The sequence below is a fragment of the Hyla sarda genome, chromosome 2 (assembly GCF_029499605.1).
Source record: "Hyla sarda isolate aHylSar1 chromosome 2, aHylSar1.hap1, whole genome shotgun sequence".
In the NCBI taxonomy this organism is placed as follows: Eukaryota; Metazoa; Chordata; class Amphibia; order Anura; family Hylidae; genus Hyla; species Hyla sarda.
The window spans coordinates 194,563,886-194,841,115 of record NC_079190.1 but is presented as its reverse complement, the minus strand read 5'-3'; the positions used below and the strand labels follow the sequence as shown (position 1 = coordinate 194,841,115).

The window sequence follows — 277,230 nt, the reverse complement described above, 5'->3', positions numbered from 1 at the left end:
TGATAGAACTCTGAACAAGAGGGTTCTGATTTAAGTATAGCTACATGCATTTGTTAACCATAGATTGCCAATTTTCCCATACCATGGGGAAAATGCCTTTCTGACTCCAATATGGCATTAGAATAAATCCCTTGATCAATGGGATCAAGAGTTTACCATGACCACTTCCTCTGGCAGAGAGTCCCATAGTCTCAATGCTCTTACAGTCTGTGCTTGTGCAGAAACCTTCTTTTCTCTAGACATAGAGGGTGATCCGTTGTAAAAGATAGTCCTGGGAATTAATAGATCATGGGAGAGATCTCTGTACTATCCCCTAATATACTTATGCATATATTATTAGGTCACCCCTAAGCCTTCTTTTTTCCAAACTAAATAACCCTAATTCTGATCATCTTTCTGGGTACTGCAGTCCTCCAATTCTCCTTATTACGCTGGTTGCCCGTCTTTGACCCCTCTCCAGCTCCACTATATCTTTCTTGTACACTGGTGCCCAGTACTGTACACAGTATTGCATGTGTGGTCTGACTAGTGATTTATACAGTGGTAGAATTATTTCCTTATTGTGAGCATATATGCCCATTTTGATGCACCCCATGATTTTATTTGCCTTGGCAGTGACTACCTGACACCGGTCGCTACAGTTAAAGGGGTACTACCGTGCTGACAACTTATCCCCTATCTAAAGTATAGGGCTAAGTTGCCTAATCGCACGGGGTCCCGCCGCTGGGGAGCCCTGCGATCTTGCCCCGCACCCTGCTCTCATCAGGCCCCGGAGCGGCAACAGTTGATTAGAAAAAATGTGTTACTCCACCGGAGTACCTCTTTAAAGCAGTGTTAAAGTCACTCCCTGTGTGGACGGAGCTTCTAAGCGCATCAGACAGACCATAGTGATTATTGACATGGGACTTTTGTAATTGAGTTCAAATAGGAGGTCAACATTCGTTCCATAATATAAGTCATATTGAACCACATGAATACGTTCTGAGAGGAGCAGTCAACTTACAGGATTGGACCGTCACCAATCCGGGTGATTGTATGATCCACAACACAATGAGCTAGAATGTCTGAGAGTCCTATAAAGCACATGGCCAAAGAAGTGGAGGGAGCAACTTTGTGTTCATTTGTATTAGAAAATAAAATAGAAGTGGCTTTCCAAAAAGACATAAAAGTACACTCCTTTTGAAAAATGCACTCACTCAGATAGGAATGTCGTATTGCTGCAAAACTCTGCACACATTTGTGCCACACATATGTGTGGTCTGATTAGACCAGTGTTTCCCAACCTTTTTCAGCTCGGGCAACCCTTCGGGGGAAAAAAAAAAAAAACCTATTAGGCTCTACACTTTACCTACATCAGTCTCCAGATTCCCCTTTTAGAAGGGAGGACGAATACAGGGTCGTATAGGTGTAAAGGGGTGCAGAGAGGTGTACATGGGTAACAGGTGTGTAGAGGAGTGCACATGGGTGACAGAGGGGTGTTGGAGATGTAGAGGAGTGTACATGGGTGACAGAGGGGTGTTGTGGATGTAGAGGAGTGGACAGGGGTGACAGATGGTTATAGAAGAGTGTATGGGTGATGGGAACATAGGGGGTGACAGAGGGGTGTACATGGGTGACAGAGGGGTTTTGGGGGTGTAGAGGAGTGTACATGGGTGACAGTGGTGAAGGGGTTAAAGAGGGGTGGACAGGGCTGACAAGGTGGTAACAGGGGTGACAGAGGGGTGAATAGTGGGGGTTGGACATTGGTGATAGGGAGATAGATTGGGAGGGTGGTCAGAGGGGTGGTGAACATGGGTGACAGGAAAGTGGACAAGGGTGAAAGGGGGTAACAGAGGAGTGACAAAGGGGGGTGGACAGGGGTGACAGAAGGGAGAGGGTGCACTACCTAAATTAAGCAGAGCAGTCCTTCTGCGGTACATCAGGCGGGCTGGGTAACATCAGGCCGGCCGGGAAGAATACGGGGGGGGGCTGGAACAATCTGGTGCACTATCCCCATTGCATTCAATCCCTCCCAGCCTGCATGCCTGTGACTCACTCACGGCACAGCAGGGGAGAGTGGGACGCTGTGTGCGCAGGGTTCCCTCCCGCATCGCCGTGACGCGCAGGCCGGGGCGGGACGTTTAAAAAAAATTTGCCTGCTGGAGCCCGCGGAACCCCGGCAGTTCTTGAAGGAACCCCCGGTTGGGAATCACTGGATTAGACACTGGGTGTTGCCACAATAGGTAGCTGGGTGCCACTGCTCCCCAGCTACCCTTTAACAGTCTCTGAGTCTACTTTCAGATAGTGTACCTCTTGGTGGCAGTTTAGTGACAGCTAAACATGCTTACATACTCAGACATTTTGCCCATTAGATTCAGAGAAGTAACATTGTTGTTTCGATGAATTGCCCACCATCTAAGCCGGAAGTAATTGCACACATGGCAAAGAGGCACTGGACAGCACTGACAGACCACCAGGACAGAGGATCCTCTGACAAGCACAAGCAGCTCAAACATTTTCCTTGTCCACCAGGCACATTACTTATCTGCTGTGTGCTCCAGGGGAAGTTGTGTAGCTCTGACCACAGTGCACTCTGCTGACACCTCTGTCCATGTCAGGAACTGTCCGGAGCATGAGAAAATCCCCATAGCAAACCTCTCCTGCTCTGGACAGTTCCTGACATAGACAGAGGTTGTAGCAGTAGGAAGCACCGTAGTCAAACTGGAAAGAACTACTCAGCTTTCTCTGGAGCATACAGCAGATAATACAGTCATGGCCATATGTGTCGGTACCCCTGAAAAATGGTCTGGACAAAATTATTGGCACCCTTTCAAAATTGTGGATAAATAAGATTGTTTCAAGCATGTGATGCTCCTTTAAACTCACCTGGGACAAGTAACAGGTGTGGGCAATATAAAAATCACCTGAAAGTAGATAAAAAGTAGAGAGGTTCACTTAGTCTTTGCATTGTGTGTTTGTGTGTGCCACACTAAGCATGGACAACAGAAATAAGCGAATAAAACGGTCTGTGGACTTAACCTCTTAAGGACGCAGGGCGTATGGATACGCCCTGCATTCCGAGTCCTTAAGGACGCAGGGCGTATCCATACGCCCGTGGGAATTCCGGTCCCCACCGCTAGCTGGTTGGGGACGGAGCCGGATGCCTGCTGAAATCGTTCAGCAGGCATCCCGGCATATCGCCCAGGGGGATCATTATGTCCCCCCATGTCGGCGATCGCCGCAGATCGCTGGACAATTCAGTCCAGCGATCTGCGGCGATTCCGGGTCAATCGGGTCTCCGGTGACCCGGAATTACTGGCTGTTCGGGGCCGTCTCTGACGGCCCCGAACAGCCAGAGCCTGCAGGGGTGAGGTGGCACTGGTGCCACCTCACGATCGCCCTGATTCGTCGGCCGGATTACCGGCCGACCAATCAGGGCGCCTGCTGCGGGTGTCACTCCCGCACCCGCTCCGCCCCTCTTCCGGAGGGCGGGTGCGGGAAGAAGACCCCGGGTGCTGGGGACCCCGATCCCCGGCGTCCATGTTGGGATCGGGGCCCCAGGAGCGGCGGCGAGGGACAGTCCAGCGATGAAGCAGCAGCAGGAGGTGAGTTACAGCCTCCTGCTGTTGCTAAGCAACAGCTCCCAGCATGCAAAAAGGGCATGCTGGGAGCTGTAGTCATGCAACAGCAGGAGGCAGACCACCACAACTCCCAGCATTCCCTTATGGGCATGCTGGGACTTATGGTTTTGCAACAGCTGGAGGCACATTTTTTCTATGGAAAAGTGTACCTTCAGCTGTTGTATAACTACAACTCCCAGCTTGCACAAACAGCTAAAGTGCATGCTGGGAGTTGTAGTGGTGCATCTGCTGGTTGCATAACTACAACTCCCAGCATGCCCGTTGGCTGTCGGTGACTGCTGAGAGTTGTAGTTTTGCAACAGCTGAAGGCACACTGGGTTGTGAAACTTAGAGTTTTTTTTTTTTACCTGACTCAGTGTTTCAAGACCGGTGTGCCTCCAGCTGTTGCAAACTACAACTCCCAGCAGTCACCTTACACCATGCACCGTACATGCTGGGAGTTGTAGTTTTGCAACAGCTGGAGGCACACTGGTTTTGAAACACTGAGTAAGGTCACAAACTCCGTGATACATAACCAGTGTGCCTACAGCTGTTGCAAAACTAAAACTCTCAGCATGTACAGTCTGTCAGCGCATGCTGGGAGTTGTAGTTATGCAACAGCTGGATGTCCCCCCCAATGTGAACGTACAGGGTACACTCACATGGGCGGAGGCTTACAGTAAGTGTCGGGCTGCAAGTTTGAGCTGCAGCAAATTTTCTGCAACAGCTCAAACTTCCAGCGAGAAACTACTGTGAACCCCCGCCCGTGCGACTGTACCCTAAAAATACTACACTACACTACCACAAAAAAATTAAAAGTAAAAAACACTACATATACACATACCCCTACACAGCCCTGCTCCCCTCCCCAATAAAAATGAAAAACGTCTGGTACGCCACGGTTTCCAAAACGGAGCCTCCAGCTGTTGCAAAACAACAACTCCCAGTATTGTCGGACAGCCGTTGACTTTCCAGGCATGCTGGGAGTTTTACAACAGCTGGAGGCACCCTGTTTGGGAATCACTGGCGTAGAATACCCCTATGTCCACCCCTATGCAATCCCTAATTTAGGCCTCAAATGCGCATGGCGCTCTCACTTTGGAGCCCTGTCGTATTTCAAGGCAACAGTTAAGGATCACATATGGGGTATCGCCGTACTCGGGAGATATTGGGCTTCAAATTTTGGGGGGTATTTTCTGCTTTTATCCTTTTTAAAAATGTAAAGTTTTTGGGAAAAGAAGCATTTTAGGTAAAAAAAAATTTTTTTTACATATGCAATAGTCGTGAAGCGCCTGTGGGGTATTAAGGTTCACTTAACCCCTTGTTACATTCCCCGAGGGCTCTAGTTTCCAAAATGGTATGCCATGTGGTTTTTTTTTTGCGGTCCTGGCACCATAGGGGCTTCCTAAATGCGGCATGCCCCCAGAGCAAAATTTGCTTTCAAAAAGCCAAATGTGACTCCTTCTCTTCTGAGACCTGTAGTGCGCCAACAGAGCACTTTTCACCCCCATATGGGGTGTTTTCTGAATCGGGAGAAATTGGGCTTCAAATTTTGGGGGATATTTTCTGCTTTAACCCTTTGTATAAATGTAAATTTTTTGGGAAACCAAGCATTTTAGGTAAATTTTTTTATTTTTTTTTACATATGCAAAAGTCGTGAAACACCTGTAGGGTATTAAGGTTCACTTTACCCCTTGTTACGTTCCCCGAGGGGTCTAGTTTCCAAAATGGTATGCCATGTGTTTTTTTTTTTGCGGTCCTGGCACCATAGAGGCTTCCTAAATGCGGCATGCCCCCAGAGCAAAATTTCCTTCAAAAAAGCCAAATGTGACTCCTTCTCTTCTGAGACCTGTAGTGCGCCAGCAGAGCACTTTTCACCCCCATATGGGGTGTTTTCTGAATCGGGAGAAATTAGGCTTCAAATTTTGGGGGGTATTTTCTGCTATTACCCTTTTTAAAAATGTAAAACTTTAGGGAAACCAAGCATTTTAGGTAAAAATTTTTTTATTTTTTTTACATATGCAAAAGTCGTGAATCACCTGTGGGGTATTAAGGTTCACATTACCCCTTGTTACGTTCCCTGAGGGGTCTAGTTTCCAAAATGGTATGCCATGTGGGTTTTTTTGCTGTTCTGGCACCATAGGGGCTTCCTAAAGGTGACATGCCCCCCAAAAACCATTTGACGCTCCTTCCCTTCTGAGCCCTCTACTGCGCCCGCCGAACATTTTACATAGACATATGAGGTATGTGCTTACTCGAGAGAAATTGGGTTTCAAATACAAGTAAAAATGTTCTCCTTTTTACCCCTTGCAAAAATTCAAAAATTGGGTCTACAAGGACATGCGAGTGTAAAAAATGAAGATTGTGAATTTTCTCCTTCACTTTGCTGCTATTCCTGTGAAACCCGTAAAGGGTTAAAACACTTACTGAATGTCATTTTGAATACTTTCGGGGGTGCAGTTTTTATAATGGGGTCATTTATGGGGTATTTCTAATATGAAGACCCTTCAAATCCACTTCAAACCTGAACTGGTTCCTGAAAAAAAGAGAGTTTCAAAATTTTGTGAAAAATTGGAAAATTGCTGCGAAACTTTGAAGCCCTCTGGTGTCTTCCAAAAGTAAAAACTCATCAATTTTATGATGCAAATATAAAGTAGACATATTGTATATGTGAATAAAAAAAAAATATTATTTTGAATATCCATGTTCCTTACAAGCAGAGAGCTTCAAAGTTAGAAAATGCTAAATTTTCAAATTTTTCATCATATTTTGGGATTTTTCACCAAGAAAGGATGCAAGTTACCAAAAAATTTTACCACTAAGTTAAAGTAGAATATGTCACGAAAAAACAGGCTCGGAATCAGAATGATAACTAAAAGCATTCCAGAGTTATTAATGTTTAAAGTGACAGTGGTCAGATTTGCAAAAAATGGCCGAGTCCTTAAGGTGAAAAAGGGCTCAGTCCTTAAGGGGTTAAGAACCAAAATTGTGGAAAAATATCAATAATCTCAAGGTTACAAGTCCATCTCCAGAGATCTAGATTTGCCTTTGTCCACAGTGCACAACATTATCAAGAAGTTTGCAACCCATGGCACTGTAGCTAATCTCCCTGGGCATGGACGGAAGAGAAAAATTGATGTGTCAAATGCAGGATAGTCAGAGAAAAATTGATGTGTCAAATGCAGATAGGATTTGAGGTGTCAAATGCAGGATAGTGCGGATGGTGGATAAGCAGCCCCAAACAAGTTCCAAAGATATTCACACTGTCCTGCAGGCTCAGGGAGCATCAGTGTCAGCGCGAACTATCCGTCTACATTGAAATTAAATGAAATGCTATGGCAAGAGACCCAGGAGGACCCCACTGCTAACACAGAGACCTAAAAAAGCAAGACTACATTTTGCCAAAATGAACTTGAGTAAGCCAAAATCCTTCTGGGAAAACATCTTATGGACAGATGAGACCAAGATAGAGCTTTTTGGTAAAGCACATCATTCTACTGTTTACCGAAAATGGAATGAGGCCTACTAAGAAAAGAACACAGTGCCTACAGTAAAATACAATGGAGGTTTAATAATGTTTTGGGGTTGTTCTGCTGCCTCTGGCACTGGGTGCCTTGAATGTGTGCAAGGCATCATGAAATCTGAGGATTACCAACAGATTTTGGGTCGCACTGTACAGCCCTGTGTCAGAAAGCTGGGTTTGTGTCAGCAGGACAATGCCCCAAACATACGTCAAAAAGCACCCATAAATGGATGGCAACAAAGCGCTGGAGAGTTCTGAAGTGGCCAGCAATGAGTCCAGATCTAAATCCCATTGAACACCTGTGGAGAGATCTTAAAATTGCTGTTGGGAAAAGGCGCCCTTCCAATAAGAGAGACCTGGAGCAGTTTGCAAAGGAAGAGTGGTCCAACATTCCGGCTGAGAGGTGTAAGAAGCTTATTGATGGTTATAGGAAGCGACGGATTTCAGTTATTTTTTCCAAAGGGTGTGCAACCAAATATTAACCCCTCAAGGACGCAGCCCTTTTTCACCTTAAAGGGGTTATCCAGGGAAATACGCGCTCTGATGACACGTCTCGGGAACCACCCAGTTTAGAAGAGGTTTGCTATGGGGATTTGCTTCAAAACTGGGCGGTTCCCGAGACACGTGTCATCAGAGAGCACTTAGACAGAAAATAACAACCTTAACTTCAGAAGCTCATAAGTACTGAAAGGATTAAGATTTTTTTAATAGAAGTAATTTACAAATCTGTTTAACTTTCTGGAGCCAGTTGATATATAAAAAAAAGTTTTTTCCTGGATAACCCCTTTAAGAACTGAGCCCTTTTGCGCAATTCTGACCACCGTCAATTTGCGCATTAATAACTTTAAAACGCTTTTACCGAATATTTGATTCTGAGAGTTTTTTCGTGACATATTCTACTTTATTTTGGTGGAAATTTTTCGGCGTTACTTGCATCCTTTTTTGGTGAAAAATCCAAAAATTTCATGAAAATTTAGCATTTTTCCAGCTTTGAAACTCTCTGCTTGTAAGGAAAATGAATATTCCAAATACATTTTATATTGATTCACAAATACAATATGTCTACTTTATGTTGGCATCATAACATGGACATATTTTTACTTTTTTTTTTTTTTTTTAATTAGAGGGCTTCAAAATAGAGCAGCAATTTTCAAAAATGTCATGAAAATTGCAAAATCTGAAGGGGCAGATGTTACAGAACTACCAGTCCCAGCATGCCTGAGCAGTCTAGGCATGCTGAGAGTTGTAGTTTGGCAACATCTGGAGGGCTACCGTTTGGGCACCACTGTAACAGTGGTCTCCAAACTGTGACCTTCCAGATGTTGCAAACTCCGCTGTCTGGGCATTCTAGGAGTTGCAGTTCGGCCTTCCTAGTGGTTGCCACAGTAAGGATCGCTTTACTTTCACTTTCATTTACCCCCCCCACCGTCGTTTCCCTACCTGAGCCGGGATCTCTGCAGTCTCCACAATGATCTTCAGTCCCCACGCCATCTTCAGGTAAGTTACCGGTCTCCATCTTCTCCCCCCCCCCCCCCCCATTCTGCCCGACATCCAGGGGTGGGCAGAACGGGGGGGGGGGGGGGGGGGGGTTTCCCTGTCCTGCACTGCCATTGGTCAGAACTCAGTTTTGACTAATGGCAGGGGATAGGAGGAGATCACAGCACTGCGACCTCGCTCCTATCCTGCAGGATGATCGGGGGTGTCACTGACAACTCTGATCATCCCTATTTTCCGGGTGATCGGGTCACCAGAGACCCCATCATCCAGGAATAGCAGAAAATCACATGTCTGAATTGACATTTTCTGCGATCGCCAAAATGGGGGGGGGGGGGGGTCTCTGGCCATCTCCCGGGGTCTTCTGCTCTGGTCTGAGATCGAGCAGACCAGAGCAGAAGATCACCAATAATACTGAACGGTGCTATGTCCTATACATAGCACTGATCTGTATTAGCGATCTGTATTAGCAATCAAATTGTTGCTATAGATAGTCCCCTATGGGGAAATAATAAGTGTTAAAAAAAAAAAAAAAAAAGTGAAAAATCCCCTCCCACAATGAAAAATTTAAATTGTCCGTTTTAACCCTCTTACACTCAAAAGGCGTAATTTTTTTTAAATAAACATATTTGGTATTGTCCGAACTATCAAAATATAATGTTAATGATCCCGTACGGTGAATGGCGTAAATGTAAAAAATAAAAAAAAAGTCCAAAAATGCTGCTTTATTGTCACATTTTGTTCAAATGTGTGCAAATGTGGTATCGATAAAAAGTACAGATAACGGCGCAAAAAATGAGCCCTCATACCGCCCTATATATAGAAAAATGAAAAAGTTATAGGTGGTCAGAATAGGGCGCTTTTAGATTACTGATTTTGTACAAAAAGTTTTCGATTTTTTTACAAAAATATAAAAGTATCTAGCCATGGGTATAATTTTAATCGTATTGACCCACAGAATAAGTGGAGGTTAGCTGAAACAGTTAACCTAATTTGTGGGAGGAGTCTGGTCTTTATATACCCACCTGATCCACACAGGTGCTGTCGCCAGCATGCAAGATGTCTTTGCACTGGATGCTGTGGCGGGAGGTTTGATTGCATATGTTGCAGAGAGGCACTGTTTGCTAGCCTAATTATGATGCAAGGAATACGGTAATGTGTTAAGGTACCTTTCATGCTGCAGGCTGTGAAGTAGCTACATCTCGCTCCTACAATATGCAGTAAACATGCAGTAAGCACATGTAGCTGTGCAGGCTCCAGCCCTGGCCTGCTGGCCGTGAGGTAATTTGCATATTTCAGCTTGAGGTTAACTCTTTCCTGCCTCAGTCTCTTAGTCTGCAAAGATCACTCATAGGAGGTCACAGCTGTGGCTTATACATAATTGACTGCAGCAGGAGGATGTTTGGCCAACAGAGCAGTACAGGCTGCTGAATCTTCAGGTGTTGGGGGGCCTCCATATTTTGGTGTTGTTTTGACTGTTCTTACATTTACGAGATTATTTTTCCTTATGTGACCTGGTGTAAACCAGTTTCATGCTCACAACCGCTCTCCATTCTGTCCCCTCACTGGAGTCTCTCCTGCTGCGTCTCCCCATCTGTACGCTCTTTTATGCTGCAGCCCACGACCAATCTCTATCTCAGACATGTCATCGATTATAGGCCATGTATAAATTGTCATTATACATTGTACTGTTATACATCACCAGTGCATTTATTTACTGTGTTTGTCAGTTACATGTACACCACGTATACATCCCTTAGTATATACCATGTAAGTTGCCATCAGTATACCGTTATATATCACCGTGGTTATGTCACTTATCGTAGATACATCATGTCTCTATTATACTGTTTTATGTTACCATTCTTATAACTTCTATAGTTATAATTACACACACGTAATCATGTATGGGTTATGTCACCATAGAATATACTGTGCGCCCACCTGCTACGTCAGCGGATGTTTCATAGCTTTTTTTCTCACATTTGTCTTGGTTTTTAGTTATTTCACATTAGGCTTTCACTAATGTATGCAGGTCAGGTTTTTCAAGCTGCCACAGCATGACTCTCATGGTTCTCAGGTGTAGTATATTAGGCTGTTATCATGGCATTGCTTTTATATTTATTCATGTGGGAGGTCAGGTGTGATAGGATGTCCTTGCTGACATTACCACATGGTTCTCCACACTTTCCTTACAGCGTTCTGTGTTTCGTTACCATACACGCCATATTTTCCTGCATTTATCACGCATACGGTTCACACAAGATAACACTTATTCATTTCAACCAGGTACTGACATCACTTGGCTTCCTGTGTCACGGCTACATTCTACACAACTACACAATGATTGTGTTTCCACTCGGTTGCAACAGCAGGTAACAAGCAAAACCGCGTACTGCCATACGTTCCCACACAGTATACCACGCCTACCTTCCACATAGTGTTTCTTGCTGATATCCCACAAAGTATACCACGCCTGCGTTCAACAGTGTATTACTCCGGTTCCTACTCGGTGTACGTGCTTATGTTTCCCTAGCGGTGTAACATGTACATCTTCCTTCAATGTGACCTGCATATGTTTCTTACAGTATTTTTTTCATGGCTTGTGGTTACGTTTTTCATGTTCAGCGCTGTCATGCTACTCTTATGTTTCTCATTGAACATGATTCATTCTACCCCATAACGTTCACACAACGCAAATATTCCTATAGCAGGCACATTACGCATAAAATTATGTATACCTTTCTGGAGCGGTCACATTGTACATACATGACTGTGACATTTATGCTACAATACTTCCGGTGGCATGTGTTACCTGAGCTGATACCATGCTTCACGTTATATTGGTTTGCAGTACCAGACGTTGATACCATAGCGTATGTACTGTGCTCGTTTGGTATAGTTGATTTACTGGGCTTTGTGTTAATATAGCCGATGCTGTGTTACGTTTCCATAGCTGTCATGTGGTGCAGTAATGTCCCTATTGTGGTCATACGGTGCTTATATTACTATAGCTGATAATTTGCATTACATATCAAGTGTCTATATGCTTTGCGTTAGTGTTAATTAACTTATATACGGTACATTAATGTTACTTGGGGCTTATGTTACTGTAGCAGATATACTGGGCATTTTACATTATTTTAGCTGACATATGGGCCTATGTTCTATTGCTGGTAATTGCGTTTTACTGTGGCTTATATATACTGTGTATTAGTGGTTAATTTAGCTGTTCTGTTGAACATTAATGTTGTTCAGGGTTTACACTACTGTAAGCTTATATACAGGGCTTTTTTGTTTTCAGAGATGTTATACGGTGCTTACATTACTACAAGTGATATACCATGCTTCAACGTTAACGGTTCTCTTCAGTGTCACATACATACGGTTCTCTTCAGTGTCACATACATACGGTTACCTGCAGTGTGACATGCATACATTTCCCTACAGGGTTATATGCATACAGTTCCTTACAGTATACGTTTCATAGTTATTCTCGCATTCTTTTGTTTCAGCTGTCACGTTATGTACGCTTGGTTGTTTTACCTCTTAGTGCCATACGTTCAGTGTGGTTGAAGGCTGATTGCTATCGTCAATCCGTAAAGCATCATCTTTATAGTTTAGTTTCTGGTCATTATACACGCCTTGTTATCGCCAGGTTGACCTCACCGTTCCAGGTAAGCTTTAAGTCGTCACTTTACATGCCTTTTGTACGTCACACGCTCCCGTGAGAGAGAAGCCTCATATCGTTGTCATTCCTTTGTATATTATAAATGTTCTCATTTGGGGCAGATTGTATCGTCAATCCACGAGCCTCTTGTTGTCCTTTGTCCGTATGTTACACACGCCCCTGTTAGAGGCAGATAGCTCATGTTATACGGTGCTCACGTTACTTCAAGGGATATACCATGCGTCAACGTTAACGGTTCCCTATAGTGGTACATATATATGGTTCCCTACAGGGTAATACATACATACATACAGTTCCTTACAGTGTACGACTCCTAGTTTATTGTCCCCTTCTGTTGTTTCAGCTCTTTTATTTCATCTTACTTTATGTACGCTAGGTTGCTTTAAGTCTTAGCGCTATGTGTTCGATGTGGTTGGAGGCTAAATGCTGTTGTGAATCCGTAAAGCTTCATCTTTATAGTTTCCTTTTGGTCATTACATACACCTTGTTACAGCCAGTTTGACCTCGCCATTCCAGGTAAGCTTTAAGTCGTCACTTTACATGCCTTTCGTACATCACACGCTCCCGTGAGAGAGAGAGGCTGCCCGACAATCCTCGAGCCTCATATCGTTGTCATTCCTTTGTACATTAGAAATGTTCTCATTGGGGGCAGATTGTATCATCAATCCACTAGCCTCTTGTCGTCTTTTGTTTTGTACGTTACATATGCCCTGTTAGAGGCAGATGGCTTATGTTATACAGTGCTTATGTTACTTCAAGTGATATACCATGTTTCAACGTTAACTGTTCCCTACAGTGTCATATACATATGGTTCCCTACAGGGTAATTAATACGCATACAGTTCCTTACAGTGGAAGTTTCATAGTTTGTTGTCCCCTTCTGTTTCAGCTCTTTTGTTTCAGCTTACGTTATGTACTCTAGGTTGTTTTACCGCTTAGCGCTATGCATTTGGTGTGGTTGGAGGCTGATTGCTGTAGTCAATCCGTAAATCTTCATCTTTATAGTTTCCTTTTTGGTCATTACATATGCCTTGTTACAGTCAGTTCGACCTTGCCATTCCAGGTAAGTGTTTAAGCTGTCTCTTTGCATGCCTTTCGTACGTCACATGTCCCTGGGAGAGAGAGACTGCCCCACAATCCTCGAGCCTTCGTATTGTTGTCATTCCTTTGTACATTACAAACGTTCTTGTTTGGGGCAGATTGTATCATCAATCCACGAGCCTCTTGTCATTTGTTTTTGTACGTGACTTACGCCCCTGTTAGAGGCAGATTGCTTGACAATCAACGAGCCTCATGTTGTTTCCGTTTTTATGTTTCATGCGATTTTGTCCGAGGCAGATTGCACTGTCAGTCCACGAGCCTCATGTTGTTTCCGTATCTGAGTTTCATACGATTCTGTCTGAGGCAGTTTCAGTCCACGAGCCTCATGTTGTTGCCATCTCTAGCTTGCTCTTATGTTTGTTACTATGTGTTTGATTGTGGTCTTAGTTGTACACGTCTTAGTGTTAAGTTCTTTGATGTGGGTTCAGCTTGTTCATGTCTTGTGTACCTGTTGGGAAATTTGCCCTTATCGGTCTTTGTAACCTGCTGGTCATGTATATTTTCTTTTGCAACAAGCCTCAGGGCGTAGCAGTAACAATCTTCTTTACACCTGCAAGTACCTGCAAGAAACCTCAGGTTAAAGGAGTAGTCCAGTGGTGATTCAGTGGTGAGCAACTTATCCCCTATCCTAAGGATAGGGGATAAGTTGCAGATCGCGGGGGGTCCGACCCCTGGGGCCCCCCGCGATCTCCTGTACGGAGCCCCGACAGCCCGCTGGAAGGGGGCGTGTCGACCTCCGCACGAGGCGGCGGCCGACACGCCCCCTCAATACAACTCTATGGCAGAGCCGAAGCGCTGCCTTCGGCAATCTCCGGCTCTGCCATAGAGATGTATTGAGGGGGCGTGTCGGCCGCCGCCTCGTGCGGGGGTCGACACCCGCTATCTCAGGGGAGAGCCGGGGCCCCGTACAGAGAGATCGCAGGGGGCCCCAGCGGTCGGACCCTCCGCGATCTCAAACTTATCCCCTATCCTTAGGATAGGGGATAAGTTTTTCACCACTGGACTACCCCTTTAAGTATGTTATATACTTTTATGTTTTTTCTATGTGGGTCTGTTGTTGTCACTTTATGTATGGCATGGTTCAATAGGATTACTTATATGTGTAGCTCGGGACACTTTTCAAATCTTCCTCTTCTGGCACTACCTATCTAAATACCTACTGACGTTTGTGTTTTGGCCACTTTTCTAACTGACTCATTGTACCTTCTGTCTATCTAGCACTTTGACATTTTCTATATTTGACCCTTGGGTTACCTCTATCCATGCGCACCCTGGTAGTACCATCCTAGTAGGTGCTATGGGTCTAGTAGTGCCAAGTGGCATATCTAGAAATTTATCTCGGCTTCGGCTTCATAACAGCTGCACCAGCTTCTGGGTAGGGGCTTCTTTGTCAGTTATCACTTAGATGTTAAGTTAAGGGCACTGTTATCGCTCTGTTCCATTGACACGTTCCAACCTCTGGCTGTTAACTGGAGTATTTTGTCTGTTATCTTGGGTTCATATGACGTAGGTTATGCTTAACCATTAATTCATGAATTACCTAACTGAGGTATTTTTGCCCCCTTCTCTAGGATACCCTTCACGGCCACCCAGGCACACCCCAGGCCTAATTATTCATGCAAGCGGTGTCCCCTACTTACGGTACATATAAGAATCCGACCACAAGTGGAGGTTAGCTGAAACAGTTAACCTAATTTGTGGGAGGAGTCTGGTCTTTATATACCCACCTGATCCACACAGGTGCTGTCGCCAGCATGCAAGATGTCCCCACCCTCCCTTCCCCTTTTTTTCTACAGTCACTCTCAGGGTATCCCCCTTCTCTAGGATATCCTTCACGGCCACCCAGGCACACCCCAGGCCTAATTATTCATGCAAGTGGTACCCTACTTACGGTACATATAAGAATTCGACCACAAAGAACACATGTAATGTTTACCGTAAAGTGTACAGTGTGAAAATAAAAGCATCCAAAATGTGCAAAATTTCCTCCCTAAAAATTTTTTTGGGGGGGCTTTGCCGTACATTTTATGGTAAAATGAGAGATTTCATTACAAAGTACAATTGGTCACGCAAAAAACAAGCCCTTATATGGATCTGTAGATGGAAATATTAGAGTTATGGATTTTAGAAGGCGAGGAGGAAAAACCAAAATGCAAAAATAAAATTGGCCTGGTCCTGGTGAGCTGGTACTTAACGTACCAGGACGTACATTTACATCCTAAGCATAACCACGAGCATAGGAGCGATTCCCGGATCATGCGCGGACATACTCAATCCCGCGGATGTCCGCCATTAACTCCTTAACGATGAAGGACGTATATTTACGTCCTCTGCCGGCTCCCACGATATGTTGCGGGGTCACGCGGTGACCCCGCGTCATATCGGGTCGGTCCTGGCGGCCATCAATGGCCAGGACCCGCGCCTAATACAGGACATCACCGACCGCGGTGATGCCCTGTATTAACCCTTTAGACGCGGCGATCAAAGCTGACCGCCGCGTCTGAAGCGAAAGTGAAAGTATCCTGGCTGCTCAGTTGGGCTGTTCGGGACCGCTGTGTGAAATTGCGGCATCCAGAACAGCTTACATGACACCGGGAGGGACCTTACCTGCCTCCTTGGTGTCTGATCGGCGAATGACTGCTCTGTGCCTGAGATCCAGGCAGGAGCAGTCAAGCGCCGATAACACTGATCGCAGGCATGTTAATACACGCCAGTGATCAGTGTAAAAGATCAGTGTGTGCAGTGTTATAGGTCCCAATGGGAGCTATAACTAGTGTTGCTCGCGAATATTCGCAATTCGAATTTTATTCGCGAATATCGCATATTCGCGAATTCGCGAATATTCGCGAATATAGCGCTATATATTCGTAATTACGAATATTCGTTTTTTTTTTTTTTTTTCACAGTACACATCAGTGATCATCCCTCTCTGCTTCCAGCTTATGTGGTGTAAGAAGGCTCTAATACTACTGTGTGAGACTGGTGTGCGAATTTTCGCATATGCGAAAAGTAGCATATGCTAATTTTCACATATGCGAATATTCTCCTATGTTAATTTTGTATTAGCAAATTTTCGCATATGCGAATCTTCGAATATGCGAAAATAAATTGAGGATATTATGAATATGCGAATATTCGCGAATATGGCGAATATTCGTCCATATATTCGCGAATTCGAATATGGCCTATGCCGCTCAACACTAGCTATAACATTGCAAAAACAAAGTGAAAAAAAAAGTGTTAATAAAGATCATTTAACCCCTTCCCTAACAAAAGTTTGAATCACCCCCCTTTTCCCATTAAAAAAATAAAACAGTGTAAATAAAAATAAACATATGTGGCATCGCCGCGTGCATAAATGTCCGAACTATAAAAATATATTGTTAATTAAACCGCACGGTCAATGGCGTACACATAAAAAAAATTCCAAAGTTCAAAAAAGCGTATTTTTGGTCATAAATGGTACCGATAAAAACTTCAGATCACGGCGCAAAAAATTAGTCCTCATACATCCCCATACGCAGAAAAATAAAGTTACAGGGGTCAGAAGGACATTTTTAAATGTATAAATTTTCCTGCATGTAGCTATGATTTTTTCCAGAAGTACGACAAAATTAAACCTGTATAAGTAGGGTATCATTTTAACCATATTGACCTACAGAATAATGATAAGGTGTCATTTTTACCAAAATATGCACTGCGTAGAAACGGAAGCCCCCAAAATTTACAAAATGGCATTTTTTCTTTGATTTTGTCGCACAATGTTTTTTCCATTTGTATTTTTGGGTAAAATGACTGTCACTGCAAAGTAGAATTGGTGCCTCAAAAAATACGCCATAATATAGATTTTTAGGAGGAAAATTGAAAGGGTTATGATTTTTAAAAAGTAAGGAGGAAAAAACAAAAATGCAAAAACTGAAAAACCCTGCGTCCTTAAAGGAGTACTCTAGTGCAGAGTATTCCTGCTCCGTCCTGCCCGGGTTGCAAAATAAATGAAAATGAACCATCTCTCACCTTCCTGGGTTCCCGCGGAGCGTCACTACAGCTGATCGGTCCTCCGGTCCATCTCCTTCATACTTCCGGGTGTAACGAAGCGTCACATAGCGCTCAGCCTATCGCTGGCCGCCGCGATCTTCTGTCTCAGCCGGCGATAGGCTGAGCACCATGTGACGCTTCGTTACACCCGGAAGTATGAAGGAGATGGACCGGAGAACCGATCAGCTGTAGTGACACTCCGCGGGAACCTAGGAAGGTGAGAGATGTTAAATTCATTTATTTTGCAGCCCGGGCAGGACGGAGCAGGAATACTCTGCACTAGAGAACTCCTTTAAGGGGTTAACCCCTCAGATGCCGTGATCAATACAGATCACGGCATCTGCAGCATCGTGGTCATTAAAATGGATGATTGGATCAGCCACAGCCCTGCCGCGGCGATCCGATCATCAGGCACGGCAGACGGAGGTCCCATCACCTGGCTCCGCCGCCTTCCCGCATCTGCCTTCCAGCAGACCAGAGCAGAAGATGACTAGTGTTGCTCGCGAATATTCGCAATTCGAATTTTATTCGCGAATATCGCATATTCGCGAATATGGCGCTATATATTCGTAATGACGAATATTCGTTTTTTTTTATTTTATTTATTTATATTTTTTTTTTTTCAGTACACATCACAGTGATCATCCCTCTCTGCTTCCAGCTTATGTGGTGTAAGAAGGCTCTAATACTACTGTGTGAGACTGGTGTGCGAATTTTCGCTTATGCTAATTTTTGTATATGCAAATTTTCGCATATGTTAATTTTCGCACTCGCGAATATTCGCATATGCGAAAATAAAACGAGAATATTACGACTATGCGAATATGACGAATATTCGTCCATATATTCGCGAATATTCGCGAATTCGAATATGGCCTATGCCGCTCAACACTAAAGATGACCAATAACACTGAGTTTTAGCAATTGAATGACTGCTATAAATAGTCCCCTATGGGGACTATTAATGTGTAAAAATAAAAGTAAAAATTGTAAAAATAAAAAAAGTTAAAAAAAAATTGAAAAACCCCCTCCCCAATAAAAACGTAAATTGTCCCATTTTCCCTATTTCACCCCCAAAAAGTGTTAAAAAATATTTTATATACATATTTGGTATCGCCGCGTGTGTAAATATCTGAACTATTAAGATAAAATGTTAATGATACCGTACGGTGAACGGCTTGAACATAAAAAGTCCAAAATAGCTGCTTTTTTTTTTTTCTATAACATTTTATTCCAAATTTTTTTTATAAAAAATGGATTAAAAGTTTTATAGAAACAAATATGGTATCAATAAAAAGTACAAAAAATGAGCCCTCATACCACCGCTTATACGGAAAAATGAAATAGTTATAGGCCTTCAAAATAGGGGTATTTTAAACGTACTAATTTGGTTTAAAAGTTTTTTTTTTTTAAGAGCAACAGTAATAGAAAAGTGTGTTATCATGGGTATCATTTTAATCGTATTGACCCAAAGAATAAAGAACACATGTCACTTTTACCGTAAATTGTACGGCGTGAAAACAAAACCTTCCAAAATTAGCAAAATTGCGGTTTTCTTTTTAATTTTACCACACAAATAGTATTTTTTGGGTTGTGCCATACATTTTATGATATAATGAGTTATGTCATTACAAAGGACAACTGGTCGCGCAAAAAACAAGCCCTCAGACTAGTCTGTGGATGAAAATATAAAAGAGTTTAGATTTTTTGAAGGCGAGGAGGGAAAAATGAAAACGTAAAAATAAAATTGTCTGTGTCCTTAAGGCCCAAATGGGCTGAGTCCTTAAAGGGGTAAGCCGCCCCTAGACATCTTATACCCTATCCAAAGGATAGGGGAGGGATGAGATGTCAGATCGCAGCGGTACCGCTGCTGGGGAGCCCCGGGTCCCCGCTGCGGCACTGCGCTATCATTACAGCACAGAGCGAGATCGCTCTGCACGTAATGACGCGCATTACAGGGGCCGGAGCATCGTTACGTCACGGCTCCGCCCCTCATGACGTCACGGCCTGCCCCTTTCAATACAAGTCTATGGGAGGGGGCGCGGCGGTCGTCACGCCCCCTGCCATAGACTTGCATTAAGGGGACGGGCCGTGATGCCATGAGGGGCGGAGCCATGACGTCACACGGCTCCGTCCCCTGTATCGCCCGTCATTACGCACAGAGCGAACTCGCTCTGTGCAGTAATGATAGCGGGGTGCCGCAGCGGGGATCCCGGGGCTCCCCAGCAGCGGGACCGCGGCGATCTGACATCTTATCCCCTATCCATTGGATAGGAGATTAGATGTCTAGGGGCGGAGTACCCCTTTAAGGGGTTAAGGTTAAAATGGGCTTAGATGTCTAGGGGCGGAGTACCCCTTTAAGGGGTTAAGGTTAAAATGGGCTTGGTCCTTAAGGGGATAAAAAATCTTATACTTTTTTTTTTTTTTTTACTAAATCAGTATGTTTAAAATTGCCATATTTTGACCACCTCTAACTTTCTTATTTTTCCGAATTCAGGGATGTGTGAGGGATAATTTTTTGCACCATGATCTGTAGTTTGTTTTTGTACGAGATATGCGTATATGTGACTTTTTGATTGCTTTTTATAAAAAAAAATTGCAGTTTGATGTGACAAAAAAGCAAACATTTCAGATTTTTTTCTTTTTTACGTTTACGTAGGGGGATCATTAACATTATATTTTTATAGTTTGGACATTTATGCATGCAAAAATACCAAATATGTTCATTATTTATGTTTTTTTTACGCTTTTATGTATAAATATGGGGAAAAAGGGTAATTTAAAACTTTATTGGGGGAGGGGATTTTTCACATTTTTAAAACTTTTTTTTTTTTACATTTATTTTACACTTTTCTAGTCCCCATAGGAGACTATTTGTAGCCATCATTAGATTGCTAATACTGTTCAGTGCTATGCATAGGGCATAGCACTGATCAGTATTATCGGTGATCTTCTGCTATGGTCTGCTGGAAGGCAGATCAGAGCAGAAGACCCCGGGAGACGGACGGAGTCAGGTGAGGGGACTTCCGTCCACCATCTTGGCTGATCTGATCCCCGCGGCAGTGCCGTGGGCGATCAGATCAGCCATTATAAGTGCCGCACTGCCGCAGATGCCGTGATCTGTATTGATCACGGCACCTGAGGGGTTAATGGCAGACATCAGCGCGATCGCTGATGTCCGCCATTACTCGTGGGTCTGCGGCTGCTGACAGTCGCCGAGACCCATTGGGAATGAAGCAAACGCATCTCCTGCGCTCATATCACAGCCGCGCCGTAAATGTACGGTGCTGTGTACTAAGAGGTGCCTTATATTTACGGCGCATGTCCTTAAGGGGTTAATGCCGAGCAATACAGAACTGCATTAAATATTTTTATACAGCACCCTATTAATCAACACTTTAAGTCATCACAGGTCACACCTCTATATAGACTGTACACTGTGTCTGTGTTGTGCGCAGCACTTGTATAATAGGTATATTAGGGAGAAAGCATCACATTATAGGGTATCATATAGGGTATATCGGCCTTTGCAGTAAATCTACTATAAGATGGAGTGGCAGTGGATTAGTGGGACAAAGTAGTGGACGTGAAAGGCATGAAAGATGCTAATGTTAGTTTTAACACCCCCGAGTTTATCAGCTTGCTTTATTTTTTCTAACTGGTTACACTCTACAGCAGTTGGCTGAAGTATTTCTAAAGTATGAGAATTTAGTGGAATTGTCTGGATGTCTTATCCTATTTGGTCCACCAGATGGCAATATTACAGCACATTTAAAATACAGTATAACTATCCTATTCAGCCTTTATTCTGCTTTACTGCAGGAAATCAATATTGAACATTTAATTAATTATTCTCTATGCACATCATGTAAAATATGTACCCTGCTTTTTGATAATTAATAGTTACTTCATTTTTTTTAAATTTCTTTTACCTAGTAGCTATGGCAAATACCTTGAAGGGCTGACACATCTTACCCCAAACATGTTACATTCTTCTCGTTGAAACCATTTACATATTCTTTATCGTTTGGAAGCTATTACATTTCTAAACAACAATTTGGAGTGTGCTGGAATTTTATCTTTGTCTATGGATGAATGGGAGCGCTTAACCCTTAGCTTCTCCACTTAAATAAATGCAACCCATAACGCTTACTGTCTGGTCATCTGTGGCAGTGAAAGTGTTCCTGGTAGAGCATCCCTGGTGATCTAGGGCAGAGAAAGAATGATTGTAATTGATGATCCATGATAACGAAGGGGTTAATATCAGTATTTCTTATGGTTTATGACAGAGAGGATGTTAATATCATGATTCTTGGTTTAGAGCAGTGTAGGGATTTAAGGGGTGTTCGCCATCTCATAAAGTGATAGCATACGAATAGAATACCCCCATCTATTCTTTGTATCAACCATTTTAGAAATTATTTTCAAGAAGCAATGTAAACAGAAATCTTATATTATACAGTACAATTAGTACAATACAACATGTACTGCCGCAGGTGAAAGGCATAAGCAGAATAAACAAGCGTAAAGCATCATTTAGGCACTTAACCAATGATATTCAGATAGGTACAGAGAGGCAGCTGCCAATACACCAATTGAGTATTCCAGTGATGCTATTTATTTCACAATTACTTGTGGGCTAGGCCTAAGAAGAGGCTATTGTGAGTATACCTGGTGGTCTGGGGCTGTGAGGGGTCGATTCCGATATTCCTGGTGGTTTATAACAATCAAATAGCTACTTTAAGATTCCTCAAGGGATTTTTGGCCCGAAGCCCTGGATCTCCAGGGGACAACCACCTTAAACTGCATCTGTATCCTATGTAGTTGGAAGCAATTGAAGTGAAATTATTCCTTTGGGGGACACTAATTAGCAAGTAGAGGCACTAAGGATCCTTCATACTAAGTGAGGGGCACTAAGGGGCATCAATACTATATGGCAGGCATTAAGAGGTCCTAATTAGTACGTGGAGGCAATAAGAAAGCACATCACTGAGTGGAGGACACTAGAGGGACAATATTAATTAGTAGTGGGCACTAATAGCGCACTAAGGAACATTATTACTGAGTGGGGGCACAAGAGGGACATATTAGGGAATATGGGCACTAATGGGCACCATTGCTGAAAAGGGTCACCAAAAGGTAGTATTAGTAAGAGGGGGCATTGATGGGCATTGTTAGTGAGTAAATACACTATTGGGCATTGTTGCTTGCATTAGCCCCCAGGAGTGAGAAAGAGTGCAAAAGGAGAAAGATGAGTATAATTGAAAAAAACAGCCCTTCAGGAGATCTACGAGATCTACCCTTTTTCCAGTAGATCTCCCCTTTCTCCTGGACCAGTTTGTCTTCTATGTGTTTTATACAGTGTATTAAATCCTATGAATAGAGAAAGCGTTCAAAGGTAAAAGTCTGCCTGCACCCACCTCTATGGCAATCTCACTGCATACTGTGTGTTCATTGTACTTCCATTCAGTGTAATTCAATTTTGGACACAGGTTGTCACTTAAACATGAATCAAAAGTAGTGTTTAAGTGACAACCTGTCACATTGAAAATGCAGTCCATTCTGCAGGCATGTTATAGAGCAGGAGGAGCCAAGCAGACTGATATATAGTTCCAGGATAACTTGTCAGTTAGTCATTTAAATCTCTGTTCATTCTGGGTTAAGTAGTCAAGTGGGTGGTCCTAATCAGTGAATAGCAGCTATCTGTGTATAACTGAGTATATAGAATGCTGTCCATTACTGGGTAGACCTGCCCAACTGACTACTTAGCCCAGAATAAGCAGAGATGTAGATGAATAAATGCTACAAAGTAAAATAGGGAGTATAAAGCCTGTATAACAGTAGATGTCTCCTCAAAATAACTTAACTCAAAGCTTATAATGTCTTTGGGCCCAAAATGTCAATGTTTTGTGTGGCCACCATTATTTCCAGCACTGCCTTAAGCCTCTTGGTATGGCGTTCACCAGAGCTTCACAGGTTGTCACTGGAGTCCTCTTCCACTTCTCCATGAGGATATCACAGAGCTGGTGGATGGTAGAGATCTTGCGCTCTCCAACCTTCAATTTGAGGATGCCCCACAGATGTTCAATAGGGTTTAGGTCTGGAGACATGCTTTTGACTGGTCCACCACTTTTACCCTCAGCTTCTTTAGCAAGGCAGTGGTCGTCTTGGAGATGTGTTTGGGGTCTTTATCATGTTGGAATATTGCCCTGCCGTGCAGTCTCAGAGCGGAGGAGTTCATGCTCTGCCTTAGTATGTGACAGTAAATGTTGGCATTGATGGTTCCCTCAATGAACTGTAGCTCCCCAGTGCCAGCAGAAATCATGCAGCCCCAAACCATAACACTCCCACCACTATGCTTGACCGTAGTCAAGACACATTTGTCTTTGTACTCCTCACCTTGTTGCCACCACACAGGCTTTACACCATCTGAAACAAATAACTTTATCACAGGACATAGTTCCAGTTACCCATTTCCTTAGTCTGTTTGTCTTGAGCAAGTTGGCAAGTTGTTTTTAGGCTTTCTTGTGCTTCATCTTTAGAGGCTTCCTTCTGGGATGATAGCCATGCAGGCCAATTTGATGCAGTGTGTGGCGTATGGTCTGAGCACTGACAGATTGTCTCCCCACCCCTTCAGCTTTTTGCAGAAATGCTGGCAGCATTCATACGTCTATTTCCCAAAGACAAGCTCTAGATGTAATGTTGAGCCTGTGCACTCAACTTCTTTGGTAAAATAAGGGTGCATGTGTGTGCATGTGTATACCCTGATAGACTGTTTCTGACCCCGCAGAAGCACGGCTTTTGCAGGGTCAGAGACCGCCGTCGCTGCCCGCTTCTCTCCTCCTGCCTCTCCTGGGGTCTAGAGTGCTGCTGCTGCAGCTTCTCTCCCCCTGGCTATCCAGAGACTGCCACCGCAGCTACCCCATTACCTCCCCCATCCACGGTTTTATAATTACCTGTTCCCGGGGTCCACGCTGCTTCTGGCTCCGGAGGCGTCCTTAGCTGTCACTGTGTGCCAGGCCGCTGACGGTGACGTCGCGTTGAAGACGTCACTCGTCATTGCGCAGCACAGCACATAGCAACAACGCAGGAGACCGCCGGAGCCAGAAGCAGCACGGACCCCGGGAACAAGTAATTATAAAACCGGGGATGGGGGAGGCAATGGGGCAGTGGCGGTGGCAGTCTCTGGACCCCAGGATAGGCAGGGGCAGAGAAGCGGGCAACGATGGCAGGTCTCTGGACCTGCAAAAGCCGCTGCAGTTCATTGATTATACGCCGATAAATAAGGTACCTAAGTTGTATACAACCTAAATAAAGTTGTGCCACTTTACTACTTTCTATCAGTCAGTCACCTTTAAATGGGCCCTGCCAGATACAAAAACATTTGATATATTGTAAAGCATGTCTAACCAATAGGTTTTGCAATTGCTTTCATTAGAAAATTTTCAGTGTTTCATACCAGTGTTCAACCAGTCAAACAACTGCCTAACCCCCTCCCCCCCCCCCCTGCCTACTTGGACACATACTAGTCCTGCTGTGTCCATGCATCATCATCTATGTCATGGACACATGCGCAGGGCTCACGGCTGGAGGAAAAATCCTCCCACTGTCAGCTTGTGTCCGGCTACTGTCAGTGAAGACAAGCTGGGAGTTGTAGTTTTGCTAATGCTAGGGAGATGTGAGCAGACAGCATACTGAGGGAGGGGGCGGAGACCTGCACAGTGAGGCCACACCCCCTCCCTTTGAGAGGAATTCAGACTAGCGAGCTAAATTAAAAGTGTAATAAAATAAATAAAGGTGCTAGACACAAAAATTATATGAACATGGTCAGGATTAGGTACTGAGTGATATATTTAAAAAATGTTTTTTTGTTGGATCTGACAGGTACACTTAAACTTTAGCTGCATTTCACATGCACACATGAGGGATTGAACAATTTAGATAAAGTCTGGCATTGACATTTAAAAGGGTACTGTGACTGGCACTTATGGGGATTGGGGCATTGTTACTTGCTTTCTCGCTCTATAGGAAAAAACCAGCACAGTGTCGATGTAGGTATATTGTGAAGAATGAAGGTTGATTTTTTGCACCTATTTTCAGTTGTAGACTGTACATAAGCATCCACATCTTAAAGATTAATTTGTAATGATAATAGCCACATGTAAATGAGCACAACGCCAATAATGAATAATTCAGATATTACTCCTATTAGACAGAAGTCTTAGCAATTGTATATGAAAGCCTAAAGGCACATCGGGACTCTCATCAGAGGCTGCTCCTTCACTCCCATGTATCATATTGCAGCTCTGCTTTAAATTAAAGGGACTATGAGGGGAATTCATCAAGATTTTTAAACCAGTTTTTTCTATCTAAAAAAGTCGCATCAAAAGTCTCATTCACTTTTCCTGAGACTTTTGTGCGACTTTTGCTATAGATAATATCTGAAAGTGAACTATCATCTGTAGGCTATAGGCGAATTTTATGCAGTGGTGATCGATTCATGATGTGAGACTTTTATCTGAAAGTTGCTCAAAAGTCGCAGCTACCGTCATTTACACACTAACCCACACTAATTTACTTCAGCCCTGAAAAGTACTCTAAGTGCTACACAACAACCCCCCCAACCCCCCCCCCCCTGCTTGTGCGTGCCACCCCATATATATTTATGTATATATTTATGCCCCCCACAGCCGGCACCATTGTGTTGGAGTGCCCGGCCGGCCTAATACAATACTTTTCACACATAGCGCAGTGGCGGCGATATATATACGGCCGCCGCTGCGCTATGTGTGAAGAGTATTGTATTAGCGCATCAGGCCGGCTGGGGACCCTAGCGCAATGCCGCCGGCCACCTCCCTCATGTTGCCCAAGCCCTAATATATTTAATTCTATAATAATCTGGAGATTGAACCCAGAACCTTGTGGGATCAGCTTATGAATTCCTCTATATATACATATACAGTGGGGATCAAAAGTTTGGGCACCACAGGTAAAAATGTGTATTAATGTGCATAAAGAAGCCAAGGAAAGAGGGAAAAATCTCCAAAAGGCATCAAATTACAGATTAGATATTCTTATAATATGTCAACAAAAGTTAGATTTTATTTCCATCATTTACACTTTCAAAATAACAGAAAACAAAAAAATGGCGTTTGCAAAAGTTTGGGCACCCTGCAGAATTTATAGCATGCACTACCCCCTTTGCAGAGCTGAGACCTGCCAGTGTCATGGATTGTTCTCAATCATCATCTGGGAAGACCAGGTGATGTCAATATCAAAGGTTTTAAATGCCCAGACTCATCTGACCTTGCCCCAACAATCAACACCATGGGTTCTTCTAAGCAGTTGTCTAGAAATCTGAAACTGAAAATAGTTGACGCTCACAAAGCTGGAGAAGGCTATAAGAAGAAAGCAAAACGTTTTCAGATGTCAATATCCTCTGTTCGGAATGTAATTAAGAAATCAGGAACAGTGGAAGTTAAAGCAAGATCCGGAAGACCAAGAAAAATATCAGACAGAACAGCTCGCAGGATTGTGAGAAAAACAATTCAAAACCCATGTTTGACTGCACAATCCCTCCAGAAAGATCTGGCAGACACTGGAGTTGTGGTACACTATTCCACTATAAAGAGATACAAATATGGTCTTCATGGAAGAGTCATCAGAAGAAAACCTCTTCTACATCCTCACCACAAAAATCAGCGTTTGAACTTTGCAAATGAACATATAGACAAGCCTGATGCATTTTGGAAACAAGTTCTGTGGACCGATGAGGTTAAAATTGAACTTTTTGGCCGGAATGAGCAAAGGTACGTTTGGAGAAGAAGGGGAACAGAATTTAATGAAAAGAACCTCTGTCCAACTGTTAAGCATGGGGGGGGGGGGGATCAATCATGCTTTGGGGTTGTATTGCAGCCAGTGGCACAGGGAACATCTCACGAGTAGAAGGAAAAATGGATTCAATAAAATTTCAGCTAACTTGATGCCATCTGTGAAAAAGCTGAAGTTAAAGAGAAGATGGCTTCTACAAATGGATAATGATCCTAAACACACCTCGAAATCCACAGGGATTACATCAAGAGGCGTAAACTGAAGGTTTTGCCATGGCCTTCACAATCTCCTGACCTCAACATAATTGAAAATCAATGGATAGACCTTAAAAGAGCAGTGCGTGACAGACAGACAAGAAATCTCAAAGAACTGGAAGACTTTTGTAAGGAAGAATGGGCAAAGATACCTCAAATAAGAATTGAAAGACTCTACAAAAGAATTGAAAGAGGCTACAAAAAGCGTTTACAAGCTGTGATACTTGCCAAAGGGGGCAGTACAAGATATTCATTCTGCAGGGTGCCCAAACTTTTGCAAACACCATTTTTTTGTTTTCTGTTATTTTGAAAGTGTAAATGATGGAAATAAAATCTAACTTTTGTTGACATAATATAAGAATGTCTAATCTGTAATTTGATGCCTTTTGGAGATTTTTCCATCTTTCCTTGTCTTCTTTATGCACATTAATACAAATTTTTACCTGGGGTGCCCAAACTTTTTATCCCCATTGTATATGTCTGGGGATCCATAACACAGTTACAAGTGCTGAGGATTGGAATCCCTTCCCACTGCTATCCTTGCACTTCCTTGATTTACAGTCAATGCTCTGCTTCTTGCATGGTTCATACAAATTGTGAACAGGTACAAAATTTAGAAACAGGGCAAGGCTTCCAGCTGACTGTCCATCAAGCAGTGACAGGCATGGGAGGCGGAACAAGGAAGCATACCAGCCCTCAGTAATCAGAGGCTAAGGAATTCCTTTTTGACATCAGAGAATAAAGCATTTTTCTGTTATTGAGGCCCCGACCAATATATGAAAGGTACCTTGTGTCTCCTTGTCCTAACAGCTATCTAACAGTGCCAGCAGTTTGGAACATGAATTCCAAAAAGCCTGCCAAGATGTCAATAGAATCGCTCTATCTTAGTTTAGAGATTTTACCAGAATTCAGATAAACATATGGGGGATATTTATCAAAACCTGTGCAAAGGAAAAGTTGCCCATACCAACCAATCAGATAACTTCTTTCATTTTGCAGAGGCCTTGTTAACAATGAAAGAAGCGATCTGATTGGTTGCTATGGGCAACTGGGCAACTTGTCCTCTGGACAGGTTTTGATAAATCTCCCCCATAGGGATTGTTGATAGCAAATAGAACTAGTTGAAATAGACCATAACTACTTTTACTAGAACTGCAATTAAGATCAGATAATAGTTCTGTATAGTAGATACCATCTTCTCTAGCATATGGTAAACATTAGTAAAAGGGAACAGTAGAATGACATGAAATGTGATCATTGATGCCGGAGACTAGATTGCAGGAGACGTGGTTCCACACTGAATTGACTTTAAAGATAAATAGTTACTGTACATCTGTACCATAAAATCCTGTTCCATAATCGGTTTATATGATATTGTTGACAGACTGGCAGCACACTATGGTCAATTTAAACAACAGCTTTTACTACCTTGATGGCTCCCCCATTGGTTTGTGCATAGATTTCCAATCTGACTGTAATCTAAAACTGGCAACAGCCTTATATAAACATCCCACAAATACAGTGGTCCCCCAAGTTACAATATTAATTGGTTCCAGGACGACCACTGTATGTTGAAACCATTGTATGTTGAGACCAGAACTCTATGGAAACCTCGTAATTGGTTCTGAAGCCACCAAAATGTCATCCAAAAATAGGAAAAGATGAGGACTAAAGAAAAATAAGTAGATAACTAATACAGATAAAGCAAATCCTTACATATAAAAGTAAGAAAGATCTGCTGGGAGCTGTAAATTACTGTCTATGTCAGTGTTTCCCAACCAGGGTGCCTCCAGCTGTTGCAAAACTACAACTCCCAGCATGCACGGACAGCCGTTGGCTGTCCGGGCATGCTGGGAGTTGTAGTTTTGCAACAGCTGGAGGCACCCTGGTTGGGAAACAATGGTTTATGTAGAGGACAGAAGCTTCTTCAGGGTCCTATACGGTACACACAGTGTCCCAAATGGAGCCACTCTTATTTGGTGTCCAAAGGAGCAGCTAACCCTGGCACAAGTAAGGAGTAGTACAGAACTTGTAGTTCCTCCCTGTACTGTAGGGGGCACTACCAGACAGAAATTCAGTGCATGTACTTCAGTAATACAGGTGATTTACCAGTAAAATACCCATTCTGATTGGTCAGTTCCTCCAGTTGTGACACATTTCCCAGATCTGGACTGTCTGTAGCATTGTATGTTGAGTCTGGTTTGAAATCAAAAGGGGGGGGGGGGGGAGAGGAGTGACTAAGACTTAACTTTTAATCAAGTAATCTTAAAATTATATATAAATTATATGTGAATGTACAGTGTGGGGTAGATCTGATGTTGTCTCCCCACCATAAAGACGCAATAATTACACACTGTTAAATGATTACGAGTGTTTAGTATTATAACTTTTAGCATCATAAATTATTTCCCTTAATGCCCGACGCGTTTCGGTCACCATCCATGACCTCCTCAGGGACAGGTAGGGTGTTTATTTCATATACCAAATGAGCCCTGCTTATAAGTGGTACAATCCTAAGCCACGTATAAATATAGCAGGGAACAAGACACTCATCACAAGCAGGCAGTGATACAGTACCGCCTCTTGATAATATTTAAAATCCAGAGTCTTGAATAGACCAATAGCGGACCCTGGAGCGCCTAGGATATGGTCAATCCAGTTAGGCGTCTAGCGATAATCTCCATGTGCATACCCGCTGGTTGCGGGGAGCCGTACAGTCCTGTCGGCTTCTATGGTTGTCCGGGCATGCTGGGAGTTGTAGTTTTGCAACAGCTGGAGGCACCCTGGTTGGGAAACAATGGTTTATGTAGAGGACAGAAGCTTCTTCAGGGTCCTATACGGTACACACAGTGTCCCAAATGGAGCCACTCTTATTTGGTGTCCAAAGGAGCAGCTAACCCTGGCACAAGTAAGGAGTAGTACAGAACTTGTAGTTCCTCCCTGTACTGTAGGGGGCACTACCAGACAGAAATTCAGTGCATGTACTTCAGTAATACAGGTGATTTACCAGTAAAATACCCATTCTGATTGGTCAGTTCCTCCAGTTGTGACACATTTCCCAGATCTGGACTGTCTGTAGCATTGTATGTTGAGTCTGGTTTGAAGTTACAATGGTCCAGAAAAAAACATTGTATGTTGAAACTATTGTATGTTGAGGCCATTGTAAGTTGAGGGATCACTATACATGAAAATCCTGAAATCCTCTTCCACCTTAAGAAGTCTGCAGCAGGGCAATATTCCCATATCTAGCTAAGGCAAAGTTCAGGAGAAAACAGGTTAATGCAGCTATTTTCTTCTTAAGATCATCATTTAACTGCTTAGAATTCATGAGCAGACACTTACTCCCACACACGGCATGTAGGGAATAACGTAATAATTATTGCAGGCAGCACATATAGTAGGGAAATACAAGCAGCAGCGTGCACCAACACTTTCACAGGCTTAATCCTATTGATTTCTGTCTCCAGCCAAGCCAAGTAATATGTTTTTCCAGCAGATGACCTCCTTTGGAGTAATCCATGTTGCCTTCAGCTGAGCAGTCACTGAGGATTGTTTGGTAACAGATTCCGGCTATTTTGAAGGCTGACAGTAATGCTTTAATGGGATGCCAGTCTGTTTTCACAGCTTTGCCCACACTGTCTCTGTCCATGTGGGGAAGACTATAACATGGCTAATTAAAGATTCATATATTTCTGCCAGTGAAAGCATGCACAGAGAAAGATGATCTGATCTGATATTAAACCTAATTTATTCCTCCTTAGAGTCTTAGAGAAATGGGGTTTGTCAGGTGATACGGTGACAGCAGAAAATTAATCATCTGGATACGACTGTCCTCGAGCATTCATTCTTCCTTTTCTAAAGATTTTATTTTCAACAAAATGAAATAATGCTGATAATAATGCAATTATGTTACCAGGAAAGTGTATTCAAAACCTAATGACTGATTCACAAACAATAAAATAGGTTATCATGGGTCCTATGCACAGTGTCTTGAGTAAGTATTCACACCGTTGGATTTTTTTGCCCATTTTGCTACTGTTACAAACTAGAATTCAAATAGACTTAAAGGGGTATTCTGCTCCTAGACATCTTATCTCCTATATAAAGGGATAGGGGATAATTGTAGGGAGTCTGGCTGCTGGGACCCCTCACGATCTCCGGCCAGGGAAACCCGGGCAATCTGAACATTTATGTTCAGAACGCCAGGTTCAGGCAGCCATGGTCGTAACATCATGCCCCATCCCCTATAGGAGGAGGCCTGACTGCTGTGGTCACATGATCACAGATGTAATGCCCTTTCCCATAGACATGCATGGAGGGGGCGTGACATCACGACCACAGCTGCCCAAAAATATGCCGGGCCGGAGATCAACAGCTGGAGGCACATGTTTGCTAAAACTTGGTGTTACAGTAGTGTTGCTGTTCCTCTTGCAGCCTTGTCAATCAGCCATCTCATGTCCATGACCCTTGGACACGCTCATGCTGCTGTGGGACTCATCAGTGTCCCAGGATGTATTGGGACCTCTAGTGGTGGGATTTTTAGAGGCAGTTTTCTTTAATTAAATGTGAAAAAAAAAAAAGTATATTAGAAAAATTTATTGTTTTGACAAGATGTACAACATATGAAAAGTTTTTATATCTGACAGCGCCAATTTAAAGGAGTACTGTAGTGAAATATAACTTATCCTTCGGATAGGCGATAAGTCATAGATTGCAGGGGGTCCGACTGCTGGGACTCCCTGCGATCTCCTGTACGTGGCCGCTGTAGTCCTCAGAAAGCGCAGTGCCGTCCCCAGCAGGAAGCCGCGGCAGGCACACACCCTCCATATATCTCTATGGGATACATGGAGGGGGCAAGTCGGCTGCCACGTCAGGCGGGGACACAACGCCCCCTCCCTGCAGACTGCCGCAGCCCCGTACAGGAGATCGCGGGATAGGGGATATGTTATATTCCACTACAGTATTCCTTTAATATGTATTCAAAATATTTGATCTAACATTAGTAAATTTTGACATGCGACAACAAATTGAGTAAATTTCTGAAACTTACTTTTTTTCAGATTTTATCGACACAAATTAACACCTATTAATGTGCAAGGAAATGTTAATGTCTGCAAATTGTAGTTTTCCACCAAATACATCATCACCTATCTGCTGGTTAGATCATAAATGTTTGTCCACTGGGGTCCCACTGCTGGAACCTTCACCCAACATAAGAATTGGGAACTGGAATTACAGTGGTCCCTCAACATACGATGGTAATCTGTTCCAAACGGACCATCGTTTTGTTGAAACCATCACATGTTGAGGGATTCGTGCAATGTAAAGTATAGGACAGTGGTCTACAACCTGCGGACCTCCAGATGTTGCAAAATTACAACACCCAGGATGCCAACGGCTGTCCGGGCATACTGGGTGTTGTAGTTTTGCAACATCTGGAGGTCCGCAGGTTGTAGACCACTGTTAGAGGAAGTTGTACTCACCTGTCCCCACTGCAACGGACCATCACCGCTCGTCACCACTGCCCTGGATGTCACCGTCCATCGCTGTTGCCGCGTCCCCGAGGTGTCCCCGACGCTCCGGCAAGGCCTCTGCTTCCCTGGCATCCTCGCTCTCCGCCGCCGCCATCACGTCGCTACGCACGCCGCTCCTATTGGATGACAGGACGGCGTGCGCAGCGACGTGATGATGTCGATGGAGAGTGCCGACGATGCAGGGGATCGCGAAGAGGACGCGCCGGAGCCCCGAGGACACGCAAGTGATCGTCAGCGGACCACACGGGGCACCGTAAACGGCTATCCGGTGGCAGCTGAAGCAGTCAGCGCTGCCGGATAGCCGTTTATGCGATGGCCCCGACATACAAAAGCATCGTATGTTGATGCTGCCTTCAACATGCGATGGCCTCTGAGAGGCCATCGTATGTTGAAATGATCGTATGTCGGGGCCATCGTAGGTCGAGGGATCACTGTATACAGTTCTCTCCCTTATTGAGGGTTGAGAAGGCATTTGAAAGGAGCGACAGTTTAGAAAGTTTTTAGATGTTCGATTTAGACACTGTAGGAGTTACTGAAACAGTCAAATGCAAAACAGGGAACCACTGTCCCCATATACATGGGTTTTAGAGGTAAAGCCACCTCCTACCAAGCATTTTGTCATAATATTCTGAATGTGCAAAGCCTCTTTGACACAATGGGGGAGATTTTTCAAAACCTGTGCAAAGGAAAAGTTGCCTATTTGCCCATAGCAACCAATCAGATCACTTCTTTTATTTTATTTTTTAAAAGGGCTTCTAAAAATAAAAGAAACAGTCTGATTGGTTGCTATGCCAACTGGTCAACTTTTACTCTACACGGGCGTTGATAAATTTCCCCCTATAAGTCTGATCTATATTCTCTATGTAGATTTCAGTCATTCTATAAATTTAGCAGCAGTATGGATATCCTGTAAAACTGGCAAAATAATGAGGAAAAAGAATAGTGGAGCAGTTACCCATAGCAACAAATCAGGTTAATGTGATTATTATCAACACCTACACATTTACCTGGCAGTAGTTTTGATAATATCTCCCATTTATTAAAATCACATCAGATACATGAAGATGTAAGTAACTGTACTGGAAAATGTTGTCAATGATGCGACACATACGGTTATTAAAATATAGAGATGAAAAGAAAACTCTGTTTTAGTCAAGCACTATGCAACATCAAAGATAAGTCAATATTTCCCCTGCAGATATTTTGTGCAAATGATTTTTATCTTATGTACTTTCCATGCGGCTCCTTATTCTGGGTCTTCTCACATGACAGTTTAGAATATAATTGTCTTGGCTGTTAATTTCTTACTTTCATCTGAGCCCCGTTCAATTATTTACTGTGCACTAGAGAATTCTCAAGATGAATTTTAGGTAAAACCGTCACATCTATTGTTCAGGGACTGTAAAACATCTACTCTTACTAATAAAAAGATGTTCACAGTGTTTGTCTATGGCTGCATCATTCATCTTTACACCTTTCTGCTGCCCCCCCATATATCTCTCTATTCCATTCTGCCCTAACAATCAGATGGCTGGCCCCGCAGATAGCCCAGCCCTGCACACTTTCCTGTGTCCGAGGTCTCGGCGATGCTCCACTGCTCTGGCCTCTTCTAGTCAGGCCTGGCCAGAGCAGATGATGCCAGGACAGCGGATGCCTCCTCTGGGCGGTTTCCTGAACAGGCCGGAGGTCCGAATGACTGGCAGCTGCGGTCCGGATCTGGACTGCAGTCCGCCAGTTGAGTACCGCTGGTCTATGGAAATACTGCAGAGCAAAATGCTCAGTTTAAATCTCTGCTTTTGGAGACATACATTACTAGCTGTAAATGGGAATTATACATCTGTGTAAGTCTGTATTTTGGGAATAGCCTGGTCTGTAGTCTGTGTTTTGGGATAGTTTTACAAAGGCGAAGGCTGGTAACAGGGTTTTCTAGGAGTTTAATATTGATGGCCTATTCTTAGTGTGGTGACCCAGTACAGAATATGATTTGTTGGATCTGACGAAGAGGGGGTCCCACCCCTCAAAACGCGTTAACCTTGATTTCCCCTAATAAAATCCACAGTTATCAACTAACTCTATCAAGCCTGGCTATTTCTTCATATGACCACGATCGGAACCTCCAACTAATGAGCGGACCCAGAGGAGAGAGCGCTTCGCTACACCGAAGCTTTTCCTGAGAACTAGTGTCTCAGAGACCTTTACAAATCGCATCTACCAGACGTCCAGGATCCACAGGACACCACGGTGTAAGCCGCACCTCCTCAATCCAGCGATTCCCGATTCACCGGGATACAAGCGCTATATGGTGTTAGGCCCAGTGCATAACACCTCAAGTTGAGCACGTTTTTTTTACATTACACTCATTCTATCTACAAACCACATTTACGGCACACTGTTGCGCTATTTTTTGTGTTTCTATTTTTTCATATATCGAGTACCAGTACAGAATATAGCATACTGCCCATCCTGTGTGGCAGATGTGGCCTTCAGTGTCCGTCTTGGGCCTACACTACTCAGGACTCTATATCTACTACAGTTATGCTATGGTTAATGTATTGTCATTTATTGTGTACCTGTTGCTTTAATCCCTGTTCTTAGAAACCTTGTTGTTAGGGGAGTGTGCAAGAGGTTAATCATTTGAACAACAACGTTAGGGAAAGCCCCCAAAGGGGTACCCTTAACTAGAAACCCCCCAAAACGAAAAAATAAAATATAACTTTTAATTTCACTACTAAAACAGATTACACATATGGTGATTGTACTAGAACACAATGGCCCTGATTTACTAAGAGTGGAGTGTTTATTCTGGAGTGGTTTCAATATCAAGAAAATAAGTGTGCAGCTCACAACCTAGAATACGAGGTGTAAGTGGTTAAAAGATTGATCCCCACCGACCCAAAATGAAGAGAGACTATAAAAATATATTAACCACACCTCAAGGATCTCACCATACTCGATGGTACACAACAATAATTGGAAACTATATGTTTGAAAAAAAGTTAACATTTATTGTACATTTTAGACCATAAAGTTAAACAAAACATAAAATAGCAACTGTGTTAAAAGAATTTTGCACTGATTTTATAGACATTTAACCATTGGGCCCTAATGGTAAATGAATTACTGCCTGCTATTATGAATGCTCCTGCATTGGTGATAATGTCTGTTGGTTCAGAATTCCGATAGTTTGGCAATTAACATGCATATACTGCACAATGAATCTAAACAGTCTCTGCAATAGTGTTTAATACAGTCCTCTAGAATGGTTATATCTAGCCGCCTTAAGTGTAATCTTATATCTCTCACCGGTCTCCGGCCGCTGGTCTTGTGCAGCGACGGACCGTGAATGAAGTCCTGCGGCTGTTCGTACGAGCGCTGCGATCCTGTGGATGACGGTGATTGCAGACTCTGCGTGTGCTGCACGGGGTCAAACTGCGGAAGGAGTCCCCGAATGGATGAAGCCCGCAAATTAGCGAGTTGAATACTTGCAGTTCTATATTCTTAGAACACAAACAGAGGATTCCTCCTGGATCAGGTGATGTGATGGAGAGTCAGGTGAGGTAGGCGGATCTGTTTAGTAAAAGCCGGCTTAGGGTGGTTTCACACCACGTTTTGTACTTACGGTTCCCGTATACGGCTGGGAGGAGGGGGGCGGGGCTTAATCACCGGGCCAACACTCAGCCGTATAGGGGAACCGTATTTAATGCATGTCTATGAGCTGACCGGATTGAACCACAACCTCCGGTCGGCTGCGTTTTCGGTCGTATGCGGTTTCCCGACCGTAGGCAAAAACGCGGTCAACCACATTTTTGCCTGCGGTCGGGAAACCGCATACGGCCGAAAACACAGCCGACCGGAGTCTGCGGTTCACTCCGGTCGGCTCATAGACATGCATTAAATACGGTTCCCCTATGCGGCTGAGTGCGGGCACCGCGATTAAGCCCCACCCCCCCTCCTCCCAGCCGTATACGGGAACCGTAAGTACAAAACGTGGTGTGAAACCACCCTTACATGTAGATTGTCAGCAATTGGCAGTGCGTTTTCTTTAGTGCTGGATTCATTCATTTTTATTTATATTTATTTTTATTTCCAACAACATACTTAATTATTTATGTTTTTTTATTTAATTTGACTATATATTTTATCTCCTACACTTCACATTCTGTTTGAATTTATGTGCCCTACTAGGTCACATTATGAACCATATACATAGATGTCTATAAGAGAGCCTCTCATCACATTGAAAGTGAAAGGAACTCATTACACTGGTGTGAATAAGGTCAGATTTTTTGACCTATCTGTGACATATATGTGCCAATAGTAACACGATTTTTAACAATTGATCTTTTTGTTAATTAATGTACATTGGTATTTATGAAATTAATTCAGATCCATCTCAACTGTATATGCTATTTTTATATCATCTTGAAAATCCTGGTTTTACTTTACACTTCACATATCAGAAAATCCATTGTTTCCATTCCACAGGTTGTTATCAGTCTATCCTAATAAGAAACAAATGTGAGCCGACTATATAAACAGGATGTACTCACTGTATTCCATATAAATTATTTACTGAAGAAGGGGGTCAGAGTAAGTACCCTGAAACGCGTTTAGAGTTTTTTTATAATCTGAATCCAGCACTAAAGAAAACGCACTGCCAATTGCTGACAATCTACATGTAACCTGGCTTTTACTAAACAGATCCACCTACCTCACCTGACTCTCCATCACATCACTGGGCATGCAGCTTGTCTGATCCAGGAGGAATCCTCTGTTTGTGTTCTAAGAATATAGAACTGCAAGTATTCAACTCGCTAATTTGCGGGCTTCATCCATTCGGGGACTCCTGCCTGAGTTTGACCCCGTGCGGCACACGCAGAGTCTGCAATCACCATCATCCACAGGATCGCAGCGCTCGTACGAACAGCCGCAGGACTTACTACCCAGTCCGTCGCAGCACGAGGCCAGCGGCTGGAGACCTAACCATTCTAGAGGACTGTATTAAACACTATTGCAGAGAGTGTTTAGATTCATTGTGCAGTATATGCATTACTTGCTGGACTATCGGAATTCTAAACCAACAGACATTATCACCAATACAGGAGCATTCATAATAGCAGGCAGTAATTCATTTACCATTAGGGCCCAATGGTTAAATGTCTATAAAATCAGTGCAACATTCTTTTAACACAGTTGCTAAGTTATGTTTTGTTTAAATTTATGGTCTATAATGTACAATAAATGTTATAACTTTTTTTCAAACATATAGTTTCCAATTATTGTTGTATACCATCGAGTATGGTGAGATCCTTGAGGTGTGGTTAATATATTTTTATGATTTCACTCGTCTTTTTTTTCAGGCTTATTTACTATTCTGTCGCACATGTCGGTTATTTTTCTGTCGCACGTTTTTTGTGTCGCACTAGTCAATTGTGTCGCACAAACTCCGAGCTAAGGAAATTAGTTGTGCGAGTCAAAATGGTTTAGACTTGTTCGTTTAAAAATGTTTCCATGAATCAAAAGTATTCATGTGTTATAATGTTTCAAACATTACAACAATTATCCGTTTATCAGCTCGGGTGTAAAATTGATTTAAACCTAATATTGCAAATGTGTTAAAAAGAAAAAATTATATATAAACATTAACTATCACAAAATAATTCAATATTTTATTCTTAAAAGTGTTTAACTGTACAAAGTGTTTTCAGGTTATAAACCAAGTTACTTTCACACAAAACACAATGGTAAACAGTCCCTTGTTAGAAATCACTCCATTTTTGGAATTTCACTCGGTCTCTTGGCTGTCTGTTATTGTGTGAGGCAAACTCACACTTTTTCTCGAGTGATTTTGACAATTTTTGCATAAAACACGCCCATTTCTGAGTGTTTTCTAAAGTGTTGGTTGTGCCGCGTAAAATTTGGTTGTATTAATAGTCGCACAGACGTTGCGATTAAAATTTAGGCGCTAGAACCGAGAAAAAGAGTCGGTTGGACTTTAGTTAATGAGGGCCAATGTGTGTGGGTACCACACTAATTAAAAATACAGGGTCTGTCTAGCACATCTGTATTCACTGTAAGAGAAAAACATCTCAATGTGTGTACCACTTATCAGTGTATGACCACTACTGAGGCATTAGATATGTAGAAATCATAGTGCTGACAAAGACCACTGCTATTTAAAATCAGACACAAGCCAGAGTTCTGACGGCTTTTGCTGGTAATCCAGCATCATCAGAGGACTGGCGTCAAGTGGAGCCCGGAAGTACAGCCTCCCTTTATATAAACTCCCCCGATGTCATCAACAAGAGCCCTTTCCCTCGGCTCTATACTAAGCCATTCATCGCATTAGAATAACATCACATGTACTACAGATGCACACCATGTATACAGCTAATAGTAGGCAGAGTTGCACATCATTTGATGTCATCAGGATGCGACGCGCATGATCTATGGGCTGCCGAATGAATATGGGTACTGCACATGTCGTGCATGTGTGAAAAAGGTGCGCCTGACAGTGATGTGGCTTATCAGTGCGCTATTTTTCCTCCTTCCTCCGTCTGGGGTCTGCTTTCCAGTTATTGCACTTCATTTTTTGGATGGTTTGATTTTGTGTTTATTTTTCCCTCTATGCCTGCTCTTTACATTTGCATTATTCATATTTGGCTTTAGGGGTTATTATGCACACTGGATGTGTTCACTCCTCAACTGTCATTTATCTTGTTATCATTTTGTTGTAAGTGTAAGGAGGAACTTATATTTATACCCATGTCCTGGGGTGGCCACTATTGGCCCCACTGTTGTAGTGTGGCTCTTTGGAGCTTTTTTAAGTGTTTTTAACATTGCATTGTCCCACATCATTTATTTTGATTGTTGTTATAATAAAGCTATTTAATTTTTCAATAATTGTCTTTAAGCATTAATAACTCTGGGATGCTTTTACTTATGAATTTGATTCCGAGATAGTTTTTTCATGACATATTCTACTTTTATTCAAATTTTCGTTGATACTTACATCATCTCTTGGTGAAAAATTCCAAAATTCCATGAAAATGTAGCATTTTTTTTAAAACTCTCTGCTTGTAAGGAAAATAGACATGCCAAATAAATGTATATTGATTCACATATGCAATATGTCTACTTTATGTTGGTCACATACAGTAAAAAAAAAATGAATGTCGGCACTCACCATATCTTCTGTTCTTAACTTCTTTATTTGCAATACTCACATATTACATAGACCAGGACGACAGACTTGAGGGGGATGGACCACAAGCTGACAGCACTGTTTCGCTCCCTGAAGAGCTTCAACGGGCCTCTGGTTAATTGTGGAACATAGATACATTTATACAGGTGCTCATTAGTATTCCACCTAACACCATACTTCACACCTCACGTGACTACATGACGTAACAGATCTAGTTTCCATGTCAGGTAAAGCAGTTCATGTTCCCTCAATCATTTAACCCTAGGGGGCCCGCTGCCTCAATTCTAATTATCCAGCATGCTTCTCTTTGCAAAAACCTCTTAACCCGCTGCTCACCTGATCTCACATGCACCTGTTCGATACCAGCAAACCTGAGGACTTCGGGATCCCCCATCATTTACATGGGACAAGAGATGAGGTGCTCCTTTTCCTGAAACCGGCTAGGTGATCTTTTTGGAGTTTGTGCGCTGTCGACGTAGTTAGCCTGTACATGATGCGGGTACCATGATGCGGGTGTGCAGGCTATCCAGGAGTTTTTGCAATATTCAGATGAATCCTTGGATTTTATTTCCTTTGTCTGTGAAGCACTGCGGTTCATTCTTTCTAATAGCATATTTAAATATGCAGAACAATGGTATCGGCACTGGCACCCCGATGGGGATGCCAGTGTCCTGCACGTATGCCAATCTATTTTTGGATATTTTTGAGTCCAATTATGTATACGTAATCCATATACCCAAATAATTTTATGCAAGATTCGTGGACGACATACTGATCCATTTGGTCAGGAAACAAGTCTGTTTCTCAAGTTTGTGAGCTACCTGAATGCCAGCAATAACGTTAATATGAATTTCACCAGTCAATAAGGAGGAAATTCAATAGAATTCCTAGACGTACGACTGTATATTGAAGCAGGCAAAATCATAAGTGAAGGCTACCATAATGCTGTAGCTAAAAACACACTGCTACATTTCGATAGCTCACACCCATATGCAGTGAAGAAAGGGATCCCCTACGGACAGTTTACCAGACTGAAAAGGATTAACCAGAAAGAGAATACATCCAAAGAACAAGCAGATCAGTTAGAGAATAGGTGAAGAGAGAGACATTACCCAGAGAAATTGATTCAAGCAGGATGGAAAAGAGTAGACGAGAAGGATAAGAAAAAACATAAAAATACAAAAAAGGGCATTAATAAAAAGAAGACAGAGAGACGTTTTACTTTTACTTTCAATAATTCACCTATGAATAAAATCATTGAGCAGGCAGTCAGGAGAAATTGGTATATACTGGAGGGCGATGAGGAATTAAGTTCAGTAGTAAGAAATAAACCACTAATATCATACCGTAAAAAGAGAACTATAGGAGATGGAAGCCGGGGGCCATGTGCGGTTACAAAGTGCCAGAACAGTAGGCTCCCCCAAATGTGACCCAATTTCAGAGCCTACACTCCTGACGGAATGTAACAAGGGGTACCATGAGCATCTACACCCACTGGCATTTGACCGATCTAATTTTTCATTTTCACGTCCGACTTTTACTAAAATTCGTCAAACATCAGTGAGGTGTTAAGGCTCACTGCACCCATTTTTATGTTCCTTGAGGGGTGTGGTTTCCAAAATGGGGTCAGATAAATATTAATTTATGTTACAAGATGACCCAGAAATAGGACCCTCAGCCACACAGAAACCCATCATTACATTCCGAAAAAATAAAACTATTTCAGACTTTTTGAAAAGATGCACTGGTTAAAAACTTAAAAAACAAGACCAAAAAGACCACTGGCTCAACAGAACTTTACCTACAGGTAATTATCGTTGTGGTCAGTGCTCTTTATGCCATCTTAATATGTACACTATCAGCATACAGTTAGGTGGAGTAACCATAACAATTTGAGACATAATTACATGTAAAAGTGATCATATGGTATATTGCATAACATGCCCATGTGGACAGTTTTATACTGTAAAAACTATCCGTAAACTACATATACGTATACGTGAACACATTTATTCCATAAAAACCGGTAAGGAAGTTCCGCGGCTAATGGATCATATGCGAAAATATCACAATAATGATACATCTGTACTGAAATTTACAGGACTGGAATGCATAAGACCATTAAAAGATGGTGGAGACAGAGGAAAACAGCTTTTGCAAAGAGAAACCAGGTGGATCCTGAGGCTAAACGCCCTCAGACCTGGGTTTAAATGATAGAATAGACTATAGCACTTTTTTGTAGCAGTATATGTTCCTTATTCGTTTTTATTTATTATACGTTTTTTAACAGTAGATTGTTTATCAGGTGTTTTTCGATATTCGAGATACATGTTTTTTAAGATACTCATGTCATCCCTTGAGCACCTCCCTCATGTTTCTCCTCCTCTTTCAATCCTTTAAAAATGCATCTGTGAGTAATTGCATACGAGGTGGTCCGAAGAAGTGTTATGGCCACGAAATGGCTGTTTGCATCGACAGCTCCATAGCCCTCTGTTTGTCTATCCCCATATTATCTTTTGAAATAAAGAAGACTATTTTTGGATACCCCACATCTAATTGGCCGCTTCTGTCCCTACTGTACCAAGAATCCTATGTGAACTATTACTTACCTGAGCAGAGCACTGGGGAAGGATCCATATAGAACTGTGTTCACCAGGAGTCCCGGCAAAGAAACCGCAGCACACATCCGTGAGTAAGGGCAGTGCTCAGCATTTTCTTTTCTATGAATATTTCCTCATATGTGGATGTAAAGTGCTCTGCGAGTGCACTAGAAGGCTCAGAAGGGAAGGAGCGACAATGGGCTTTTCGAGAGCAGATTTTGCTGAAATGGTTTTGAGGGGCATCTCTCATTTAGAAAGCCCCCATGATGCCAGAACAGCAAAAAAAAAAAACACACATGGCACTCTATTTGGGAAACTACACCCCTCTAGGAACCTAACAAGGGGTACAGTGAGCCTTTACACCCTACAGGTGATTGACACACTTTTGTTAAAATGGCTAAAAAGGGCTAAGAAAATGAAAAAATAAATTTTTCATTTTCAAAATCTAATTTTTCATTTTCACATCCAACTTTAACCAAATTTCGTCAAACATCAGTGGGGTATTAAGGCTCACTGCACCCATTTATGTGTTCCTTGAGGGGTGCAGTTTCCAATATGGGGTCACATGAAAAGTATGGGGCAACTCGTGCATGTTAGTGTAAAAAATAAAATAAAAATTACACTAACATGCTGGTATAGACCCAAACTTTTCCTTTTCATAAGGGGTAAAAGGAGGAAAAGACCACCAAAATTTGTAACGCTATTTTTCCCAAGTACGAAAATACCCCATATGTGGCACCAAACCGTTGCCTTAAAATACAACAGGGCTCCGGATGTAACAGAGCACCATGCGCATTTGAGTCCGAAATTAGGGATTTGCATGGGGGCATGCAAGTGTTACACTAGCCTCCGCCACCAAAAATACCCTACGGCAGTGTTTCCAAAACAGGGTGCCTCCAGCTGTTGCAAAACTCTGAGAATGCCTGAACAGTCAATGCTGGGAGTTGTAGTTTTGCAACAGCTGGAGGCTCAGTTTTGGAAATGTTGCCATACGATCCGTTTAAAAAAAATTTTTTTTTTGGGGGGGGTGTAATGGTGTGTATATGTAGTGTTTTATCCTTTATTTTGTGTAGGTGTAGTGTGGTATTTTTAGGGTACATTCACACAGGCCGGGGTTCACAGCTAGTTTCCCGCTGGGAGTTTGAGCTGCGGCGGAAAATTTGCCGCAGCTCAAACTTGCATTGGGAAACTCACTGTAAACCCCCTCCCGTGTGAATGTACCCTGTACATTCACATGGGTCCCCCCCCCCCATGTGAATGTACAGGATACATTCCCACGGGCAGGGGGAGGGTGCACATGCCTCCAGCTGTTGCAAAACTACAACTCTCAGCATGCACTGACAGACTATTCATGCTGGGAGTTGCAATTTTGCCACAGCTGGAGGCACACTGGTGGGGAGACACCGAGTTAGGTAACAGACTAACTCAGTGTTTCCCCACAGGTGTATCTCCAGCTGTTGCAAAACTACAACTCTGGTTGGAAAACACTGATTTTGGTTCTGTTACCTAACTTAGTGTTTTCCAACCAGTGTGTCTCCAGCTGTTGCAAACTACAACTCCCAGCATGTACTGATAGCCAAAGGCCATGTTGTGAGTTATAGTTATGCAACAGCTGGAGGCATGCAACTACTACTCCCAGCATGCAGAGAGAGACATTTGCTGTTCATGCATGCTGGGAGTTGCAGTTATGCAAGATCTGGAGGGCCACAGTTTAGAAACCACCGCACAGTGATCTCCAAACTGTGGCCCTCCAGATGTCGCAAAACTACAAATCCCAGCATATCCAGACAGCAAACAGCAGGGGATAGGATGACAGCTATGATCACCCTTATTTTCCGGGCGATTAGGTCACCAAACAACCGGAAAAAACGTGATTCGCTAATCAGAATTGACAGGCGAATCACGGCGATCGCCGACCAGGGGGGATCACAGGACCCCCCTGGGCGATGTTACGGGATGCCAGCGGAATGATTTCAGCAGGCATCCCGTTCCGATCACCGCCCGGCGGGCGGTGGTGATCGGAAATACGGAGGGTGTACAGGTACGCCCTCTGTCCTTAAAAGGTCCTCAACAGGTCCCCAACAGGTTAAAAACACCACCAGTAGCCCTGAATGGCCACTCAGTCCCCAACAGGTTAAAAACACCACCAGTAGCCCTGAATGGCCACTCGGTACCGGCCATTCAGGGCTCCTGGCGGGGTATTTGAAAATGAAAGTACGGACAATATATACATGGCAGGGAAGCTGAGCATGCTGCCCGCTCCCCTGGTTAATAGCTTATGATAGCAGAGGTGAGATCCAGTGCGATCAATCCCTCAGCCCCAGTACTACTACCCCCAACATGGAACAGACTCTGTTCCATCATGGGGGTAGAAGTACAAGTACTAATGTAGTATCCCCAGCTGCCCTGTCATCCTTATTGTATGCCCCATAAAGGAATCACTATGTTTGATAGCATAATAGCATGATCTCGACCATGTTGTGTATATTTTGTGTAAGTCACAGTTTATACCGAGTTTCTTCTCTACAAGTGTCAGTCTGGGAGAACAATACTTCTTGTCTCCTTAGATATTTATGGCTGTTTAGATAAGGCAGACGAGGGGGCTAGTAACATTCCCTAGACAGTACTAGTACATTTCACCCAAGGGAAGGAGGGTTGAGATAAGAAACTGTGAAACCTATAAGTATGTCTTATCCAAATGAACCTTAGTTCCCGATATATAAGGTAATCAGTAGGACATATGATATTGTCATATACTGTTAAGTATTGTAAAGGATATCAGTATATCTATATTATCTTATGGGAAGGCAAACAAGGTGAAAGCCAGCTCACCCCGCCCCAGACAGTAGAGCGCGGATCCAGGTGCTGGACGGCACCAGCCAATAGCAGGAAAATGAAGGAGATCGGATCCAGCTCGATGCAGGTAAAATCAGATTTAATCCATAGGACAAGGAAGGAACAAGTAACGCGTTTCAAGCACTATAGGCGCTCTTAGTCATACCATTGTATGACCATATATTATCTTATATATTATTCTCATTAGGAGTATTGCTCAGTGCTTGCATTCCTAAGACATGTAGGGAAGGTGATAAAGTCTCAAGTGTGGACTTTAATAATGAGTATCTGTCCTAAGCTGTGTTAGGGTTTGTACAATGTTATTCTAACTAACAATTATTACCCATTTAACTGGACAGAGACATTCACACATCTGAGTGTGGCAGTCTAGATTCTTATCTTCTCTATAAATGTGATAGTTTGGAGCTAAGTCTTATAAGTAAATTCCCACACAGGAAACTTGCTTCAAGTTTGTCCTTCTAAAATATAAAGCAAGATCATATATCTTTGGTTACCAAAAAACAGTAAGCTACGAGTATGATGATACCCTGGTCACTTACGCAACTAAACTCCAAAAGGGAGACCAAAGTATAATTTTAGAATAAAGACATGTACAGCTTTATTGAAAATTTAGAGAAGTAAAAACACATAAAAAACATAATACGGCAAGATGGTGGCACAGGAAAAAATGGGAGGCTGAGAGGGCAAGGCATCCTCAAATTGCACAGATATTGTCAAATAGCCAGGTGAAAAAATGTAGTTCGCCACGTAGGGCATAACAAATATACATAACAGGCATAAAAAGACATACACAGATACAATGAGCAGATTACAGCATAAAAGGGCAAAGCATAATAGCAATGAACATGCACCTAATCAGGATACCTCTCACCTCCACCCCGAACGCACTTTTTCGCACACTGCTTAGTCAGGGGGCGTGACGAAGCAGTGTGCGAAAACGTGCGTTCGGGGTGGAGGTGAGAGGTATCATGATTAGGTGCATGTTTATTGCTATTATGCTTTGCCCTTTTATGCTGTAATCTGCTCATTGTATCTGTGTATGTCTTTTTATGCCTGTTATGTATATTTGTTATGCCCTACGTGGCGAACTACATTTTTACACCTGGCTATTTGACAATATCTGTGCAATTTGAGGATGCCTTGCACATAGGATATACAGTTCCTCTCAGCCTCCCATTTTTTCCTGTGCCACCATCTTGCCATATTAGTTGTTTTTTATGTGTTTTTACTTGTCTAAATTTTCAATAAAGCTGTAGATGTCTTCATCATAAATCTTTGCGATTTAATTGTCTTAATAGTCTTCTCAAATTCATGTATAGAAAATAGTCCAAAATTGGGAGGAAGTATATCAAAGTTCTTCCATGTTTATATCCTTAAATGGATTTGCCCATTCATGGAGTCATGTGATATGTAGTTGGTTAGAAGGGGGCGGAGTGTATGTAGCATTCCATATTGATATGTCTATGATCAGATATTGCCCATCTTGATATCATGAGGTTTCCTCTGGACAGAGTGATGTATAACCTTTATCTGCGTATGATATCCTAACCTAGTAGCTCATGTTGTATTGTAACATAGTTGCTCATTACTCACATGTATTGTTCTACTTTTATGTAGTCAATTAACAAGCTGATGTTTACTAACATCTAATTGATATTCATTTGCATATATCATTGTGTTTGTTACTCATTTATGTTTATAACCTTGTATCTAATAAATCTGCATACTTTTATAATACCTGTGTATTATTGTATTTTGCAAAACTAAAACCTTAGTGTTAATGTCATCCTGTCATATCTGAGGAAATAGTCTGATGTGAATTGTATTGATTGGCTTTGTCTACAATTCACCAGGTCACAATTTTGATGTTTTTGATAATTTTTAAAATTTTAAATTTTTCATAATAAATATTCTCCATAATTCATCATTCATAATTGAGTTATTATCGCACGACAGTCCGCAGCTGGGGAAACTACTACTCCCATGGAAATGAGTCTGTTCCATAATGGGAGTAGTAGTAGTAGTAGTCTTGCAGCACTGCAGGAGTCTGCTACTTTCACCAGGAGTCTGCTCAGAAGTAATAACGGTTCAAAAAAGGATAATAAAAACCGGGTGCAAACAGATGAGATTAAAGGCTCATTCGTCTGCCATAGACTTCAATGTTAAAAGGGTACTCCGGTGGAAAACTTTTTTTTTAAATGAACTGGTGCCAGAAAGTTAAACAGATTTGAAAATTACTTTTATTAACAATCTTAATCCTTCCAGTACTTTTTAGCAGCTGTGTGCTACAGAGGAAAATCTTAATTTTTTTAATTTCTTTTTTTGTGTTGTCCACAGTGCTCTCTGCTGACACCTGATGCCGTATCAGGAACTGTCCAGAGCTGGAGAAAATCCCCATAACAAACCTATGTGCTCTGGACAGTTCCTGACACGGACAGAGGTGTCAGCAGAGAGCACTGTGGACAAGACAAAAAAGAAATTAAAAAAGAAAAGAATTTCCTCTGTAGCATACAGCTGCTAAAAATTAGTAAAAGAATTAAGATTTTTTAATAGAAGTAATTTACAAATCTATTTAACTTTCTGGCACCAGTTCATTAAAAAAAAAAAAACGTTTTCCAACGGAGTACCCCTTTAAATTTATTGAATCCGTTTTTTTTTTTTTTTTTTTGGACAGGAGAAAGAAAAAATACTGCATGTACTGTCTTTTCTCCTGCAAAAACAAAAAACAAAAATGGAAATGAAACCAAACGGCTGACAAAGGATTGTAAAAAAAAAAATCTTATTGACGTCAATGGGATCCATTCACATCTGTTTGAAAGCCGTTTGAAGGGAAGGAAATTGTGTGAACGAGTTCTAAGCAAGTTAATCTTGAGTAGTGACTTTCCCAGGGTGAGAAATGCCCAAATATATGGTAACTGTTCTGTAAGGCAGTTCCAAGAGAGCTGTTATAGATATTATGAATTCACATAAATATATTCTTAGAGTTTGCAATTAGTTTGTAGCTTCCAGGCATGCTCAGCAGACACAAAGAAAAACATTTGCATTACATTCTCTGAACCACTGAGCAGGTACATTACAATTATGCAACCAGTATTTATTTTACATGAAGTGCATACAGTATGGCTTGTTATAGTTCTATTACAGACTGCATTAAGGCTCTCTCATATGACTCTCATTAGACTGCATTACATTTTATAGTACCGATTTTTCACAATAACCATAAATCATTTAATTCAGGTGTATTTGCTTGACTGTTTTTATTGGCCCAATAGACATTAAATGTAGCAGCAGGGCACATGCTCGACTGCTGAGCCATTCGAACTCCTCAATGTCAAATCAATGGGTGGAAAACAAATGCACAAAATTAGAAAAGTTTGCATAACCCCTTTAAAGCCAACATTTTACATACTAATGCTAATGGGTACAGTCAGAATCAAAAACGTATGTTGTACATCTTGGTAAAACATTAAAAGTCCAGGAATCATTATCCAGGAATCTAAAAACAGGCCTTTTTTATTTCAAAGACAGCACCCTCCTTGTCTCCAGTTTGGGTGTGGTCCTGCAGCTCAGTTCCATTGAAGTGAATGGAGCCAATTTGTAATACCACACCCAAAGTGGAGACAAGGAGGGCGCTGTCTTTGAAAGAAAAAAGGCCTGTTTTTAGATTCCTGGATAACCCCTTTAAAGGGAACCAATCATCAGATTTTACACTATGTAACGCTTGGCAAAGCATTATATAGGGTAAAATCTTTATCCTCACCATGCCTGGGGGACGTTCCTGCCTGCGAGGATGGTAAGGATATGAACTTATAAATTGCTCCCCACTGCACCCGTAAGTAGTGCCCTGGGCAGGGAGCTCCTGCCACCTAGCCCCGTGTCTTCGGCTGGCATCTTTGCCCCCTCGGCTTGATTGGTTGGACGCATCATCGCTCTGCTACGTCTGTTCAGTGAGCAGAGCAATGATGCGGCCCATCAATCAAGCCGAGGGGGCAACGATGCGAGCCAAAGACACAGGGCTAGGTGACAGGAGCTCCCTACCCAGGGCACTACTTACGGGGGAAGTGGGGAGCAGTTTATAAGTTCATATCCTTACCATCCTCGCAGGCAGGAACGTCCCCCGGGGATGGTGAGGATAAAGATTTTACCCTATATAATGCTTTGCCAAGCTTTATATTGGGAAAAATCTAATGATTGGTTCCCTTTAACCTTTCTAATATACTTCATAAATAAGTATCTCCTTTTTATAGAAATCATGGCTTATAAAAAAGACCACTAGGGGTCTCCATACCAGCAGGAACATAATCCTGTCCAGCTGCAGCATCATCTTTGTCACCGCTTAAAGGGGTATTCCAGAGAAGTAAAAAAAAAAAAAAAAATGTCCCAAAGGTACCACAATACCTGTTCTGTAGCCCCTGTAGTTATTCATGTAGTTTGGCAGCTCTTTTGGTCCCTGATGTCTCCTTAATACTTTTTCCTTGTTTGCAGCACAGACTAAAACTCCCATAGGTCAGTGCAGCTCTGTGTAATGGCTGCCAGACAACTGCTTTCACTATCTGTGTGCAGGCTTACACTGCAGCTCACACACACTGTATTTGTCTTTTCTTTCAGACTCTCCTTCCTCCAGCAATAAATCAAGTCAGTGATTAGATTTTCAGCAGAAAAATAGCAGCTATGTGCTCAGTTTTGACTATGAATCTTCACTGCTTCTCTCTCACAGCTCACAAGCTCTCACACAGGGAGGAGGAGGGGAGGTGTTTCTGCACAGCCAGGGCTCTAGACCAAACAGAAATCAGACAGAAATCAGGTGGTGTTGTCCTGAAGGGTGTGGGCTAGTCTCAGTGAGGGGTTTACATCAAGAAAAGGTGGATTTGAGAATTACATTTTTCTCTAATTTCCTGCCTGTAAGTGACAGCTGAAAGAGGGAAACTGCTGCATATAGCTAAGGAATGATGTTTAGACAAATACATAGGTTGGTGAGAGGGAAAGGATGGGCTATGGGTTTAGTTCTCCAGAGTACTCCTCTAAGCATAGGCTGGGACGAAGTCCAGTATGTGAGAACTGGCACCTCTCTATGCTCACTCCTGTCCTGTCTACCACACTCCAATCTGACATCAGAGAGGAGGGGGCACAGAGCAGTCTGCAGTGATTGGATGAAAAGACCCAGCATATAAGACTCAGCACAGAAGTGGATGCATGGTAAGTGAGGGCAGGCTTAGTGCTTGCCTCAGAAAGCCCCTTCCTGAGCTATACGCATTAAAAGACATACAAACGCATTGATGTAACAATACTATAATTTGAACACAAATGAAATTTGACTCATACTCATCTAAAAATGAAGGGTGCCAATGTTCTGTGACCCTTACACATACGTACCTATCCGGTGGCCCAGTACGGGAGATGTTGCCCTGTACCCTTGCTGCCCTGTCAGGCAGCCTCCTTCAGTGTTCCCAGGGCCCCTTGCACCTGTCCCCCCCCCCCCCCTGTACATATGTTCTGCAGTGTATTGTATTATAAAATGTGTTGTATGTTTAAGAGTTATGTCATGTGATTGTTACCCAGGAGGTACCAGTGACCAGGTGATCCCAAGAGTGACCTATGTGCTCCCTGCTAGTCTCCCCCATATAAGCCCTGGGTGGAGCTAGCTTCCTGGGTGGAGCTCTTGCTTCCTCCTAAGGTCCAGTGCAGTCGTGCCTAGTGTGTGTGTCCAGAGTGTTGGAGGCCTCAAAGTCAAGTCCTGCAGCCATCAATTCAAGTAAGTTAAAGTCATAGCTTTATGAGTCAAGTCAGTCCCTGTCATCTGTCAAGTCAGCATGGTCTGCATTTAATTGTCCAGTCCTACTATAAGTCCTAGCAAGACCTTAAGCTCTTTGCGTCACTGGTCACCTCCTTGGGCCCTTGCTGAACTGTATAGACTTTACCAACTGTCTACCCTCAGTAAAGCTACCACTGTCTGTACCTTGGCGTCAGAGTCTTTATTGCCCCCCGTGCCTAGCCCTGGATCCAGCGTTATACCTTCGGGTGGTTTTAGGCTAAACCACGCCCTGGCGTCATGAATACAAGGGGTAAATGACATCTGCCCAGAGGGTAACAACATCTGCCCTCATCACACCATGCTACCACAACTTTTGGTGTCAAAAACAGAATACGACGCAATTTACCATGCCGATGCGATCTAAGTCTGAAAGTGTATGAAACTTTGCAAACAGTGGTGTAGGGACCGGGGTGCAGGGGGTGCGCCCCGCACCGGGTGACACCAGCCTCATGGGGTGACACCATGTCCCTAGCTCACCACCCCTTCCTTATATGTCCAGCGCTTCTCACTCACTAACACCCTAGTCCAGTTCACTAGCACCCCCCCACCCCCGTTCCTCACCTGTCCGGTTCACTAGCCCCCCCCCGTTCCTCACCTGTCCGGTTCACTAGCAAAAATTAGAAAAAGTCCAGAATTAGTAAAACATGATGTAAACAATACAAATCTGGTATTGCTGTAATCAGGCAGCCTAAAGTATAAAACTAACATGTTACCTCAACTACAAGGTAAATGGCGTAGAAAAGAAAACCACCAAATCTGCAAAATTATCTTTTACTATTTCAATATCACTTCCCTAAATATATATATATATATATATATATATATATATATATATATATATTTTTTTTTTTTTTTTTTTTTTTTGTTCAGAGAATATGTTATTGAAAAATTAAAAGGTATCCTTATAGTAGGTAGTTATGGCTATTATAGGGCGAGGAGGAAAAAATCAGAGCGTAAAAGCGAAAATTGGCCCGGACAAGTGGATCGTCAGGAGGGACAAGTAGATTTTTCTCCATTTTAGTCCCATGGGCAAGTAGTTTTTTATAAAATTTCCACACCCCTGAAAGGGTATAATGTGTGGCAGTGTTATATTCAGAGAGCGCAGCGTGTGGTAGTATTATATTCAGAGAGCGCAGTGTGTGGTAGTATTATATTCAGAGAGTGCAGTGTGTGGTAGTGTTATATTCAGAGTGTACAGTGTGTGGCAGTATTATATTCAGAGAGTGAAGTGTGTGGCAGTATTATATTCAGAGTGTACAGTGTGTGGTAGTATTATATTCAGAGAGTGAAGTGTGTGGCAGTATTATATTCAGAGTGTACAGTGTGCGGTAGTATTATATTCAGAGAGTGCAGTGTGTGGCAGTATTATATTCAGAGTGTACAGTGTGTGGTAGTATTATATTCAAAGTGTGCAGTGTGTGGCAGTATTATATTCAGAGTGTACAGTGTGTGGTAGTATTATATTCAGAGAGTGAAGTGTGTGGCAGTATTATATTCAGAGTGTACAGTGTGTGGTAGTATTATATTTAGAGAGTGCAGTGTGTGGCAGTATTATATTCAGAGTGAACAGTGTGTGGTAGTATTATATTCAAAGTGTGCAGTGTGTGGCAGTATTATATTCAGAGTGTACAGTGTGTGGTAGTATTATATTTAGAGAGAAGTGTGTGGCAGTATTATATTCAGAGAGTGCAGTGTGTGGCAGTATTATATTCAGAGTGTACAGTGTGTGGTAGTATTATATTCAGAGAGTGAAGTGTGTGGCAGTATTATATTCAGAGAGCGCAGTGTGTGGTAGTATTATATTCAAAGTGTGCAGTGTGTGGCAGTATTATATTCAGAGTGTACAGTGTGTGGTAGTATTATATTCAGAGAGTGAAGTGTGTGGTAGTATTATATTCACAGTGTACAGTGTGTGGTAGTATTATATTCAGAGAGTGAATGTGTGGCAGTATTATATTCAGAGGGTACAGTGTGTCATAGTATTATATTTAGAGGATGCACTGCGTGTTAGTATTATATTCATGGGCCTACTGTCTGGCATGGTTATAATAATTATTGTTTTCATATAGAGGATCAGAATTGACATAGTGAGGAGACGTCTGGGCATCAACTTCTGCAGAGAGAAGATTTAGCTGGACCTGGTGGTATGTACCAGCTGAATTATATAAAGAAAGACTATAGAGAAGACGTCACCTGTATTCACAGCTATGCAGTTATGATGTGTGAAACTACAACTCCCAGCAGAACCTTATTACTGCTTAGGTCATACTGGGAGCTTTAGTTTTAAATGGTAAAAACTTCTCTAGCATTTCACCATTCTTGGCAATTGGTATATTTAATTATTATACTGAAAATAAGTTTCTGAAATGTGCTACTCCACTGACGTCCATCACAAGAGGCTAAAAAAATTACTAATGCGGAGGTGGGGGTCATCTGGGGGTGACACCATTTTCTACCGCACCGGGTGACACCAACCCTAGCAACGCCACTGTTTGCAAATGAAAAGTGGTTTACTCGTGGCGCTTGATATGTGCTATCACTGTTATCTGCTACTGTGAACTGTACAGAGGAAGTACCTGAAAGGGTTAAGTTGGTCCACTGTCTCCCGCACGCAGCTCTGTCCCGTCAGCCCCCAGCGGTGACGCCTTTTTATTCAAGCGAGGAGGAACCAAAGAGCCGCCCTGTGTTGCACAGGGGAAGATTTTGCCCACACCATTGCTAGCATTAACCCATTAGTACCTGCAAGTCTGGTTGCAAGACAGATTACAACCGGGTGCCTGCAAAATAGAGGGGGAGCATCCATTACAGTACCCCCATCAGTCAAGGCCAAGCCGCTGCAGCACTTCAGCAATCATCTTAAAGGGCAAAGCACCTTATTCTTCTTAAAATGACAGCGCACTCAAAACTCAACAAGATGTCGAAACCCGATAAATATTAGATAACAGTAGTGCTAAAATACAGATATGGTAGTGTGCCCAATTATGCTGCTTGTCTAAAGGTATGTTTTCCCATTTACCATACACAAATATGCTAGTCACTAAAAAAGTAGATGTTAGAAAGTGCTGTATGGGACTTGTTGTTCACACAGTATGTATCAAAACAGAGTGTATATATGCGTACCTGTAATAAATGATGGATGAATTGTCACTTGTAAAAGATGAGGGTGGTATACCCGATGTGAGGGCTGAAAAGTGCAAACACAAGAGGGGTGAGAACAAGCACAATCTTGATACCTATAATAATGTATGTCAGTATACATTAAAACTTATTTAGATGCATATATATCCATACCTCTATTTGACTGATGGTTGTATGAATAATAATGCTTAAATGTAGATAGGATGTTGAATGATGCTAACAGTTCATATATACACGGCCTAGGCTGAAAAGGAAAAATAAGGCAAAATCCTATAAGTGTAAGTAACCTATTTGTGGTCCGCTATGTTTGTTAAATTTGTTTGAAATTATTTACGGTTTTCGTAGATGGTCAAAAACAGCTCTCCAGATCAACCAGGTGACAGCACCCCTTCATCTCCAGCAGCGAGGTCATGACGTGCCCCAGAAGCCAGGATCTTGCCAGCTCTACCTGCAGTCAGCATCAACAGTCCTGGTGTTCCAGCGTCTTCATTGGTATTCATGGGGAAACCTGTCCACCCTATCTACAATGTAGACCCCTTCACCCTGAGGGATTTCAAAGAGAGAATCCAGAGTTTGTTTGTCTTTTACTCTTTCCCTCCTAATCAACAGGTGCTTAATGGACAGATTTATTGATGGGGGTCATAATAAGTGGGACAAAGCCCAGCTGAGAATGTTAGCGGTCCAAAACCCCGACTCATCCTTCCCCGCTTTCAAAAGACTGGATATCCAAGTGATTGAGTCTGGGACTGAGTTAGAGGAAGCTTGTGCACCCCTTACACCTGTTCCAGAGCCACTAGGGGCGGTAGCCAGATCTATACCACTTCCGTCACCAGCCCCCGCCCCAGTGTCCTCTACTTTGCCAGTCACTGCAGCCTCAGATTTACAGAGTGTTAGGCAGGACATTGAACCACTGACTAAGGCTGTGAAGGAGCTTGCCACCCGGGCCGCTCCACTTGACAGTGAACCGCCCCTGCCTAGAAAACCAGCCCCTGCTCCCCGCAATTTCAATTACCGAAATCCTCCGTCCAATAGACCCTCTGGGACTTAAAGACCCTTTTGCACTTACTGTAAAAAATCAGGAAATTGGAAAATGCAGTCCTGGGATTTAAACAGATTTCCCCTGAGGTCGCCGACCGGCCCTCAGGAAAACAGTATTCAGGTCCCATCTGTGAACGATCTAAGTCAGGACTCTTACTTTATGTCGCCTCCTGCCCCTATGTAAAAATTGTTGTAGAAGGATGGAGGCATTGATAGATACAGGGTCTCAAGAATCTACTATACCTAAAAGTGTTTTTTATCAGCATTGGGATGCTAGTTTATTGTGTGAGCCTGATAATGTTAACTTCAGAGTAGTTGCGAGTAATGGGCAACCATTCCCCAGACATGGATACTGGGAGCCAACCATTGAGTTGGGAAAGCATGTACTTACCGGGAAGGGAGTGATTGCAACTAATGTGACAGATAAGGGATCTGCTGAGTTTATCTTAGGGATGAACATTATGAAGAATTGTTTTGCTGAAATATTAGATGCCATGCATGCCTCTCTTCCCCATCTGTCCCCTTCAGGCCAGTGGCCTGCGCAGCACCACTTGAAAGTCCTACAGGCCTGAATACACTCCTGTAGCACAGCTGTACCTCCTAGAGTCAAAAGACATTGTGACAGAACGTCTGGTGGCCCGACAGCGTGCAACACAAGTGGCTGAAGGATCCAGTACAAGTCCTCCCAAGTCCTGGTGGGCGCAACTCCAAGTTGGAGATGACACTACCCCAAGGGACCAAGTCAGCAGAATCATTAATGTTGCCAAGAGGTACCATGAGGCTTTCAGCAAGCACCCCACAGACTTCGGGCAGACTTCCATGATCCAGCACCGTATTCTCACAGGTGACAGCCCACCTATCAAGGGAAGACACCGCCCAGTCGCGCCAGGCATGTATCAGACTGTCAAGAAGATGCTGGCCGACATGAGAGGCAGACATGATCCAGGAGAGTCAGAGCCCCTGGGCGGCGCCACTTGTCCTAGTCAAGAAAAAGGACGGAACCATCCGCTTCTGTGTCGAGTACAGGAAATTGAACAATGTCACACACAAGGACGCTTATCCATTGCCAAGGATCGAGGAGTCACTCACCGCCCTCAAGTCAGCTGCTTACTTCTCCACCCTAGACTTAACCAGTGGATATTGGCAAGTGCCCAAGGCCATGAAGGATCAGGAGAAAACCACCTTTGTGACGCCTATGGGACTGTTCAAGTTTAAAATTATACCATATGGGCTGTGCAACACCCCTGCTACGTTCCAGGGTTTGATGGAAAGGTGCATGGGCCATCTGAATTTTCAAAGTGTCCTATTGTACCTGGACAATGTCAGTGTGTATTCCAAGTCCTACATGGAACACCTCAGTCATCTGTCAGACGTCTTCCAAGTCCTGATCAAGCATGGGCTGAAGCCGTCAGTGTCATCTGCTTAAACCTCAGGTTCACTACTTGGGTCATGTTGTCAGAGCCGAGGGAGTCAAGCCCAATCCTGAAAAGGTGAAAGTTGTCAAAAACTGGACTACCCTGTGCACGGTGAAAGATGTCAGGAACTTCATTCCCCACTTCGCCCAGATTGCAGAATCCCTCACAGCACTCTTACGGCGAAGGAGTACTACCATTGAAGATTACCTATTGAATGGGCCGAAGAGCAAGAGACAGCATTACGAGTTCTTAAACGTCTGCTGACAGAATCCCCCATCTTGGCTTATCTAGATTACAGTCAGCCGTTCCGGCTATAAACTGATGCCAGTTTTGAGGGTCTGGGAGCTGTCCTGTCCCAAGTCCAAGAGGGGCAAGAGAGAGTGATTGCTTATGCCAGTCGTAACCTGCGAGGGGAGGAGAAGAAAGATGCAAATTATAGCTCATGTAAGTTGGAAATTCTCACCCTGGTGTGGGCCGTGACCAAAAAGTTCCAGGACTATTTTCCTGCAATGCCCTTTACTGTCTACACGGATAATAACCCGTTGGCCCACCTAAACACTGCCAAGTTGGGTGCCATCGAACAGAGTTGGGCTTCAAGATTAGCCAATTACAGTTTCACCACCAAGTACAAAAGTGGCACGCCGAATGTCAATGCCGACGTACTGTCTAGGATGACCCCCAGCGAAGAACCCCCTGTCGAAGACGTGTGGGAAGATGTGGAGATGCCCCCATTTTACCAACGGTTCGTGAACCAGAATGTTGTGACCGCCCTTATGGATGGTGAACCCAGGTCCGAAAAGGTTAAAGAAGACCTACACACCTGGAAGACTCTTCAAGACTCTTCAAAGTCATGGGAAATATGTTGGACTACCTTCTGACGACAGAGGACATGACTGTTTGTGCATAAAGGACTGTTGTACTGAAATTCTTTGGACCCAGTCTCTGGTGATCGACTTCATCAGATTCTGGTACCCCGAAGAGAGGTGGCGATGGTCCTCAACGCATACCATGATCAATTGGGACACTTTGGCGTCCACAAGACCGAAGCTACTGTCAGGTGAAGATTCTATGGAATCGGAATGTGGAGCGACGTTGAGAAATGGTGCAGTGAATGTGCAGTCTTTATCGTAACTAAGAATGTGCGCAAGGACACAAGCACCCCTCCATTCCATCCAGAGTGAAAGGCCTAACCAGTTGGTCGCGCTAGACCATGTCAAGTTGTCTGCTACCCGGTCCGGGTACACTTATGCTCTCACCATGGTGGATCACTACTCTAAGTGGGTTATCGTTATACCCGTTAAGGACCTCCCAGCCAAGACAGTGGCCCAGATGTTCTATTCCAATTGGGTGCAAACTCTTGGGTGTCCGAAGTCTGTCCTTATGGACTGTGGAACGGCCTTTGAGGCCCAACTCTTCCAAGAGCTGTGTCAATTTCATGCCTGTGAGAAGCTCCGGACTACTGCTTACCACCTCCAGGGGGACGGGCTGTGATATCGCATCAGTCAAATCTTTGTCCACATGTTGCGAGCAGCCTCTGTCTCCAGACATGAAGAGTGGCCCCTGTTGCTTCCTGAACTATTTGAGATCTATAATAACACAGTCCATTGTTCTAAGGGGGAACAATCCATTCTGCTTGATGATGGGGCGACATGGGCAGCTGCCTAAGGACCGAGCATTTGGGCTCCAAGCCCCGTTCAACAACTTTTCGCAAGCCTCCCTGGAGTGGGTATCTGACACCAGAGAAGAATCCAAGAAGTCAAAGAAATTGTCAGCAAGAAGATGGGTGACAAAAGACAACAACCGGACTATAATCGTCATGCCTCTGCCAAAGCACTTGAATTGGGCGGCAAAGTGTGGCTGCGGAAGTTTAAAAGAACAGAACCGTACATGGTGACGGCCATACCCTATCCAGATTCTGATGTGTACGAAGTACAAAAGCATGGGTATAAGCCACAAGTTGTTTACCAAAACCGGATAAAATTGTGTCTAAAAGAAGATCTGCCAGTGCTCCCAGCACCATCTCCTCCAGCCATCAGACCTGCTAGAGAGTACGCCCTAGGCAAAGGGATCCATCTATGGATTTCCCCATTTTTCTCCAAGTCAGCCTGCAATCTTCTATGTCTTGCCAACCCTGGGGCCAGTCCAACCGACACTAATCTCCACACCAGTCCCAGTCTTGTAACCGTTGGCTCCAGATTATACCCCCGTCTCTAGAGTGCTGACCCTGTCACCAGTCTCTCCACCACTGCTTCTAGCTACTCAAAATCCAACTAGTCCTGGACTAATACCAGCTCCCGAGTTTGCTGAGGAAGAGCCAGCTGCCGTTCCAGAAGTTCCAAGAGCTCCCGAAGATGAAAACATTCAAGACTCTCCAGAAGTGGTGTTGCACAGGTCCCAAAGGTCAACACAGGGACAAATCCCGGCAAGGTACAAAGATTAGCTCACAATATAGTGTATAAGGTTATGTACCACACATAGTTAGTTCATATGTAAACACTTAAGTTAGGACTGTAACATTCCATAACACTTGTAGTCCCAGTCCACAAATGTCCAATGTGTATATATAAATCTGTCTAACATTTTTCTGTCCTCGTGTACAGGGTACTCTACTAGCCAGAGGGTTCCCCTGGAACTAAAAGTAAGACATGTGTAGAGGCAGAGTACATTATGCTGAGGTAAAATGGTAATATACAGTCATGGCCGTAAATGTTGGAACCCCTGAAAGTTTTTCAAGAAAATGAAGTATTTTTCACAGAAAAGGATTGCAGTAACACAGGTTTTGCTATACACATGTTTATTCCCTTTGTGTGTATTGGAACTAAACCAAAAAAGGGAGGAAAAAAAGCTAATTGGACATAATATCACACCAAACTCCAAAAATGGGTTGGACAAAATTACTGGCACCCTTAACTTACTATTTGATTGCACACCCTTTGGAAAAAATTACTGAAATCAGTCGCTTCCGATAACCATCAAAAACCTTCTTACACCTCTCAGCCGGAATGTTGGACCACTCTTCCTTTGCAAACTACTACAGGTCTCTCTTATTGGAAGGGCACCTTTTCCCAACAGCAATTTTAAGATCTCTCCACAGGTGTTCAATGGGATTTAGATCTGGACTCATTGCTGGCCACTTCAGAACTCTCCAGTGCTTTGTTGCCATCCATTACTGGGTGCTTTTTGACGTATGTTTGGGGTCATTGTTCTGCTAGGAGACCCAAGATCTCGGACGCAAACGCAGCTTTCTGACACTGGGCTGTACAGTGCGCCCAAAATCTGTTGTTAATCCTCAGATTTCATGATGCCTTTCACACATTCAAGGCAACCAGTGCCAGAGGCAGCAAAACAAGCCCAAAACATCGTTGAACCTCCACCATATTTCACTGTAGGTACTGTGTTATTTTCTTTGTAGGCCTCATTCCATTTTCGGTAAACAGTAGAATGATGTGCTTTATCAAAAAGCTCTATCTTGGTCTCATCTGTCCACAAGACTTTTTCCCAGAAGGATTTTGGCTTACTCAAGTTCATTTTGGCAAAATGTAGTCTTGCTTTTTATGTCTCTGTGTCAGCAGTGGAGTCCTCCTGGGTCTCCTGCCATAGCGTTTCATTTCATTTAAATGTTGATGGATAGTTCATGCTGACACTGATGCTCCCTGAGCCTGCAGGACAGCTTGAATATCTTTGGAACTTGTTTGGGGCTGCTTATCCACCATCCAGACTATCTTGCGTCGACACCTTTCATCAATTTTTCTCTTCCGTCCATGCCCGGGAGATTAGCTACAGTGCGATGGGTTACAAACTTCTTGATAATGTTGCGCACTGTGGACAAAGTCAAATCTAGATCTCTGGAGATGGACTTGTAACCTAAAGAGTGTTGATATTTTCCCACAATTTTTGTTCTCAAGTCCTAGGACAGTTCTCTTCTCTTTCTGTTGTCCATGCTTAGTGTGGCACACACAGACACACAATGCAAAGACTAAGTGAACTCCTCTCCTTTTTATCTGCTTTCAGGTATGATTTTCATATTGCCCACACCTGTTACTTGCCCCAGATGAGTTTAAAGGAGCATCACATGCTTGAAACAATCTTATTGTTCCACAATTTTGAAAGGGTGCCAATAATTTTGTCCAGCCCATTTTTGGAGTTTGGTGTGACATTATGTCCAATTTGCTTTTTTTCCCTAATTTTTTTGGTTTAGTTTCAATACACACAAAGGGAATAAACATGTGTATAGCAAAACATGTGTTACTGCAATCCTTTTCTGTCAGAAATACTTCATTTTTTTTTTTAAACATTTCAGGGGTGCTAACTTTTACAGCCATGACTGTAGTATCACAGTACTTTTTGAGTTCTGGGGAGAAGTGTTAAGAACTGAAGGGGCCCCAGCAGCCAAAGCATTGGGTAGATAGCCTTTGACAGCCCAATCTGCAAACTTGTGTGTATTATGGTCTAAAATGTGTTCCTAGAGCAGTTACAAAGCTCGTTAATCCCACATGTTTACCAAACCAAAGAGCATGTATGGACATCTACAGTGCTACATGGACTTGTTTCTACTTTGTTCTATAACAAAACCTGTGAAGGACATTTTGCATAATGCTTCAGGAACTGTCACTAGGCCCCAGTGGCCACTTCAGTCCTCGGCCCTCCAGGACTGGGCGTCGAGGATGACTGTATTTAAGAGGGGAAGTTTGTGGTAGCCCAGTATGGGAGATGTTGCCCCGTACCCTTGCTGCCCTGCCAGGCAGCAGCCTTCTGTATCCCCAGGGCCCCTTGCACCTGTTTCCCCCTGTACATATGTTCTTCAGTGTATTTCATATGTTCTTCAGAGTTATGTCATGTGATTGTTACCCAGGAGGTACCAGTGACCAGGTGATCCCAAGAGTGACCTATGGGCTCCCTGCTAGTCTCCCCCATATAAGCCCTAGGTGGAGCTAGCTTCTCTCTCTTGGCTCTTAGCACTTGCTTCCTGTTGAGGTTCAGTGCAGTTGTGCCTAGTGTGTGTGTCCAGAGTGTTGGAGGCCTCAAAGTCAAGTCCTGCAGCCACCATCAATTCAAGTAAGCTAAACTCACAGTTTTATGAGTCAAGTCAAGTCAGCGTGGTCTGCATTCAATTGTCCAGTCCTACTACAAGTCCCAGCAAGCCCTTAAGGTCTCCGCATCACTGGTCACCTTCTTGGCCCCTGGCTAGACTGTATAGATTTTACCAACTGTCTACCCTCAGCAAAGCTACCGTTTTCCGTAACTTGGCATCAGAGTCTTTATTGCCCCCCGTGCCTAGCCCAGGATCCAGCGGTATACTTTTGGGTGGTTTTTGGCTAAACCATGCCCTTGCATGATGAATACAAGGGGTGAATGACATTTTCCCCAGGGTAACAACATCTGCCCTCATCACACCCCACTACCACACCTACATATATAGTATTAGGGCAGCCTCTTTTAAAGTTATCAAGACCTCTTTAACAGTTGTGAGGACAATATCCAGCTTCTTCGGATTGCTCATAGGCCAATTGAATCTAGTCTGATATCACCTACTGTAGCACAAATTGCTGAGAAAGTTAATAGTGGCTATGACAAAAAGGCATCAGAACTAGTACATTTCTGTTTGCTGTGTATTGTTTGCATAGACGCCAACAAAAAAACCTGTCTACAATGGACCATAGAGCAATAGAAAAATGTGGCCTAATCTGAGAAATTGTTTTCTTTTGGATGGGCCAGATACTGTACATGTGGATTGCTTACCTAGGGAAGGCATGGCATCAGAATATACTAGGAGAGGAAGGCAAGCCAGCAAAGTTTGTGCCCTGAACAATGTTCTGCTGGGAAACCTTGAGTTCTGGCCTTTATAGGAATGTTACTTTGACCCATATAATCTACCTAGACATTGATATAGACCAAGTATATTCGTTTATGAAAATGGTATTCCCTATTGGCATGGGTTTCTTCTAGCAGAATGTTTCCTGGCAATCAAAAATGGTTTGAAAAACTTGACAAAGAGTTTAAGCTGTTATTTTGACCTCCAAATTGCCAAGGTCTCAATCTGATTGAGAATCTGAAGGAGGTATTTGGAAAGCAAGTCCAATGCATGTAAGCTCATGCAACTTACAAGACTGAAAAGCTTTGGCCCACTAAAAGTACTGAATGGGGAGAGAAGCAGCTTTGTGCGGCACTGCTATAAATCTCACAGGTGCAAACGGGTCAGAGATGCTGCTGGGGTAACGATTTCCAGGTAGAGGTGCTCACTCCAATAAAGCACTTAACCCTTTATCCAAAATATCACAACATGAGAACAAGGATAGCACTCACCACCGTACTTGTAAGCAGATCGACTTTATTGCTTGCAGTTCATGGGGAACACATAATGTTAATAGCGGCTTCCTAGACGCGGCAGGTGCAGGCGCCAGAGCTCCAGTGTCTGCACCTGCCGTGTCTAGGAAGCCGCTATTAACATTATGTGTTCCCTATGAACTGCAAGCAATAAAGTCGATCTGCTTACAAGTACGGTGGTGAATGCTATCCCTGTTCTCATTTTGTGCCACTAAAAGTACTTATCAACTATCCATAGGAAACAGTATATCTTATCACTGCTGGCCCAACTGCTAGGACTCTCTCTCCATGATCAAAAGAACAATGGTCTCCGAGTGTCCCTGGTGAATAAAGCAGTAGCATGTTTGCATAACTGCCCGTCCCTTCACTGTCTACTAGTCTGACAGCAATAGCCAAGCGCTACCATGTGTATTGTTTTTACAATGGGAAGCTTATAGTGACATATCTCAGCGGGATACATAACATTAAAGGTGAATGTCAGAAGTTCCTCCCAAGGTATAACTGAGGCATAGGCTCTTAATGTGTTGTGAACAGAACCCTACTGTAACAAATATACACATTTCTGAATGCTTTAATTTTTGAATATCACAGCATGTGATTTTAATCTAAGCTACAGATTGCAGGATGCACATGCTTTACTTTATCTGCTTAGTTTAATAGCCTGGAAAAGCCCATTTAGTTAAAGGGGTTATCCAGGGAAAAACTTTTTTTTTATATATCAACTGGCTCCAGAAAGTTAAAGAGATTTGTAAATTACTTCTATAAAAAAATCTTAATCCTTTCAGTACTTATGAGCTTCTGAAGTTAAGGTTGTTCTTTTCTGTCTAAGTTCTCTCTGATGACACGTGTCTCGGGAAACGCCCAGTTTAGAAGCAAATCCCCATAGCAAACCTCTTCCAAACTGGGCGTTTCCCGAGACACGTGTCGTCAGAGAGCACTTAGACAGAAAAGAACAACCTTAACTTCAGAAGCTCATAAGTACTGAAAGGATTAAGATTTTTTAATAGAAGTAATTTACAAATCTGTTTAACTTTCTGGAGCCAGTTGATATATAAAAAAATTTTTTCCTGGATAACCCCTTTAATATTAGTTACAAACAGAAAAGTGGTAGTTTAGCTTTCTGAATGCTACTGCAGGATTAAAACAGCTTTAAATATTAATCATTGTCCTTGTGAAAGGTTGTTTTGCTTGCTCCAGTTCCTTGAGAAATGTGACAACGATTTCAGCAGCTAAAAATACAGCTTGTGTCCTTAAGTGTCTGCTACACTTGTTTCCCTTTTTCCTTGAAGATGAACAGGTCATCCTATTTTATATAGAAATAGTGAGATGTCCATTGTCAGTTTTGATTGCAATAGTTTGTATTTGGCTTCTCCCAAAAGAACAGAAAAAGTTACAGAAATACATCTATTACCCTATCAATAACCTAATTAGTTAACAATTTCCAGTGTCATTATTATGTAGCACCATGATCCTCTTTTGCCCTGTACAATATTAAACAGTTCAAAACAATAAAAGAAAAAAAAAGTAAAAATAAAATAATCAACAATAAAATGAGCGCCCAAGCACATATTACAGCCAACTACAAAATATTATTTTCAAAATTTATCATAATGAAAAAAAAAAAAATTTTTTTTTAAGGACAAATGTTTGGACTGTTTTTTTTTTTTTTTAGATAATTCAGTAATGTTATCAAGTAGCCTTAAAGGGGTACTCTACCCCCTAGACATGTTATCCCCTGGCCAAAGGATAGGGGATAACATGTCTGATCTAGTACACGGCGGTCACACCCCCTCCCATACAGGGTGCCATGCCGAAGATCACGGGGGGTCCGGCCACTGTGACCCCATGCGATCTCCGGCGCGGCACCACATGATCCGATGCATGGATCAAACTCTGCTCCACCACCATCGTGCCCCCTCCATTCATGTCTATGGAAGGGGGTGTGACCGCTGTGTACAAGATTAGGCATGTTATCCCCTTTCCTTTGGATAGGGGATAACATGTATTGGGGTGGAGTACCCCTTTAAAAGGGGTTGTCTAGGAAAAACTAAAATTTTCTCCATGTCTGGGGGTGGTTCAAAAATAATAAACATGCTATACTCACCTACTCCAGTTCCCTGCAGCTGCCATGTCAAAGCCCATGGAGAAAATGTATTTTTCCCTCTACAACGTCTTCATACTAAATTCCAAATGTATTCTATGACCCTTTAAGACTCCTAAAGTAAGTTATTTGAGTTTTCAGAAATTTCTGCAACAAACCTGCAATTACATACATGAATTATGCACATGAATTAGAATTTTGCTGTATATTTGACACATTTTGATCTAATGCATGCATTATAGATTGACTGGGTATAAGCATGCAGCAAAACAATGTTTGACGTTTGGGATGTATGGATACGCCTTCACATTTGGGTATTTCCAGATGCATGGCTAACCATGACTTATTTCATAGAGCTGTACTCTCTGCTAATCTTATTGGGACAATTGTATTTGACTCATACCACTTGTGTATCCAATATACACTTCAAAAATAAAGCATCAAGAATTTGTTGTTAGAATTAAATGAATAATATGTGTAAATGTAATGATCATATGTGTAAGTGAGTTTAATAATTAGTATAAAAGTTTATTGGGGAAAATTGTACAAGTAGGAAAGTAAGTTCTAGTATTCTGTTGCATTGCCTCTAGCCTACATGTAAGATGAGATACGGATGGACATGGATGCATGAAGTTCCATATGACATCCTGTGGCACATTTGCCCACAAACTTTGCAGCTAGGCCTGTAGATCCTACACAGTGATGAGCTGCTGAATCTGGCACTATAAATGCCCAATTAGTGATAAATCTGGTGACTGGGAAGGCCCAGGAAATGTTGCAATCTGGCACATTCCTGGGAAACTCATGCTGTGTGTGTGAGCATTATCCTGCTGAAAAATGCCAGTTGGAGGTCCTGCCATGAAAGGCAACACTTGTGTCCGCAGTATGTCCTGCACATATTGCTGAGCTGTTAGTATTCCTCATTTAACTACTAGGAGTGGCAGACTATTGTATGTGATGGCTCCCCAGATCATCACAACAGCAACTGGCGTAGCCTGTCATTCCAGAGTAAAGACGGGAGTGAAGTACTCACCATGAAGCTACCAGACTAGAACCTGACCAACTATCTCTTAAAGGGGTTATCCACCATAAGATGATTTTCTGCAAGTACTGGGTATTTCCTGTTGGATTTTGTTCTCTAAACTACACATCTCATAGTTCCATGCTTGAAAGTTTGAGATCACTTTCCTTCCTCCCACACATCAGCCACCCCACCCATTGAAATACAGTGTTTTCTAAACAGGGGCACTATAGCTGTTGCTAAATTGAAGCAGGATAGGCTCCCTCTGATCACCTGACTAGTGATGTCAGGTCTCTACGCACTGCAACCTGGGAAATCCCGAGACATGAGTAATTTTGTATGCTGTTAAAAATAAATATTGGGGCAATAATCACAGAAGAATTGTGAGAAAACCATCACACACAGGTACAGACACTATATTATGAACTACACTAACTTTACAGCCCCTGTAGCATAGTCAAATAAAAAAAGATCTTGGAATACCCCTTTAAGACAATACAGTTCCAGTCTGTAGCATTCCAGGTTTTTCCTTCACAACACCACTGCAAACAGTGGCTGGCTGTCAATGGCAGGCCATGTACACAGTAATCACACCTGTAATCATTTACATAACTACATGCCGACTTACAGCATTAAGTGTATATGCCACTGATCAGCCATCACATTAAAACCACTGGCAGGTAAAGTGAATGAATAACATTGATTATATAATGACAATGGCAGCTGTTGTGTTGGCAGCAAGCGAACAGTCAATTCTTGAAGTTGATGTGTTGGGAGGCAGAAAAATGGGTAAGCGCCAAGGATCTGAATGACTTTGACAAGATCCATATTGTGGAGGCCTTTTTTTGGATAATACTCCTACTTGGAATAATAACATCTCCCTTCTTAAGTGGCATATCTTCATAGTTTTCCATTTTGGATATCAAAGAGAATCCAACTGCTTAACTTGTTGTTTCAGAATGTCTTCATTAAACTATTTGATGTTTTCTGTTATGAAGTCATCATAGTTTTTTAATATCACCAGATGAAAGGAATATATTTGTTTGGTGCTCTACTATTCTACTACACACTCTTCAGAATGTTGCAACTTCTTCAAAAGGAGATTTAGAGCATTTCTGAGCCTATGATTTTCTATGCTTATTTTAGATATAATTTAATTGTAATTTAATTCCATAGCTGAAAAAAATCTCTGTACATTATTAAATAATGAATTACATTTTCAGTTTTTTTCTGGTTTTAGTGCAAGAAAAGCAGAAAGTAGTCATGTCCTCATGAATACTACAACATTAAACAAGGTTTGCAGTCTTCTAGATAATGCTGTCAGCTAAATTTATTCATGCCTTATACAGCCCAGCTTTTCCAGGCACCATGCATATGTTAAAGATATTCATATACATATACAGCTATATGTATAATTCAGTTATAGAGTCTGATCAGAAACTTAACCTGTCTCCATCCAGTTTTTCAGCGTAATCACTAAGATTGCGGAAATAGGATAAACATTCTTTTCCTTTGATTTACATCCACAGGGTGCTGTCATTTTGAATTCATTAAATGGTCTCTGTCATCAGTATCGCCCGCATTAACCTTTTGGTACAGGCTTGTAGTGCTGGTGACACTGATGAAAATTATACTATTCTTTGCTCCGTGCCTCCATTTTTCGGTAATGCCTATTCTTCTGTGTATGCTAAGAAGATGGTTGATGCATAAGGGGCGTTCCCATGCCCTGGGTGCACAGTAACATCTGGCTGGCATCTCCATAGTATGCCTCCTCCCCAGTCCTGAGCCTCCTCCGCTGCAGTATAGAGCTTCAGTCTGCATTTAGTCCCCTCTCCTCTGCATGCACAATAGCTGTGACCACTGGTGTTATGATGCAGAGTGGAGCTCCATTCTACAGCAGAGGAGGCTCAGCACAGGGGAGAAGTTATTACTATGAAGATCCCAGCCAGAAGCCATTGTGCACCTGGGGTTCGTATTGCCCTATATAACATCTATTAACATATATAGTAGAGTGGAGATTATCAAAGAACTGAAGCACGGAGAGCAGAACGGTAAGTATTATTTGTCACTACAGTGTCACTCGCACTACAAGTCTGTACCAACAGGTTAGTGCATGTGATACTGAGAATGGATTGCCAGAAAAAACACATTTGGTCTACTTAGCAAAACCTTGGAACCAAATGGAACAATTCAACCCCTGGTGCCTAATCTCAGATTCTTACAACAAAGAACCCCAGGGGTCCACAATATCCTTCTAACATGTGTCTATGTTAAAAGTTAAACTTTATTTAACTTACTTGAGTGAGTTACTCATCTCAGATTCTGCTCTGTCTTTTAAACCGCACATCCAAACGCTTACCACCTTTTGCCACCTCCACCAGGCAGCTTGAATCAGCTTTTTCTCTCCGCTTTGACTTGACAAAAATGTGCCAGTACATGCACCCACATCTCCTGCTTGGAATACTGCAACATCCTTCTCTGTGGCCTTCCATCTATCACTCTTGTTCCCCTACAATCCATCCTGAATGTCACTGTGTGGTTAATCCACCTCTCCTCTCTGCCAATCCATTCATTGGCTACAGGTTTCATTCATTAGCAATAACATACAGGGCCATTAACAATCTGCCCCCTCCATAAATCTCTAAGCTAATCTTTCAATACCTCTACCTTTTTGTGTTCTCTTCCTAACAAAGACATTTCAGAGATTTCTCCTGTGTATCCAATAATGCTATGGAACTCACTGCCCCAACATATTTTAAGAAAAATCATGCTACCACTGCCACGCTCTATGAACAGCTTCCTCACACACAGAGTCCTCTCTTCCTTTCTACATTATACGCATGACATGTGAACAGTTAATGTGCTTTAAAATAAATAATAGTAATGCAAATATATGCCTATGGGGCAATAAAAGGCAAGTCTCACTACTTGGATACAGTAACATTACAGTTTCTATGATATTTACACTTCCCAAAGGCTTCATATTCCTCTATATTTCTTTTTCAAGACCAAAAGTTATGTATTGAAGACAGTCAACTGTCCTGGATCTTCCCCACCTCATATTCCTCTTTATTATACACTAGAACAGTTTTGAGGTCAGAAGACTCGCTAATACCAAATAACAAGAGACTGGCTTTACCTACATCTACTTACATATAAAACAACCAATGATTTGGCATGACTATGTTTCTATTAGAATCTCTAGTTATCAGTCCTTGCCTGCATTAATAAGTAGATATGAAATGTAGATTTTAAATGGTCCCTGCAGATGAGGGCCTTAGGTCAAGGACAGTATATGGTCCCTATGCTCTCCAATTATAGACCATCCTTTCTATTATAGAGAAGGCTCTTATTTCTTTCCAATCAGTCATTCAAAGCTGTGAAATTAATATAAGGATATAAAGAAAACATAGCTTGCACTCACCGCACATTTCGGGTCTCTCGGCCTCGGATGCCGGACCTCCTCGGTAGCCAGGGACTTGCAGCAACTGCTGGTAGCGCTCAGAAAACAGGCAACTGCCGGCGGTTTCGCGTTACAATCAACGCTTCTTCCGGCTTCTTCAGGCCAGAAGAAGCGTTGATTGTAACGCGAAAATGCCGGCAGTTGCCTGTTTTCTGAGCGCTACCAGCAGTTGCTGCAAGTCCCACGCTACCGAAGAGGTCTGGTATCCGAGGCCGAGAGACCCGAACTGTGCGGTGAGTGCAGGCTATGTTTTCTTTATATCCTTACATTGTATTCATACCTAACTCTCTGTCCTAGCACCACCGCGGGTCAGAACAGAGACTCTCCAGCTGTTCCTAGAGTCCTGAGAAGTGTGAGAAGATTTATTGTGCTAGTGCCGCTATCTATCTATCTATGTCTCTAAGAAGTTGTGCTGTGAAATTAATTCCCACACATCGAATCTAATAGAGGTGTAGTCAGAAGAAAGCTAGTGCCAGGTAATGGGTAGGCTTTGGACATGGAATATCCCACATCAAGCAAGCCAGAAAATCCACAAAATACAGAAAACATCAGAAAATTCACTTGACTGATATCCATGCCCTGAAATACTGGAGAAGTTCTCCTTTAAAGTCCAGGAAGAGTGATGTCATAATACTGCTGCTGGATCTTGAGCTTACCGCTGGAGCCACGTACCACACAAAGCAGCCCCGTTGTCAGTGATTCCTCAGCTCCAAATGGGCTGACACACCACCCGCCGGGCAGATGAGGTGCTGCAGGAGTTCATGTCAGCCAGTGGCAGACATAAAATGCTAAACTTCAAACACATAGCTAGAAGGAATCCACTCTCTAGAATTCAAAAGGTTGTTTATAGGCAGCAGAGTGTCGCCACTGGGTTTTTCTCTAAAATATTGTTTCCAAAATATAGTCTGTTGTTTTACTTATTTCCAGCCAATAATGTGTCTAATAGTACATGAGCATCACTGAGAGGATGGAAATTACACTCACAGAGCCAAGACATGAAAAATAATCCCAGCACTTTTTCCCAGTACTAATTTAAAATTTATGTTCTACAAACCTCAGTTCACAGGCATTATTTGGTAGTAGCTGCACTGCAAGATTTCAACATCACAGATCAATGAAAAGTAGTTCTGAACACGGTATTATGGGAGTGTAACAGTGCATTACAAATATTTAGAACTGATTTCATACTTTAGTAAGCAAAAATATTAAAATACCAGCTAGACTAACTTAGATGAAACCATTATACAAGATCATAAACTTAGAAAATATGTTAAAAAAACAACTATTTATTGGATTCTATATGGACCCATACATATAATAGGGGTAGTTAAAAAAAAAAAAAACAGACAGTACTCCCCTTCCATTATCTCCCTCCACTGCTTTTCTGACAATGCCCAGTCCCTACTGCTTAACACTTCCTAGAGTAGTCTCAATCAAAGGTAGTATCCACTTACTGGCTGCAGCACTGACTTACATGACTTCTGTAGATGAGTGGGCACTTCCTTGTTAAGAGGAGACCAGGAAATTACAACAAACAGGATACGGGCACCATCAGAACTGCACTGGCTGGGGATTGCATCACGTGAATACTCTTTTACTTGATCACTTCTATAATGCTTGGATATACTCAGAATACACATTTATTATTGCATGATATTAGTAATCTCCATTTTGCCATGCCTTTGGCACAACCTTATGCATTTTCGCATACAAGTCCTGGCATAACCACAGGTCTGATGAAAGCGGATTTAGGGGTAACTATATTTTTCAAATTTTTACACTATTTTCTAAATATCCCAGAAAACCCTTTACAGTTTTATATAACGATAAATAGACTTGACAAAGATTTTTTTTTTATGTTGCTAGTTTTAAATAAATGTGAATAAAAGGTTTTCATTTTATTTGGATGAATGATTAATTATTAGTGCAACAATAATAATAATGTTATTATTTAAGTTTAAAACTTTTTTTAAAATGTATAAATGGCATACTTTAAATTATATAAAAATGTAAACTCACTGAGAAGTTTTGTGACCATATTTTGTATAAAACAAACCTGTTGCAGAACCTCTTTATTAAAATCATTGGGACTGTTAGCATGTGCATTACATTTTAGTAGAATAATATAGCATGTAAAAATGGTCTGTAACTACTAGACTTCTGGGTTCCATAGCTGGGTTCTGGTACCCTAACAACTAAAGGGGTCCTATATTCATGGGCAGGAAAATAGTATTTAGTAATATTTTGGTTCTTCATAGACATGAGGCAGTCCATTGGTTGTGAGTAGCCTAAAGCCATGTAGTACACTTTCTAAAGGGGGAGGTGGATCAAAACCTGTCCAGAGGAAAAGTTGCTGAGTTGCCCATAGCAACCAATTAGGTTGTTTCATTCATTTTTCAGAATGAAAGAAGCATTCCGATTGGTTGCTATGGGCAACTCAGCAACTTTTCCTCTTGACAGGTTTTGATATATCTCCCCCTGCTCAGAGTTAATGGGGGAGACAAAGGACCATATACAGTATAATACAGACAGTTTTTCCTAGTAGAGTATTCATCTTTATGTACAATAAGACTTTGATCTTGCCATCAGCTGTGTTCAGACAAAATAGATCATTTACACATTGCCGGATAAACACAGATGCTCCTCTGTAGAAGCCATGCATATGTACATCTTTGGTGTAAATATTTACTTCTATCTTTCCATGTGACAACACTGAAGAAATGACACTCTGCTACAATGTAAAGTAGTGAGAGCACAGCTTGTATAACAGTGTTTAATGTTGTGTCCCCTCAAAATAACTCAACACAGCCATTAAAAAGGCACTGTCATTTAAAAAAAAACTTTTGACATGTTATAGAGACATCAGTCCAGCTCTGAATGTTCAGACTGCAACCAATAGCTGGGAGAAGAGCATGCTAAGCAAGACACACTTAAAATGTAAGTCTACGGGAATGCGCCGGTCAGCTGCACGTGATCGAACAATTGGTCAGGATTTCAACGCTCAGACCATGGCTGATCAGAATTTTTGACATCTCTAGTGCATGTCAAAAGTTTTTTTTTAAAGCAACAGGTACACAAAAGTAAGTACACCCCTAAGTGGAAAAGGCCAAATTGGGCCAAAAGTGTCAATATTTTGTGTGGCCACCATTATTTTCCAGCACTGCCTTAAAGGGGTATTCTAGGATTATTTTTTATTTGACTATGCTACAGGGGCTGTAAAGTTAGTGTAGTTCATAATATAGTGTTTGTACCTGTATGTCATGGTTTTCTCACAATTCTTCTGTGATTTTAACAACAATATTTATTTATAACAGCATATAAAATGACTGTTGTCTCAGATTTTTCCCAGGTTGCAATGCGGCCAAGACCTGACTCACTAGTCAGCTGATGACAGGGAGCCTGTCTGCTTCAATGGGTGGAGGGATTGCTTGGTGGGAGAGAGATTAATCTACAACTAATGCAACAGCTGTAGGCACCCTGATTGAAAACCACAGGTCTTTTGAATGGATGCAGCCCATTTATGTTTCAATGGGTGGGGTGGCTGATGTGTGGGAGGGAGGAAAAGGAATTATGGGATTTGTAGGCAAAAGAAGAAAACTCAAACAGGAAATACTAGTTCACAAAAAGCTAGCCACAGTATTATGGTAATCTCACAACATAGCCATTTAGCCCCAAGACAAGCGCAGATCCTTCATAAGCATGTCCATTACTGTCTGGCAGGTACATACTAAAATTACCTTATGGTGGATAACCCCTTTAAGCCTTTTGGGTATGGAGTTCAACAGAGCTTCTCAGGTTTTCACTGGTGTCCTCTTCAACTCCTTCATGACGACATCACGAAGCTGGTAAATGTTAGAGATTCTGCACTCCAATACCTTCCATTTGAGGATGCCCCACAGATGCTCAATAGGGTTTAGGTCTGGGGACATGCTTGACCAGTCCATCACTTCTACCCTCAGCTTTTTTAGCAAGGCAGTGGTCGTCTTAGAGGGGTCTTTATCATGTTGGAATATTGCCCTGCGGCGCAGTCTCAGAAGGGAGATCATGCTCTGCTTCAGTATGTCATAGTATGTTGGCATTCATGGTTAACTCAATGAACTGTAGCTCCCAGTGGCAGCAGGCACGGCCATGACATTCCCACCGCCATGCTTGACTGTAAGCAAGACACTTGTGTTATTACTCCTTACCTGGTTGCCACCCCACATGCTTGCCAAGAAGGGAGATAAACCTATAAATCTTAGTGTTCACTTTTTCTCCCTCTATAATATGCTGTTCTCAGGGTAGCGATAATTACATGACAGGTTGGCTTGTAAATAGTTCCACTATGAAATGTTCAAATTACTATTAAAATAACGGTTAAATAACATCTCTACCCTGTGTCTAGAAATATTGCCATATAGTATTTTTTAAGCCATGGAGTTCAAATATAGTCCCAATAGATGATATGATCAAATGGGCACTGTCCAGACTGCATTCTGTCTGCTCGAAAGCACAGATTTTGCTGGACTGGCAGGAGACCAAACTCCGGAAACTCTGCCTGTGTATGAAACAGGGAGAGCGAGTGCTATTCACTACCTATTGCCAGACAACACTTCCTGAGTTTTGTCTCCTGCCAGTCCAGCAGGAGTCTAAAGTCTATGCTTTTGAGCAGACAGAATGCAGTCTGGACCAGAAGGGAGACCCCCTAGTAAATTACAAATCATATTTATTTTAACTTCTGTATAATAATGAAGAACTGCATTTCCACATGTTAAAATGTTAAAGGTTAAAACATGTACAGTAAATAATGAAGGATAAAACATGTATCTGCTTGGATATATCCATATTTTTTGAGGGGTGATATGGGTTAGTTACAAAAATGCTAAGGAATTATCTGGTCAGAGGACACTTTCGCCATACACCTACATTACACAACAGAAAGCAACAGCGCCAGTCCCCACTCACACATGTATAGCTGCATAAATGTACACACTCTCTCATATCTAGATAATACACACTTATGCACAGACATATATATCCTGCTTACCTGTGACTCATTTATCAACTGGTTGCAGCTTGTTGATAAATATGTTACACGTAAGCAATTATTATTATTATTTTTTTTTTTGCTATGATAGTGGCTTTTTCTGCTCCATGTTTGAGCTGGATTAAATTTGGTAGGTTTTTGCATGTGATGCGACTTTTTTGTGACTTTCGCACTTGATAAATCTCTGACCACTGCAATTCAAAAATCCCTTTTTGCTTTGGTAAGCAAGTTTCTTTTTTTTTTTTTTTTTACTCAGGGCACTGCACAATCAAAATGTCACACAAAAAAAGAGTTGTCGCACATGCGACTTTTTTTGCGACAATTTTAAGCAAGAAAAAACTACTAAATGCTTTCATAAATGTCCCCCAATGTGCCCTCATTAATGAATCACAATAGTGTAACCTTAAAAGTGCGTAATGTGCATAATGTGCCGCATATGTATAGAATCATATTCATATTCAAGCAGAGTATGTAGTGGGCGGACACTCACCACAAAGAACTGCGGCCATAAACAAACAAGCGTGGATGAAAAATCAATACACAGGTGCAGGAATAGAGCCCGCGACTGCATCAGGAAAAGGCCGGAACTATGCAAGACTCGTCACAGCCAATGAGAGAAAGATGGTCTGGCGGCCAACCTCGGTCACTCTGCACAGGCGCAGTGCAGCATTCTGAAGCAAATTGTAAATATGTCCAGAAGGGCTGTTTATTTATCCATCCTGTCACAAAGAAGCAGGACACAATTAACCATGATTTAACTTGCAACTCTATTTTCATCATTTATGTTTTGTGGTGCACATGTAATTTGGTTTATGTGGGAGAAACAACTAATGATTTTAAAACTAGACTCTGTCAACACAGGTGCAGCATACGGAAAGGAAGGTTAGACTTTTTATTTGAAGTTGGGAGCCCCTAACCAAGGCCCCTATGACTGCGGGCACCTACTACAATTTTTCTTTATCGGTTTGGATGTGCTGCTTTTTGGACTTCTATTCAGTCTCCAAAGTAGCTACACAACTAGTGTTTTGTTAAAGGAGTATTCTGAATAGATGTAAGGTCCCTGTGAGGCACTGCTGGTAGCAGCCTGGCGCAGAGATGCTTGTCACAATAAAAGCGGAGCAGTGAGCTGATCACGAGACTGGAGTGCTGGGCTAATCAGCCACTGTATCGGCATTCCATGCTTCCAAATCGGTGGGACATTAAACCAGGCATCTGCTGGTCACAGATGCCTGTGATTGTGGTTTCCATTCCTCACATGCTTTTCCCCTGTTTATTGTACCATTGCCTGGACCTGACCTTTTGCTAGTGACCTCATTCTGTCTTCTGCCTTTTGATATGGACCAGACCGTGTCTTTTTTGGTTTGACCCCTGCTAGTTTCTATTTTTGTCCTTGGTTCTGAATTTGTACTGCATAGCCCTTCTGGTTCTGACCCTCTGGCCCATTTTCTGGTTATCCCTTTTTATGTTCTGACTCTGTTTGCAACCTAGCCTATTTGCCTCTACTGTTAGCACCCCATGCACTTATTGAGTGTAGGGACCGTCACCCAGTTGGGGTCTGCTGTTTAGGGCAGATCATCTAAGTGGGTATGGACAGTGGGGGGAATTCAGGGCTGCACTATTCCCTATCTACCATCACAGATACCTTTTTTGATATGTTGCTTTGCCCGCTGTTAAAAGAAATGCATACTTACCTATCTCGCTCCCTCTATGACATCTGGGGAGAGATTCATCAAAACCCGTGCTGAGGAAAAGTTGACCCATTGCCCATAGCAACCAAACAGATTGTTTCTTTTATTTTTTTTTTAGAGGCCTTTTCTAAAACGAAAGAAGTGATCTGATTGGTTGCTATGGGCAACTGGTCGAATTTTCCTCCACACAAATTTTGATGAATCTGTCCACTGGTTCCCCATACATCAATCTTCTTACTACTTCATACTCATCAGCCAATCACTGACTGAGGTGGGACACCACTGCACTCAAGTCTGTCTATGAAGTAGAAAGAAGAGAGACAAGTGGGGACCATAAGACATTGCGGGGGAACCTCAAGGGCGCAAGGTAGGTGAGTATGCATTGTTATTTTTATAGTGGACCCAGCAACATATCAAAAATGTTTCTATCAATAAGACCCCTTTAACATTCATCCTCTGTTCTACTGTCACAGGATCCCTGAACCAGGAGAAAGGGAGAGTTGTGCAGAGTAGTGGGCAGAGAAGTAAAAAATGCAAAAATGGTAATTGTAAAGAGCTCTAGTATTTTTATGCAAGTAGGAGTATGCAAGCAAAATGCAACCTGCGCAACTGTACCGGTACTATACTAAGCTGTAGTCACAGGTATGGCCACAACTGTGAGTATAGTGCAGTGTCACTCACTTCCATTGCTCATCTGAACAGCAGAGCCATATAGATATTTGAACCATTGATGATGAAAACGCCCACAATAATTTTATAGAGGTTTTGCTCACATGACAGATTTGACGGAGTTCATATTGCTTGCTTGTATGGGTTACCCTAAACTTCATACAATGTATTTATGTAGTGTTACTGTTTTAATAGGAATGTTACATGTTTGCTTGTTATTGAGTTATTGTGATATTATGGCATGCATCTCAGAAAAACATAGTACTAAGAAAGTAGTAATGTAAACAATTGAATTTTTTAACAAACTTTTCTATTATATTTACAATACTAAACAGCAGCACGTCAGAGGCCTTATATATTAAGCTGCACGCATTTGCTGGCTGTTTGATTTGCAACACATGTTCACTTACTGCTACCTGTGATAACCAAAGCTAACAATGCAATGTGAGTAATGAAGGTGTCATTGTAGAACCTTTGGAATCAAGATTGTCACCTTGGCTACTTGTAAATAAGGCCTCTCTGCCAACTTTTACTATGGGAAATGCTTGTATACAAAACCTGACAATCTATTTATGGTGCAAAACCAAAAGAGCCTCTGAATGGAGAAATCAAGATTGATAAGACAGGCCAACAAAAGATTTTTTTAAGCTGCCAATGTTGTTTGACTGAATGTAGAGTACTTTTGGGATGCTATATGAAAAAAAATGACAAGGTTATTACTGAGTATGAACAACTAGAAATAGGGGATCTTTGATATTTCTCAAATTCATAAATTTATCAACAGTTTTTACAATTTTACAAAAGTTCTAAATGAAGTTGAAGCTTCTGCCTGGTGCAGTTATGTCTCTTTGGTACCTAAAGAGCAGGCAATTATGCCGAAATGGTGCAAAGCATTCTTATAAATAAAAAAAGTGGTTACTGTGAGCATAAAGGTACACTTTCTCCATGTCCATACAAATATCCAGATGATATTGGTGAGAACAAGACGTTCATCACAATATCAAGATGATAAAGGAAGGGTATCAAGACAGATGGAACATAGATGCAATTGCAGACTACTGCCACCAACATGATTGTCTTAAAGGGGTACTCCGCCCCTAGACATCTTATCCCCTATCCAAGGGATAGGGGATAAGATGTCAGATCACCGGGTTCCCGCCGTTGGGGACCCCCACAATATAGCATGCAGCACCCACCTGTAACTGCTTCCGGAAGCACTGGAGGATCTCAGGCTAATTCCTCCTGACCACGGGGACGGAAGATCGTGACGTCACGGCTCCGCCCCCATGTGACATCACACCCCGCCCCCTCAATGCAAGTCTAGCCACAATAGCCCTTTATATTAATTTGGTATATTTGCCTGTCTGAGCACAGTAATCATTGGTCTAAATAAACAAATTATGTATGTATTTTACCTGCTGGTTTTATGTTTTACATGAATCTTGAACTTTTCTTAGGCTGGAGTCCGGCTCAGGTGAAACTGGGCGAAAATTGCCAAAACTGATGCCACAACTGATTCCAGAAGTGCATCAGTTGGCATCATCCGGCATCCATTGTTTGTGATCGCCGGATGGGGGAACGCAGCAAGATGCGTTCCCCTGTCTGTGCCTGTCCAGAGAGTCTAATCATCCGGCATCCAAACTGAGACACCAGATGATTGTGAACTGTCCCATTCAAATAAATGGGATCAGTTCCTGCTTCATTTTTCCTCTGACACATATATGTAAAGGAAGCCTTATCTTTCATCAGATTTTTCTGCATAATTAAATATTCACATGTAATTCTTTTACCCGCTGTGTCATTTAGTTGTCTCCTCTTCCCTATTTCTTTTTACTCTTTTATTCCCTGTAATAAATTTTTGTGGCACAATAAAGATTATATATTTTTTATGAATTTATTGTTGTGTACATTGTTTGGGGTAACTGTTTATATGTAGGTAAAAAAAACAAAAACTGCACATGGTTTACTTAATAGCTATAACTGACCGTGTGGTTTTTGGGTGCTCTTACACACTGCATTATTGGCCAAAGTTAGCACTTGCAATTTACTGATAATTGCAGACTCAACCTGAACTTGTCATTGCTTTGACGATTAACACCTAGAGGATGGGTGTACCTGTACACTCTGGCTGCCTAGTACGGCCCTGGACTATGAAGCTAGCACAGAAGCTTTTCTTGCTTCATAGACTGCAGGTCCCAGCTGCTATCAGCAATTGCTGTGGTCCGATGAGTCAAGTTGTTAACTGGAGCTCCACTTACCAGCAGGGCTGCCATCAGAAATTTTGGGGCCCCTTACACAGCTTGTAGTCTGGGCCCCCCGCCTCCTCCTCCTCACTGTGGCACACACTGGATTTTAATCTTAGTATCCGGCTTAGAAACATAAAATAATAATCGCCACTCCATATTAGTTCTAGAGTGACTAAATAATACCACCGTACTGTAAGGAAATAAAAGCCACTACACGCACACAGACCAGAATCACTAACAACACCACAATACAAGGGACATATAATTCCGCCACATCAAGACCACTACCATGACCACTGCCATTACCACTGACTAATACCGCTATATTGTTATTGAATAAAAACCACTATGCAAAAGATCAATAACCCCTATATCGGAGTAGATTTGAGCTGTACGCAGGGGCTGCAGACCATATAAGTGACTACAGTTACATACTCACAGGGGCATCTTCTCTGATCAGAGTAGTTCACTTTTCTCTTTCTTCTCCATCTGTCCTGGGTCATCATGAAGACGTCTCCCGATCACCGAATCTGCCAGACAAACATTTTAGGCTTCTCGCTACAGCAAAAGCCTCAACTCTATACAAATCCCCTGTATGTATCACACTGCCCCAGATAGTATTAGATATCTCTGTGCAGCTGTATAGTATTAGGCCCCAACATTGTCCCTATAGATTATCAGGCTCAAACATTGCCCCCATAGGTTATTATGCCAGAAACATTACCCAATAGTATATTATGCCCATCACATTGCCCCATATTACATTATGCCCCTCACATTGCCCCATAGTATATAGAGGGATGAAGCCTATACCTGGCACCAGGGGCAGACACAGACAGCAGAGGGCCCCTGTGCGAAGAATGTGCCTGGGCTGGCCGCCGCCAAAAAAAAAAAAAAAAAAAAAAAAGTACTATGCCATAACATTGCAATGCAACTCACATTAATCTGCATTAGGTAGGAAGCAGTTCCTTCACATTAGGCAGCATATCATAGTTTTCCCACATTAGGTAGCATAGTTTCCCCACATTAGGTAGACAGCACAGTTTCCCCACATTAGGTAGACAGCACAGTTTCCCCACATTAGGTAGTGCAGCACAGTTTCCCCACATTAGGTAGCGCAGCACAGTTTCCCCACATTAGGTAGCGCAGCACAGTTTCCCCACATTAGGTAGCGCAGCACAGTTTCCCCACATTAGGTAGCGCAGCACAGTTATCCCACATTAGGTAGACAGCACAGTTTCTCCACATTAGGAAGTGTAGCATAGTTTCCCCACATTAGGTAGCGTAGCATAGTTTACCCACATTAGGCAGCATGGCATAGCTTCCCCACATTAGGTAGCGTCGCCACATTGGTTAGCCTCCCCACATCAGGTAGCACCCCCATATCAGGTAGCTTGCCCACATCAGATAACACCCCACATCAGGTAGCCTCCCCACATTAAGTAGCACCACCATATTAGGTAGCCTCCCCACATCAGCCCTCCCCCCCCAACATACACACTCACTCTCACACTCACAGCCTGCGCTACTTACATCTGCCTGACAGGACTTCCTGGCGGAGGTGCGTGCTGTAAGTGACCTCATCGCACATGCTGCTAAGGATGTCAGCGTCCTGGCGCGGTGCTTGCGATGATGTCACTCACCGCATGCACCTCCGCCAGCAAGTACCCAAAGGCAGGTGTAAGTAGCAGTGCCCCATCATATGTGCACCGGGTTCCCTGGTAGCGCTGACCCAGCGTGTGAGGGGGCCTGCCGCATTTTCGAATGATTCTGACTGATTGACTGATTGTATGTAGTCAGTCAATCAGTCAGCGAGCAGCATACAGTGGCGGGCCCCCAGCGGTCAGTGAGTGACAGAAACAGTCACTCACTGACAAGCAAAAAAAAAAACACAGGGCCGGCGCGCCCCCATGAAGCTCCTGGCCCCTTACTAGTGTATGGGTTGTACCCCCCTGATGGCAGCCCTGCTTACCAGCTCCACGCCAACTCTGATGATTCTCTTCTATGGACCATAGATCGCTTATCAGTGTTAAGCCTATGCATAGCACTAAACAGTGCAAGCAATCAAAAGATTGCTATAAATTAGAGCATTGCACAGGACTGTTTTTATAATTCTGCTCTCGCCTGCTCCCGGTGAATTTCTGTCCGTTCCCGCCCGCCCCCGCAGGGGGTTTTCTCCACTCCCGCCTGCTCCCGCTAATATCTGTGCCTAATCCCGCCCGCTCCTGCTAACATTGCTATACAAATGGGATATGTGCAGAGCATTGCACCCTAGTGTCTGTAGTACAGAAACTAGGGTGCAATGCTCTGCACATACACCTATGTGTATAGCAGGGGTGTAGGAGGGCTGGATGGGCGGGAACAGGGATGAAAACAGGAGTGACAGAGGGCTGAGTAGGGGGGGGGGACAGGGGTAATGACAGGAATGACAAAGGGGAGGTCAAGTGACAGGGGGGACTGGGGTACCTGAAGCTGAGCTGTGGCTCCGGAGAAGTATCCCCTTCCCGGCATGTGTGAGCGTGGATCCCTTTCTCGGCCTGTACCTCACTCATGGCACCGCAAGGGAAGAGGGAGGCTGTGTGCGCATGCATACTCAATATGTACACAGACTTCCTTTCCCCCTTGCAGCGCCGTGAGTTACAGGCGTGCGGGCCGGGGTGGGAAATTAAAATATATATATATTCTTTTGTCGGCGCCAGGCATCTTTCCCTTTTTTGCCGGCACCTCGGCTGCAGCAGTGCGGGATCCCAATCCCAATGCAAGGCTCTACTATAAATAACCCTCTGTGAAAACTTAAATGTGAATAAGCCTCTCCCCAATAGAGATTAAAAAACCCTTTTTCACATTTTACAAACAAAATTTTTTTAAATAAAATACACATTTGTTATTGCCACATGCAGAAATTCTAACTATTAAAATATAATGTTAAAGGGGTACTCCAGTTTAGTAAAATTTAAAGTGTCTGCCCGGCACCTGGGTTCTCCCTATAAAAGGATCTGTGGTGACCCCAGCATGAAACGGTGGCTGACATGCCCCCCTGCATACATCTCTATGGGAGAGCCAGAGATCCACGAATGCTCTCTGGCTCTCCCATACAGATGCATGGCATGTCAGCCACTGCTTCGTGCTCTGCTTAACACCTCTCCTACGGGTGCTGGGAAGGAAATCATGGGGGTCCCAGCAGTCGGACCCCTACGATTATACACTTATCCCCTATCTTTTGGATAAGGGACTAATTTTACTAAGCTGGAGTACTCCTTTAATTATCCCAAACCGTAGATTGAGAAGGGGTTAGTGATGCCCTGAGTTTGCAAGGTGCTGTGTGAGCAAAATGCAAGAATCAAGAGTAGCAATGAAGAGGTTACACTAACCAGTAAGTTGAGCTGAGCTGAGGTGCTTCCAAGAAGCTAAAGGGAGAACAGGGGTTCAAACTATAACACTGTGGACATAGAGCAGTAGATACACAGGTTTGTAAACAAAAGGAACAGCTTCATTTATATGTATCACAAAAACTGGTCTCAGTCTCTGGTGGAGCATTTATAAGCACTCTACAGCTATGTTTAAACATTCAACCAAACACATCTAATATCAGAGTGGTCAATTGGGTTCCACTGAATATCTTCTATATGAATGTGACAATTTTAGAGCAGAGCTAATCGGTGCTTAAAGGGGTACTCCACTGGAAAACATTTTTTCTTAAATCAACTGGTGCCAGAAAGTTGAATAGATTTGTAAATTACTTATATTTAAAAATCTTAATTCTTCCAGTACTAATCAACTGCTGTATGTTCCAGAGGAAGTTCTCTCTCCTGACACCTCTGTCCATTTTAGGAACTGTCGCAAGTCCCCATATCCCACCTATCCTGCTCTGGACAGTTCCTAAAATGGACAGAGGTGTCAGCAGAGAGCATTGTGGTAAGACAGAAAGGAAATTCAAAAGGAAAAGAACTTCCTGTGGATCATACAGCAGCTGATAAGTACTATAAGTTTTATTTACAAATCAATAGAAAAATTGGGGCTCAGAGTCATGATTATTAGATACAAATTAATTTATTGATAATAAGATATTATTCTATTTGTGTAACATAATATATGAGTAATATTTGTGTTTTTTGACCCACAGGGCCCTTGTGGGTCAGCAGAAATACACTGATATATTAAATATATAGTAAAGAAATTGAGGCTCAGGGTCTAGAATAAATGGTAAATAAATGTATTTATATTTATATATGAATTTACACAATGGTAAAATTTTATATGTGTACCGTGACTCACAGGGCCCTTGTGGGTCAGTGGAAACACAAATAGATAGAGGCAATATTCTATCAAAAATGGCAAAAATACATAAAAAATAAAACAATCTAAAATATGACAATACTTAAAATAGAATTAATACAATTAATATTAGGCCACACATCTGTGGTTATTCAGTTTGTAAAAGATGTCAGTATCACACGTTTAAAAAATAATCCCAATAAATATAGCAGCAAAAAATAGTAATGAATGAAATCTCTTGCTATTGGTAACGGTAATGTCCACAGAAATGATAAAGTTCAGTATTTTTTATTTTTTTTAATCAAAGCTCACTAATAGAGACTGGATATGGTTGGATAAGGTTGGATGAAGTGGCGATAACAGATTAAAGCTGGACGCATTTCAAGTCCTCCATAGGACTTTTCCTCAGCAGCTTGGAATATGTCACATATTCCAAGCTGCTGAGGAAAAGTCCTATAGAGGACTTGAAACGCGTCCAGCTTTAATCTGTTATCACCACTTTATCCAACCATATCCAGCATTCAACCATCTGTTCCCATTGCGGCATCCTTCAGACACAGATAAATTCTGTGCACATCGCCAGAGCCACGAGGAGATTGCCAGCCCTCGGGCTGAATGAATGAAACCACCACGGCGCTCCTAAAAGACCGGACTTACTACTATTACCGCTGTATATTTTGAGACAGCCGAGTCTCTAACAGCCATCCCATTCTTCATATGACCCGGGACTATTATTCTAATAAGGTACCATGTACGTGATTGCATTCTGAGGTGCTGCAGTCCCCTTGTCTAAAGCCCACACACATCGCTGTATACGTTTGAGACTGAGGAGTCTCTAATAGCGAGCTCTCTGCTCTGAAAGCGGGGCTACATTGTAGCAATTCCAGTCCATCTGTTACTTAACATTGTATCCACCACTAACATTGTTTCTACTTCAAAGCATCACTATATCTATTGAGACAGCCGAGCCTCTATTAGTGAGCTTTGATTAAAAAAAAATATAAAAAAAATACTGAACTTTATCATTTCTGTGGACATTACCATTACCAATAGCAACAGATTTCATTCATTACTATTTTTTGCTGCTATATTTATTGAGATTATTTTTTAAACGTGTGATACTGACATCCTTTACAAACTGGATGACCACAGACGTGTGGCCTAATATAAATTTTATTAATTCTATTTTAAGTATTGTCATATTTTAGATTGTTTTATTTTTCATGTATTTTTGCCATTTTTGATAGAATATTGCCTCTATCTATTTGTGTTTCCACTGACCCACAAGGGCCCTGTGAGTCACGGTACACATATTAACTTTTAACATTGTGTAAATTCATATATAAATATAAATACATTTATTTACCATTTATTCTAGACCCTGAGCTTCAATTTCTTTACTATTTATTTGCCATTTTCGACACCGTGGGTATAGGTGCCATTTGAGTTGCTCGGGTCGCAGGTCACTAGTCTGATAAGAGCCTCTCCCAAAATTTTCTCTGATATATTAAATAGTCTATACATAAAATATTCAATGCATAAAATATGGCAAATAATTATTTAAAACTAATAAAATACATAAAATGAAAAAACTTTAAAATTATTCGCTAAGTGTCCACACAGTCTGTAGAAATAATGCAGGTAGATAATGTTAATAAATATCTCAGTTGCGGCAATAAATCCAGATGATTTAATTTCAATTATGGTGTCTGTAGATATTGTCTCTAACGGATACAGCGAATGATACAATAGTAACTGGGCAACAGATGAAACAATTTGTAACCTTATTTGAGGTTGTGATTCTAGTTCTCTGCACCGCGAGCTACTAGAGACTTGGCGGTCTCAAAAATGTGCAGCGGCGGTATGTTTGGTTGCTTCTGGTTACAGTATTTGAAATACAATATGGTTAAAGTTGGTACCTTGTTGTATGCTGGGTTGGTCGCTGGAGCAAGCAGTAACAGCGCTGCTAGAGACACTGCTGTCTCACAGGTATGCAGCGGAGATGGTGTATAGTGGAAGCACTTCTCACATGATAAATAATTTTTAGTTGGTACCTCTATTGTGTTGTCCTTATCGTCAACCGGTCACAATCCCTGGGCAGAGGGTGCGCTGTTAGAGACTTGGCCCTCTCAGTTCGTACAGCGGCAGTGGTGGGCTCGATCTAAGGGTACTGCAGCAGTTCTCCTGCAAGCAAGAAAAATGGAAAGCCAGCAATGTTCTTGTGGTGTGGATGGCACGTAGTGTCCTGTGATGATTAGCAGGTGCCGTGTGTCTTTGCGTATCGCTGTATCCTTGTGGGATTTTGGTGGATGACACTTAGGATAAATAGTAGTCAACATGTTGAGCTGCTGAAGAAAGGTCCTATGGAGCGCCTGAAATGCATCTAGCCTTAAACTACTATGTGCCATCCACCAAAATCCCACAAGGGTACAGCGATACACAAAGACCCACAGCACCTGCTAATCATCACAGGACATTACGTGCCATCCACACCACAAGAACATCGCTGGCTTTCCATTTTTCTTGCTTGCAGGAGAACTGCTGTAGTACCCTCAGATTGACCCCACTGGTGATGCTGTATGAACTGAGACAGCCAAGTCTCCAACAGCGCACCCTCTGCCCAGCGATTGTGACCGGCTGACGATCAGGGCAACACAATAGAGGTACCAACTAAAAATTATTTATCATGTGAGAAGCGCTTCCACTGTACACCATCTCCGCTGCATACCTCTGAGACAGCCGTGTCTCTAATAGCGCTGTTACTGCTTGGCAAACCGAGACCCGTCCGGCGACCAACCCAGCATACAACAAGGTACCAACTTTTACCATATTGCATTTCAAATACTGTAACCAGTAGCAACCAAAAATAATTACCGCCGTTGCACATTTTTGAGACCGCCAAGTCTCTAGTAGCGCGCGGTGCAGAGAACTAGAATCGCAACCTCATATAAGGTTACAAATTGTTTCATCTGTTGCCCAGTTACTATTGTATCATTCGCTGTATCTACAGAAACCATAATTGAAGTTAAATCATCTGGATTTATTGTCGCATCTGAGATATTTATTCACAGTAGCTACCTGCATTATTTCTACAGACTGTGTGGACACTTTGAGAATACTTTTTATGTTTTTTCATTTTATGAATTTTATTAGTTGTATATAATTATTTGCCATATTTTATGCATTGAATATTTTATGTATAGACTTTTTAATATATCAGTGTATTTCTGCTGACCCACAAGGGCCCTGTGGGTCAAAAGATACAAATATTACGAATATCTTATTATCAATAAATTAATTTGTATCTAATATTCATGACTCTGAGCCCCAATTTTTCTATATATTTTATATAATATTTGGCACCTTGGGTACAGGTGTTATTTGGGCAGCCCGAGTCACAGGTTGTCTGGGAGATAAGAGCCTTTCTAATATTTCTTAATTTACAAATCTGTTTAACTTTCTAGCACCAGTTGATTTAAAAAAAAAAATGTTTTCCAGTGGCATACCCCTTTAATAGAAACAGCTAAACATTTAGCTGAGTGCTGTTACTATTTATTTTAGTAATCCCCACTGATCAAAACTTCTGACATGTCACTATAATTTGTTAGAAGTTTCGTTAAAGGAGTAGTCCAGTGGTGACTCATTGGTGAGCAACTTATCCCCTATCCTAAGGATAGGGGATAAGTTGCAGATCGCGGGGGGTCCGACCGCCGGGGCCCCCTGCGATCTCCTGTACGGAGCCCCAACAGCCCGCGGGAAGGGGGCGTGTCGACCTCCGCACAAGGCGGCGGCCGACACGCCCCCTCAATACAACTCTATGGCAGAGCCGAAGCGCTGCCTTCGGCAATCTCCGGCTCTGCCATTGAGATGCATTGAGGGGGCGTGTTGGCCGCCGCATCGTGCGGGGGTCGACACCCGCTATCTCGGCGGAGAGCCGGGGCCAAGTACAGAGAGATCGCAGGGGGCCCCAGCGGTCGGACCCCCCGCGATCTCAAACTTATCCCCTATCTTTAGGATAGGAGATAAGTTTTTCACCACTGGACTACCCCTTTAAGAGTAGTGAGGAGCGGCAGGGGCCATAATCGAATTCGCAATATTTTGTGAATATATGGACGAATATTCGTCTTAGGTTCGCGAAATTCGCATATTCGCTATGTACGTTCTCTTTTTTTTTCATGCGAAAATTCGTAATGAAATTTGCATAGTGCACATGCGCAATTATATCTTACCTAAAAGAAGGGAGGCATCAGTGTCCAGTCTGGAAGTGCTGATATTCGCATAAATATTTACATAAAAAAAAAGAATATTCATCATTACAAATATATATCACTATATTCGAAATATTCGTGAAATCATCGCACTCAACACTAGTAAAGAGACAGGTATGCATTGCAAAGTGCCTATTAGATCGATGAAATGTGTTTATTGTTTATAATGAAGTATGCAACCTCCAGAATGAGAGACATTCTTTGTTCAATGCATTTGAAAAGTCATCAGACCCTTTCACTTTTTTTACATTTTGTTATGTTGCGGCCTTGTGTCAAAATAAAAAATATGTTTATCTCTCATTATTCTGCACTCAATGCCCCATAATGGGAGTGTAAAAATGGATTTTAGATGCTTTTGCAAATTTATTAAAAAGGAAAAACTAAAATTTACCATGGACATAAATATTCAGACCCTTTGATATGATACTTGTCATGAAACTTTCTGTAGCTCTGGCCTCCCATTTCCTTTGATCAGGACAGACACAGCCTTGTCTACATATGGTCTCAGAGCTGACAATGCATATGAGAGCAAAAACAAAGCCATGAGGTAGAAAGAACTGCATGTACAGCTCAGAAAAAGGATTGTTCAGAGTCACAGATTTGCCAATGGAACAAAAATATGTGCTGCACTGAAAGTTCCCAAGAGCACAGTGGCCTCCAGAATTCTTAAAGGGAAGAAGTTCGAAACAACCAGGACTCTCCCTAGAGCTGGCTGCCCCATCAAATGAAGTAATCTGGGAACAGGGCCTTGCTGGTAACAGAGGTGACCAAGAAGCCAATGGTCACTCTGGCTGAGCACCAAATCTGTGTGCAGATTGTAGAAACTTCCAGAAGGTCAATGCTTACTGTAGCACTATACCACTATACCTATCTTGGCTTTATGTCATAGTAGCCAGAAAAAAAGCCTCTCCTCTGCAAAAGACACAAGAACGCCCACCTTGAGTTTGCAAAATGGTATGTAAAGGACTGTGAGACTGTGCTCATTATCTGCCCTGTACCATCCCTACAGTGAAGCATGGCATGGCAAAATCATGATGTGGGGGTGTTTTTCAGCCGCTGTGACAGTGAGATTGGTCCTGGTTAAGGAAAAGCTGAATGAATACAGTTATATTCATAATAAATATTAACCTAGAGTGCTCTGGACCTATGACTGTGCTGAAAGTTCAACTTCCAACAAGACAATGACCCAAAGCCCACAGCCAAGACAACACAGGAGTGGTTTGGGTCAACTCTGTGAATGTCCTTGAGGGCCCAGCCAGAGCCCTAATTTGAACTCAATCAAACATCTCTGGAGAGACCTTAAAATGGCCCATCCAACTTTACAGAGCTTGAGAGGATCTTCAGAGACGAATGGCAGAAAATCCCCAAATACAGTTTTGAAAACCTTGTGTCATCATACACAAGATGAAAGGAGGCTATAATCACTGCCAAAGATACTTTAACTGTTAAGCCTCAACAGGTGTAGACCCACTGTGTCACTTACCGGTTTGGCTTTGGAACAAAGTTGGGAGCAAAGTCTAAGTATTCCTCTGGTTTTTACTCTTTATCCCGCTCCAGGATGCAAAAGGTGGACTTTGGTTGCAGCAAAGTAACGAGGTTGCTACTGCAAGAGGGATCCTGGTTGAGTGGCAGCTGGCCAGGCAGACCAGAATGCCCCGATGCCAAGCATCAGGAATACAGGCAGGAGGAATGAGCTAATGATGTGGATGGTAAAAGGGCAGAAAACAGAGTCTGATATAGAAGTGCTAAGTTGGTGTTTTCACAGAGTTGAGTATCTCAGATACAGCCATGTGGTGTTAGCTAGCTCAGAATACAGAGGCATGGTTGACAGTCTAGATTATACACAGGAGGACAATGAGGTACAGGAGGATCAGGCAGAGACTGAGTCAGGAAACAAGCTTAGAAACAATGCAGACAAACACTTTTGCTGTAGTAAACTGCAATGTTGCTTAAAGGATAAGTAAATGAAGAAAGGTAGTCCAGCAGTCCCTTGAAACGTAGATCCTTTATTTCACTTTTCTTTAAAAATACAGAGCACACACCATCCACCTTCACCTGGTCAGCAAACAACTCCTATGGACGCGTTTCGAACGCATGCGCGTTCTTGATCACCACACCACCTGTGTGTTCCTTACCTCTTAAATACCAAGTTCAAGAGGGAGGAGCACTTGCTTCAAGAAGACTTATATAAAACACCATTCGTGTACCTTAAAACTTCTTACAAAAACAGGTAACTATTAAAACTTACTATTGCATGAAAAAAGAATAATGAATAGAACGGAGGAAAATCTTTGTTGTCTGTTTCTGCTCGGTGTATTTGTGAATCAACCAGTAAGGTTATACGTGTTCTACACCGACAGCAGAATCAGTAACAATCGCATTGTGTGTACTGGTTCTGAGAAATCCATGTAATTTCATTCTCAAAAATTCCACTGAATAAAATATTTTTAATAATGCAACATTAATTCCTTCCGTATGTTCAGACCGTGCGGTATTCTGGTACGTAGAGTGTACTGCCAGAAGGCTTCACGGTTGAACAATTTTCTTTGTATGTCACCACCTCTTATGGGTTTCTTCACCTTCTCAATGCCATATGCTATGAAATTATTTATGTTTCCATTATGTGCCTGTGCAAAATGTGTGGATGCACCCGATTTGTTTCTATTACTTTCCACTTTGACCGCGTCATATAAGTGCTCGCGGATCCTGATTTTTAATGGACGTGAAGTGCATCCCACATATTTTAAATTACAGGCAGTGCATTCAATTGCATATACGACATTTGTCGTATTGCAATTGATGTACTGTTTGATGTCATATCTATGGTTTTCTGTACTATCAGCAAAATCTTTGCACACCTTAGCAACATCCCATAGTTTGCACCGATTTGCTCCACACTTGAAGAAACCTTTGTTACTTAACCCCTTAAGGACCGGAGGTTTTTCCGTTTTTGCATTTTCGTTTTTTGCTCCTTGCCTTTAAAAAATCATAACTCTTTCAAATTTACACCTAAAAATCCATATGATGGCTTATTTTTTGCGCCACCAATTCTACTTTGTAATGACGTCAGTCATTTTGCCCAAAAATCTATGGTGAAGCGGGAAAAAAAATCATTGTGCGACAAAATTGAAAAAAAAAACGCTGTTTTGTAACTTTTGGGGGCTTCCGTTTCTACGTAGTACATTTTTCGGTAAAAATGACACCTGATATGTATTCTGTAGGTCCATATGATTAAAATGATACCCTACTTATATAGGTTTGATTTTGTCGGACTTCTGGAAAAAATCATAACTACATGCAGGAAAATTAATACGTTTAAAATTGTCATCTTCTGACCCCTATAACTTTTTTATTTTTCCGTGTATGGGGCGGTATGAGGGCTCATTTTTTGCGCCGTGATCTGAAGTTTTTAACGGTACCATTTTTGCATTGATAGGACTTATTGATTTTTAAATGATATAAAAAGTGACCAAAAATGCACTATTTTGGACTTTGGAATTTTTTTGCGCGCACGCCATTGACCGAGCGGTTTAATTAATTATATATTTTTATAATTCGGACATTTCCGCACGCGGTGATACCACATATGTTTATTTTTATTTTTATTTACACTGTGTTTTTTTTTTATTGGAAAAGGGGGGTGATTCAAACTTTTAATAGGGGAGGAGTTAAATGATCTTTATTCACTTTTTTTTTTCACTTTTTTTTTCACTTTTTTTTTGCAGTGTTATAGGTCCCATAGGGACCTATAACACTGCACACACTGATCTTCTATGTTGATCACTGGTTTCTCATAAGAAACCAGTGATCAACGATTCTGCCGCATGACTGCTCATGCCTGGATCTCAGGCACTGAGCAGTCATTCGGCGATCGGACAGCGAGGAGGCAGGAAGGGGCCCTCCCACTGTCCTGTCAGCTGTTCGGGATGCCGCGATTAGCCACGGCTATCCCGAACAGCCCGACTGAGCTAGCCGGGAACTTTCACTTTCACTTTTAGCCGCGCGGCTCAGCTTTGAGCGCGCGGCTAAAGGGTTAATAGCGTGCAGCGCCGCGATCGGCGCTGCGCGCTATTAGAGGCGGGTCCCGGCTTCACTATGACGCCAGGCCCGCCATGATATGACACGGGGTTACTGTGTAACCCCGCGTTATATCAGAAGAGCAGGACCAAGGACGTACCGGTACGTCCTTGGTCCTTAAGGGGTTAACCATGTGTTCACACATTGCGTTTCTGAAATGACTAGGCTCGGGGATAGACTATCTTTTAAATTGCAAGCTTTTTTCGGCACTACAGCCACTCCTTGTGCCAAAAGACCTGCCAAGATCTCATCTTCCTTTAGAAGGTACAGGTTTTTGTAAATTAAGCCACGAATGTTTTTAAAATATGGATTGTATGTGATTGCAAGTACCGGTTTTTGTGACCGCACGGTCTGAACATACGGAAGGAATTAATGTTGCATTATTAAAAATATTTTATTCAGTGGAATTTTTGAGAATGAAATTACATGGATTTCTCAGAACCAGTACACACAATGCGATTGTTACTGATTCTGCTGTGTAGAACACATATAACCTTACTGGTTGATTCACAAATACACCGAGCAGAAACAGACAACAAAGATTTTCCTCCGTTCTATTCATTATTCTTTTTTCATGCAATAGTAAGTTTTAATAGTTACCTGTTTTTGTAAGAAGTTTTAAGGTACACGAATGGTGTTTTATATAAGTCTTCTTGAAGCAAGTGCTCCTCCCTCTTGAACTTGGTATTTAAGAGGTGAGGAACACACAGGTGGTGTGGTGATCAAGAACGCGCATGCGTTCGAAACGCGTCCATAGGAGTTGTTTGCTGACCAGGTGAAGGTGGATGGTGTGTGCTCTGTATTTTTAAAGAAAAGTGAAATAAAGGATCTACGTTTCAAGGGACTGCTGGACTACCTTTCTTCATTTACCTACAAGTCTAAAGCCTGGCCGGGCTCAAGTCCTTGCAGACCGTGGAGGAGGTGAGCTGAGAGAACTTTATTTCTTATTTAAAGGATAAGTATCATGAAGAAAAAAGTATCCCTTATCTAAAGGATTGGGGTCCAAGCGCTGGGGCCTGGTTCTACTTCACAGGAGCGAGCCACGACCCCCGCCACACCCCCTCCATAAAGCTCTATGGGAGAGCTGTATAGCAATCTTCGGCTCTCTCATGGAGCTTTATGAAGGGGGCGTGGTGGCCTCTGCTTCAGGCGGGGGTCTTGACGTGCTCCTGTGCTGTAGAATCAGGGCTCCAAACAGGAGATTGCGGGGGTCCCCAGCGCTCGGACCCTCAGCAATCTAAAATGTATCCCCTATCCAAAGTTTTTCTTCATGATACTTATCCTTTAAGCATCAAGGAATGAGTGTAGCAATGTTATTTAGGCAGTGCTTGGCAGGGATTGCAGTAGGACTGGAATCAGGGAATGGTCACAAACCTTTAAAGAGATGTTACGTGCATGATCATGGCCCTTACGGGGTTCCCCAGAAACTGTCACTGCCTGTGACAGTACAGCAGAGGAACTCCGGAGCCTGCAACAAAGAAGGGGAGCTGAGTGAGTAAGGTAAGCAGCTGGACGTTACATCAACTAAGTAGTAAGTAAAGGGTCTAAACACTTATGTCAATAGAATATTTTAGTTTGAGTTTAATTAAGTTAAAATTTCTGTTGGTTTCTTTTCTGAATTCTTCATCATGCCAGATATCTATACCATTTTCTCTGGAAATTTTTTTGAAACATCATAGGATGCGCATGGTTGATTTTATTGGATGGATTCTGTTTGCTTAGAGGTAAGGATGCAAACAGTTATAGTATTGTTATAGGTTAGATATTTTTTTTAGTTTTTGGGTTCTACTCTGTCTGCCATCATAGTTTTACCCCAAGATCTTATTCTACTCTTACCTTTGATACACTACATGTTCAAGGGTTAATAGCTGTTCTTTGGATTTGGAATGCAAATGGCTGGTAACTGAAAACCAAAATGTGTAAGTCAGTCATCTAGTCATCAATGTAAGAATGTATTACTCTTTATGTCTGTCATAATATTGTGATAGCCTGGGGAAGTAGAGTATATGGGGTGTAGCTGACTAAAGGGTGCCTGGTTAACCCTTTCTATTCGTGACGCCAGGGTGAGGGCTGATGCTTGTCCTACCGCCACACTTCACAAGAGCGATAGGGAGGTATAGAATAATTGAATGTCCACAACCGGAGAGTTTGCTGAACAGTCTGTATACATGCAAAGTCTCTTAGAGATTGACAGTGGTTGGGACCTTAAGCGTTTTAGAGTCCAGTGCAGTCCAGTGGTCACGCTAGCTTTAGCGAGGATTAGTTTAGAACTCACGGTTTAGTTTAGGCTGAGGCCGGTAGGTTTTCTTGCCTAGCGTGTCTTTGAAAGTTGCGCAGATCCATCCTGCTAGTCCGGCATCCACGAGAGCAACAACCCAAGAGAGCGATAATTGGCTACAGCTCCTTTATATGGGCAGTGGCTGGACTAGAGCTAATTGGTCCAATACTTCTGTCAATCACCTTCACATAGAATGATGGGTAGCATGTGACCCAAGGACCTCCAACATACCATAGAGGAATCAACACGGTTACATGACCGAAGGTCCTGCGACGCCAAACAAGGTAAATACTAATATGCATTATATTAAATATACATTATTAAATATGTACATAGAAACATTATAAAATGAGAGTAGAAGAGAGGCAACTAGGGGCTGTCCCACCTGGGGACCCTACCTGAGCATAGTAACTCTGATTTTGGGGATCCCCATACAAGGTATGGTATGCAATACTAATTTACAGAGCAGGGGTTTCCGGAACTTTTATTTTAATTGCTTATCTTTTGGGAAATGGGGCTCCAAATCATGTGAACACTGCTCCATACAGTCGGTAGTGGCAGTATCTGGTATTGCAGCTCAACCCACTACCGAACGCACAAAGCTGTGCTTAGTAGGATATGAAGAGGCCGTAGTCCTCAAACATGCACTGTGGCCCCTGCAACCTGCTCATCGGTAGCAAATAGAAACAGGCAAATATTAACCCCTTAACCCCTTAAGGACCGGGGTTTTTTCCGTTTTTGCATTTTCGTTTTTTGCTCCTTGTCTTTAAAAAATCATAACTCTTTCAAATTTGCACCTAAAAATCCATATGATGGCTTATTTTTTGCGCCACCAATTCTACTTTGTAATGACATCAGTCATTTTGCCCAAAAATCTATGGTGAAGCGGGAAAAAAAATCATTGTGCGACAAAATTGAAAAAAAAACGCTGTTTTGTAACTTTTGGGGGCTTCCGTTTCTACATAGTACATTTTTCGGTAAAAATGACACCTGATATTTATTCTGTAGGTCCATACGATTAAAATGATACCCTACTTATATAGGTTTGATTTTGTCAGACTTCTGGAAAAAATCATAACTACATGAAGGAAAATTAATACGTTTAAAATTGTCATCTTCTGACCCCTATAACTTTTTTATTTTTCCGTGTATGGGGCGGTATGAGGGCTCATTTTTTGCGCCGTGATCTGAAGTTTTTAACGGTACCATTTTTGCATTGATAGGACTTATTTATCGCTTTTTATTCATTTTTAAATGATATAAAAAGTGACCAAAAATGCACTATTTTGGACTTTGGAATTTTTTTGCGCGCACGCCATTGACCGAGCGGTTTAATTAATTATATATTTTTATAATTCGGACATTTCCGCACGCGGTGATACCATATATGTTTATTTTTATTTACACTGTGTTTTTTTTATTATTGGAAAAGGGGGGTGATTCAAACTTTTAATAGGGGAGGAGTTAAATGATCTTTATTCACTTTTTTTTTTCACTTTTTTTTTGCAGTGTTATAGGTCCCATAGGGACCTATAACACTGAACACACTGATCTTCTATGTTGATCACTGGTTTCTCATAAGAAACCAGTGATCAACGATTCTGCCGCATGACTGCTCATGCCTGGATCTCAGGCACTGAGCAGTCATTCGGCGATCGGACAGCGAGGAGGCAGGAAGGGGCCCTCCCGCTGTCCTGTCAGCTGTTCGGGATGCCGCGATTAGCCGCGGCTATCCTGAACAGCCCGACTGAGCTAGCCGGGAACTTTCACTTTCACTTTTAGCCGCGCGGCTCAGCTCTGAGCGCGCGGCTAAAGGGTTAATAGCGCGCGGCGCGCGATCGGCGCTGCGCGCTATTAGAGGCGGGTCCCGGCTTCACTATGACGCCGGGCCCGCCATGATATGACGCGGGGTTACTGTGTAACCCCGCGTTATATCAGAAGAGCAGGACCAAGGACGTACCGGTACGTCCTTGGTCCTTAAGGGGTTAAGGACTCAGGGTTTTTCCGTTTTTGCCCTTTCGTTTTTTCCTCCTTACTTTTAAAAAATCCTAAGTCTTTCAATTTTGCACCTAAAAATCCATATGATGGCTTATTTTTTGCACCACCAATTCTACTTTGTAATGACATCAGTCCTTTTACCCAAAAATCTACAGCGAAATGGAAAAAAAAATCATTGTGCAAATTTTTTTTTATTTTTAGAAAAAAAAACATTTTGTAACTTTTGGGGGCTTCCGTTTCTACACAGTACATTTTTTGGTTTAAGTGACACCTTCTCTTTATTCTGTAGGTCCATACAGTTAAAATGATACCCTACTTATGTAGGTTTGATTTTGTCTTATTTCTGAAAAAAATCATAACTACATGCAGGAAAATGTATACGTTTAAAATTGTCATCTTCTGACCCCTAAAACTTTTTTTTATCTTTCTGCGTATGGGGTGGTATGGGCCAATTTTTTGTGCTGTGATCTGAAGTTTTTAGCGATCAAATTTTTGTATTGATCGGACTTCTTGAACGCTTTTTATTCATTTTTTCATTATATAAAAAGTGACCAAAAATACGCTATTTTGGCCTTTGGAATTTATTTGCGCATATGACATTGACCGTGTGGTTTAATTAATTATATATTTTCATAATTCAGACATTTACGCACGCAGCGAAACCACATATGCTTATTTTTATTTACACTTTTTTTTAAATAGGAAAAGAGGGGTGATTCAAACTTTTATTAGGGAAGGGGTTAAATGATCTTTATTAACTTTTTTTTTTCACTTTTTTTTTTGCAATGTTATAGCTCCCATAGGGGCTATAACACTGCACATACTGATCTTTTACCTTGATCAATGGTTTCTCATCGGAAACCATTGATCAATGATTCTACCGCTTGACTGCTCATGCCTGGATCTCAGGCACTGAGCAGTCATTCGGCGATCAGACAACAGGAGGCAGGTAAGGGGACACTCCTGCTTTCCTACAGCTGTTCGGGATGCAGTGATTTCGCCGCAGCGATCCCAAACAGCCCCCTGAGTTAACCGGCATTAGTTTACTTTCACTTTAGACGCAGCGATCAACTTTGAACGCCGCGAGGGTTAATAGCACGTGGCACTGCGATCAGTGCCGCAAGCGGGAGCAGACTCAGGACGTACGGGTGCGCCTTGAGTCCTTAAGGGGTTAAACAGGAAAAAATTGCTAGATTCTCTAAAACAGGCTAAATTCCTTGGTACAAATGGCTTTTTACCTCATTGGCATAAACCTTTTTGGAAAAAAAATTCAATGTTCCATCATCACTCACTTTTGTTTCCAAGGTTTAGACGTTAAAGGGGTACTCCGGTGAAAACCTTTTTTCTTTTAAATCAACTGGTGCCAGAAAGTTAAACAGATTTGTAAATTACTTCTATTAAAAAATCTTAATCCTTCCTGTACTTATTAGCTGCTGAATACTACATAGGAAATTCTTTTCTTTTTGGAATTCTCTCTGATGACATCACGAGCACAGTGCCCTTTGCTGATGTCATTACTGTATAATAATAATAACTCTTTATTTATTGTTGTCCTTAGTGGGATTTGAACCCAAGGCCCCAGCACTGCAAGGCAGCAGTGCTAACCACTGAGCCACCATGCTGCCCTTAGCATACATCTTCTATGCATCTGCTATGCATGGTTGCTAAAATGGACAGAGATGTCAGCAGAAAGCACTGTGCTCGCGATGTCATCAGTGTTCCAAAAAGAAAGGAATTTCCTCTGTAGCATTCAGCAGCTAATAAGTACTGGAAGAATTAAGATTTTTAATAGAAGTAATTTACAAATATGTTTAACTTTCTGGCACCAATTGATTTAAAAGAAAAAAGGTTTTCACCGGAGTACCCCTTTAATGGCAAAGCATTGAGTTATTTTGAGGGGGACACAGCATTAAACACTGTTAGGCTAGGTTTCCACATAGGTTTTTTTTATGGCATTTTTTTGTAAAACTGCCACTGCTGTTTTTGAGCCAAACTCAAAAGTGGATCCAGTAAGAAGTAGAAGTATGAGGCCTTTCTTTTTATTTTCCATTCCTTTTAAATATACTTTTGGAACAAAATTGAGGATGCAGTTTAAAAAAAAAAAAAAAAAGATACCATAAAAAACTGTGAAACCCTATCCTTAGGCTAGGTTTCCACTTGTTTTTTTTGTGTGCAAAAAATGCCAATAAAAACGCCCATTCTGCTGCATGGCTTTTTTTGCGTAAAAATAAAGCTGCAGCCAGATGTTAGCTGCAAGTCAATAGGGAACTGCAAAATGCCATATCCACTTGGCGATTTTTTTAATCCTTTTGGCATTTTTCAGCTATTTTTGGCTCCTTGGCAGTTTTTCAAAAACAACCTCTTGTTGAGACTTCTTTGGGAGTGAAAAAATGCCAGGAAAAACGCCATGTGGGTTTTAACTTTGGCATTTTTGCTGGAGTTTTTTATTCTTTTTTGGACTTTAGGGATCCAAAAAAGTGATGGAGATACCATTTTTAATAACATTTCCTAGGATACCGTAAAAAAAATACTAAAAAAGATACAGTAGTGATGGAAAAAATTGTATTTAAGGAAATGTATCTTTTTTATAACGAAATTTATATAAATTTTTAAACAGGGATCAATTTATGTGTGCGGGCAGGGCACTAGTAGCTGACAATAATAAAAATTTAGTGTGTGCGTGTTTTGACTTTTTTTTTTTTTAACCTTTTTTAGGTAGTACTACTACTCCCAGCATGGAACACACTGTTTCATGATGGGAGTAGTAGTACCTGTACTAATTGACAGATCACCCCGGCCAGATGGTTCCAGCCAATTACAACTCTCTGTGGGAAATATGAATAGGTGTATAAATACGTCAGTGCAGGGGACCTTAGAAAAGCGGCCGCCCGCATCTATACATAATACAGGACGATCATATCGGATGTCAGAAGTGACACTCGCTTCGATCTGTCTATAAATGCAAGGAACTACAGCTCCCAGCATGGAGCAGAGTGTGCTCCATGTTGGGAGTAGTAGTACCTGCAGTTAAGGAAAGATCACAGCGCGTGTCACTCCTGACATCCAATGCGATCGTCCAATCTATTAAAGAGATGCGGAGCAGCTCTGTACAGCGATCGCATCTCTGCACTATACTCCAACCGGCCAGTGATATAAATAGAGCATCACTAATTCATATTTCCCGCTGAGAGCAGGGATTGGCTGCAACCATCCGGCCAATCCCCACTCTTTATAAAAAATTTATTAAAATTTCACTATAAAAAAATTCATGATGGGAGTAGTAGTACCTGTACTAATGTACTAATTGACAGATCGCCCCGGCCAGATGGTTCCAGCCAATTACAACTCTCTGTGGGAAATATGAATAGGTGTATAAATACGTCAGTGCAGGGGACCATAGAAGAGCGGCCGCCCCCATTCCTACTTAATCTTTCTTTCTTTTTTTTTTTTTTTTTTGTACCCAACAAAAGAAAAAAAAAGCCAAAAGGGCCAAAAATGCAATTTCCACTCAAAGGCAAAAACAACAGAAAAAACGCCAGGAAAAACTGCCAAACCATAGGAAAAACCTGTGGCAGTTTTTCTGGTGTTTTTTTAAGTGTAAGAAAAAACAAGTGGAAACTTAGCAGAGAGAGAAGTACAGCCACACATCAACAATTTGTATTTTGATCTACTTGCTTCTCAGCATAAATTCAAAAAACGAACAGGTTGTTAATATACATTTTGATCAAAAAGTACAATCCCACTCACCACGTCAAGGCCACCTATTTAGAGTGGGTCCATAACCCAAAATTGGCGTAGCGCCGGGCGGCGGCCACCACCAATGCAACACCATGCTCACAGCGGGAGCGACCCAGTGGCCAGACAGCCCCACTGCTGCCCGACCAAGCCCCTGGCTCCGGGCCACCCCACAGACAAAGCATCACAGTAACAATAACCGCCGCAGTGCAGCCGCATCAATGTGAATACCTACCAAATGCTCCCTGCCAGAGGGCTGGGAGAATGCTAGGAGGAAACCCTTATGCAGTCTCCTGCTAATTAAAAACTCTTGGACCAAATGGGTGAATGTACACAAAAGCATCACCAGAGATGAAAGATTCTATGAAATAGAGATGCAATGAGATCCCTGATAAATCAAATGTGAGGAAATGCTTAGGTTCTGCTACTCATCATGTGAAAAAGTTTCTCAAAAGACGATAACTGCTTAAGGCCTCAAATCAAAGAGATAAGTGATTAAGAATGTGAAAAATCACTGTGTGGATATAGCACCCCACAATAGCTGCCTTTTTGAAACAGTGATAATGACTGTGCAATATATTGTTTGAGTGTGTATGTATGTATATATATATATATATATATATATATATATACATATATATATATATATATATATATATATATATATACACACATACATGTATCATTTTTTTCTTTTTATATATATATATATATATTTTATTTACCGTATTTATCGGCGTATAACACGCACTTTTTAGGCTAAAATTTTTAGCCTAAAGTCTGTGTGCGTGTTATACGCCGATACACCCCCAGGAAAGGCAGGGGGAGAGAGGCCGTCGCTGCCCGCTTCTCTCCCCCTGCCTTTCCTGGGGTCTAGAGCGCTGCTGTCGGCCCTTCTCTCCCCCTAGCTATCGGCGCTGCTGCCCGTTCTGTCCCCCTGACTATCGGTGCCGGCGCCCCATTGCCAGCGCCGATAGCCAGGGGGAGAGAAGCGGCGCCGACAGCCAGGGGGAGAGAAGGGGCAGCGGCACCCATTGCCGGCGCCGCTGCCCCGTTGCCTCCCCCCATCCCCGGTGGCATAATTACCTGAGTCGGGTCCGCGCTGCTCCAGGCCTCCGGCGTGCGTCCCCGGCGTCGTTGCTATGCGCTGAACGGCGCGGCGCATGACGTCAGTGCGGCGCGCCGTGCATAGCAACGACGCAGGGGACGCACGCCGGAGGCCTGGAGCAGCGCGGACCCGACTCAGGTAATTATGCCACCGGGGATGGGGGGAGGCAACGGGGCAGCGGCGCCGGCAATGGGTGCCGCTGCCCCTTCTCTCCCCCTGGCTGTCGGCGCCGCTTCTCTCCCCCTGGCTATCGGCGCCGGCAATGGGGCGCCGGCACCGATAGTCAGGGGGACAGAACGAGCAGCGGCGCCGGTAACCAGGGGGAGAGAAGGGCCGGCAGCAGCGCTCTAGACCCCAGGAAAGGCAGGGGGAGAGAAGCGGGCAGCGACGGCCTCTCTCCCCCTGCCTTTCCTGGGGATGTATCGGGGTATACACGCGTACACACGCACCCTCATTTTACCATGGATATTTGGGTAAAAAACTTTTTTTACCCAAATATCCTTGGTAAAATGAGGGTGCGTGTTATAGGCCGGTGCGTGGTATACCCCGATAAATACGATATTTAAATTTTTTTTTTCTTACTACATCCCTAAAATAATTTGTGAAATGTTCGCAATTTCAACTGCACCCTTTGTATACAGTCATGCATGCAACTATCACAAACGGTAGTAAAAATTATCATACCAAATAGCTCAGTTACATTCAACAGTGCAATGGATACATTACTAGAGTTGCCCATGGTGATGTAGAAACATCTTGGAGAAACAATAAGTTACAGAATGTGACCGATGAGTGCTGAAAGGTGTAGAATGCAAAAATCATTAGAACTGTTTGAAAGGATTACTGTACACACACAATATTTGGGTCAGTATTTCATTCAGTAATTTTAGCCAAAACCAGGAGTGGAACAGACACAGAGAAAAGCTGGAATGGAAAGATGTTTAGATTTTTCTGTTTTTAACCCATGTTTTGCCTAAAAATATTGACCAAAATAGTGGGTAAACCCCGCCATAAAGTAAACTTACTATTGGCTGGAAGTGAGGTAAATAAAAATATAAATACAACTCTGTAATTAACCCTAAACCTGCTGCCACTGTGGGCAAAACTGGCAGGGTAGCAGACATAGCAGCTACTATGGGGCACAGACACTAAAGGGGCCCAATATTCAAGAGGTTAACATAGTTTTGCCTATTAAAGATTGAAGAAGGTGTAAAAAACTGAATGGACCCTTATTTCAACAGATGGAACTCCATAATGGTTTACTGTGTCCCTGCTGTATGTATTATTCCTGTACTGGAACATAATTTTTATTGTTCCTCTATGTTCCTCTATGATGTCACTAAGTGCATTACCTTTGATGACGTATGTTTATGCTGTTACATCACAGGTACTGGGATAACACCATGTGCATTTATTGAAATGTAAGTGTATTAAGGATTATCTGCTTAGTGTGTGATTAATAAATGGTCTCATATATATTTTTCTACCTACCGTATGTGGTATACAGCACAAATATGAGTAAATGCTTTGACTCCGTACAGGCCCCAGCTGAGATTTTCAATGCTTACAAGAAAGCATATGATTTAGTCAGCTGTTAGAAATTCCATTCATTACAGCTGTAAACTATACAGTTCAGTAACTCAGAAATTAATGTATGTCTGGGCTTGCACATACCTACAGACAGATAAGCCTTCAGTGCTTGGCGCTACCAACTGTGCCATATGTTGTAAGCCTTTTTAGTGGTATCCGTTTCCATTAGTTTGTTGACCAGCTGAGACATATGGAAAGCTCAATATGGATTTTTATGTTCTGGACAATTATAATAGGAATATGAGCTGAAAGATAAAGAATGAAAAATATAATTTCAGATAAAGTAACTAAAATCCAAATAGTGGTAAGTATCTGATTTATTTCTGGGTCATTGGTATATCTAAACCTGAACTCTGAGCTACATATCATATTGTTTTACTACTGATGTGTAATTCAGTATACAAATACTTATTGGAGATTGGCTCAGTAGAACCTAATAGTGGCAAAACAGCAGTCAGAGGGGGACATGGAAGCAACTTTTAAACAGGCCTACTTCTGTCTTTATTGTTCAGTAACGAAAAAAATCCAGCCTGAAACTCAAGTATAAACACAAAAATAAATTCCTGCTTGTCCAGTGGTTACTCTTAGTCTTAAAACTTAGTAACTAGCTGTCTTTAGCACCTGTGCTGATCTGGACTAGTCTGAAAACCGGGAGTGGCCCAGGAAGGGAATGAAAGGCCCCATTACCAAACCTGCCTTTCATCCCATTAAAATATAGTAATGATGAAAGGACTTACCAAGGTCCCTAGCAAGCTCACCATAGTCTCACCAGGGTTTTAACTATTTATTGACCTCCTATATCTCATGCAGCGGGATGAGATTTGTGGTATCTACATTGCATAGATACCTTGGGGGAATAAATTGATCCCCCGACGACCGGTCCTGTCATTATCTCACTTTATACATGATGAACCATACAAAGTACATTTTATACATATAAAATAGAATAAAATGAAATTACAGTATAGTGTACACTACTGTGGGTCCCCTGTTCCATAACTCCCGTAGAAATCAAAGTAGCTATACCATCAAAGCTGGAATTTACAAGGATCTGTCTGATCAAAAAATTAGTCTCAATGGCCCTAGGAAAATACTGCTCAACTACGCCGCTTTGACAGCACCACTTGACTTTGCTAATATAAGAAATTTCCCGGTGAAAACCACTATATTGTACCGGTTTTACAGGCACATTAGCAGAACAACCAGTGCTCTGGTGTAAAGATCTTGCGTGGCACAGCAAACATCAAACATATGTCAGTTTGGCAACCTGTTTATAGGAAACATCATAAATATCCATGGTCAGATTACCCTTTTAAGTAAATAAAACCCAATGTTTTTATGAAATTGTTTGTATGCAGGTTTATTTTTCAAAACACTATCAGGGTGGTACCTCTAGTCCAAATACTGTAAATCAGGAGACCCTGTACCAACTTTCTTTTGTTAGTATGAGAGCCGTATTTGTATGTAACAGTGCTGTACACCTCTGTAAAGGGAGTTAGAGCTATCACAATTCAACAATCACAACCTTACCAAGAGAATATAATTCTGAAACAGCAGATCTGTTTATACTCTGACAAAGATGACATGTTCTTGATGTTTTATTTACATTGCTAGGTGTATGAAGCATGCTATGTATAATTATGCATGACTGAGTGGATATACACGCTAGTGTAGTGTTTCAGGGAAAGAACAAGCATAAGAGAGGTATGTGGGGGCACAGGCTTTGTAATTTGATAGTATCTTTAACCCCTTAAGGACTCAGCCCATTTTGGCCTTAAGGACGCAGAAAATTTTATTTTTACGTTTTCATTTTTTCCTCCTCCCCTTCAAAAAATCATAACTCTTTTATATTTTCATCCACAAACTAGTATGAGGGCTTGTTTTTTGCACGACCAGTTGTCCGTTGGAATACCATCACTGACTTTACCAAAAATATATGGCACAACCAAAAAAATACTATTTGTGTGGGGAAATTAAAAAGAAAACCGCAATTTTGCAAATTTTGGAACGTTTCCTTTTCACGCCGTACAATTTACGGTAAAAGTGACATGTGTTCTTTATTCTTTGGGTCAATACGATTAAAATGATACCGTGATAACATACTTTTCTATTACTGTTGCGCTTTTAAAAAAAATCACAAACTTTTTAACCAAAGTAGTACGTTTAAGATCCCTCTATTTTGAAGACCTATAACTTTTTCATTTTTCTGTATAAGCGGCAGTATGAGGGCTCATTTTTAGCGCCATGATCTGTATTTTTTATTGATACCATATTTGCTTACATAAAACTTTTAATAAATTTTTTATAACATTTTTGGGGAATAAAATGTTATAAAAAAGCAGCTATTTTGGACTTTTTTTTTGTTATGTTCACACCGTTCACCATACGGTATCATTAACATTTTATTTTAATAGTTCAGATATTTACGCAAGTGGCGATACCAAATATGTATATAAAATATTTTTTAACACTTTTTGGGGGCAAAATAGGGAAAATGGGGCAATTTAAGTTTTTATTGGGGGAGGGGGTTTTTCCCTTCTTTTTTACTTCATTTTGTTTACTTTTATTTTTACACTTTAATAGTCCCCACAGGGGGCTATTTATAGCACTCACTCGATTGCTAATCCTGTTCAGTGCTATGTATAGGACACAGCACTGATCAGGGTTATTGGTCATCTTCTGCTCTGGTCTGCGGGAAGGCAGATCAGAGCAGAAGACTCCCGGAAGACAGCGGAGGCAGGTGAGGGGACCTCCGGCTGCCGTGCTGGATGATCGGATCGCCGCGGCAGCGCTGCCGGCGATCCGATCATCCAATTAAGTGACCGCGATCCTGCAGATGCCGTGATCGGTATTGATCACGGCATCTGAGGGGTTAAGGTGAGGTGTCCGCCATTACCGGCCGCGCATGATCCGGGCATCCGATTATGCTTAGGACGTAAATGTATTGTCCTGGTGCATTAAGTACCACCTCACAGGACGTACATTTACGTCCTGCGTCGTTAAGGGGTTAATATAAACTTCATGGCTGTTTGGAGTTATTTTATGGTCTCTCTGTCACTATTCCAAGGCCTCTATATTACCCGTGTGTCAACATTTACCTACCTTTCATTGTGTTTTCTTGTCTAAATCCAAAATATTATTATTTTATTTTGAAACCATCATAAGGTTTGCAGCTCCATTTTCTGTTACAGACCTTCTGGGTGCGTTCCCACTAGGGAATTCCCGCGGAATTCCACGAGCAGAACTCTGCAAGCGGAATTCAGTGGTGTGAACTTAACATTAGTGTGGATGGGTCTCCGCGAGACCCGTTCACACTGCGGAATTTCAGCGGTGGACAATTCTGCCGCTGAAATTGTTCAGCGCAAAGAAAGAACATGTTCATTCGCTGGGCGGATTCCGGGAATACTGCATAGCCATCAATGGTGGCGGCTCAGTGACCCGCGGCCCTAGCGCCGAAGCACAATTAGCGGCGGCCGCCAGGCGGAATCTCCGCTCACGGAATTCAGCGAGCAGAGATTCTGCAGTGTGAATGCACCCTTACAGTTGACCCCTTAAGGACTCAGACCATTTTCACCTTAAGGAAGCAGCTAATTTTATTTTTGCGTTTTTGTTTTTTCCTCCTTGCCTTCTAAAATTCATAACTCTTTTATATTTCCATTCCTAGACCCATATGATTCATGATTTTTGCGTGACCAGTTGTACTTTGTAATGACATCACTCATTTTACCCTTAAATGTATGGTAAACCTCCAAAATTATTTTTTGTGAAAGGAAATTTAAACAAAAATCATAATTTTGCTAATTTGAGGGGCTTTGTTTTCGCGCTGTACACTTGACGGTAAAAAAATACATGTTTTCTTTATTCTCTGGATCAATACGATTAAAATAATACTCATGGTTACATACATTTCTATTATTGTACTGCTTTTAAAAATCTCAAACTTTTATTTACAAAATCAGTATGTTTAAAATTGCCCTATTTTGACCACCTATAACTTCCTTATTTTACCGAATTCAGGGATTTGTGAGGGCTCATTTGTTGCGCCATGATCTGTAGCTTGTTTTGGTACCATATTTGCGTATATGTGATGTGACAAAAATGCAGACATTTTTGACTTTTTTTTTACGTTTACGCCGTTCGCGGTAGGGGATCATTAACATTATATTTTTATAGTTCAGACATTTACGCACAGAACAATACCAAATATGTTTATTAGCTATCATTTTTTTACGCTTTTATATATTTAATATGTAGAAAAAGGGTGATAAATAATAATAATTTTATTTATATAGCGCCTACAGATTCCGCAGCGCTTACAATTATGGGGTACAAACAAAGACAAGTATCAGACATAACCCCTTAACGACGCAGGATGTAAATATACGTCCTGGTGATGTGGTACTTAACGCACCAGGACGTACATTTAAGTACGTGGATCGCAGCCAGGGACCAGCCAGTAATGGCGGACACCCGCGGATGTCCGCCATTAACCCCTCAGATGCCGTGATCAATACAGATCACAGGATCTGCAGCGCTGCCGCGGTGATCCGATCATCCTGCACGGCAGACGGAGGTCTCCTCACCTGCCTTCGCTGTCTTCCGGGAGTCTTCTGCTCTGATCTGCCTACCAGAGAAGAAGATGACCGATAGCCCTGATCAGTGCTATGTCCTATACATAGCACTGAATAGGATTAGCAATCGAATGGTTGCTATAAATAGTGCCCTATGGGGACTATAAGAGTGTAAAAATAAAAGTAAAAAAAGTAAAAAAAATTAAGTAAAAAAAATGTGAAAAACCCCCTCCCCCAATAAAAACGTAAATTTTCCCATTTTCCCTACTTTACCCCCAAAAAGTGTAAAAAAATTATTTTATATACATATTTGGTATCGCCGCATGCGTAAATATCGGTACTATTAAAATAAAATGTAAATGATCCCGTACGGTGAACGGCGTGAACGTAAAAAAAACCAAACAAAATAGCTGCTTTTTTTAATAACATTTTATTTAAAAAAAAATTTATAAAAAATGTAATAAAAGTTTTGTATAAGCAAATATGGTATTAATAAAAAGTACAGATCACATTGCAAAAAATGAGCCCTCATACCACCGCTTATACGGAAAAATGAAAAAGTTATAGGTCTTCAAAATAGGGGGATTTTAAACGTACTAATTTGGTTAAAAAGTTTGAGATTTTTTTTTAAGCACAACAGTAATACAAAAGTGTATAATCATGGGTATCATTTTAATCGTATTGACCCAGAGAATACAAAACATGTCATTTTTACCATAAATTGAACGGCGTGAAAAGGAAACCTTCCCAAATTAGCAAAATTGTGGTTTTCTTTTCAATTTCCCCACACAAATAGTATTTTTTTGGTTGCGCCATACATTTTATGGTAAAGTGAGTGATGGCATTACAACGGACAACTGGTCGCGCAAAAAACAAGCCCTCATACTAGTCTGTGGATGAAAATATAAAAGAGTTATGATTTTTTGATGGGGAGGAGGAAAAAACGAAAGCGTAAAAATAAAATTGTCTGAGTCCTTAAGGTCCAAATGGGCTGAGTCCTTAAGGGGTTAAAAACTTTATTGGGGGAGGGGATTTTTCAAATTTTTGGTAACTTTTTTTTACATTTATTTTACACTTTTTTTGTCCCCATAGGAGACTATCTATAGTAATCATTAGATTGCTAATACTGTTCAGTGCTATGCATAGGGCATAGCAAAGATCAGTATTATCGGCGATCTTCTGCTCTGGTCTGCTGGAAGGCAGATCAGTGCAGAAGACCCCGGGAGACGGACGGAGCCAGGTGAGGGGACCTCCGTCCACCATCTTGGCTGATCTGATCCCCACGGCAGTGCCGCGGGCGATCAGATCAGCCATTATAAGAGCCGCACTACCGCAGATGCCGTGATTTGTATTGATCACGGCACCTGAGGGGTCAATGGCAGACGTCAGTGCAATCGCTGATGTCCACCATTACCGGTGGGTCCGCAGCTCCTGACAACCGCCGGAACCCGCCGGGAATGAAGCGAGCGCATCTCCTGCGCTCGTATCATAGCCGCGCCGTAAATGTACGGCGCCGTGCGCTAAGAGGTGCTATGCAGCGCCGTACATTTACGGCGCATGTCCTTAAGGGGTTAAAGCAAATCTGTCATCAGTATCACCCGCACAAACCTGTCATACAGGCTTGTACTGCGGGTGATACTGATAAAAATGATCCTTACAATATCCTGAATGGCCCAGCCGTTGCGCCGTTATCACTGTTTTTCTTTTTATGTAAATGAGGTCCTTGGGGTATGGGCGGAGCTAGGACCGGAGCTCCGGGCACCCCACACGATCTTCTGCTGGGCGGGCGCTCTGCCCAGCTCATCAATATGCACGGACTCCCTCCCTGCTCTAGCAGCACGGCGCATGCGCCGCTACCAGAGTACACCCCAAAGAGGAGTCAGTTTCAGCCTCATGAAGCTGAAACTCATGCCGCTTCTGGGTGTACTTTGAAAGCGGCGCATGCACCGTGGCAAAAACCTGCCGCGAGAGCAGGGAGGGAGGCCGTGCATATTGATGAGCTGGGCAGAGCGCCCTCCCAGCAGAACATCATGTGGGGTGCCCAGAACTTAGGTCCTACCTCCACCCATGCCCCAAGGACCTAATTTATATAAAAAGAAAAACAGCAATAACAGAGCAACAGGCTGGGCCATTCAGGCCATTGTAAGTACCATTTTGATCAGTATTAAAGCCTGTCAGAAACCCTACCCCCCGTGATTTCAACAGCAGGATCATGGGGCTGAAATCTCCCATGCACAGCACCATTCTAGACTAAAGGGCAGCCACTAGGCTTAGGTGCTTAATTGACTACTGGGAGCTACATGAATCCCAGAAGTGGCTGTAGTTTGGAAAAAATGTTATATGCAGGATGAAGCAGAGGATTTGGTGCTCTGTACAAAAATCAAGATAAAAACAAGGAACAAATATTCTATGAAATTACCACAATAGTTTGTACTGTAATGATGCTCATAGTCCATTTTTGTATTGTAAAAACCTACCGTATGTGAAGAATCCTTCTATGTAGTCTTTTATACATCTGTAAAATACAAAACATTTTAAGACTTCATTAACACTGCTGTTCGGACATGGCAGTGTGACATCCGTCATAGAAGCCGAGGGAGAATAACTAGAGGAAAAATACATGATGCAACGATTTTTCATCCCGCTATTCCTGTCGAAAAACGGCAATCGACGGACTCCATAACAGTAAATGGGATCTGTCGGGACCCTTTTTTTCATGTTGTGTCCTGTCAAAAAAATCCTTGGTTAAGGCACAAAAAAAAACTGCCTGACGGACATTCTCCGACTGGGCACAACGGCAGTGTGAAAGGGGCCTTACATGTCAGTTACTTACAGTACATGGTACACGGATGTTATATAAAAATAACAAATCAAATACCCAAGGGATTCACTTTTACAGGCTTTACTTTTTACTTTTAAGGCTTTACAATCAATATATCTACAGGGCAGAGTCCACTCTGCTTAAAATACAATGATAAGACTCCTTTGTTCCGTTAAATATTAACTCTTCTGAAGTTCAAGTTATCTCTTAAGAACTAGTGATCTTACGCAGGTAAATGAAAGGTGCTCAAGGAGTATTCACCATAAGGCAGTAAAAACATTCCAAGACATACAATTTCAGAGCTAGCCAAAGAACTGTAAGGGCTTATCCACACTTCAGTCAAAGAAATTCCACTTGAAGCAGATGCCGCCAAAATCATCAGCGGTAGGACAGCGCAGGCGTACACCGTCTCATAGACGCCTCATTCCACAAGTTGAATTCCGCTGTGGAAATTCTGAAGTATGCACAGAGCAGAGGAATCCAATTCAAAACAATGTTACAAGTGGAATTCTGTCAGGACGTGGCCTAAGAGGCTGGTGTGAGTAAGAACTTACAACCTGACAAAATGGAAATAGGTTGTTCCATCATAAAATATATATGTTTGTGTGTGTATATATATATATATATATATATATATATATATATATATATATATATAATCAATTTAGAGATAATAAAAAATATGTTTGCTAAAAAATGAAGAAAAAAAATAAAAAAATTTGCCCTCACCTCCCAGTTCTCCCCTGTTTGACATAAAGAACCCTACTTTAGGAGGTATGTTCAGGAGGTAAGGACAAGAAGATGGGAAAAGACTCGTTAGATGTGGGATCGTATCGACCCATATCTTTATTAAATACAGATATAAAATTAATAGCAAAAGTTCTGGCAAGGAGGTTAAATCAAGTCGTTACTAAAATAATAGGACAGAAACAGGGAGGGTTTATGCCAGGTCGGACAGTGCATGATAATATTTAGCAGGTGTTCAAGTCAATACAATATAAGGGTACTGGTCCCCGCTCTATCCTGTCGTTAGATGCTACCACGGCTTTCGACAGGGTAGAGTGGGGATACCTTTGGAAGGTTCTGGGCAAATTTGGGGTGGGTTCTAGATTTGTGAGTTATGTTCAATTGCTATATAATAAACCGGAGGGTCATTATATGATGGATGGTGTCCCCTCTCGCCCCTATTATTTGCACTATACATAGAGCCGCTAGCAGTGTGGATCCGGGAAAATAAACTTTTCAAGGGATATGGAAGTACTGGTTGGAGTAATAAGATCCTCTTATACGCAGACGACATACTTTTGTTTGTCACCCAGCCCAAAGAAAAAATCCCTCAGATTATGCAGATGTTTGAAAAATACACTTCCGTTTCAGGGCTTGAACTAAACTGGAGCAAGTCTATTCTACTCCCACTGAACGAGGAGTTGGATAGCATGGTAGGGAGATTGAGGATTCTGGGAAAATCAGAGAGTTTTACCTACTTAGGTGTTAAAATATCAGCGGGAGTGGAGCAATTTGTGAAAAATAATATTCAACCTTTTATAGCAAACTTAACTAACAAGATAAAAATTTGGATAAAAATGCCTTCAGTTATTTCAGAATTAGTGTCAATAGTAAAAATGATAATACTACCTCAATTTGTATTTGTCTTCAGCGCAGCACCGATGTGGATAGGCAATATATGGTATAGTAAACTGGAACCAATACTGGAAAGATTGCTATGGAGCAGAAAGCGGGTCAGGTTGAAATATAGGAATTTTACAGCAACGTGGGAAAAAGGTGGGATTGCTTTACCCAATCCTACATTATATTTTATGGCAATACAACTAGTAAGACAAGTAAACTGGAGGGAGTATGGATATTTAGGTAGATTAATCAAAGAAAATAAAATTTATAATATATTTGAATTATTAGATATGGGGGTACTGGGGAATCATGAGGGGAATAAAAATTCCCAATTTATAACATTTGATAAAACTTGGAAGGAGTTAAAAAAAAAGGTGTCACTTAATAGAGAGTATGGAATTTACACCTTTGTGGAATAATAGGAATTTAATAAAACTGACAACGTGTGATCAGAATTTTTGGAAAAAGAAAGGGGTGAGGAGATTAGGACAGATGTTTGAAAATGGAAATTTGCGGAATTTGCAACACTTTAAAGATCTATATGGATTAAGTGGGGATGAGTGGTTTTATTATCCACAGATTCAGCACGCAGTTAAAAACACAATCGATAAGAATATATTTAAAATTAATCACCATAAGATAATAGATGCACTGATTAAAATGGATAGTCTTAAAAAAAAAAAAAGGGATTTTCAATATTATATAAACATTTTAATGATACCATAGGAATAAATGGTATGGTGAACATAAAAAAATGGGAAAAGGATATGAACCCCTCAAGAAGGAATCTTGGGATAGTATTGGTAAAAATATAGATAAGGTATCATGAAATATGCAGCACAAGATTACACAATTTCGAATTTTACATAGGGCCTATTACTAACTGGTGTTCCCCCAAAAAATAGGGGCCAAGAACTCCTCAAAATGTTTGAAATGCAGATGTTTTACATAATTTCTGGGCATGTAATCAAGTAGCAACTTATTGAGAACAGGTAATTGTAGAGATAGAAGGTAAAATAGGGGAGAGAATCCCGCGGACTATCCCAGTTGTATTATTGGGAGACAATGAGGGTTTGGGGAAATCTGAAGAATTGTTATGTAGACCTCTCTTCTATGCTATACTGTAAAATTGGGTGAACCCTAAGGGACCATTCATTGAGGAATGGAGAAAGGAGATGAAAGTGCTTAAAAGTAAAGAACAATTATGGATAAAAGGGAAAAAGGGCTACAAAATAGGAAAAAAATATGGAGTAGTTGGTAGATAAGCATTTTACTTTTTTCTTTTTTTTTTTTTTTTTTTTTGCCCAGGCTCCAGGGGGAAGGGGAGAGGGGAAGAATTATTAATAAAGGGGTTTTGTTATGATTTAAGTATACATTGTAAATTTATGTGGATTATGGAATTCCCTTTGCTCTAATGTGTATTTCTGTTTTTTGTATGTGAAAAAAAATGTATAAAGAATTTAAAGGGGTATTCCAGGAATCAAAAAATAGGCCTTTTTTCTTTCAAAGACAGCGCCCTCCTTGTCTCCACTTTGGATGTGGTTTTACAACTTGGCTCCATTCACTCCAATGGAACTGAGCTGCAGAACCACACCCCACAACCAAACTGGAGACAAGGAGTTTGAGGAGGTAGCCGGAGGGCTTACCTCTGCTTCCGTCCAGGTCCTGGCTTTGAGATTGACAGTGCCTGGCTGAACATACAGATCGCAGAGCATACAGATCAATGTGGTCCTATGGAACCACATTGATTTGTATGAGGAATCTACGGATTCCTCCTAAAAGTCCCCTAAGGGGGCTAAAAGTGTAAAAAAAATAAAAATAAAAAAAAATAAAAAATAAGTTGAATAAAAAGTGTAAAAAAAAAACACCCATTAACCCCTTCCATATTAAAAGTTTGAATCACCCCCCTTTTCCCAAATTCCATATAAAAAATATGTAACCATAATAAAAATAAACATATGTGGTATCGCCGCGTGTGTAAATGTATGAACTATAAAAATATAATGTAAATTAAACCGCATGGTCAATGGCGTATATGTAAAAAAATCCAAAGTCCAAAATTGCGTATTTTTGGTCACTTTGTATACCCCAAAAAAAGTATAAAAAGCGATCAAAAAGTCCCATCAAAACAAAAATGGTACCGATAAAAACACTCCTGTATATGGAAAAAATAAAAGCTATAGGGGTCAGAAGATGATAATTTTACACATACTAATTTTGGTGCACATAGTTATAATTTTAAGTAGTAAAATAAAATAAAACCTATATAAATATTAGGTATCTTTGTAAAAATATGGACCTACAGAATAATGATGAGGTGTCATTATTACCAAAAAGTGCACTGCATATAAGCGGAAGCCCCCAAAATTTACAAAATGGAATTTTTTTCCAATTTTGCCCCACAAATATTTATTTTCTGGTTTCGCTGTAAATTTTGTGGTGAAATAATTGGTGCCATTATAAAGTGCAATTGGTGGCGCAAAAAATAAGCCCTCAAATGGGTCTGTAGGTGCAAAATTTAAAGCATTATGATTTTTAGAAGGTGATGAGGAAAAAACGAAAGTGCCTGGTTTTGCCCATAGTAACCAATCACAAATTTGGTTCATAGAGATCAGTGGCTGCTGTTTCGCTTGTTCCCATATAACTGGTAAAGTTTCTCTGTAGAAAAACGTGAGGAGAAACTGACGCCAGCACTGATCCCACTGTTGTGAGTGGGGTTGTTCCAGGCATTCAGCATTTTAGTGTGGTCCAGGGGTCAGACAGGAGCTGTGAACTTAGGCGGGTGAAAAGTCCGAATGACAACTGATATATTACTAAAAAACTGAGCCTGATGCCCAGGATATCTACATCAGAGTTGTCACAGAGTCCATTCCAGAGACAACAGAGCTGGAAGGTCCCATTGGTTTAACCCGATAACGACCATGGACGAGTATAGACATCCAGGTTGGCGGGCGTTCCCGCACCTGGACGTCTATACTCGTCCATTCTTTTCGTGGGTGCTGCCCAGTGCACCCACGAGATCGCGGCAGGGACTCGGCTGTATCACACAGCCGGGACCCTGCTGCACTGCCAGGACCGAAGTAAACTTCGGTCCCGGCAGTTTTAACCCTTACAGCCGCGGTCGGAAGTGACCGCAGGCTGTAAGTGTTATGACAGAGGGAGGGAGCTCCCTCTGTCCCTCCTGCAGCACCCCGCATCGCGATCGCGGGGTGCTGTGTGTAATACGTGGCTGGCCGGGGCCTGCCGCACTGCCGGGAGTGAAGTTCACTTCACTCCCGACAGTTTAACCCTTACAGCCGCGGTCAGAAGTGACTGCGCGCTGTAAGGAGTTCTGACAGAGGGAGGGGGCTCCCTCCATCTCTCCTGCAGCACCCCGGAGCATCGCGGGGTGCTGCTGCATACCTGGGCAGCCGAGGGTCCTACAAAGACCCCCAGGTCTGCCCTAGGTATTGCCTGTCCCTGATATGCTGCCTGCTAGTGAAAACTGGCAGGCAGCATATAACTGCAATGCTTTGGAATACTAAGTATTCCAAAGCATTAAAAAGTGTAAAAATAAATAAATAAATAAAATAAAAGTGTAAAAATAAATAAAAATGTAATAAAAGTGTAAAAAAAATATATATATATATATATATATTAAAAATACATTTATTAAATGAATCTAATAAAAAAAAAAAAAAAGCATAATGTGTAGGATCCCATTGGCGGACATCAGCAGCATGTAATATGCTGCGGATGTCCGCCACGTGATCCTACATATTATGCAGCAGTCACGGTAATGAGCTCGCTGCTGCGGCTGGATAGCTTTGTGCGTCCACTCATAGCGGCGGATTTTCCGCCAGCAGTCATGAGCGGACACACTGAGCTACCCAGCCGCAGCAGTGATGGATATATTCGCCATGAGCGGGTGCTTATTCCCACAACATGGCGGATATATCCATCAGGAGCCTTAACTGTCACAGACAGATGCGTTATACTGCCAGCCAGCCAAGGACCAATCAGAGAGGTCCCTGGTCCAGCCAATAACTTGTAGGGGTGCGGTATATAAATGGGGTCACTGTTCTGCCCTAAAAGCCAAATGGCGCTCCTCTCCTTCTGAGTCCTACCACGCGGCCAAGGAACCATATATGGCCAAAGCGGGGGTATTTCCGAACATGGGACAAGCAGCTAAATAAAATATAGGGTGCATTTCTTTCAATATCAGAAGTGATGTACAAAAAATATGCCCCCCAAATGATGCATTTGTGAAAAATTGCAATTTTCGAATTTTTAACACTGACTTTGTAATAATTCCTGCCAAAAAACTATGGTGTTAAAATACTCACTGTACCCCCTAGCGAATACCTTGAGGGGTCTAGTATTTAAAACGGGGTCATTTGGGGGGGGGGGGGTGTTCCTATGTTCTACTACCTTTTAATTTCTGCAAACCTTGTATAGCATATAAAAAAAGATGTACTTTTCAAATTTTCAAGTTAAATTGTTAGGGTTCTAACTAATTTAAAATGTTAATTAAAAACTAAAAAATGACGTCAGAATAAAGTAGACATCTGAAAGTATAAGTTTCATAAACTATTTGGTCAGTAAGTATAAATATATGCAACCAATTAGTGTTAAAATGGCAAAAAATCCTAATTTTTTGTAAAAATTTCATGATTTTTTGCATTGTAAAAAAAAACTACAAATGATATCGGCTTACTTTTACTATGTACATGAAGGAAAACTTGTGACAAAAAAACAATGTCAGAATTATCGTGATTGGCAAAACGTTACCAGAGTTATTCTCTAATAAAGACAGACATCCCCGATTTGAAAAAACAGGCCTGGTCTTTCAGGGGCGTACAGGTTTATTTTCATTGGTCCTTAAGGGGTTAAAGGAGGTCAGTTGGGTTTCCTTCTGGTGGCTGTTATTTTTTTATCTGCTCAAGTCAAAATCATTTGAAGAGAATATGCAAACTGAACTCCAACATTAATGTGAACGAGTCCATATATGGACCCAATCTATGTCTATTATGACTGAGGTAGGTTCATACTGCGTGTAATGCTTCTGTCACACGTATCCCTCAGCATATTGTCAGGAATAGGTTGCTGACATATACTATAGCGGAGTAGCAGGTGTTATTCATATCAATGGAGTTCGGGCCACATAAGCCGTTTTCAGCACTGGCAGTCACTCCTTTTGATCCATTGAAATCTATGGTAGGTACTGCTTTCAGTCACATGTATGTTAGCAACCTGTTCTCAGAGGGAGGCCAATGGATACCTGTGGTGGAAGCCCTTAGTACAGTGTGAACCCAGCCGCCATTGCTACCCCAATCAGACCCTAGCACATCCATCATTATATGCCCATAGTTCATTCATTGTAAGCCCCCAATATCCCCTCATCTGGCGGGCACTATACATTAGACCCTTGCCTGGCTGCTCCATGGATGAGAAGCCTAGAAGGAAGCTCCTGTAATACTCTAGTATGGCACATGGCTTAGTAAGTGCCGTCTAGCTTTCTCCTATGGTCACATATGGGATAGCAGGATGATAGGACACGATAGTCAGCATCCCCACGCAGAGCGGGGCCGGTCACGTGACGAAGGGTCCCGGGAGAGTACCGCGGTCAGGTGACGGCTCGCGAGGAGGAGGCGCGTGCGCGCTGAAGCATGCACGCGCAGGCGGGAGGTGACAGCCCGGGAGCGCGCGGTGTCGGTTGGCCGGAGTACGTTGCCAGGAGGAGGTGGAGGAGAAAGACTGGGAGAGAAAGGAGGAAAGTGGCCGGGCACCGACAGGAAGAACCGGAGAGTAAGCCGGGCCTGTGACCGTGGGTCCCGGCAGACAAAGCGAAGCTCTCTGAGGCGAGCGGGATCGTGCGGGCTGCGGAGCCGGGAGGTGAGTGTGATGGAGATGATGTGCCCGACCGTGTCTCCCCGAGGCCTGCACGCTGACCGTATAGTGAGCCGCCCCTGTCCGCCAGCACTGTGCCCCCCGACCCGCTGCCTTTGTTAGGTGCCCTCCCCCTCCGTGTGCGGCGCTCACATCCCCCATCTCCCCTCCCCAGGGGTCTGTCTTCCTGTCAGGATCCCGGGGGAGCTGCTCCCTGTCCTCGTGTGACATATGGAGCACCAGTGATGCGTCTCCTCCGGCACCTCGGGCTGGGGACTAACTTTCCGGCTGCTGGAAGTTTCCTGTGGAGGGACCGTTAGTGGAGATAGGTGAGCCAGCCTGCAGAGAGGGCACATGTGGGTACCACACTCTTCGGGGGTCCTAGATGTCACCAAGTAACATAACTCAGCATATAGGAAAAGCAGTCACCCACTGGCAGGTAGGTACACATGAAGGCACATGCCTGACCTGATATTAGGAGCTGGCACACTCATCATGTCTTGGTGTCAGCAGCCAGTCATGATAGGAAGCCCTTGTGTTCCCGGTCAGCAGCCAATCGTGACAGGAAGCCCTTGTGTCCCCGGTCAGCAGCCAATCATGATAGGAAGCCCTTGTGTTCCCGGTCAGCAGCCAGTCATGATAGGAAGCCCTTGTGTTCCCGGTCAGCAGACAGTCATGACAGGAAGCCCTTGTGTTCCCGGTCAGCAGCCAGTCATGATAGGAAGCCCTTGTGTTCCCGGTCAGCAGACAGTCATGATAGGAAGCCCTTGTGTTCCCGGTCAGCAGACAGTCATGATAGGAAGCCCTTGTGTTCCCGGTCAGCAGCCAGTCATGATAGGAAGCCCTTGTGTCCCCGGTCAGCAGCCAGTCATGACAGGAAGCCCTTGTGTTCCCGGTCAGCAGCCAATCATGATAGGAAGCCCTTGTGTTCCCGGTCAGCAGCCAATCATGATAGGAAGCCCTTGTGTTCCCGGTCAGCAGCCAATCATGATAGGAAGCCCTTGTGTTCCCGGTCAGCAGCCAGTCATGACAGGAAGCCCTTGTGTTCCCGGTCAGCAGCCAGTCATGACAGGAAGCCCTTGTGTTCCCGGTCAGCAGCCAGTCATGATAGGAAGCCCTTGTGTTCCCGGTCAGCAGCCAGTCATGACAGGAAGCCCTTGTGTTCCCGGTCAGCAGCCAGTCATGACAGGAAGCCCTTGTGTTCCCGGTCAGCAGCCAGTCATGATAGGAAGCCCTTGTGTTCCCGGTGGACTATTGAGGTGATCTAATATATCAGGTCTATTTCCCAAATGTATTCTTTATCAGTGCAAGACTAAAAGAACCTGGTCAACCACTGAGTCCATAGTGATACACAAAGTAAATGAACCCATCATGAACACCTCAGGTGATGCGTTGGCATCATGTTTTTACAGGTTGCTGACGTAGAGCGCGATGTAAACACCAAAAAACTGTGTGAATACGACCTACATTTTTGGGCAGTTTTCTATTGCCATCTCTAGAGTTTCCTCTTTCTGCATACTAGATGCTGGCTGCCTGGTTGGGACATTCCCTTAAAGGGGTACTCCAGCCCTGAGACATATTATCCCTTATCCTTTGGATACGGGATAAGATGTCTCACCGCTGGGGATCCCCGCAATTTTGTATTCGCCACCCACCTGTTTGAGCTGCAAGCAGCGGTGCAGGCTCACAAACAGCCGGGTGGCGACCACGGGGCCGGAGTATCGTGTCATCACGACTCCGCCCCCGGGTGACGTCACCCCCCGCTATGCAAGTCTACGGGAGGGGGCGTTGCGGTCGTTACGCCCCCTTCCATAGACTTGCATAGCGGGGGGTGACGTCACACGGGGCGTGGAGTCGTGACGTCACAATACTCCGGCTCCGTGGTCGCCACCCGGATATTTGTGAGCTGGCACCGCGGTGTGCAGCTCAAACAGGTGGGTGGCGAATATAAGATTGGGGGGGTCCCCAGCGGCGGGAACCCTGCGGTGAGACATCTTATCCCCTACCCTTTGGATAGGGGATAAGATGTCTCAGGGCCGGATTACCCCTTTAAACAGATTAATGGGTGAACTCACAAGTAGCTGTGCCAGGAAGAATCTGTTCAGTTACAGCTAGCTTCTCTCCATCCACGGACACCCCGCCATGTACCGTATCCTATGATGCCATCTTTTCCTGCCCAGTCCAGCTGTCAGAGCCCACTGGTATGCTGAAGTACATGTCACTGACCATTTTTTGGGTGACCATTCTGGTCCTCACAATAGAGTGAAAATCCAGCATGGCCACATTATTTGCTGGGCCTTTTTGTGGGTAGTACTAACAGTTGGCACTCCCAATGTGGTGTGGTGCATGTGTCTGGAAGGCAGCCTTTCATACAGGTTGAAGAAAGTGGTATAGCATTCACCTCAAAGCAAAAGTTATCTTTTTATTTGCACTAAGACGGCATGACATGTTTAATCGTGACATGTGTATGGACCTTTTCTCAATAGAGCCATAATGCATTACAATAGGATGTTTTGTCATGCTGTCCTAGTACAAATAAACTAAGAAGTAGTTTCTGCTCACTCCCATGCAGCCCAGCAAATTCAGCGGGTCAGTTAGCAGTCTATGTCACTAGCAGGGGGGTATTGGGAGGTTGAAATCTTAAGGCAGCCTGTCTCCAAGTTTTTGCATATAGCTGCTGGCAAATCAACTTTACACTAATCCAGGTAATGATGTTCCAGGACATCAGATTGCATCAAAAAGCAAGTTTATTCAGGTCTGCTAGTTCCTGAAGATGTGCTACTCACTCATAGCCTCTTTGGTCCACCACCCCTCATCTTGACTGTCAATGCCAAGGTTAATCCTGAAACCATGCATCTATGCCATGAGTTCTGATTTCAAAACTGAGCCTATAAGCCAAGTCCTATTTGTCTCCAGATGGAAAGGGAGGCTTGAGGTGGCTAGTGAAACAGCAGTACTTAAAGAGTACCTGTCATGAAACAAAACTTTTGATATATCTTTCTTGATGTAAAGTGTTTACTGTTTGTAATTTATCTTCTGTTAAAAAAATCTTTTAGCTTTAAAAGTTAGACCACTAGGGGTCTCTCTTCTCTCTCTCCCTGCACTGTGCACATAGGCTTTAGACTTGTGCCGGACTGGCACAAGTCCAAAGTCTGGAAGTGCAGATGGGGGGGGGGGGGGGGACATCGGTGCGAGCGCAGCATAGAACAGGGAAGGCGGAAGTCTTACCCGGCAGGCTTCAGATTACGTCAGGCCGGCCGGGTAACGCCCCATTACTACTGGCCAAAGTTCACTGTCTGTTAGCAAGAAAACATTGGCTATATATAACAAGGGGAATACTGAACGAAATTACACAAAAAATACAGCGGAGGAATAGTAATGCAGAGGGGAACCTAACAGTTAAAATTAACTGATTTGGATGATGGCAGGTACTCTTTAAAGGGGTTATCCAGGAATAGAAACACAGAGCTAATTTCTTCCCCAAAAAAAGCACCAAACCTGCCCTCATGTTGTGTGGTAATACAACTTGGCTCCATTCACTTCAATAGAACTGATCTGCAATACCACACACACAACTGAGGACAGTTGTGGCAATGTATTTTTGGAAGAGATTAATTCTGTTTTTTTTCTAATCTTGAATAACCTCTGTAGGCATCTCTGCCACGCCTCTGAGACTCTTACTGGTCTGAATAAAACATGCTTTTTGAAGCAATCCAGTGGCTAGGAACATTGACTGAGGTATGTCTAAGGGTAGGTTCACATCACGTTTTCTTAGTACGGGGACCGGGTCCGGCTGGGGGGAGTGAAAACCGAGCACTCCCGTATCCCAGCCGGCCCCCTTCTCGTTCATTTGAATGAGCCGACCGGAATCTAACAGTGACTACGATCGGCTCTTTTTTTGCCCCGTATCCGGTTCTCTGACTGGAATGAAAAGCGCAGCTTACCACGGTTTTCAGTCCGACCAGAAAACCTGATACTGGGCAATAATTAGCCGACCAGAGTCACTGACTCCAATAGGCTCATTCAAATGAATGAGAGGGGGGCCAGGTCCGTTCCCTGTACTAAGAAAAAGTTATGTGAACCCACCCTAAACCTGATTTACCGGCAGCTGTCTGACACAAGCTGTGGTTTTATATGCAATAAGGTACTGACAGATTCTCTTACACGCCAGATCATTTGTTTGCAAGATTAAAGGGAATCTGTCAGCTGTATTTGCTGCTAGAAGCTGCAGACATGGTTGGATAGTTGTTAGGGTATAATAGCAAACTGACAACCACCATCATATCCAGGAAAGGTACAAACTTATAAAACTGCTTAAATGGGCACTGTCAGATACATAAACTTTTTATATCTTGTTACTGATGAAAATTTAAGACCTTTTCCATGTGGTTGTTTAATTTTTTTTTTTATATTTAACAAAGAAAACTGCTTCTGAAAATGTCACCACTAGGGATCCACTTGGTGATCTTTGCCCAGATGTAAATTTTTAGCAGCATACAAAATGAGTGTTGTCCCAGCTTTTACCAGGTTGCAGTACGGCCTGAGACATTACATCACTAGTCAGGTGTTGAAAGGGAGCATGCCTGTATTTCAGTGGGTGGAGTGACTGCTGGGTGGGAGGGATATGGCTTTACCTTAGTGATTAATGCTACTGGTCCTGTAATAGATACATAAGGGGAGATTTATCATTGCTTTTACAGCATTTTTTTTTTGTGTCTATGTTTTGGCGCAGTTCAGACGCAGGCAACATATTTTGAAACTTTTATGCGCCTATTGATATAGACAGTTTTACTCTTTTTGCCTACCCGTAGAACTTTTTCTTTTTGACCATGCAGTGGTCACATATTTATCATTTGTGACTTTTGTCAAAAGTCGCTATTTTTTGCACAAAGGTACTTTTTTTTTAGGTGCAAAGCTACACCACGTACCAGTAGGCATGAGAATAATTTCTACCTTCCACAATTCAACCTTTAACCTTTTGTGGACGACAACGTCCCACTCCCCTTCTATGACATGCCCAGGAGCTGAGCGTGGTTCATAGCTGGGTGGTCCTGTGGCTATCTGCCACCAGGACCCGTCTCTAATGCCAGACATCACCGATCACGGCGATGCCCGGCTTTAACCCCTTAGACACTGCAATCAAATTTGATTGTAGCGTCTAAAATGCAAGTAAAAGTGTCCTGGCAGCTCTGTGAAAGTAAGTCAAAACACCTAACCTGCTAAATTCAGGACCCAGGAAAGTGTCTACTTCCCTCCCTCACAAGCCTCTAGAAAAAGTGTATGTAGTAGAGCTTTTGCCACCACAGCAGAGCTGCGCAAAATTCATCATCCTGCTGCACCTTCTTGATAAATAAGATGCTCGCTAGTCAAACCCACCACCCAAATAAACGTGGGAAAATAGCTCTACCGTAGACATTCTTTGATAAATCTGGGCCATAATGCTCTTTGATAAACGATCAAAAAAGAAAATACATGAGTGTTACATCTTATTGCATAGTATTAGAGTAGTTGTGCAATAATGGTGGTATCTTGTATTTTTCCTCTGCTGTCTTTCATATATGGCAGCAGTAAAGTTTATGTTCCTTGTGTCGGCATTTCTTTAGATTTACCCTTCATTCACTGATATCTTTTTCTGAAATGCATCGCTTGTGGAGTTAGGAAAAATAGCAATGTGTAAGGCTAATGGGTTTGGCGCTGGGATAATATCTGTTGAGCATTGACGATATACACAGGAGGTTCTATTAAACAAAAGCCAATATCCAGCGGGTGGTAATTGAATTCCACAATGCACTAAATGTAAGCGATACCTTCTTGACTTTATCAGGTGGCACCTTTTACCTGACTTTAGGGTTAAAAGAAAATATATATACTGCACGTGAATTCATATAGAGAAAACAGACATGGTCGCACATCCTCAACATGCACCTTGATCTAATGCTTCTCAGCAACATTTATTAAACTAACAGATCATTAGAGTACTTTATGATCATGAAGTGCAAGCCCGCTAGCCACGTCATGGCCACCTGTAAGTAGCAGGTCCCTAACATCCCTAGTATAAAATGGCAAAGCACTAGGCGGCGACCACCACCCCCACAACACCAGTGCCCACAGGGGGAACGACCTACTGGCAGAGTAGCCCCAATGCCACTCAAACCAGTCCCAGGGCCACGCCTCCCCATAGACATGGTGCCACACAGCACCACACCAGTGTGAAAAAGGCGTAAAAGCTCACTTACCATGTTCTCCCAGTCAGACCGGGAGTCTACCAGAAAGGAAGGGGCCCTGTGCAGCTTCCTGCTAATTTATATAGGGCTGGGCTGAGGGGGAGGGGCAGAGTGCAGACCAAGTATATACTGCAAGTGATTACATTTGTTGTTTACAATTACAGTGGTTATTTGGCTTTAGAGAAGTGTTTCCTTTAGGCTGCACCATGTGGGGATTGAACGCTCGCTTAACATATGCATTATACATAAGAGTTGGAGGAGTTTCAGGTCTAGAAAATGATAAGAAGATGTATCAGAACTAGTTCATGGAAAAATGACAACCAATCAGATTCCACTTTTTTTTTATTTTTTTGCAGATGCCACGGGCAGTTATTTCATGTTTCCTTTGCACCAGTTTTGGTATATCCGTTCTAACGGGATGGAAGTGTGTGGCTTTAGTATCTGTACCATATCACATTTTTAAAATGTATCTGGCAAAACTTAAGGTAGAAAAAAAAGGGCTATTCTTAGGCAGTACAAACCTAGATGGTCAGTCTTTAGATGTGGTAGATTTCTTAGGCTGAAATCTGAAGAATGTCTAGTCTAAAGACCCTTTTACACTGGCTAATTATCTGGCGGCCGCACATTGCTGTGTAAACGGGATCTGCGGATGATATAGTGAAGACCCACATGATTGATGGATAGCTGCCAGAATTCTGTTGCATGTACAAATCTGTTAATCTGGGCCTTTTGTCCTAAAAAAGAAAAAATATATAGTTGTTTCTTTACGATATTCTTAAAATAAAGTGGACGCCTGATGGTGTCAGTTCTTTTGTCTGTCCATAAAATAGTTATCAGATTCTGCACAGCCCCTTTCTTAAGCTGTTATATTAATCTTAATATAATGCTGGTTTCTTCAGTAAATGGGCATTGTGTTCACTTAGTAAAGCCAATGAATCCTGCTGATGTCGTCACAAAGGTCAGTGGTAGCCTTCATAAACAGTGTTCTCATTCAGTGCCTGCCTCCAGAGACAATGGTGAACAGACTGATTACTATAGAAGCTGACAGAGATCACACTGGTATCATCTGTCCCTAGCCCACTATTTTACAAGGAAATAGCTTCTACCCCATCATACACAAAACCTACGTTGTTCAGCATGAATAAAATCTAAATGGGACTTCTGTTATAGGGTATGTCCAGGACTTTTCAATAAACTAGCATTGCATTGACTTTTGTGGGTGGTGTTTGTTTCTATATATATACTTTTATTTTTTATTTCCAGGGCCTCTTGTGTTCTCAGGCTCGATCAGATGACTGCTCTGCCAGAGATTTATTTTCTATGATGTCAGGTTCGCTATGTGATGTCACCTGACGACTCACCGCGTTGGTGAGGCATTCCTGCCATGAGCTGGCTGAAATTCCACGTAGATGTCAATGCCATCCGTTAAGTGCCACTGTCACTTCCATACAAGGTACACACCTCAACAATTAGGGTGTAAAAAGATGGAACAGATGTAGGGCTGTGCGGTATACCGGTTCATACCGAAAATTGTTTTGCTGCACGATATGAATTTTAACCCATACCGCAATACCGGTTTGGCCCCTCCCCCTCGGGAATGAATGAATCAGCCCAGCGCTGCGCTGTCCCCATCGGGAAACTAATCCTATGTGACCCGCGAGCGCTGTTCTGCTCCCCAATTAATTATTAGCCCAGCCCAGCACTGTCCCCATCAGGGTACTACTCACATGCCACCCGCATGCGCTGCCGTCCTCGTCCTGTTTGTTGTGGCTGCCGGCGCTGACACTCTATACCATTCGTCTCCAACCTGCGGATCTCCAGATGTTGCAAAACTACAACTCCCAGCATGCCCGGACAGCCAACGGCTGTCCGGGCATGCTGGGAGTTGTAGTTTTGCAACATCTGGAGATCCGCAGGTTTGAGACCACTGTTCTATACTGTGCAGTATCCCTATGCCCGGGCTGCAAAAAATAAACAAAAAAAACTTTAACTCACCTCCCATTGGTGCGGTACCGGCCTCACTTGTTTCCTGGGGACGGGAATGTCTGACAGCCGTCAGCCTATCACCGGCCGCAGCGATGTTCCGCCTCGGCTGGTGATAGGCTGAGCCAACTGTCATGTAAGAAGCCGGCCAGAGCTCCTTACATGACAGTGGGCTCAGCCTATCACCGGCCGAGGCGGAACATCGCTACGGCCGGTGATAGGCTGACAGCTCTCCAACGTTCCTGTCCCCAGGAAACAAGTGAGGCCGACGTAGGTGCGTTAAAATTAATTTTTACTTACCTTTTGCAGCCCAGGGATTGGGATACCGCACTGTATAGAGTGTCAACGCCGGCAGCCACAACAAACAGGATGAGGCGGGTGACATATGTGAGTAGTACCCCGATGGGGATGTGGGCTGATAATTAATATGGGGGGGGGGGGGCTAGGAAATACCGTCATATACCGTGGAACTGCCAAAAGTTTAAAAAATACTGTGATACACACATTTGGTCATACCGCCCAGCCCTAAACAGATGGTACCTTTACTGTGTCCACAGTTAGTAAACATATATATCGCGGTTGTTTTCGAATCCAGCCGAACTGGAAAGGTCGGCCTAGTCACAGTGGCATGCCTGCTCACTGATCATACCCGCATGATTGATGTACAGGGCTCCTTGCGGGGAGGAGGCAGAGAGAACGTGTGCTGTTGTGGCTCTGCTGGCCTGTGGCTGAATTAAAAAACAGCCACGATATAAGTTTACAAACTGCAGCCACAGTAAGTAAAGATAAGCTTTGTCCATCTCCTTATGCCCTAACTGTGAAGGTGTGCAGATCTGTACCTTGTAAGAAGGAGACAGTTGTGCTTTAAAAACCAGCCCTGAATATCCAGATCTGTGAATGCTGGTTTGTAATGTGGTGGTTGGTCTATTTCATCTACCTCTTGAATGTGACTAATAAAGTAAAGCAGTATGATTGATTGACTGATTGATAGACATGCTTACCGTAACAAAATTCTACTAACTTTTTCATGATACAGCTGTGGGCTCCCCCTGCTTTCCTGATGCTGACTGACACATTTGTTTGTATATCAGTCAGAATGCTGCAGGCGTACAGTAGGAGCTCATGAATACCATGGACTATTATGATTATTATTAATAATAATTTATTTATGTAGCGCTTCAGGGCACTTACCGTTTGATAAAGGTTAAAATACAAATGCAGAAACAGTGAACATTACACAGACTAAATTGCAGACTGATATAGAAGGGGTGAGGACCCTGCCTGTGAGGGTGCTGTAACAGATAAACTAAAAGTTCTAGATATTCACACATAAATGACAGACAGTTGGAACCAACGTCTGCCACCACTTAATGCTGTCCTCAGAGAGCTGGCAGGTCCCCTTTAAACCTCTTGGTCTTTAGCAATAGAATAAAAATAGCGGTGTATTAGTGATGTCACTCATTAGTAAGCGGTGCTGGATGTGGCAATCGCCTGCTGTAAGGAATTAATTATAATGAAATCAAAACGTCACCGTTCTATGGAAGCGCTTCAGAGGCGGCTGAGGAACTGGAGAATATCAGGAGAGAACTGATTTTTCAATTTGCATTCCTGCTTCCCTAATTAAATGGTTCTATAAATACAGTGTGAATGATGCCGTTCATCAGGTGCTGCTGGAAATAGCACTGCCTGCACCACATCATACTCTGTCTACATCCATTTGCTCTTTTTGTCTCCCTTCCTTGGAAATCTTTAGTGTGAGATTTTTATTTCTTGCCCTTTAGAATTACATATTACAGATCTTGGGGCAAACTGATCAAAGGCTGTATGTGGGCACTGTCGTGTTGCCTACACCAGTTATTGTTAGTTATTGGAAAGTCCTTCAAAGACTCCGTGAGCAGCCATTGAATGAGCAATCACTTGTTTGTTGAATGATCATTGGGGTCGTTTGGGCCCTAACAATTGTTGGTTAGTTGCCTTATGTCGGGTTAGGCTGCTTTCACACTATAAAATTACTTCCATTATGAACGCCCGTTATAAAAAGCCTGGAAATCAGCAGTTATACGGCCGGTACAAAATCACTAACTGTCATTAGAAAATCCCATTATAGTCTATGGGATTTTTCTAATAGCCATTTTAACCCATTATCGCCCATTATTAATAACGACTGTTATTTTGTGACGGGCGAAATGAACGGCAGAAATAGTGCATGCACTAATTCTCCCATTACTATCGCCCATCACAAAATAATGGCCATTATTAATAACGGGCGATAAAGGGTTAAAACAGCTAGGGATTAGAAAAATCCCATAGACTATAATGGTATTTTCTAACGACCGTTAGTGATTTTGTACCGGCCGTATAACTGCTGATTTCCAGGCTTTTTATAACGGGCGTTCATAATGGAAGTAATTTTATAGTGTGAAAGAGAGCCTTATGTGACTGACAATGAAGTGAAGGGCTGCACAAATTATCCTGTCTCAATGTCACATGGAGCTGTGTAAAAGACTTTTAAGAGTGCCGGTCTGTTAGATCAGCATTTGTATCAGGCATAGTTTCATATTTTCTGTTACTTAAAGGACATCTGCAGCGCTGTTACTTAAAAAAAAAAAAAAGTTTACCTAATCTGATAGCTCATTAAAAGACCTTTCCAAAGATACCTCATTTGTCCAAAACGGTCCAGCCATTCTCTGGTAATTGCTACCCAAAGCAGTAAGCAGCCATGTCATAAAGACTACATTTCCCATGACCCCCTGCCCCTGCTTCCTGTGAGCTGCTGCTCTCCCCCCAAGGAAATTATAATAAATTATAATAAAGTGACACCCACAGCTCCTTCCCTTGTGGTTATCCCCTCCCATCCTCACCACATGTTCTTCCCTGTCCAATAGGAGAGCCGGCTGCGGCTGCCTGGAAAACAGCTTACATAGCTATAATGTACAGTGTGGAGTTGCAGGGGTGCCTCCAGCTGTTGCAAAACTACAATTTCCAGCATGTCTGGTCAGCCAACAGCTGTCAGGGCATGCTGGGAGTTGTAGTTTTTCAACAGCTGGAGGTGCTCTGGTTAGGAAACACTGGTATAGATTATGGTGCAACATTTAGGGACTGAGGACAGGGGGACAATGTGGACTTATGGACCTCTCAGCAGCAGTGACCCACAGGAATGCTATGCTTTCTCTCAGCAGCACACTGCTGTAAACTTTATTCCAAGAGGCCAGTGAGAAAAGGGACACACAGTACAATAGCTAACATGGTTGTGAGAGGCAGGCACATAAAGGGTTACTGCCTTCACTGACAGCAGCACACCCGGGCAGATGTCACCATGGAGACCGAGGGGGGAGCCGGCCATGCTGAAGCTGATTGCAGACAGGAGGGGGAGCCGGCCATGCTGAAGCTGATTGCAGACAGAGGCTCTGTTTCTGCTCACATCCAAACGGCTCAGCTCACAGCCCTGAAAAACCCCTACTGTGCGCTCAGCCAATTAGAGCAGAGCACATAACAGCCAAATTAATATGTATGAGGTTGTAGGAGCTGCAGGGGGAGTGAAGGATCCTGGGAGTTTGTGACGTAGCGTCGACCTAGCTGACAGCCCCATAGGGAATAACAGGTAGACGCTACTCACATCAGAGCCCCAGGCAGCAACTTCCTGTGACAGCAAAGCAGCTAAACTGTGCAGAAAAGGTAATGGAGCACAATTAGTAAGTTGCATAACTTCTTATTTAATGACATTAGAGCACTACTTCATTAGCACTGCAGTTGTCCTTTAACTTAAACTTGACTCATTTAGCATATGCTAAATTGCTATGGGCAGCTGGTCAACTTTTCCTCTTCACAATTTGCTTGGCCTGTGATACCATTTCTGTATTTCTGTCAGCCTATATTGTCTGGTCAGTTTATATCTAATAAATAAAAATATTCTGGATTAGATAAGAACACCACAGCCTTATTCCATTGTTAACATATGTTCATCTTTTCTTTCTTTAGTACATCCATATGGTGAATTTTCTACGTTTGTGGATTGTTCGATAATTTTTTTTTTCCTTTAAACTTGACCAGTGAGAATCATGTAAGTAAACACTTGTAGTTTTTGCATCAGTTCATTGTGTATTTTTTGCACTTTGTATTTATATTAAAACCATAATTACCCATAATGTGTTTACACATCATGGTGCTGTTAAGAAGGTATGGTGTGCGAGCACGTGCCGTACTGGATGGCCCCCCAGCAGATGCTGATTTCAGTAGCAAGGGGCCACTGCTAATAGACGGCATGCAGCTTTCACCATGAACCCTTTAGAGGCATCTAAATGGCCCTGGTGGTGTAGTTTTGTGGATCTAGCCCCCCCCCCCACGCCCCTTTTAATAATAAGATTTAGGATTTAACATATAGTTGTAACATGAATCGAAGCTGTTACACCCTATGTAACCTCTTATTAAACCTTCAGTGCCAAAGTTCTTATTGTACTAAATTTAATAGCACTTTGTAATAATAAATGTTATTAGGACTTCCAGCTTTATTTTACTTATACCAAGTACTGGCGCCCCTTACTACTTCACACATAGTTTGCAGAATTTTGGCAGCATGCCACCACACCCAGGGCGACTGATCCAAAGACATTTTTTCGGGGACTGATTATGAATCTATCTCCTGGCAATCAAAACTTCGTACTTTCCCGTGAAGAGGAACAATCCACTAGAGCTCATCTGAATCATTAGCCTCATTATAAATTGTTAAAATTTATGTTTAACCCCTTAAGGACTCAGCCCCGTGTTTGCTCCGGGTCTGATTACGGGCGACCACCGGGCCGGCGGCGTGTGATGTCACGCCTCCGCCCCCGTGTGACGTCACGCTCCGCCCCTCAATGCAAGCCTACGGAAGGGGGCATGACAGCTATCACGCCCCCTCCCGTAGGCTTGCATTGAGGGGCGGAGCGTGACGTCACACGGGGGCAGAGACATGACGTCACACGCCGCCGGCCCGGTGGTTGCCCGTAATCAGACCCGGAGCGAACACGCTCCGGGGACTGATTACAAACTGGGTTCCACGTGCAAGATCACGGGCGTCCCCAGCGGCGGGACTCCCGCGATCAGGCATCTTATCCCCTATCCTTTGGATAGGGGATAAGATGTGTAAGCATCGGAGAACCCCTTTAAGGACGCAGACAATTTTATTTTAACGTTTTCGTTTTTTTCCTCCTCGCCTTCAAAAAATCATAACCCTTTTATATTTTTATCCACAGACTAGTATGAGGGCTTGTTTTTTTGCACGGCCGGTTGTCCGTTGTAATGCCATCACTCACTTTACCATAAAATGTATGGCGTAACAAAAAAAATACTATTTGTGTGGGGAAAACCGCAATTTTGCTAATTTCGGAAGGTTTCTTTTTCACGCCATACTATTTATGGTAAAAATGACATGTGTTCTTTATTCTTTGGGTCAATAGGATTAAAATGATGCCCGTGATAACATACTTTTCTATTACTATTGAGCTTAAAAAAAAATCGCAAACTTTTTAACCAAATTAGTACTTTTAAAATCCCCCTATTTTGAAGACCTATAACTTTTTCATTTTTCCATATAAGCGGCTGTATGAGGGCTAATTTTTTGCGCCGTGATCTGTACTTTTTATTGATACCATATTTGCTTATATAAAACTTTTAATCCATTTTAAATTTTTTGGGGAATAAATTGTTATAAAAAAGCAGCTATTTTGGACTTTTTTTTTTTTTTTTTTTTACGTTCACGTCGTTTACCGTATGGTATCATTAACATATTATTTTAATAGTTCAGATATTTACGCATGCGGCGATGCCAAATATTTATATAAAATATTTTTTTAACACTTTTTGGGGGTGAAATAGGGAAAATGGGACAATTTACGTTTTTATTGGGGGAGGGGGTTTTTCAATTTTTTTTGCTAATACCGTTCAGTGCTATGTATAGGACATAGCACTGATCAGTGTTATCGGTCATCTTCTGCTCTGGTCTGCGGGAAGGCAGATCAGAGCAGAAGACGCCAGGAAGGCAGCAGAGGGAGGTGAGGGGACCTCCGGCTGCCATGCTGGATGATCGGATTGCTGCGGCAGAGCTGCGGGCGATCTGATCACCAATTTTAGTGACCGGGATCAAGGATGTCCGCCATTGCTGGTAGGTCCCTGGCTGCGATCAGCAGCCGGAACCTGCCACCTATAATCTGGGCATCGCTCCGATGGTCGCGGTTATGCTTAGGACGTAAATGTATGTCCTGGTGCGTTAAGTACCAGCTCTCCAGGAAGTACATTTACGTCCTGCGTCGTTAAGGGGTTAAATATTGAATGGCCCCATGATACTCCAAATGGCCAAAGAGTAGAAGTGGGCCAGAACTCAGAATCGTACATTAGAACACTGTAGCTACTGAGGCGACACACTTATAAGTTTGCCTGATAGGCCAACGTATGCTATGGTGGGCTTATTCGTCTTAATAGACTAAACATAGTGTAGGATGGGACCCTTTAAACCAGGGGTCTCAAACTCAAATTATCTGAGGGCCATTGGAGGTAGCAGATGGGTGAGGCTGGGCTGCATGTGTCCCTTAAATATAATGCCCCCATCATGCGCCCATTACATATAATGCTCCCATCATGTGCCCCTCATCATCCACCAGCAACCCCCCCCCCATTCCCCCTACCCCCGTGTGATAATAGCATGAGCTGACGGATGATTGGGGTGCTACTTCTGGGGGTTCCCCACATTAGATAGGTAGCAGGTTCCCCACATTAGGTAGGTAGTAGCAGTTTCCCCACATTAGGTAGGTAGTAGCAGTTTCCCCACATTAGGTAGGTAGTAGCAGATTCCCTGCATTAGGTAGAAGCAGGTTCCCCGCATTAGGTAGAAGCAGGTTCCCCGCATTAGGTAGAAGCAGGTTCCCCAACCCCTCCACCCCCCTCCGTCACTGACGTCCTCCAGTGCGGTTTTGCGGAGTGACGTCACATGCGCGACATCCCTCATCAGACTCAGGCCGGCTGGCCAACCAAAGACACGGAGGAGGAGGGCGGGGTAAGTGAAGCCTTCTGGCATTTGGTGCTGCTTGCCCGAAGCAAGGCTAAATGCCTGAAGAAGTTACTTGCCCAGCGCCCGGAACTGCATGTCCCGAGCGTCTGGCAATACAAATTACACATACCTGGTGCGGGTCACAAACTTTCGTTCCACGGGCCGGGAGTTTGAGACCCCTGCTATAAACAGCCTTTACACCTGAGACCCAAACAGGCAGATATCACAATTCAGTAGTTGTTGGTTTATTGTAATAATCCACATGCAACAATAAGGTCTCTTCGTAGCATATGGTATAACAGAAACTTAAACATCCTTCACATCAGGTTGTATACATAAACGTTACTACTGAGCTTCGCACCAATAACTTTGCATGTTCAGTCCCAATGTCAGCCTTTTTGGTGCAGTGTATTAGTGTCCAACATACAAAACACAAGCTGATCTGCTTAAAAGCAACTCCTTTCTGCTGCTGTCTGGCAGTGCTCACACACTTGCAAGATCAGGTTCAGGACTCAAACACACCTAAACTGTAGTATAAGAATGACTTTATCTCCAGAACCTTCAGTCATTCTGGAAACCTAGACCCAAACTCAAGTCGTATGTCACTAAGACAAAAAACTGCATGCTTACAGTAGTCTACTTTCCCGAAATATTCTTTTAAAATTATGAGGGCTAAATCATGCTAAAGTTAAAGAGGTACTCCTGTGGAAAACTTTTTTTTTTTTTTTTAAATCAACTGGTGCCAGAAAGTTAAACAGATTTGTAAATCACTTCTATTAAAAAATCTTAATTCTTCCAGTACTTTTTCGGGGCTGTATACTAAAGAGAAATCCAAAAAAGAAATGCATTTCCTCTGATGTCATGACCACAGTGCTCTCTGCTGACCTCTGCAGTCCATTTTAGGAACTGTCCAGAGCAGCGTATGTTTGCTATGGGGATTTTCTCCTGCTCTGGACAGTTCCTAAAATGGACAGCAGAGGTCAGCAGAGAGCATTGTGGTCATGACATCAGAGGAAATGCATTTCTTTTTTTGGATTTCTCTTTACTATACAGCCCCTAAAAAGTACTGGAAGGATTAAGATTTTTTAGTAGAAGTGATTTACAAATCTTCAAAAGGCAATGAAGGAATAGAATGAATCGGCAACTCACCAGTCTTCTCTTCTGAAAAAGTTCCTTTATTCAAAACATACTCACAGCATGAAATGCAAATAGGGAGAGGGATCGGTGCAGGGGGGGTAAAATGTAGTAGTATCTACTACATTTTACCCCCCCTGCACCGATCCCTCTCCCTATTTGCATTTCATGCTGTGAGTATGTTTTGAATAAAGGAACTTTTTCAGAAGAGAAGACTGGTGAGTTGCCGATTCATTCTATTCCTTCATTGCCTTTTGAAGATATGAACTTTTTGCCAAGTATCAGAGCACCACCACATCTCTAACTATACTTCTCCGTACAAGCGTCATACACGACTGCCCGCCAGAGCCTATAATAGCAGTGCCGAATATCACTTCTTTGTTTTGATTTACAAATCTGTTTAACTTTCTGGCATAAGTTGACTTAAAAAAACTGTTTTCCACTGGAGTACCCCTTTTTAGTAAAAAAAAAAAAAACAGTAATAAAACCCTAGAAAATAAAAAGAATAACAAATCTTTTGGCCAGCAAAGACCAAATAGCTTGTGCATTAAACAGCAGAATAACCCTTGTCGGTGTACAATGGCCGCTAGTGCATCATCTCAATGCTGTCCTACGTGCAGTTGACTAATAGCTTCTAATGATATGTTAGTTAATCACATCTTTTACACAGACAGGTAATGACTGTTTACATGATCAGTCCTGTCCATGTGGGCACTTTATTGTTGGTGGTTAAAATAAAATTATCAAAACAAGTCTTTAAATCTTTGTGTTGCGTGAATATTATTTCTGGATTTTTTTCCCCCTGTATGAAATTTTGCTTGCATGATTGAACAATGTTGTGAATCTTCCTGGAATCTATGCACATCTCTCTATTATTCCAATGTTTTCAGTTACTTTTATTGTAGTAGATGTTCACATCTAGTGAATCTGTAATTACATGTTAAGGAATTTGTATCACCAGCAATACCTAGTTCACCTTTATTATCAAAATCATTTCTGGTACATGCTTTTTACAATGTCCCGTGCCTAACATTTCCTTCCACTTTAGACATATATATCTAAATACATCTTTGTGTCTAGTTCCAGCATCATAGTGAGTTACTCTTTAAAGTCTCAACTCTTAGACTGAAAAAATACTTCAGCTTTCACATAATGCATGTTAATAAATAGAGCTGTATCAAAACTGGTGTTAACCCTTTAATGGCCATTGTTAGATCCAAAAACTTTTATATATGTTGTTTCTGATGAAAATGACATACAATGCTGTAATTTATTTCCCTCTGATCTACGCCATCTTTATCGACACTCTGGCTAATCACATTGGTTTGGCAAACTAATTACTATGACTGTTCACTACAAGATACTTGAGCAGATAAACACAGTCATGGCCGTAAATGTTGGCACCCCTGACATTTTTCAAGAAAATGAAGTATTTCTCACAGAAAAGGATTGCGGTAACACATATTTTGCTATACACGTGTTTATTACCTTTGTGTGTATTGGAACTAAACCAAAAAAGGAGGAAAAAAAGCAAATTGGACATAATGTCACTAGGGATCCACTGATTATTGGTTTGGCCGATATTATCGGCCAATATTAACGATTTTGGACATTATCTGTATCGGCAATTACCTTGCCGACAATGCCCCGCCTCGCCTCCCCAGCCAGAGACCGCCGCTGCCCCATTGCCTCCCCCATCCCTGGTTTTATAATTACCTGTTCCCGGGGACCTTCTACTTCTGGCTCCTGCGACGTCCTGCGGTATTGCTGTGCGCTGCGCAGCGCAATGACAAGTGACGTCCTCAACACGGCGTCACAGTGACAGCTCAGGACGCCGCCGGAGCCAGAAGTAGCGCGGGCCCTGGGAACAGGTAATTATAAAACCGGGGATGGGGGAGACAATAGGGCGGCGGCGGTGGTGGCTGTACTAGGGAGGACCCCAGGACAGGCAGGGGGAGAGAAGCGGGTGGCAGCAGCGGTCTCTGGCCCTGCAAAAGCCGCTGCAGTTCATTGATTTAAAGCGCCTGCTTTAAATCGTTGATCTGCAGCGGCTTCTGCGGGGGGTGGGGGGGGTTGTTCGGGAATAGCCGATAACTTATACCGATATTCCGATGTAAGTTATCGGCCTGAAAGGTCACAGATTATGAGTATCGGCCCTAAAAAATCGATATCGGTCGATCCCTAAATGTCACACCAAACTCCAAAAATGGGGTGGAAAAAATTATGTCCAATTTGCTTTTTTTTTTTCATCCCTTTTTTTTGGTTTAGTTCCAATACACACAAAGGGAATAAACATGTGTATAGCAAAACATGTGTTATTGTAATCCTTTTCTGTGAGAAAAACTTCAGGGGTGCCAACATTTACAGTCATGACTGTATGTTTAAAACTCACTCGGGCATACTCCTTCACAGGGATGTTTTTCCTGTTTATGTTATCCTTTTTCCTAAAAGTCAACAATTTACTCTTCATAGCTGACAGCTGCATCTGCCTCTTGTTTATTATTTGAGTTATCTGTATTTCTCATTTCATTGAAAATAATAATAAAAAAATAAAAAAACATTGAAAGTAAAGACCTTTTGCAATATGGTTGTTTAAAAGGTTTTGAATATTTAATAATGAAAAAAGCTCCTGAAAATCCCACCACTAGGGACACTAACCAGTCCTGCAGCAGACTCGGCTTGTCCATGGGTCATGGACAAGAGATGACTCATAGACAAGGCTGCATGAGCAAACACACCAATCACCTCCCAGCAACACAAGGGAGGGGCATGCCCCCCTTCCCCTGAGAGGATTTGAACACTGGGAGCTAATAGGTAATAAAAAGAGGTATTTTTATAATAAATGTGATTGAGGAATAAAAATTAGATGTATTGGTACTGAGTAACCTTTTATTATTTTTTGTGTGGAATTTTACAGGTACGCTTATAAATGATGATTTTTATTTTGCACTTTTGTTTTTTCCTCCTCACCTTCTGTGAGCCATAACGCTTTGAATTTTCCACCTACAGACCCATATAACGACATGACCAAAAAATCTATGGTGAAACAAAAAAAAAATTTGAATTGCAAAAATCAAAAATCTAAATTTTGCTACTTTTTGGGGCTTCTGTTTCTACACAATACACTTTTTGGTAAAAATGACATGTTCTTTTATTATTTAAGTCAATATGATTAAAACAATATACTATTTTAGACAGGTTTTGTTTTATTATACCACTTTATTCTACCATTTATGAAGAAAAATTACTATTTGACTGAAAATTAGTATGCTTAAAATTGTCATATATATGGGGATGTATGAGGGCTCATTTTCTCTTTTTCAAAGTTTTGAATTTTTGTCAAAAAAGGAAAAACGGTGAGGGGGGGGGGTGTTTGTCAGGGTAAGGATACAAAAACAATAAGAACCAATGCCTCAACAAAAATATCAGGGTTACAACTGTACTGTAAAGGGACAATATGGTTATCTACCCCACAAAGTCATGTCAATCCAATATTTGCACAAAAGCACAGTATGGTCCACCTGGTGATCCAAAGTGGGGTTGGAAGAAAAAGCAAGTAATCATAAAACAAAGTCCATCACAACACCTTGTACAATAAAGCCCAGGAGGGGTGAAAGAAGATCAGAGCAGGGGAGACCCCAGTTAGGAGATAGACCGCATCCTGTATGAATCAGTCAATGAAATCAATTCATGGTTTCCACAGGGGTTCATGGTTTCCAAGCTTTTCTTGGGAGTCTGCAGAGAGTTCCTTGAGTACTTATTTTTTCAGCTGTCGGCTGTAGTTTTTATTGGTACAATTTTGTTGTAAATTAACTTTTTGATTGCTTAAAATTTTTTGGTGACCAAAAATCTGTAATTCTGTACTTATTCTGGTATTTTTCTTTACGTTCACGCCAATGACCGTGAGGTTTCATTAACATTATATTTTAATAGTTCAGACACCTGGCGCAAAACCAAATGTTTATTTTTGTTTACATTATTTTATTTTAAAAAAATGGGAAAAGGGGGTGATTCATATTTTTATTACATGTAGTCTTTAGATTGCATACACTAAACAATGCTGTCCAGTAGAATAGCCTTGATCAATGTTATCTGTGCTCCATTACTAAAGGCTGATGAGGCTGTCTGCAGTGAAGGATCGCTGTTCAAACTTTATAGACATAGGTAATAGACCCCATGATTTTAAGGCAAATTTCCCTATCAGCTCCTTGAGATAACCTGCAAAGTATTTTTCCTGTTTTAGATGCCACACTCAACTTTGATTGCGGCATCTAAAGAGTTAATGCTGGACATCATCCCAAACGGCAATGTCCTTCATTAAAAGGATACTCCGGTGGAAATTTTTTTTCTTTTAAATCAACTGGTGCCAGAAAGTTAAACAGATTTGTAAATTACTTATAGTTAAAAATCTTAATTCTTCCACTACTTATTAGCTTCTGTATACTACAGAGGAAGTTCTTTTCTTTTTGAATTTTCTTTCTGTCTGAACACAGTGCTCTCTGCTGCCATCCCTGTCCATATCAGGAACTGTCCAGAGCAGGAGAGGTTTGCTATGGGGATTTGTTCCTACTCTGGACAGTTCATGACATGGACACAGGTGTCAGCTGAGAGCACTGTGGTCAGACAAAAAAGAAAGTTTAAAGGAAAAGAACTTCCTCTGTAATATACAGCACCTGATAAGTACTGGAAGGATTAAGATTTTTTTTTTTTAATACAAGTCATTTACAAATCTGTTTAACTTTCTGGCATCAGTTGATTTTAGAAAAATTGTTTCCCACCAGAGTACCCCTTTAGCCATAGGTCCTAGCTGCTAATAGCAACTGAAAGCCACGGGTATTAAACATGCTCAGCTCCTGAGTGTGCTTCAAACAATGGGAGCCGGACAAGGGCATAACATGGATTTCAACATTAAAAAGAGTGGATTCTGTGGTTAAAATTTGCCTTAAAAAGACCTCTTACAGCCCCTAGCACAAGGTTTTCCTAGCATCGAAATAAGATCTAGAAAAATTCACTTGCCTACTACTGTATTCGGCTGTGGATTGTACTTATGGAAATCCATAGCATTTTGTTTCCCATGTGATTTTTTTTTTCTTCCCTACAATGGACATAGTTTCTGACTTAAGGAGTTTGTGTTTTACATTTTAGTTTAATGATATTGGGACGGTGCCAGCTCACACACCCTTTATCGATTGCTTATTCTGACATGTCACAGTAACTTGCCAGAAGATGTTTTAAGGTGGATTTTCCTATTAATGATTTATTACAGTTTCTTAAATATTTAAGCAGGAGTGAGTGCACAGATTAGCAGCAGTTGTGATTTTACCAACTCATCCAAAGACATCACAGCTGTGGACCTAGGGGAAGATTTATCAAAACCTGTGTAGAGAGAGAGTGGTGTAGTTGCCTATAGCAACCAATCAGATTGCGTCTTTCATTTTTAACCCCTTAAGGACCAAGGACGTACCGGTACGTCCTTGGTCCTGCTCTTCTGATATAACGCGGGGTTACACAGTAACCCCGCGTCATATCATGGCGGGCCCGGCGTCATAGTGAAGCCGGGACCCACCTCTAATAGCGCGCAGCGCCGATCGCGGCGCCGCGCGCTATTAACCCTTTAGCCGCGCGCTCAGAGCTGAGCCGCGCGGCTAAAAGTGAAAGTGAAAGTTCCCGACTAGCTCAGTCGAGCTGTTCGGGATAGCCGCGGCTAATCGCGGCATCCCGAACAGCTGACAGGACAGCGGTAGGGCCCCTTCCTGCCTCCTCGCTGTCCGATCGCCGAATGACTGCTCAGGGCCTGAGATCCAGGCATGAGCAGTCATGCGGCAGAATCGTTGATCACTGGTTTCTTATGAGAAACCAGTGATCAACATAGAAGATCAGTGTGTGCAGTGTTATAGGTCCCTATGGGACCTATAACACTGCAAAAAAAAAAGTGAAAAAAAAAAGTGAATAAAGATCATTTAACTCCTCCCCTATTAAAAGTTTGAATCACCCCCCTTTTCCAATAAAAAAAAAAACAGTGTAAATAAAAATAAACATATGTGGTATCACCGCGTGCGGAAATGTCCGAATTATAAAAATATATCATTAATTAAACCGCTCGGTTAATGGCGTACGCGCAAAAAAATTCCAAAGTCCAAAATAGTGCATTTTTTGTCACTTTTTATATAATTTAAAAATGAATAAAAATAATCCTATCAATGCAAAAATGGTACCGTTAAAAACTTCAGATCACGGCGCAAAAAATGAGCCCTCATACCGCCCCATACACGGAAAAATAAAAAAGTTATAGGGGTCAGAAGATGACAATTTTAAACGTATTAATTTTCCTGCATGTAGTTATGATTCTTTCCAGAAGTGCGACAAAATCAAACCTATATAAGTAGGGTATCATTTTAATCGTATGGACCTACAGAATACATATCAGGTGTCATTTTTACCGAAAAATGTACTACGTAGAAACGGAAGCCCCCAAAAGTTACAAAACAGCGTTTTTTTTTCCAATTTTGTCGCACAATGATTTTTTTTCCCGCTTCACCATAGATTTTTGGGCAAAATGACTGACGTCATTACAAAGTAGAATTGGTGGCGCAAAAAATAAGCCATCATATGGATTTTTAGGTGTAAATTTGAAAGAGTTATGATTTTTTAAAGGCAAGGAGCAAAAAACGAAAATGCAAAAATGGAAAAACCTCCGGTCCTTAAGGGGTTAAAAAGGCTTCTGAAAAATAAAACAAGCAATCTGAGATTTTGATAAATCTCTTCCCCCCCCCCTAGAGATTATTTGGTTTTATTAGTTCTCTTTGAAAAGTACTCTATCCATGTGTTAGGCATTTAAGTATTTTTAAAGGTAATGTGTCATCAGAAAAGTCTTTTTTTTTTAAACAATTATGGTGATGTTGTTCCTAATTTTCCATTTATCCTTGGGATAAAGACTTCTTCCATTTATCCTCAGGACTTCGGGAGAAGTCCACCCTCAGTAATTTCTCTTCCTGCTCTGTGTCACGTGTTCTAGACACACTCACAATGTAAGTCTATGGAATGTATCTTGATCATGTGACACAGAGCAGGGAGAGGAGAGCGCAGCAGCTCATTCTCCTGATCAGCGGAGGTCTGAATACCTAGTCCACAGCCGATCAAAACTTTTGACATAATAAAATCGCAGTCCTGCTATTCTTGATAAATATAGGGTTGATATGTACTAGGGATGTCCTTATACAGATATTTGTACCTGTACTGATACCGGACATTTGCACGAGTACTTGTACACATCACGGCTGCTTCCCCTGCTCCATGAGCTAGGGTCCTTCAGTGGCGGATCCGCAGCGTAAAATACGGCGTGGATCCGCCCGTGTGAACATACCCTTAATGACCAAGAGTGTATATTTACGCTTGTGGCCGGCTCCCGTTATGTGTAATGCGCTTAGGAACTAAACGTGCTTCATACCCGGCAGGTCCCGGTTGCTATTAGCAGCCAGGACCCGTGGCTAATACCAGACATCGCAGATCGGGCTGATGTCTGGTATTAACCCTTTAGACGCCACAATCAAAGTTGCCGATTAGCTTAGTGGGCTGTTCGGGACCGCCGTGGTAAAATCGCGGCATCCCAAACAGCTGAGAGGACAGCGGGAGGCTTCTTACCTTGTCTCCCGCCGTCCGATCGTCACTCTGCTGCTTGCTCCATGCCTGAGCCTTTAACATAGTGGTAAATTTTCGTCTGTTACTTGCATCCTTTCTTGGTGAAAAATCCCCAAATTTCATGAAAATTGTGAAAAATTTTCATTTTTCGAGCTTTGAAACTCTCTGCTTGTAAGGAAAATGAACATTCCGAATAAATTATATCTTGATTCACAAATACAATATGTCTACTTTATGTTGGCATCATAAAGTTGACATGTTTTTACTTTTTGAAGACATTAGAGGGCTACAAAGCATAGCAGCAATTTAAAAAAAAAAAATCACAAAAAATTCAGAATCTGAACTTTGAGGGAGCAGTTAGGTTTGAAGTGGATTTGAGGGGCCTTTCTGTGAGAAATACCCCACAAATGACCCCATTATAGAAACTGCACCCCTCAAAGTATTCAAAATGACATTCGGAAAGTTTAACCCTTTAGGTGTTTGACAGGAACAGCAGCAAAGTGGAGGAGAAAAATGAAGATCTCCATTTTTTACACTAACATGTTAGTGCCCAATTTTTTAAAATTTTTTACAAGTGTTATAAGGAGAAAAAGTCCCGCAAAATTTGTAGCCCAATTTCTCTTGAGTAAGGAAATACCTCATATGTTGACGCAAAGTGCTCTGCGGACTCGCAACGTGGCTCAAAAGGGAAAGAGCAACTGTGGGATTTTTGAGGGCGAATTTTGCTGAAATGTATTTTGGGGACATGTTGCATTTAGCAAGCCCCCATGGTGCCAGAAAAGCAAATAAAAAAATGTAAAAAAATGGCACACTATTTGGGAAACTACACCCCTCCAGGAACGTAACAAGGGGTATAGTGAGCCTTAACACCTCACAGGTGTTTGACAGGTTTGCGTTGAAGTTGGACGTGAAAATGAATTCACGTCCAAAATGATTTTTAACACCAAAATGATGGTGCTACTCCAAATTTTTCATTTTCACATGGGGTAATAGGAGAAAATGGACCCCAAAATTTGAAGCCCAATTTCTCCCGAGTAAGGAAATACCCCATATGTGGATGTGAAGTGCTCTTCTGGCGCACTACAGGTCTCTAAACAAAAGGAGCACCATTGGGTTTTTGGAGAGAGAATTTGGTTGGAATAGAAGTCTGTGCCGCAAATGTACATAGTGCGCTCTCACTCCTGAGCCTTGTTGTGCGTCCGCAGAGCATTTTACGCAAACATATGGGGTATTTCCGTACTCAGGAGAAATTGTTACAAATTTTGTGGGTCTTTTTTTCCTTTTACCTCTTGTAAAAGGAGGAAAAAAAAAAAAATTTGTAACACAATTTCTCCCGAGTACGGAAATACCCCATATGTGTCCCTAAACTGTTTCCTTGAAATATAACAGGGCTCCAAAGTGAGAGAGTGCCATGCACATTTGAGGGCTAAATTAGGGATTTGCATAGGGGCGCACCCGGATGCAAGCATTACAATTGCCTCTGCCACCACAAATATCCTACAGCAGTGTTTCCCAAACAGGGTACCTCCAGCTGTTGCAAAACTCCCAGCATTCCTGCACAGTCAATGGCTTTCCTAGTTGTTGTTTTGCAACAGCTGGAAGCTCCTTTTTTGAAACATTGCCGTACCAGACATTTCGAGTTTTTATGGGGGGGGGGAGGGAGAGACTGTGTAAGGGTATATGTAGTGTTTTACTCTTTATTTTGTGGTAGCGTAGTGTTATTAGGGTACATTCACACGGTCGGTGGTTCACAGCAAATTTCCCGCTGGGAGTTTGAGCTGCGGTGAAAAATTTGCCGCAGCTCAAATTTGTTGCAGGAAACTTACTGAAAACCCCAACTTGTGTGAATGTATGCTGTACATCCACATTGGGGGGGGGGGGGGCTGACACTGGTGGGGAAACACTGAGTTAGGTTTTGTTACCTAACTCTGTGTTTCCTCACCAGTGTGCCTCCAGCTGTGGCAAAACTACAACTCCCAGCATGCACTGATGGCCAAAGGGCATGCTGGGAGTTGTAGTTATGCAACAGCTGGGGGCACACAACTATAACTCCCAGCATGCCAAGACAGCAGTTTGCTGTTTGTGCATGTTGGGAGTTGTAGTTTTACAACATTTGGAGGGCCACAGTTTAAAGACCACTGCACAGTGATCTCCAAACTATGGCCCTCCAGATGTTGCAAAACTACAAATCCCAGCATGCCCTGACAGCCAACAGCTGTCTGGGCATGCTGGGAGTTGTAGTTTAGCAACATAAGGAGGCTCACAGTTTGCAGAAATCACTGCATGGTGACAAGTCCAAGACAGCTGATGTTACCTAGACATGAGCACTAGGATGGGTATGGGGGGTGTTATAGCGGTCTTTGTGGGCTTGTGTGATGTTTTATTTCACACAGAGCTCACACAGCTCCGATCTCCTCACAGATCTCCCTGCACTGAGGAGATTAGAGCTGTGAAAGGCAGTTTTTTCAACTACCTTTGCTGTGATTGTTCAATCTGGATTGATTGACCAATCACAGCAATCGGGGCTGCGGGGCCAGCCGCTCCCGAGGCGTGTTTACATGCTGTGACAGTTTAGCTTCAGGACGAGCCGGCTCGTCCTAACGCGGCAAGTACTCACTGATTAGGACGAGCCGGCTCGTCCTTCGTCGGCAACCAGTTAAGCCACACGGTCAATGGCGTACATGTAAAAACATTCCAAAGTCCAAAATTGCGTATTTTTGGTCACTTTGTATACCCTAAGGAAATGTATAAAAAACGATCAAAAAGTCATCAAAACAAAAAATGGTATAGATAAAAACTTCAGATCACAACGCAAAAAATGAGCCCTTATATATCCCCATATATGCAAAAATAAAAAAGTTATAGGAGTCATAAGAAGACAATTTTACACATACTAATTTTGGTGCATGTAGTTATCATTTTTTTAAAGTAAAATGAAACCTATATAAATTAGGTATACTTGTAACCGTATGGACCTACAGAATAAAGATTTGGTGTCCTTTTTACCAAAAAGTGTACTGCACAAATATTTTTTTTCTGGTTTCGCTGTAAATTTTGTGGTGAAATGATTGATGTCATTAAAAAGTACAATTGATGGAATAAGCCCTCATATGGGTTTCTAGGTGCAAAATTGAAAGCGTTATGACTTTTAAAAGGTGATGAGGAAAAAATGAAAATGCAAAAACCGAAAAACCCTGCCTCCTTAAGGAGATAAGCGGGGAAAAAACCCTGTCACATGACATTGAAAAAAACATCGGTATGGGCTCTGTCAGATACAAAAAATGTTGATATGTTGTAAAGCATTTAAAACCAATAGGTTTTGCAATTGTTTTTATTAGAACATTTTCAGTATTTCATAGTGAAAAAGCCAGTCATACAACTGCTCCCCCTGTCTGCTTGGACACATACTAGTCCTGCTGTGTCCATGTGTCATCACCTATGTCATGGACACACTTCCTTGATTGACAGCTGTGAGTGCAGGGCTCAGAGCTGGAGGAAAAATCCTCCCACTGTCAGCTTGTGTCCCGCTACTGTCAGTGAGGACAAGCTGGGAGTTGTAGTTTTGCTAATGCTAGGGGAGATGTGAGCACAGCATACTGAGGGAGGGGGCGGAGACCTGCACAGTGAGACCACGCCCCCTCCCTTTGAGAGGAAGTCAGACTAGTGAGCTAAATTAAAAATGTAAAAAAAAATAAAGGTGCTAGACACATAAAAATTAGATGTACATGGTCAGGATTAGGTACTGAGTGATATATTAAAAACAATGTTTTTTTGTTGGATCTGACGGGGTATGCTTTAAGAAAAAGTATTCGTACACTGCCTTGAAAAAAATGGTATCGGAGCATCCCTAATATGTACAAAAATTATGATATAATGTAAGGTAAAACAATACTCACTCTTTATTGGAACAAAATGTGGATACAGGTTTCCACAGAGCCCTGTGGCAAAATTAGATACTGAAAAATTGTTGCGTAAAAAAAAAAAAAAATAGTACATAAAGATAGATTGACATATATTAGGTGAGTCATGTACGCTGAAAAATAAAGAATTAAGTGCCCACACTAAACACAAAGGGGGACATTTATCATTGTTGCTTTGGTAAGCGTGCTCTGTAGTCCTTTTTTTTTTTTTTTTGCTTTGGTGTGACATATTTATCATACTATCACAGGGGTTTGATCAATTTGGCTCACCTAAGCAAAAAAACTACGTCACTTTAGAATACCATTTTGTTTAGCACTCCTAAGCAAAAAACAAAACAAAAGGATTGCAGTAACACATGTTTTGCTATTTACATGTTTATCCCCTTTGTGTGTATTGTAACTGAACCAAAAAAGGGAGGAGAAAAAAGCAAATTGGACATAATGTCACCCCAAACTCAAAATGTGCTGGACAAAATTATTGGCACCTTTTCAAAATTGTGGATAAATAAGATTGTTTCAAGCATGTGATGCTCCTTTAAACTCACCTGGGGCAAGTAACAGGTGTGGGCAATATAAAAATCACCTGAAAGCAGATAAAAAGAAGAGAAGTGCCACTAAGGGTGCGTTCACACAGCCGTCTGTCCCCCTTTTTTTTATCCCTCTTTCGGTTCTGTTCTTGCAGGCTGCAAATGGATTAAAAACTGTTTAAAAAAAATCCCATTCCTGTCAATGGGATTTTTTTACAATCCGTTTTTTCACCCGTCTGCACTCATTTCCATTTTTTTGACGGCAGAAAAAACAGCACATGCAGTATTTTTTCTTCTGTCACAAGAACGGAAGAAAAAATGGATACAGTAAATTTAACATTGAAGTCTATGAAAAACGGATGGGCCTTTAACCCCTTAAGGACCGGGGGTTTTTCCGTTTTTGCATTTTCGTTTTTGCTCCTTGCCTTTAAAAAATCATAACTCTTTCAATTTTGCACCTAAAAATCCATATGATGGCTTATTTTTTGCGCCACCAATTCTACTTTGTAATGGCGGCAGTCATTTTGCCCAAAAATCTATGGTGAAACGGGAAAAAAAATCATTGTGCGACAAAATTGAAAAAAAAAAACGCTGTTTCGTAACTTTTGGGGGCTTCCGTTTCTACGTAGTACATTTTTCGCTAAAAATGACACCTGATATTTATTCTGTAGGTCCCTGTGATTAAAATGATACCCTACTTTATATAGGTTTGATTTTGTCGGACTTCTGGAAAAAATCATAACTACATGCAGGAAAATTAATACGTTTAAAATTGTCATCTTCTGACCCCTATAACTTTTTTATTTTTCCGTGTATGGGGCGGTATGAGAGCTCATTTTTTGCGCCGTGATCTGAAGTTTTTAACGGTACCATTTTTGCATTGATAGGACTTATTGATCATTTTTAAATGATATAAAAAGTGACCAAAAATGCACTATTTTGAACTTTGGATTTTTTTTGCGCGCACGCCATTGACCGAGCGGTTTAATTAATGATATATTTTTATAATTCGGACATTTCCGCACGCGGTGATACCATATATGTTTATTTTTATTTACACTGTTTTTTTTTTTTTGGAAAAGGGGGGTGATTCAAACTTTTAATAGGGGAGGAGTTAAATGATATTCATTCACTTTTTTTTTTCACTTTTTTTTTTGCAGTGTTATAGGTCCCATAGGGACCTATTACACTGCACACACTGATCTTCATCATTGATCACTGGTTTCTCATAAGAAACCAGTGATCAACGATTCTGCCGCATGACTGCTCATGCCTGGATCTCAGGCACTGAGCAGTCATTCGGCGATCGGACAGCGAGGAGGCAGGAAGGGGCCCTCCCGCTGTCCTATCAGCTGTTCGGGATGCCGCGATTAGCCGCGGCTATCCTGAACAGCCCGACTGAGCTAGCCGGCCACTTTCACTTTTAGCCGCGCAGCTCAGCTCTGAGTGCGCGGCTAAAGGGTTAATAGCGCGCGGCGCCGCGATCGGCGCTGCGCCCTATTAGAGGCGGGTCCCGGCTTCACTATGACGCCGGGCCTGCCGTGATATGACGCGGGGTTACACAGTTATATCAGGAGAGCAGGACCAAGGACGTACCGGTACGTCCTTGGTCCTTAAGGGGTTAATGTCATCTATTTGCATCTGTTTTTTCAATCTGTTTTTTGATCCGTTTTTACTTCTGAGCATGCAGAACAAAAAAAATTATTATTTTTTTTGCTTTATTAACTGGATATAAACGGATAACCTCCGTTATTGTCCATTTTTTTAAGTCTGTTTTTATTTTGGATGGAAGAACAACAGGACGGGTCTAGACAGTTGTCTGACTGCAGCCTAAGCATGGACAACAGAAAGAGGAGAAGAGAACTGTCTGAGGACTTGAGAACAAAAATTGTGGAAAAATATAAACAATCTCAAGGTTACAAGTCCATCTCCAGAGATCTAGATTTGCCTTTGTCCACAGTGCGCAACATTATCAAGAAGTTTGCAACCCATGGCACTGTAGCTGATCTCCCTGGGCATGAATGGAAGAGAAAAATTGATGAATGTTGTCAACGCAGGGTATGATGGATGGGCAGCCCCAAACAAGTTCCAAAGATATTTAAGCTGTCCTGCAGGCTCAGGGAGCATCAGTGTCAGCATGAACTATGCATTGACATTTAAATGAAATGAAACGTTATGGCAGGAGACCCAGGAGGACCCCACTTCTGACAAAGAGATATAAAAAAGCAAGACTACATTTTGCCAAAATGAACTTGAGTAAGCCAAAATCCTTCTGGGAAAACATCTTGTGGACAGATGAGACCAAAGTATAGCTTTTTGGTAAAGCACATCATTCTACTGTTTACCGAAAACAGAATGAGGCCTACAAAGAAAAAAACAGTACCTACAGTGAAATATGTTGGGGGTTCAATGATGTTTTGGGGTTGTTTTGCTGCCTCTGGCACTGGGTGCCTTGAATGTGTGCAAGGCATCATGAAATCTGAGGATTACCAACGGATTTTGGGTTGCACTGTACAGCCCAATGTCAGAAAGCTAGGTTTGCATCTGGGATCTTGGGTCTTTCAGCAGGACAATGGGGGACATGTATCATTATTTGTGTATGGTAGAAGCATTTTACCCCATTTCCCAAATTCTAAATTATGTGCAGAAGCGCTAAATTTATCAATTAAGTGCAATGAGCTTCATAAATTGCGGGTAAATATAGTCATCTCCTCAATCCACTCTTTGAAAAATAGAATCGATGATTTAGAGCATCTTGCTACGTTAAGTCCAAGATGGCTTATATTTGCGCAAAAAAAACAGGTCTTGCGGCAAAATTTTTGGTGCAAAGGAAAAGTATGCAGTTAATAAATCCATGTGTACTATAGATGTCACTCCAAGGTACCCTGATTCAGCCACATCTGGAGGACATGCTCTACCAAAACGTGCGCAAAAAAATGCACAAAAAAAAGGGCTTGCGCAAAATTTTGCGAAAAAAATACACACAAAACAGGGGTAAAATATTTGATACATGTCCCCCAATGACCCCAAATATAAATCAAAAAGCACCCAGAAATGGATGGCAACAAAGAGCTGGAAAGTTCTGAAGTGGCCAGCAATGAGTCCAGATCTAAATCCCATTGAACACTGTGGAGAGATCTTAAAATTGCTGAGAGGTATAAGAAGCTTATTGATGGTTATATGAAGTGACTGATTTCAGTTATTTTTTTCCAAAGGGTGTGCAACCAAATATGTAAGTTAAGGGTGCCAATAATTTTGTCCAGTCCATTTTTGGAGTTTGGTGTGACACTTTGTCCAGTTTGCTTTTTTCCTCCCTTTTTTGGTTTAGTTCCAATACACACAAAGGGAATAAACCTGTATAGCAAAACTGTGTTACTGCAATCCTTTTCTTGAGAAATACTTGATTTCCTTTTTTTTTTTTTTAATTACACTTTCCCCCCCCCCCTAAATATGCTAATCCATGTTTTTATTCGTGTATGCAGAGGACTTCTTCGGATTCAGTGCACTATGATGACCAGCGGATTTTTGGTTTAATATAAAAAAAAAAGGGTTAACGAGGGCTTGTGGGGGGAGTGTTTTTTTGGAATAAAATATTTTTAAACATGTTGTGTTTTTTATATTTTTTATTTACTTTACAGGCTTAGTAGTGGAAGCTGTCTTATAGACTTAGTCCATTACTAAACCAGGGCTTAGCGTTTGCCCCAAAAACAGCTAGTGCTAACCTACAATTATTACCCCAGTACCCACCGCCACAGGGGTGCCAGGAAGAGCCGGTACCAACAGACCCAGAGCGTCAGAAATGCTGCTCATGGGCCTAGGCGGTAACAAGCTGGCGTTATTTAGGCTTGGGAGGACCAGTAACAATGGTCCTTGTCCACCCTGGTAACATCAGGCTGTTTTGCTGCTTGTTTGGTATCTGGCTGAGAATGAAAATACAGATAGTCCCATGCGTTTTTTGCATAAATAATAATAAAAACAAAAAAAGGTCTGTGGGTCTCCCTATTTATATTCTCTGCCAGATACCAACCAAGCAGCAACAGCCTGACGTTACCAGAGTTTGCAAGGACCTTGTTACTGGCCCTCCCCAGCCTAAATAACACCAGTCTGTTACCGCCTAGGCCCAGGAGTGCCATTTTTGACACTCCGTGCCTGTTGATACCGGCTCTTCCTGGCACCCCTGTTGCGATGGGTACTGGGGTAATAATTGGGGGTTGGCGCTATCGGTTTTTGGGGCTAACGCTAAGCCCTGCTTTAGTAATGAACTCAGTCTATAAGACGGCTTCCACTGCTGTAAAGTAAAGAAAAAAACACGTTTTAAGTTTTTAGCCCTCGTGAACCATTTTAGTAAACAAATAAAAATGCAGGTCATCGACGTAGTCCACCGAATCTGAAGTAGTCCAAGGGATACACTGATCTGAAATTAGAAGAAAAAAATACAATTGGTTAGTACATTTATGGTGCTCTCCCATGTGGAAAATGCCCATAAAGCAGGGGTTTAAACAGGGCACCTCGCTGTTGCTAAACTCCCCCCCCCCCCCCCCCCATAATTTACATAATTTAATATTATATACTATTTTAACAACAACGAGCCTCCAGTTAAGTACTAGCTGTCGTCTCGCTGTTCCTAAAGTAATAAACTATAACTCCCGTCATGGGAGTAGTAGATTAGAAACAGCGGGAGGCACCCTGTTCCTAAACTACAACTCCTGTCATGGGAGTTGCAGTTTAGCAACAGCTGGGGGCACCGTAGTGTTAAAACAAACTGTTCCGAATGCTGGAGACGGCGCCGGGAGCTCGTGATGTCACGCCCCGCCCCCCTCAATACAAGTCTATGAGCAGAGGAGCACCCTTTAATGTAAACTAAATGACTGAACACAGCACCAAATCTGCAGCTTTAATTTGTACAGGAAAAGTACGTGTGAATAGATCCTTTGGGGGGGAGGTTTATCAAAACCTGTCCAGTTGCCCATAGCAACCAATCAGATCGCTTCTTTTGTTTTGCAGAGGCCTTGTTAAAAAATGAAAGAAGCGATCTGGTTGCTATGGGCAACTGGACAACTTTTTCCTCTGCACAGGTTTTGATAAATCTCCCCCTTTGAGTGTTGCATTGTACTTTAAATGCCGCTCGTTTTTTCACAGTGTTGCAGTGTTTGTATAGTATAGCCATGGCTAGCAGTGTTGTAATGTACAGGAGCCACTTTTTACTTTCCCCATCCTCAAAATCCTGGGATCATTATCCATCCCTCACTAGACATTGCTTGCCAGTGACCTGCAGAGAAGCTACCTTCTGTCTTCCTTGGAAGCCTGTTACTGTCAGATAAACCTGCAGCAGCTCTGATGCCTCTTCTCTTTGTGCGCTGCTTTTATCATTCATATAATCCAGCAATGTTTTCTACATCAGTGGATTCACTCGCTGATCTCAGTAATGCCCTGTCTGTGCACAGCTTGGCTGTACAATAACACGGGCAAGTGAAAGGATCTCCGTCAGCATTTAGCAGTAGGAAAACATGACAGGATGAGATACATTGTACCTCCCATGTATTTCTACGGCTGTTAGTATATTGTGCTTTAGTGGCACACATCAGAACTTAGCCTGCGTGAGGTGAGATTGTTTGGAAAGCTAAGTAGTCAGTGGAGAGCTAGGGGAATTGGGTTAAAATCTGCCCCAATCTGCTGTAATGTCCTTGGTAAATATCTTTTAATCATGGCATTTAAAATTTCCTATTATTGTTCTAGCACTAGCAGATTCCACGTCACTGTTCACTGGTTGTAATTTTTGACCTGCATTGAGTTCACTAGCTTATCTCTTTCATGTGCCCACGTTATAAAGCCAGTTTTATAGGACACCAATTTTTCCATATGCTTCTGTATTGTCTGAGAAAACTGCAGTACAACGCATTTCGACCATACGACTGCCAGGCAATAAGCTACCATGCTAGGTTTTGGCTTATGAGATTTTGTAAATTGTGGGGCCCGGCAGCAAGGATTTGAAATCAAATACAGTGCCACCACAGGGAAAATGAACCATTACACATTTTTATGGAAATCATTGGGCTGTCCAAACTATAGGGTCATTCAGAGCTAGCAACAATCCTTTCATCCATTTTAGACATAGATATAAGATAAGGTTCTAAAATAGAGAATCCATTTAATGACTAAATAGTTTTTCTACATATTATGATTGTAAGCCTAAAATGTCTGGTTTGAAAGCCTTTTGCTTTATATTTTACTGTTACTCAAGTCTATATTTTTTCAGGTATTGCCCTATCAAAATGTAGATCCTCTTTGATTTTTTATTTCTTTTTCTTCAGTGTGGGAAATTGGCTACGGTTACATGACTATTTTGGTTGGGACACAATTTGCACTGTTGTGATCTTGCTGCATCTCAGCTTAGATAAGTGAATGGTAGCACTTTGGGACCCAAAAGTGTCCACAACTGCAACCTGTCAGTCACGAGAAATCCATCTGAGATGCATGTCTTGTGATGGTTGTGGCTACCTGTGGGTTACAAAGCGACCCCCTTAATTTATCTAAGCTGTGGTATGGCAAGATCACTGCAGTGCAACCCCTGTCGCTGCCATAATCGCTAGGCAAAGTGTCTTGCCTTCTATAGTTACTGTCTAGTAAACCAGCTTTTAACCATATATTTTGTATGGGTCGTTTTATATATTTCTACTAGTTTCTAATGTCTCATTAGATGTCTATTCTAGTGTCTGATGATTTTTCCTCATAATTCAGGTTACTTATGCGCCCCCCCTTCCAGATTTGTCTATTCGCTTTTTCTAATTCCAAGGCATTCTTGCTCTGTCCTGACCTGAACTGCTTATTCTAGATGAGGCTGCACTAATGCTTTGTAAAGCTGTGAGATTATGCTCCTGTCTCTTGAGTCTACGCCTTTTTAATACACAACAGTATCCTGTTGTCCTTTAAAGCTGTACATTGGCATTGCAAACTGTTACTTAATGTAACTTAACTTGGTTAGTGCTGGTAGAGAACCTCTTCCCGCACTATGACAAAGGCCTTAGGAGGTAGATTGGACCTGTGACTTTTTCTGGCATGTTAGATTTAGTAACTACTTGTATTTTTCATATGATAACAGATCTATGCATCTTTTATAACTCTGCATTCTGTTGTTCCTACTAGAAATTAATATATTGACAACTGGGGGTTACCAGTTGGGTGTGAGTCCTACGTGTGATGATATTGTCAAATTAGTTCTGACAATGTTAAACTATATTGGAATACACCCCTTACCCAGTTATCAATAAATACATAAAAATATATATATTCTTTTTTTATCTCAATGTATGTACAGTCATGGCTGTAAATGTTGGCACCCCTGAAATGTTTCAAGAAAATGAAGTGTTTCTCACAGAAAAGGATTGCAGTAACACATCTTTTGCTATACACATGTTTATTCCCTTTGTGTTTTGGAACTAAACCAAAAAGGGAGGAAAAAAAGCTAATTGGACAAAATGCCACACCAAACGCCAAAAATGGGCTGGACAAAATTATTGGCACCCTTTCAAAATTGTGGATAAATAAGATTGTTTCAAACATGTGATGCTCCTTTAAACTCACCTGGAACAAGTAACAGGTGTTGGCAATATAAAAATAACACCTGACAGCAGATAAAAAGGTTCACTTAGTCTTTGCATTGTGTATCTGTGTGTGCCACACTAAGCATGGACAACAGAAAGAGAAGAGAACTTGCGAACCAAAATTGTGGAAAAATATGAACAATCTCAAGGTTACAAGTCCATCTCCAGAAATCTAGATTTGCCTTTGTCCACAGTGCACAATATTAAGAAGTTTGCAACCCATGGCACTGTAGCTAATCTCCCTGGGCATGGACGGAAGAGAAAAATTTATGAAAAGTGTCAACGCAGGATAGTCCGAATGGTGGATAAGCAGCCCCAAACAAGTTCCAAAGATATTCAAGCTGTCCTGCAGGCTCAGGGAGCATCAGTGTCAGTGTGAACTATCCGTCAACATTTAAATGAAATGAAACACTATGGTAGGAGACCCAGGAGGACCCCACTGCTGACACAGAGACATAAAAAAGCAAGACTACATTTTGCCAAAATGAACAAGCGTAAGCCAAAATCCTTCTGGGAAAAAGTCTTGTGGACAGATGAGACCAAGATAGAGCTTTTTGGTAAAGCACATCATACTACTGTTTACCGAAAACAGAATGAGGCCTACAACGGATTTTGGGTCGCACTATACAGCCCAGTGTCAGAAAGCTGGGTTTGCGTCCGAGATCTTGGGTCTTCCAGCAGGACAATGACCCCAAACATACGTCAAAAAGCACCCAGAAATGGATGACAACAAAGCGCTGGAGTTCTGAAGTGGCCAACAATGAGTCCAGTTCTAAATCCCATTGAACACCTGTGGAGAGAGCTTAAAATTGCTGTTGGGAAAAGGCCCCCTTCCAATAAGAGAGACCTGGAGCAGTTTGCAGGGTGTTCCATCAATAAGCTTCTCACACCTCTCAGCCAGCATGGCTGAGAGGTGTAAAAACTTATTGATGGTTATAGGAAGTGACTGATTTCAGATTTTTTCTAAAGGGTGTGCAGCCAAATATTAAGTTAAAGGTGCCAATCATTTTGTCCAGCCCATTTTTGGAGTTTGGTGTGACATTATGTCCAATTTGTATTTTTTCCTCCCTATTTTGGTTTAGTTCCAATACACACAAAGAGGGAGATTTATCAAAACCTGTCCAGAGGAGACTTTTCTGAGTTGCCCATAGCAACCAATCAGATTGCTTCCTTCATTTTTCAGAGGCCTTTTCAAAAATGATAGAAGCAATCTAATTGGTTGCTATGGACAACTGCACAACTCTTTGGTACACATGTTAGTTATAGGTCAACTGATCAACTAAAAATATAGTAGAGATAAATCTACCCTAACCCACTCTCTTAGGTGTGTGTTTTTTTCTCTAAAGCTACCAAAGTCTATCTTTCGATACATCTTTTGACCACATTATTTTCACACTGCAGAGATTGCCCAGGACTTTTAAACATACTGCTGTCTGGCAGGCAGGTGCAGAGAATATTGAATGTGGGGAACAGGATATGCGGTTGGGATAGGAGAACGAGAGCCTCATTGTTGTTTTTCCTCCCCCACAAGGTTTAAAGGGGTTCTCCGGTGCTTAGACATCTTATCCCCTATCCAAAGGATAGGGGATAAGATGCCTGATCGCGGGAGTCCCGCCGCTGGGGACCCCCGGGATCTTGCACACAGCACCCTGATGTCTAAGCACCGGAGAACCCCTTTAAGTAAGAAGACTGTGCAATGCCTGATACTAGTTTATTTATAAAAAAATGTCTAGGAGGAATAACCATAACCCCAAAATGTTATGTATAGGAGAGAATTCGGTATGTACTATTTGTGGCCCATATTCTTTGGATTGCCCAAAAATGGCATGGCAATGAAGTGGCAAATGCATCAGCTTAGACCTATATATCTCCATTGCAAAACCCATTTAAAGGGGTACTCCGCCTCTAGACATCTTATTCCCTATCCAAAGGATAGGGGATAAGATGTCAGATCGCGGGGGTCCGCCGCTGGGGACCCCCGGGATCTCCGCTGCAGCACCCACCTGTTTCGGCTTCCGGAAACGCTGGAGTCTTCTGCTCCCGACCACTGTGACATGAGATCGTGATGCCCCCTCCCATAGACTTGCATTGAGGGGGCGGGGCGGGGCGTGACGTCACACGGGGTGGAGTCGTGACGTCACGATCTCCCGTCACCGTGGTCGTGAGGCGTTAGGATGAGAGTCTCCAGCTCTGCTGGAAGCCGCAACATGTGGGTGCTGCAGCCAAGATCCCGGGGGTCCCCAGCGGTGGGACCCCCGCGATCTGACTTCTTATCCCCTATCCTTTCGATAGGGGATAAGATGTCTAGGGGCGGAGTACCCCTTTAATACTATTATGAACATAGCCTAAGGAGTTTTTATTTTTGTTTCCTTGCAAATCTGTAGTAAGAATTATTGTTCCACACAATTTATTGCGGTATCTTTTCATATGGACTCCTCTACTGAATTCAGACAGCAGGTGCTCTGTAGCATTAAGACTGAAATGTAATTGAAAGTATTGATTTTGTTATCTTGAGCCATTTCTGTTCTGCAAGGTGTATTTGAGGTCATTATCATGTTGCATTGTCTGTCAGCACCCAAGTCATTGCTTCCTGTCCTTGGCTGCTCAGTTTTTATTCTTCGGTACTGCTTTTGCACGTCTGGACTATTGTACAGAAGTGTATTTATATATTACTAGCTGAGTACCCGGCATTACCTGGTTTTTCCTTCCTCATCCTTGTTGGGGAAGAAAATCAACAGAGGAGGAAGCTTTTGACTTCATATCCAATCCCCATATATTGTTGTCATATCCAATCGGGGTGTACAACAAACATAGGATAGGTAATTTAACCCTTACTCACCCCCCATTTGCCAGGGGCGGGGTTTTTGTTTAAAGTCCCATACAAGTATATGGAAAATATAGGTTACTGCATAATCAGTATCAATGATACAGATATAAAACAAAATGGGTCCAAGTACAGATCCCTGAGGTACCCCACAGGTAACAAGACCTTGCTCTGAAAATATTCCATTGACTAAAACCCTCTGTTGCCTGTCCCTCAGCCACTACTTATCCATTCAACAATATGGGAGTCTAAGCTTAAAGGGGTTATCCACCATAAGGTGATTTTAGTACGTACCTGCCAGACAGTAATGGACATGCTTAGGAAGGATTTGCGCTTGTCTTGGGGCTAAATGGCTATGTTGTGAGATTACCATAACACTGTGGCTAGCTTTTTGTGAACTGGTATTTCCTGTTTGACTTTTCTTTTTTTGACTACAGATCCCACAATTCCATTTTCCTCCCTCCCACACATCAGCCACCCCACCCATTGAAACATAAATGAGCTACATCCATTCAAAAAGACCTGTGGTTTTCAATCAGGGTGCCTACATCTGTTGCATTAGTTGCAGATTGATCTCTCTCCCACCAAACGATCGCTCCACCCATTGAAGCAGACAGGCTCCCTGTCATCAGCTGACTAGTGAGTCAGGTCTTGGCCGCATTGCAACTTGTGAAAAATCTGAGACAACAGTAATTTTGTATGCTGGTAAAAATAAATATTGGAGTAAAAATCACAGAAGAATTGTGAGAAAATCGTCACACAGAGGTACAGACACTATATCATGAACTACACTAACTTTACAGCTCCTGTAGCATAGTCAAATAAAAACAAATCCTGGAATACCCCTTTAGACTGCAGTTTATTGAAATTTATTCTATGGCACAGTTTCAAAATTATGGCACAGTGCCCTTACTAAAATCTAGGTAAACAATGTCTACTGTGCCTCCACCATCTATTATTTTAGTCGCCCAATCAAAACAATCTGTCAGATTAGTTTGACACAATCTCCCTGAAGTAAACCCATGTTGTTTTTCATCTTGCAATCCATGTGATTTAAGATGTTATACAATCCTCTCCTTTGGGATAGTACCCATTAATTTCCCCATTATTGATGTCAGACTTACTGGCTTGTAGTTGCCCAATTCCTTCCTACCATATTTCTTGTAAATGGGCACAAAACTTCTAAACTTCTTGGTCGACTCCAGTTACCAGTGACTGGGAATTGGCAAATTTTGAATTTTCTGAGTGTTTATTGCAAGAAGTTTGGATGGATGGAGGTCCAGGTGCTGAGACACCCACTGGTGACTAAAATAAATGGGCAGGAGAGCTCAGCTGATTGGTTCTGCACACAGTGTTTAGTGTAGCAATTCATAGAAAGTACAGCACATGGAATCTGTAACTAAACACCACAATAGAAAGTAATTGTGCCCAAGAGTTAAAGTGGTATTTCAAAGAAATTACAATTTGTTAAACTTTCTAGCATCAGTTGATTTAAAATCATTAAATTTCAAACGAACTGGTACCAGAATGTTTTACAAATGTGCAATTTACTTCTGTTAAAAAAAAAAAAAAAAAAATAAACGGTTCCTGACACGGACAGAAGTGGCAGCAGAGAGTACCGTTTCTGATGGCAAAGACTACAGGACTGACTTAAGGACATAAAGCAGCTGATAAGTACTGGAAGGCATGAGTCTGTATTTGTATAATTTGTGTAACTTTCTGGCAACATTCAAATAATACGGTATACAGTATAAAATATCTACAGCATGGACAGGGAGGAATGGTCATTGTACCAATATTTAGTTTTTTTGGGGTGAACCTTGCCTGTGTAGAGCATTATTCTGCTCAGATTTGATGTGCAGGTTTTTCTGCCGCAGATTTCAATGTAAACTAAATGACTAAACACAGTTTTAAATCGTGCGCATCAAATCTGCTCAGATTACTGTATGTGTGAATAGACCTGTATGTGTGAATAGACCCTGCGCAAAATTTATGGCAGCAGCGGGAAATACGCTGCGTATCCCTTGCTCACTATACACACAGGGCTTTCCGGCGGCAGCCCTATGTGTGTAGTGAGTTTTGGAGGCGGAGCCGCACGTCACAGACACGCCGGCATATGGCTCCACCTCCAAAACTCACTACACACATAGGGCTGCCGCCGGAAAGCCCTGTGTGTATAGTGAGCAAGGGATACGCAGCGTATTTCCTGCTGCTGCCATAAATTTTGCGCAGCGTCAAATACGCTGCGTATACGCCCTGTGGGAATGCACCCTTAGAGTGCATTTATCCCTCAGGAGCATTGCAGCAATAAATTGTGACCCACAATACAGGGCTGGTTCTCTGTAATAACAATGACTTTGTCACTTCTAATTTCTAGGTAAATCACGTTTCTCTGCTGCTGGAGAAATTCATTAGAAGTTTTATTTATTAGAAGCAGTGTATTTAATTCTCGCTACTGAAAAAATTAAAGTTACTGCTTTATCACATTTGTATAAATGTGTTGTGTTTTTTTGTTTTTTTTTTCCAGTTCTAAATATCAGAATAACTGGCAGAATGTTTTTCTGGTATGATAGTATTTGATTGTATTTCTTTAATTACATTTTCAGAAGATGGAATAAAGGTTTTGTGTTTTAAAACATATATTGTCCGGAGTGCTAAGGGAATCCTGGCTCTTTGGAGAGTGTTTCCTTGTTTCTTTTTTTTTTTTTTTTTTCATTATAGCTCATTGTTTATAGACACTTGGATAGCACGGAGTATCTATTCACATGGAAATAAATTTGGTGTTAAAGGAAAATGCAGCCAAATTTTTATTTATTTATTTGTCCCATCTATCACCATATACATAAAGCAACTTTATAATTTTAAATGAATGATATGATGTTTGTTAAAAATGTTAATTTAGCTTATTTGTTATCTGATTTTAGTCAATTGCACTTAGTGGTTTTGTTTTATCTTTTTTTTTTTTTTTTCTTGCTTAGATCACAAATTTAGTTCTTCTAAGTTATGTTCAATGGCTGCCTGTGCTTCTAGGTTATATGCTATTTACCTTTATGGTTAAGATTCTTTTTTTTTTTTTTTTTTCCTGCAAGATGCTGTAGTGCATGTTACTGTTGCTTGTACCATACATTGATCGGTGGGGCTGATGTATCTCTTCATTTAAGTGGGTATTCCAGGATTTTTTATTTGACTATGCTACAGGGGTTGTAAAGTTTGTGTAGTTCATAATCTAGTGTCTGTATGTGTGTGTATGTGATGGTGGTCTCGTAATTCTTCTGTGATTTTCGCCCCAATTTTTATTCTTAACAGCATACAAAATTACTTAGGTCTCAGGTTTTCCCAGGTTGCATTGCTACCTGAGACATGACATTACTAGTCAGGTGATCAGAGGAAGCCTGTCCTGTTTCAATTGGTTGAGCAACAGCTTTAGGTACGCTGGTTAGAAAACACTGGTCTTTTGAATGGAATGGAGCTCATTTGTGTTTCAATGGGTGGGGTGGCTGATGTGTGGGAGGGAGTAAAGTGACTTCACACTTACAAACAGGGAACTATAGGATTTGTAGTTTGAGAAAACGAACTCCAACAGGAAATACCCAATTTACAAAAAGATAACCTCACCGTTATGGTAATCTCACAACATAGCCATTTAGCCCCACGACAAGCACAGATCCTTCCTAAGCATGTCCAGTACTGTCTGGCAGGTACGTACTAAAATCACCTTATGATGGATAAATCCCTTTAACTTCTGTTGTTGCGTGATAAAATCAGTCTTTATTGCAGTCCTTTTCTTCATTAGGTATTACTGAGTCACAGTTATTCATTCATGTTTCTAACTTTTATTAACAGTGACTCCATGAAAAATGACAGAGGAGGTCATTGTTATTGCCAAATGGGATTATATGGCACAGCAGGACCAAGAACTTGATATTAAGAAAAATGAGCGCTTGTGGTTGCTGGACGACTCTAAAACATGGTGGCGTGTTAGAAATGCCTCTAACAAGACAGGATACGTACCGTCAAACTATGTGGAGAGGAAAAACAGCTTAAAGAAAGGATCTCTGGTTAAGAATTTGAAAGACACCTTAGGTAAGCATCTTTTACAGGGTAATTCCAACTAGAAACCTTTACAGCATATCGAAAGGATATCTTGTGTGAAATCTTTAGTAAATAAAATACTTTTGGTATAAGGTAAACATTAAACTGTCATGTAATGTAGTACAACATATTCCTTAATTTTTTTCTCTAAATACCTTTTTTCCCCCTTGAAAATCCAGCCACTAGGGGTCACCCTCCTAGTGGCCGGCTGCAGAGCGGATGACGTCATTGCTCAATTCGGACTGATCCCGACCGGGCATCAGTCTGAATTCTCTCAGCCAGCGCTCGATCCCTGCCTGTCAATCTGACAGGCGGGAGCGAGCGCTGTGAACAACGGGGAGGCGCGCATTGGCTGCCTGGCCTCGTGTCGCCGGCCGTCCCCGCCCCCCGGCATGTATAGTCTGGTGGCAGTGTGCGCACTCATTCTCAGTGCTGCTCTGATGCTCAAGGAATGTACATGTCCTGCAGGAGTAAGTCTGATCTGAGGTCTTATGTGAGGTCTGGGTTCTCGGCTGAGAATTTTGCACGGCAGGTCTGGTGATGCTCCTATAATCCTCCTCCCTGGACAGCACATGCAGTGAGAATCAGGGAGGAGGAGACCCAGGAGCAGCCTGCCATGCGATTGGCCACTCATCTATGCACACTTCTGACGCTTCCAGGAGCGCTGCATAAACGAGGTAAGGGCGGAAGCCGGCACCCAGCAGGCTTCAGTGATGTCGCGCCTTCTGAGGAAGTCTGCTTCCTGCTCAGGCAGAGTGAGCAGCGTTACAGCCATGAAAAATTCAATTTAGAAAGTAGGAAAACATTTTTAAAGGCAGGGAGGGTGTTAGGGAGAGATAACCAATAGGTAGGGACAGAAAAAAAAGATGGTGGGAGCTACTCTTTAACCCCTTAAAGACTCGTTTTTCCGTTTTTGCATTTTCATTTTTTCCTCATCGCCTTCTAAAAATCAAAACGCTTTCAATTTTGCACATAAAATTCCAAATGATGGCTTATTTTTTGCGCCATCAATTCTACTTTGCAGTAACATAAGTCATTTTACCCAAAAATCCACGGAACGGAAAATTTTTTTTAGTGTGCGACAAAATTGAACAAACAATTTCATTTTGTAACTTTTGGGGGCTTCCGTTTCAACGCAGTGCATTTTTCGGTAAAAATAACACCTTATCTTTATTCTGTAGGTCCATACGGTTAAAATGATACCCTACTTACCGTATATACTCGAGTATAAGCCGACCTGAGTATAAGCCGAGACCCCTAATTTCAACCCAAAATCCCAGGAAAAGTTATTGACTCGAGTATAAGCCTAGGGTGGGAAATACATCATCCCCCCCTGTCATCATCCAGACCCGTCATTAACATCCTCATCATCATCACCGCCTGTCATCATCCAGATCCTCATCATCATCACCTGTCATCATCCCCTTGTCATCATCCCACACATCCCCCCTTCATCATCCCCTTGTCATCATCCCACACATCCCCCCCTTCATCATCCCCTTGTCATCATCCCCACCCCCCTTCATCATCCCCCCCCTTCATCATCCCCTTGTCATCATCCCACACACCCCCCTTCATCATCCCACACCCCCCCCTTCATCATCCTCTTCTCATCATCCGCCCTCAGTGGTCTTCAACCTGCGGACCTCCAGAGGTTTCAAAACTACAACTCCCAGCAAGCCCGGGCAGCCATCGGCTGTCCGGGCTTGCTGGGAGTTGTAGTTTTGAAACCTCCGGAGGTCCGCAGGTTGAAGACCACTGCGGCCTTCGACATCATCCAGCCCCCTCTCGCCCCCCTTTAGTTCTGTACAGTACTCGCCTCCGCTCGGCGCTGGTCCGGTCCTGCAGGGCTGTCCGGAGAGGAGGTCGTCCGGTGGGATAGTGGTTCCGGGCTGCTATCTTCACCGGGGGCGCCTCTTCTCCGCGCTTTCGGCCCGGAATAGAGGCGTTGCCTTGACAATGTCGCAGAAGTACGTTGGCAATGAACGTACCTCTGCGTCGTTGTCAAGGTAACGTGACTATTCTGAGGCCGGGCCCGAAGCGCTTAGAAGAGGCCTCCCCGGTGAAGATAGCAGCCCGGAACCACTATCCCACCGGACGACCTCCTCACCGGACAGTCCTGCAGCACCGGACCAGCGCCGAGCGCAGGTGAGTACTGTACAGCACTAAAGGGGGGTGAGAGGGGGCTGGATGATGTCGAAGGCCGCAGTGGTCTTCACTCGAGTATAAGTTCACTCGAGTATAAGCCGAGGGGGGTGTTTTCAGCACGAAAAATCGTGCTGAAAAACTCGGCTTATACTCGAGTATATACGGTATGTAGGTTTGATTTTGTCGTACTTTGGAAAAAAATCATAACTACATGCAGGAAAATGTATATGTTAAAAATTCTCATCTTCTAACCTCTATAACTTTTTTATTTTTCCGCGTATGGACCAATATGAGAACTGATTTTTTGCGCCGTGTTCTGAAGTTTTTATCGGTTTTTATTTTTGTATTGATTGGACTTTTTGATCGCTTTGTATGCATTTTTTCATTATATAAAAAGTGACCAAAAATATGCTATTTTGGAATTTGGAATCTTTTTGCGCATTCGCCATTGACCGAGCGGTTTAATTAATTATATATTTTTATAGTTCGGACATTTCCGCACGCAGCGATACCACATATGTTTATTTTTATTTACACAGTTTTTTTTTTTATGGGCAAAGGGGAGGGGGGGGTGATTCAAACTTTTATTAGGGAAGGGGTTAAATTACCTTTTTGTTAACTTTTTTTTTTTTGCAGTGCTATAGCTCCCATAGGGACCTATAGCACTGCACACACTGACCTCTTATGCTGATCCCTGCAAAGCCATAGCTTTGCATGGATCAACGAGATAGGGGCTCGATTGGTCAAGCCTGTAGCTCAGGCTTGGAGCAATCAAACCCAGATTGGACGCGACTGAGCAAGGTAAGGGGGTCTCCGCTCGCGTTCTAGCTGATCGGGACATTGCGATTTTATTGTGATGTCCCGATCAGCCCGACTGAGCTGCTGTGCCGTGCGCTGTTAGCCCAGAGTACCGGCTATGAATAGCAGTTTTAAACACTGGGAACCGGGCTCAGGGCGTACAGTGGAGATGAGGGAACTTACAGTAAATTCGATTCGTCACGAACTTCTCGGCTCGGCAGTTGATGACTTTTCCTGCATTAATTAGTTCAGCTTTCAGGTGCTCCCGTGGGCTGGAAAAGGTGGATACAATCCTAGGAGAGTCTTTCCTAGGACTGTATCCACCTTTTCCAGCCCACCGGAGCACCTGAAAGCTGAACTAATTTATGCAGGAAAAGTCATCAACTGCCGAGCCGAGAAGTTCGTGACGAATCGAATTTACTGTAAGTCCGCTCATCTTTAGCGTACAGGTACGCCCTGAGTTCTTAAGAGGTTAAGGACTCAGGGTTTTTCCATTTTTGCACTTAAGTTTTTTTCCTCCTTACATTTAAAAAATCATAACCCTTTCAATTTTTCACCTAAAATTCCATATTATGGCTTATGTTTTGCGCCACCAATTCTTCTTTGCAGTGGTATTAGTCATTTTACCAAAAAAATCTACGGCAAAATGGAAAAAAATTCATTGTGCGACAAAATTGAAGAAAAATTGCTATTTTGTATATTTGGGGGCTTCCGTTTCTACGCAGTGCATTTTTCACCTTCTCTTTATTCTGTGGGTCCATACGATTAATATGATACCCTACTTATATAGGTTTGATTTAGTCTAACTTCTGGAAAAAATCATAACTACATTCATGAAAATGAATACTTTTAAAATTGTCATCTTTTGACCCCTATAACTTTTTTTTATTTTTCCGCATACAGGATGGCTAATTTTTTGCGCTGTCATCTGAAGTTTTCAGTGGTACCAGTTTTGTATTGATCGGATGTTTTAATCGCTTTTTATTCATTTTTTCATGATATAAAATGGGATATTGGAATTTTTTTGCGCGCAGACCATTGACTGTGCGGTTTAAGTAATGATATATTTTTATAGTTCAGACATTTCTGCACGCTGCGATACCACATTTTTTTTTATTTTAAGGTTTTTTATTAAATGGGAAAAGGGGTGATCCTTACTCTTATTAGGGAAGCGGTTAAATAATCTTTATTAACTTGTTATCACACTTTTTTTTTGCAATGTTATAGCCCCCTCTAGTGGCTATAAAACTGCACACACTGATCTTCTACACAGATCACTGCCATGCATTAACATGGCAATGATCAGTGTTATCGGCGGTCAATTGCTCAAGCCTGGATTTCAATCAATCACCGATCGGACATGCCGGAGGCAGGTAACGGACCCTCCGCTCGCCTTCTAGCTGATCAGGACATGGCGATTTCACCTCGATGGTCCCGGTCAGCCTGACTGATCTGCTGGGAGTGTATGTTTGTTACTTTATACGCGGTAATCAATTTTGAACGTCTAAAGGGTTAATAGCGCGCGTCACAACGATCGGTGGCGGACACTCTTAGCCCTGCGTCCTTAAGGGATTAAGGAAAAAAAAACTGTGATTACATACATATGATCTAAACATTCAAAACTATGTGGCATTTAATTATATTCTTTCATGGTTTCACTATTGTACTAGCAATAGCCTCACTTGGCCAACCACTGCACACCTAACTATACCGTTCCTCTTTGCGTTGTGCAATCTCTTACCAATCAGACTAGTACTGGGACTGCTTTTGTTTAAAGCACATACCTGTCATTTACACACAAAAAAACTTTTTATACAATGTATAGCATTATTTATATATATATATATATATATATATATATATATATATATATATATATATATATGTATGTATGTAATATACATTAGTTATAAATGTTGTTTGGGGAAAGAATGTTGTCTTATCCCTGGTTTGTCAATCAGCCTGCTGTGTGAGCCAGGGGAATCTCAAAGAGCCTCGGTGCACAGAGCCCTGCCGATCCCACCCACACTTCCTGTATTTTGTCTCTGCACAAAATACAAAACAAGTATATTTTCAAACAAGTATACATATAATGTCATTATCTATATTTTATATAAAAAGTTTTTGCAAATAACATAGCCCATCTAACTTACAGTATCTCACGTAAGTAAGTACAACCCTCACATTTTTGTAAATATTTTATTATATCTTTTTATGTGACAACACTGAAGAAATTACACTCTGCTACAATGTAAAGTAGTGAGTGCACAGTCTGTGTAACAGTGTTTAATGTTTTGTCCCCTCAAAATAACTCAACACAGCCTTTAATGTCTAAACCTTGGCAACAAAAGTTGGTACACCCTTAAGTGGAAATTGGGCTCAATTAGCTATTTTCTCTCCCTGGTGTCATGTAACTTGTTAGTGTTACAAGACCTCAGGTGTCTTAAATTTGGTGTTATCGCACTCACACTCTAATTATGGTCACTGGAAATCCAGCATGGCACCTCATAGCAAAGAACTTTCTGTGGATCTAAAAAAAATAAAAAAAAATAAACTTGTTGCTCTACAGAAAGATGGCATATGCTATGAGAAGATTGCCGATATCCTGCATAGTGGGCAAGACCATACAGCGGTTTAACAGCAAAGGTTCAATGTAGAACAGCAGTCGCCATGATCAACTAAAGAAGTTGCGTGCACATGCTCAGCGGTATATCCAGAGGTTGTTTTTGAGGAATATATATATGAGTGCTGCCGGCATTGCTGCAGAGGTTGAAGGGGAGGGGATGTCAGCCTGTTGTTGCTCAGACCATATGCCACACGCTGCATCAGTTGGTCCCGGAAGAAAGCCCCTTCTAAAGATGAAGAACAAGAAAGCCCGAAAACAGTTTTCAGAAGACAAGACGACTAAGTACATGGATTACTGGATCCATAATTAACTTACCGTATATACTCGAGTATAGGCCGAGTTTTTCAGCACGATTTTTCGTGCTGAAAACACCCCCCTCGGCTTATACTCGAGTGAACTCCCCCACCCGCAGTGGTCTTCAACCTGCGGACCTCCAGAGGTTTCAAAACTACAACTCCCAGCAAGCCCGGGCAGCCATCGGCTGTCCGGGCTTGCTGGGAGTTGTAGTTTTGAAACCTCCGGAGGTCCGCAGGTTGAAGACCACTGCGGCCTTCAACATCATCCAGCCCCCTCTCACCCCCTTTAGTTCTGAGTACTCACCTCCGCTCGGCGCTGGTCCGGTCCTGCAGGGCTGTCCGGTGGGGAGGTGGTCCGGTGGGATAGTGGTTCCGGGCTGCTATCTTCACCGGGGAGGCCTCTTCTAAGCGCTTCGGGCCCGGCCTCAGAATAGTCACGTTGCCGTGACAACGACGCAGAGGTGCGTTCATTGCCAACGTACTACTGCGTCATTGTCAAGGCAACGCCTCTATTCCGGGCCGGAAGCGCGGAGAAGAGGCGCCCCCGGTGAAGATAGCAGCCCGGACCACCTCCTCACCGGACCACCTCCTCACCGGACAGCCCTGCAGGACCGGACCAGCGCCGAGCGGAGGTGAGTACTCAGAACTAAAGGGGGTGAGAGGGGGGCTGGATGATGTTGAAGGCCGCAGTGGTCTTCAACCTGCGGACCTCCGGAGGTTTCAAAACTACAACTCCCAGCAAGCCCGGACAGCCGATGGCTGCCCGGGCTTGCTGGGAGTTGTAGTTTTGAAACCTCTGGAGGTCCGCAGGTTGAAGACCACTGAGGGCGAATGATGAGAAGAGGATGATGAAGGGGGGGTGTGGGGATGATGAAGGGGGGTGGGGATGATGAAGGGGGGGGTGTGGGATGATAAGGGGATGATGAAGGGGGGATGTGCGGGATGATAAGGGGATGATGAAGGGGGGATGTGCGGGATGATAAGGGGATGATGAAGGGGGGATGTGCGGGATGATGACAAGGGGATGATGAAGGGGGGATGTGTGGGATGATAAGGGGATGATGAAGGGGGGATGTGTGGGATGATGACAAGGGGATGATGAAGGGGGGATGTGTGGGATGATAAGGGGATGATGAAGGGGGGATGTGTGGGATGATAAGGGGATGATGAAGGGGGGATGTGTGGGATGATGACAAGGGGATGATGATGAGGATGTTAATGACGGGTCTGGATGATGACAGGGGGGATGAGGTATTTCCCACCCTAGGCTTATACTCGAGTCAATAACTTTTCCTGGGATTTTGGGTTGAAATTAGGGGTCTCGGCTTATACTCGGGTCGGCTTATACTCGAGTATATGCGGTAATTGGTTCAGATGGTGTCAACTGTGTGTATAGCAGCAACCAGGTGAGGAGTACAAAGACAAGTGTGTCAGGTCTACAGTGAAGCATGGTGGAGGGAGTGTCATGGTCTGGCCTGCTGGCACTGAGGAGCTACAGTTCATTGAGGGAACTATGAATGCCAACATTTACTGTGACATACTGAAGCAGATCACAATCCCCTCCTTTCGCAGACAGGGCCACATAGCAGTATTCTAACATAATGGCCTCAAACACATCTTCAAGACGACCACTGCCTTGTTAAAGAAGCTGACGGTAAAGGTGATGGACTGCCAAGTATGTCTCAAGACCTAAACCATATTGAGCATCTGTGGGGCATCCATAAACGCAAGGTGGGGGAGTGCAAGGTCTCCAGTATCCACCAGCTCTGTGATTTTGTCATGGAGAAGTGGAAGAGGACTCCAGTGACAACCTGTGAAGCTCTGGTGAACGCCATACCAAGAGGCTTAAGGCAGTGCTGGAAAATAATGGTGGCCACACTTCGGGTCCAATTTGAACATTTCTACTTAGGTGTACTCACTTTTAATGCCAAGGTTTAGACATTAATAGCTGTGAGTTATTTTGAGGGAACACAGCATTAAACATGTGTTATACAGGGGTGTTATAGGATGTGATCTGCTGGATTAATTAATGATATAGAGGAAAGCATTAACAGCGCTGTTTGTTTCTATATTTTGCTGATGACACCAAGCTTTGTAGTATAGTACAATTTATGAAACATGCCCAAATGTTACAAGCTGTCTTGGACAGACTGAGTGTATGGGCATCCATTTGACAAATGAGGTTCTAAACCAGATTTCCTGCTATGGATGTTTTCTTTGAGGAGAAGACCACTATATTTATGCTATCATATCTACTTTTTTTCTTTTGTATTACATTTTATTTATGATATAATACTTGGCATTCACAAATGTGATGTTAAAAACAATTTCCTTTTTTTACAGGGCTTGGGAAGACTAAGAGGAAGACTAGCACTCGAGATGCATCACCTACTCCAAGCACTGAAGCGGAATATTCATCAAATGGTACCAATGCAGATAGGATCTATGACTTAAACGTTCCAGCATATGTAAAGTTTGCATATACTGCAGAGAGAGATGACGAACTGTCCCTTGTGAAGGGTTCGCGAGTGATTGTTATGGAAAAGTGTAGCGATGGCTGGTGGCGTGGAACACACAATGGACAGGTTGGGTGGTTCCCATCAAATTATGTAGTTGAAGAAGTTGATGAAGCGACAGCAGATTCCCCTAGTTTTCTAAGCTTAAGAAAAGGAGCATCTCTAAGCAATGGCCAGAACACTAAAATTCTCCATGTTGTTCAGACACTCTACCCATTTAGTTCGGTAACAGAAGAAGAACTGAACTTTGAGAAAGGAGAAATCATGGAAGTCATTGAAAAGCCTGAGAATGACCCTGAATGGTGGAAATGTAAAAATTCTAGTGGACAGATTGGTCTTGTTCCCAAAAACTATGTTGTCATTTTAAATGATGGTCCTTCCATAAATAGTTCTCATGTTCACCAAATAAGCTATATAGGTCCTGCGTGCACAGGGCGCTTTGTTGGGAAACAGTGGTACTATGGAGGGGTTACAAGACATCAAGCTGAATGTGCCCTGAATGAAAGAGGAATGGAGGGAGACTTTGTTATCCGAGACAGTGAGTCTTCAGTGAGTACATTTTTTCCGCCTCCATATTGCGTATTGTTTTTCCTGCACACCATGTCACATATATGAAGGTTTACACTTAATGTGCCATTTTGATTGTAATGTAGATTAAGACTATAGTTTCTTTTGATAGCATCAAGTTCCAGTAAAGTCATTTCCTCTTGTGTAAATACATTGAGACGGCTAGAATGATCCGATAATAACAAATAACTTTAGAACATACGATAACATAGTTTCATCAGTACAGGACCAAGAGCTGGATCTCATGTTTATGCCAGTGTCTTTCAGCCTTGGCATTACCATGTTGCTGACATTTGGCCACTTTGCTTTTACTTTTGAGACTTGTCAGCTTTTTCTGCAGGCAGATCAATGTGTATGGGTATAATATTCTTATGCATTTGAATTGTTTCCCAATGTGTTCTGAGAGTTTTCAATTCGGTTGTTATAGTTCTATGATTTTAACCCCTCAAGGACCAGTCCCATTTTATTTTAGCATTTTCGTTTTTTCCACCTCACCTTCTAAAAATCATAAATCTTTTATATTTCCATCCACAGACCCATATGAGGGCTTGTTTTTTGCATCACCAATTTTACTTTGTAATGACATCACTTATTTTACCATAAAATGTACGGCGCAACTAATAAAATATTATTTATGTGGGAAAATTGAAAAGAACACCCCAATTTAGCAAATTTTGAAAGGTTTTGTTTTCACGCTGTACACTTTACGGTAAAAATGACATGTTTTCTTTATTCTGTAGGTCAATACAATTAAAATGATACTCATGTTATATGCCTTTTTATAATTGTACCGCTTTAAAAAAATCTCAAATTATTTTAACAAAATTTGTATGTTTGAAATTGCCCTATTTTGACCACCTATAACTTTCTCAATTGTCCGTATACGGGGCATCATAAGGGCAAATTTTTTAAATCTGTAGTGAATGATTTAGATTTTTATTTGGGGAGGAGAGTTTTCAAATTTTTACTTTAATAGTCCCCATAGGGGACTGTTTATAGCAATCATTAGGTTGCTAATACTGTTCAGTGCTATGCATAGGGCATAGCACTGATCAGTATTATCGGCTATCTTCTGCTCTGGTCTGCTCGATCTCAGACCAGAGCAGAAGACACCTGGAGACGGACGGAGGCAGGTGAGGGGACATCTGTCTTCCATTATGTAAGATCTGATCCCCACGGCAGCACTGCAGGCGATCCGATCATCCATTTAAAGTGCCGCAGATGATGTGATCTGTATTAATCACGGCATCTGAGGGGTTAATTGTTAATGTCCGCCGTTTCTGGTAGGTCCCTGGCTGCTGATAGCATCCAGGACCTGCTGCGCATGACTCGAGCACCGGTCCGGTGCTCACGGTCATGGTGGCGCGTAAATGTACATCATGGTGCGTTAAGTACCACCGAACCATGATGTACATATCCAAAGGATAGGGGGATAAGATGTCTAGGGGTAGAGTACCTCTTTAACCCCTTCAGTGTAAATGTAAGCCTTTGTCTTGCTCCTGGTGGGATCCTTGTTGCCATCAGCATTCAGGACCCACAACTAATGCCAGACACTGCCAATCAGGCCAGTATCTTGCATGAACCCTTTAGATGCTGCGATCAAAGGTGCGGGTCCTGCTCAGCTTAGAGGTTGGACAGAGGTCTCTTAGTGTTGTCCAATTGGCCCTCCAAGGGTATGTTCACACAAATATTCCGCTGCAGCAGATTCCCATTGATTTAAATGGGAATCTGCTGCTCTATGCACATGGAGAAATTTTTATGGAAATGCCGATTCTGGCATCTGCAATAAGAAATTACATTTCTATTCTTTGTGCAAATTTTGCTCGGAAATGGGACAGCACATTTCCAAGCCATCCTAACTGAAACTTTCAAATGTGAAGAATGTCCACCTGTGTTTTCCAGGCTGACATTCTGCACATTTTCCTACCATGTGAACATACCCTAACATTGCTGGCAGCCTGAGATAATGTAGTGCCGTTAACACTGATCAATGCTGTGCTATGTGTATGCAATTGAAGGATTGCATGAAATAATCCTCTCTGGGAACTAGAAAATAGTGAATAAAATGTCAAAAAATATATGAATGTGAGTAAACCACTTCCCTAATAAAAGTTTGAATCGTCCTCTTTTCCCATTTTTCAAATAAACTAATTTAATTTAACCAAAATAAACGTAAACATATGGGTTTCTGCCACCTGTGGAAATTTCCAAACGATTAAAATTGAACATTAAAGCAGTAGTACTGTGAAAAAATTTCTCATCCAATACAGACCCATATGAGGGCTTGTTTTTTGCGCCACCAATTGTACTTGGTAATGACATCAATCATTTCACCATACACCAAGATTAGTATGTTTAAAATTGTCATCTTCTGACCCCTATAACTTTATTTTTCTGTATATTGGGCGGTATGAGGGCTCATTCTTTGCTCCGTGATCTGAAGTTTTTATCGGTACCATTTTTGTTTTGATGGGACTTTTTGATCACTTTTTATACATTTTTATTTTAGGGTATACAAAGTGACCAAAAATATGCAATTTTGGATTTTTTTTTACGTGTGCGCCATTGAATGTGCGGTTTAATTAAAGGGGTACTCTGCCCCTAGGCATCTTATCCCCTATTGAAAGGATAGGGGATAAGATGTCAGATCGCGGGGGTCCCGCCGCTGGGGACCCCCGGGATTTCGGCTGCAGCACCCACCTGTTGCGGCTTCCGGCAGCGCCAACCTGTTGCGGCTTCGCCTCTCGACCACGGTGACGGGAGATCGTGACATCACAACTCTGCCCCCATGTGATGTCACGCCCCCTCTCATAGACTTGCATTGAGGGGCGGGGCGTGACGTCACACGGGGGAGGAGTCGTTAAGTCACGATCTCCCGTCACCGTGGTCGGGAGCCGAAGCCTCCAGCTTTTCCGGAAGCCGCAACAGGTGGGTGCTGCAGTAGAGATCCTGGGGGTCCCCAGCGGCGGGACCCCCGCGATCTGACATCTTATCCCCTATCCTTTGGATAGGGGATAAGATGTCGAGGGGCGGAGTACCCCTTTAACATTATATTTTTATAGTTCGGACATTTATGCACGCGGCAATACCCTATATGTTTATTTTTGTTTACATATATTTATTTATTTTTTATGGGAAAAGGGGGTTGATTCAAACTTTTTTTTTATTACTGAAGGGTTAAAGCGCAACTGTCATATTTTGACTCCCCCAGACCACTATAATTAACGACCAAGGACGTAATTGTACATCCTGGTTTGGTGGAACTTCGCGCACCATTTACGTCCTGTGTATGACCGCGAACATCGGAGCGGTGCTCGCGTCATACACTGCAGGTTCTGGCTGCTAGCCGAAATCCGCAATCGCGCAGATGTCTGCCATTAACCCCTCAGATGCCGTGATCAGTACTGATCAGGCAATGCGCATGTTAAAATAGATGATCGGATCGCCGGCAACGCTGCCGCAGGGATCCGATCATCTGTAATGGCGGACGGAGGTCCCCTCACCTGCCTCTGTCAGTCTCCTGCATCTTCTGCTCTGGTCTGAGATCGAGCAGACCTGAGCAGAAGATCACCGATAATACTGATTAGTACCGTATAGTATATGCCGGCGTATAAGACTCCCCCCAACTTTTACACTGAAAATATAGAGCTTGAGATATACTTGCCGTATAAGACTACCCCTCCTACCGCGATGTACAGTACCTTGTAGTTCCCCCCCCCCATATTAAGTAGGCAGTATAGTTCCCCCACATTAGGTAGGCAGCATGTTCCCCCACAATAGTAGGCAGCTCCCGCACATTAGGTCAGCAGCTCCCACACATTAGGTCAGCAGTTCCCCCACATTAGGTCGGCAGCTCCCGCACATTAGGTCGGCAGCTCCCGCACATTAGGTCGGCAGCTCCCGCACATTAGGTCGGCAGCTCCCGCACATTAGGTCGGCAGTTCCCCCACATTAGGTCGGCAGCTCCCGCACATTAGGTCGGCAGCTCCCGCACATTAGGTCGGCAGCTCCCGCACATTAGGTCGGCAGCTCCCGCACATTAGGTCGGCAGCTCCCGCACATTAGGTCGGCAGCTCCCGCACATTAGGTCGGCAGCTCCCGCACATTAGGTCGGCAGCTCCCGCACATTAGGTCGGCAGCTCCCGCACATTAGGTCGGCAGCTCCCGCACATTAGGTCGGCAGCTCCCGCACATTAGGTCGGCAGCTCCCGCACATTAGGTCGGCAGCTCCCGCACATTAGGTCGGCAGCTCCCGCACATTAGGTCGGCAGCTCCCGCACATTAGGTCGGCAGCTCCCGCACATTAGGTCGGCAGCTCCCGCACATTAGGTCGGCAGCTCCCGCACATTAGGTCGGCAGCTCCCGCACATTAGGTCGGCAGCTCCCGCACATTAGGTCGGCAGCTCCCGCACATTAGGTCGGCAGCTCCCGCACATTAGGTCGGCAGCTCCCGCACATTAGGTCGGCAGCTCCCGCACATTAGGTCGGCAGCTCCCGCACATTAGGTCGGCAGCTCCCGCACATTAGGTCGGCAGCTCCCCCCCCGCACATTAGGTCGGCAGCTCCCCCCCCCCACAATAGTAGGCAGCTCCCCCCCCCCACAATAGTAGGCAGCTCCCCCCCCCCACAATAGTAGGCAGCTCCCCCCCCCCCACAATAGTAGGCAGCTCCCCCCCCCCCCCCCACACAATAGTAGGCAGCTCCCCTCCCCCACCCACAATAGTAGGCAGCTCCCCTCCCCCCCCCCCCCACAATAGTAGGCAGCTCCCCTCCCCCCCCCCCCACAATAGTAGGCAGCTCCCCTCCCCCCCAAAATAGTAGGCAGTCTCCCCCCCTCCCCCAAAATAGTAGGCAGTCTCCCCCCCCCCCCCCCACAATAGTAGGCAGTCTCCCCCCCCCCCCCCCACAATAGTAGGCAGCTCCCCTCCCCCACAATAGTAGGCAGCTCCCCCCCACAGACATACAACTTCCAGCCATATAGAGTGTATGGCTGGAGGCTGTATGTCTGTGTACTGCCCCCCACAGTGTTCCGGTCACCTCCTCCAGTCTGGGGTCACAATCTACTGCTATGGCCAATGGACCATAGCAGCAGTCCCGGGACCGGAGGAGCGTTGATCGGAACACTGTAAATGACGCGCCGCCGGTCACTCACCAGGCCCCGGCCGGCGCTCGTCCTCCTGTGCCTCTATGGTTGTACGCACGGGACGTCCCTGACATCCTGTGCGTACAACCATAGAGCAATGGAGAAGCGCAGGAGGACTGGAGGAGGACGCGCGGTGGCCGGGGAATGGTTAGTGACCCGCTGACATCCTTATGTCCCGAAAAGATTTTTCGGGACACACGGATGTCCGGCATAGGAATACTTACGATTATCTGCCCGGGCCGGTTCTTGTGTGCTGCTGCAGGCGGGGGCTGGCCAGAGCATGTAAAAACGAATTCATGTATACTAAAAACCAGGGTGCCTCCAGCTGTTGTGAAACTACAACTACCAGCATGCCCGGACAGCCTTTGCTGGTCCGGGCATGCTGGGAGTTGTAGTTTCACAACAGCTGGAGGCACCCTGGTTTTTAAGTATACAGTTATTAGTTTGTACATGCTCTGGCCGGCCCCCGCCTGCAGCAGCACACAAGAGCCGGCCCGGGCAGATAATCGTAAGTATTCCTGTGCCGGACCCCAATACCCGGCGTATAAGACGAGCCCCGACTTTTCAGAAGAAAATTCGGGGTTAAAAAGTCATCTTATACGCCGGGATATACAGTACTATGCATAGCACTGAACAGTATTAGCAGTCAAATGATTGCTATAGATAGTCATGAACATATTTGGTATCACCGCGTGCGTAAATGTCCGAACTATCAAAATATAATGTTAATGATCCCGTACGGTGAACGGTGTAAACGTAAATAATAAAAAAAATCCAAAAATGCTGCTTTTTTTTTGTCATATTTTATTCCAAAAATTTTTCATAAAAAATTATCTCAAAGTTTTATATATGCAAATGCCCTCATACCGCCCTATATACGAAAAATGAAAAAGTTATAGATGGTCAAAATAGGAAAATTTTAGATTACTGATTTTGTACAAAAAGTTTTTTAGATTTTTTTCTTTTTTTTTTACGGTACAAAAATATAAAAGCTTCTAGCCATGGGTATCATTTTAATCGTATTGACCCACAGAATAAATAACACGTCATTTTTACCGCAAATTGTACAGTGTGAAAACAAAACCCTCCAAAATGTGCAAAATTGTGGTTTTAATTAAAATTTCCTCCCTAGAAAAACGTTTTTTTTTTTTTTTTTTTGGGTTCGCCGTACATTTTATGGTAAAATGAGGTTTCATTAGAAAGTACAATTGTTCACGCAAAAAACAAGCCCTTATATGGGTCTGTAGATGGAAATATAAAAGAGTTATGAATTTTAGAAGGCAAGGAGGAAAAAACGAAAAATGCAAAAATAAAATTGGCCTGGTCCTTAAGGGGTTAAGCTGCATATTGCAAGTAAAGTTGCTTTGCTGTATGACATAACTGTAAATGGGGATATGTGGGCATCTGTGTAGGAAATAATTTTTTTTTTTTTTTTAACTGTTAAGACGTACTTAGAGAATAATAAACCTTCACAAGGAGGATAGGTTATAAAGTGCAGATCTCCTTGTAGAGCAAATGGAGCAATTAAATTATATAATGAGGCTACTTCTACAACCGTCAAGACAGACTACATGTGGCAAAAGCCCCATCCCACAACAACACAATTAATAGCAAATCATTTCAAATAGGGAAATCAAGAGATGTCAACTTCAGATGTCGCTGCTTTGGCTGTTTCTCATCTCTCCAGACCAAATGTTATCAAGCTTCTGCGGACTTTTCCTAGACATGAACAATAGTTTGTAGAAAGGCCACTTATTATTTGTGATGGATATTCTACGTAAGATAGATCTGTGGACTTCCAGGTCATAATCAAGGCTATATCAAATGTATATAGTTTTGGTTTAAAGGGGTACTCCGGCGCTAAGACATCTTGTCCCCTATCCAAAGGATAGGGGTAAGATGTCTGATCGCAGGGGACCCCTGTGATCTTGCACGCAGCACCCTGTTATAATCAGTCCTCGGAACATGTTCGCTTAGGCTTGCATTGAGGGGGTGGAGTGTGAAGTCACACGTGGGCGGGGCCGGGATGTCACAATGCTCCGGCCCCCGTGATCGACAGTAATCAGACCCGGAGCGAACAACGGGACCCCCGCGAATCAGGCATCTTATCCCCTATCCTTTTGGATAGGGGATAAGATGTCTTAGCGCCGGAGTACCCCTTTAACTACTTAACTGCAGTTGGCAGGAAGTCAGCTGACCCAGTACAGACCACTTCCTCTGACACATTGGCCCTGATTTACTATTGTAAAACCCGACATGTTTTGTTGGGTTGTGCGCCAGATTCTTGGCGCATTGTGACAGAACCCGAAATAGAATCGTGGTTACCAGGAAGTGGGCGTGGTTACCAAAATGTGGGCGTGTCTTTGACCTTTTCACAAAAAAACAACATATTTACTAAGGTTTCCACAGAAAATGTGGTGGATTTGAGCTGAGGAAAACCCCACAGATCAGAACATGTGTAAAAAAAGCAAAATGTAGGGAAATCTTAGTAAATACAGTGGAAAAAAAATTGTAGGGAATTAAACCCCACAAAGAAAACTCCACTCCTCTCTTAGTATATCAGGGCCATCAAGTTTCTGTGAGTCAGGCTAGTAATCACATGACCCAGTTACAGTACTAAACTGTATGGATGCATCTGTGCTATAATTAACAGATGGTGCTATAGGACTTGTGATGGCGAGAGTACACAATATGGGCAACAAAACAAAAAACTCGGAGTGCTAATTTATGCTTTTGCATTGCCATATCCTGATCTCTATAACGTTTTACATTTTTCTGTATTCTGTTATTTTTGGGTAGCTTGCCCTTCTTGTTGCTTTTTTATTCTACATTTTCCACAGGTAGAGATTCCAACTATGTCAAGTTTTGACTTTGAAAAATGGGAAGAGGGGGGTGTTCTGGTGACAAGTCTGGTTTTATTAGCATATTTGACATGGCAGCAACAGAGGCCTAGAGAAGGGCTAACTGCAGGAACTAACTGCAACCAATCAGCACCCAGTGATTGCATCATGGGGGTGTCAATTTGGACTCAGAGAGGTTTAGCATCTGTTGACTAACCACCTAAATATTGTGGCTGCTTATAAATGCAATACTAAGTGACCAGCATCAGGGTGATCTGCACCTACCATAGATGGAGCCGGCACAGATCCGGAGTCCACCCCGTATTCCCAAACCATCACAAAATGTTAAGAGGATCTAAATGTACAGCAGAATATGATAATGTGCCTGTTTTACTACACACTCACAAAACCCCTCAAAAGTAGCAGTGACCAAACAATGTATTGGCTGTCCTTCATTCCAAAGCAACCGCTTACAAAGGCGATTATAACATCAATCACTCTTCAGGGAAGGCAAGATTTTGGTATGTGAGAGTTCCTTCCCATTTATCCAGAAGATGTATTTGTGAGGTCAGACACCTGATGTTTGTCAAGAGAGCCTGGCTCACAATCTCCTTTCTATTTTTCATTCAAAAGATGTTCAATGGGGTCAAGGTCAGGTTCCTGATAAGTTCTGAGAAACCTGCAAGTACAATCCAGTACACAGAAATAACTAATAGTAATCTATAACTGATTACCAAGGGATATAGTGGCTAGCACGCACAAATAACCGCTCAGATAACTCACACAGTAAGCTTGTAGATCAAAAAGATCAGAGGAGGTAGAGTTAGGTAGTTTCACGTTGAGTAGAGCAGCAATCCTATAGCAAAGGCAGCAGATCAGCAATCATATGGCTGGTAGCAGAGGCTAAGGATAAGTATCATGAAGAAAAACGTATCCCCTATCCCAAGGATAGGGGATAAGTTTTAGTTTACGGGTGCTCCCTGTGATCTCCACTTTGGAGCCCTGGCTCTCCAGCACAAGAGCGTGATACGACCCCCACCTGATGTGGAGGCCACCACGCCCCCTCCATAAAGCTCTATGGGATAGCCCAAGATTGACAAATGGCTCTCCCATAGAGCTTTATGGAGGAGGCGTGGCGGCCTCCGTTTCGGGCAGGGGTCGTGACGCGCTCCTGTGCTGGAGAACGGGGCTCCAAACAGGAGATCACGGGGGGGCCCCAGCATTCGGACCCCCCATGATCTAAAACTTCATGGTACTTATCCTTTAATACACTGCAATGAGTGTGTGGTCATAGCCCTGCCCCTACTTTCTGTTTTTCCTCTCTGTGTCTCTGCTACCAGAAACGCAGTGAGAATAAAGGGGTACTCCGGGGAACACAACTTATCCTCTTTCTACATGATCGGGAATAAGTGTCTGATCGTGGGGTACCCGACCTCTGAGACCCCCTTACCACCTCAGAGACGCACAGAGGTGATGGCTTCCTCAGCCAATCATTGGATAAAACGGGACGATGCCTCAGCCAGTGATTAGCTGAGCAGGCAGTCAAATGAACACCTCGCCTTGGGGTGGGGGCCAGAGCACTGAGGGAAGAAGCTGCTGAATGGTTACCCCTACACTTCAATTCCCTGGTTGGACTTGATGGACGTATGTCTTTTTTCAACCATACTAACTATGTAACTATGTAAGTTCAGCTCTAGAGCTGGGCCCCATACAAGAGACTGCTGGCACCCCCCTCAACCAGACATTTATTTCCCCTGTGGATAGGGGGTAGGTTGTGTTCCCTGGAGTACTCTCTTTAACAGGCAGGGAACTTTCAGTGGAAGGGAGACACATAGTGGCTGATACCTATAATGGCAGACACCATATACACTGTTAAACTGGCATAGGTTGTAAGAAAAGTTATAAATCATTTACAGCAATGTTTCTCAAGCGCGGTCCTCAAGCACCCCCAACAGGTCATGTTTTCTGGATTTCCTTAGTCTTTCACAGGGGATATAATTCTGGTCAGTGCATCAGGCATCACCACAGTTACATCACCTGTGAAAGACTAAGGAAATCCTGAAAACATGACCTGTTGGGGGAACTTGAGGACCGCGCTTGAGAAACACTGATTTAGGGGATGGTTACTAATGGTACCCTATATTTTAGAGGGGTGGTTGGGAGCTTAGCATATAGGATGTTCTGGTAAAGCAGTGTCTGGTGCAAGGTGGAAGTAAAATTCTGCTACATGGATGAACATTAGTATAAAAATGCTCAGGCTTACTGTGACGTGTATAATGCTGTGACTGGCTCGGTCGCCTAAAAAGTTCACACACTTCCTGTAAAGAATTACAATATATGCTTGCCTAGATTGAAAAGTAGGAAATGTTGGCACCATAAGCTATAGGTTTGTGATTTGATCAGATCTTTGTATAGTTCACAGCGTCTTACATTTAAAAAATAAATAAATAAATAAAGCAAGTGTCAATGTCGTTTCAGAAAACTTTTAGCATGTCAAAAGTTTTAATTTCTGAGCGCCTGGGAACGGAGACTCCCACTGATCACTATAAGCGCAGGGGGAAAAGCTCAGCTAAGTACTGTCCTTCCCTGCTGTTTTGGCACTCACCTAACATGGGTCCATAGACTTTTTGTGGAGCCCATTTTCAGCAGCACAGACAGTGTAGAGTGCTTTTCCCTGCTCGCTGTAGTGATTGGTGGGGGTCTCACCACCCAGACCCCTACTGATGAAAACTTCTGACAAGTCATGTTTTCATTTTTCCATACCATTTAACAGGCAGTGAAGGTCAGTGATAGAAAAGATAAGTTCACAACGCTCACCAGATCTTGCTGTTTAACAGCTAAGGAATGCAAGTTGTTTGATAGAACACATCCTTTATACTCATATGTTACATTTTATCATGTTCCTAGTAGAACTTGGTAAGTGCTGGGTCCTTAAATTTTCTATATGTACCCTACCTCCATGTGTATCACTGCCTACAGAGTGCTGACAACCTATATATACTGTGAGGGTCAGTGATGATCTGGGTAATATTGTACTGGAGGGTGACAGAGAGGAAAGTAAGGTTTTTATTTTTTGTTTAGCCAGTCTGCCCTTTTTTAAATATATATACAGTAAAACCTCTCCAAAAGCCCATAAATGTATATAGTTTCTCTGGACAGCCTGTTAACGGTTTAATCGTCTAATAGATCTGTCACACACATTTCCTGTTATATGCTCATGAACACATGATGATCTACATAAGGATGTGAAATATCATGTTTTTCTTTCTTTCTGTGTTCCAGCCCAGTGATTTTTCCATATCACTAAAGGCATCAGGAAAAAACAAACACTTCAAAGTGCAGCTGGTGGACAGTGTGTATTGTATTGGACAGAGGAGGTTTAAGAGCATGGATGAACTGGTGGAACATTACAAAAAAGCACCCATCTTCACTAGTGAACATGGAGAAAAGTTATACTTGGTACGAGCACTACAATGACATTGGACTGATCTGCGGCCTCAATCTTCAAGCCTTAGTTCCGAAAAATGACTTCCATGGAACAGAGCCATCATCACACAGGAAGCAGTCTTAACAATACGGGCTCCTCTGATACCACAAACACTTTGACAGAGTACTTTTATTTTTTTTTATTTGTGTGTTTGTTTTGTCTTCTTTTGTTTTGTAAGTCATCTTGCCCTCAGGTTAAAGACCTCACGTAAGTGACCATTGTAAGCACTCACTGTCATGCCTTGGTTGAAAGTCTCCTATTCTGCACATGTTTACAGTTCATAGCTAGGTATGGCTAGCAAGAGGAATAGGGGGCAACTTGAAACAGTGTTAAGATACGCTCATTTTTTTTTATCATATAAAAACAAAAAATCTTTATTGAAAGACATTAGGCACAATGAAATGCACTGAAGCTGCAGCAAATAGTAATAATAATGTAGACTTGCTGTATCGGTTGTGGCTGTGAAACATGTAGCCTTGTTGCTTACCAGGTAGTTTATTGAAACAGCTCCTAGGCTCTAGAAACACTCTTTACACTGTACAGTGCTCTGCCACTACAATACAATACCTCCTCACCTCTCTGCAGAGTACACAAAGTATTGTGGCAGTGTCTCTCAGAATACCCTGGTAACCATGATTGTAGTAAATAGTGTATTTGATATGTAATTACTGCAAAATAATAGAAAGTCCGTAAGCAAATTATTTAATTCAAGATTCTACATGAAAATAACCAAATGTGCCATCCTCATTTTTTCTATGCCCCATCCCCTGCCTGTTATAAATATACAAATAAGTATTTAATTATGAAAGTAAAATGTATGTGTAGCTGTCAATGCTAATACAGACAAATAAAATTTTGTTTTTTTTGAAACTTTTGCAGTGGTTGTTTTAATCTTCTACACACAAAATCTGCCTATGGATTACTTTACTTTATAAATAATAAATTGTATCTGTTAATAAGGATTGTATCTTTTAATAAGGTTGTGGTATATGCAATGCTCCTTACATGTGTGTGTGTGTGTGAGTGTATATAATATATAGTGTGTTTACAGTCATGGCCATAAATGTTGGCACCCCTGAAATTTTTCTAGAAAATGAAGTACTTCTCGCAGAAAAAGATTGCAGTAACACATGTTTTGCTATACACATGTGTATTCCCGTTGTGTGTATTGGAACTAAACCAAAAAAGGGAGGAAAAAAGCAAATTGGACACACCAAGCTCCAAAAATGGGCTGGACAAAATTATTGGCACCCTCAACTTAATATTTGGTTGAACACCCTTTGGACAAAATAACTGAAATCAGTCACTTCCTATAACCATCAATAAGCTTCTTACACCTCTCAGACGGAATGCTGGACCACTTTTCCTTTGCAAACTGCTCCAGGTCTCTCTTATCAGAAGGGCGCCTTTTCCCAACAGCAATTTTAAGACCTCTCCACAGGTGTTCAATGGGATTTAGATCTGGACTTATTGCTGGTCACTTCAGAACTCTCCAGCACTTTGTTGCCATCCATTTCTGGGTGCTTTTTGGCGTATGTTTGGGGTCATTGACCGGACGCAAATCCAGCTTTCGGACACTGGGCTGTACAGAGCAACCCATTCAAGGCACCCAGTACCAGAGGCAGCAAATCAACCCCAAAACATCATTTAACCTCCACCATATTTCACTTTAGGTACTGTGTTCTTTTCTTTGTAGGCCTCATCCTGTTTTCGGTAAACAGTAGAATGATGTGCTTTACCAAAAAGCTCTATCTTGGTTTCATCTGTCCACAAGACGTTTTCCCATAAGGATTTTGGGTTACTCAAGTTATTTTTGGCAAGATGTAGTCTTGCTTTTTTATGTCTCTGTGTCAGCAGTGGGGTCCTCCTGGGTCTCCTGCCATAGCATTTCATTTCAATGTCAAGGGGTAGTTCGCGCTGACACTGATGCTCCCTGAGCCTGCAGAACAGCTTGAATATCTTTTGGAACTTGTTTGGGGCTGCTTATCCACCACCCAGACCATACTGCATTCACACCTTTCATCAAATTTACTCTTCTGTCCACGCCCAGGGAGATTAGCTACAGTGCAATGGGTTGCAAACTTAATTATGTTGCACACTGTGGACAAAGGCAAATCTAGATCTCTGGAGATGGACTTGTAACGTTGAGATTAGCAATATTTTTCCACAATTTTGGTTCTCAAGTCCTCAGACAGTTCTCTTCTCTGTCTGTTGCCCATGCTTAGTTTGGCACACACAGACACACAATGCAAAGACTATGTGAACTTCTCTCCTTTTTATCTGCTTTTAGGTGTGATTGTTTTTTTTATATTGCCCACACCTATTACTTGCGCCAGGTGAGTTTATAGGAGCATCACATGCTTGAAACAATCTTATTTTTCCACAATTTTGAAAGGGTGCCAATCGTAGTGTGTGTAGGGATCATGCTAAAAAAGAAACGTGCAACGTAATATGTATTATACAATGAAAAGAAAAACTGAATTGTATTTATTTTTTTGTGACAGTGACAATGTATTCGGCTGTCTGGCATACAGTTTCATAAACATAGGGAGATGGTCCCAGATGTACACAAGTCTTAATGCTTAGATGTTAAATTACATATGTGACCATGGACTGTGGTCCACAATAGGCAAGTCAATCTGAAAATTACAAATCCAGAACTAGGGCTGGGCGGTATACCGGTTCATAACTGATACCAGTTTTTTTTTCCCCACGGTATGGATTTTTGCCCATACCGCTATACCGGTCGGGCCCCTCCCCCACCCTCCGAATTAATTTTAGAGCCCAGCCAGCGGAGCCTTCACCTTTACCGGACCATGAGCAGGGGGTCCGTAGCAAGTAACAAGCATGTGCCCGGCTTCCAGTCATGCCCGTACACTCTGGAAACTATATCTATGGTTCTGGAGTATTGACAGTCCTCCAGAACCATAGAGGCAGTTTCCAGAGTATACGGGCATGACAGGAAGCCGGGCACACGCTTGTTACTCGGTGCGTGATGAGCAGAGAATCCTGTAACCGGCGCCCCTCTCCGTGTAACTTGCTCCCTCCCCGTGTAACGCGCTCCTTCCCTGGCGGTATACTAGAATTCTCCCTCCCTCCATGAAAAGCAGCTGCCGGCCGACATCAGCCGCTGAGACCCGTGAGGAGGCAGGGTGAGTGCGGGAGAGTCGAGGATGATGTGTAGCTAGCACCGGGGGAGGGGGTTGGGGGGGGTGTGTAGGAGAGCGGTAATACCGTTATACCGCCATAATTTAAAAAAAATAGTGATATTAATTTTAGGTCATACCGCCCAGCACTATCCAGAACAGTGTCCTGAGTTCATCAATGCGTTCACCTGGAAACTGATGTGAAAAGTGATTGCACAAAAATTTGTTTGTCCGAACCTACACAAAAACATTTGATGAATTCCCCACATAGGGGGAGATACTGAAAAACGACAGTCAATTCTGTTCCAGCAATACTATTCACATTTTCAAAGGTCTCTTGTGCTGCTTTGAAAATATCAAAATATGTGAAAGTTCATTATGGTGCCACTTTTTTTTTTGAAGCCATATTGGATTTGCCAATTTTTTGTGCCAAATTTTACATCCCAGAAAATTTGAGCGGAAACATCTCACGAAATATTCCATGGTTACTAGTGCCCAGACAAGCGACAACTGTATAAATAAAACATTTCTGCGCTTAAATGTGAGTGCAGGTGCAGTGACCAAAAAAAAAAGTTAAAAAATATATATATATTTTTTAAATAACATTTTTCAATATATATTTTTTTTTTAATAATTACTTAACACCTTTTCCCAAAAAATAACTATAAAACTGCAACCATTTCTGTAATTTCTACACTATCAAAAAGCTGGTGTGAAATTTTTGATGTAAACTCTCTAAACCCCTTTGAAAATATCACGTAAAGCAGACAATATATATGGACAGTGTAAACCGCAGCTACTTTTCACGCCAAAATTTTGGCGCAAATTTTATTTTTTGGGGCACAAAATTTTTTGAGAATCTCCCCCATAGTGTGTATAAATATATATTATAAAATTGTATTTTGTGTAGAATGATGTGCACATGTACAATGTCCTCTTTTTTTTTTTTTTTTTTGCAGTTCAGATTCCTAGGTCGCATTTTAACATTGACTTGTAAGATGTTACTCTGACCATACAAATCTCACAAAGCCACGTTACATAGTAAATAGTTAGATGGCTTAGTTGTGTCCCTGCTCAAGGTGGGTGTGTATTATATGGTTTAACAAAGCAGCTAAACATCCTACTACAGTATATAATACTGGGCATGTGTATTCTCTTGTATGAAGAAACCAGAGCAGAGATATGAGTCCTTCCAAAGTGCTGCTGTTGACCATCATTTGCCTGGTCTACCTGGCTACATTCAGTAAGTACATACTATGAATTGTTTTTATACTGTAGTATTTCTTTATTTCACCAGAATTTTACTTTAAACATTGGTTAGAAACTAAATTATATCAACATAACAGGTGAGCCTTATGTTAACATAACAGGTTGGCATTATATCAACATAACAGGTGGGCATTATATCAACATAAGAGGTTGGCATTATATGAACATAACAGGTGAGCCTTATGTTAACATAACAGGTTGGCATTATATGAACATAACAGGTGAGCCTTATGTTAACATAACAGGTTGGCATTATATAAACATAACAGGTGGGCATTATATCAACATAACAGGTGGGCCTTATGTTAACGTAACAGGTTGGCATTATATAAACATAACAGGTGGGCATTATATCAACATAACAGGTGGGCCTTATGTTAACATAACAGGTGGGCATTATATAAACATAACAGGTGGGCATTATATAAACATAACAGGTGGGCATTATATAAACATAACAGGTGGGCATTATATAAACATAACAGGTGGGCATTATATCAACATAACAGGTGGGCATTATATAAACAACAGGTGGGCCTTATGTTAACGTAACAGGTTGGCATTATATAAACATAACAGGTGGGCATTATATCAACATAACAGGTGGGCCTTATGTTAACATAACAGGTTGGCATTATATAAACATAACAGGTGGGCATTATATAAACATAACAGGTGGGCATTATATCAACATAACAGGTGGGCATTATATAAACATAACAGGTGGGCATTATATAAACATAACAGGTGGGCATTATATCAACATAACAGGTGGGCCTTATGTTAACGTAACAGGTTGGCATTATATAAACAGGTGGGCATTTGAAATTAGATCCTTTTTTTTGTGTTTTTCTGCCATGCACCCGCGATCATAACTGCATCCAGGACCTCAGAAACAACCTGCTTTCATTTTTGCCTTTGTTTTATGCCTTTAAAAACAAGCCTTTGTCTCATTGAGGGTAAAGCATAAGCCAAACTGTCCTGCATGACCAAAGCATAGCCTAATTTTTATAATTTGTCACAATGGAGGAAAAATAGCCACTCGTAAAAATATAGGATACCAGGAATTACTTAGGCTTGTTTTTACCTGGTGAATGTGGAACTTGTCCTCTAAAACAGCTGCATCCACAGCTTGCTTGCTTGTAACTAGCTCCTCACCTATAGTATTTCAAAAGTTTTAACCTCTGGACATTAGTTGTTCCATTCACAGATATTAAACGTGGGGGGGGGGGGTCTCATTTTATCTCTGATAAGCTGCTGCTGTCTGCTCACACTGCCAGGATTGCTGGTGGACAGGCTGGAGTCAGAGGCAGGTCATTTTGCTTTGTCATACCATTCCTAAGCTAAAACACTATGGCCTACATTTATCATTGTAGGTGTAAGTGAAGCATTTTTTTTACACAATTTTTTTTACACAACTCAAAATCAGCAGAAATGTGTAAACAAAAAGGCGCAAAAAAACCCTGCTTGCTCCTTTGTTTTGCCCCTTTTTAGACACAAAAAAACAGTCTAAGGGTGCGTTCCCACAGGGCGTATACGCAGCGTATTTCACGCTTCGCAAAATTTACAGCAGCAGCGGGAAATACGCTACGTATTCCTTGCTCACTATACACACAGGGCTTTCCGGCGGCAGCTCTATGCGTGTAGTGAGTTTTGGAGGCGGAGACGCGCATCACAGTCACACCGGCACACGGCTCCGCCTCCAAAACTCACTGCACACATATGGCTGCCTCCGGAAAGGTCTGTGTGTATAGTGAGCAAGGAATACGCAGCGTATTTCCCGCTGATGCCGTAAATTTTGCGCAGCGTGAAATACGTTGCGTATACGCCCTGTGGGAACGCACCCTAAAGACAATGATAAATGTGGGCCTATGCCGGCAGCTGTCAGACATGACTATGCTGAAGATCCTGTGCAGGGAGCTCCGGACAGGGAATGACGTTACCACTAAGTCTAAGGCTGGGATCACACTGTGTAAAATTTGGGGTCTATTTTAATTTAGGTGGCGCTTTTCCAGGAAAATTTGGCTGCGGAAATGTTTTTGCAACAGGTTTACATTGTGTAAACGTAATCTAAAGCAGAGCTGCTGGACTGGAACCATGAATCAGCTGTCAAAAATAGCAGAAATAAGAACAGATATCTACAGAACCAGGAAAGTTTGCTTGATAAAGTCAGTTGCAAACTTGTTTATGATGGCATGCGCATGCTTTTTTTCACTAAAATAGTTGCTGTGAGCTCTGCTGCCATGTCTGATTTCATGCCTATTGACAAGGGGATAACACTAAATTGGCAATTTATTCAATGCATTACCCAGAGGAATTACACAATAACTACACTTTATAAATCTACAGAATATTAATATAGGTTTATTGATAGTTTTTCTTGGTTTATTGATTGTTTATTGATTTACTTTAATTTTTTTTATCTTAATCATAAAATGTTAACTCACAACAAGTATTGTACACATGTATTTTGTTGTATTCTAGCTCACTTGCATCTATGCATTTTGAATCCTTAACCCCTTAAGGACTCAGCCCATTTTGGCCTTAAGGACTCAGACAATTACATTTTTACGTTTTCATTTTTTCCTCCTCGCCTTCTAAAAATCATAACTCTTTTATATTTTCATCCACAGACTAGTATGAGGGCTTGTTTTTTGCGCGACAAGTTGTCCTTTGTAATTACATCACTCATTATATCATAAAATGTATGGCGCAACCAAAAAACACTATTTTTGTGGGGAAATTAAAACGAAAAACGCAATTTTGCTAATTTTGGAAGGTTTTGTTTTCACGCCGTACAATTTATGGTAAAAATGACATGTGTTCTTTATTCTGAGGGTCAATACGATTAAAATGATACCCATTATTATATACTTTTATATTATTGTTGCGCTTAAAAAAAATCACAAACTTTTTAACCAAATTAGTACGTTTATAATCCCTTTATTTTGATGATCTCTAACTTTTTTATTTTTCCGTATAAGTGGCGGTATGGGGGCTCATTTTTTGCGCCATGATCTGTACTTTTTTTTGATACCACATTTGCATATAAAAAACTTTTAATACATTTTTTATAATTTTTTTTTAAATAAAATGTATTAAAAAAGTAGGAATTTTGGACTTTTTTTTATTTTTTTTCGTTCACGCCGTTCACCGTACGGGATCATTAACATTTTATTTTAATAGTTCGGACATTTACGCACGCGGCGATACCAAATATGTCTATAAAAAATGTTTTTTACGCTTTTTGGGGGTAAAATAGGAAAAAACGGACGTTTTACTTTTTTATTGGGGGAGGGGATTTTTCAAATTTTTTTTACTTTTACATTTTTTTACATTTTTTTTTACACTTGAATAGTCCCCATAGGGGACTATTCATAGCAATACCATGATTGCTAATACTGATCTGTTCTATGTATAGGACATAGAACAGATCAGTGTTTTCGGTGATCTTCTGCTCTGGTCTGCTCGATCACAGACCAGAGCAGGAGACGCCGGGAGCCGCACGGAGGAAGGAGAGGGGACCTCCGTGCGGCGTTATGAATGATCGGATCCCCGCAGCAGTGCTGCGGGCGATCCGATCGTTCATTTAAATCGCGAACTGCCACAGATGGCGGGATCTGTATTGATCCCGGCACCTGAGGGGTTAATGGCGGACGCCCGCGAGATCGCGGGCGTCGGCCATTGCCGGCGGGTCCCTGGCTGCGATCAGCAGCCGGGATCAGCCGCGCATGACACGGGCATCGCTCCGATGCCCGCGGTTATGCTTAGGACGTAAATGTACGTCCTGGTGCGTTAAGTACCACCTCACCAGGACGTACATTTACGTCCTGCGTCCTTAAGGGGTTAAAGTCATCAGAGTCATGTGATTCCCAGTTTGACAACCAACAAATTACATGTTAAACTGTGTAGACTGGATAAAAACACAAAGGTCTGGAATGGCTCACAGTTCAACCCCAAAAATAGCTCTGGGCTGAGCTAGCCAGAGGATGAAACTTTACTTGTGGTGCTAAAAATAGAAAGGATATAAAAAAAATGATATAAATCTTAAATAGTTAAATTATTAGCTTGTACATGTATCCATTTTTGACTATGAGCACCAGTACTTTCTATATTTTATCCTGTGTAGACAGGATGTTGGTGTCTCCCATCTGGCTGACTTCCTGTGAGCTTTAAAATATATAATGACCTATAAGATTCCAAATTATATCTGGATATCACCAGCGCTGGAATGGATTGAATGGAGTATATATCTCTAGCTGCAGCAAAACCAAATCAGCACACGTCCCCGTATGTTGTGCAAGAAGTGGAGATACAAAATATTAGTGGTATGTGCTGCTGGAGAGGGTGTGTTGTTAATACAGAGAGAGAAAAGGGAAAAGCATACCTGTTTCTGTAGGACAGAAGGATGTTTCAGTACTGACACTTTACTAGGAAACAGATGTGCAGATTAGTGCTGGAGGTCAGACTGAAGGCTTGATTGAGCTGAATTAAACGTACAAGAAAGTGGATGGTTGTTAATGGATGGTCTATAATTCTTACTGTATATACTTATAGATGTACTGCTGGTGTGTTGGCCCCGTACCTTACACAGCTCAGCAGCAATTGTGTGTGTTAGCGCCGTCCGTGTGGCTGGTTGCTATGGGTGATGCCCGTTCAGATAGATTATTGCCTACTGCGCGTGTTTCTAAAAAAAACAGCAAAGTTAGAGAGCTATAAGCAACAAAGTTGGAGGACCATAAGTGGTTTTTACAAGTGCGCTTAGCGATCTGTCAGCGATCCTGCACTGATAATTAGCGGAGCTTTCGTGTCTCAAGTAGAGAAAATATACCTGAGTTCATGTGTAGCATTAATAATCCATAGTTGTAGCACTGATTACCGGTTACTGATGGTATGGAGGGTCCTTAAACTCTGGTGCGGTGGTTCCGTTTCGGTGTCCGTGTTGTTTCCTCCTGTGATGCAGCGGGAGATCGCCCCGGCCGGTGACGTCTCAACCAAGCTGCTGTGCTGTATGAAAGCAGAGTGAGGAGAAGTGACGTCACTACAAATGCTCCTATAGTCCACAATACCCTCGACTAGTTTCGGAAACTTGGGGCGGTTTTCTTTGTCTGGTCTGGTCCTGGAAACTCCACGGACACCGAGACGGAACCACAGCGCCAGAGTTTGAGGACCCTCCATACCATCAATAACTGGTAATCAGTGCAACAACTATGGATTATTAACGCTACACATGAACTCTGGTATCATTTCTCTACTTGAGACACGAAAGCTCCGCTAACTATCAGTGCAGGATCGCTGACAGATCGCTAAGCGCACTTGTAAAAAACACTTATGGTCCTTCAATTTTGTTGCTTATAGCTCTCTAACTTTGCTGTTTTTTTAGAAACACGCACAGTAGGCAATAATCTATTTATCTGAACGGGCATCACCCATAGCAACCAGCCACACGGACGGCGCTAACACACACAATTGCTGCTGAGCTGTGTAAGGTACGGGACCAACACACCAGCAGTACATCTATAAGTATATACAGTAAGAATTATAGACCATCCATTAACAACCATCCACTTGTACGTTTAATTCAGCTCAATCAAGCCTTCAGTCTAACCTCCAGCATTACTCTACACACCTGTTTCCTAGTAAAGTGTCAGTACTGAAACATCCTTCTGTCCTACAGAAACAGGTATGCTTTTCTCTCTCTGTATTAACAACACACCCTCTCCAGCAGCGCATACCACTAATATATATCTTTTGTACCTATAAGATTCCACCTGTCAGCTCTCAGAATGCTCTTCACCCAGCCAAGTTACCCTCCTTGTACCTTTTGTTTTCCCCTCTATACCTACAGTTCTGCTGAAGATATCTTTTGTGCCCTAACTAAGGGAAATGTAGAGTTGGTGAGTTCATACAGTAATAAGCTGTAGAGTCCTACAACTCAACCAAGTCACACAGCCTGTCTCCAGTGTGTTCTATGAAATGCACCTGACTCCACTCTGTTGAATAAAATCTGACCTGGAGAAAACTTCTGCAAGAGAAAAACCTGTGTCACATATGATACTTTAGTGTGAGGGACCAAAGTTCTAGATCTGTGATCTGACATTTGCTGCACTTAAGACTCAATGCAAGTGCAGTGATGAGACTTTGCAAAGAGATTATTTGAAATGTACTTGGAGCGGAAGGTATCACAATGACAGACAATCCATGCATGTCACATCAACTAAGATATGTATATATGTGGCATACACTACAAACTTTATGTGCTTCTTTAAGTAAATAATGTGAGAAGCGGAGACAGCTCCACTTCAGGAGGAAAGCCAGTAGGAAACACTTAAATTTATTTAAAGATTGTATTGATTTAGTATGAGATTACACAATACCTAATACAGCAAACTCTGACTGCAATTAGACTAGGGGACTGATGGCGTGTCCCCCAAGGATCCTGTCCTTTTTTAAGGATTTGTTTTTCTCCTTTAGTAAGTCTCTGAGGTACATTTTCAATGTCTAATACAGGGCACGAGGCATGCTGTTTAGTTCAGTAAGCATGTATAAAGAAAATGGTTTATGTCACTGGCATAAATGAAGAATGTTCTTACAATGCATTTGCAAAGGAGCATATTGTTTCACTGTTTAAGTTGGAAGTATGCAGGCTAAGGATTGTGACCCATACGTCATCTCGGCATTTACTGCTCAGCTGGGTTGTGATTTCCTTCTCTGTGAATAAACTGAATATATTAGCCCTGGCTTTCCTTTGAGCCCAGAGGTCAGCATTGTCTATGTCCACATTTCATGCATTTTGAGGCTCTATATAACAGAAGTGTCCCCTTTCTGAATAAGAAAACATTGCATATGATGTCTTGTCCAGCTACATGGGACTTCCATCAGTCCTGTCACCTACTAGACGTAGTAGTGAAACTAGCACATTGGTCCTGATTTAAGAGTGAAGTGTAGTTTTTCTTTGCAGGGTCCCCCCCCCCCAAATATATGTTTTTCCATAGTATTTACTAAGGTTTCCCTACGTTTTGCTTTTCTCGGTCGCTCTTCATTGGGGGGGGGGGGGGAGGGACACCTATACTGATGAGTATATGCTCTTGCCACTAGCAGGCTCTGACACTAGGAAAAGAAGTCTGCTCCTCCCTGGCAGGATATACCCGACCACTGGAAGTGAGATATCTGTTTTAGCTAGTGTCAGTAGGAGGCAAGACACAGGTCCGAGAGCTCCCCAGGCCTGGTACTTTTTTATTATTTTCTAGTAAGGGCTGTTTAGTTAGGGTTTTTCTCCCTTTTGTTTCCCTTTTTCAGGTGGGGGTTCAGGAGCATGGCACTACCTGTTCCCCCATATGCGACAAAGGGGCACAGATAAAGAGTATGTACTGTCAACCCCTTCTCGCCAATGGCTAGCGCCTGGAGGTTGTAACCTGGGTCCAGGTCCCCCACTGCCCCGGCTTGCTCCGCTATCTTAGCCTGGTATGATGCAGCGTGACCATAAGCTGGTTGAAGACGCCTGGGTGAGTATGAGAAGATGGAGTCTGTTGGTGAGTATGTCTAACATTCTCCCCCTCCCCTTCTGTACTCCGCTAAGGTTTATCCATCCTGAGGTCCCTTTTCCCCAGCGCCGGCTCCTCAGCTGCCATTACACGTGGCTGTGCTGGGCTAACCTTGTGGCCTCCTGGTCACGCTACCAGCAGCCCCATCTGCAGCTATCCTCAAAACGCCCGCACAGCCACCGTTTTTATCCTGACAGGGGTTAGTCCTAAGGATTATTGGGGGTTGTTGTTGAGGGATATCTGAGATTTTTATTGGGGCTCTCAGGTGTGGGGGCTCGGTGGGCTGTGCGGCGGCTCATTCACTTGCTGTACAGCAGTACTGTACATATATAGACAGCCGGCTCTGCTCCTCTGTTGGCCACCTTTTTCTCTGCACACACTTTCACTTTCCTTTCACCTGCACCATTATGCGCTTCTCATGCTCCGCTCCTCTCCCTCACCTTGTTCCCAGGGCGATGGGAGGCCGAGCGATTGGACGACGGGGCCCGCCATTTTGCTCCGGCATCTCCCCGCAGTGTGAGTGATATCCGCTGCTCCCTGCTCAGCAGTGACTGGGCACGCTGCAGGGGTCAGGGGCGCTCGGTCGGTAGTTCTCTGTCTTTCTCTCCTGGGGGTCCGGCAGGTTCTGGCCTCAGGGTCCCTGCGCAGCACACTGCTTCCTGCGCTCTTTTTATTTACAAAAAATAAATAAAAAATCTTTTGTTTCTCAGTCCATGTGCTTACCACCCTGTTGTGGCCATTCAGTAGATTGTTTGGTTTCCCCTTGTGGTGGCAGACAGCTATTGCAGTCTTTTGATGTCCGCTTTTTACCGGTTTAATCTTGCTGGGTTTCCGGTCTGGGGACCATATATTAAATATTTGCTTCCGCCACCCTGTTTTATCACCTGAAGAGGCAAAGGTCTCTTCGCCAGCTCAGGGATATTGGATGACATTTATCATTGTCTTTAGACCATTTTTTGTGTCTACAAAAGGCGCAAAAAAAGGCTCAAGCAGGGTTTATCTGCACCTTTTGGTTTACACATTTCTGCTGACTTTGAGTTGCAATCCATTGATTTTGGCAATAAACATGATATGGAAGGGTTTTATGAACTGCACATTTTTGTGAAAAGACCCCAAAATGGTGCAAAGCCACTGAAAAGTCTCTAAAACTACACCAACCCAAACTTAGCTTAGCTTTTTGGTGTATGTGAAGAGAGAAATTTCAGAAAATGTGTACCTGCACAAAATGTATCAAATGGTCTATGACAATTTAATAAATGTGGTGCTTCTACACATTACCAACACACAAAAAAAAGTTGTAGAAAAATGCTTCACACCTACAATGATAAATGCCAGCCATTGTGCGTGGCATTTCTGCCATGACATGTCTGCCGCGCCCACAGCCGCATTCCAGCCCTTTCCCCAGGGCGATAGACCGGTGGGATGCCCCTTCAGATGCATCTGCATCCTTGACCTTAGCTGAGGGCCTTTCCAAGGTGTTTTGTTGTCTTTAGACATCAAGTGTCTGCTTTGTGGTCTTTATTCCTGGGAGGGTTCTGGGAAACCGCAGTGGTATCAATTTTCTCCCACAGGTCCTTATAGGTCTTTGGAATCTGGCTAGTGTGCTGGACCCCCCACTTCTAGTGCAAGGTTTTCAAGTACGTGTTCCTACGTGAACATGAAATGGACCCAATACCACAGACAGTGGTCTGCGTGGTTTCCTCTGCTGCCAGTCACTCATCACATCGCATCCACGGCTGGAATTACGGCTCCCCACTGCTAACAAGTGGTGTCTGAAGGAGTGACCCGTCATGTACAATTCACGGCGACAGGGATACAGTCCATGGCTCCTTAGCCTCCCCTGATCTCCCAGGATGGCGGGGTACTATCCATGGCCCCAGGCTTCCCCGCCCCTCCATATGCGACAATAAGGCACCAATGCCTGGGGGTGTTCTCTATTGATAAGCAGACTGTTGTCTGCTCAGTTTCTGCCACCACCGGTCTCCCATCATGGGGCTGCCACATGCTTGGCTGGAGTTTCTGTACCCCTCTTCTAATTCTGAGAAGTCCAGAAGGGTGTCGTTATAGGTACAAGGGGACCCTGTGCCAGTAAGCTGGACAGTGGTCTTCATGGTCTCCTACACCTCTAGGTCGCCCTTCAGGTGTTACGGTCCCACTGCTATGGCGCGGTGTCCGAAGAAGTGACCCTACATGTCCTATCGACCCTTTTCAGGGTGACAGGGATGCAATCCAGGGATCCTCAACCTCCCCTGATCTTCCAGGGTGAGCGCACAACAAGGCTCAAGTGTGAGAGAGCACTATGTACATTTGAAGCCTAAATTGGTGATTTGCACAGCGGTTCTGACATAAACGCAAAAAAAAATAAATACCCAGATCTGACCCCATTTTGGAAACTACACCCCTCAGGGAACGTAACAAGGGGTATAGTGAGCCTTAACACCCCACATGTGTTTGAAGAATTTTCGTTAAAGTTGGATGGGAAAAAAAATAAAAAATGTCACTAAAATGCTGGTGTTACCCTAAATTTTTCATTTTCACAAGGGTAATAGGAAAAAAGCCCCGCAAAATTTGTAACCCCTTTTCTTTTGAGTAAGAACATACCCCATATGTGGATGTAAACTGCTCTGCTGGTGCACTACAATGCTCAGAAGAGAAGCAGCACCATTGGGATTTTGGAGAGAAAATTTGTCCGGAATTGAAGGCCATGTGTGTTTACAAAGTCCCCATAGTGCATGAACAATGGACCCCCCCCCCCCACATGTGACCCCATTTTGGAAACTACCCTCCAATCAAATTCTCTTTCCAAAAGCTCAATGGCGCTCCTCCTCTTCTGAGCATTGTAGTGCGCCAGCAGAGCACTTGACGTCCACACATGGGGTATTTCCATACTCCGAAGAAATGCGGTTACAAATTTTGGGGGTCATTTTCTCCTTTTACCCCTTGTAAACATGTAAAATTTGGGGAAAACCAGCATTTTAGTGGGTACTCCGCCCCTAGACATCTTATCCCTGTTACGCCGAGCGCTCCGGGTCCCCGCTCCTCCCCGGAGCGCTCGCTTCACTCTCCCCGCGGCAGCGCTCCGGTCACGTCCTCTGACCCGGGGCGCTGCGATTCCGCTGCCAGCCGGGATGCGATTCGCGATGCGGGTAGCGCCCGCTCGCGATGCGCACCCCGGCTCCCCTACCTGACTCGCTCTCCGTCTGTTCTGTCCCGGCGCGCGCGGCCCCGCTCCCTAGGGCGCGCGCGCGCCGGGTCTCTGCGATTTAAAGGGCCACTGCGCCGCTGATTGGCGCAGTGGTTCCAATTAGTGTGTTCACCTGTGCACTTCCCTATATCACCTCACTTCCCCTGCACTCCCTTGCCGGATCTTGTTGCCTTAGTGCCAGTGAAAGCGTTCCTTGTGTGTTCCTTGCCTGTGTTTCCAGACCTTCTGCCGTTGCCCCTGACTACGATCCTTGCTGCCTGCCCCGACCTTCTGCTACGTCCGACCTTGCTTTTGCCTACTCCCTTGTACCGCGCCTATCTTCAGCAGCCAGAGAGGTGAGCCGTTGCTAGTGGATACGACCTGGTCACTACCGCCGCAGCAAGACCATCCCGCTTTGCGGCGGGCTCTGGTGAAAACCAGTAGTGGCTTAGAACCGGTCCACTAGCACGGTCCACGCCAATCCCTCTCTGGCACAGAGGATCCACTACCTGCCAGCCGGCATCGTGACAGTAGATCCGGCCATGGATCCCGCTGAAGTTCCTCTGCCAGTTGTCGCTGACCTCACCACGGTGGTCGCCCAGCAGTCACAACAGATAGCGCAACAAGGCCAACAGCTGTCTCAACTGACCGTTATGCTACAACAGTTACTACCACAGCTTCAGCAGTCATCTCCTCCGCCAGCTCCTGCAACTCCTCCGCAGCGAGTGGCCGCTCCTGGGATACGCTTATCCTTGCCGGATAAATTTGATGGGGACTCTAAGTTTTGCCGTGGCTTTCTTTCCCAATGTTCCCTGCATCTGGAGATGATGTCGGACCTGTTTCCCACTGAAAGGTCTAAGGTGGCTTTCGTAGTCAGCCTTCTGTCCGGAAAAGCCCTGTCATGGGCCACACCGCTCTGGGACCGCAACGACCCCGTCACTGCCTCTGTACACTCCTTCCTCTCGGAAATTCGAAGTGTCTTTGAGGAACCTGCCCGAGCCTCTTCTGCTGAGACTGCCCTGTTGAACCTGGTCCAGGGTAATTCTTCCGTTGGCGAGTATGCCGTACAATTCCGTACTCTTGCTTCAGAATTGTCCTGGAATAATGAGGCCCTCTGCGCGACCTTCAAAAAAGGCCTATCCAGCAACATTAAAGATGTTCTGGCCGCACGAGAAATTCCTGCTAATCTACATGAACTTATTCACCTAGCCACTCGCATTGACATGCGTTTTTCCGAAAGGCGTCAGGAACTCCGCCAAGATATGGACTCTGTTCGCACGAGGCGTTTCTTCTCCTCGGCTCCTCTCTCCTCTGGTCCCCTGCAATCTGTTCCTGTGCCTCCCGCCGTGGAGGCTATGCAGGTCGACCGGTCTCGCCTGACACCTCAAGAGAGGACACGACGCCGTATGGAGAACCTCTGCCTGTACTGTGCTAGTACCGAACACTTCCTGAGAGATTGTCCTATCCGTCCTCCCCGCCTGGAAAGACGTACGCTGACTCCGCACAAAGGTGAGACAGTCCTTGATGTCTACTCTGCTTCTCCACGTCTTACTGTGCCTGTGCGGATGTCTGCCTCTGCCTTCTCCTTCTCTACAGTGGCCTTCTTGGACTCTGGATCTGCAGGAAATTTTATTTTGGCCTCCCTCGTCAACAGGTTCAACATCCCGGTGACCAGTCTCACCAGACCCCTCTACATCAATTGTGTAAATAATGAAAGATTGGACTGTACCATACGTTTCCGCACGGAGCCCCTTCTTATGAGCATCGGATCTCATCATGAGAGGATTGAACTTTTGGTCCTCCCCAATTGCACCTCGGAAATTCTCCTTGGACTTCCCTGGCTTCAACTTCATTCCCCTACCCTGGATTGGTCCACTGGGGAGATCAAGAGTTGGGGGTCCTCTTGTTCCAAGAACTGTCTAAAACCGGTTCCCAGTAACCCTTGCCGTAACTCTGTGGTTCCTCCAGTAACCGGTCTCCCTAAGGCCTATATGGACTTCGCGGATGTTTTCTGCAAAAAACAAGCTGAGACTCTACCTCCTCACAGGCCTTATGATTGCCCTATCGACCTCCTCCCGGGCACTACTCCACCCCGGGGCAGAATTTATCCTCTCTCTGCCCCAGAGACTCTTGCCATGTCCGAATACGTCCAGGAGAATCTAAAAAAGGGCTTTATCCGTAAATCCTCCTCTCCTGCCGGAGCCGGATTTTTCTTTGTGTCCAAAAAAGATGGCTCCCTACGTCCTTGCATTGACTACCGCGGTCTTAATAAAATCACGGTTAAGAACCGCTACCCCTTACCCCTCATCTCTGAACTCTTTGATCGCCTCCAAGGTGCCCACATCTTCACTAAATTGGACTTAAGAGGCGCCTATAACCTCATCCGCATCAGAGAGGGGGACGAGTGGAAAACGGCATTTAACACCAGAGATGGACACTTTGAGTATCTGGTCATGCCCTTTGGACTGTGCAACGCCCCTGCCGTCTTCCAAGACTTTGTCAATGAAATTTTTCGTGATCTGTTATACTCCTGTGTTGTTGTATATCTGGACGATATCCTAATTTTTTCTGCCAATCTAGAAGAACACCGCCAGCATGTCCGTATGGTTCTTCAGAGACTTCGTGACAACCAACTCTATGCCAAAATTGAGAAATGTCTGTTTGAATGCCAATCTCTTCCTTTTCTAGGATATTTGGTCTCTGGCCAGGGACTACAGAGGGATCAAGTTCTCCTGTTATTATCTACACCGACCACAAGAACCTCTCCTACCTCCAGTCTGCCCAACGGCTGAATCCTCGCCAGGCCCGGTGGTCTCTGTTCTTTGCCCGATTTAATTTTGAGATTCACTTTCGTCCTGCCGATAAGAACATTAGGGCCGATGCTCTCTCTCGTTCCTCGGATGCCTCAGAAGTTGAACTCTCTCCGCAACACATCATTCCACCTGACTGCCTGATCTCCACTTCTCCTGCCTCCATCAGGCAGACTCCTCCAGGAAAGACCTTTGTTTCTCCTCGCCAACGCCTCGGAATCCTCAAATGGGGTCACTCCTCCCATCTCGCAGGTCATGCGGGTATCAAGAAATCTGTGCAACTCATCTCCCGCTACTATTGGTGGCCGACTCTGGAGACGGATGTTGTGGACTTTGTGCGAGCCTGCACTATCTGTGCCCGGGATAAGACTCCTCGCCAGAAGCCCGCTGGTTTTCTTCATCCTCTGCCTGTCCCCGAACAGCCTTGGTCTCTGATTGGTATGGATTTTATTACTGATTTACCCCCTTCCCGTGGCAACACTGTTATTTGGGTGGTCGTTGATCGATTCTCCAAAATGGCACATTTCATCCCTCTTCCTGGTCTTCCTTCTGCGCCTCAGTTGGCTAAACAATTTTTTGTACACATTTTTCGTCTTCACGGGTTGCCTACGCAGATTGTCTCGGATAGAGGCGTCCAATTCGTGTCTAAATTCTGGAGGGCTCTCTGTAAACAACTCAAGATTAAATTAAATTTTTCTTCTGCATATCATCCCCAGTCCAATGGACAAGTAGAAAGGATTAACCAGATCTTGGGTGATTATTTGCGACATTTTGTTTCCTCCCGCCAGGATGACTGGGCAGATCTCCTCCCATGGGCCGAATTCTCGTATAACTTCAGGGTCTCTGAGTCTTCCTCCAAATCCCCATTTTTCGTGGTGTACGGCCGTCACCCTCTTCCCCCCCTCCCTACTCCCTTGCCCTCTGGTCTGCCCGCTGTGGATGAAATTTCTCGTGACCTTTCCATCATATGGAGAGAGACCCAAAATTCTCTCTTACAGGCTTCATCACGCATGAAGAAGTTCGCGGATAAGAAAAGAAGAGCTCCCCCCGTTTTTTCCCCTGGAGACAAGGTATGGCTCTCCGCTAAATATGTCCGCTTCCGTGTCCCTAGCTACAAGTTGGGACCACGCTATCTTGGTCCTTTCAAAATTTTGTGTCAAATTAATCCTGTCTCTTATAAACTTCTTCTTCCTCCCTCTCTTCGTATCCCTAATGCCTTTCACGTCTCTCTTCTCAAACCACTCATCCTCAACCGTTTTTCTCCCAAATCTGTTCCTCCCACTCCTGTTTCCTGCTCCTCGGACATCTTCTCGGTCAAAGAAATTTTAGCTGCCAAAAAGGTCAGAGGGAAAAATTTTTTTTTAGTGGACTGGGAGGGTTGTGGTCCTGAAGAGAGATCCTGGGAACCTGAGGACAACATCCTAGACAAAAGTCTGCTCCTCAGGTTCTCAGGCTCTAAGAAGAGGGGGAGACCCAAGGGGGGGGGTACTGTTACGCCGAGCGCTCCGGGTCCCCGCTCCTCCCCGGAGCGCTCGCTTCACTCTCCCCGCGGCAGCGCTCCGGTCACGTCCTCTGACCCGGGGCGCTGCGATTCCGCTGCCAGCCGGGATGCGATTCGCGATGCGGGTAGCGCCCGCTCGCGATGCGCACCCCGGCTCCCCTACCTGACTCGCTCTCCGTCTGTTCTGTCCCGGCGCGCGCGGCCCCGCTCCCTAGGGCGCGCGCGCGCCGGGTCTCTGCGATTTAAAGGGCCACTGCGCCGCTGATTGGCGCAGTGGTTCCAATTAGTGTGTTCACCTGTGCACTTCCCTATATCACCTCACTTCCCCTGCACTCCCTTGCCGGATCTTGTTGCCTTAGTGCCAGTGAAAGCGTTCCTTGTGTGTTCCTTGCCTGTGTTTCCAGACCTTCTGCCGTTGCCCCTGACTACGATCCTTGCTGCCTGCCCCGACCTTCTGCTACGTCCGACCTTGCTTTTGCCTACTCCCTTGTACCGCGCCTATCTTCAGCAGCCAGAGAGGTGAGCCGTTGCTAGTGGATACGACCTGGTCACTACCGCCGCAGCAAGACCATCCCGCTTTGCGGCGGGCTCTGGTGAAAACCAGTAGTGGCTTAGAACCGGTCCACTAGCACGGTCCACGCCAATCCCTCTCTGGCACAGAGGATCCACTACCTGCCAGCCGGCATCGTGACAATCCCCTATCCAAAGAATAGCACTTGACGTCCACACATTGGGTATTTCCATACTCAGATGGGGTTACAAATTTATGGGGGAATTTTCTCCCACTACCCTTTGTAAAAATTGTAAATTTGGGGGAAAAAACTGCACTTTAGTGAAAAAAAAACCAACTTTTTTTAATTTACACATTCGACTTTAACGCAAAGTTAAAGCCATGTGGGGGGGGGGGGGTGTTCGGCTGTTCTGGCACCATAGGGGCCTCCTAAATGTCACATGCCCCCCAAAAACCATTTCAGAAAAACTCCAAATCTCCAAAATCCCATTGTCGCTCCTTCCCTTCTGAGCCCTCTACTGCGCCCGCCGAACACTTGACATACACATATGAGGTATTTCCTTACTCGAGAGAAATTGGGCTACAAATTTTGAGAGAATTTTCTCCTTTTACCTCTTCTAATAAGAAAGCCCTTCAAATCCACTTCAAACCTGAACTGGTCCATGAAAAATTCAGATTTTGAAAATTTTGTGAAAAATTTGAAAATTGCTGCTGAACTTTGAAGCCCTCTGATGTCTTCCAAAATTAAAAACATGTCAACTTTATGATGCAAACATAAAGAAGACAAATTGTATTTGGGAATCAAAATTTAAGTTATTTGGAAAGTCTATTTCCCTTACAACCAGAAAGCTTCAAAGTTAGGCTGCTTTCACACTATGAAGTTCACCCGTTAATAAATGTACATTTGAAAATAATTATTAAACGCCCGTTAAACAACCTCATTCAAGTCAATGGGTTTTTTCGTTTACCCGTTATCACCTGTTATAGTCCGTCATGACTAACGGACATTAGTTGTGACAGGAGAAATAACGTGACATGCACTAATTTTTCGGCCGTCACAAGGGATGGATAAATTAACGGACGTTATTTTTAACATCGAAGTCTATGGCTGACAGATGTTAGTAAATACACCCGTTAATGCAAGTTATTATAACAAACGTTATTTTTACTGAGCATGCTCAGAAGAGGTGACATCAGCAGACTCCTGCAGTGATGAGGGACTACTGCTACTCCCATCATGGAACAGACTTGTTTCCATGATGGGAGTAGTAATTCCCCATTGAGGGAGTCTGCCGGTGGCTGGGGAGGTTACATTAGTGTTTGCACTACTACCCCCATCATGGAACAGACTCTGTTCCATGATGAGGGTTGTAGTACAGGGGCTGAGGGATTGATCGCACCTGGTCTTACTTCTGACCCCCGATGTGATCAGAAGTTATTAAGCAGGGGAGCGGGCAGCATGGTCTGCAACCCTGCGAGCACAATATATATATTTTTTTTTTTTTATATTCAGAAGAGTTTTATTAATTGAGCAGTATACAAACAGTAGCAAAGAGCATTGTTAGAGTACTCAATGAGAATCTCCATCAGTCGAGTCAATAGGGAAAACAGCATGAAAAAGATAAGGCAATGAACATTTGGTACAAAGTATCAATAGGAAAGGAATGTCATCTGGGGGCAATATACAATGCCGTGGATACTAACAAGTTGTACCAGGACAAACAAGTAGTTAAACTGTCGATAGACATGTCTCTATATCCTTATGTGTTTAGGAAGAGATAAAAAATCAGTGATATAATAAAATAAAATTGAAATAAAATAAAGTAAAGGGGTAAAGGGAAAGAGCTGGGGAAGACGACAAGGGGAGAAGTAAGGAGAGTTGGAAGTGGAGGGAGGAGAAACATCAGAACTCGGGTACTCACTTGAATCGCTACGTAAGGGTGCAGCCACCACCCCAACACTCCGGTCCCGGTCCACGAGAGGGTTACCACGTCTCCCTCAAATACCATCATTCGCCGCGTAGAGGGGTGAGTTAACAAAAGTGAGCCAGGGAAGCCAAATCGTAGTGTATTTTTCTTGTCTACCCGAGGAGTCTGCCATCAGTTCCTCCATACGGCATAAGAAGAGAATCTCCCTGTACCATTCAGAAATGGTCGGGGGGCAAGGGTCTTTCCAATGTCTGGGTATGACAGTTCTCGCAGCCATGAGGAGGAAGTGTGCTAGTGCCCTAGAGGGGGTTCTCCTAGTGGCGGGTAGTATGGAAAGTAGGAGGGCTTTTGGGTGGTTCATGTATGTCACACCAGTAATGGAGGCGATGCGGGCAACCACCACCTCCCAGAAACGGGTCAGAGAGGGGCACGACCACCAAATATGGGTCATTGTTCCACCAGGTGCGCCGCAACGCCAACATAAGTCCGGTACAGTGGGGTACATGCGATTCAGAGTAGAAGGAACCCTGTACCACCGGGATAGTAATTTGAAGTTAGTCTCCTGCGCCCTACATGATATCGACAGTCGGTGACACATGGTAAAGGCAGTCGTCCAGTCCGAGGGAGCAAAGGTCGTGCGTAGCTCCGACTCCCACGCCCCCACATACCTTGGAGGCGATTGCTCAGCCTTATCCATAATTAAGCGATAAATCTGTGATACAGGCCTGAGGGGCGCAGAGTCAGAGACGCACATCTGTTCCAAAGGCGAAAGAGGCCTTGCCAGGAACAGTGTCTGTCCCATGGTCCGGATAAAATGATCTAATTGTAGGTATTGCAACTGGACTAGCGGTGTACGGGAGCGTTCAGGGACTAGTGTCTCATAGGGTTTCAGTCTCGTGCCGTCCAAGAAAGTGTTAATCGGGAGGAACCCTCGTCCTGTCATCCCTAAAAAGTCAGTACAGTGTAAACCAGGAGTGAAGAGGGGGTTGCCAGCGACCGGGGTCAGGGGGCCACCCGGTATGATCAGTTCAGTCTTCGTTATATAGCGCCTATATGTCGTGACCATTTCCCTCAACACCCAGGGCAGAGTGCGGATGGATTCCCAGGACAGGGCATCTGGGGGCAACCAGGGGAAGGCGGCCAGTTGTTTGCCAGTCCCCAACTCGGATCCCACCCATCTCTTGGACGCGTGACCGTGAAAGAGGTCTAGGAATCTCACCAGAGTGGCTGCTACGTAATAGGCCTGACTGTCCGGGACCGCGAGGCCTCCCGCCCGTTTACTTCTCATTAAAACTTGCCTGGCTATCCTTGAAGGCCTGTTTGCCCAGATAAAGTCCCTAAACAGCTTGTTTATCTTTTTAAAGAATGCGGGGGGTAGGGTGACAGGCACAGTTTGGAATAGGTAGAGGAGTCTTGGGAGAACATTCATTTTAAGGATGTTCACTCTACCCAACCACGAAAAGGTATCCCTCGTCCATCTCCGCAAGTCCCCCTCAATCGTAGACAGTAAGGGCTGAAAGTTAAGGGCATAACAGTCCGATAGATTCGCGGGCACCTGGACACCCAGATAAGTGATGGATGTGGAGGACCATCTGAAAGGGTGGGCTTCCTTAAGTCGAGTCACTAACTCCCCAGGGAGGGTCACATTGAGGGCAACACTTTTGGTCAGGTTGATTTTATGGTTACTAAAGTGAGAGTACGTCTCTATGGTCTGCAATATAGCTGGCAGGGAGACCAGAGGGTCCGCGACGTAAAGGAGCAGATCATCCGCGAACGCAGAGCAGGTGTGACTCTCCACCCCCTGTCGAAACCCAGTAATCGCAGGGTTCGATCTTAGGGCAATCAGTAGGTGTTCCATGCACAGAACATAAAGTAAGGGGGAGAGAGGGCACCCCTGTCTCGTACCGTTCCGGATTGGAATGGGGGATGAAAGGGAGCCGTTAATTCGCACCCTCGTCTGGGGGCTATCATATAGGGCCAAGATTCGCCACAGCATTGAAGGGCCCAGTCCTATCTGCTCGAGGACAGCTTTCATGAACCCCCAGTCCACCCTGTCAAATGCCTTTTCGGCATCAAGTGACAGCAACATTAATGATTGGCTAGATGTCTTGGCCTGGTGTATGATAGAGTATGCTCTGACAGTATTGTCCCTGGTTTCCCTCGATTTAACAAAGCCAGATTGGTCAGGGTGGACTAGGGGACCAAGAACAGTGGTCAGGCGATTCGCCAGCAGCTTGGCAAACAGTTTGGTGTCAACGTTCAACAAGGAGATGGGGCGGTAGCTGGCACATAAATTGGGGTCCTTGCCTTCCTTAGGTATTACTGTAATATGGGCATTTAGGGCGTCTCGAGGGAAATTAGAGCCGAGGGAGATAGCATTGAACGCCCCGTGTAGGAGGGGGAGCAGGTCATCCCTCAGGGACTTGTAAAACTTGGCTGTGAATCCATCCGGACCGGGGCTTTTCCCCGATGACTGGTTCTTAATCACCGTGGCCAGCTCCTCCTCTCCAAACGGGGCCTCCAAGAGCTCAATGTCCTCTCCAGATAGTCTGGGGAGGGCTGTATCGGTAATATAGTCAGTCAAGGAGAGGTGAGGTGAGGTCGATGTTAGGGTGTCGGCGGGTGATGGGAGATTATAGAGATTGGTATAGTAAGACTCAAATGCGGCAAGGATGTCCTTCGTAAGGAAGGACCTCCCAGTCTGGGACGTGGTGATTGACGGGATATAGAGCGCAGCTCTCTTGTCTCTCAGTGCCCTGGCCAGGAATCTCCCGGGTTTGTTTCCCCACTCATAGAAAGTCTTCGAGCAGTGTTGTCGATAGTATTTGTAACCGTCGTTAAGGAGGGTACAGATGTCGTGGCGGGTTTTGATGAGGGCACGTAAAGAGGATTCCTGTAGAGACCGTTTGTGTTGTGTCTCCAGGGAAGACAATGTTTCTAGAAGACGCCGTAGTCTCTCCGATCTCTCCTTTTTGAGGCGGGAGCCATGTCTGATCAGCACACCCCGTAACACACATTTAAGTGCTTCCCATTGGGTGGGGAGTGGTGTATCATCAGAAACGTGATCAGTTCTGAAATGTGCGATGGTGGTTTTGAGATCGGACAGACAGAGCGTATCAAGAAGTAGAGATTCGTTTAATCTCCAATTATATTGCGGTCTGGTGAGGGTGGGGAAGAATAATGTGCAGTGGACCGGTGCGTGGTCAGATAGGAACAAGTTCCCAATTTGAGACGACGTCACTCTGGGTAAGTAAAAGTGAGGGAGGAATATGTAGTCTAGGCGGCTGTAAACATTGTGGGGGCTAGAGTAGTACGTATAGTCTCGGTCGGTGGCGTGCTGGAGCCTCCACACATCGCACAGCTGCATGGAGTGCAAAAGTTTCCTGAGTGTACTAAGTTGTCTATAAGAGACAGCAGAGCGCTGCGCGGAAGCGTCCAGCAGGGGTTGCATAGCTAAATTCAAGTCGCCCCCCAATATCAACATGCCCTGTGTGAATGAGGACAATTCCTCTAGCGTACGTGTGAGGAATGGGATTTGTAGTGAGTTAGGGGCATAAATCGTCGCTACAGTCACCACCTGCTCCAAAACCGTCCCCTTAACAAACAGAAATCTGGCTTCAGGGTCGGTTCTGACGTCTAGGACCGAGAAGGGTAGGGAACGATGGAAACCAACCGAGACCCCCTTCGAACGAGACTCAGAGTTTGTACTATGGAACCAGGTGGTGAAGTATCGACCCAGGCGATCTGGCATGTGGCCTGTCTTAAAGTGAGTCTCCTGGAGACACAAAATTTTTGTGCGGTTTTTGTGTAAGTGGTATAAAATTTGGGACCTCTTTTCCGGGGTATTAAAACCCTGGACATTTAAAGTGGTTACCTTAATGTCCGACATGATGCTAGTAGTCACTGGGTCCGGAGGAGGGGGTCCGGAGCGCAGGGGTCAGCGGCAAGTCCCAAGTCCTAGATCGGGGGGCAAAAAAGAAGGACACACAAGGGAAGAAGAGAAAGTTAGGAGAAGGAAAGATAAACAAAAATACAAGGTCTGTAAAAGAAAAAGCAAGTGTACTTGCAAACAAATCTACCTGCAGCACTAGACGTCTGCGTGTCTGGTGTATGTGAACTACACCTACCCTAGTGGGGGGAAGGGTACGATGTGAAGGTATCAGAGCTAGTTCTAAAACCGCGTAACAAAATCAGAGAACAACTAGAACTATCGGCTGGGTCCGTCAATCCCAGGCCTCTATAACTGCTAAATAAAGGCGGCGGCAGTTCGTGCCACCACCGTCTAAACTCAAGATAAGGGGGGAGCAGTGGCAGCTCGTGGGAGAAATGCTACCGATGGGGGGTAGGGGGGGGTGGGGGGGGGGGGGGGGGAGATGGAGAAGGGGGGAGGGGGAAAGGGGGTAGGGGAGGGGGCAAGAAGAGGGAGGGGAGGGGGTGGGGGGGGGGGGGAGGGAGGGAATAGGAGGGCGGGGGGAAGGAGTAGGTGGTGGAGAGGGAGGGGGGGGGGAAGGGGTGGTTGAGAGGAAGGGGGGGGGGAAGGGAGAGTGGGTGGGAGTTAGATTATGACATGAGTATAGACGTCGATAGGGTCGGCAGGAAATCAGGTGGCCCATTGGAGGGTATATAAGTGGTCAAAAGGGGGTTCGGAGACAGTAATGGTCGTTAATGCGAAACCTAATCACAGTTCCATTCAATCACAATTCCAATCCCCTCGACTCCGATCTGGTAGGCCGGCGTCTCTGAGGGAGCGGCTCCCCATCAGCCAGGCGCCGGTTCTGGGAGCGTTGCGAAGGTCTCAGGGTCGGGGGAGGTGCATAAGGGTCCCTCAGGTAGGTGATCCATTCAGGTAGTGCCAAAGGTGGGAGTCCCAATGTAGTCAGGAAGGATGAAAGGTCACCCGGATGACGTAAGGAGGCCGTCTGGTTTCCAGAGGTGGCATATAAGGCAAACGGGAATCCCCATCTATACGGGATGTTACGTTCCTGCAGGTGTCTCAGCAATGGGCGTAGCAGAGCCCTCTGTCTCAGTGTGCGGCGGGACAGGTCAGGATAAATTTGTAGAATAGCTCCATCAAAGTCTATGTCCCCTTGTAGTCGCACTTTCTGCATGAGCTGCTCCTTGATTGTGTATTTGTGGATACGGCAGATAACGTCTCGCGGTCGAGAAGGGTCCGTGCTGGGAGCTCTAAGAGCCCGATGGACTCTGTCAATTTCAATATGAGTAGTTGGTGGGTGTCCCAGTATCAGGTTGAAAATCCCGGTAACCGTGGCAAGCAGGTCAGGTGTTCTGGTGGCCTCAGGAAGGCCCCGTATACGAACATTATTTCTCCGGTTTCTGTTCTCAATGTCGTCTAAGTGATCCGCAAAGGCGTGGTGTGTGGAAGTTTGAGCATTCAGAGCAGTTTGCATGTCCTTTAGTGAGACAGTAACAGAATCTTTAAATTCCTCCAGAGCTCCAATCCTACCCTGCATGTCGGCTACATCGCGTTTAACAGGTTGCAGGTCCTGGCGCCAGGCAAATTTGAGATCTGAGGCCAACGCAGACATATCAGCTTTCGTGGGTAGCAGTGCCAGCAGTGCTTGTAATTCGGGGTGCCCCTTAAGGAGAGCCACGGCTTGGGCAGGTGGTGGGAGGGTGGAAGCAATATTCATGTACTCCGGAGAGCCAGCAGGCACCCGACGAGACCCCTGGTCCCGCACACCCTGTCCCCTCTGTGGAGGCCCCCCAGAGGCTAGGCTCTCAGACATGGCAGTCGGATCATGGGCCAGGGAGGGCGACAGCCAGGCTGGGGATGTAGTGGGAGACCTCTGGCGAAAGTGGGGGTCGTCCTGGGTAGGCAGATCATGCGCCCCTTCTTCTTCTGGAGGGTGGAGAGGGGGGGATGGAGAGGGGGGTCCCTCTTGGCTTCCAAATATGGAGGGGATGCTAGGGGATGGAGAGGGAGCCCTGCATCCCTCCATGGCAGTGGAGGGCAGAAGAGATAGGGCCCGGGGTGGTGGCGTGCTCAGGACCCCTCCAGCACTCACCTCCGTCCAAGACGTTCGGGGCGCAGCTTCAGCGTGGGTCCCCGGCTGCTCGCGGGCATCCTCTGTGGGGCAGTCCATGAGGTGCGTTTGTGGAGCACTTATACCTCCACCCGTCTCTTCCGGCAGTTGCCGAGGTACCTGGAGCCCGGTGTTCACAGTCCCTGGTGGCAGCGGAGGCTGTATGGAGCTGCGAGGGGCTCTGGTCGGCAAGTCCAGAAGTGCCGGGAGCGGGGTCCCATGTGGCGCCGCTCCGGTCCCCGCTGTGCGTTGCCTCGTGGCTGGAGGGGAGTGGGCGGGAGTAGTGGAGCCCTGCTGGTCCCGCGCCATCTTGGACTGGGCCGGCATCTTCTGCGGTGGCTCCTGCAGGGCACTCAGCGGGCCGAAGAAGTTCCGGATCGGGGTCCCTGCGTTCTGGGGTGTCTTGGTGGAATGTCCCCTCTTTCCTGATCTCCTGCCGACCATTTATAGTGGCGATATCCCCCGGTTTGACGGCCTGGGTGACGGAGCTCTGTGCCTCAGCGTCTTGCTCGCACCATAGCAGGACACGCCCCCCACAATATATTTTTTACTTTCAAATTAATTTTCAAATTAATTTTCAAATTCCCCGCTGGGAGCCCTGAGTTGCCGGTACTGAGGAGCCAATCAGAGATCCCAGCAGGGTTTTTAAAGGGGTATTCCAGGCAAAAACTTTTTTTTATATATCAACTGGCTCCGGAAAGTTACACAGATTTGTAAATTACTTCTATTAAAAAATCTTAATCCTTCCAATAGTTATTAGCTTCTGAAGTTTTCTGTCTAACTGCTCAATGATGATGTCACATCCCGGGAGCTGTGCATGATGGGAAAATATCCCCATAGGAGCTGGACAGCTCCCGGGACGTGAGTCATCAGAAAGCAGTTAGACAGAAAACAGCAACTCAACTTCAGAAGCTAATAACTATTGGAAGGATTAAGATTTTTTAATAGAAGTAATTTACAAATCTGTTTAACTTTCTGGAGCCAGTTGATATATATAAAAAAGTTTTTGCCTGGAATACCCCTTTAAAATGGACAATGTGAGGGGACATATGTATATTAAAACTGTTGTGGGGGGGGGGCAAAATATATAGCACTGCAGGGGGGGGGGGGGCATAGAGCGCTATATATCTAGCCCCTCAGCGCATTTATAATATGCCTCCCGCTGGCGCATTTATATGTATATATCTATACCCCCGCCAGCGCATAATGTGACAAGACTGTCCATGATGAGAGTAGTAGTAGTCCTAGCTGTGGGAGTCTGTAGGCAGAGGTGTTAAATCGTCCGTACATGACGGATGTTATAACAGGTCTTAACTGATGAATATGCCCTTTATTTGGAAAGACATTATTCAGCTGTTAGCATCCGTTAATTCACCCGTTATTAAACGTCCGTTAACAATACATAATAACATATGTTTATTAATGGGTGAACTTCATAGTGTAAAAGCACACTTAGAAAAAAGCAAAATTTTCAATTTTTTTTAATAAAATTTTTGATTTTTTCACCAAGAAATGATGCAAGTATCGACAACATTTTACCACTAACATAAAGTAGAATATGTCACGAAAAAACTATCTCTGAATCAGAATGAAAAATAAAAGTATCCCAGAGTTATTAATGCTTAAAGTGACAGTGGTCAGATGTGCAAAAAACGCTCTGGGGAAAATAGGCTTGGTCCTTAAGGGGGTATGTTTAAAATTGTCATCTTCTGACCCCTATAATTTTTTTATTTTTTCACATACAGGGCTATATGAGGGCAAATTTTTTGCGCCATGGTCAGTATTTTTTATCGGTATCATTTTTATTTTGAAGGAACTTTTTGATCGCTTTTTTTTAGGCGTATGAAGTAACCAGAAACGTGCAATTTTGGACACTGGTGTTTTTTTTAGGTGTATGCCATGCGGTTTAACTACCCTTAGTAGTAGAGCATCTATATTACTCATCAAACTGTCACCGGAAGTTGGTTGACAGGTGCCACGCCCCCCTTAGTCTCAAGACCCAACACATCAGCCAGCCCCTTCCGGTGGTGTTTGACAGGTACCACGCCCCCTCCCCACGTGTCCTAACTACGCCCATATGTTGGCCCCCAGCTCTCCCATGACCACCACCTCTAACATCAGACATCATGCTGCTATGGCAACTATGTCCCAGCCCCCTCCCCAGCTTATCACACACATACATTCACATTAACTATCAGGAAAATACAGAGCCCGTAGATTGCTTATTTAGTTATGAGCAGCCTTTATAGCACATTTTCATGTATACCAAAGCTCATTCAATATACACACAGCTATAGTTCTAAAAAGAACCCTAAAACTACTAACCTTTTAGGGGAGAGAAGTATATACGGCATGCTAGTCCCGGCGCCGAATCTTTCTGAATGAATAGCATAGGTTTTATAGTAGCATATTGTGACATAATAGGCGGAGGCTAAATTACGTAGATTTCTATGCATACGCCTATACCAACAAGCCCGGACATGTCTGGTGGCAGATTTCTATGTGTTAACATGTCTGGACATGTCTGAATCACCACCCACATATATATTTCCCTTTATAGATAATCAAACAGACCCGTAATGTAAAGTTTAAAAAGCTTTATTGAACAGATAAAATACATAAATTATAGCGTATAAAATTATAAAATCAGATATAATAAAATAAATTTTTGGTTTTGGGCATTAGAAATATAAGGATATTTAATTCAATATAGGTAATTAATATACATAATATTCACAGAGTTAACCAGGCAGTTTGTATGGAGGCAAACTTCCCTGTGTTAGTACCGGCGGTCTAGAAGGTGTAAGATATATTCCCTGTTTAGGGGTTGCAGTTCCTGTAGGATCATTTAACACCTTAAAGACCAAGCTAATTTAGCATGTACGCCCCTCAAAGACCAGGCCTGTTTTTTCAAATCTGATATGTCTGTATTTATTAGAGAATAACTCTGGTAATGTTTTGCCAATGAAAATAATTCTGACATTTTTTTTGTCACAAGTTGTACTACATGTAAATAGTAAAAGTTATTCCATATCATCTGTATTTTTTTTATTTACAACGCATGAAATCGTGACATTTAAAAAAAAAAATGTTTTGTTGTTTTGATGCTAATAGGTTGCATATATTTATACATACCGTGCAATTCTCCTATAAAAAAATTATAATTTCATATGTCTACTATATTTTGTCAGCTTTTTTATTTTAATAATTCACGTTTTAGTTGTATTAGAGGCCTAACAAAATTTACTTGACATTTTGAAAATCTTATTTTTATGTGCTAGGCAAGGTTTGCAGCAACTGAGAGGTGGTAGAACATAGGACCCCCCCCCCCCCCGAATGACACCATTTCAAAAACTAGACCCTATAAGGTATTTACCAGGGGGCATAGTGAGTATTTTAGCGCCATATTTTTTTGGCAGGAATCTTTATAATGTCAGTTGAAAAAAATGAAATTTCCTTTTTTTCCCACAAACGCATCATTTGTGGGACACATTTTTTTATACATCCCTTCTGAAAATGAAAAAAAGCACCCCATATGTTATTCTGCTGTTCGGCCCGTGTTCGGCAATACCCCCACTCAGGCCCTAATTATTTGTTTAGCCGCTTGGTGGGACCCAGAAGGAGAGGAGCACCATTTGACTTTCAGGGCCTCATTTTAGGCCGAACGACTTGTAGGCCCCACTTCATGTCTACAATGGGTTTTAGGTGCCAGAACTATACAGTACCCCTACAAGTCACACCATTTCGGAAACTAGGCCCCCCTAAAGTATTCACCTAGACCAAAAGTGAGCCATTTTTGTGTGGCTGGAATAGTTTTGAAGTCAGTGGGAAATATTTTTTTTTTCACAAATGCATCATTTGTGAGACATATTTTTTATACATCCCTTCTGAAATTGAAAAAAAGCACCCCATATGTTATGCTGCTGTTCGCCCCATGTTCAGCAATACCCCCGCTCAGGCCCTAATTTGTGTTTTTGGCTGCTTGGTGGGACCCAGAAGGAGAGGAGCGCCATTTGACTTTCATGACATCATTATGTGAATTATAGGCTACACTCCATGTCTGGAAAAGATTTTCGCTGTTAGAACCATACCGTACCCCCACAAGTTGTACCTTTAAAAAAAAAAATACTCCATAAAATGTATTCATTTACAAGCTTATTGCGCATATGGGTCGCAAAGTTTGTATGTCAGAGTGAGATTTGTTCAGAACATTTCCCAGTAATCCCAATTTTCCCATCAAGGTTAACTTACAGTTCTGAAGATCAATTTCTTGCACATTCTATTGCACCACTTGCAGTTTGGATTAGAGTAGCATCCTATAAAATCATACATAAGTACCATATTAACCCCTTAAGGACCCATGACGTTCGCGTACGTCATGGAGAATTCCGGCCCCTGCCGTGCGCCGGGCAGGGACCGGACCGGGATGCCTGCTGAAATCGTTCAGCAGGCGTCCCGTGCAAACGCCCAGGGGGGGGTCATCAGAAACCCCCCCCCCCCCCCATGTCGGCGATCGTGGCAAATCGCAAGTGAATTCACACTTGCGATTTGTGCGATTATGGGTCTATGGTGACCCGGTGACCCGGAATATAAGGGGGATCGTGGTTGTCTTAGACACCCAGGATCCCCCTGAAGCGATAGGTGCCACCCCTCCTATCCCTGCTATTGGTGGTCTAGACGCGACCACCAATAGAAGATCGGGGGTGGGGGGGCTAACTTTCGTTTCCCCCGTTCTGCTCACCCACAATAGGCGGGGCAGAACGGGGAAACGACGGGGACTGGTGCCGAAGATCCACTTACCGATCCGGGCAGGCGTCGTAGGCTGCGGGCGACGGAGATCGGCGGGCGGAGATGACGTGCGGCTGGATCCGACGGAAGCCGGTGAGTTGCCTAGCAACATCTGGAGGGTACAGTTTGAGACCATTATACAGTGGTCTCTAACTGTAGCCCTCCAGATGTTGCAAAACTACAACTCCCAGCATGCCCAAACAACTGTTTGCTGTCTGGGCATGCTGGGATTTGTAGTTTTGCAACAGCTGGAGGACCACAGTTTGGAGATCACTTTGCAGTGTTCTTTAAAACTGTAGCCCTCCAGATGTTGCAAAACTGCAAATCCCAGCATGCCCAAACAGCAAACAGCTGTCTCGGCATGCTGGGAGTTGTAGTTGCGTACCTCCAGCTATTGCATAACTACATCTCCCAGCATGCCCTTCGGCGATCAGTACATGCTGGGAGTTGTAGTTTTGCAACAGCTGGAGGCACACTGGTTGGAAAATACTGAGTTAGGTAACAGAACCTAACTGAAGGTTTTCCAACCAGTGTGTCTCCAGCTGTTGCAAAAGTACAACTCCAAGCATGCACAGTCTGTCAGTACATGCTGGGAGTTGTAGTTTTGAAACAGCTGGAGGTCCCCCCCCCCCATATGAACGTACAGGGTACATTCACACGGGCAGGTTTACAGTAAGTTTCCTGCTTCAAGTTTGGGCTGCAGCAAATTTTTCACCGCAGCGCAAACTCCTAGCGGGAAACTCACCGTAACACTCCAGTGTGAATGTACCATAAAAACACTACACTACACTACACTAACACACAATAAAGAGTAAAACCCTACATATACTGCCCCTTACACTGTTCCCCCCCCCCCCAATAAAAATGAAAAACATTGTATGGCAGTGTTTCCAAAACGGAGCCTCCAGCTGTTGCAAAACAACAACTCCCAGCATTTCCGGAGAGCCACTGACTGTCCAGGCATGCTGGGAATTTAGCAACAGCTGGAGGCACCCTCTTTGGGAATCACTGGTGAAGAATACCCCTATGTCCACCCCTATGCAATCCCTAATTTAGTCCTCAAATGCGCATGGGGCTCTCTCACTTCAGAGCCCTGTCGTATTTCAAGGAAACAGTTTAGGGCCACATATGGGGTATTTCCGTACTCGGGAGAAATTGCACTACAAATTTTGGGGTGCTTTTTCTCCTTTTACCCCTTATGAAAAGGAAAAGTTGGTGGCTACACCAGCTTGTTAGTGTAAAAGAAATAAAAAAAAATTACACTAACATGCTGGTGTTGCCCCATACTTTTTATTTTCACAAGCGTTAAAAGGAAAAAAGACCCCCAAAATTTGTAACGCATTTTCTCCTGAGTACAGAAATACCCCATATGTGAGCGTAAAATGCTCTGCGGGCGCACAACAAGGCTCAGGAGTGAGAGCGCACCATGTACATTTGAGGTCTAAATTGGTGATTTGCACAGGGGTGGCTGATTTTACAGCGGTTCTGACATAAACGCAAAAAAATAAATACCCACATGTGATCCCATTTTGGAAACTACACCCCTCACGTAATGTAATAGGGGGTACAGTGAGCATTTACGCCCCACAGGTGTCTGACAGATTTTTGGAACAGTGGTCCGTGAAAATGAAAAATGTAATTTTTCATTTGCACCGCCCACTGTTCCAAAGATCTGTCAAACGCCAGTGGGGTGTAAATACTCACTGCACCCCTTATTAAATTCTGTGAGGGGTGTAGTTCCCAAAATAGGGTCACATGTAGGGGGGGGTGTCCACTGTTCTGGCACCACGGAGGGCTTTGTAAACGCACATGGCCCTTGACTTTCTTTCCAAACTATTTTTTTCCCAAAAGCTCAATGGCGCCATGCCATGTGTTTTTTTTTTTTTTTTTTTTGCTGTCCTGGCACCATAGTGGCTTCCTTAATGCAACATGCCCCCCAAAAACCACTTCAGCAAATTTTGCTTTACAAAAGCTAAATGTGACTCCTTCTCTTCTGAGCATTGTAGTTTGCCCGCAAAGCATTTTACGTCCTAACATGGGGTATTTCCATACTCAGAAGAGATGGGGTTACAAATTTTGGGGGTCATTTTGTCCTATTGTAAAAATTTTAAATTTGAGGGAAAACTAGCATTTTAGTGAGAAAAAAAAAACATTTCACATCCAACTTAAACGAAAAGTCGTCAAACATCTGTGGGGTGTTAAGGCTCACTGGACCCCTTGTTACGTGCCTTGAGGGGTGTAGTTTCCAAAATAGTATGCCATGTGTTTGTTTTTTTTTGCTGTTCTGGCACCATAGGGGCTTCCTAAATGTAACACGCCCCCCAAAAACCATTTCAGAAAAACTCTCTCCAAAATCCCACTGTCGCTCCTTCCCTTTTGAGCCCTCTACTGCACCCGCCGAACACTTGACATACACATATGAGGTATTTTCTTACTCGAGAAAAATTGGGTTACACATTTTAGGAAGATTTCTCTCCTTTTACCCCTTGTAAAAATTCAATAACTGGGTCTACAAGAACATGCCAGTGTAAAAAATGAAGATTTTGAATTTTCTCCTTCAATTTGCTGCTATTCCTGTGAAACACCTAAAGGGTTAACAAACCTTTTGAATGTCATTTTGAATACTTTTAGGGGTGCACTTTTTATAATGGGGTCATTTGTGGGGTATTTCTAATAAGACGGCCCTTCAAGTCCACTTTAAAACAGAACTGGTCCCTGAAAAATTTCGATCTTGAAAATTTTTTGAAAAATTGGAAAATTGCTGCTTTACTTTGAAGCCCTCTGATGTCTTCTAAAAGTAAAAACATCTCAACTTTATGACAGAAACATAAAGTAGACATATTGTATATGTGAATCAATATATAATTTATTTGGAATATTCATTTTCCTTATAAGCAGAGAGCTTCAAAGTAAAAAAAAAAATGCAAAATTTTCATTTTTTTAAATCAAATTTTGGAATTTTTCGCCAAGAAATGATACAAGCATCAACAAAATTTTACCACTAACATAAAGTAGAATATATCACGAAAAAACAATCTCGGAATCAGAATGAAAGGTAAAAGCATCCCAGAGTTATTAATGTTTAAAGTGACAGTGGTCAGATGTGCAAAAAATGGCCGTGTCCTACAGTGAAAATTGGCTGGGTCCTTAAGGGGTTAAAAGGGCAAAAACCAGAAAACCTTTCCTTCCACTTTGCTTTCTGCCCCTCATGCCTATTTCGCCATTACCGCATGGTGTATCCAGCCTGGGGTATATGCCTTTGTTTCCCCATAGGCATATACCCCGGGACTACCCTGAGTAAAAGGGAATACCACTTAGCAAGTGTGATTAAAGTCTTAGAAAAGATAATGGCCCCAAAATTAAAACCGAGGAGATTGGGCGGCAATCCCGCTGGAGAAGCTATAAATATAGAAAAAAAAATTTTTATCTTCCAAAGACGCTATCAAAACAAGGACCCAAAGGTCCAGGGAGAATATGAAGGGCTCCAGATATACGGTCCTACAGGAGGAAGGCATTACGGAGGAGGGAGAGAGTGGAGAGCTCAGTAATCAAATGCTGAGCTCTATTCTAAATGGAGTGAAAAAAGTAATAAATTATTGGAAGAGCTAACTCTGCAAGTGGGCCGGGAAGATATGAAAAAGGTTAAAGAAAGTGGGGAAAATAGAGAAATTGATCCCACAATTAAATGGCAAAATTGGGGACATGGTGAAAGCACAGGAAGAAATATCTAAGGAGAATAAATATTTGAAAGGAAAAGTGGAAGATCTAGAAGACAGATCAAGGCAGGCGAATGTAACAATTATCGGCGTACCGGTAGGAGAGGAAGGGACAGACCCAATAGCATTTTGCACTAAATGGATAACTGATACATTTGGAGAACAGACTTTCTCGCCCTGGTTTGCTATAGAGAGAGTGCACAGGGTCCCGTTCACAAAACCAAGTCCAGCAGCCCCACTACGGACTTTACTGCTGAAATTTATGTGTGCCAGAGATCGAGATATCCTCTTGAAAATAGCAAGGGAAAAAAGGGAGATCGTACTGGGGAGCGCAAATATCTATATATACCCAGACTTTTCAAGAGAAAGACAAAGAAAGAGGATGGAGTACAGAGACATTAAGAAAAGACTGCATAACCAGAACATTTCTTTCTCGCTTTTATTCCCGGCTCAGCTAAGGGTTGTGTTTAATGGGAAAGCATTCATTTTCCAATCCCCAAGAGAGATTGGAAAATGGATGGAAGCGCAAGGTCTATAAGAATAAAATAAATAAGGATCGGAATAAGGAAGGGAGCGATGGAGTTGGAAAGTTGAGAGGTCCGTTAGTAGAAGTGGACTATTAGGGGGGGGAGGGGAAGGGTTAGGGGTGAGAAGTCAGCCTGGCACAAAGGTAGGAGGACAGAAGATTTAAATGATGGGGGCCCAAGATAGACAAGGAGTTAAATGGTCACTCTCAGTAAAAACATTTTTGTTATTGCACTCCTTATGGTAAATGAAAAATATTTCTAATATGCTTTGTTTAAAAAAAAATGAAGTTTTCTCTGGTTTATTTGTGCTTAAAAAAGCTCAAGAGCACATTTTCCCCCAACACAGGCTTTGGACCAAAGTCCAAACACAGGAAGTGCCGCCTGGAGTGCTGAGGGGGGGGGGGGGGGGTGTCCAGCCAACAGCATATGGCAGTTATGTGTGAGAGAAGCTATGATTGGATGTTGGATGAGGCTGGACACCCCCCCCCCCAGCACTCCAGGCGGCACTTCCTGTGTTCGGACTTTGGTCCAAAGTCCATGTATGAGTTGGGGTTAAATGTGCTCTTGAGCTTTTTAAGCACAAATAAAACATAGAAAACTTCATTTTTTTAAACAAAGTATATTAGAAATATTTTTCATTTACCATAAGGAGTGCAATAGCAAAAATTCGTTTTAATGAAAGTGACCTTTTAACGTATTAGTCTGGAATATTAGGGGTATCAAAGAAAGGAGGAAAAGAGTAGCGATTATGGATAGAGTTAAAAATTACCTCCCAGAAATCGTATGTCTACTTGAAACCCACATAACTAAGTACATCTAGTTAACCCCTTAAGGAACAGGGGTTTTTCAGTTTTTGCACTTTAATTTTTTCCTCCTTATCCTTAAAAAATCATAACTCTTTCAATTTTGAAGAAATAGATGGTCCAGCGCAGGATAACGTGCAATAAAAGCCAAAATTTATTGTAGATTCAAGCCATAGGAAAGCAGGACACAATTCAATTTTGCACCTAAAAATCCATATGATGGCTGATTTTTTGCGCCACCAATTCTACTTTGTAATGACATCAGTCATTTTACCCAAAAATATATGGCGAAATGGAAAAGAAATCATTGTGAGACAAATTTTTTTTTTAAACCCCATTTTTTTACTTTTGGGGGCTTCTGTTTCTACGCCGTACATTTTTCGGTAAAAATTCTGTAGGTCCATACAATTAAAATGATACCCTACTTATATAGGTTGAATTTTGTCGTACTTCTGAAAAAATCATAACTACATGCAGGAAAATTTATACGTTTAAAATTGTCATCTTCTGACCCCTATAACTTTAGAACTTTTCCGCGTATGGGTCGGTATGAGGGTCCCGTTTTTTGCGCCGTGGTCTGAAGTTTTTAGCGGTATCATTTTGTATTGATCGGACTTATTGATCGCTTTTTATTCATTTTTTCATGTTATAAATAGTGACCAAACATACACTATTTTGGGCTTTGGAATTTTTTTTGCGCATACGCCATTGACCGTGGGGTTTAATTAATGATATATTTTTATAATTCGGACATTTCCGCACGCGGCGATACCACATATGTTTATTTTTATTTACACTTTTTTTTTATGGGAAAAGGGGGTTGATTCAAACTTTTATTAGGGGAGGTGTTAAATGATTTTTATTCACTATTTTTTTCACTTTTTTTTGCAGTGTTATAGGTCCCATAGGGACCTATAACACTGCACACACTGATCTTTTAAATAGACCACTGGTTTCTCATAGGAAACCAGTGATCAATGATTCTGCCGCTTGACTGCTCATGCCTGGATCTCAGGCACTGAGCAGTCATTTGGAGATCGGACAGCATGGGAGCAGGTAGGGATCCTCTGGCTTTCTCGTAAGCTTTTCGGGATGCCGCGATTTTGCCGCGGCGATCCCAAACAGCTCCCTGAGGTAACCGGCATTGTTTCACTTTCACTTTAGACGCGGCATTCAACTTTGACCGCCGTGTCTAAAGGGTTAATAGCGCACGACATTGTGATCAGTGCTGCGTGCTATCAGCCACGGGTCCGGCCGTTGTTAGAGGCTGAGCCCGACCCGCTATGATGCGGGGTCACGCTGTGGCCCCGCGTTGTAGAAAGGTCCTTGGTCCTTAAGAGGTTAAAAAGAATTGGGCTAATCAGGAATTCCATGCATTTGGGTCTAATTACTCAGCCAGAGTTACCGTTCTAATACATGGGAAACTCAATATTAAGGTGAAAATGGCGCAATATGATAAAAAGGGGAGATTTGTTTTTTTTATATGTAGAATGGAATAGGGTATACGTGGTCCTTGCATTTGTGTACATACCGCCACCATATACACCAGAGGTATTGAAAATATTAATGGAGTGAGGATCTGTCCATTATTGGGATTTTAATTCTGTAATAGGCAACAAAAGAGATTGCAGGGGTGGTATTGTAAGGGAAAGGAAAACTAGATTAGCAGATCTATGTGAAGAATTAGGTTGGAGGGATGTGTGGAGAAATCTGTACCCAAAAATGGTATTTTCGTGCTAAAAAATTAGTCATAAAACTGCCTCGCTAATTGATATGATGCTGGCCAATGATAATGGGGTTAGAGTAACCCAAAAAATGAGCTATGAACCCAAATGTATATCAGATCATGCTGTGATGACATGTAGTTTGGCATATGAGAACCAACACTCCTCCCAAAATGAAAGTATGAACATCAATCCCCATTGGTTGGAGGTAAGGGAATGGAACAAATGAAATAGAGGAGGAGATTAAATGGTTCTGGGACACCAATAAAGACTCTACAGATTTATTTATGGTATGGGATGCTTTAAAAGCATATTTGAGGGGGATTCTGGTTAAAAATATCTCCTACTTCAAGAAACAGGTAAAGAATAGGGAGGAGAGGTTGGTGAAACAGATTCAATGTATAGAAGAGGAGTATACAAAAAACAGAAGAGAGGGTTTGGAAAAAATTAGAGCATGCTCAAAAGAAATATAAGGATTTTAATCTGGAAAAAGCACAACATAGGATGTTTTTCTGGGGACAGAGGAAATTTACAGAAGAGGGGAAATCTAACAAGTGGCTGGCCGGCATCATTAAGAATCAAAGGGAGAACAGTGAAATGAATAATCTGAAGAACAGCGAGGGGAAGCTGATCAGATAGATTATTGCCGTAGATTATTTGCAAAAATTATATGAGGCAGAGAATAAAAAATCTGAAAGAGAAATAGATGAATTTCTGTTGAAACTTACTTTACCAAAACTGAAAGATGAGGACGGGAAAGCTGAATAAAGGGATCAGCCTGAGTGACATTCAAGAAGCCCTTAGTTCCTGCGCTGGGAATTCTGCTCTCGGATCAGATGGATTCCCATTTGAGATATATAGGAAGTTTCAAAAAGCATTGTTGCCCTGTTTTTTGGAGATCGTTAAAGGGGTATTCCAGGCAAAACCTTTTTTTTATATATATCAACTGGCTCTGGAAAGTTAAACAGATTTGTAAATTACTTCTATTAAAAAATATTAATCCTTCCAATGGTTATTAGCTTCTGAAGTTTTCTGTCTAACTGCTCAATGATGATGTCACGTCCTGGGAGCTGCGCATGATGGGAGAATATCCCCATAGGAACTGCACAGCTCCCGGGACGTAAGTCATCAGAGAGCAGTTAGACAGAAAACAACATCTCAACTTCAGAAGCTAATAACTATTGGAAGGATTAAGATTTTTTAATAGAAGTAGTTTACAAATCTGTTTAACTTTCCGGAGCCAGTTGATATATAAAAAAAAGTTTTGGCCTGGAATACCCCTTTAATGAATCCTTGGAAAGGGGGTGTTTATCTCCCTCAATGTCTGAAGCAGTGATAATTTTAATACCCAAGAAAGGGGGCAACAAGGAAAACATTGAGAATTTCCGCCCAATATCCCTACTAAACACGGATTATAAACTACCGTATTTATCGGGGTATACCACACACTGGCCTATAACACGCACCCTCGTTTTACCAAGGATATTTGGGTAAAGAAAGTTTTTTACCCAAATATCCTTGGTAAAATGAGGGTGCGTGTGTGTGCATGCATATACCTCGATACACCCCCAGGAAAGGCAGGGAAAGAGAGGCCGTCGCTGCCCGCTTCTCTCCCCCTACCTTTCCTGGGGTCTAGAGCCCTGCTGCCGCCGCTTCTCTCCCGCTGGCTATCTGCGCCGCTGCCGGTTCTCTCCCCCTGACTATCGGCGCCGCTGCCCCAATGCCGGCGCCGCTTCTCTCCCCCTGGCTATCGGCGCCGGCAATGGGGCAGCGGCGCCGATAGCCAGGGGGAGAGAAGGGGCAGCGGCACCCATTGCCGGTGCCGCTGCCCCGTTGCCTCCCCCATCCCTGGTTGTATAATTACCTGTTGCCGGGGTCGGGTCCGCCCTGCTTCAGGCCTCCGGTGTGTGTCCCCTGACAGCCATCGGCTGTCCGGGCTTGCTGGGAGTTGTAGTTTTGAAACCTCCGGAGGTCCGCAGGTTGAAGACCACTGCGGCCTTCGACATCATCCGGTGCTGGTCCGATGCTACAGGACTGTCTGGTGGGGAGGTCGTCCGGTGGGATAGTAGTTCCGGGCTGCTATCTTCACTGGGGGCGCCTCTTCTCCGCGCTGCGGGCCCGGAATAGAGGCGTTGCCTGGACGATAACGCAGAAGTACGTTGGTAAAGAATGTACCTCTGCGTCGTCGTCAAGGCAACGTGACTATTCTGGGGCCGGGCCCGAAGCGCTTAGAAGAGGCCTCCCCGGTGAAGATAACAGCCCGGAACCACTATCCCACCTCCTCACCGGACAGTCCTTTAGCACCGTACCAGCGCCGAGCGGAGGCGAGTACTGTACAGAACTAAAGGGGGTGAGAGGGGGCTGGATGATGTCGAAGGCCGCAGTGGTCTTCAACCTGCGGACCTCCGGAGGTTTCAAAACTACAAATCCCAGCAAGCCCGGACAGCCGATGGCTGCCCGGGCTTGCTGGGAGTTGTAGTTTTGAAACCTCTGAAGGTCCGCAGGTTGAAGACCACTGCGGGTGGAGAGTTCACTCGAGTATAAGCCGAGGGGGGTGTTTTCAGCACGAAAAATCGTGCTGAAAAACTTGGCTTATACTCGAGTATATACGGTAACAAGATGCTAACTCTTTTGCATCCTGTTTAGCAAGAATCAAGTATCTTTGCAGTATATCTGTGTATCGTTTAATTTTCACATCATCCAGCAAATCGCCACGCTGTAAAACATAATTTCATGACGATGTATTACACTTTGCCATACGCTAGATGTGGGTGTAACGGCATGATTTATCTTGTTGAATTCGTGTTTGGGCACCAAGTACATTTTCTCTGTATGCTCCATTATTTGTTAAAAAGCAGGCTCGTTATTAATGGAATTGCAAACCCCAACAGTGGGCCTGTGAACCCACCAGTTTGATTCACTAAGCGCTTCGGGGTTCTTCCCTCCAGCTTTACCAGCGGTGTATATACCAAAGAAAATTAGATCAAAAAATGTATGCTTTCATTTTGTAGTGCATTCTATGCACTGTACATAGTAGCGGCAAGATGTCTGAGAGATTAAGACGTAATTGGGCTCTCTTAACCTCTTAAGGACCCATGACGTACGTCATGAGTCCGCTCCAGATCTATAACGCGGGGCCACCGAATTATAAAAATATATTGTTAATTAAACCGCATGGTCAATGGCGTACGCGCCAAAAAATTCCAAAGTCCAAAATAGTGCATTTTTGGTCACTTTTTATATCATGAAAACATGAATAAAAATCAATAAGTCCTATCAATGCAAAAATTGTACGGCTAAAAACTTCAGATCACAGCGCAAAAAATGAGCCCTCATACCGCCCCATACGCGGAAAAATAAAAAAGTTATAGGGGTCAGAAGATGACAATTTTAAACGTATAAATTTTCCTGCATGTAGTTATGATTTTTTCCAGAAGTATGACAAAATCAAACCTATATAAGTAGGGTATCATTTTAATCGTATGGACCTACAGAATAAAGAGAAGGTGTCATTTTTACCGAAAAATGTACTGTGTAGAAACGGAAGCCCCCAAAAGTAACAAAATGGCGTTTAAAAAAAAAAATTGTCTCAATAATTTTTTTTTCGTTTCGCCGTACTTTTTTGGGTAAAATGACTGACGTCCTTACAAATTAGAATTGGTGGCGCAAAAAATAAGCCATCATATGGATTTTTAAGGAGGAAAAAACGGAAAAGCCCCGGGTCCTTAAGGGGTTAAAAAGAGAGGTGTTAGAGGTGGGGGTTGTTGGAGAGCTGGGGGCCAACATATAGGCATAGTAAGGACACATTGGGAGGGGGCATGGTACCTGTCAAACACCACCGGAAGGGGCTGGCTGATATGTTGGGTCTTGGGACTAATGGGGGCGTGGCACCTGTCAACCAACTTCCGGTGACAGCTTGACGAGTAATATAGATGCTCCACTACTAACCTTATATTTTTATAGTCCGGATATTACACACGTGGCGATACCACATATGTTTATGTTTATTTTTGATTACATCATTTTATTAAAAAAATGGGAAAAGGGGGTGATTCCAACTTTTATTAGGGGAGGGGCTTATTCGCATCTATTTTTTTTACACATTTAACTTTTTTTTATTTTCTAAGCACCCTCAGGAGGCTATAACATGCAATCTTACGATAGCATACACTGTTCAATGCTGGGCTTTGACTCAGCATGATTAATGTTATCAGTGCTCTGCTGCTCCAGCCTGCAGAGGCTTCCTGGAACAACAGAGGACTGATCGGACGGCGAGTAGACAGGTAAGGGCCCTCCTGCCATCCTCTCAGATGATCGGGACATCGCAATTGTTTTTTTTACTTTCATTTTAGAAGCTGTGAAGCTCTTTGTTGTATGAGAATACTGTAGTTATGAATTACCTTACATCTTGTAAAAAGGGTCTGGGGGCTATAGAGGTAATGTTTATGATAGGGAAGAGGGATCATGGGAGCTTTACACCCACCGCAAGCCCTGGCAGCATGAAAACAACAGTGCGACACAGAACTTGGCAAGAAAATAGAAAAAAAAAACGACTTTTGATCTGTAATGGCATAACCTGGGGAGCAGTCTCACAGATATAGGTACTTTGCTATATTTTTTCTAAACTCAGCCAATTCTTTTATACTATAAAATGTGTGCTTTATTGTTCCGCCAATTCCTTTCAATAGCAGCCATTCTTACTGCCATCACTTCATTTTAAAGAGTAGGTAAGGTTTGTGGATGAAGGTTAGCTGTCAGTATGTGACATGGATGCCTCTCCTCAGGGGAAAGCTTGGTGCCTCAGCATGTTCGTTGTTGACGGACTGCATCTCATCAGTGGGCCATCTTGTCAGCAGTACCAGCAGGAGAGGGATAGTTTAATTAACACAGAGTTAATGATCTCTGGTAAATGCAAACCTCACTTTATCACAGATCATTCAGCTCTCCCATGAGTTGTAGCAAACAGCTATTGAGTGATAATGCTTTAGAGCTCCATCACATAACTGTACAGGAAACGTATGAGCGCTATGTGACCTTGGCACGAGGATGACATCTGAAGGCTACGTCTTCAAGGACATTTACTGACTGTATTCCTCTGACCTTCAGATCCAACACACTTAATTCCTTGCCATGCGAACAGAAGTGTTTTTAATTAGATTTCACACTTCCTCTAGAAAGAATTTCTGTGTGAAAATATTTTCAAGCAGTAATGGCTTGTTTATATATTGTGGAGATGTGACTCAAATCCCATTAACATTCCTTGTTTTTATTGGAAATCTAATTTAGCGCATTAGACAAACTTCATTTGATTGTAAACCCTCTTGAACAGCGGCCCACATTGAGTAAATCTGTACAAGCAGTACAGTTCTATACCAATAATATATGAAAGGGTTATATGTGTAAGTATATGTACTGTGTGTGTATGTAGATAGATACACTACATCTGCTGCAGATTTTACAACATCCCATTCTAAATCTATAGGCATTTATATGAATTTGGTGTTATATATTTTTTTCCATCAAGAAAAGCATTTTTGAGGTCAAACAATGTTTGACAAGAGGGCCTGGCTTGCAGTGAACATTCTAGTTCATCCCAAAGTTGTTGTAACTACTAATAATTATTTTAATATTTTCTTTGTATACACGGTGGGACATTTATATGGATACACCTTAATAAAATGGCAATGGATATTAACTTCCTGTTTGTGGCACATTAGTATATGTGAGGGGGGAAACTTTTCAAGATGAGTGGTGACCATGGCGGCCATATTGAAGTTGGCCATTTTCAATCCAACTTTTGTTTTTTCAATAGGAAGAGGGTCATGTGACACATCAAACTTATTGGGAATTTCACAAGAAAAACAATGATGTGCTTGGTTTTAACGTAACTTTATTCTTTCATGAGTTATTTACAAGTTTCTGACCACTTATAAAACGTGTTCAATGTGCTGCCCATTGTGTTGGATTGTCAATGCAACCCTCTTCTCCCACTCTTCACACACTGATAGCAACACCGGAGGAGAAATGCTAGCACAGGCTTCCAGTATCTGTAGTTTTCAGGTGCTGCACATCTCGTATCTTCACAGCATAGACAATTGTCTTCAGATGACCCCAAAAGATAAAAGTCTAAGGGGGTCAGAACGGGAGACCTTGTGGGCCATCCAACTGGCCCACGACGACATAATCCACTTTCTAGGAAACTGTTCATCTAGGAATGGTCGGACCTGACACCCATAATGTGGTGGTGCACCATCTTGCTGGAAAAACTCAGGGAACTTGCCAGCTTCAGTGCATAAGGGTATGTTCACACTATGGAATTCCACCGGAATTCCGCGGTGTGAACTTAACATTAGTGTGAATGGGTCTCCGCGAGACCCGTTCACACTGCGGAATTTCAGCGGCAGAATTGTCCTGCGCAAACAGAGAACATGTTCATTCTTTGCGCAGAAGTCCGCGGGCACTGCATAGCCATCAATGGTGACGGTGCAGTGCCACGCGGTCCTACCGCTGCCGCCAGCAGCCAGTCTGAATCTCCGCTCGCTGAATTCTGTGAGCGGAGATTCCGTTTACACTCTGTAGTGTGAACATACCCTAAAGAGGGAAACACATCATCATGTAGCAATTTCCCATATCCAGTGGCCTTGAGGTTTCCATTGATGAAGAATGGCCCCACTATCTTTGTACCCCATATACCACACCATTACCATACCATCAATTTTTGTGTTCCAACAGTCTTGGAGGGATCTATCCAATGTGGGTTAGTGTCAGACCAATAGTGGTGGTTTTGTTTGTTAACTTCACCATTCACATAAAAGTTTGCCTCATCACTGAGCAAAATCTTCTGCGTAAACTGAGGGTTCTGTTACAATTTTTGTTTTGCCCATTCTGCAAATTCAGTGCGCCGATCTGGGTCAGCCTCGTTGAGATGCTGCAGTAGCTGGAGTTTGTAAGGGTGCCATTTGTGAGTAGCTAATATCCGCCAAAGGGATGTTCGACTAATGCCACTCTCCAGTTATTATTTTATTTATATAGCGCCTACAGATTCCGTGACATGCGGCGAGTGCTACGCTGTGGGCTCTTGCTGAATGAAGCTAGGAAAGCCACTGATGTTTCTTCATTAGTGACAACATTTTGGCAAATCCAACACTGAACCAGTTTCACGAAACTTAGCAAGCAGTTTGCTAACTGTAGCATAGGAGATGGGTGGTCTCGTAGGGCGTCTTGCATTGAAATCTGCTGCAATGACCCGGTTACTGCGTTCACCAGACATCAACACAATTTCTATCTGCTCCTCACGTGTTAATCTTGACGAGATGTCAATGTCAAAGAGAAACTTGTAAATAACTCATGAAAGAATAACGTTACGTTATTTTTCTTGTGAAATTCCCAATAAGTTTGATGTGTCACATGACCCTCTTCCTATTGAAAAAACTAAAGTTGGATTAAAAATGGCCGACTTCGAAATGGCCACCATGGTCACCTCCCATCTTGAAAAGTTTCCCCCCTCACATATACTAATGTGCCACAAACAGGAAGTTAATATCACCAACCATTCCCATTTTAGTCAGACTAAGGCTATTTTAGTCATTCCCATCTTAGTCAGACTAAGGCTCTTTGACAAGCCGAAATGCATCACCTATGTCTACCGTGTCCATGTACCTGTGGAATATTATGCAATAAAAGCTATGTTTTATGTGAGCCACGCTGGACATAATTTTTTGCTCTTTGATAATTGTATTTGTGGATAATGGATAATCTAAGGCATGGGTGAGGGTTCATTCAGCCTGTGTATTTGTTATTGTGTATTCCAGTTTTATTGGGGGGGGTCTGTCTATCTGTGTTACACCTCCTTTAAAGTCAGGCACTCTGCCTGTCATAAAACAGACTAAGATAAAGGACCAGGAAAGAGGGATGGCAGTCCCCCCCCCCCCCCCCCCCCCCCCACCCCCCCCCCTAAAACCTTTGTTCAAGCCTGTTGCAAAAGCTGACAAGACATCCTAAGGTACAGCTGGACTCTCACTCACAAGGACTGCTATACCATTATGCTGTAAGGACTTTTCTTTTTGTTCTCTTAACTTGTCTTGCTGAACACTTTTATATATATTTGTTTTATACGTATCACTGTGATACCTTTTTCAGATTAAATGTTTAATTAATCAGCTCTGGTCTTTGATCTCTAAATATAGGAGCTCACCTTTCTGAAGGAGGCTCTGGTGAAACACGTTTATCAAAGGGTTAATTTGGTGACTTGCTGGGACTAGTAGTGGATACCCAGAGGTCTGGTGGCTTTAACCGTTGCACCATCACACTCTCTCTAGTGTCTTGGCTGGACCCATTAGCGTGTGATCGTGACAGGTGCTATGGGCAAGATATATAGGTTTCGATAAATCTCCCCCAATGTGTGTATGTATGTTCCAGCGCCACTTCCAAATTTGGTAAACATATTAATTATGTCAACTAACAACATAGGATAGGTAAATTAACCCTAACACCTTCCCTGCACCCACCATTTGTACGGGTCAGGGTTTTTGTCTAAAATCACATGGAAATCCATGGGACTTCCAGTACCTTACTCTACAAGCTATGCTCTGCATCTCCTGGTAATTGTGTCCATCTAGGTTGCAAGCCACACCGCTCAATTTTTTATTTTTTTTGGCTCAATACCAAAAACACAATCTAAAATTAGAAAGTACCTCAACTAAAATTCTTTGTTTCTATGTTTAACTTAAAACCTTCATTTACAAAAGGCCATTTTCTGGTCACACACCCTTTGAAGAGGACCTGTGGTCACTCTGAATAAAATGAGCAGGAGTTACCAGTAGATGGCTTTGGGGGAGGGAGGGGTATGAGGACTGATCATATACATATCTACAGCATGATGACTGCCCCCCCGTGCTGAGTTATAGAGCTCTGTAGTCCCCTCTGATTCAGTGAATACGTCAGATGTACGGGACTTTATTTTCATATGGGCTGAGTTCTGGCTGGTGAATATACAGGGCTGGGCATATTTAATGAAGGGGTGTGGTAACACAGTGGAACAGCAGCTGCAGATTGGGGTAGGTGAGTATGACTGGGACTGTACAATCCTTGAAACCTTTCTAGTTACACTGACCAAAATACATTTAAACAAGAAAAATCTATAAACTGGTCATTTGGTATGGAAATCTCAGTAATGCTTGATATTGTCATTTATCTTTACAATAATGAATAATTCATTTTTAATCTGTTTCCCCTTAGGCTCGCCTGCTGTCTTAAGAAACAGAGGTAAGTGTTTCACACCTGCCATTCTGTATCTGTTGTAGAAATGATGCCAACTACTAATGCTTGCATCCATGAGATTCATGTCACAGCCTAATCTAAATGATTGAGATCATACAGCCATTGATGAACACAAGGACATGATTTCTGACGCATGTGGTAACACAGCCTAAAAGAGAATATATCAGTTCATATGTGATAGATGTCATGACTCTTAAAAGGGGTTCAATGCCAAATGATAGATCAATAATTGCATAGTTGATGAAGCTTAAAGGGCTTATCCAAGGATTGAAACATAGTGTTAATTTGTTCCAATAACAGCACCACCTGTCCCCAGGTTGTGTGGGCATTCCATTAAGGTGATTGGAGCAAAGTTGTAATACCACACACAACCTGAGGACAGAGTTGGTTCTGTTTTTGGAGGAATTTAGCTATTTGTTTCTATGCCTGGATACCTCCTTGAACCCAGTAAGGACCGGGCCATTTTTCATTTTTGCACTTATGATTTTTAGAAGGTGAGGAGGAAAAAGGAAACAAAACAAAAACTTTACATTTTCCACCTACAGACCCATATGAGGCTTGTTTTTTGCGTCACCAATTTTACTTTGTAATACCATCAATCATTTCCCTACATAATCTACGGCAAAACCAGAAAAAAAAATATTTGTGGGGCAAAATTGAAAAAAAAAAATCCATATTGTAACTTTTGGGGGCTTCAGATTCTACGCAGTGCACTTTTCGGTCAAAATCACACCTTATCTTTATTATGTAGGTCCATATAATTAAATTGATACCCAACTTATGTAGATTTGATTTAGTTTTACTTCTGTAGTATAACTTTTTGCGATTAGTAAGTTTAACCCCTTAACCCCTTAAGGACGCAGCCCTTTTTCACCTTAAGGACTGAGCCCTTTTTCGCAATTCTGACAACCGTCACTTTACAAATTAATAACGCGAAAACACTTTTACCGAATATTCTGATTCTGAGATAGTTTTTTCGTGACATATTCTACTTTATTTTGTTGGTAAATTTTCGGCGTTAATTGCATCCTTTTTTGGTGAAAAATCCCAAAATTTCATGAAAATTTAGAAAATTTGGTATTTTTTCTAACTTTGAAGCTCTCTAATTGTAAGGAAAATGGATATTCCAAAAACATTTTATTTTTCTTCACAAACACAATATGTCCACTTTATGTTGGCATCATAAAATGGACATACTTTTGCTTTTTGAAAAAATTAGAGGGCTTCAAAGTAGAGCAGCAATTTTCAAAAATGTCATGAAAATTGCTAAATCTGAAGGGACAGATGTTACAGAACTACAACTCCCAGCATGCCTGAGCAGTCGAGGCATGCTGAGAGTTGTAGTTTGGCAACATCTGGAGGGCTACTGTTTGGGCACCACTGTAACAGTGGTCTCCAAACTGTGACCCTCCAGATGTTGCAAAACTACAACTCCCAGCATGCCCAGACAGCCTTTGGCTGTCTGGGCATGCTGGGAGTTGCAGTTTGGCCCCCCTAGTGGTTGCCACAGTAAACCCCCTGTCCTGCGCTGCCATTGGTCAGAACTCCGTTCTGAGTAATGGCAGGGGATAGGAGTAGATCGCAGCTTTGCGACCTCACTACTATCCTTTAAGCTGATCGGGGCTGTTGCTGACAATTCCGATCAGCCCTATTTTCCGGGTGATCGGGTCACCAGAGACCCGATCAACCCGGAATTGGAGAAAATCGCATGTCTGAATTGACATGCGATTTTCTCCGATCGCCGACATGGGGGGGTCTCAGGACCCCCCTGGGCGATGTGCCAGGGTGCCTGCTGAATGATTTCAGCAGGCATCCAGCTCCGGTCCCCAACCGGCTAGCGGTGGGGACCGGATTTCCCACGGGCGTATGGATACGCCCTCGGTCCTTAAGGACTCGGAATGCAGGGCGTATCCATACGCCCTGTGTCCTGAAGAGGTTAAGGACGCAGCCCTTTTTCACCTTAAGGACTGAGCCCTTTTTCGCAATTCTGACCACCGTCACTTTATGCATTAATATCTCTAAAACGCTTTTACCGAATATTCTGATTCTGAGATTGTTTTTTTCGTGACATATTCTACTTTATTTTGGTGGTAAATTTTCGTCATTACTTGCATCCTTTTGTGGTGAAAAATCCCCAAATGTCATGAAATTTTAGAAAATTTTGCATTTTTCTAACTTTGAAGCTTTCTGCTTGTAAGGAAAATAGATATTCCAAATACATTTAATTTATATTCACAAATACAATATGTCCACTTTATGTTGGCATCATAAAATGGACATATTTTTACTTTTTGAAAAGTAGAGCAGCAATTTTCAAACATTTCATGAAAATTGCAAAATCTGAAGGGACAGATGTTACAGAACTACAACTCCCAGCATGCCTGGGCAGTCTAGGCATGCTGAGAGTTGTAGTTTGGCAACATCTGGAGGGCTACCGTTTGGGCACCACTGTAACAGTGGTCTCCAAGCTGAGACCCTCCAGATGTTGCAAAAATACAACTCCCAGCATGCTCAGACAGCCTTTGGCTATCTGGGCATGCTGGGAGTTGCAGTTCTGCCTTCCTAGTGGTTGTCACAGTAAAGATTGCTTTACTTTCACTTTCATTCCCCCCCCCCCCTCCCCACTGTCGTTTCCCTACCTGAGCCGATCTCTGCAGTCTCCAGCGACGATCTGCGGTCCCCAGGCCATCTTCAGGTAAGGTACCAGTCTCCATCTTCTCCCCCCATTCTGCCCGACATCCAGAACGGGGGGAGAAGATGGAGACCGGTACCCACTGTCCTGCTCTGCCATTGGTCAGAATCAGTTCTGACCAATGGCAGGGGATAGGAGGAGATTGCAGCACTGCGACCCCACTCCTATCCCTCAGGATGATTGGGGCTGTCACTGACAGCTCCGATCATCCCTATTTTCCGGTCACCAGAGACCAGATCAGCCGGAATAGCAGAAAATCGCATGTCTGAATTGACATGCGATTTTCTGCGATCGCCGACATGGGGGGGGTCTCAGGAACCGATGTCTCAGGATGTGCCGGGATGCCTGATGAATGATTTCAGCAGTCATCCCAGTCCGGTCCCCAACCGGCTAGCGGCGGGGACCTGAATTCCCACGGACGTATGCATACGCCCCACGTCCTTAAGGACTCGGGATGCAGGGCATATGCATACGCCCGGCATCCTGAGGAGGTTAAAAATTTCCTCTTCTGACCTCTATACATTTTTATTTTTTTGTATACGGAAATGTGTAAGGGCTCATTTTTTGCGCCGTGATCTGTAGTTTAAACTTAATTTCCCCAGCTCTGCCCAGCCCTGGAAGCAGGGACAGAGAGGGGAAAGATGGCGGCGGGTACCTTGGGCACTCAGGGACCTGCGGCAGGCGGGGACCAAGGACCGGCGAGTGGAGCAGGGGAGGACCGGCAGGAAAGTGGAGGCAGCCGCAGCATCAGAGGCAGCAGTGAAGATCTGTGTGCAGTGTGCAGTGGTCTCCAAACTGTGTCCTTCCAGATGTTGCAAAACTACAAGGCATGCTGGGAGTTGTAGTTCCGTAACATCTGGCCCTTCAGATGTTTCAGAACTACAACTCCCAGAATGCCTGGACAGTCTCAGCATGCTGGGAGTTGTAGTTTTGCAACATCTGGAAGGGCTCTGTTTGGAGACCACTATACAGTGGTCGCCAAACTGTTCTCCTCCAGTTGTTCCATATCTACAACTCCCAACATGCCCTTCGGCTGTCTGGGCATGCTGGGAGTTGTAGTTTTGCAACAACTGGAGGCACACTGGTTGGGAAATATTGTCTGTTTCCTAACTCAGTGTTTCCCAACCCGTGTACCTCCTGCTGCTGCAAAACTGTAACTCCCAGCATGCACTGACAGACCATGCATGCTAGTAGTTGTAGTTTTGCAACAGCTGGAGGCACATGGGTTGGGAAACACTGAGTTAGAAAACAGACAGTGGTGCGGAAACACTGCGGTAGTCTGTTACCTAACTCAGTGTTTCCCAATCCCAACCAGTGTGCCTCTAGCTGTTACATAACTACAACTCCCACCATGCACGGTCTGTCAGTGCATGCTGGGTGTTATAGTTTTGAGCCCCTGCCATGTGAATGTACATTCACATGGGAGGGGGGCAAAACTACAACACCCAGCATGCACTGACAGACCGTACATGGTGGGAGTTGTAGTTATGTAACAGCTAGAGGGGTACATTGACATGGGAGGGGGTTTACAGCAAGTTTCCCGCTTCAAATTTGAGATGCGTCAAATTTTCAGCTGCAGCTCAAACTCCCAGCGGGAAATTCACTGTAAACCCCTGCCCGTGAGAATGTACCCTAAAAACACTACACTATACACTACACTTACCCTAAATAAAGAGTAAAACACTACATATACACTACACCCTTACACTGTGGGCCTCCCCCCCCCCAATACAAATTAAAAATGTCTTGTACTTCAGTTTTTCCAAAACGGAGCCTCCAGCTGTTGCAAAATAACAGCTCCCAGTATTGCCGGACAGCCATTGACTGTCCAGGCATGTTGGGAGTTTTGTAACAGCTGGAGGCACCCTGTTTGGGGGAAAACTGATGTACAGTATTTTTGGTGGAGGAGGCAAGTGTAATTCTTGCATCCAGGTACACCCCTATGAAAATCTCTAATTAAGGCCTCAAATGCGCATGGCGCTCTCACTTCGGACCCCTGTCGTATTTCAAGGCGACAGTTTAGGGCCACACATGGGGTATCTCCGTACTCGGGAGAAATTGCCCTACATATTTTTGGTGGCTTCTACCCCTTATGAAAAGGTAAAGTTGGGTCTACACCAGCATGTTAGCATAAAAAATAAAAAATTTTACACTAACATGCTGGCGTTGCCCCATACTTTTCATTTTCATAAGATGTAAAAGGAAGAAAAGACCCCCAAAATTTGTAACACAATTTCTCCTAAGTATGGAAATACCCCATATGGGGACATAAAGTGCTCTGCGGACGCACAACATGGCTCAGGAGTGAGAGCGCACTATATACATTTGAGGCCTAAACTGGTGATTTGCACAGGGGTGGCTGCTGGTTACAGCGGTTCTGAAATAAATGCTAAAAAATAAATGCCCACATGTGAACCCATTTAAGAAACTACACCCCTCAGGGAATGTAATAAGGGGTACAGTGAGCATTTACACCACACAGGTGTCTGATTTTTGAACAGTGGTCCGTGAAAATGAAAAATGTAATTTTTCATTTGCACAGCCCACTGTTACAAAGATCTGTCAAACACCAGTGGAGTGTAAATGCTCACTGCACCCCTTATTAAATTCTGTCAGGGGTGTAGTTTCCAAAATGGGGTCACATGTGGGGGGGGGGTTCACTGTTCTGGCATCATGGGGGCTTTGTACACGCACATGGCCCCCGACTTCTTTTCCTCCAAAATTCCATTGTCGCTCCTTCCCTTCTGAGCCCTCTTGTGCACCCACAGAGCACTTAACATCCACATATGAGATATTTTCATACTCGAGAGAAATGGGGTTACAAATTTGGGGGGACATTTTCACCTTTTACCCCTTGTAAAAAATGAAAAATTTGGGGTAACATCAGCATTTTAGTTAAAAAAAAAATTTTTTTACATTTTTATTTTCACGTCCAACTTCAAGGCAAAGTCGTCAAATACCTGTGGGGTGTTAAGGCTCACTGTACCCCTTGTTACGTTCCTTGAGGGGTGTAGATTCCTAAATAGTATACCATGTGGGGTGTTTTTCACTGTTCTGACACCATGGAGGCTTCCTAAATGAGACATGCCCCTCAAAAACCATTTCAGCAAAATTCGCTCTCCAAAATTCCATTGTCGCTCCTTCCCTTCTGAGCCCTCTAGTGCACCCACAAAGCCCTTTACATACACATATGAGGTATTTCCTTACTCGAGAGACATTGGGTTACAACATTTTTTTTCTCTCCTTTTACCCCTTGTAAAAATAAAAAATATGGGTGTACAAGAACATATTAATGTTAAAAATGAAGATTTTTTATCATTGCCTCCACTTTGCTGCTATTCCTGTGAAACACCTAAATGGTTAACATACTTTCTGAATGTCCTTTTAAATACATTGAGGGATGCAGTTTTCATAATGGGGTCCATTATGGCGTATTTCTAACATAACGATCCTCAAATTCACTTCAAAACTGAACTGAACCCTGAAAAATTCAGATTTTGAAATTTACTTGAAAAATTGGAAAATTGATGCAATACTTTGAAGCCCTCTGATGTCTTCAAATAGTAAAAACATGTCAACTTTATGATGCCAACATAAAGTAGACATATTGTATATGTGAATCAATATATAATTTATTTGGTATATTTTCTTACAAGCAGAGAGCTCCAAAGTTACAAAAATGCTGAACAGCTGAACTAGCAGTGGGCGGTGGCGCCAAGATGTTCCTTAGAATCGGTTCTAAGGAACATCCCGGCACCGCTGCCCGCTGCTAGTTCAGCTGTACCCTGCAATTTCTTTTGTGTACATCACATCAATAAAGAGCAAAGAAAAATTACCTACGAAGAGTAGTGAGTGCAATCCTTGCATATTCTCATAGAGTCATTTTAACATAAAACAGTTGTAACTATAGTAAAATGCACACTACTACAATAAAATAATGAAGAATATTCACTGGTTGTGTTATAATATAAAGTCCAGCATCTAGGATTGCAATCCTGTATTGAAAAGACCTGTTAATATTCTATAGTTCATAGATGGCATAAAGAGATATAGGCAGGCATTTATGTAGTGTAAGTAAAGCATTTTTTTTACACCTTTTTTGTGTGTTGGTAATGTGTAGGAGCACCACATTTATTAAACGGTCACAGAGAATTTGATAAATTTTGTGCAGGTCACATTTTCTGAAAATTCTCTCTTCACATACACCATAAAGCTAAGCTAAGTCTAGGCTGGTTTAGTTTTAGAGACTTTTCAGTGCCTTTGCGCCTTTTTTCAAAAAAAGGCGCAGTTAGTAAAACCCTTCTATATCATGTGTATTGCCAAAATCAGTGGATTGCAACTCAAAATCTGCAGAAATGCGTAAACCAAAAGGCGTCTAAAGACAATGATAAATGTCGTCCGTATAGTAGCAGAGTCTCACCCATATAAGGTGCTGGCTGGCGTCTGTGTAAATTGCAAACACACTTTACCTGAGAGGTCAGATGCTTCAGTGTATGCGCTGGTAGTGTTACGGGATGTTAGAGAGCGCTGGCAGGGGCTGTTGCGGTTGGTCCGTAGACACAGGACCCCGTGAATGCAGCAGATACCGCTAAATCTCTGGCAGATGGAACTATAGTAGGAGCGCAGGTAAGCGTTGATGGTCCGGCGGTGCCAGGCTCAGCAGGAGCAGCAGAATGGCAGAGTATTACGGCACTTAGATGAGTGGATGCAGCGCTTGGCTAGCAGGTACTGTGCATACAGCGCTTTGATGGCAGATCCAAAGTCCTCGTGGCATAGCGTCTGACGTCAGTAGTGTTCACAGGATCGCCAGGTAGAGTTCAAAAGGTGGAATGCTGGACCACTTCTGGGCTGAACGGCTGGATATATAAAAGTAGTAGTGTGCCTATAGATATACACCTGAATATAGACGCGTTTCAGGGTACTAATATAGATATATGCGACCCTTTCATTAGAAGATGTGTTAGTGAATGAAGGTTGAAATGTCCTTTTTATATGCACATGGTCTCAATTAAGACAAATGAAGCAGATAGTCACATTGTGATATAGAAATCAGGAAATAGATTCTCTGGACCAATCTCACATATCTGAGGTCCTTATACACATTGGCCCTCATTTATTAAGCTAAAACCCACTCGTTTTTGTCGAGTTTTTCCAAGTTATTTTGGTGCACAGTGTCTGAGACATGTCTGAGACTGTGAATAAATGGCTGGAAATTTCCTGACTTATAAATCTATGATTCCCATAGTAAATAGGGTGGAATCCTGCAAGTCTGAGGGTGCGTTCACATGCTAGTAACTAGCAGCGGGTTTCACGCTGCGGGAATCCTGCTGTGAGTTACGCAACCATTGATTTAAATGGGTCCGCAGACAGTCCGCAATAGTATCAGATTTGCGGACTGTCCACGGACCCATTCAAATGAATGGTAGCGTAACTCGCAGCGGGAAACCCGCTGCTAGTTACTAGCAGGTGAACGCACCCTCAAACAACATTTCACACTAGTAAAAACCCTACACTCTTAGTAAATGAAGCTCATTATGCTACAGACATTATAAAAATGTCCAACAACTAGAATAAAAAGAAAAGGAAAATTATAAATGATAATAAAAATGAAAAGGAAAATAAAATAAAGATTAAAAAAAATGAAAATAGAATGAAAAAATAAAAATAATATGGATGAGAATGAAAATAAATAACTAAAAATGAAATGAAATGAAATAAAAATAAATAATGAAATAAAATAAAGATAACAATCAACATGAAATGGATATCAAGATGAAAATAGACACAAAGAATACTGAAAGATATCACTGAGAGACACTGGGCCCCAGTAGATCCTCTACAGAACCATTCAATTCAAAATTGGAATTTAAACCTCTAGGATCTATGTATCACACCTGCTGCAAGTCTTATGTGTGACATGGCTGCTATAGAACATATGCATTTATATATATATATATATATATATATATATATATATATATATATAGATAGATAGATAGATATACTGTATATATATATATATATATATATATAAAAACATATCTATATAAACATATATGTGACGTCGAGGGTAAACTCACTGAAGACTGATACGGAAAATCTGTGATTTTTTTCATCTATTAATGTGTTATATTAAAGTCTATTGAAAAGTAGCCATCAGTGAAGTAGAACAACATTGATCGGTGACAACAGCGCTCCACTCATCACAGCAATCGAGAACCAGAAGGTCAAGAATAAGAGTGGTTAGTCAACCAAGCCGCTGTTGGAGCTCCTGCTTCTTAGTCTTAGATGCTGCTCGCTGCAGGAGGGACAATAAAGCAATCTCCAGCTTGGGAAACCTCTGTGGATTATACTGACGCAAAAGCAATTTAAAAACTATGTCCACAGGTCCTGCAGAAAATAGATGTCCTATAAGTAAGCCTGTAGATCGTGTTCAGGTCATCTGTGGAAAAGGTTTTGTTTAAATCCCTTTCCCATTTCACAATGTAAGTCTGTTTTACGTCCATCTCCACAATCTAATGTCAAACCGACTCTAAATCGTACATGGAGGAATTTTCTGGGATACTTTTAGGGATTTGTAACTCTTATTCTTGATATTCTGGCTCTTGAACACTCTGATGAAAGGAGCTGAATTTCCTCTCCTTTTCTTCTGGATTTTCCCCTCACTGTTTCCTTTGTTCACTATTGTCTGTCATTGAGTTTATGCTGTTTTAACCGAATCCTTTGTAATGTATGCAAGACATGGATGATTGGTTATGGCCTTGATGAATAAACAGAATGAAAAACGGCATAAACATGTTAATTTATGGTTACTGATTAGTGTTGAGCAGCAAAGGCTATATTCGAATTCGCGATATTTCGCGAATATATGGACGAATTTTCACGCTTATTTTCGCATATGCGGAAATTCGCATATGCGAACATTCACATAAACGAAAATTCGCATATGAGAGAATTAGCATATGTGAAAATTAGCATATACGAAAATTCGCATATACGAAAATTCGCGTATGTGAAAATTAGCATATGCGAAAATTCGCACGCCAGTCTCACACAGTAGTATTAGAGCCTTCTTTACACCACACAAGCTGGAAGCAGAGAGGTATGATCACTGTGATGTGTACTGTGAAAAAAAAACAAAAAAAAAACAAAATATTCGTAATTGCGAATATATAGTGCTATATTCGCGAATATTCGTGAATTCGCGAATATGCGATATTCCCGAATAAAATTTGCATTGCGAATATTCGCGAGCTACACTATTACTGATATTTGTGCTGTTGGGGCTGATCAATGCACTTCTATTTATGCACATTTTTAATAAAATATTAATAGGTTTCTGAAAAATAGTAAAAAAAATAAAATAACTAACGTGTCTCCCGGATCTTCTTCCTGCTTATGAGTTGAGTGCTTAGTGCAGGACCTTCCAACTCTTGCAACCAAGCACTTTTTTTTCTTGCAAAACTGACACCAGGCGGAGAACCAGATGGACCCCATTAAAGTGAATGGGACCCATTGGGACCAGTTGGTGTCCATTTTGCAACAGTTTTGTTTTATCACAAATTGACTCCTGAAAGAAGCTCCCTAACAGAGCTTCAACGCAGATGTGAACAAGTCCTTATGTGTATAATACAGTACAATGCACAATGTTTTTTTCATACATTCAGTTAATACTAGGAGTAATCCGCAGTGAGTTTTTGTCAACTTTATGCACAGGGTGCCCCCAGCACCATACCAGTTTCTCCCCAATATTTGCCCGGGGACCTCCATAAACATTTATTAAGTGCTACTCAAACACATGATCAGGTACACAGCGAACAAGGACGACAGCAGTTTCCTCTGGCCATTACCTTAATCCCTAGTCCTGCTTTTTAAATAACATTAACTTAAATTAGTGTTACAAAATAACAGCATATCAAAAAAACCTTAAGGGCATACTCTGGTGGAAATTTTTTTTTCAGATGAACTGATGCCAGAAAGTTATACAGATTTGTAAATTACTTCTATTTAAAAATCTTAATCCTTCCAGTACTGTATACCACAGACAGGCACAATTGTTAAACTACGGAATTTAATTCTGACCCATCATTCAGATTTAGAGGACCCAATGCCTCCATTTCTAACAGCTCTTTTGCTTGTAACCTGTGGTGGTCTTCTCCAGAACTCATTTTCCCAATATGTAAAAAGCCCATAAATTAAAAACTGGCAGTATCGCCATGATGAACAGTATGCATATGTTGAATGTGCCTAGGGGCTACCCTTGCATGGTTTTACAGATCTAACGTACATGTTCTGCAAACCGCTTGTAAGGCAGCAAAATTGCTTTACCAATAAAGTACCATCCAAAGCCACAAAAGAAGCATATATATATAAGATTATTGTTTTGCAAGTCACAGAATCATTTATAACAAATTTATATTGATCCTTGTGCTCTGTGCTCGATTGATACAGTCAGGCTCTCTAAATAGCAAAGCCACCGACTATATTTTTTCTGGGGTATAATGTAATGTAATGTGAATGTATTAAAAAAAAAAAAAATTCTATAGTTAGTTATACTGGAGGATTTTTTTTCCCGTTTTTTTGTAAGAGATAAATAATGATATATTAGTTTGGACAATTATGCATACAATGATACCAAATATGTTTAGGAGAAATCATTGGATTCCTCATAAAAATCAATGCAGTTCTATTGAACTGCATTGATCTGTGTAATCTGCTTTCCATTGGTAGATCCTGCTGCAGGCAGGCTCTATCAAATGCAGAGCTGTGGATCACCCCTCTGTGGTTGTGTGGGGAGTGGGGCAGCAATCTAAAGGGTGAATACCCAAACGTGGGAAGTGCCACATGCCGGCTATTAGTGGTGGCACCTAGCTACTGAAATCAGCTGGTGGTCACCGGGTATGCAGTTGGCTTGAGTCAGGATCCCACTTCATACACCCTTAGAGACACCATGACAAACAATCAATAATGGGTTGCGAAGTTGTAAACATAAACCCCAGCACTGCAAGGCAATAGTGTTAACCACTAAGCCACCATGCTGTCCTCTAGACGTACAAATTTAGTAATACAGAGCCTTGTATTTTCCTGCTTAGGTGTTATAGTATATGGAGTACATTTGAAAAAACAGTGTGGAGGAGGAGACTTGCAAAGTTGACTGTGATGTCAGTCCTGGCGACCCAGATATGATGTCAATACGAAGTTCTTTATGTAAATAAATAAACACACATAAAAAAAAAACAGCAACAGAGGATGCATGGGGACACAAAAGGTTGGTAAAAACCACAAAAGGAATAGAAGGGATTACAAATGATGGTCTATGTTAATAAGAAAAAAATTGTTGGACAACCCCTTTAATAATACATTGCTGAAGGATTTATGAAGCAGGCCAGGAAGCTTCAGGAGAGATTAAATGATCGTGGCTTACCCGATATAAATTGTGAAAAAGACAAAGCAAAAAGTCATGGCTTTAGATTGGAGTTTGTAACAGGGCATGCGTGAGGCTAACTGAAATAAAGCAAAACAATTCACATTCACTTTTCAGTATAGTCCCATGAGTGAGGTAATGCATGCTGCCATTAATAAAAACTGCCCTGTAATTGTAATCGAGGAAAAGAGGTGTCAAAAGGTATAAAAACATGGGTGATGGACTTGTGAAGGGACGCTTTAAATGAGAACCGCAGGGTCTGAATAAGCCAAATAGACAACTGCCTAAGGAAAACTACAGATGTGGGGGGTGTAGCCAAGGTGGCCCCTTAATGACTTTAGAGTCGTGCACCTAGGACAACATGAATTTGTAGAAACATCATATATCAGTAACATCAAAACATCATATATCAGTAACATCAAAACATCATATATACATTTTTTATGTGGCTGTTTGCAGAACATGTTAGATCTGTAAAATCGGGCAAGGGTAACACTAGGCTGACTGGACATATGCGTACTGTTCATCATGGCGATACTGCCAGATTTTGATTTATGGATTTTTGTTACAGGAAAATGAGTTCTTGAAGAGGCTGAGACAGGTTATATCTGAAAAAAGCAGAGCTGATGTAAAAAATTCTGTCAGGCATTTAAATGACTTCCAGAATTAGATTCAGTGGTTTAACAAAATGTGTCTGTCCATGATATTAATAACTTATATATGTGAACAAGCATTTAATTCATACAAGCTATTTTTATTTATTTGTTTTGTTTTGTTTTTGTTTTGTCTTTAAAAAATAAAATAAAAAAAATCAACCCTTTACTTACCTCCTGCGCTAGTCAGGTGCCTGGTATCGCTGCTCTGGTCCCCAGTGGGATCCTCTTCCTAGTTCGAGGGGTAAGTGCCGTACAGTGCAGATCAGCCAATCGCAGGCTGCAGCTGTGTGCGGCATCAGCCAGTGACTAGCTGAATGGTAATGTGACACATTGAGCCTTGACCCTGGTCATCTTCCTGGTGGGGCTCATTCACATTGCCACTCAACCAATCACTGGGTGAGGCAGGACACCGATGACACACCAACTTCCGCCAAGTATCACTTTAAGGGGTGGGACTGGGGATTAATACAAGGGCCAGAGGAAGTGCTCAGTGCAGCACAAAACGACAGTCATCAATGTCTGTTGTGTACCAGACTATGTGACCCTGTGTCACTACCAGTTTTCATCATCTCCGTGGTAAGTGCCGCAGTTTGTTTCCTTCTTTTGAAAGCCCATAAAGGGAAATATTCAAACAAGAATACTGAATGAAGGAATTTCCATTTAGTAAAGCGAGTTCTTTGGCTACTGAAGTTTTATATTTTTACTAAATAATCTTTCTGTACATCAAGTTTCTCTGAGTGATTAGCAATGTTACCTTTCACCACAAGATGGAGCCTTTTAGTCTGCTAGAAATGATAAGTATCAAACTGAGTCACTGTCTAGCAGCATTAGTGATAATACTGAAATATTATTTGTCTCATCTTCACAGGGAACATCCTGAATCTATTAAATCTAGCTTTTTATTATTAATATAACATTGCATAAACCACAGATTAGACTATATAGAAATAGCAGACGAAAAAACTGTGCTCGGGCTGCAAACCTTACGTGACGCATTTATTGCTCATCTTATGATCTCTGAGCTCCTACCATGTTTATGCTTCACGCTTCAGGTGCATTCATATTGTGTGAGCAGAGCCTTAAATTACAGACTGTCATAAAACAGACACAAACTGCGCACAATGTCTGGCCTGTTATACGTGTGCTCGACTTTTCTAGTACAAAATAATTGTAAAATATCACATATCTGATTAGTATTTAATATCATCACTACCACCATGGCCCTTACTGCCTCAAATTGAAAAAACATGGCTCACATGTCTTAAGGGCCCGTTCCCACTTGGCGTATACGCAGCGTATTTCACGCTGCGCAAAATCTGCAGCAGCAGCGGGAAATACGCTACGTATCATACACACCTCACCATACACACAAGACTTTCTGGTGGCAGCCCTATGCGTGCAGTGAGTTATGGAGGCGGGGCCATGTGCTGGCGTGACTGTGATGCGCGGCTCCACCTCCAAAACTCACTACACACATAGGGCTGCTGCCAGAAAGCCTTGTGTGTATGGTGAGTAAGGGATACGCAGCGTATTTCCCGCTGCTGCTGCACATTTTGCGCAGTGTGAAATACGCTGCATATACGCCAAGTGGGAATGTGCCATAAAAGGTCATTAAAGGGTAACTCTCATTAAAACAAATTTTTGCTATTGCACTCCTTATGATAAGTAAAAAATATTTCTAATATACTTTGTTTAAAAAAATGAAGTTTTCTATGTTTTATTTGTGCTTAAAAAAGCTCAAGAGCACATTTTCCCCCAACTCATACACAGACTTTGGACCGAAGCCCAAACACAGGAAGTGCAGCCTGGAGTCCTGATGGGTGTGTGTCTAACCAACAGCATATGGCAGTTAAGTGTGAGAGGAGCTATAATTGGATGAGGCTGGACACACCCCCTCAGCACTCCAGGCTGCACTTCCTGTGTTTGGGCTTCGGTCAAAAGTCTGTGTATAAGATGGGAGAAAATGTGCTCTTGAGATTTTTTAAGCACAAATAAAACATTGAAAACTTAATTTTTCTTAACAAAGAATATTGGAAATATTTTTTATTTACCATAAGGAGTGCAATAGCAAATTTTTTTTTGTGAGAGTTACCCTTTAAACCTAGAGATGAATAATGAATGACTACTAAGGCACACACAGCATAAATGGTGATCATTTTCACAGCTGAATTTCTATATAGAAAGTAGATGAAATAAAAAAAAATCACAGCATGTCAATGTTGGTTACTACATAACTTCCAAACAGACGGAGATATTTTGATAATACTCGGTCACATGTTACTTATATGTCCACTAAAAATAATGGATAGTTAATTTAACCCAAACCTACCCTCATTTGCAAGGGTCGGGGTTTTTGTTTAAAGTCCAATGCAAATCTCTGGGAACTATATGTTACTGCATAACTTCCGTACGGCTGGAGATATTTTGATAATACTTGGTCACATGTTACTTATATATATCAAATAAAAATATATAATAGTTAAATTAACCCCTAACCTACCCCCATAAGTAAAGGATGGGGTTTTTGTTTCAAGTCCCATACAAGTATGCGGAACTTCCGATACCATACGCCACAAGCTCTGCATCTTCTGGTGAATGAGTCAGTCTGGATGGCAAGCCATACCCTCCCTCCATGCCATCTGGCAAATACACGCCCACTCTTTAAGCCACACCCCTTTTATTTTCAGCTTACAATATCTTTACCACAACCCAGCCCCACCTGAGGACGGGAAATGAGGATTAGATATGGGGATGGATATGAGGTCGAGATATAGGGACGGGATATGGGGATTAGAAATGAGGATTAGATATGGGGACGGGATATGGGAAGGGGATATGAGGGCGGAATATGAGGACAAAATACTAGGACAGGATATGAGGTTGGAATATGAGGAGGGGATTTGGGGTCTGGATATGAGGAAGGGATATGGGGTTTGGATATGAGGAAGGGATATGAGGACAAAAGCTTCCTCCTTTTGTTGCTTTTCCTCCCCCACAAGGATAAGGTAGGAAAAACTGGGCAGCGCCTGTTATCTAATTTTTATAGAAATAGTGGCTTAACCTGTTCAGGACACAGTGCGTATGCATATGCCCTGCATCCCTAGTCCTTAAGTACTGAGGGCGTATGGATACGCCTGTGGGAATTCCGGTCCCCGCCGCTAGCCGGTTGGGGACCGGATCGTGATGCTTGGTGAAATCATTCAGCAGGCATCCCGGCACATCGCCCAGGGGGGTCAATACAGACATGCGATTTTCTCCAATTCCGGGCTGATCGGGTCCCTGGTGACCCGATCACCCGGAAAATAGGGCTGATCGGAGTTGTCAGCGACAGCCCCGATCAGCCTAAGGGATAGGAGTGAGGTTGCAGAGCTGCGATCTCCTCCTATCCCCTACCATTAGCAGAACGGAGTTCTGACCAATGGCAGCGCAGGACAGGGGGTTGCCATGGCAACCCCCATTCTGCCCGCCCCTGGAAGTCGAGGGGATCGTGGGAAGAAGATGCCTGGGGACTCGGGATCTTTGCTGGAGACTGCTGGATCCTGGCTCAGGTAGGGAATCATGTGAAAGTAAAACGATCTTTACTGTGGCAACCACTATGGGAGTTGTAGTTTTGCAACATCTGGAGGGTCCTAGTTTGGAGACCACTGTTACATCTGTAACTTGTAGTTTTGTAACATCTGTCCCTTCAGATTTAGCAAAATTGAAAATTGCTGCTCTACTTTGAAGCCCTCAAATTTTTTCAAAAAGCTAAAATATGTCCATTTTATGATGCCAACATAAAGTGGACATATTGTATTTGTGAAGAAAATTAAAATTTATTGTGAATATCCATTTTCCTTACAAGTAGAGAGCTTCAAAGTTAGAAAAATGCAAAATTTTCAAAATTTTCATGAAATTTGGGGATTTTTCACCAAAAAAAGATGCAAGTAGCGACGAAAATTTACCACCAAAATAAAGTAGAATATGTCACGAAAAAACAATCTCAGGATCAGAATATTTGGTAAAAGCGTTTTAATTCATAAAGCGACGGTGGTCAGAATTGCGAATAAGGGCTCAGTCCTTAAGGTGAAAAAGGGCTGCGTCCTTAAGGGGTTAAGAAAAAAGACCACTATGGGTCCCCATACCATCCAGAACATAATCCTGTCCGGCTGCAGCATCATCTTTGTCCCAGCTTAAGCACAGGCAGGGACAAAGTCCAGTAAGTGAGGGTGGGACTAGAACTCCTCTGAGCTGAGGAAGAGTTGCTGAGTAGCCCATAGCAACCAATCAGATCGCTTCTTTCATTTTTTTTAGAGACCTTTTCAAAAATGAAAGAAGCGATCTGATTGGTTGCTATGGGAAACTCAGCAACTTTTCCTCTCGACACGTTTTGATAAATCTCCCCCCATAAAGCATCTGCATGACCTAGTGAGTAACATACATAACCATTTTTTCTATTATAGTATTTAATTGCACCGAAATCTGTACTTATTCGACAGCATTTATTCCTTGCAAGACCCTATTATTATTATGAAAGAATTTCTAAATGTCCCCGAAACAAACTTTTCTCAGGCTAGTGCCACATCACAATTTGTTCCTCGGGGAAAATGACATGCCAATGTATCCATGCTTGGACAGGTACGGGTCCCACCCATTAAGCTTATTCAGCTATTGAATACAGTTGGTTAATTTTTCAAACCTAAAAATTTTGACTCTGACTGAGAAGTGTGATTTTCAGCACATTTCGGTCCTAGAAGAGGATTGGTTACCTTTTGAAAATGACTTGAACATAGTAACTGGCTGACAATGCTTAGGCCATTGAAATAAATAGGCCTCATGACTGTTCAAGCATGGATACGTCGGTAAGTCAGTTTTTACATTTTCTGTGAACCCAGGCATATAGAAATTCTGAGAACACAGATGTTAATTTCATGATGATCTCTATTCAATGTTAGCTGGTAAATGGACCCGAAGGCTGCCAGGTGTCTTACAGCCAGAGACAGGATGGTGAAAATGAGTAGGGGGACATGAGATATCCTGAGATGCACAGAATAGTTTGACTTCACATGAAGCAATGGTGTGCTCGTCTTATGAGAATGAGAACTGCATGGTAAAAGCAGACCTGCTTCTCATAGGTGCTCAAGGTAGGGCTGGGCGGTATACCGGTTCATACCGAATACCCAAATTTTTGTGCTGTACGATACAAATTTTTCCCCATACCGCAATACCGGTTGGGCCCTTCCCCATCGGGAATGAATGAATCAGCCCAACGCTGCGCTGTCCCCACATCGGAGAACTATTCATATGTGACCCGCAAGCGCTGTTCTGCCCCCTGCCCCCAATTATTTATTAGCCCAGCGCTGCGCTGTCCCCATCGGGGTAAATACTCACGTGTCACCCGCATGTGCTGCCCTCCTCTTCCTCCTGTTTGTTGCGGGAGCAGTGGTCTTCAACCTGCGGACCTCCAGATGTTGCAAAACTACAACTCTCAGCATGCCCGGACAGCCAACGGCTGTCCGGGCATGCTGGGAGTTGTAGTTTTGCAATAACTGGAGGTCCGCAGGTTGAAGACCACTGCTCTATACTGTGCGGTATCCCTATGCCTGGGCTGCAAAAATAGACAAAATAAACTTTAACTCACCTCCCGTTGGTCTGGTACTGGCCTCATCTGCTTCCTGGGGACGGGAACGTCACAGAGCCTTCAGCCTATCAACGGCCGCAGCGATGTACTGCCTCGGCTGGTGATAGGCTGAGCCCACTGTCATGTAAGAAGCCGGCCAGAGCTCCTTACATGACAGTGGGCTCAGCCTATCAGCGGCCGAGGCGGAACATCGCTGCGGCCGGTGATAGGCTGACGTCTGTCCGACGTTCCTGTCCCCATCGTAAGGCCGACGTCGGAACATGCGGCAGTTTATTTCGTTTACCTTTTGCAGCCCGGGCATAGGGATACAACATAGGGATACTGCACATAGAGTGTCAGCGCCGGCGGCCGCAATGAACAGGAAGAGGAGGGCAGCGCTTGCGGGTGATATGTGAGTATTTACCCCCATGGGGGCAGCGCTGGGCTGATAATTAATTTGGGGGGAGGGGAGGAGAAGGAAATACCATTATATACCGTGGAACCGCCAAAAGTTACAAAAATACCGTGATACACACATATGGTCATACCGCACAGCCCTAGCTCAAGGTTGACTTTTTTTTCTCCACAAACTGTATTCCACTTTAGAAACTATTGCTTATGTAAGAAGCCATTAGCCCATTTTATGGAAATTAGACAGTCAGGCAGGAAATCTCATGACTGACAGGAGTAGTCACAAACAAAAACTACGGGAAAGGAATAAGCTCCGAAGAAGGACACAATAGTAGCCTTACAGGGTGGCAAATGGCAGCTAATGGCAAGGCCAGTATCGGTAGTTCTTTACATCAAAAATGCAAAAAAGACTTTTAGACACTGTAGTAATAGCGTTTGGCTAACTGAACCTCAGATCATTATGGTGATCTTTTCTTGTCATTGCCTTTTAGCTGTTGTTCGAGAGAAGCGAGCAATGCCAAACTGGAGCATGTCTTCTTCTGATTTCTATGGCTGGGTGGATGAACTCCGTAGACTGGCTGCTTACGACAAGACAAATGAAATGGCCAGGATCTACTGGGCTCATTTTCCGATTGCATCGTATTTAGGTTATGAGGATCCTGATGCTGAAGAATAATTTAATCTCTGTTCTTAATACTGTATATTACATGCTGTCAGGATATTTATGTTACCACTGCCTTATTTTTATTCTGTACTTACACAAATGTAGTTGCTTTCTAATCCTGAAATGGCACAATCATAACAAGATGCAATGTAGGGAAGCAGCGGGGTTATACAGGACTGCTACGAGAAGTAAAAACTGTATACTGTGTGTATAAATTATAGCATTATACAATATATATAATCTGCAAGTAAACACTACAAGTAAATAGGAATTTGTCTATGGCACTTTTATATGATATTATGTGTTTAAGTACTTTTTCATTAATAAAAAGAAGCTGCGTATGATTCTTGTTTTATTGCTGCATGCTTGGTGCACTGTGTGCCCACATTCCTGTTGTCTTGTTAAATCCAATAAATGTCAAACAGACTGCTATTACAGTCCAGCTCCACCTGCAAATCCACTTTACTATCATCTATATATTTCTTGCTGTTGCTATTAATCTTCCCTAGACTGAAAACTTATCCTGACCAACTTTCACACATTTTTTACAATGCATCTGTATAGTTAGTATTCTATGAACATAAAGAGGCATTCCAGGGAAAAACCTTTTTTTATGTTTTTATTTTTTTTTATTAATCAACTGGCTCCAGAAAGTTGAACAGATTTGTAAATTACTTCTATTAAAAAAATCTTAATCCTTCCAATAATTATCAGTTGCTGAAGTTGAGTTGTTCTTTTCTGTCTGGCAACAGTGCTCTCTGCTGACATCTCTGCTTGTCTCGAGAACTTTACAGAGTAGAAGAGGTTTGCTATGGGGATTTGCTTCTACTCTGGACAATTCCCGAGACAGGTGTCATCAGAGAGCACTTAGACAGAAAAGAACAACTCAACGTCAGCAGCTCATAAGTGCTGAAAGGATTAAGATTTCTTAATAGAAGTAATTTACAAATCTGTTTAACTTTCTGGAGCCAGTTGATATATATAAAAACGTTTTGTCCTGGATAACCCATTTAATACAGCAGAAGCTGTCCTGAAACCTTGACTGATTGTTCCAATGTTTCAGTGTAGAACAGCAAAGCCAATAGCTGAGATCCTTATTGGGGAGCAACTGAAATACAATTTATATTAGGTATTGCATCTTCCACTAGATGGAACCATAATTTCAACTGGATATCCACTTTAGATATTTAGATTATTTTTGTCATTTCACTTCTCAATAATTACAACCCTAAACAGGTGCAGTGTAAGCAATTGTGTGTTAAATCTCTAAATACTAGAATAATCCATGAACATTTGGCACTCTATAGATCAACTAAACAGTGACCAAGTCAGAAAATCATCCACTGTAAAATCAAATAAGAGTTCTGCAACATCACTGTCAGCAATGTAATAACAAGACCAGACAAGCGCAAAATATCAATTATACATCTACACCTGTGCACCAAGTTAGTCTGAAGATGTGAAATCCTAACAATGAGAAACACATTAAATTAAGCAAACTACTGCTCCTGCATAACTAATTCCTGCAGAGTACAAGTGTCACGGGAATGCAATCCATCCTATCTGCAGGCTATTAACATGTCACACGCTTATCCCGTGACCTCCAACAGACAAACTGTGTGTAATGTAAAAGTAGCCACAACCTAAGACTTCAAAACCAAAACATGGGGTGCAGCTCACTACACCTTCATATAATTGAGGTTACTGTATTGGTCCCTAGACCCAAAGAGTAAAAGTGCAACTTAATTACCACAAGGGCCCTGTAGTCGATCTTCACAATAATTTATTCTTTAATATAAATATATTTTATTTGTACAGTCATAAATAATAAACATTTATAAAATTAATTGTTTCATATAACAATTAATTTAATAAATGTTTATTATTTATGACTGTACAAATAAAATATATTTATATTAAAGAATAAATTATTGTGAAAGATAGACTACAGGGCCTTTGTGGTCGATTCAGTCACCAATATATGTGTTACACATAGATTAGAAAAAAATCTAATTAAAAAGTTCCTGGATAGTACACTATAGAAATAGATAATATTACACACAGTTCAATGATTTTAACCCCTTAAGATCACAGCTCATTTTCACTTTAAGGACGCAGCCCTTTTTTGCAAATCTGACCAATTTTAAGCATTAAAGGAAATCTGTCATCAGAATCACCTGCACTAAACCTGTTACGCAGGCTTGTAGTGCGGGTGATCCTGATTAAAATGCTTCTTACCTCATTAAAAACTGTGCAGCGGTTCGCCAGATATCTTCATTTTTAGTTATATGGTATTCCCAGGCTTGGGACTCAGTGGGAGGTCCACAGCATCAGCATGGACTCGCTTACGTCATTTTCGCCGGGCGGAGGGGCTGCCCGGCTCATGAATATTCATGACTGCCTCATCGCAGTCTTCCTCCTGGTGTAGGTCACGTGGGTAGCGCCGCGCATGCGCCGCGCGCCGTACACCCGGAAGCGGCATTCTCCTGCATATCTATCTATCTATTTTACTTTTCATTCTCATTCCGAGAGAGTTTTTTCGTGACATATTCTACTTCATGTTAGTGGTAAATTTTTGTCGATACTTGCATCAAATTCTAAAATATGATGAAAAATTTTAAAATTTTGCATTTTTTTTACTTTGAAACTCTCTGCTTATAAGGAAAATGGACATCCCAAATAAATTATATATTGATTCACATATACAATATGTCTAATTTATATTTTCATCATAAAGTTGACATATTTTTACTTTTGGAAGACATCAGAGGGCTTCAAAGTTCAGCAGCTATTTTCAAATTTTTTCAAAATCGGAATTTTTCAGGGACCAGTTCAGTTTTGAAGGGGTTTGAAGGGCCTTCATATTAGGAATACCCCATAAATGACCCCATTATAAAAACTGCACCCCTCAAAGTATTCAAAATGACATCAAGTAAGTGTGTTAACCCTTTAGGTGTTTCACAAGAATAGCAGCAAAGTGAAGGAGAACATTCTAAATCTTCATTTTTTACACTCGCATGTTCTTGTAGACCCAGTTTTTGAATTTTTACAAGGGGTAAAAGGAGAGAAATCTTCATAAAATTTGTATCCCAATTTCTCTCGGGTAAGGAAATACCTCATATGTGTATGTCAAGTTCTCTTTGGGTGCACTAGAGGGCCCAGAAGGGACGGAGGGACAATGGGATTTTGTGAGGTTTTCTGAAATGGTTTTTGGGGGATGTCACATTAAGGAAGCCCCTATGGTGCCAGAACAGCAAAAAAACAAACAAAAAAAAAAACACATGGCATACTATTTTGGAGACTACACCCCTAAAGGAACGTAACAAGGGGAACAGTGAGCCTTAACACCTCACAGGTGTTTGACAACTTTTCGTTAAAGTCAGATGTGTAAATGAAAAAAAAAATTTCACTAAAATGCTGGTATTTCCCCAAATTTTTTATTTTTACAAGGGGTAATAGGAGAAAATGCCCCCCAAAATTTGTAACCCCATTTTTTCTGAGTATGGAAATACCCCATGTGTGGACGTAAAGTGCTCTGCTGGCGCACTACAATGCTCAGAAGAGAAGGAGCGCCATTGAGCTTTTGGAGAGAGAATTTGGTTGGAATAGAAGTCGGGGGCTATGTGCGTTTACAAAGCCCCCCGTGGTGCCAGAACAGGGGACCCCCCCCCACATATGACCTGATTTTGGAAACTACAACCCTCATAGAATTTAATAAGGGGTGTAGAGTGAGCATTTACATCCCACTGGCATTTTACAGATCTTTGGAACAGTGGGCAGAGCAAATGAAAAATTTTATTTTTCATTGTAACGGACCACTGTTCCAAAAATCTGTCAGACACCTGTGGGGTGAAAATGCTCACTGTACCCCTTATTACATTATGTTAGGGGTGTAGTTTCCAAAATGGGGTCACATGTGGGGGGTCCATAGTTATGGCACTATGGGGGCTTTGTAAACACACGTGACCTTCAATTCCGGACAAATTTTCTCTCTAACAGCCCAATGGCACTCCTTCTCTTCTGAGCATTGTAGTGTGCCCACAGAGCACTTTACATCCACATATGGGGTATGTTCTTACTCAGAAGAAGTCGGGTTACAAATTTTGGAGGGATTTTTTTCCCATTTTTCCATGTAAAAATGAAAAATGTAGGGTAACACCAGCATTTTAGTTAAAACATTTTTTTTCATTTTCCTATTTTCCCAACTTTAACGAAAATTCGTCAAACACCTGTGGGTGATTTTGCCTCACTATGGGGTGTAGCTTCCAAAATGGGGTCACACGTGGGTATTTTTTTTTTGCGTTTGTGTCAGAACCGCTGTAAAATCAGCCATCCCTGTGCAAATCATCAGTTTAGGCCTCAAATGTACATAGTGCGCTCTCACTCCTGAACCTTGTTGTGCGTCCGCAGAGCATTTTACGTACACATATGGGGTATTTCCATACTCAGGAGGCTGGTGTAGACCCCAAATTTTCCTTTTCATAAGGGGTAAAAGGAGAAAAAACCCTCCAAAATTTGTAACGTAATTGCTCCCGAGTACAGAAATACCCCATATGTGTCCCTAAACTGTTTCCTTGAAATACGACAGGGCTCCGAAGTGAGAGAGCACCTTGCGCATTTGAGGACTATATTAGGGATTGCATAGGGGTGGACATAGGGGTATTCTACGCAAGTGATTCCCAAACAGGGTGCCTCCAGCTGTTGCTAAACTCCCAGCATGCCTGGACAGTCAGTAGCTGTCCGGAAATACTGAGAGTTGATGCTTTGCAATAGCTGGAGGCTCCGTTTTGGAAACACTGCTGTACGATACGTTTTTCATTTTTATTGGGGGGGGGGGGGGTGTAAGTGGGTGTATATGTAGTGTTTTACCCTTTATTATGTGTAAGTGTAGTGTAGTGTTTTTAGGGTACATTCACACAGGCAGGTTTACGGTAAGTTTCCCGCTAGGAGTTTGCGCTGCGGCGGAAAACTTGCCTAAGCTCAAACTTGAAGCAGGAAACTCATTGTAAACCTGCCCGTGTGATTGTACCCTGTACATTCACATGGGGGGGGGGGGGGGGCAAACCTCCAGCTGTTGCAAAACTACAACTCCCAGCATGCACTGACAGACTGTGCATGCTGAGAGTTGTACTTTTGCAACAGCTGGAGGCACACTGGTTGGAAATCCTTCAGTTAGGTTCTATTACCTAACTCAGTATGTTCCAATCAGTGTTCCTCCAGCTGTTGCAAAACTACAACTCCTAGCATGTACTGACCGCAAAAGGGCATGCTGGGAGATGTAGTTATACAACAGCTGGAGGTACGCAACTACAACTTCCAGCATGGCGAGACAGCCGTTTGCTGTTCATGCATGCTGGGAATTGTAGTTTTGCAAGATAAAAGAGATTAAGGTTTAGAAACCACCGCAGAGGGATCTCCAAACTGTGGCCCTCCAAATGTTGCACAACTACAAATCCCAGCATGCCCAGACAGCAAACTGATGAGTTATAGTTTTGCAAGATCTAGAGGGCCACAGTTTAGAGACCACTGCACAGTGATCTCCAAACCGTAGCCCTCCAGCTGTTGCAGTTTGCTGTGTGGGCATGCTGGGATTTGCAGTTTTGCAACATCTGGAGGGCTACAGTTGGGAGACCACTGTATAGTGGTCTCCAAACTGTAGCCCTCCAGATGTTGCTAGGCAACTCACTAGCTTCTGTAGGATTGCTGTACGCCAAACCAGGGGGGAGAGAGGTTGCCGCCCGCCGCCGCCGATCGCCGGTATGGGACCTCCACCGCCGCCGGTCACAGGACAGTTCTCCCGTTCTGCCCGAATTACCGTCTGTGGGCAGAACGGGGGAACTGAACTTTAACCCCCCCCTGCCCCCGATCTGCTATTGGTAGGTCACTATCTAACTCCTATCCCTTCAAGTGGACTGGGGACCCTTATGACCCGGAATCGCCGCAGATCGCCGGTCTGAATTGACCGGCGATTTGCGGCGATCGCCAACATGGGGGGGCGATATGTCGGGATGGCTGCTGTTAGATAACAGCAGCTGTCCCAGCCTGATCTCGCTGTCCGGTGACGTGGTGATCCCGGAAAACCACGCCGTAAATGTATGGTACTGTGGGCTAAGATGTGCTACGCAGCGCCGTACATTTACGGTGCATGTCCTTAAGTGGTTAAGAGAGTACTCCACTGGAAACATTTTTTAACAAATCAACTGGTGCCAGAAAGTTAAACAGATTTGTGAATCAGATATTAGACGCGTTTCAGGGTTATTTAATGTAACCCTTTCCTCAGTAGTCAGGCTACTGAGGAAAGGGTTACATTAAATAACCCTGAAACGCGTCTAGTCTTTTGGGCATGACCACTGGCATATATATAATTTTTTATGAATTGTGCCTATCCACCACGGCTGGTTTACCGCTTATGAACTGCTAAAACCATCAGGACATCCAGTCCGGTATCAGTCCGGTCCAAATATTGCCAAATAATTCTAGTACAACGAACCCGGCTCCAGCAGCAGCTGACGTCACACGCCGGCAACACGAGGTGAGCTCCTCGTTACCAGTGTACGGTCCTCGTTTCCATCTAGCCAGCGGTGAGGACTTACCATCTCCAGCGCCTGCCAGCGCCAGCTTCCTCTCGGCGATCTGTGACCATCGGCGCCTGCCAACGCCAATCGCCACCGCTTCTACTAGGACCTTGCTGGATTTCACCGTTACCACCTGGAACGTTGCACAGAGGACCCAGTGTATTTGCACCATCTAGACACTGCGGTAACAACGCCTCTTACCCAGGTTGCCACCATAAGGATCGGTAACATTCATTTGAAACTGTTGCAGATTGTTGAACTATTACAAGGATACATTATATTCTAAAGAGGGACACGATTATTCAGGCACCCTCAGCTATATTTCGCTTGTTTTGTGCAGTTGGTGCCTATATACCAGCGGTTAAACACCAGCTGCACATTAGAAACTAAATCTATGCCAGTGATATTGTCATTATGCCAATAATATTGTCTTAATTTTTGTTATTCATATTTTTATGCACAATATTATCTAAAGGTTGTTTTTATTGTATATGTTCTTCTAACATGGGCCCTGTGAGAAGTAACTAATTATAGTCTATTTATCTTATTTTAATAAATTGTTTATATTATTATTATTGAAGCACGATTCAGACAATTATTTATTTAAATTTCTTTATCTAATATCTATACTATTACTTACTCACTTAGAAGGTCTGGGCAATTTTTTACTATTGGTCTTTCCTTTTTTGTGCAATTAAGGTATAGTTGCATGCCCTAGTTTGACCTCGGTGTGTATTATTTATTGTGAGCTGCACATACACCCCTTTTTTTTCCGATTTGTATATTACTTCTATTAAAAAATCTTAATCTTTCCAGTACTTATCAGCTGCTGTACTTTCCAGAGAAAATTCTTTGACCACAGTGCTCTCTGCTGACACCTCTTTTCATTTTAGGAACGGTCCAGAGTAGAAGCAAATCCCCATAGGAAACCTATGCTGCTCTGGACAATTCCTAAAATGGTTTCCTATGGGGATTTGCTTCTACTCTGGACAGTTCCTAACATGGACAGAGGTGTCAGCAGACAGCACTGTGGTCAGACAGAAAGGAAATTCAAAAAGAAAAGAACTTCCTGAGAAGTACTAGAAGGATTAAGATTTTTAAATAGAATTTAAAAATATGTTTAACTTTCTGGCACCAGTTGATTTATAAAAATTTTTTTTTTCCAGTGGAGTACCCCTTGTAAAGTAACCAGTAGATAGTAACTATTAGAACAGTTTCTTTGTTCCTGATAGCAACAAAAAGTATGTTGCAATAGTTGAAAATAGTGTTAATGAACTTAAATTTTGTAACAGATAGTAAGTTTGTAAGCAGTAAGGAAAATAAATGTATCTTTCACAGCTATGTTGAACACTGTCCTTGAGTCCTTACTATTATTTAACAGTATGAAGACTTTGCGCAAAAAAAAAAAAAAAAGGTTTTGGATTCATGTCCTATGCACCGCTCACCCAGAGATGCCTTCTGAATCCAATTTCAGTCCATGTAGTAGTTGTTTTTTAGGTGTTGTGCACCACTCACCCATATGTTAAAGTCTGTTTTGTTTAACCCCTTAAGGACCGAGCCCTTTTTCACCTTAAGGACCGGAGCGTTTTTTGCAATTCTGACCACTGTCACTTTAAACATTAATAACTCTGGAATGCTTTTAGTTATCATTCTGATTCCGAGATTGTGTTTTCGTGACATATTCTACTTTAACTTAGTGGTAAAATTTTATGGTAACTTGCATCCTTTCTTGGTGAAAAATCCCCAAATTTGATGAAAAAAATGAAAATTTAGCATTTTTCTAACTTTGAAGCTCTCTGCTTGTAAGGAAAATGGATATTCAAAATAAAAATTTTTTGGGTTCACATATACAATATGTCTACTTTATGTTTGCATCATAAAATTTATGAGTTTTTACTTTTGGAAGACACCAGAGGGCTTCAAAGTTCAGCAGCAATTTTGAAATTTTTCACAAAATTTTCAAACTCGCTATTTTTCATGGACCAGTTCAGGTTTGAAGTGGATTTGAAGGGTCTTCATATTAGAAATACCCCATAAAAGACCCCATTATAAAAACTACAACCCCCCAAAAGTATTCAAAATGACATTCAGTAAGTGTATTAACCCTTTAGGTGTTTCACAGGTATAGCAGCAAAGTGAAGGAGAAAATTCAAAATCTTAATTTTTTACACTCGCATGTTCTTGGAGACCCAATTTTTGAATTTTTGCAAGGGGTAAAAAGGAGAAAATTTTTACTTGTATTTGAAACCCAATTTCTCTCGAGTAAGCACATACCTCATATGTCTATGTTAATTGTTCGGCGGGCGCAGTAGAGGGCTCAGAAGGGAAGGAGCGACAAATGGTTTTTGGGGGGCATGTCACCTTTAGGAAGCCCCTATGGTGCCAGGACAGCAAAAAAACACACATGGCATACCATTTTGGAAACTAGACCCCTCAGGGAACGTAACAAGGGGTAAAGTGAACCTTAATTATCCACAGGTGTTTCACGACTTTTGCATATGTAAAAAATTTTTTTTTTTTTACCTAAAATGCTTGGTTTCCCAAAAATTTTAAATTTTTAAAAAGTGTAATAGCAGAAAATACCCCCCAAAATTTGAAACCCAATTTCTCCCGATTCAGAAAACACCCCATGTGGGGGTGAAAATTGCTCTGCTGGCGCACTACAGGTCTCAGAAGAGAAGGAGTGACATTTGGCTTTTTGAAAGCAAATTTTGCTCTGGGGGCATGCCGTATTTAGGAAGCCCCTATGGTGCCAGAACAGCAAAAATAAAAAACACATGGCATACCATTTTGGAAACTAGACCCCTCGGGGAACGTAACAAGGGGTAATGTGAACCTTAATACCCTACATGTGTTTCACGACTTTTGCATATGTAAAAAAAAATTTTTTTTTTTTACCTAATATGCTTGGTTTCCCAAAATTTTAACATTTTTAAAAAGGGTAATAGCAGAAAATACCCCCCAAAATTTGAAGCCAAATTTCTCCCGATTCAGAAAACACCCCATATGGGGGTGAAAAGTGCTCTGCTGGCGCACTGCAGGTCTCAGAAGAGAAGGAGTCACATTTGGCTTTTTGAAAGCAAATTTTGCTCTGGGGGCATGCCGCATTTAGGAAGCCCCTATGGTGCCAGAACAGCAAAAAAAAAACACATGGCATACCATTTTGGAAACTAGACCCCTCGGGGAACGTAACAAGGGGTAATGTGAACCTTAATACCCTACAGGTGTTTCACGACTTTTGCATATGTGAAAATATTTTTTTTTTAACCTAAAATGCTTGGTTTCCCAAAATTTTTTACATTTTTAAAAAGGGTAATAGCAGAAAATAGCCCCCAAAATTTGAAGCCCAATTTCTCCCGAGTACGGCGATACCCCATATGTGGCCCTAAACTGTTGCCTTGAAATACGACAGGGCTCCAAAGTGAGAGCGCCATGCGCATTTGAGGCCTAAATTAGGGATTGCATAGGGGTGGACATAGGGGAATTCTACGCCAGTGATTCCCAAACAGGGGGCCTCCAGCTGTTGTAAAACTCCCTGCATGCCTAGACAGTCAGTGGCTATCTGGCAATACTGGGAGTAGTTGTTTTGCAACAGCTGGAGGCTCCATTCTGGAAACAGTGGCGTACCAGACGTTTTTCATTTTTATTGGGGAGGGGAGGGGGGCTGTGTAGGGGTATGTGTATATGTAGTGTTTTTTACTTTTTATTTTATTTTGTGTTAGTGTAATGTAGTGTTTTTAGGGTACAGTCGCATGGGCGGGGGTTCACAGTAGTTTCTCGCTGGCAGCTTGAGCTGCAGAAGAAAATTTGCCGCAGCTCAAACTTGCAGCCGGATACTTACTGTAATCCTCCGCCCATGTGAGTGTACCCTGTACGTTCACATTGGGGGGGGGGGGGGGGAACATCCAGCTGTTGCAAAACTACAACTCCCAGCATGGACGGTCTATCAGTGCATGCTGGGAGTTGTAGTTTTGCAACCGCTGGAGGCTCCGTTTTGGAAACAGTGACGTACCAGACGTTTTTCATTTTTATTGGGGAGGGGAGGGGGGCTGTGTAGGGGTATGTGTATATGTAGTGTTTTTTACTTTTTATTTTATTTTGTGTTAGTGTAGTGTAGTGTTTTTAGGGTACAGTCACACTGGCGGGGGGTTCACAGTAGTTTCTCGCTGGCAGTTTGAGCAGCGGCAGAAAATTTGCCGCAGCTCAAACTTGCAGCCGGATACTTACTGTAATCCTCCGCCCATGTGAGTGTACCCTGTACGTTCACATTGGGGGGGGAGGGGGGGACATCCAGCTGCTGCAAAACTACAACTCCCAGCATGTACGGTCTATCAGTGCATGCTGGGAGTTGTAGTTTTGCAACAGCTGAAGACACACAGGTTGTGAAACACCGAGTTTGGTAACAAACTCAGTGTTTTGCAACCAGTGTGCCTTCAGCTGTTGCAAAAGCTACAACCCCCAGAATGTACGGACAGCGGAAGGGCATGCTGGGTCTTGTAGTTATGCAACAGCCGGAGGCATACTACATTGGCTGGGGATGCTGGGGATTGTAGTTATGCAACAGCTGGAGACACACTGGTTTACTGCTTAACTCAGTGTGCCTTCAGCTGTTGCAAAACTACAACTGTCAGCAGTCACCGACAGCCATGGTTATGCAACCACCAGATGCACCACTACAACTCCCAGCATGCACTTTAGCTGATTGTGCAAGCTGGGAGTTGTAGTTACACAACAGCTGAAGGTACACTTTTCCATAGAAAGAATGTACCTCCAGCTGTTGCAAAACTACAAGTCCCAGCATGCCCATAAGGGCATGCTGGGAGTTGTGGTGGTCTGCCTCCTGCTGTTGCATAACTACAGCTCCCAGCATGTCCTTGTTGCATGCTGGGAGCTGTTGCTAAGCAACAGCAGGAGGCTGTCACTCACCTCCAACGATCCACACTGCAGGACTGTCCCTCGCCGCCGCCGTCGCTCCTGGGGCCCCGATCCCAACAGGGATGCCGGGGATCGGGGTCCCCAGCACCCGGGGTCGTCTTCCCGCACCCGCTCACGTCCTCCGGAAGAGGGGCGGAGCGGGTTGCGGGAGTGAAACCCGCAGCAGGCGCCCTGATTGGTCGGCCGGTCTCTGACGGCCCCGATCAGCCAGTAATTCCGGGTCATCGGGTCACTGGAGACCCGATTGACCTGGAATCCGCCGCAGATCGCTGGACTGAATTGTCCAGCGATCTGCGGCAATCGCCGACATGGGGGGACATAATGACCCCCCTGGGCGATATGCCGGGATGCCTGCTGAACGATTTCAGCAGGCATTCGGCCCCGGCTCCCCTCCGGCTAGCGGTGGGGGCCGGAAATGCTCAGTGTGTATCCATACGCCCTCGGTCCTTAAGGACTTGGAAACGGGGGCGTATGGATACGCCCTATGTCCTTAAGGGGTTAAAGTTGTGGGAGTTGCCCAGGCAAACTTGTGGTAGATGCAGGCTGGGTCACAGCAGAGTCCTGCTACCACAAGCTAGATTGACCAGCACTGGGGAAAGCACCAACTTGCCTCAGTCAATTGGCACTATGAGACCTATCTTCCCTTACCACGGACTCTAACACGTGTGAGTGATGCGTACCACCTAAAAAGCCAATCCTGGATGGGGACATGCACACCGGAGCAGAGAGGCAGAGGCTGGGGCAGGAAAAGCACCAGGTGAGTCCCAGCCCCGCCGGCAGCAGCAGGTAACGGGACCATGTGCTCACGGCCAGCGTGTGCGTCCAGAGCACATAACATAACATACATAAATGTATATTCCTGTATGTCGTATAGCGTGAAGACACCCCCTGTCCATATGCACTGTTAGGACATAGACGTCAAAGTGGGAGTTCCCTGCTAAACACCGACCCTTTAAGAGCTAGAATGGAGAGCCATTCTGTACAGGAAAAGGTGTCTACCATTATAAATGTTATTTAAAGGGAACCAATCATCAGATTTTACCCTATATAACGCTTGGCAAAGCGTTATATAGGGTAAAATCTTTATTTTCACCATTCCCGGGGGATGCTCCTGCCCCCAGGGATGGTGAAGATATGAAGTTATAAAATAGTCACCGCCGCCGCCGTAAGTAGTCACCTGGGGGGGAGCTCTTCTCATCTACTCCCGTTCTTCGGCTGGGAGCGACGCCCCCTCCGCTTGATTGATGGGCAGCGTCATTACTCTGCTCCGTCTGTTCAGTGAGCGGAACAATGACGCGGCCCATCAATCAAGCGGAGGGGGCGTCGCTCCCGGCCAAAGAACGGGAGTAGGTGAGGAGAGCCCCCTGCCCAGAGGATTACTTACGGCGGCGGCGGTGACTAGTTTATAACTTCATATCTTCACCATCCCTGGGGGCAGGAGCATCCCCCGGGGATGGTGAGGACAAAAATTTTACCCTATATAACGCTTTGCCAAGCATTATATAGGGTAAAATCTGATGATTGGTTCCCTTTAAAAAGTCTTTAAGATTCTCCATTGAATATTTTTTAACTATTTGCTAAGAGCAGCCCAATTTTTTTTCTTAGATTCTCCTTAGCTGGAAGTTGACTATGGTAACCATGCACATTTAGAACATTGAACCCAAGAATCCAGATAAGGAGCCATAAGGGATGCCAGGCGATCCCTTAGCTGGTTGCAGAATAGGGTAATGTTGGAGGCTCTAAGATGTCTAAAGCCACATGGTAGTTACACTTTCTGAAACGAGAGAGGGTAGGAGGGCCACTTTTGAAGAGTGTCTTGGGAGGCATAGGTGCAGGGCTGGCCTTTGGGGTGTGCGAGCTGTGCGGCCGCACAGGGCGCCATAGCAACAGGGGCACCGAGCGGCCGACACAGCTCGCAGTGTAACAGGCCGGCCGAAGATGGGGAGAAGCGAGCTTTGAAGGAGGATGCAAGGTCCGGAGCATGGAGGAGGAGCTTGGGGGCACGGGCAGTGTCCAACTGCTTCACGCGCCTTCACAGAGAGCCGCGGAAGGATATGTGGGCATAGGATATGTGAAAGGGGGCAGGGTCCATCTGTCTAATTATGGAATAAAGAGAGAGGGTCTGATTAATGGGGACAGAGAAGTGAAGGGGGAGGGGGGGTCTGAGCCTGATTAAGGGGAACTGGTGAAGGGGGGAGGCTCTGATTAAGGGGTGAAGTGGGGAGATGGTCTGATTATGAGTGACAGGGGCTGAGTAATAAGAACATGGGACTGGTGAAGGGGGGGGGTCTCAGTCTGCTTAAGGGGGACTTGAAGTGGGAGGGCCTGATTAAGGGGTTCTGCATCTGATTAAGGGGGGCAGGGGACTGGTGAAGGGGGACAGGGGACCGATTAAGGGGGCAGGGGACTGATTAAGGGACAGGGGACTGATTAAGGGGGACATGGGACTGATTAAGGGGGCAGGGGACTGGTGAATGGGGGCAGGGGACTGATTAAGGGGGCAAGGGACTGATTAAGGGTTCAGGGGACTGATTAAGGGGGACAGGGGACTGATTAAGGGGACATGGGACTGATTAAGGGGGCAGGGGACTGATTAAAGGGACAGGGGACTGATTAAGGGGGACAGGGGACTGGTGAAGGGGGTCAGGGGACTGATTAAGGGGAGGCAAGTGTTTTATTGAATGGGTGGCCAAGGGTTTTGGTGATGGGAATGAAGGTAGCATATTGTGTGCTTCAAAATGTCCAGAGGGTGCCAAACAAAAACATTGGTTGAAGAAATGTGGGAGAGTGTATGCATGCTTAGTGTTGTAAAATAGTTAGATATAGTGTTCTGACAACATAGCTCTTGTTTCTACAATACATAAACTTATGTATAACTTATGTATACATTGATATACATGATTGTTACCAGTCAATCCAGTTATTTATTATTGTACTTGTTTGCACTTGCACTTAAATTATCTGTAATGGAAATTTTTTTTCCTCTTTGTGTATGTTTATGGAGTAATGGAGGTGGGGGGGGGGGGTTTGGGGGGCACAAGGTTAGCTCACACAGGGTGCCTGAACACCTAATGCCGGCCCTGCATAGGTGTCCAAGAATCAGCTGGTGTGGAAGGTGGGAGCAGTGGAATGGTGAAACCAAGCATAGAATTATAGATTTCTCAGTAAAGTATATAATTTTTTTATATTGAGCACACTTGGGGTGTTAAGGTATTGTTTCTCTCTGCTGAGGTATGTGTAAAAGGGTCTGCATAACCCAAGTTATTTTTTTATAAAGCATAAAAAGCCACATATACATTTGCTATAAGAGAAGTAACGGTTGTATTTTATATGGACACCACCTGTTGTTGGAGCTATAAACAGTAATTCTATTACAACTAGTAAAAACCTTGCTCACCATGTTGGGGAAGTTACAAGGTACAAGTCCTGTCCTGCTGAGTACTGTAGTAGCCCTGCAGTGATAACACTATATGTATTCTTGCTCTAGAGCCTTGACAAAAGTTAAGCCTGGGGGACCCAGGTGTTACACATACAGTATACCTCTGTACTATCTGATCATACTTATTTGACTTTAGCCATTTCTGTACCAAAACAAGGGCTCACACATACAATCATGTGAAGATATTCAGACATACGTAAGAAAACGAAACAACATGCTCCACTGGATAAAATACTTCAGGATATGAAAATATTTCAGGATATGGAAATATTTCAGGATATGGCTAGCAAAGCCAGAATTACAATGGGACTGTTTCTTTTTTTCTCTCTTGCTTTAGGCTGATCATACACCAAGTTGGTGGCTGTAATTTTTGTCATTTAGGTCAACTATCATCTGTAAATTGTGGATAAATGATCATTTGCTATGGCCAACAGCAGACTTATGTCTGCTATCTGTTTGCATGAATGACTTGATTTTGCCAATCATAGTCTCAGGAATATGGCTAATCTTGGTATCCAGTCAAGGTATAATGTGTTGAAAGTGCTTTGAAGAAATAACCTAGTTATGAAGAATAGCAAATATGTCATAATAATTATCAGAGTGTCTGTCTGATCTGTCTCAATAATAATTAAACTAAACCCAATAAATATAGGCTCTTCAGTTCTTCAAATTATTAGATTCTATACAAAATAGAGAAAAGATCACTAGATGTCTAGATTAGAATACCAATCAAATAGTTAAAGGGGTACTCCGGTGGAAAACTTTTTTTTTTTAAATCAATTGGTGCCAGAAAGTTAAACAGATTTGTAAATTACTTATAATAAAAAATCTTAAGCCTTCCAGCTGCTGCTGAATACTACATGGGAAATTCTTTTCTTTTTGGAACACAGAGCTCTCTGCTGACATCACGAGCACAGTGCTCTCTGCTGACATCTCTGTCCATTTTAGGAACTGTCCAGAGCAGCATATCGTTTCTATGGGGATTTTCTCCTACTCTGGACAGTTCTTAAAATGGACAGAGGTGTCAGCAGAGAGCACTGTGGTCATGATGTCAGCAGAGAGCTCTGTGTTCCAAAAGCAAATAAGTACTGAAAGGATTAAGATTTTTTTTTATAGAAGTAATTTACAAATCTGTTTAACTTTCTGGCACCAGTTGATTTAAAAAAAATAAAATAAATAAAAAAAAAATTCCACCGGAGTACCTCTATAACTATTTGATTGGTATTCTAATCTAGACATCTAGTGATTTTTTTTCTCTATTCTGTATAGAATATAATAATTTGGAGTACCCCTTTAAGACCAAACCCTATGGCTTTCAATGTGCTTCGAGGAAGCAGAACCATAGTGCCAAAAACATCAATGAGAGTCAGTGATCTGTATTTAATGCTGAAAGGGGTTATCCAGGAAAAAAACTTTTTCTTTTATATCAACTGGCTCCAGAAAGTTAAACAGATTTGTAAATTAATTCTATAAAAAAATCTTAATCTTTCCAGTAGTTATCAGCTGCTGAAGTTGAGTTGTTCTTTTCTTTATGACAACAGTGCTCTCTGCTGACACCTCTCCTTGTCTCAGGAACTGTCCGAAGCACTTGAGATTTGCAATGGGGATTTTCTCCTACTTTGGACCGTTCCTGAGACAAGCAGAGGTGTCAGCAGAGAGCACTGCAGCCAGACAGAAAAGAACATCTCAACTTCAGCAACTGATTACTACTGGAAGGATAAGGATTTTTTAAGATAAGTAAGATAAGAAAACCTTTCTGGAGCCAGTTGATATGTGGTGTCACGGTACAGGACCTTGTCCTGTTCCCGTCTTAAGTCCCCTTAGGAAGAGTCCCTGCAGTCCATAGGGCTCTCCTGCAGGGCTTCGCCCCTTTCTCATCAGTTATTGCCTTATATAAATGTATTGTACATATTGTTCAGTATGTATAAAGGTTGTACAAATGTATAAAATGTATAGGACCTTCCTGGGTCATGTGATAATGTCATGTGATGTACCCAGAGAGAGACGACAGCTCCTTATTTTCTAGGGGGGCTGGACTAATCCCATTGGCTATCAAGCCTGGAGGTCGTGTACCCAGGGAACTCTGGGTACATCACATGACATTATCACATGCCTCACCCAGTCATTGCCTCACCCAGTTACCACAGATATATATGAAAAAAAAGCTTTTTTCCTGGAATACCCCTTTAAACCTCCTTAGTAGAAATTGCAGGCATAAAAAGCAGTGTTCGGATGTTAGCAGGGAGTAAAAAAAAATATGAAACGCCAAACCAACTTTTTTTTTTGTACATTTTCCTCATTTCTTTTTTATTTTTTTATTCATATTTTTTTGGGCTCAGTGGCAGTTTTTAGAGCGCTCAGCATGCTGAAACAATGTGGGTGCAACATCTAATTTTTTCTGCTATTGTTCCCACAATTCTTCAATAGAAATCTTTAAAGCTATGTTAACATGATGGAAATACCGTGCGGAATACCGCACAGGGAGTCTGAGTCGTATTGATATCAATAGAATTCTGCTGCTCTGTTTACATGGAAGAATTCCCACTCCAAAAAACATAAAATTCCACCCATTTCTAGTCTTTCTGCATAGTCCGCACGGAAATACATTGCCATCTATAAGACGGCACATTTTCTGTGCAGACATTCCCCGTCTAAACATAACCTGAGTCACACAATGAATAACGCACATGCCTACACTAAAACCCACTATTTTTGAAAAAAGTGCCACAAAAACTTAATCTTGAAAGTGCAAAATGAGGGGGCAGTTTTTTTTTCCAGCTAAAAAAAACAAACAAAAAAAAAAGTTGTGTGGAAAATTCCCTTCTAGAGGAAGCAAATGTTATTGTCTTCTTTACTTTAGTTCCGGGAATTTTTTCTAGGTGTTATTTTGGACCAGTCTGTTAAAGGGGTACTCCCACCCTAGACATCTTATCCCATATCCAAAGGATAGGGGAAAAGATGTCTGATCACGGGATCCCGCCTCTGGGGACCCCCGCAATGTTGCATGCGGCACCCACCTGTTTCTTGTCCGGAAGCGCTGGAGGGTCTCGGTCGCGACCACGGGAATGGAAGTCCGTGATGTCAGGACTCCGCCCCGTGTGACGTCATGCCCCGTCCCCTCAATGCAAGTCTATGGGAGGGGGCGTGACGGCCGTCACACGGGGGGCGGAGTCCTGACGTCACAGACTTCCATTCATGGTCGCGACTGAGACCCTCCAGCGCTTCCAGACAAGAAACAGGTGGGTGCCGCATGCAACATTGCGGGGGTCCCAAGCAGCGAGACCCCTGCGATCCATCTCCAAAGGATAGGGGATAAGATGTCTAGGGTGGGAGTACCCCTTTAAGTGATAAGTAACATCATCAGGAGTAAGATAAACCTAAATGTGCAGATTTTGTTTCTATTCCTAGCACATCATCAGCAGGCCTTTCAGATTCCACTGCTGACCTACTTTAAGTACATTTCCATAAAGTATTTCACAAGACTTGACCTCACCATGATCCTGCCAAGATTTTATGCTGACATTGACATTTTTGGGAACATGTCAGAGATGCCAAGTAAAAACTCATTTTCTCATGCTTTACAAAAGCCGGTGAATCTATTCAACTGAATAAATAAAAGTGCAGTCTCTATGGAATACTCAAGTACAGATCTGTTTAACATTACACGCTGGTCTATCTCATATCCTTGGCTGGCACCTCGCTTTCATTCATTTCCCCCCAATAGTCAGTGAAAGGGATGATTGGTGGTGACGTGTGACTTCAGCTGGATTTACATGAAGTCATCCAAAGATTTAGGGATCAATTAATACAAAGAGGAAAATGAACAGGAACTGCTGAGAGCTGCGGGTAATGGATTGCATGTCAGTAAGAGAATGTCGCTTCTCTCCAGCACAAAATCCGAATGTACAGTACAGCCAGATCAATCCTATACATAATAAAAGCCATGAAAAAGGAAAAGGAATAAATAACGTCTGCCTTTCAGGGATAATGGTGAATACAGACCTGAAAAACAGACTAGACTATTTAACAAACCACTATAATAGTCATTAAGTCCTCCTCCTTTGGCAAGTTTATTTATTTATTTTTTTACTTTTGTTAGTTATATCTGTCTAAGAATACTTGACCATAAGGGGATGTTTTATATAGACCCCCTCTGTCCCTATTAGAGCAAAATAGTAATATTTAGATAACGTCAATAGAGTCCCCAGCACTCTACAATTATGGGGGGACAAATATCAGACATTACAATATTACACACTAATTAGGGGGAGATTTATCAAAATCTGTGCAAAGGAAAAGTGGCCCAGTTGCCCATAGCAACCAATCAGATCGCTTCTTTCATTTTGCAGAGACCTTGTTAAAAATGAAAGAAGCGAGCTGATTGGTTGCTATGGGCAACTGGGCAACTTTTCCTCTGGACAGGTTTTGATAAATCTCCCCCTAAATATTTATACAGGAGGAGTGAGGGCCCTGCTCGCGAAAACATACAGACTATGACGAATGGGGTTGAGACAAAAGGCAAAAAGTGCTGAATTGAATCAATAGTCCAGCCATGTTTTATAGAGGCACATAAAGGAGGGTGAACCAGTCACCAACTACAGTGACCCCCCCGACCTATGATGGCCCCGACATACGATCATTTCAACATGCGATGGCCTCTCAGAGGCCATCGCATGTTGAAGGCAGCATCAACATACGATGCTTTTGTATGTTGGGACCATCGCATAAACCGCTATCCGGCATCGCAGACTGCTTCAGCTGCCACCGGATAGCCATTTACCGTGCCCCGTGTGGTCCGCTGACGATCACCTACCTGTCCTCGGGGCTCCGGAGCGTCCTCTTCGGGATCCTCTGCATAGTTGACGCTCTCCATCGTCGTCATAACGTCGCTGCGCACGCCGTCGCGTCATCCAATAGGAGCGGCGTGCGTAACGATGTGATGGCGGCGACGGAGATCGAGAATGCCGGAGAAGCAGAGGCCTTGCTGGAGCGTCGGGGACACCCCAGGGACGCGGCGACAGCGATGGAAGGCGACATCCAGGGCAGCGGAGACGGTCCGGAGCGGCGGGGACACGTGAGTACAGCTTCCTATACTAGTGGTCTTCAACCTGCGGACCTCCGGATGTTGCAAAACTACAACTCCCAGCATGCCCAGACAGCCGTTGGCTGTTCCGATTATAGAAGGTTTTAGTTTTAGATCATTGGCAGAGCGGAGAGCACTGTAGGATGGTAGACAGAGATGAGGGGGGAGATGTAGGGAGGTGCAGCCCTGTGAAGAGCTTTTTGGGTAAGATTGAGGATTTTTTACTTTATTCTGGGATGAACAGGTAACCAGTGTAGTAACTGAGAAATGCATTGTCATCATAGACGGCAATGCAATTCTGAGTGGGTATGGCAGAAAGATTAGACACGTTTGCTGCAGAAATTCTGCTGCGTGCAGAATGCAGCAGTATCCCATTAAACATTTACCATTGGTTTTACCCTGTTTCTGTGGTGTTGATTTGTCACATGATTTGTTGCAGGTACTTCCCAGGTACTTAGCCTGTCCTAGGACTTGGTATCTAGGAAATTAAACACTATACTATACTAACTGGCATAGACAAAATCAGAACAAAGAAATATGTCACATGTCAACAATGGGATTTATTCTTTATCACCAGCAAATTTTGTTTATGCATTTTAAGAGCCATAATGTCATTTTCTATAAATGTAGCTGTGTGAGGGATGGGTTTTTGCAGGTCACAATATATTTTTCATTGCCTCTATTTTGGGGTATTCATAACTTACTGATTAAGTGTTAACTTTTTAGAATGGAGAATAGGAAATTCTTATTCACAAAAACAATGTTTTTGTGAGGTCTCACTGATAGGTAGAACAAGTAGGGAGAGAGGAGCATTTGTCTCTTTGACTTGCATCCCTCTGCATCCGGCTGAACTGGATGGCCCCATTATAAGTCTATGGGGCCATCCAGTGAAGCTGGAAAGAGATTGCAGTGAGCCTTAGAGAGAAGTGCTAAAGAATGGGTTTCTCCCCACTCATTGTTATAATCGGTCTCAACACTGATTCCCCGACCCATAAAAACTTAAAGCAACACAAAGAGTGATGTCCAGCTCACCACCAGGTAAGGCATGCACAGAAGCGTGTGGACTACACACGTGGGTATGGCAAAGATGATGGAAGTTCCAGCCCCGCAGGCATGGGTAAAAACGCTTATTGAATCATCAACAGGAACATAGAACACAACATGCACGAACCAAGGACTGACGCATTTTGGCGGGCGTAGCCACCTTAGTCGTACTACACATGCTTGAGATCCATCCCATCTATATATAGGGGAGAACTCCACCTCCCGTCAGGTGAAACAGAGTCCATGGACCAGAGTCCATCGAGTTCAACCTATATCCCTAATGAGTCCCTGCTGAGTTGAACCAGAGAAAGGTAAAAACTCCTCATACTAGAGTTAAAAATTCCTTCCCGACTCCAAATATGGCAGTCAGAATAAATCTCTGAATCAACTTTCTGTCCCTATAAATCTAGTATACATAACCAGCGATGTTATTATTCTCCAAAAATGCATCCAGACCCCTTTTGAACTCTTTTACCGAGTTCACCATGACTACCTTCCTTGGGATAGAATTCTACAGTCTCACTGCTCTTACAGTAAAGAACCCCGTCTGTGCTGGTGTAGAAACCTTCTTTCCTCTAAACGTAGGGGAAGCCCCCTTGTTATAGATACAGTCCTGGGTATGAATAGATCATGGGAGAGATCTCTGTACTGTCCCCTTATATATTTATGCATAGTTATTAGGTCTCTCCTAAGCCTTCTTTTTTCCAAACTAAATAACCCTAATTCTGATAATCTTTCTGGGTACTGTAGTATTACCCCGTATTACCCGTATTACCCTGGTTGCCCGTCTTTGAACCCTCTCCAGCTCCACTATATCTTTCTTGTACACTGGTGCCCAGTACTGTACACAGTATTCCATGTGTGGTCTGACTAGTCATTTGTACAGCGGTAGAATTTCCTTGTCGTGGGCATCTATGTCCCTATTGATGCACCCCATGATTTTATGTGCCTTGGCAGCAGCTGCCCGACACTGGTCACTTCAGCTAAATTTACTGTTAAAGGGGTACTCCGCTGTTAGACAGGATAGGGGATAAGATGTCTGATCGTGGGGGGCCCACTGCTGGGGACCCCTGTGATCCCCCCTGCAGCAGCCTGGTACCACAGCATCCCGGAGCTAAGTTTTCTCCGAGGCTGATGACGGCGGTGCAGGGGACGGGGCTTTGTGACAGACGTCAAGGCCCCGCCCCCTTGTGACATCATGTTCACCCCCTTCAATGAAAGTTTATGGAAGGGGCACATGACATGCAGGACTGCCTATCTAAAAAAATCTAAAGGTTCTTGCGGTGCAGAGATCAGAATATGGAGAAGCATTCACTTTTGTGCCCCCATACAGTATCATGCTACCTTTTTTGGTAGCACGTCTCTTTTTTGCCCCCACAGAGTAATATGTCACCCATTTTCCCAAACACAATAGTTAGCCTACTCCTCCATTTACAGTGCCCTTTTGCGTTAACACTGACAATTTACTTTGCCTGTCCCTGATCCCATGCTGAGCACTTACGGTAATTCTCTTACTGCAGGTGACACATTGTTCTGACTCTCTGCATCTGCCACCTGTGCCAGGACGTCCACACTGTCATACTTGTTTGTAGTCCCCAGGCCTCAAGAAGCCTCCAACCTAGAAGTGCTAGTAATAGAGCAGAGACCCTCTTCACCACAGCCTTAAACTGAATCTGTGTCCTGATGGTGAGACATTAAAACCTTTTTATTCTGTTATACAAGTTGTTTGAAAAAGCAGGTATTGTTGCACTCCCTACCTCGTTCTCTAAAAAGAGGTTGTCAGTTTTGATGGCTCAAAATTGCTAACAGACTCCCTTTCAAATGTCTATCAAGGGGTAAGACCAAATGTATGCACTACTGTACACATGCTATATTTCTCCTTCCACTCCTTGTTTTCAGTTCTGGATCAACATCTGACAGGGAAATACAATTTTCAGATGTGACAGCACTTGGCAGCCTTGATCTGTAAATTTTTCGTGGCAACCCCCTTCAGTACCGGGTGGCTTCTCTCTGAGTGTCCAGGGTTATGGTTGAGCTGTTGTTACTCAATTGACTAGGACAGAACCAAGTAGTTTCAGATATATTTTAACTGACTAGTGGCTTGTTTAAATTGTTGAAAAGAATGTTTCAGTACAACCATGCTACTGCCTATGTTTTTCTTTCATAATTTCATGACTTGATTTTGTGTACCTGTTGGAATGGGTGTAACTGAAACACTTGCTCGATATTTCCCATTATACCATCTGTATAATTTATGTGAAAAAGCAATTATAGTTTTACTAATAAAAGAAGTTTTAGATAACCTGCAGAGAGTCCAGTATAGCAGGTGATATACTGATTCCAGCCGCCGCCAAAATAATTGACATGTCAATTCTTTCGGCAGAATCTCCTTGAAAATGCATTGTCATCTATGGAGACAGTGCACTGCGGTCCTAGCAGCAGTAAACTCTGCCGGTGCCCGCTATTTGCAGAATGTCCGTTCAACATTCCCCAAATTTTTCTCCATGTAAACATAGCCTAAGAATAACACACCAGATTCTTTTTCATTCTTAGGATTGAATATTTCTCAATATACACCCTGTTCCAAATTATTATGCAAATTCTATTTAACCCCTTGGGGACAGAGGGTTTTTCCATTTTTGCACTTTCGTTTTTTCATCCTTACCTTCTAAAAATCATAACCCTTTAAATTTTGCACCTAAAAATCCATATTATGGCTTATTTTTTGCGCCACCAATTCTACTTTGTAATTACATCAGTCATTTTACCCAAAAATCTACGGCAAAACAGAAAAAAAATCATTGTGCGACAAAATTGAAGAACAAATGCCATTTTGTAACTTTTGGGGGCTTCCTTTTCTATGCAGTAAATTTTTCGGTAAAAATGACACCTTATCTTTATTCTGTAGGTCCATACGATTAAAATGATACCCTACTTATATAGGTTTGATTTTGTTGTACTTCTGGAAAAAATCATAACTACATGCAGGAAAATGTATACGTTTAAAATTGTCATCTTCTGACCCCTATACCTTTTTATTTTTCTGCGTATAGGGTGGTATGGGGGCTCATTATTTGCGCCGTGATCTGAAGTTTTTAGTGGTGCCATTTTTGTATTGATCAGACTTGTTGTTCGCTTTTTATTCATTTTTTCATGATATAAAAAGTGACCAAAAATTCACTATTTTGGACTTTGGAATTTTTTTGCGCATACGCCATTGACCGTGCGGTTTAATTAATATATTTTTTTAATTCGGACATTTGTGCACGCGGCGTTATCACATATGTTTATTTTTATTTACACAGTTTTTTTTTTCATGGGAAAAGGGGGTGATTCAAACTTTTATTAGGGTAGGGGTTAAATGATCTTTATTCACTTTTTTTCCCCCTTTTTTTTGCAATGTTATAGCTCCCATAGGGGACTATAACACGGCACACACTGATCTTTACATTGATCAATGGTTTCTCATAGGAAACCATTGATCAATGATTCTGCCGCTTGACTGCTCATGCCGGGATCTCAGGCACTGAGCAGTCATTTGGCAATCGGACAACTGGAGGCAAGGTAAGGGCACCTCCTGCTGTCCTAGAGCTGTTCGGGATGTAGCAATTTTGCCGCAGCTATCCCCAACAGCCCCCTGAGCTAACCGGCAATGTTTTACTTTCACTTTAGATGTGGCGTTCAGCTTTGAACACCGCATCTAAAAGGGTTAATAGCGTGTAGCACTGAGATCAGTGCCGCGTGCTATTAGCCACGGGTCCCGGCCGTTGCTAGGTGCCGGGCCCGACCTGCTATTACGCGGGGCCACGGCGTGCAGGTACGCCCTCCGTCCCCAACAGGTTAAAGGGATACTCCGGTGCAAAACTATTTTTGGAAAATCAATTGGTGCCAGAAAGTTAAACAGATTTGTAAATTACTTCTATTAAAAAATCTTAATCCTTCTAGTACTTATTACCTGCTAAATGCTACAGAGGAAATTATTTTCTTTTTGGAACACAGAGCTCTCTGTTGAAAGCACGAGCACAGTGCTCTCTGATGACATCCCTGCCCATTTTAGGAACTGTCCAGAGCAGCATATGTTTTCTATGGGGATTTTCTCCTACTCTGGACAGCTTTAAATGGACAGAGATGTCAGCAGAGAGCACTGTGCTTTTGATGTCAGCAGACAGCTCTGTGTTCCAAAAAGAAATTAATTTCATCTGCAGTATTCAGCAGCTAATAAGTACTGGAAGGATTAAGATTTTTTAATAGAAGTAATTTACAAATCTGTTAAACTTTCTTGCACCAGTTGATTAAAAACAAAAAAAGTTTTTCACCGGAGTACCCTTTAACCCCTTAAGGACCCAGCCCAAATATACCTTAACCGCTTAAGGACCAATACAAATAAACCTGTACACCCCTGAAAGACCAGGCCTGTTTTTTCAAATCGGGGATGTCTGTCTACCAGAGAATAACTCTGGTAAAGTTTTGCCAATCACGATAATTCTGACATTGTTTTTTTTGTCACAAGTTGTCCTTCATGTACATAGTAAAAGTAAGCCGATATCATTTGTAGTTTTTTTTTACAGTGCAAAAAAATCATGAAATTTTTACAAAAAAGTACGATTTTTTGCCATTTTAACACTAATAGGTTGCATATATTTATACTTACTGACCAAATAGTTTATGAAACTTATACTTTCAGATGTCTACTTTATTTTGACGTCATTTTTTTGTTTTTAATTAACATTTTAAATTAGTTAGAAGCCTAACAATTAAACTTGAAATTTAGAAAATTTGAAAAGTACATCTTTTTTTATGTGCTATGCAAGGTTTGCAGAAATTAAAAGGTAGTAGAACATAGGAACACCCCCCCTCCAAATGACCCCATTTTAAAAACTAGACCCCTCAAGGTATTCACTAGGGGGTACAGTGAGTATTTTAACACCATCGTTTTTTGGCAGGAATTATTACAAAGTCAGTGTTAAAAATTCGAAATTAGCAATTTTTCACAAATGCATCATTTGGGGGGCATATTTTTTGTACATAACTTCTGATATTGAAAGAAATGCACCCTATATTTTATTTAGCTGCTTGTCCCATGTTCGGAAATACCCCCGCTTAGGCCATATATGGTTCCTTGGCTGCGTGGTAGGACTCAGAAGGAGAGGAGCGCCATTTGGATTTCAGGGAAGAACAGTACCCCCACCCCCACAAGTGACCCCATTTATATACCGCACCCCTACAAGTTATTGGCTGGACGAGGGACCTCTCTGATTGGTCCTTGGTCGGCTGGCAGTATAACGCGTCTGTCTGTGACAGTTAAGGCTCCTGATGGATATATCCGCCATGTTGTGGGAATAAGCACACGCTCATGGCGAATATATCCATCACTGCTGCGGCTGGATAGCTCACGAAGTGCACCTCGTGCACGAAACGGAGACCGTCCCATGGGGGTGCCCCCTCATATGTATCTTCTGTACCTGCTTTACATGCCCCAATAAAGGATTTGAGCTACAGTGGTGAGTGCGATCTTCTGAATCTTCTCAGTTGTTGTAATAAAAATAATAAAATTTAACTTACCTTCCACTGCTCCCCGCACTGCCGCTGGTATCGATCTCCCATCCTTCTATCTTCTGGTAAACCAACATGTAACATTGTACTGAGCTAATCACCGGCTGCAGTGATGTCCCACCTTGGCCACTGTCATGTAACAGGCTTGGCCTTCTTCCTGGTGCCTGGGCCAGGCTCAGCGGCCGGTGATTAGCATAAAAATTCATTGGACATTCCATAAAATTTCCGCATTGTGATTATGGCCTAAAGAAAGCCCTATAAATTGTTGTGGGCGTGTTTTTCTTTAAAAAAAAATTATGTGCTGTACAGTAAATTAAACATGTTGTTTAACTTATACAAGTTATACAAGAAAACCACAGAACATGCCACAGAACGATCTATGGTTAAGCCACAGAAAGTAAAATATCATGCTGTAAGTGAATGTAAATTTCTACAGTTCCAGTTCACTAATCTTACACTTCTGGCAACTGCAGGAAAACACTGCAGGGGTAGTCAGGATGTGAATGGGCCCTGTGTAATTCCAACCGTACAGGAAATGAAAATATTATAAGTTCTGTAAGTAAATGTATGACAAAAGAGATGAGTGCAGATGTTCTAATGTGAATTATTATATTGTATGGGAGAATAATGGAATGATCAGACACGACAAAGTCCTATTGCAGAATTTACTGCTAAAAAAAATATTCCATATATCCATTCCATATATCTTTTTGTAAAAAATGAATACACTGAACTATATGGTCTGAAAAAAAAGTAAACTAGAAACTGATAGTATTAAATGTGTCACAAGAAGTGCTCTATGCTGTGTCGGTGTGAGGTACAAATTCGCATCCAATGCAGATCTGCGTTGGCCCCTACTCCTTCGAAGAATACTCTATCTTCCCCTGCTCAGGTCTCGGAGCTTCAGGATGCAAGTTTGCACCTTGCTCGGAACCACAATGTAGGCTGCACAATGTACTTGCTTCCTAGGCTGCGGTGTTTGTGGCTCGGAACCACAATGAAGGCTCCCCGGGGCTTCCTCTCTGCTTGTGCTGCTTCGTGCAAACTTACGTCCTAGTCTGTTTGGAGCTCAGATCTGCTTTTAGCCAATCAGAGCAGCTGTTACACTGCCCTGC

General features: G+C 42.9%; 3 protein-coding genes and 2 long non-coding RNA genes across 11 annotated transcripts in view; 3 read left to right on the top strand and 2 right to left on the bottom strand.

The window, feature by feature from the left end:
* Positions 1–64,520: 64,520 nt before the first annotated feature.
* On the bottom strand, positions 64,521–112,312 carry LOC130355649 (uncharacterized). 2 transcript variants are annotated; one of them, XR_008888606.1, is made up of 7 exons: positions 112,020–112,312; positions 110,041–110,078; positions 103,077–103,237; positions 75,551–75,779; positions 73,772–74,187; positions 65,554–65,708; positions 64,521–64,752 (listed from the first exon to the last, which is right to left on the bottom strand). It is a non-coding gene; the product is annotated as an uncharacterized LOC130355649 (long non-coding RNA). The 2 variants fall into 2 exon arrangements; XR_008888607.1 differs by lacking the exon at positions 73,772–74,187.
* A 5,319-nt stretch (positions 112,313–117,631) lies between these two features.
* NCK2 (NCK adaptor protein 2) lies at positions 117,632–182,125 on the top strand. 3 transcript variants are annotated; one of them, XM_056556050.1, is made up of 6 exons: positions 117,632–117,887; positions 125,369–125,558; positions 130,067–130,148; positions 160,597–160,836; positions 169,057–169,778; positions 181,062–182,125. In XM_056556050.1, the coding sequence occupies exons 4-6, from the start codon at positions 160,611–160,613 to the stop codon at positions 181,254–181,256; spliced, it is 1,143 nt and encodes a 380-aa protein (XP_056412025.1). In that variant the 5' UTR covers positions 117,632–117,887; positions 125,369–125,558; positions 130,067–130,148; positions 160,597–160,610; the 3' UTR covers positions 181,257–182,125. The 3 variants fall into 3 exon arrangements, with proteins under 3 accessions (XP_056412025.1, XP_056412023.1, XP_056412024.1); XM_056556048.1 differs by lacking the exon at positions 125,369–125,558 and having other exon boundaries at positions 117,633–117,887; XM_056556049.1 differs by lacking the exons at positions 125,369–125,558; positions 130,067–130,148 and having other exon boundaries at positions 117,633–117,887.
* Positions 182,126–185,583: 3,458 nt separating this feature from the next.
* On the top strand, positions 185,584–249,817 carry LOC130355648 (otospiralin-like). Of its 2 annotated transcripts, none has more exons than XM_056556052.1 (3): positions 185,584–185,655; positions 229,999–230,025; positions 249,314–249,817. In XM_056556052.1, the coding sequence occupies exons 1-3, from the start codon at positions 185,595–185,597 to the stop codon at positions 249,496–249,498; spliced, it is 273 nt and encodes a 90-aa protein (XP_056412027.1). In that variant the 5' UTR covers positions 185,584–185,594; the 3' UTR covers positions 249,499–249,817. The 2 variants fall into 2 exon arrangements, 1 of the variants encoding a protein (XP_056412027.1); XR_008888605.1 differs by lacking the exon at positions 185,584–185,655 and adding an exon at positions 211,189–211,241 and having other exon boundaries at positions 249,314–249,416.
* Positions 190,300–211,583, bottom strand: LOC130355650 (uncharacterized). The gene is made up of 3 exons (XR_008888608.1): positions 211,529–211,583; positions 190,513–190,688; positions 190,300–190,368 (listed from the first exon to the last, which is right to left on the bottom strand). It is a non-coding gene; the product is annotated as an uncharacterized LOC130355650 (long non-coding RNA).
* An 11,874-nt stretch (positions 249,818–261,691) lies between the features above and the next one.
* ECRG4 (ECRG4 augurin precursor) overlaps positions 261,692–277,230 on the top strand; it is a 62,270-nt gene continuing 46,731 nt past the window's right edge. Inside the window, exon 1 of one of the 3 annotated variants that reach the window (XM_056560514.1) lies at positions 261,692–261,782. In XM_056560514.1, the coding sequence (XP_056416489.1) occupies positions 261,706–261,782 (77 nt within the window). In that variant the 5' untranslated portion in view covers positions 261,692–261,705. Of the gene's footprint in view, positions 261,783–267,615; positions 267,675–268,865; positions 269,001–277,230 lie in introns of those variants that run through there. The other 2 variants (XM_056560516.1, XM_056560517.1) reach the window with 2 other exon arrangements.

Coding starts and splice junctions, on each gene's coding strand:
- NCK2 (XM_056556050.1), top strand. CDS start 160,611: ATGACAGAGGAGGTCATTGTTATTGCCAAATGGGATTATATGGCACAG. Junction 160,837..169,056: donor GAATTTGAAAGACACCTTAG/GTAAGCATCTTT, acceptor CTTTTTTTACAG/GGCTTGGGAAGACTAAGAGG. Junction 169,779..181,061: donor TCCGAGACAGTGAGTCTTCA/GTGAGTACATTT, acceptor TCTGTGTTCCAG/CCCAGTGATTTTTCCATATC.
- LOC130355648 (XM_056556052.1), top strand. CDS start 185,595: ATGAGTCCTTCCAAAGTGCTGCTGTTGACCATCATTTGCCTGGTCTAC. Junction 185,656..229,998: donor GGTCTACCTGGCTACATTCA/GTAAGTACATAC, acceptor GTTTCCCCTTAG/GCTCGCCTGCTGTCTTAAGA. Junction 230,026..249,313: donor TGCTGTCTTAAGAAACAGAG/GTAAGTGTTTCA, acceptor ATTGCCTTTTAG/CTGTTGTTCGAGAGAAGCGA.